General features: G+C 41.6%; 4 protein-coding genes and 1 long non-coding RNA gene across 8 annotated transcripts; 2 read left to right on the top strand and 3 right to left on the bottom strand.

Moving 5' to 3' along the window:
• The first annotated feature begins 29,850 nt into the window (after nucleotides 1-29,850).
• Nucleotides 29,851-42,729, top strand: LOC306817834 (monocarboxylate transporter 2). The gene is made up of 4 exons (XM_079335036.1): nucleotides 29,851-30,374; nucleotides 37,728-37,871; nucleotides 38,428-39,228; nucleotides 39,678-42,729. Exons 1-4 carry the CDS (start codon nucleotides 30,158-30,160, stop codon nucleotides 39,956-39,958), a joined length of 1,443 nt encoding a protein of 480 aa, XP_079191162.1. The 5' UTR covers nucleotides 29,851-30,157; the 3' UTR covers nucleotides 39,959-42,729.
• Nucleotides 42,730-103,840: 61,111 nt separating this feature from the next.
• Nucleotides 103,841-127,761, bottom strand: LOC306817843. Of its 2 annotated transcripts, none has more exons than XR_013778081.1 (5): nucleotides 127,672-127,761; nucleotides 127,529-127,580; nucleotides 112,737-112,866; nucleotides 112,427-112,482; nucleotides 103,841-103,990 (listed from the first exon to the last, which is right to left on the bottom strand). It is a non-coding gene; the product is annotated as an uncharacterized lncRNA (long non-coding RNA). The 2 variants fall into 2 exon arrangements; XR_013778082.1 differs by lacking the exon at nucleotides 103,841-103,990 and adding an exon at nucleotides 104,221-104,617.
• Nucleotides 127,762-131,561: 3,800 nt separating this feature from the next.
• On the bottom strand, nucleotides 131,562-206,427 carry LOC306817842 (chemokine-like protein TAFA-2). The gene is made up of 6 exons (XM_079335045.1): nucleotides 205,767-206,427; nucleotides 158,279-158,382; nucleotides 144,552-144,707; nucleotides 138,338-138,462; nucleotides 137,705-137,762; nucleotides 131,562-133,108 (listed from the first exon to the last, which is right to left on the bottom strand). The coding sequence occupies exons 2-5, from the start codon at nucleotides 158,379-158,381 to the stop codon at nucleotides 137,733-137,735; spliced, it is 414 nt and encodes a 137-aa protein (XP_079191171.1). The 5' UTR covers nucleotide 158,382; nucleotides 205,767-206,427; the 3' UTR covers nucleotides 131,562-133,108; nucleotides 137,705-137,732.
• Nucleotides 206,428-207,750: 1,323 nt separating this feature from the next.
• etv6 (ETS variant transcription factor 6) lies at nucleotides 207,751-239,545 on the bottom strand. Of its 2 annotated transcripts, none has more exons than XM_079334843.1 (8): nucleotides 239,008-239,545; nucleotides 234,357-234,486; nucleotides 216,061-216,225; nucleotides 212,657-212,791; nucleotides 209,745-210,338; nucleotides 209,522-209,664; nucleotides 208,371-208,471; nucleotides 207,751-208,279 (listed from the first exon to the last, which is right to left on the bottom strand). In XM_079334843.1, exons 1-8 carry the CDS (start codon nucleotides 239,041-239,043, stop codon nucleotides 208,036-208,038), a joined length of 1,548 nt encoding a protein of 515 aa, XP_079190969.1. In that variant the 5' UTR covers nucleotides 239,044-239,545; the 3' UTR covers nucleotides 207,751-208,035. The 2 variants fall into 2 exon arrangements, with proteins under 2 accessions (XP_079190969.1, XP_079190970.1); XM_079334844.1 differs by having other exon boundaries at nucleotides 234,357-234,483.
• A 3,963-nt stretch (nucleotides 239,546-243,508) lies between these two features.
• LOC306817822 (protein mono-ADP-ribosyltransferase PARP12) lies at nucleotides 243,509-260,730 on the top strand. Of its 2 annotated transcripts, none has more exons than XM_079335020.1 (12): nucleotides 243,509-244,028; nucleotides 251,138-251,273; nucleotides 252,076-252,844; nucleotides 252,944-252,997; nucleotides 253,100-253,226; nucleotides 253,468-253,636; nucleotides 255,027-255,147; nucleotides 255,249-255,345; nucleotides 255,452-255,530; nucleotides 256,215-256,345; nucleotides 256,489-256,634; nucleotides 257,011-260,730. In XM_079335020.1, exons 1-12 carry the CDS (start codon nucleotides 243,757-243,759, stop codon nucleotides 257,529-257,531), a joined length of 2,622 nt encoding a protein of 873 aa, XP_079191146.1. In that variant the 5' UTR covers nucleotides 243,509-243,756; the 3' UTR covers nucleotides 257,532-260,730. The 2 variants fall into 2 exon arrangements, with proteins under 2 accessions (XP_079191146.1, XP_079191145.1); XM_079335019.1 differs by lacking the exon at nucleotides 243,509-244,028 and adding an exon at nucleotides 249,890-250,226.
• The last annotated feature ends 2,605 nt before the right edge of the window (nucleotides 260,731-263,335 follow it).

Below are 263,335 nucleotides of genomic sequence, written 5' to 3'. Positions count from 1 at the left end.
GCTGCCGCTGCGCTATCGGCGCCACCTTATTCTCCCCTCTTGATGGCTAATTCCTTTGTTGGTGACCTGCATGTTTGAACACAAATAATAGACTGGAGCTTTTCTTGTTCTTTTCTTCTGACTACTCAAAGCGCTTTTACACCTCATGTCTCACCTACACATTCACACAGTGCAGTGACGTCGATATGTAAAGTGAACTTTAGAAGTAACTAATCCCATTCATACACCACCGATGAAGCAGAGGGCAAAATTTGGTGTTGAGAGTCTTGCGCGAGGACACATTGGACATGTGGCAGCAGGAGCTGGGTATCAAACCCCCAACCTTCCAGTTAAGTGACGACCGACAACACCAGCTGAGCTATAGCCGCTCTTATTTGCATATCATCCAATGCAAACAGTTCACTTTTCACTCAGAGTTCACCTTCATTTTTCCTGCCAGCACCCAGTTTTTGTGTGTAAAGTCAAGGTGAGAACGCAACAGGAAATACCCAGGAAAAAGCCCTCAAGTGAGCAGACGGGATCATAAAGTTAATAATCACCCAACCAATCTCTTGTTTTCATTTTCACACAGTGTCTTGTCTTCTGAAACCGACCTATCAAAAAGTGAAAAAAAAAAGTTGTACTACGATACGTGTACAAGCAATACATGTGTACATTTTGCGTGTGAGTAAATAACTTTGACCTCTTTTCTTTTCAGTTTTTTCTGGCTCTCTCTTTCTTAATTGCCACTTTCTGGTCCAAGTCCAAGTTGCCACAGATTATTTGGTACTTGGTCTTGGAGCCAGTTTTGCTGTCCTCCTGATGCCATTACTTGCTCACTGGTGGAGGAAGAAGAGTCCTAATTAAAATGACACAGTCGGGGTATACCTGAGATTCATGGTATGTGTCATGATATCCTGAGTTTAAGATATTACTGATTGTATAAAGACTTTCAATATAAGCTGTAGGCCTCGGGAATCTTCCTGGCCTTCCTTCTGCGCTGCAGCCTTGAAACATGCCTCAGCTCTCACATTCCTCTCTTAGTGAAATCATATTTTCTAGCCGCCGCTGATTTGTTTGGTCACAGCGGCGCCTGCATGATAGATGTTTTTCTGGCAGTGGAACACCTCCCGTACCCGTCAGTGCGCCCCCAGCCCCTCCACCCTCGGATAGTGTGGAGGTATGTGGAGCTCTTTGTTGGTTCGTCAGCTGAGTAACGGTGCCAGAACCTCTGCAGTCTGTGTGAAGCACGTACAGATGTTGGCAGTGAGCTTGCCAAGCTGCTAATGCTGTGCATGGCATACTGCCAGACAATATACTCGGAATAGGAAGGGTGCTGAAAAATGCCTACCCAGCTTTCCTAGCTGCAGGTATCACTCTGCCAGTAATAACAGTAAAGGGGCGGAGCAGAAGGTAAGGTATGTCTGCATATGCAGATGTGTTTCAGCTAATATATTTTGAATCAAACTCTTTTAGAAATGATGCATCCAATGACAGCTATCAGTGCTCTCAGATGTTGACAGTTGTCTTTGAATGAATGCTGAACTAGCGGTGCCATAGTGCTAACAGGCTGCCATTTTTAAAGGTGGAGTACTTACATCCCTGATAAGCCTCACATGCACACGTGTCGGGCAAAGTTGTGGCATAGCATGGCATAGTTGGTCTTCCCTGGTCCGCCATTGCAAAAGGTTAAGAGAGGCGTATTGGGGGGAATGAGATGGCCATGTGTTAATGTTGGAACTGGCAAGGTGGAACAGCGTTGTGTGTGTGTTTGTGTGTGTGTGGGTGTGTGTGGGTGTGTGTGTGTGTGTGTGTGTGTGTGTACATGCCTGAGTATGTGTGATGTGAAGACCAATGAATGTATGATGGAAAGTGTCTAGAGAGAATTCTTGTTTGATCTTAAATCAAACTGAATGTTTGTTAAAGCCACATATTCATTCAAGTTACAGACTGGTGAACAATTGGAAGGTAGAAACTAAACAGAGAAGAAGAATCGAGGCTAAAGTTAGTTTACCTTACTTACCAAAAGATCTTCAATGGTTTCCAGCTGACCTGATTGGTTGATTGACCAGTAACACAAAAATCTTGCTAGTATTGTTAGCTTTCTGTGTGTAGTGAGTAAATAAGCACCCGTTTGCGGACACATTTAACTTATCAACATTATCAAATTATAATGTGTCAGAGTTTTCTTTTTTTCCTTTTACAGATTGTTATTATTCCCTGAAATAGCTTTAAAAAAAAAAGCACTAATCTCACAAGTTCTGCTGCCATGCCCAGATCTCAGAGGAGGTCCAGAGAACGTGTCAAAGAATTTGTTTAATGAGACCTTTGGGTTTTCAGAGGTGGCCAATTTATTGTCAGCAGGTTTGAAAGACATAACTACTGGTTGGTTTTTGGGTTGGTTACAAAACTTTGGTTGCATAATATTTTTTTTACTGCTACAATCTGCTGTCTCTCTGCTTTTTTTAGAGCTGACTGTTGAATTTGAATTCCTCCCAAACTTCATGACTTTAATGTGTCGAGGTCTGGCAATTAACTCGACTCAAACTAGAAACATAAAACACATCAGTTAAATTGCATAAGGACATGAAATATAGCGTGCATTAATTACAAGATTAAGATGGATGTTACAACACGGCAGTCAGTCATTCATTCACATGAGAACATTTTAGGTAATTACTTTTAATTGTGTGTGGATCATGTCTGAGGAGAGGATCTTTGCATTCAGGCTCATTCCAGGTGTCGGGCCACATTCGCGCTCCCACCCTCCGAACACAGGAACATTTAAACGTCAGAACAGTGTGTGTGTTGTCAAGGCTAAGCCTGTGTGAGGTTGATGTTGACGGGTGGCTGAGAGGCTCCAAAGTGGCCCCTGTTAAGGTCTGCGTTGTGTGGCCGCCGCCAATTACAAGTCTCCTGCCCCCAAAAACAAAATGTCTGCTGTGTGAACAGGTCAGCGGGGATAAATGAGGCAGTGTGTGGAGCTTGGTTAGGATGCCTGCCTCTCATAATTAATGGGACGACTGACTTTGGCATGGAGTGTGGCGGCCCAGACTGATGGCCATATGATTTGTCAACATGGGTCCTTTAACCCCATAATTGCATACCCCCCGAAAACACACACAGCTCACACTCACACGGCCTGAAAACCAAACTGAGGATGCAGACATGTTCTCTCTCTCAGTGTCCTAATCCTTAACCAGCTTCTCTTGGCCTCAGTGCAAATAGAAAATCCTCCCCTAATGTGGAAATCATCATCAATCGCAGTTGTCTAAAAGTGAAAGTAACCATCTTGGGTTCAAGGTTAGAGTGTCTCGGCCTTTCGCCTGAGGTTAGTATTGATTGTAATTATCTTTCACCCTGAGGTGTAATTGCTGCCCATTTTTCTGTATTTGTTTGTGCTTATTAGACCGGCGTGCTTCACCCGATAATGACCCTGCTGCACGCAGACGCACATGACCGAAATGCAGACAAACCAGTTCAATATCCAATTTACATTCCCAATCAACCTCCTGCACTTTCTCCCAATGACATTAACTTCTCAACCAACTGTGGTGCTCCACTTCATTAGTGTGTGTATGAGTGTTTTAAGAAATGTTGATTGATACACAAACGGTAAACAGACCAGGGGAAGTGTAATAGTAGACCAGGAAAATGGCGTCAACTTTATTTTTCTGGACTTTTTATTTGAAAGCAGAGGTCCATATGTCCCAAAGTAAATGAACAAACAGTTCTTATTTTGGCCGTATTTCCCTTGTTTTATAGGAGATATGATCCACCTTGCTCACCTTTTCAAACAGTCACCCCTGTGGTCTAAATGAAACATCTGTGTTTCTGTGCTTTGGTCAAAGTATAACAAGAATCAACCAGTAGAGGAGGTTTGTGACCCTGTTGAAACGAGCTCTCTCAGAACGCTTTGTTTTAGTGTGCGTCTCTTTAAATGCCCCCCAAGTTTTCCCAGTAGACATTCATTCATTGATATCTATGGTGCTGCTCATGTTACCTACTTTTGTTTGCCCCCCCCGTCTCTGGCCTGAATGCTTCAGTGGCCCACATGCGTTGAAAATGATTCATTGTCTTGCTCAAGGACACTTCAGGAGATTATCTGGTTGAGGAGGAGAAGCTTATGTCTCCGGGAATCTAATTAAGATTTTTTTTTTCTGGACATTTTTGTGTGTGGCTTTATTAGATTGCGATCCCCTTGAAATAATAATCACTTGAGACTTGATGCGTCTTAAATCAGACTCTTGCGACGTTGGAGGTCTGTTGCTGATGATTTCTCTGGACTCTCGCTGGCTTGTTTTCTGCCTCAACAAGGCAGTAGTCACAGCAGACCTCCTCCCTGCTGAGAGCCTCCAACCTCCGGGACCTCCCACCTTCACATACTCACCTCACTTACCCCTCCCACCAGGAAGAATCAGCGGTGGGTCGGCAGCAGTGATAAAGAAAGCCCAGGTGTTCAAACAGTGGGAGGGAGCACGGCGGGGGAGGCTGGAGGGATTCATCAGCATATTAGGTTTATAGAAATCAAACTCCATGTGCATCAACAGACCACCTAAAAACCAAATGTCACACACACATGCTGAAATGAAACTGGGTGGCTAAATCTCTGACCTAAAACTAGAATTTAATTTGTGTTTGCAGTCTTCATAAAGCCCTCAAACAGAGAGCTTCTTCAGGCTCTAATAACATACTTTAATGACAAAAGCAGACTCTAAACATCTGATCATTATTACCTGAAATACTGCTTCAGTTTGTTTTTTGCCTATTTCTTCTTTTAAAGAGCATCTTTCAAATCTTTCAAAATTGCTAAATTAAAAAAAAACTCCTCCAAAGAAACACTTCCTAAAACTGCCTTTCTGCAATTCAAAGAAAATATTACATGAATCTCTTTGTAAATAGGATCATTTTGCCCGGGGCCCGACATACTCTAGAATCGCCACTGCCTCCATCGTGTAATTTTTTTTTTTTTTTCTTTTCATTGGTGCGATAATGTGACAAACTGGTGAGATGACAAATAAAGTACAAAAACAAGGAGAAGGGATTTAGACAATACAAAACAGAAAAGACATAGGACAACAGTTGCAAAATACAATAGAAAATAGACACACATCAACTGACAACAACTGGCACAGATAGTACAAAACTACACAAGATATCGTGTCATTTTCTTGATTCAGTACTTTTCTTATAACTGCAGTTCAAGGAGTGCGCTCTTGTAAATTACCTAAATCACCAACTATTCAACGGCGAAGCAGCTATGGCACATCTAGGGAAAACATTTGCAGAGTGAAGGTAAGACACAAAAAAAAAAAAAAAAAAAAAAAAGAATTTCCCCTTGCAGGATTTATAAAGTATAAATTAAGATACAGTCCGGGATACTGGCTCACATGCTTGTTTGGAAATCATGGATGTTTTAGCTCATATAATTCATAACATGTTTCCTGTCTCCTTTGAGTGCAGATGCAACCAGTTGTGGTGTTCTGATTATGTGATTCAGTCCATCCATTCAGATAACAGTCCATCAAGCTAAACCTCCCCTGACTCTCACAACGTATATGAAGTGAGTACTTATACGATCCTGACATCACAAACACACGGGGGCTGGAAGAACGACGACCCGGTGAAGTCAAAGTGAAAACATTTGGCGGTTTGGGTTCACACATGCAGTTGGGAAGATTTTAGGAGCAAATCGGTGGATCTCCTGCTGAGTGGAGCATGTTTGAAAAGCAGCTCTGAAAAATGTCTAACATCTTAAAGTCCTGGAACTGTCAGTGTGTGAAAGCATATCAAGGAAAACACATTCATCCCTGCGTTTTAGTCTGAGCACCAAACAGTTCAGCGAGCCTCATTAGCATAAGTCAACACAGTTTCAAAGTCTTATCCTCCTCACCTGCTGATTGTTAAAGGTATGTTTGTGCCCATTGTGATGTACTGTATGAGCATGTGACGTGGGTGGTTACATTTTCATTTCAAAGTAAAACCACCTCGCTGTCGGGTCAGCAGCAGGTTAACAGGGCGTTGATAACAAGTGACTCGTTTTTAATTAGAAAAGGGGAAGTGGACATAGATGGGAGACAACAGAAAGTCAACTTCATGGGAAACATGAAAGCAACATCAGACTTCTTATACTTTAAATTCAGGTATGAACTTCAACTCACATTTTCTTGTTTGTGAAGACTGTTTTCATATTTTGCCCATAAATATAATTATGTTTAGTCTTGCCTTCAAATATATCACTCTATTAACTGCACAGCACCGTCAGCACCTGGAGGAGATTATCTGTTAGATTGGTTAACACCCCTCCAATTGTCAGGAAAGGTCAAATCAGTCTCATTATCTGCGCTGTGTGCTCAGCAATGTGAAGAAAACAAGGAGGGTAGAGCACCTTCACACTCAACCCAGCCCCCCACCCGACTTTCACCCCGGGTCTCAAGAATGCGCTCCCTCCTCTGTTTCTCCATCCTGATCTATTGTTTGGTGACAGACGATGCATGGCACCCTGACCGGCAGGAGCTTTTTGTTTCCGGAGCACAAAGAGATACCTGGTCGGCCACCCGAAAAATCCTCAGTAGGAGAAGCAAGGGGAAAGTCGTTTTCACATATGCACTCCTGCTATATGGGATCTTACATCAGAGGAGAGACTAGAGGAAACAATGCACATCACATCAGTCAGCTCTTCAGCTGAAACATCCAGTCGATCATGGTCGATCTGTTCCCATAAATTCACTTACTCTGTTACCATCATCTGACAAGCATCATGTAACCTTCTGTCCCATCTTTCAAAAGACCGGTCGCGAGGAACAGCCCGGGCTAGGATGCTCCAGTAGTAGCTCCTAGAGCCGCTGACAATAATGCAAAAATAAAAAATAAAAAACGACAACATTCTGAACACTGTGAAAAAGACGCCGGGTGCAATGGTCGCCTTTCTAGTGCCCACAAACTGCTCCCTCCTTTGGGAAAAGTTCGGGCAAAAGATAAATTAACTCATGTGGCGTGCTAGCTAACTGCGGCTGACACTAGAAAGCTAACATTATTCAATGAAGCAAAGGATCATACCTGTTAAAATCATCCCATACGTCAATGAATCAAGTTTTTCCCACCCCAGGAAACTGGTTAACAAAGCATAATTAGACTGCTGTTTCAAGCCACAATATTTACGCCTGTGACATTTCAACTTCAATCTGAATGCACCGACTGGAGCACCAATATTCACCCATACAGATTCAATATGAATGTACAAAGACATGACGACTGCTGAGTTTAGTTACGGCACTCTTGTTGTTAGTGTCGAAACAAACATCTTAACCAACCAAACTAGCACGTTTACCAACGAGTCAGCGCACAGTTATACCGAGGTAAACGTCCAGCATGCCCCACTGTTATGATTCAAGCTAGGTGCTAACTTTTTCTGCCTGCTATTTGATTGTTGGCTTTCGAGCTTTTTTTCCCGCCAAAAACAACTAGTGGCTGTGCCCAGAGTGATATCAATGTAAAAGTAGTATGTAACCAAAATAATTCACTGTTCAACATCATCATATAAATTCAAGGGAATCAAGAGAAACAGTTGAAGTTTGAAACCTATGACCTGTATGGAGAAAGTGATGGACGCCTCTCGGCCTGAAAGTAAGATCACAGATACAGAGGTGGACAAGGTACATGACTAAATCACTTGACCCTCTTAAATTCTCATTATTTAGTCTGTTAAGTGAATTCCTGTTTCCAAGATTGGGAATGATCTTTTACTCCATTCTTTTGAGTTATGTACAGTCAGAGTAAATGTGTTATAAATACATCATAAGGAAGGTGGAGGGCATCTATATGGATACAGCTGTGGAGCGTCTCCTTACCCCTTGCCTCCACCCTCACACACACACACACACACACACACACACACACACACACACACACACACACACACACACACACACACACACACACACACACACACACACACACACACACACACACACACACACACACACACACACACACACACACACACACACACACACACACACACACACACACACACACACACACACACACACACACACACAGGAGGGAGGGAGGGAGGGAGGGAGGGAGGTGTCGAGGTGAGAATGCCGCCCTCCCCAGCTGCAGTGCCTCTGACCCAAACAGTCCTCGCTGCCTTTGTGGAAACAAGCTGACAGGAAAGGTAAACATCAAGGTGTGGAAAGATTCCCTTCCGTCGGTGGTCTCGTCAGTCACACAGTCCCTGTTTGGTTTCTATATACACACACCTTTAAATCAGGGACACAGGCTGTGAACTTAAACATCAGCCACGCAGGGACGGAGAACTACGATGTGGGAGGAGAGGTGATGATTTTAGGGAACGGTTCTGCTTCTCTCCTCGTGTGGAGGAGATCTCTGGTGCACAGTGACCTCTAGAGGTGGAGAGTTTGTTCACTCTGACCCTGCTTTATGTTTCAGACCCATGTTCTTATGACCTATGGATTCAGAGTCTTTTGTCCTCTTCTTTATCTGAACCTTGTCCCATGTGTTACCTCGGGTTAGACACGACTCAGGGGTTGCATTATGACTTAAGAGTCTGCAGATGAGTCCATCAACAGAGAGGAGACACAAGATAAACACTAAACGATTTAAATGAGACCTGCAGGTTTGAATTCTTTACAATATGATCTATGGGAACAAATATATAAATGTGATAAATGATCTACTTAGTCCTACATTTATGAAAACTCATCATTCAAATTCCTCTCCTCTGTCACTGGCATGTGGCTCAAACGCAATCCAGCTTTGTTTCAGAGACGGCTGTGTGCCACGAGGAGAAATACAGACGTAAACAATCGACTGTGTGTTTAAACACAGCGGGGATGTGTTTACCGCCATCACACAGGAAGTGACGATTCTTTTGACCAATCAGCAGACTGCAGTGTTTAGCTCCACCTTTTAGGGTTGGATAGATATTTATGGCACCCCAACAGAAGGGTCCCAAAAAAGTAGGACAGTACGGGTCTGTAATTTGGGAATCTTTCCAAACTTTAGTCTATGGAAACGCCACAAAATGAGTGCTGTACCGAGACGAACCGAACTTAACCGGATGGTGGAAACGGGGTTTAAGATGATTTGGTAGCCTACATAAAGAATAACAGAAATTGACTGATATGAAGTGATAAACAGGAGGGTGGGGATGTGGATGCTTCACTTTTAACTGCTTTTCTCCACACGGCTTTGACAACATCCAATTCAATGTTTTACCATTCGACATCATCTCAAGTTCATGGCAGGGTGATCCTAAACGTCTTGTGCGAATATTAATGGCTGCTGTGTCACAGCACCTAAACAAAACCCCACAGCAGGCTAAACATTTACATTTACAGTCATGCAGTATGTAACGTTCACGTGTCCCGACTCGGGGTCATCTACAGTGGTGCATTCAAAGTTCTTCCTTTCCAAGTGCAGTTTGTAAATAAGATAAGATACTTAATATTCAATTCGGTACAACAGCTCAAAGACGAGGAACAGAGAAAAATGTTCAACATTTTAACAACATTTTTTAATTATTAAATATAAAAAGAAAGATATGGTATTGGTAAAATAAAATAATACAGGACGATACACTATGTACTGCAGGTACACTTTCACTTGTGCAAAGTGTTTTAGTCAAGACGACACTAACTGAGACCAAGACAAATCCGAGGCCAGGATGCTCGGAGACCAGCAGAAAACCAAGACCATAAATACCATAGACAAATCAACAGAGCAGGGGCGTGTCGCCCACTTAGACTGCAACACAAGGATGCAGTCGTAACCTGGGGATAAGACTAATTATGAATTTGTTCTTTTGGAACAGGGCTTGGACTGGTCTTGATATAAAATCCAGAGTCCGTCCTGTATGAGACCGAGAAAAGACCAGGTCAAAATGCTTTTGATTTCCGAGACGAGAACTTCAAAAAGTGTTCTTGGGAACGACCTGCTCGGAGCTCACACAGAGTCATGCAGGGACGCTCACCATCCTGCTCTCCCGAGTCCAGAGGACAATCCAAGACAGGACCAGTCTGTTTAGTGTATGTGCACATTTGAGTTATTAAATTATATCAAGTTATTATTTTCTTAAACTCTTTTCTTTAATAAGGTTTGTTGCTGCAGCTGCTTGGTTTATTTCAGGCACCATGCACACGGCTCTTGATACTGATAATGTCTGTTGTTATGTCTTTGGTAAGGAATGTATTATGAAACGCTCAAATGTGACAAATGTGACATTTAGCTTTAATCAGTTTTAAAGTAATGATTTTATTCTACACAAATTAATTAATGATTATGAATTCATTCCCCAGTGTTGTTTGATATGAGATCACTGATACACTTATAGACCACACTGCCCCCTGCTGGTAGGGTAAATGAAAGCTGATCGTGGAGCTTATTAGAAACATGCAGAGGCTTTTTAGCTCGGGTACAATCACTTCTATCTGAAGCAGTTCCACTGCAGGTTTCCATCGCTGCAACACCTGTTGACCTGATAACTGCTCTCATATCTGGCAAACCCAGGGGCGTCCAAAACGACTGTGTGGGGGCGCCTTAAAAGCGCCTACCTTCTCCAGTCCACACATAAACAGGCCATTCTGTTAGGAGGACACTTCAACACAACATGTTTGTTAAAGTATGATCATGTAGTGAAGTCATCGTACTGATTGCTTCTTTAATATGTTTGAACACATTTAAGATACAATATAGGAACAAGTAAAACACACAGGAGGCCTAATAGTTAATACCTGTGAGATATGAGATAAGTGCTCAGGCATGCTTCCTCTCTGCCCCAATAACACGCAGGCATAATGATGTTACACAATCACAAACAGCTGCATGATATCTGATAGCTGATTGGGGAGTCTCTTGCCTCATCGTAGAAATGTTGAATCGTCCATATAATTGGTATTCACATTCTGGCTGCATTAAAAAAAAGATAAGTTATTCTATTTTTTAAGGATCTTAACTCTTTAGAGTGAGAAGAGCTTCGACTGCTCGAACTAACCTAAAAAACACAATATCTGTCAGGATGTAGAACTGGTCAACTTGAATATTCTTCACCGAGATAAATGTGTTTGACAAGCAAATATTTGACTCTTTATTATAAAGGTCAGAGTTCATCATATGCAGAAGTATTAAGAACAGCCAACAGCTGTCAGTGGTAAGTTTTACAACTTGGGAGAGGCATTCATTATCAAAACTAAACTAACTGATTCAGCAAATGACACAGTCATACGCATGTCCCTCAGTGACAGCGCAGGGTGCCAATGTGATGTGAGGATTTGTTCTCACTAGCCACACAGCTGTGAGCCAGTCAATTATTGTCATGCATATTGCAAATGGCTCAGTCCAGTCAAAATAAATAAAAATAAAAATCATAGCATGACTTTAGAGAGGTTTGATTTTCTTTCGAAATGTCCTTCAGGGAGATAGTCTTCTCTGATCAGAATTAGAATAGTTTTTTTGTTGACAAGTCCATTTACAGATACGAGGATTTAATCTTGGTGTATTGGTGCAAAAGATAAAACAAGGCTAAAATAAAACAATTATTAATATATAAAATAGAATTTAATGTCTTGTTGTGTAGACTTGAATGCCCAACTTCCAAACCGGTCTTACCCAGTTTGGGAAAGAAAATAAAAAATGGTGAAGATTTCCAAGTGTCAGAAAGAACGACCGCATTGTGGCAGAGTTTAAATTACCTTCAATGTTTGTTCCAAATAGATCGTTATGTTGTATGTTGTCTGTGTCTTCATCACTGATGTATTCATTTAGTCCAAACCTTTTTCTTTTCTTCAGCCTTAAAAGGAAGGTTTGGTTTTTAAAGTGGGATGTTGGTATAATGAAACAGAGGAAGTTTGGCTTTGAGTCAGAGAGGAATTAAATGAAAGTAATTAAGAGCTCAACACATGATACAAGCTGTAACGTGTAAGTTAAAGTGCCTGTGGGGAGCTGTGAACCGGTTACAAACCAGACTCAAACTCAGTTTTGATGCAATTTCTATGACCTTTAAAAGCAAACAGACCATCAGCATACAGACTGATTATTGATGTGTATTTAATCTAAAGGTCTGAAAACACTTGTGAGGGGTAGGTGTCAAATGAAGTGATGAAGAACATTTTTAAAAAAAAACATTATTCACAGCAGAGATTCGTGATGACTGATATATTTGTCTGTTAAAAAAGCAGGATGACAGGGCACTGGTGGCTCAGTGATTAGCGTGGGCGCCCCATGTACGGAGGTTAAAGTCCTCCAAGAGGGCGGCCCAGATTCAAATCTGACCTGCGGCTCCTTCCTGTACGTCATTCCTTGATTTCTGACCCTGTTCACTCTCCTGTCTCTATAATAAAGGCAGAGAAAGCCCAGAAAACAATCTCACAAAAAAAACAAAACAAACGATTTTTTTATTCATAACTTCAATAATTCAATGTCCACAAGGGGGCGCTAAAAACAACACAAAATGAAAGTTCGTCCCAAGCTTAAAATTATTCAATATTGACTTTAGTCTTTAAAATGATGCCTCTTTGAAAGTCTTGTGTTACTTAACCAAAAAATAACCCATCTGGAAAATGTGCATCCATGTTCATGATTTTAAAAATGACAAAAAAGGGAAAAGGTTCACAAAAAGCAGTCAGACATGGTTAGCCACTATCTCAGCTGCTCCATATCAAACAACTCTAAGATTGACACAGACAGTGGTGTACATTTGCTGTTTATTTTCAATACTTCTAAAGTGTTTTTAAAACATGTGAATGTACAAAAACCTGATGCTTGTTGCTTCTTCTTTTTTTTTGAGCCGTGGCACAGTGTTTGCAGCGAGTTGGTTAAGTTTATTTGATTCAGGACGAGAAAGAACATCAAGCTTCTAGAAATGCCACAAAACCTCCTTTAAAATATTTTAACTAATTCAATACATTCATTAATTTGATAAGAATTAAAAACTGATCTTTGTTTATTTCATACTCTTCTCAGATTTGTGAATCGTCTCCTTGGGAAGAATTGGGAAAGTGCCACTAATGTTGATGAAAGTAAAGAAAAGCGTCGGTTCTTATGTCTTCTTTCACTCGAGGATCATGTTCCCCCTCAGCACTCCCTCCCGCTGCTCTTACCTGACTCTGTGGTGACACAAGAAACACATTTGTCTTGGCTTCCCCTCGCGAGCCACACCTCCGCCTCCACAGTGTGAGCCTGTCTGAAGTTACTGTTTGGATTTCGGGAGTGCCATGCTTCTGTTATCTGAGCCCTTATTTGGTGTCTTATCTGCAATCTGGATTCATTGTTTGCAGTCTCAAACAGTGAGGATCCTGTGAATTCTCACAGCACAAGGTTTTGTTGGGATGAAAGTACAAGCTGGTAAACGCTATCATGTACTCCTATTGGATCTGAATAGCACTGAAGGACTGAAGAGCCGGTTTGCTTATAAGAAAGAGGTCTGAAGTGAAAGTCATGATCCCTTTTCAAACGAATATGGAGGAGACATGAAGGGAAACAAAAAAAACATTTAATACCCTTTTAACCATTGGCTGTATATAAACATGGACGTAATCTCAGTGACCTCACACATTGGTTCTGAAGCAGACTTTTGTGGTTCATCTGCGGTTCCTTATGATATTGGAAATGCTGTCTCAAACTTCTGGCAACCTAACTGTCTAGGCAAAGAGTCAAATGAGCCACACCACCCGCTCATACAAATAACTCTTAATAGTTCAATCCAAACAGCTGAGTTTTTGTTTTTTGAGCGTGACTCCCTTATAGTAATTAAAATAATGATTATTTATTCTCAGGGGAAATTGCAAGATAATTACCCAAACAGTTGCTGAGTCATTTCTTCGTCACTCTGTATGAGTCATTTCAATCTATAGTTTAAGTGTTCAGTGTAAACCTGGATTAGGAACAATAACAGAAATATCCCAGTGAAGAAATTAGACCAGGCTGTTTGTTTCTGCCTTCCAGTAAAAATGGGTGTTTATGTGACTTAAGGAGCTTTTGCAGCCAGACTGAAGTGGACACTGGAGGAAGTGCGGGGTTTTTGCACTCTCGTATTATTCTCCTTTTTAACAAATAGGCGTCTTTTCTTTCACCGGGCCCATTTTAGATTAGCATACAAAGACATTAGCCTGTCACGCGAGGGCTGAAACTGGGTAAGTCAGACCAGCACAAAAGATAATAAATGAACATTGTTTCGGTCATCAAAAGGTAGTTTAAAAAGAACCACTGGTTTCCAAAACACATTAATGTAAAAGTCAACGAACATTTTAAGCTCCCTATCCAATCTCTCTTCATTCAATGACAGTAGTTAGTTAGTGTGTGATGTAAAACAGAGACTGAAGTTAGTCACCTTTACAAACAGATGTTGGGGCTTTGACAGACAAAGGAGAATGGGGAACGACACACATCCGAACCCGAGGCCGCCTGTCCTGAGGACCACAGCCTCTGCACATGTGGCATCCACATTGGCAGCAGCTGGCATTTTTAAATTCAACCTTTTGCTTCAAGTCATCCCCAAGTCTGTCCTTCCATTTCCTGTCTCTGTCCAGTTGTCCATATCCAATAAAGGCAATAGGGCCCAAAAATCTCAAGATGTTACCGATTGTTCACGCCTTATCTCCTCGGGCAGGTCGTCGGGGCCCTGATGGAAAAAGCCTGGTGACCTTTAGTTTAAAGCCTCAGTATGGCACACATAACAGGAGCGTCAGAACACACACACACACACACAGATGTTACACATTGCCACCATCCTCTCCCCATTATGACCGTGTTACTGCCCCCGATGGAAGATCAGGGATAGAAAAACTTCACCCATCCACGTCACCTCCACGCATTACACATTACAGACACGGTGTAACACGGGTGAAAATATCTCTCGCCTTGAACTGGCAATATGTAAGCGCCAAGTATTTCACCGAAAACGTTTATATTAACCGAACTAGAAACTTTAACAACAACGGTCCACCATCTTGGACCTTATTTTGAAAATCTTGATGAAAATGATAGAGTTGATTACATTATATTTCACCTCTGTATAGGACTCACACATTCATTTATTCTGTTCATATTTAGCTTTACTGACACTTAAAAGTTTTTTGGCTGAAAAGGGAAAAATGTAAAATGATTTATAACCAAACTTCAGGTGCATTTGTCCAGAGAGCGCATAAATTATTTATGTTTTGATGAAATGGGTTTCTCATGGATATTTAATTCGTCTCAGTGTGGTTGAGTCTTCACACATCGCTTACACTGGCTTTGGGCACTCCAACTCAAGCCCAACAAAACTATTTTTTTGACGTACAAACAGCGGTGTTTGGGCGGAGAGGTAGTTTGACAGTGTATTGCACTGATAGAGAGAAACACAACGATTTAGTGACTTCAGATAAAAGACCGTGAAGAGGGTCAGAAGCCGAAACACGTGGGTCTAATTAGTTAATACAGTAGATCTTCATACATACTGGAACTTTTTTGACTCCTTCAAGCCTTTTAACTCTTCATGCACCTTGGTAACTGGTGAAGCTGTGCCAGAAAATCCCACTCGGAAGACATACACATTCAACTGTCTGTATGGTTGTGTAGCCTGTCTGAAAGCAAGCGGCAACCTCCGGTCTTGAACCAGAGACAGGTTGCCGCGGTGTAACGGCAGCCTGTCGTTAGGGTGACTGAAAGTTAGGGTGAGACAGCATTTCCAACATGGCGGCTTCTGCAGATGAGTCCCCTGTCCTAACAGATGTTGACGTCACTCTGGCTTCGTCCATTAATATTTACAGTCAAAGTCTGGAACTTCAACGAACAGAGGTAATGTTGTTCATTTGTGTCAGGAGTCAACGACCTGTTCATCAGTGTTTCTGCTCACTGTTGGCTGATTCTTCACACTGGATGACGGATTTTCAACGTTTGGATGAACATGAAAAAAGTTGAATTACTTACGAACAAATCCCTCAATTCACCCAGTTTTTCATATGCTGTCTGTGATTATTAACTGCACATCGGTGAACTTTTGTTATATTTCAAATAGGCTTCATTAAAAATGCAAGAAGCCGTTTTTTACCCAACAGAACACAACGTTTTTTTTTTACCAACCTATGAAGCTAAAAATGAAAATTTAATGATAGATTTTTAGGGCAAACTGTCAGCTGGCATAATCTAAACCAAAACAGAACATAAATACATTTGGTCCACCTGTGAACGAGTAAATGATGAAATCACTTGCAGCACAGAGATGACTGAAAATGACCCTGAAACACAAGGTATCATGGGTAAAAGAAAAGACAGGGGAGTTAGAGGAAAGCAGCCAAATAAAAGTGTTTGGACTGAAGCATGGAGTTTTCTATTTTTATTCAAGTGCCCTTATCAGGAAAAAAAAAACCCACAGAGGAAGAGTGCAGATTTATTCTGCTGCATGTCTGTTATTGTTCCTCATCCAGGTTTACACACACACTGTACACTTCAGTGTTAGATTGAAAACAACTCACACAGCCTGAGGAAGAAGTGACTCAGTGAATGTTTGGGTGATTATCCTGCAATTCAACCTGAGAAGACATCAATGTAGTCCTAATCAACACGAGTGACTCATGCTTTACAAAGCAGCTTCAACGTTGGAGACTGATGTCGCTGGAAAAATTGGGCGTCCCCTCGGGGGAAGAGCTTTCAAAACTCCTCATCTGGGAATGTCTTGCAGATGGATTATGAATGAATTTATCCTTAAAGACAGATTGCATCATGCAGTCCTGTGAGGTGCATTTTCCAAGTCAAATGATGTCTCCACCAATGTAAGCCTCTAACTGCTATCTTTACACCAATCGCTGTATGCCTTTAGTTTCTTAATCTTAATTTCTGCTACAACATAGCAAACAGGTTTAGGTGTCGTCCTCCTATCTTATTCCTCATTTACTCATCGCAGTTTATCAGAAGATGTTTTTCAGCGTTGCTCTCACATCTTACCTCCTGTGCTGTAGTTCTGAAACTTCCTCTTCTCATCTGACGAGTCACTCTCAACATATGTACAGGCTTCACTGTGACTCTCACTTTAATCCCACAGATTGAGCTCAGATGACCCAGATTGAGTTTGGCGTCGGTGATGCAAGCAGATTTACTCACGCAAAGAACATTTAGGATAAAGAACGCATCTGATATAATGATGAAAAAGTAAACATCGATCTACTTTCACCGACTACGCTCACCTCCCTCTTTTCGAATTACAGTGCAAAACCTCTAAATAATTCAACAACAGTGTCTTTCAGTCGTCAAAGTTTAAGCACTGCAAGTAGCTCCTGTTAGAACTTTCCATTTAGGTATATGTTGGCGCCCCCTATAGGGCAAAACAGTATGTTTTATCTCTTTGCTAATCTTGGCTTGTATCTTGGTTTTTCCGGCAAAAAAATAAAATAAAAAATCTTCCCACTGTGTTTTTGGGAGGTAGGTTTCATAGGCTACTGTCAATGCAACATGTGCACATCTTGAGCCACTGTTTGTCAGCCTTTGGGGTCCCCCTACTGGCCTGGGGCCCCAAACAGTTGCCTACCTTGCCTGTTGACAAGCAGAGCCTTTGATTGATTGTACTTGTTGTTGTGATGTGCAGTTATTATCAGAAGTCACAGATGCACAATTCAGGATAATACAATGATAACCTTCAGAACATGTAATAGCTGAAATAATCGCTGATCAAGCACTAACAGGTTAGCTTCCATTGGTTAACCTACAAACAGACATCTCCTGTAATTTTAGTCCATTAACCATGCAACTCAGCTCCTTTATTTATGCTTACGTCTTCAGATCATTTCCCTATTTGTATTATTTTGAAAGCATAGTAATGTTTCTTCCTGCTCTAGCAGCGCTGTATCAGCTCATCAGATAGGCTTAACTGCCTCTGTCTGCGTGCTTATCTCATGCATGGGCCCCATCCAAGGCGCGCACACAGAACTACTACAGCGCCCTGGAGGAGGGTTAAGGAACTGTGGAGGGAGCGAGTAGCGTGCATCGAACGACTGAGTCAATCCTTCGGAGACTGCTCGGGTTTTAAAATAGCCACAGAGGCAGCGCCGCCCCTCTGCAGCTCCGATCAGCTCCACGTCAGGCAGCGGCTCACTCAGGAAATTCAAACACCGAAGCCTCCCAACAACACAAGACGCACGCATCTACGCATCTTTTCGGATCCAAGGTCACCGAGCCGGGCAGCGTGAACAGGACTCTCCCCCCCTCTCTCAAACACACACACACATCTCCAGTCCCCTCCAGGTAAAGTAACATTTAATGCCTGTTTCTAGCTGACGGCGCTGAAAGACAAGCCTGCGCTGCCGGTGATCAGGAGGATTCATCGGGCTTTCGGCGTTGTCGGCACGCCGCAGTACGCAGAGATGAGCATGTGCTGCAATGAATGAGAAAGATATCGAGAGGAAGGCGTAGGCGGTGTGCGTGTGTCTTTTTTTTTTTGGATGCTTCATTACATTATGTGATGCGTTCAGGGGCCTTTGTAAAGAGGTGGAAATCATTGCCATGCGTTAAATGTGTGACAGGAAATAGTTAGAGGGGAAATAATCTTACATCAAAACAGACCAAAATGTCAACACTGTGTCTGCACTCTGAGCGCCCGGTTTAGTCCATGTAGGCCATGGGCTTTTAAAACTGGCTTCATCCGGTCCCTATCCTTACATCAGCAGCATCATATGATAAGCCTGCAGTGCTGAAGAATCACTCAGCTGTCCCATCACTTCGTCAGCTCGAGTTTTTCCTAATGGAAGTCCAACTTTCTCTCCTGTACCTTTGACAGATCACACCGGGTCTATTTTTATCCAGAATATGAAGAAGTGTTTTTTTTTTTTTGTACAAATGTTTGACACCAGATAAGGGCTTTTCACTCCTGGTCAGCTGGTGAGCAGTAAAAATAACTTCAGGTCACATTGTGCTGCTTCATTTGGAACATGCATCATTATATAGTCTGAGCAGTTCATTGTCAAAGCAGAGTGCACACCAGATTAGTCATGCCAGACTTTCTCAATATGGGGGGGGGAGACTAACTTTTATTTACCTGTCTTGCTTTAACATTGATTGATTTAATCACACAAGAAGAGGAGCAAACACTAAAGTTACTGCTTTAACGGAGAGCTGATCAGCCGGTTGGATTCTAACTCGAGCTACTCCGACTTCCTGACTTGTAAATACGATTTCAGTCACCACTTCCGACTGAGTCACAGTTTATAAACGTCACTTCCTGCTGCCATCGGCTCGAGAGTTCTTCGCCTGAGAATATCCTGCTGTGTTCTCAAATCAGTTCACTCAGACTTACTGGGAGGCTGGCAGGACAAACTGAGCTTAGCCCGAGTACGTAAAGAAGAAGAAAAAGTGAGCCAAGGAAAGCAAAAATAAAGGCCTTTATAAAAACACTTCCTTGCTCAGCTCTCAGCTGATCACACATTTTGTCTCCATTGTTTAAAGTGCAGGCCTACACACACTAAAGAGCCAAACTGATTGGCTGAGTGTATAGCTAATGAAGGATGTACCAGACACTTTATTTGCTAGGCAAAGTCACTTCCTGGATCTAGGATTAACCTGTTGCTGGCTGTAGCTCCTGTTTACTGTGCAAACATACGAGTGGTATCAGTCTTCATTACAAACTCATGCCGTGGATAAAAAAACCAAAAACAAAAAACATAATGGGATTCCTAACGTGTCCTTTATTTCCTTTAAAACAGGGCTGGTATTTCAGTTTTCTTGATGAGTATGATTTGAAGATATGAGAAGTGAAATATGATGATGCATTCGACTTTCTGGTGCTTCAGCTTTTCTGCTTTCTGGCTAAAAGTTGTGATCAAGTTTCTCTTGGTGAACTAGTCCTGCCTCTTTGCCAGAAGGTGATATGGCTCCCATCTCTTCCTGTACGGTTGGTTTTTCTTGCTTTTTAACGTTGATTTCCTTTTTTTTATGTGAAGCAGCCTATTGTCCTGCATGCAGATTCAGTTTGTAGGTAAGCTTAAGATGATTTGTTAGTCCACATGACTTGTTTTCCTCAAAAGCACTGACCTCTCTGATCATGTGGAGAGGAACCTTTTTTTTTTTTTTTTTTTTTTTTTCAGGAATGGCTCAGGTTTCAAGATCAGGATGTCTTTCCATATTCCCAAGCAGAAGATTGTTATGGATACAAATATACTGCTTGTGAACAACATGACCTGATACAGAACAAGGCAAACTAAGAGTATAACCTAATAAACAAACATACGGTCCAATTTATTTTTATACCCTTTTTGAAACGAACATATTGCACTTTAAACTGTGTAATAATGTTTGCTTTAGGAGAACAGCGCCCTCTTCCTGTTGTGTGATGCATTCAAATAGATTTCCCTCCAAATCTCACTCCATTCGTAAAGGAGGAGGTTGATGTAGTATTCTCCATTTTTAACCTTTCTGTGACAGTTCAATGTGACACTGTAGAAATAAACAAGAAGCTCCGCACGTCATCTGATGAGTAACAAGGAATATTAGAACAGAACAGCAAAGTAGGCACAAAGTGATTCAGAAGTAGTGTCATTATTGAATGTTTTTTTTCCCCCAGCACTGAGAAATAACGAGCTTTAATGTAAATAAGTACAAGTGAACTCTTCTTTAAAAGCAGTCAGACGTGGCTGATTGTTGATTGACAGGGTTTGGATTGAGCTCTTTCCAACTCAGCGACCCGCTGTCGATCGAATGCATCTGAAGATGTCCAGTAAGAGTCTGAAGCTGGAATATAGACATCAGTGCCTCCGACCTTCACTAAGCATTTAGAGGAGTGGAGCGGAGGAAGCTCTGGATTGGATGTTGAATGAGGGTGTTGGCAGCCCACATGGAAACAGGGAACTAGAAGGACTGCCCATCATGCTGTTGTGTCCACATAGGTGTAGTGGTATGAAGGTGATAATTCAGGCTCTGACAGGGCTGTAATTTTCCTTTAAACAAATGAGGTCATGATGATAAACTGCCAAAGATGCGTTCGCTTTTTCTTTTAATATATGCTTATCAGCGTTACAATAATGAGAGGGTCCTTGGAAAAAATTCTCACCTCAAAGGGGTCTATGGTCTGAACCCATGCTGTAAAGTACTGTTGTCTCCTGTTGTATCCTATCGTCTTGTTTCAAACCCTTCAGTACCACAATGCTTTGTAAACTCATCAAATCAGCATCTCTGCAGGTTGTGTCAGCAGAAGCTTGAATCCATTTTACGTCCTTAAACGTTTGTAATGGATGTTTAACAGACTACTTGAAAGGTTTTTTTTTTAATAAAGGTTTGTCCCCAGGAATTTGCAGGGAGGCCTTCAAAGTACAGGGGCTTACGATTGTGTAGAAAGGGTATTACAGTCTTAGTATATTTTATGGGAAGACCCCCTGCCCCGTGACCTTTCTGAACAGAGACCTGCTTTCAGAGGGGCCCATTGTTTCTGTGGTATTTCTCCTGTTTGTTGGTCCTTGAGACCAAGGGGAAGGTGTGTTTTACCGGATCGCCGCAGTGTGATCAGATGTAACTGGAATGTATTGTTTGGTTCGGTTACCATTTTGAGAGTTGCTTAATGGGTTAATGATTAACCACTTCTAAGACAAAGTGAGTACTGTGACTTGAAGGTTACCTTAGAGCTGATCTCAGGTTGCCATAACTTTAAGTCCCATGAGACCTGGGTGGGGGGGGGCGAGGGGGTAGTCAGGTTCATTCTGGCAGTCACGGACTGTAGAGGTCAAGTGTCCCTGTGTAGAGTCTGACAGGACTGAAAGGCTCTTTTTATCAGAACTACATTAAACTGGAGCTATTGAACCCGTATGCTGTTCAAGGTCTCCAGCAATTTTACATTAAAGAAGCGGATCCTGTGTCTCTAAAGATATATTTTTTCTTACACAGGTTAAAATAGGAATGTCTGCTTGCCCTCTAACTTGGATTGAGTCGTGTTTTTATCCAAGCACCCGTCGATTAGCTCACACTTTTCTGTCTTTAATTACTGGTCACGTCCAACAGGGCTACACAAAAGCCCACATTAAGAAACCATTCAAAAGTGATCACTGCACAACCTTTGACTGCTCGTGAAACAAGAAAAAGAACCAAGTACCTCATGTACTTTGGCATATGAGAAGGGAAAAGAAAGCTTGAATTAGTGAGGCAGAAGAAAAGGACAGTGCATGACCATGATTATACCACAGGGAGGGCATATAATGTGCTTTCAAATGAAACTCAAGGCAATCAACACCCTGTCAGTGATGTGCTGCGCTCTGTTCTTATAAACTCCCTTTGCACCTTTTAGAAATGTCAGTTTTCCAGGATTTCACAATCAGCTATTGCCATTATTTCTTCTTTTCACATTTTCAGCGTCAAAGTTTTCTCCAAAATCTAAGAATGATCCAAGCACATGTTGTTAAGCCAGTTGTTAATACTTTCAGTATATACTTAATACGATAATACTTTGAGTGTTTGGTTTAAGAGGGTACTACATGTTTATCCCCCAGGAGACAGAGCTGAGATGATCTGGGAAGTTGGCATTCCAACCAGTCCTCCACAAGTGCTAAGACATTGTTCCATAACGGGAATTACATTTTAAACATGAACTGTTTTGGATGAAACCCATATTAAGTCTTGCCCAGTAAATTGTTTGTTAACCTATTTTTATTTTGGGATTATACCATAGGGATGCATCTTTTTTGATTAGTTCGACTGAGTTTACACGTTTTATGAACTTTTTGCCACCCAGTCTTGGAATAAGCCAAGATGGGGTTTATCGTAGTTATTTGAGCCTTTCTTAATGTTTGTGTGAGGTCCTCAACAGGTTTAAACAGAGAATTGAGCTCTTGTGCGATCAGCCGAGTCCATTTCAGACTTCATTTCTACCCTATGTTTTGAAAGTTTAGCCATTTCAAATGAAATGCTGTAATATTCTGGTTTGGACGTGATAGACCTTCTGCTTTTTAAGGTTGGCAGAGTGCTGTGAAAACTGGCTTTTTTTTTTGCTATGGCGTGACTTATGGGGCCCCTGGAGCCAGTCTCAAGCTTACACCCAACAAACTGCTGATTTTGCATTTACGCATTGATTTCATTTTTTGAGGCTGGTGGTTGCAGTTTGTATGTAAACATGCCCATAGGTTTAACTTAGCCTAACAGGTTGATAACCAGCTTCCCAGCTCAGTGTGATCTTCTTTGTCAGGCCCCTGGCTGTTTCAGCTCGGATGTCAAAGTTGGATTGAGGCTTCAGAAAAAGACAGATAGTTGCAAACATTAAACCAAAATCTAGATACCAAGTAACTTGTAACTCTATGTGTGAGTAGAATTCTAGTCATCTCGAGCCTCTTGCCATGATAGCCACACTCCTAGTCTTGCATGGTATTATGAAATGTTGGTACTTTTTCTGTACTTGTTATACAAAACAGTTCAATACAAGAGCTCCAGTCTAAGTGACAGAAAGAATATGAACCAGACTAAAAGAATTCAAAATTATTTTTTGTTGACAGTATAAGAAAGATTTTCAAGTTAGATTGTCAATGGCCAAGTAGACATCGTTCAGGTTTATGCAACCCGAGTCTCAGATGAGCAAGCCTCAACATGTCTACTACAGACAACAATAAAACAGCCAGTCATCTTCTATGGGAACACCTAGCATCTTGTTGAAGTCTCCTGTCTGGACTACTTTGCCTGCAGAGCTGATGCTGATGGTCAACCTTGTGACCTAACATTGTTGTAGCAACAAGCAAGCACTTCCAACCTCACCAAGCAGCTCAGTGACCGACACTCAGACCTCCCATTGAGGTACAATACACGAAAGGCTAACATGTAAGCGAGCTTGCTAGTAGGATGGATGAGCTGCTAAATGATGTTATGTGATATGTAAGGTCAGCGTGACATTTTACCTAAACTTGTCACCAGTATCAAAGTCAAGGTTTTGGAATCTTGGCATCTCTGATCCTGGGTCAAAGCTTGGCTGTTATTGTGAAATAAACCTGAGATGCTGAGCCTGTCCCTTCTACAAAGAATGCAGTCTGTTTAGGCTTTCTGCCAGGGTACTAAGTAATGTCCTTGGAGGACATAAAGCCATGCACTCCCATCCACACATTCATCTACACAGAATTGCGCTCTTGCTTTCCAGTACTATGTAACCCAATCTGATGAACTCTTTCCAGTTGGATGATTTGATTAGAGAAATACTATTTTGGTTCCTGGACTCCCGCCTTCTCCTTGGTGCTCACTTACTCAGCCTTGTTGTTTCAGTGAGCTCACCAAGGTGAAGGAAAAATGGACATCTCAAGTTCACACAGGGAGCTCAGGACCAAACAATACACAGGGATAATGTTACTGTGTATTTGTCTCCATGGTTCTTCCTTTTTTTTTACCTTGGCTCTTTTTGTTTTCCCACCATCTGAAACGCTTTGATTTGATTCTGTTCTCTGTTCAGGGCACTGTTTCTGACCTGACAAGCATTTGTATTCTCACTGCTTTGTTGTGTGTTGGACATTTATGAGTTACTGTTAATTTGATTAATTTCTATGCTACTCTAATCCTCTATGCTAGCACTTTGGCTGTTGGTAATCGGACTACTATCCTGTTCTATCATACAAGCACCAAGGCAATCTGAAATCAGATTAGCACGTTAGCATTGCCATTGTGAGTAGCATGTTAACATCAAGCTCTTAACTCGTTGAACCATAGTAGCACAGAGCTGACATGCTACATACTTTAAGTAAGGCTACCATTTATAGCTGGCAGGACTCTGGAGGCTATCGTGCTCATGGTAATTGGTTTAAGTGCATTATTGTGTGTATCTTGAAACAGCAGCTATTGACTAATTCAGACTGGACCATTAGCCTAATATGCTTAGCGCACTTATACCTGTATGCCAAAATAATTTACGGTCACTGCACTTGGTCCTCTTCCCTGATTAGTTGGAGCCCCAGGTTGTACGTCTTGGCATCTTGTATGACCCCGAGTGACATACGAGGATGTTCATGTTAGCTAGTGAAGACGGACTCTAAACCTGACTGTGGAGGAAACAAGCACAACCTGAAATGGAAACAGACTTTGACACTGTCTTCATTACAGTGAAGAGAAAGGTTAAGACCACAAAACAGGAATGTTTTCAATGCTTAGTAGAACCTTATCTTATTGGATCATAACTTTTACATGTATCCTGTAAAAGGTAGTAATTTATCTGCAAATGCTCAAGTCAAGGCCTCTGCTTGTACTGCACATTATCCCTTCTTTTTTTCTGCTGTGGTCATACAGCCGGCCCTGCACTCTCTTTCCCTCTTCTATTTGGCCCCAAACCTTAAAGAAAACTGCTCTCGACTGAGTGCACGTCTAGTTAAATTGGGACTAAAGGTGTGTTGTGTCTCAGGAGCATCTGAAGCAACAGGTGTACTATCTGTTAAATCAATGCAGCGAGTCTACACAGCTAGTGTACTGGATCGTATTTAACAAAACATTTAGTTGTCTGTGTAAGATGCATCGACATGTGTGTTAGGCTTTCAGTTCAGTCAAAATACTGCTAACCTACACTCAGTATAGTGCCTGTCCACATCCTGTGTTGCAAGGAAGTGACTCTGAAGCTTCTGCTGCTTTGCTAAATGTGATCTTTCAGCGGGCTGTATATTAAGACTGACACTAAGATAGAACACAGAGTCATTGCTTAACATCATTAATCAGACATGAAGAAGAAAACGAACAAATGGTAAATGAAGTTTACTAGATACTATATTACAAGGTACCTCAACCACTCTTTGCTGTTTAGCAATGATTTGAACCAAGTCTTCGAAAAAAAAACTTTAAAGTGACAGTACACCATTTCATCGATGTGACTTGGCTCCCAACAAACTAAATGGTTATTGTTTAAAAAACATTGATATTTTCTGACTCATTGAACTCAGAGACTCGAGGGTTTAATGAACTTGACCCTTACATGTTTTAATAGGCTGTTCAGAGCTGGCTGTGAACACAGCCTGTCAGCTGCTTCTTCTGTGAGTGGTGTCAGGTTGAAGGACGGAGCAGAGACTGCACATGATGAGGACCTGGCTTTCTAGAGTACTAGGAAGTGTTGACATTGGCATAACTAAATGGGGACGTTGGTTTGTTTGACCTCCTCTGTTTTTAAGTGGATGATCATGAAGCAAAATCATCAAGCTTGACTACATTTTCTGCTCTTTTGCTGTGTTTTTATGTTTGCTCAGTTTGTAGATTCATATTCAAGCGCATCAACTTAAGCTGCTTATGAGTTCTGAAGCTCCATCATGCTTTGTCATCACGTTCAATCAATCAAAACCAGGATCTAGATTGAGTGCTGTTGTGGACAGCCGCTAATCTGATTAGCATGGATTAGGCTCACTGTATGGAAGTCTGGGGGAAAAAAAAGGCATAATCTCTAACTTTGATTAAAGGGTCAATATGAGGGATAAACGTGAACATTATTTTTCCATTATCCAAGCTTGTTCTTTGTTAAAGATATGTTCTAAGTTTTAAACCTGGAGCTCGACGAATGACCAAAACCAATGTTGCAAAGCTAAAAGGCCTTGAATATATGGATAAGCACCATCACAAAGGAAGCAACAAGAGAAGAGTTCATGTTACTAATTATAATTGACCTGCCTATTTTGACAGTGTGCATCGCTCTTTTGAATTGTTATTAAACAAAACATATTTTCAATAGTATTTAATAATTTCCAGTTTGGAATAAATACATAGAGGCTGCTAACATAACTACGTTGATGAGGCCAGCAGCTTCTCCAGCTTCTTAATGCAACACAGACTCTGTAGTGACTCAGTGAGTTCTGATTTTTAAATAAAGCAAATATGTTTATTGGCACTGCAGTGAGTCATCACACTTCCTGTTGACACTCGCTGTGTGTGATCCTTTACAACACCGCAACCCGATCAGGCGAGAGCCACAACAAGGGACCAGAAGGATGTTATTTATTGATGTCGCTGGCTGATGTTCACGGGTCATTTACACACACTCTGAACTGGAGTGCCAATTTCCCATTTCATGAAGCTTGCTGCTTCACAATATGGACTTCTACGGTGTCTGGGAATCGAAGTTACAAAGTGTGAAACAATTAAGCAAAGCCTGAGACAAATTTACATTTTGGAAATCAAATTCACAAGAATCAAAGAATGTGACCAGTCCCCAAACAAATGTACCATTTGCATTTGTTACTTTTTCCTTTCTGGCAATATTCTTTCGTTTGTAAATTCGTTTCGAGAACGGTCGAAGTGTAAACATCCATTGATGCAACATCCGGAGTATTCAAGGTAACGATACACATGTTGTATCTGTCATGGTGGCTGCCCTGACAAGAAAACTTCCTGTTACAACTATAATATGAAGGGTTTCTCTGGCTTTAATATCAGTTGGAAAATGTTGAAGTAATTAAGTACTGTGTAGTATCGTTTAACAGTAAAACATGAAGTTGCAGACCAGGCTGTGTGGACTTCTCAGAGAGAAGTTGAAAGAGATGAATCACGGGGGGAAGAAAGAAATGCATGGCTGCAGGTGATACTGCAAAAAAAAAAAGGTTTTGCATGACTCGTGTACTGCTGTGGGCAAGATGTTATCTGTGGTAGTGCTACTCTGACAGTTACTCGATTTGCATAACATACAGCTGACGGTGCAGGTTTCAGCCTGCCCAGCTGACCAGTTCCTGTACGAGTTCAGCTTGTTGTACCCTTAGAATCATCTCGTATGTGACTCTTCGTCTCTTCACATGTTGTGTTTTCCTGTTTAAAAAAAACACTCTTACAGTGTCTGGAAAAACAGATGCTGCAATTACATGGTCTGGGATTTCTTATTTTTCCAAATAAAGGGTATTTTATGACTTTAGACAGTTACCTCCAGTGCTAAACAACATTTGGAAAGCTCTTGCTACCATTAGCAACAGTTAGCATGTATAGGTCATGGAGTCACACTCTACTATAATGCCAATGTGTTTTTGGTCAAAGCAGATCTGTAATCCCCGTCAGCTGATGGCCATCTGATTTGCTTCAAAGCATCCTATTGGCTCTTAGTACTGATGCCGCCCTGTTTCAGCTGCGCGTGCTGCCTACTCTTTACTACTCCCTCTGCGAGCTGCATTTGCACCCTTCCTCCACCCCAGCTCCTCCTTTAATGGTGTTCTGACCTCATCATTGGATGTATTTGTATGTCTCCGGCTGCAAGAAAATTTCCCTGTGGGGACAATAAAGATAACCTTTGACCTTTGACGCCTGATATCTGCTCTGTTTGGGTGTGTTTGCTGCTTCTCTCCCTGCCTTAAATTTTCCTTATATACACAGAGAGCAGGAATGTGTGCTGGTCCTGCCTAATACTTTCCACGTAAGCAAGTGGAACAGAGCCGTAAAGCCAAGTATTTTTTTCTTAGCAAAGTTGTCCTGACTGATAGAGCCAATGTAGAAGTTTAAAAGACTGCAGTTCCTCAATTGTCCACCACAAGAGGCAGACTGCAGAAGCCAACGAATCCCCCTTAGGTCCCAAATTAAAATGACTTTTCTTTAAAACACTTCTGTATCTCACACCATTCTTCAGTTCTGTTGGTCTCCGTTATTGTCACCTCTTTTGTCCAACCGTAAATGGACCAACATCAAACTAACCGTACTTCACTCTGTCGGTTGATATGAAAACAGTTAGTCCTCCAGAGTCTGTGATAAGAGCTATGTCCCTAGCAACCGTTTGCTTACTTAGTAACGGTGAATCATTTTTAAGAACTGTGATCTGCCCAGGAATATCAGGCCAATGATAATCAAGACTTTACATATAACACAACCTTGCATGATGCTTTTACTAGCCGTTGTGACTCATCTGTCAATTACAAACTCATTGTCAAACAATTGTTTTGACTTTAAAGGTCACATATGACTCCCCTTCCCGGAACTCCCGAAAACATGTGACGTTTCCTGATTGTGAATTCACTCTGATCCTGTATTTGATCATGCCTATAAACCCCTCTATTTCAGCCCTGCTCAGAACAGGCTGTTTCTGTGTCTGTAGCTTTAAATGTAAGCAAGCTGTGTCTGACCACGCCCCCTCTCTGGAACGGCTCGGGTGGATCAGCTTTCTCGCTTCATGCCCTATTGTTTCGAGGCGAAGGCAGACTAAGAGGGCAGAACAAACACCTAGCTGTGAGAGTGTCACCCACCTGGGGGAGGGGCTACTGCCCTTTGTTATGTCATGAAGGGAAAATCTCCAAACAGCCTGTGTGAGCACACATTTTCTGAAAAGTGGAGCTGACGGAGATGGACCTTTCTTCCTAGACTTAAAATGAGACAGTTACGCATGCTTGGTCTGTAAATGGGAACTATGTGCCAATTCATAATTATAATTTCCAGACATCAGGAGTGAATTTCTGATATACTAGCAATCACTGTTAGCAACAAATCCACTACCATACAGCTTCGCTAATCTGAGATAATTGCACACTTTCTGAGCTTAAAAAACAAACACAAATGATTCCAGGCTGATTAGAAAGTTGAATGCCAATGAGGTTAGCCAGAGCTAACACACAATGACTGCCCTTCAATGAGCATACAAAAAAAGAAGTGTGTGCACGTGTGTGTGTTTCTTCAAGTCAGTTAGCTTGTAATCAACAGAGTGAAGTGCTGGCAATTGCTGCTCTTGGTTTTATACATGTAATAAGGGCATGTTTGCTTTGTACACAGCAGCGCCTGGTTATAAACTGCGTCTACATTTTCATCAATTGACAGCCTCTTCCCTTTTCCATTGCTGTATGAGGGCTCAAGAGGGAGGTGGTGTGTGTGTGTGTGTGGGGGGGGGGGGGGGTCAAGGTGAATACTGGGCGGGGCTGTTCTGCTCGATCAGATAGCGGATACGGATAATTGAATCCGTGTTTGTCTGTAAGTGTGAGTTTGCACGTCTTCTCCAGGACACTGGCCTCTTGTATTTCCTCCTCCCTGCCATGCCAGGTGACTACAGGCACATGTGAATGACTGAAAGGACAAAGCGTTTGCCCTCCTTTATAATCCCAAAGCTGCAGTGTACTGTCAATAGGAGCTGCTGATGAGGATCTGAATCATATTTAGGTTGCCTGTAATGATCTGTGACATTTTCTTATAAACAACTGCCCAGGCTCATGTTCATTTATCTTTATAGCCTCTAAGAGTCTAAAGCCTAAATCAATTATTTCATCGCTCCCTTCTTTCTTGTCATTGCAGTGAAAAGTCTTGAGGTGGGCCAGCGATGCCGCCCCCTGCCACAGGTCCCGCCGCCGTGGCCCCACCAGACGGCGGTTGGGGTTGGGCTGTGGTGTTTGCATCTTTCATCTCCATCGGCTTCTCGTACGCCTTCCCCAAGGCCATCACAGTCTTCTTCAAGGACATCCAGATCATCTTTGGAGCCTCCTACAGCGAGATCGCATGGATCTCCTCCATCATGCTTGCGGTCATGTATGCTGCAGGTGAGTGGTTGCTTTTAACAGGAGTCACACTGGAATGGGAAATGTTTTTCTATCTGTCACAGAACAGATAGAAACACAGAAAGTGTTGGTCAGCTCTATTCTTTAAGGTGCAGATGCTGAATAATCTTATTGTGCACTTCAAACTAGGACATTTCCAGCTTTTCAAGTTCATTTACTGTTAGCTGTGATCACTGGTCTGTTCACGGTGAGAATGTTAAACCTCTGTTATATCTGGCAGTCTGTGTCAAAATGTACAGAAGAGAAATGCTTGTCATTGTCAGCTTGTATTCAACAGTGCTTGGTCTGTTGATGCTAACAGGAAGCCTGTGTTTATTTCAGTTGAAGACACAGTTGGGTAGAGACTGAGGCAGGCTGTGTCATCAGATCATGACCTGGATTTAAAACCACAGCATCACAGGATGCAGGAACAGGATCAAATGCTTCAGACAACCAGAAAACCCCCGTAATCTCCCAGGATGATAAAACAAACAGAAACAAGTATATAATCCAAATGTTGACTTTGTAAATAAATCATTTCCCGGGGAAAGACGGGGAAACAATTGGCAAAGAGTTTACAGTATGCAACCAGGGCAAGATAAATAAGTACACAACGTTAAAGTATTTGTGAATGATATTGACGAATTCAAGAGAAGAAAAATCCTTCTTTCCATTACATACTGGAGATATCTCAATGTTTCTCTTAACCTTTAAGGGTCAGTTTCCAGCAGGTCATTTCTTCCGTATTGCTTTGATCACCTGCTGTATTTCCTGCTCTGGCTTCAGCCCTGCAGCCTTCTGCTTGGCACTGCCACTGCTGCCATCTGTCCAAGCTGTAATCCTGCTGTCACTCGATCTACTGCTGCTGTCACCATCTGTACCGGCCAACAGCAGGCCTGAAAGGCTCCGTTACGATATCACATAGTAAAGCTTCCACCAATGGCTGTAGTAGCAGGCAGGGACGATGAAGTTAAAATCATGCAACTGTTGGAGATCTTTGTGAAGCTGCTTTATATTCTTATCGGCTTGCAAGCACGTGGTTTTTTATTCTTTGATACTGTAAATACGTCCGAGAGCATTAAAGGTAAATATCCATCATCAAAGCCTGGGACTATCTCAGGTTTCTGCAGCATCTGTTTTACATGTCTTGCCTCTTGTAGTGTCACGCCTACCTCGCTCTCAGGGACACATGAATTAGCAACTCAGGAAGATTCAAGGTGCAAACTGTCCTAAAGCTTTTCTAGAAACGGTCAGGGGGTGCATGTGTGAAAACAGCTATTGTCAAAAGTTTCAAAAAATTCCAATTTTGTTTCTAAACGAAGTGGGAATTAAGAGACAAGCTGCTCACACACATGGGCCTGCATCTCACACATGCACAAACAGGACCTGTGGACATGCATTCCTGGAGACAACGGAAACTCAGCTGTACCCGGATAGTGACCTGACACCTCTCCAGCAGCCAGACTAACTTCCATACTTTGGTCCGCAGCAGGACTTGAACTGGAGACCCTCGGTTGCCAACCTAAGTCCCTACTTACTTACTGTCGCAATTTACACAATTAACTTTTTAAACTGAATTTAAATATGACAAAATTCTGAAAATGCTAAATCTAATTTACTATACAATTATAGTCAAGGCAAAAAAACCCCAGCTAAAAGTAAGTAGTAAAAAGTTGAATGTTTGACACAAGGTGGATATTTCTATCAGCTGTCAGCTGAGCAGTCGGGAAGTTTAAAAAAAGAAATGTTCTCCTCCATCAAGTTTACAGCGAGACTGCATCCGGATTTTTTTTAAACTGCTGCCACCACAGCGTTTGTTCCTGCCTGTAAGTGTCAGCAGGACGAACAACCTGAGTCTACTTCCTCTTTTACATGGAGGAAACAGTCGTGCTTCGGCATGGCACAGAGCAGCTTTGCCCTGTGTGATTGTGCCCTTTGTGTTGCTATGACAACTCGCACATTTCAAATAACACTGAAGTCATAATCAATATGTAGATATTCTACCAATGAGCTCTCTATAGGGAACAGACTCAACAGTGGATATGATGCACAACAACATAGCTGTAACGCTGTTATTGAATCTGCTTAGTGCCTGTTGTGCTCCAGTCATGCGTTATTCCCACACTGCATGGGAATATCACACTTCTTCTTTTATCCCGAAAGCTCAGCTGTCATCACATCATCGACTCTGCAGAAAGAGTCTTGCCTCTGTAATGCCTCCGTTACAACCACTAAAGATGGTAAAGAGGTGGGATCGCTTCGTCCTCCCATTACGCCTCTGTGAATGTCACAGAGGCGTAATGGGGTCCTAACAATCCAGGACCGTATCGCGGCTTTAAACGGCGGTCTGACGACCACTTTAGAAAATGTTGACGAGCAAAATGAAGGAGGATACAGCTCGAGAAGATCTTGCTGTTGCATCAACTAAAAAAGTGTTTAAAGAGTATTAAAGTAAATCAAATGACTATTTTGTAAAAAAAAAAAAAAAAAAAAGGAGGGTAAATAATTCTGCTTCAGGAACTGAAGTGTTTTGACCGCCCTCTGCTCTGACCTCCTTTTGAGGCCGTGATATAATTGAGGTCAAAATGCTAAACTTCATCACAGAATGTTTCTAATATCAAAGTGTTTTACCTCTACAGGGACTGTATGTCATTATCATGTGGGGGACGTCTTCCATGTGCGGTTATTAAGAGAGCAGCTCTTGTTTCTCCTTCATTCATATTGATCGCATACCGCATCTATTCATTGAACATCTGCTCTCGTGTTCTGCCTCTTACGCTGATGATGAAGCAATCACTCTTCGCATGTTTAACACCTTTTCAATTCCCCGTCCTGCTGTGACTCTCTGCATGTTTGTGTGTTTGTGTTTACACAGCTTGGGTGTTACTGTGGGGCTGCCTGGCAATGAAAAACAGACAAGATAAATATGAGTCTGATTTGTCAAATTTATAAAGTGACATTATTACTACTGTCCAATGCAAATCTTTCAAACAAAAAGTGTTTAAGGCATAATGGGTTAAAATAATAGTCATCAAATGTGCAAATTTAAACCAAGAATGTGACTTTTAGATTCAGTAGATGTCGCCCTTGAGCACCAGCATGAAACCAAAACAAACTTCTGTTTGGCGACACCTCCGCAATTATGAAGCCTCGCCTCTCCTCCCGCGACATATCTCTAACTCCTCTCCCCTCGCGTTTGCACAAAGGAGTTATTAAATAGAACGCACCATCGTTAAGCATGATATAGCGCAAGTAGAGGACTGAATTGTCCTTGGTTCAAGCTGCATCTGCCTGTGACCTTGTGTTAGCAGGCTAACGTTAGCACACTTTAGTTAGCTCCTTGTGTCACACTGCATCCAAATCGAAACAGAATTATCTCGATCCAAAAACGCTCAGGCCATGTAACATTTAAACAAGCAGTAAGAAAGCTATTCTTTTTCTCTAGTCCTTGACTAAAGAAGCTTGAATGACCAATGGCAGGTGCTGGCCGTCCTGTTCATCTTTGCACGGCTCCGACTATACAGCCAGCAGGACTCGCACTTCTTACAGAAGAAATGGACTAGGATTTTTTAAGAGACAACTGCCTTAACCTAGTTTTGTCTTTTGTGTGACAAACCTGCCCATACAAGACTATGAGAAGCCATTCAGTTGCGTCATCCTTTTAAGCATTAATTATCCAGTGATGTGAGCTGGAAATGTGAGATCGGTTTCACAAGACTAAACAAAGCCTCACCTTTGTGTATGCAATCGTAAACAAACTATTTCCTGAATGTTTACAGGACAAAAACGTCACCCAGAAGATTTGCATAAAGGAGTTGACGCATACGTGCTAGTGGGGGTGGACAACTCGAGCAGCACAGGTTTCACACTTGACATGAGTCATTATACATGATTAAATGAAGAAACCTCCTTTTCCAGGTGGCAGCCTTTTGAATCCACAAGGTTTTCAATCTCCACCTCTCTGCTCTTTCATTGTCAGCTCTTGCAACTAACAGATGTGTTGTTGTTTTTGTCCAGAAGTTAGATATTCATAGGTCTAAGTCTGAAAACCTGTTAGGCTTGTTTCATTTAGCCCATATACTGCAATCCTTGATAGCATTACATCAGTCCCTCATCCTCACATGCACAGTCAGCGTCGCTCTGTGATGATGTCATTAAGCTCCAGGCTGTCGGGTGTGTGCCTGTGATGGATCAGTGTCGCTAATCCAGAGAGAGAGAGAGAGAGAGAGAGAGAGAGAGAGAGAGAGAGAGAGAGAGAGAGAGAGAGAGAGAGAGAGAGAGAGAGAGAGAGAGAGAGAGAGAGAGAGAGAGAGAGAGAGAGAGAGAGAGAGAGAGAGAGAGAGAGAGAGAGAGAGAGAGAGAGAGAGAGAGAGAGAGAGAGAGAGAGAGAGAGAGAGAGAGAGAGAGAGAGAGAGAGAGAGAGAGAGAGAGAGAGAGAGAGAGAGACTTGACCTTGGACATACAGTACACGCCGGTGTGTCATGCACCGCCAGCAATGAATTCCAGTAGATGATAAATAAACATTTGAGCAGAAGTAGGTTAACAAGAGGCAATGAAGAAAGTGGCTTCTATTTCGATTGAGGCGATTTGAGAAAACAAATCTTTGTTTTAATAGAGTACCGTGTAATGTTTGTTTATATTTCTGCTCTAAAAACCTTGTAAATCCAGGACCTTTTAATAGACCGCATGTGTCCCAGAAGAACAATTTCTTCAAAGGATAAAGTGTCTTTCCACATTAAGAGCACCTTAAGGTTCCCTGGGGTCACTGGATGTAATACTGATGGAGCTCTTAGTCCGTTAAGTGTGTGTGATTGAATAATCCATACAGCAGAACAGTTTTTTACAAGGACTATTTTCTAAATAGAGCCGTTGCTCTTCTAAATTTCAGAAGTGCTGGTTAGTTCTGTGGGTTGGTCAGAGTAATGGAGTGATGCCTTCATGGAGGATAATTAAAGCTGCTCTTGTGTATAGTTTTACCAACATCAACAGATGGACTACGTAGAAAGTAGAAGCTGCCACCAGCTGTGACAAAAACACAGAAATATTATAAGACTGAGTTCTGCAGTCCCCAGCATTTACATAAATGTTGATTAAGTAATTAAATGTTTTGTATTTTGGGTTTTATGCATTTCATGCTGTCCAACTTGACGAGTGCAGCGCGCTCAGGCACAGCTGGAGTATGAGAAAAGTCCACCATATATTTCCTTTCCATATCGTCATGTAAGTGGTTGTTTGGTGAATAAGCAGTAAACTATTAAGACAAGCTGGTAATTAAAATGAATCAGTTAGCAGCGAAAGAAGATGGCTTTCTGTCTGTCGTTGTGCAGAAAGGAACATGTTCCAAAATGGGAGTGAAGATTGGATAATGAGCATCTCCCCATCTTTACTAACGCGTAAAAATAATTTACTCTGAGGATTTTAACTTGGAGCACTGCTCCTCCATCTACATTCACCCAGTTGCTATTTCAAACTTGAAAATTGCCAATTACAACTAAAGCCTCACATGTTGGCAGCCCTCAGTGCTGGAAGCATTCCCCACTTCGATTCATCTGTGCAGTCTGCGGAACAGAACTGTAACACCTTACTGGCTGTCTTAAGTCAATTTGCTGTACCTTCAGGCCGCCATGGCCTGATCATTAAATGTGGTGCTGACTGACATATGCTGGAAAATGACCACCAAAAATCATGGAAATGTGAAAGCATGGATAAACTCGCTGCGACACTGTCTGACCCTCCAATGTGTCTCTTTAAATATCGAGATAATGGGTCAGCAGTCTAACAGAGTCGCAAAAGAAAACGGTGACCGTGACAGTGTCTTGCAGCTGATTTTTCAAACCTGTCTTTCCATTTTTGTCGACTTTATCCTTTTTGAGGTGTGATGGATAGCCGGTATCCTCACACTCTGAGCTGCATTAGACTCTTTGGAGCATTTTGAAAGTCTGAAAGAAACTGTAAGACATTTCTATATATGTGCCATTCCTTTTGGGGTTTAGGTTGTTATATTTAGGTTGGAGTTTTGTCCAGTGTGTAATGAAGTCTACGCTGCGTCTGGCCAGGAGATGATAAGCCTTTTAAAAGGACGGTAATGTGCAAGCTCAGGGGCTTCCTCATCTCGGACGATTCTTGTCCTGCGGGGCCTCTGCGAATACCGATCACTGCTGTGGATGCAAATGAGAGGAACTTTCCTCAAGGTCAAAAAAGGATTCTTGCGGTGCAAATTAAAAAGATGACTCCTCGCCTGATGTGGCTTTTTAAATTGGACAGGGCCTAGCAGAAATATGGTACATCTTCTGGCTGCTAATGAGGGCTTTATTTAAAAGAAAAACACATCATTCCATGATCTCTCTTTCCTCCTGGATCGAGTGACACCGCCTGTACTAAAAATACGAGGAAGGGAAAGGGGACAGAGTCAATTATGAAGTGCAAAGACTTGTAAAAAGTGCATTAAATCAGCAACAATTATAGAGCCACCAAAATGTACGAAAATGTTTAAATCTGATCAAATCTTTTCCTTTAAACAATAGAAACTAACACCACACCCATAAAACCTTGAGTCTATATCTAAATGAAAAGAGCCCAACCGATTAATAATCCAGCTGATAATCACACCAATATTATCATAATGAGTGATTTTTGGTATGGGCTAATTTTATCGTGGATATTCGCTGATATCACTGGATTAATTCACCAGCCAAAAGACTTTTTTTTTTTTTGTTTCACCGTTTTACTCGAGCAGTTCTCTTTCAGCAGCACAGGGCCCTCTACGCTCTCCAGAGTTTGTAATAGCTTCATTTGAGAGATCAACACGAACAATGTCTTTCTCTATATCTATTAATCTACAGATCGAGCATAGATCCAAGAAAGATATCGGCCAATTTATCGATGTCAGTATCAGCCCTAAAAATTCCATATCGGTCGGAACTGGAAAACAAAACAAAAGAGAGGGTGCGTCCTTGGGAGCAACTTGAGGTTATGTGTCTTGACCAAGGACCCAGAGATCGAAGGATGACTTCTGATCAACAGCCGACACCCCTTTGCTAAAAACACAGGCATTAGGATGAGATACGACTTGATGCACTGTCACTCTAAAAATGTATTTGTGTTTGACACGCTCATCTGTAAGTCTCATCTCATTCTTCACACTGTCAGTGACTTATCTTAATTTTATTTGACACAAGGCTTTGGGAGTGCAATGTTTAAAAATGGATACAGTCCATTGCTTCTATGAATAGAAGCTGGGCTCCTGTTGGTGTGCAGCACTAACTGGATTACATCGTTAAACCTTCACTTTCAGTGCTCCTGACTTCTGCAAACGTATGACGTGTGGCTCCATTTAATGTTGTCTATTTGTTTCAGGTCCCATCAGCAGCATACTGGTCAACACATATGGCTGCAGACCAATCGTTATGATGGGGGGCTGCCTCTGTTCCACTGGTATGATCTTAGCTTCCTTCTGCACCAGTGTGGTCCAGCTCTACCTCTGCATTGGAGTTATCGGTGGTAAGTCCATTTAAGTCCTCCTAAGTCCGATTTGAGTTAATTCAATTAGCTTCCACCTCTAAGTAGCAGGTTAAAAATAAAACTGTAGTATTAGGAAAAACATTTGCACCATAGTGAAGCTTCAGTTTTCCCTTATTGGACGCCATCAAGTCCTTAATGCAAATATCAGCGTTCAATCGTTGCATGCAATATAACCGTCTATTTATATTCCTTGTAAATCACACCATTACATTAATTTAAAAATCAATACCCACATAAAGAGTTCAAGCCCACAACTGTATCTTGTACTGCACTTAAGATCTTTAAAAGGCAATGATACAACAAGAATTTTATTAATGCAATCATTATGTACGACTTTAGAAACTGAGCAAGCAGTCAAGGTCGCCAGATTGTTTTGATGCAAGTATTTCAGAGGTCAACAGTTACTTTTGACACTGTGAAAGGTTTACTTGTATTTATTTTGAGGTGAGAGGTTCAGCTGATCTGTGTTTTCTTTAACAGTGGTACCTTTACAACTGTAGCATTACTAATAATGGTTTAATATCTTTCTCCACAGGACTTGGGCTAGCTTTCAACTTGCAGCCAGCGCTCACTATGATAGGAAAATACTTTTGTCAGAAGCGTCCCATTGCAAATGGGCTGGCAATGGCAGGCAGTCCGGTGTTCCTCAGCACTCTTGCCCCGCTCAACCAGTACCTTTTCAACAGCTTTGGCTGGAGAGGTAGCTTCCTCATTCTGGGCGGCCTGCTGCTGAACTGCTGTGTGGCTGGATCTCTAATGAGACCTCTTGGACCGCCTCCTAGCAAGATCAAGAAAGATGAAGAGATAGCCGCAATAACCACAACAAAAGAAAAGTTCAGTGCATGGAAAACTGTCAACAAGTACCTGGACTTGACACTTTTCCTGCATCGTGGTTTCCTCATTTATCTGTCAGGCAACGTCATCATGTTCCTTGGCTTCTTTGCCCCTATAGTCTTCCTTGCGGCCTACGCTAAGGACATGGGCGTGGATGAGTACTCGGCTGCCTTCCTGCTTTCCATTCTTGCTTTTGTCGACATGTTCGCAAGGCCCTCCATGGGGTTACTTGCTAACTCACGCTGGGTCCGGCCCAAAATCCAGTACTTCTTCAGCTTTGCTGTGCTGTACAATGGAGTGTGCCATATCCTCTGCCCGCTAGTGGAAAGCTACACCGGTCTGGTGGTATATGCCATGTTCTTCGGCTTTGCCTTTGGCATGGTCAGCTCAGTGTTGTTTGAAACACTGATGGATCTGGTTGGACCGCAGAGATTTTCCAGTGCTGTTGGACTCACCACTATTGTGGAGTGTTGCCCCGTCCTCCTTGGTCCACCTCTAGCAGGTATGTTTTGAGTATCTGAGAGCACATTTGACCTAATATGTTGGATTTGTGCACCTTCTAAGACGATAGTTTACTATTCTTGTTGAAGAGGGGTTAAATAAGGTATTCAATAGTATGTGTATTAGCCACAGGAGATGCCGGTAAGCTTGGCCCCTTACAGTCACAATTTCTCAATTAGCTAAATTATGTGGTACAAACATCCCAGTCTGCAGCAATGTATAGCCTCAAGACGATGAAAAAAAAGACACAACCACATTTTCTTTGTTTCGGCGTAATTGCTTTAAGGATTATGCAAAACTTGGATTTAGAAGGAACCCCATCTGTTGAATGTATATAATTCATTCAAAATAAGCCTATGTTTAAAAACACTTTAGAAGATAATCACTTAATTGTACAGTGCAAGTGTTTTGACATTTTGTTGACTCTCAAACCCTTGTATTGTCTTGCAGGGAAATTGGTTGATCTCACGAAGAACTACAAGTACATGTATTTTTGCTGCGGATTTGTTGTCATTTTTGCAAGTATTTGGCTCTTCATTGGGAACTTCATTAACTACAGACTCTTGGATCGGGAGCGCAAGAGGGCAGAGATGTACAAACAGACTGAGACAGAAGATCCAGACCAGGTTAAGAATCAAAAAGAAGCTGATGGGGAAGCAAAGGCGTCAGAGGAGCTGGTTGACAAAAATCAAAAAGAGGAGGAACCTATGCAGCGGGAAACCAACATCTAGATCGTTCTTCTCTGCCAACAGCTCATGCTCACCTTAGCGGCAAGCTCACATCTCCTTTCAATAAACTGAGCTCCAAGCCAAGGGGTGCCTCTCGATGGTCCACAAGGCTCTATTTTGGGTCCTCTGCACTTCTATTCAAACTAACTGCCAAAGCAACAACAATGTTGTCAGAAGCTGTGAGGTGTTGTACATGTTTGTCAAAGAGCATCAGCTTTACCTAGAACAGAAAAAAAATAAAGCAGAAAGAAAAGTGTAACATAATGTATGCATGTGAGGAGGCTATAAGTCAGAAAATGTAATGGAGTGTAGTACTAACCAAGCTTTCTTTTTGCCACTTTCCCCTTGTATTGGATTAACAAGACTGCAACTGGAGGACAATTACATTCACAACCCCTCGTGGCAGTTATAGCAAGAATGTGGGATTATATAGCGGGAATTGTGTACAAACTCCTAAGTGGTGTCATCGATCAGCTAGCATAGCAGCAAATTCACAAATGTTAGTGGACAATTTGAAAAATATGTCAGACGATCAGTTCTGCTTGAGAGAAGTCATTTCTGCTACAGATGGTCATCTTTGACCTTCTCTCTGTTTATTTCAAAAAGTCTAAGTATTCCAAGCTGTAGCCATTCCTTTCTTCCTACTGTGTTTTCCGATATGACGTGAATGCAGCATATGTGTGTAGACACGGTTCCAATAGCACCAGCATACTCAATTTGAAATATCTTCTTGAATTAACAAGAAGAAGCAATGACAGGGTTTAACTTTGCTTTAAATGAAAAGTCACTTTGATAATAGCTGTCACTGTCCATTGTAAGCTGAGTTTTGTGCAACACTATTCCCACACTATACATTCACATAGTAAGCAACTTGGTCTATCTCTTGACTTTTGTGATTGTGGTAAATTGGTAGTTCTGAACTATCAGTCTGATGTACAATCAGACAGAAAATAGAACAATCTCAGAAATGATCACTAGCCAGAAACAATGGAAGTTAATTACTATGGTAATACAAATATATAAAAATCCAATCAGCGGGGAACAAACTAAAATCTAGCTTGATGGCAGCAGCTGTTCAGTGGGAATTAAAAAAAACTCCAACAACTGTAATGACTTGTTGACTGAGTTGGTCACAGCGTGAGTGCAACAGATGGATAGACCATTTCCGGTGGCCTGGAGTTTCTAAGTGTCAAGCAAGAACACAAAAACCTAATTGCACTGTGGTGTAATATGGCAATTGGGTGCCCTAAAATTGCCACATCTAGAAATAAAAAACAGATGTGCTCACAGCTGGTGATGCTGGTGCCTGTGCATTATGTTGCCCACCTGAGCGCTCTAACGCTGCGTAGTAAAAACTGCCAAAAGTCCTACTTTCATACTTTCAACCCGGTCATAAAAGGCTTCCAGTAACTTATTAAGTGATCAGTATACCTGCTGCACTAAAGGAAAACGACCATACATCACCCCTAACATCTTTCTAAAATTGCTGCAATTAAATGAATTTAATTACGGTTGAATGTAATTTCCTCCGTGGGCCTTAACAAGGTATTAATGACCAAAACCAACTGCAGAATAGAGTTATATTTTTCTGCATATAGAGCCCATGAGCAATATTATCTCTCAGATTATAATGCAGCCATACAGGGAAATGTATTTCTTGAACCGATGGGACAGTCCATTCTGTGATACATTGCCTTAAATGTAATGTAACGAGTGCAGGGGAGTTGTACAGAGAATACTTGATAGTATTATACGAAGCTCACAAACTGTCGTGTTAAACGTGTCCTTTAAAAGTCATAGAGCGTAATCTGCTTCATCTGTGTCACCATACATGTCTGAATGCAAATTCAAACGTTAACGCTATGAGATTAAGTATTGTTGTGTAGTGTCACCGTTAACTAATCCACTAACAACATACTACTGATGCTACCAATCATTGAATGCTTATCAAGTCTACCTGTATTCTCAGTTGTCGACGTATCGCGTGCTAACAAATGTACTTGACTAACCCATCATGTGGCAATTTAACTGTTGCTATTAATGTCTTTCTTGTTCGATATTGAATCCATTCCATGTGAGTTTTTGTAAATTGCCATCCTGCTGTGCTGTTGACCGGTTTTCACCATAAAAACCTGCAGCTTCGGTCTCGCCCTCTCACCACACGTCCTGTCTCAGATGTTCGAATCAAAGCCAAACACATTTTAATAACAAATGTAGTTCCTCAAAGCAATCATGAACAAAAACAAACAAACCTTCCCATTGTTCTGGTTTGTGTGCTTTGAATAGCTGAATGTCGATTCACATTCATGAAAATGGATGTCCCGCTGTGTAGCAGTGGCTCTCCACCATGTACCGTCCGTCACCTAAGACTCATTACAACCAAACACTACGTCCATGTGAAGTCGTCTCTGGTTTGGGATGTAATCAGAGGAATTAGCTGTAGTCGTGTTTGGCTGGATGAAATCTCAGGGTATCAGGGGAACATTGTTGAGAATATCTGTGATAGCGTTTTATTGTGAATAAGATTTATGAGAAGTAATTTGCACACCTCTGTTGCACAGCTGATCAAAGCTCTCGAGCTCGCGTGTCTGACCTCGACTCGGTCTCAGTATTTCCATTCAGCGATGCGCTCTGCTCATTTGGAGTGCACACGCAACAGTCTTCCCCAAAACACTGCGCGTGTCTCCAGGTTCGCCGTCGTTAGCTCGTGTCTTCACATCGCTTTTAGGATTCAGCGTAGCTCACCAGCATTTCATGCACGCGTCACAGTATTTTTATGGCATCACGTCTGTACTTTCATCATATCTGTGGTTATAGAACAACAAAAATACCTTTTCAATGAATGTCTCTTTACACCTTCAACAATGAAACGAGGGATTCAACCCATCGACTAAAGATGTGATGTCACTGTGCTTATTGTACATGGTGGCTCTCAATGAGGCAAACAGACTGCTGTACAATCACTTTCTGCCAAATAACACTGCCCTCTGCTGGTTTTCAAACACTATGACCAAAAAAAAAAAAAAAAGCTTTCAGCAGGAGAACACACACTCGCTTGTTCAAACCTTTTCTTTTAAATGACTAACATGATTTCAGTATCATGGGGGAGGGGGAGGATGTTGTCAGTATGAATATGCTTTCTGTATGTGCAAATGTTAAAGACCTAGAACAAATTTCTATGTGCAATGGAAGGGTTTGCTTGGATTAAGAGGAATACTGTTGACTGTAGACTTTCAACATTTATTCATTCATGTAAACCTCATTTAAATATTTGTTTCTTCTCTGTAAATCAGTAAAGAGGAGAAATCAGAGAAGCAGCTTTTAGAGCGACGTTTCTCGACGAGTGTCTGATGGTGGGGAAGGAATCAAAAACATCATTTGCATCTCAAAATTGTCTTTTTTTGTTTCTTTGACCTTTGATCGTGAGTTTATTTATTATTTAGAGCTGGTTCTCAACTCGTCTGGCCTCAGGTGCTGAGGAAAAACTGATCCGCGACCCACCTCTGGGTCCCGACCCACCAGTTGAGAACCACTGATTTCGAGGTGATCATCATTTCACTATTGCAGAACATTGCTTCAAAAAAGGAGTCCCCCAAAACCCTGATGTTTGAACTTGTGTATTCTCCTGGCTGTGTTATTTGTCCTACTTTAAGCAATAATTTTTGTTCTGTATTTTCGATTCAAATGTTTATAATTAGAACAAAAGGAAACGTATTGAATTTGATTTGCACCAATTAGCCTTACAAATCTAACTTCTTAGTTTTGTGCTGCTTTTTTTTGTGTGTGGGGTATTTTTAGACACACAGGTTTATTTTGAGATTTGCTTAAGACCAGGTATTGAAGAAATGTTGAACTGACAGGATATTTTCACCGCTCTTGTTTTTGTTTTGTAAATGTAAGTAACCGCTGCTCGGACAAAAAGGAGAAGTTTGAATGTTCACTTTAGAGAAAGATCTGGCTAAATATGAGATTTTTCCTGATATGTGGTATAAATATGCAGAAGTTTTTTTGGCTTGTATTTCAAAGCACCTAGTAACTAACATTGTTTAGCTTGTAGACATGACTGCAGATTCCAAATTCATGCTTTGAATTTATGGGTAAATAATTGGGCGAGTTCAACTTTATCGGGTTGAGTCGAGGAAAAAGTCATTGTTGCGTGAATCTTGAAATGTGAGTCTGGTATCACAGACAAATTTAATTTCAGTTTCAATTTTGCTTTCGAGTTTGATTTTCTTGCCCTGGATGTGAAAAAACTGAAATTCTGTTTTATTTTAATGTAGCAGCTTTTTGGGAAATTTTATTTTCACATGTTTATTTTGAAATGGTCACCTATATCTTAAAAATGCTGATTTTTAAATGAGCCTATATCTTTCAATCAAAAGGGGTTTTCTGAGCGAACAGTTCTGGGGACTTTTCTTCTGTCTGCGTTCACGTCGCCATGGTTACTGTTCTGAAGCAGGAGCTGAAAAGGTTCCTCTAAACGTGGTTCTAGGAACTCAAAGTGTTTTTTTTCCTGCCGTGAGGAATCAATAAAAAAGGGGGGAGGAGCCCTAAAACGACTAATAGGTCAAAATCTTCAACAAACTTTCTTTTTGAAGCTTTTCATTCTAATGTCGATGTAATAAAAAACTCAGCATGTGTCGATGTTGATTGTATACAAGGCGGTTTGCTACTGGGAGGCTGAAGGGCTCGGGCTGTTCTGCTAACTGTGCCTTATGTGCTATACTGACCATTTCAAACTGCATCCTCTGAACACACGGAGAATCACACATTTCTATCTTTGCCCATCTATATGTATGTTTACACATCATTGTAGATCTTTGATTTCTGTGTGAATAATAATTTATCGCTATTCATCTCAAATGCAATCCTGCTGTCTTAACACTATGAACATGTGCGAAGGAATAAGCTCTGACGCCAGATACGTAGTCTAAATATTCATGAATATATTTGATCTGGGTGTCGTGTTAATAGGACTTTACATAAAGTCAGGGATGTTGAGCTGTTTTCACGTTTGTCCTCAGAAGTGAACTCGCTCCGGGACGCCCTTCCAGTAGCAGATGCCCTGTGTGCTTTCTCATCAGGGCAGATCTATTCTCTATGGCTTTTTTTTTTTTTTTTTTTGAAGATCGTGTCAGTCCTTCCACTACCTCTGCAGCCGTCATGTGAGAGCGAGCGACAGTACCACACGGGTCTGAAAACCTGATTTGTTTTTTGTAATTCTAATAGAATGTTATCACCTATCACAGTAGTGACATAAATAAAGTAAATATATATCCAAGTACTCAGCGTGACTCTGTCTATCATTTTATATATACAACTGAAAAACTAATGAAAAAAATAATGTGTTTATAGACAATGTATCCAAGTGTAATTTATGATGTTTTTATCACAGCAGCACATACAGCAACAGCACAGCAGCTTCCTTATGTAGCGGTCTTTGACGAACTGTGACATCCCGTGTTTCCACGGCAACGATAAACATTTTGTCTGTCATGGCGGCTGCCTCGACGAGACACATCCTGTTACAACTACAACTGATAACTGTTGGAAATATTTGAGGTGATGTCAGTACTGAACAAAACAAAAATAATATAAAAATATAACAGGTTTAGTCCATTTTTAATTAATTTAGATGTCTTAATGTTAACATAAAATTCTAGCTGTTGTTCTAATAATGATCTTATTATAACACCATTATTCTTTAAAGGAACAGTAATACTTTTAACTACTTGTGTTACTGGATGCACCTCTTACAAATATGAATAAACTGTTGACAACATAAAACACAGCTACCACAGTGTCCAGGTTTATTTCATCACAGGATGTAGAAGTAGCTGTGTTACCAGCCTATCAGACGTTCTTAAATTTAGATCTAAAATCTTTCTATTCAAATGTCAGAAATTATCACTAGCCAGTAACATACATACATACATTCAACTCCTTTGTCAACATGTTATTTTTCCGAATACTCTCGCGCTTTGAAAAGAGAAGTAAGAAAACTGGTTGAAGTAGTAATTTGCATTTCAGTACAATAACATGAATGAAAATATTCTGTTTCTATGATTAGCAGTCTGCACATCACATCCCCTTTGGAGTTGCTCCTCCTGCATCAAACACACCATCAACCAAGCACAAGTCTAATCCTGCCTAGCAACCAATCACCACGTTTTAAAGATGCAAACAGAGACCCACCACGCCTCAATCCCCCCTCTTACTCTGCATTAGTATTCAGAGCTTTAACGGGGCTGCGCGTGCCGATGATGGCTGGAGACCCTCAGGCAGAGTTTCAGGCTATGTTTTAATGGGGCGGTGAGGGTCAGCAGCAGAGGAGAGAACAATAGAACCTCCCGGTTTCCTGTGATAGGCGTTTCAGAGAGACCGAGGACCCCAGGGGAGAGGGGGGACCTGTTGGGGCGTAAATGCAGAGGAAGTTGACCTTCAAAACAGAGTCAAAACTGTATTCCCTGTGAAGCTGGGGAGTTTCAGGTCGGCTGCCTTTGAATCCTGCAGGTTGGAAATTAGCCGTCACGTTAGCATACAGGCCAATAACGCTTCACTAACGATGTTGTGATAATAGGTTAAATACTGAAGGGGAGGCAGACGGCCCAGTGGAGATGTTAGCATGCTTTCATGTGGAGTTGAGCTTATTATTGCCCTTTTAAAGAATTTATTTCCATTGTCTCTTTTTTATTTTCTTCTTAATTGGCTGCATGAACACCAACATGGTGTCTTTTCTTTTCTTTTTTCTTTTCAGAGGTAAGATTATCATAAGATATTATCATGTTCTTCACAACATAGCAACTAAATCAATGAATGAACTCTTTTTTTTTTAATGACACTTCACGTTTATCGCAGTTATAAACTGAACTCTGTTAAAGAAACTCCAAATTAATCCACCAATCAACAAGCATAGAGCAACAGTGGAAACAGAACCATCTTCTGCTACCAGTATGTCAAAGACCGTCGGAGAGAAGTTGATAGAAAGTCAAAAATAAATTGATCAAAACAGAAAAGATAACATGCATCAGCACATGACATCAACGCCAAAAGTGTTTTTAGAAATAGACTCATCGGCCACTTTATTAGGACCCCTGGACCCCTCTTTTTCCTTCAGAACTGCCTTAATTCTTGGTGGCATAGATTCAACAAGGTGCTGGAATCATTCCTCAGAGACTTTGGTCCGTCTTAACATGTTAGCATGCTGCAGAGTTGTCGGCTGCACATGGCCTGTACATGGAATGGCCTGTTTCACCACATCCAGAATATACTCTTTTGGATTGACATCTGGTGACTGTGGAGGCCGTTTGAGTCCAGTGAACTCATGTTCCAGAAACCCGTTTGAGATGATCTGAGCTTTGTGACACGGTGCGTTATCCTGCTGGAAGTAGCCATCAGAGGATGGGTATACTGGTCATAAAGGGATGGACATGGTCAGCAACAATACTGGACGTGTTGTGCATTTGGAGACGCTCGCCTGCATACCACGGTTGTAACGAGTGTATGCGACTTCCAGAGCTTTTCAGCCAGCCTCAAGTGGACACTCGAGTAACTGCATTTTTTTTTTTGCACTGGCACATTGGCTACTCTGTTCACTAGCTTCACATCCTTAAGTCCTTCAGCCATTCACTTGTCAAAGTGCGTCTACAGAAAATATGAGAACCAATTTGCAATTTGTTTTTTTACTTATTGAAAAATGTTCCCAAAGTGTTGTGCTCCTCCTTGAACCAGTAAATCAGTCCTTACATTGACTGTATACACAACACTTGGCTTCTGTAGCTAAACTGGAACTAAAAAGTGGTAGAAAAAGAGTAGCTCTTTACATCAGAGGTCAATTGATATTCAACATGTATGCCAGAATTGTCTGCCTGTAGTATTACAGGATATGTGCTGAAACTACCAGAGGAAACCTACCTTCAATAAACTGCTCTCCAAGCATCAGAATAAAACCTTTCAGTGGTGCTGTACACATTGATTGCATGAATGAAACCAATAAACGGGGCCCACAGGCGTTCTGACCCGAACTGGACCTCAAACCGTCATGCCCAAAAGCTACAAGCTGCTCTGGTGTCTCAACAAGACACACATTAACCTTTCCTCCGTTATTTTTCTGTAGAGATCTCCCACTTTGAAGTGCTTCCATTTAACCTTCATTTAACTTTTGTGTCATGTGCTCCCAGGCGCCCCACTTTGACAGCGGATGCCTTTAGAAGTCAGAAACGGCCCGCGGCTATAGATGGCATATCAGCACATCTGTCTGCTGCAGTGCCAGGTTGTGGAGGATAGAACGGGCTGTTTGTTCTCCTGTGAGTGTTCTGCCATTCACTGACTGGATCTCAGTGTAGCTCCGTGTCAGGGAGACACTTAAAAAGACATTAGCCTGATTTGGAAGCAGCAATGAGTCGGATTTTTACAATATTAGTCTGAAAGAGAAAACATTTGAGGCAAATGCCCTCAGTGCAATAAGCTAGCTACACGAGTTATACAAGGACACCTGGATAAAGTTGCAATTCATTTCGCTGTCATCATACCTGGCCATTAAGGCTGGTTAATTATTGATGCTGAGACCTGGTTCAAAGTTGACCGAAATATATTCCCAGGTTTTAATTATTAGCTTAAAGATCCTATTTCAACGTTATAATAATGTTGTTGTGGATTGATTAAAATCCGATAACGATTTATCGGCCGATACCTTTCGAGTTGATCCCCCAAAAGCAGATATCGATCAAAGTATGGGCATCACCGTTCGACACCCTCTGCTGGTGACGGAGAACTGCTAGTTTAATACAATGAAACTCAAATGAGAGATGTTATAGACTCGTGAATTCTTTTCAGTAATATTGGCACTTCTGTGATTTGTGATTATTATTGTGTGATAATCATCGACCGGCTGATCCAAAAAATCCTGCCTGACTGACTATCTTCTCTCTGCTGGTGAATTAAAGTGTGAAACAATTAAAACAAGCAAATAGCAAAACAATGACAAATACACTCAACAAAAATATAAACGCAACACTTTTGTTTTTGCTCCCATTTGTCATGAGATGTACTCAAAGATCTAAAATTCATTCCAGATACACAATATTACCATTTCTCTCAAACATTGTTCACAAATCTGTCTAAATGTGTGATAGTGAGCACTTTTGCTTTGCTGAGATAATCCATCCCACCTCACAGGTGTGCCACATCAAGATGCTCATCAGACACCATGATTAGTGCATAGGTGTACCTTAGACTGTCCACAATAAAAGGCCACCCTGAAATGTGCAGTTTTTGCTTTATTGAGGGTCTGGGGACTCAGAACCAGTCAGTATCTGGTGTGACCACCATTTGCCTCATGCAGTGCAACACATCTTCTTCGCATAGAGTTTATCAGATTGTCAATTGTGGCCTGTGGAATGTTGGTCCACTCCTCTTCAATGGCTGTGCGAAGTTGCTGGATATTAGTGGGAACTGGTACGCGCTGTCGTATACGCCGGTCAAGCACATCCCAAACATGCTCAATGGGTGACATGTCCGGTGAGTATGCTGGCCATGCAAGAACTGGGACATTTTCAGCTTCCAAGAATTGTGTACAGATCCTTGCAACATGGGGCCGTGCATTATCTTGCTGAAACATGAGGTGATGTTCATGGATGTATGGCACAACAATGGGCCTCAGGATCTCATCACGGTATCTCTGTGCATTCAAAATGCCATCAATAAAATGCACCTGTGTTCTTCGTCCATAACAGATGCCTGCCCATACCATAACCCCACCACCACCATGGGCCACTCGATCCACAACATTGACATCAGCAAAGCGCTCACCCACACGACGCCACACACGCTGTCTGCCATCTGCCCTGAACAATGTAAACCGAGATTCATCCGTGAAGAGAACACCTCTCCAACGTGCCAGACGGCATCGAATGTGAGCATTTGCCCACTCAAGTCTGTTACGGCGACGATCTGGAGTCAGGTTAAGACCCCGATGAGGACGACGAGCATGCAGTTGAGCTTCCCTGAGACGGTTTCTGACAGTTTGTGCAGAAATTCTTTGGTTATGCAAACCAATTGTTTCAGCAGCTGTCTGAGTAGCTGGTCTCAGACGATCTTGGAGGTGAACCTGCTGGATGTGGAGGTCCTGGGCTGGTGTGGTTACACGTGGTCTGCGGTTGTGAGGCCGGTTGGATGTACTGCCATATTCTCTGAAACGCCTTTGGAGACGGCTTATGGTGGAGAAATGAACATTCAATGCCCGAGCAACAGATCTGGTTGACATTCCTGCTGTCAGCATGCCAATTGCACGCTCCCTCAATGCTTGCGCCATCTGTGGCATTTTGCTGTGAGACAAAACTGCACATTTCAGAGTGGCCTTTTATTGTGGGCAGTATAAGGTACACCTGTGCACTAATCATGGTGTCTGATGAGCATCTTGATGTGGCACACCTGTGAGGTGGGATGGATTATCTCAGCAAAGCAAAAGTGCTCACTATCACACATTTAGACAGATTTGTGAACAATGTTTGAGAGAAATGGTAATATTGTGTATCTGGAATGAATTTTAGATCTTTGAGTCCATCTCATGACAAATGGGAGCAAAAACAAAAGTGTTGCGTTTATATTTTTGTTGAGTGTAATTAGGCTGATAAACATGTCATTTAAATATGTTAAATAAACACACGATCCACCCATACCATGCCGCCATGCACAACATGGAGTTACATGACCTCCCACGTGACCCCGAGCTGCCACCATGGCCTCCGTCCATGTGAGCAAAACCACCACTCGGCTCCCCATCAGCAAACCCCGACCCAACTATGCAGACCACCACAGAGAAGTAAGAGCCAGGACACGCCCAGGACCGCCCCCCTTCACCGGTGTCATGCAGTCAGCCTCACAGCACCTCAGGGAGGCCCGACAGTGAGCTCCTGTGAAGAGACATGCTACATAGAGGACAAGGCCGAGCCAGGTTGTGTGCCTCTTCTGCTGCTCCTGACCATCACTAGTCTTCAACTCTTCATCAATGATTCCTTATGACAACATTTGGTTTAATCAGAACGTTGTTGCTTATTCAGTCATGATGAATAGTTCATGTGCCGGGCCTTTAAGAAGCTGCAGCTCCACACAGCTTTATTTTGACTCCTACATTTAGGTCAGCTGTCGGCCACCGACCGACACGTCGGGCTGAGAAACGTCAGCGAAGCTTCTTTAATTACCAGCTTTAGAAAGGCCCTCACATTTCTATTGAAACTGACTCCCAAGAAACTTGAAGATAATTTCCTGCTTTATGGCTTCCCGGGAGTTTGGCCTTTCTTCCCTTTAACATTTGATTAGATATTTTCTCTGGCCATTCTGTTCCCACAGTCTTTTTTTCACGTCTGTCCTCTTTGCTGCATAAACCATTTCTCTTCTTTTATGACACCATTATTGTCTTTCAAATGCACTGAAATGAATATTGCATGATTTTGTGATGACTAAACGGGCTCTGCAAAGACTGACCAGTTATATCCTTTTCGCTGTACACATGTTCATGTTTATTTAAACACATATCTGAGCGTGTGTTGACATCGCTCTTTCCAACGATATCTATAATTTAAATGTCATGACTGTTAATGCATTCAGTGTCTCAGTGGGAGTCGCTGCAGGTGACAAACCCAGCCTTTACATAATCCATCCGTAATAAATCAGTCGGGGTTTTTGGAGTCTGTCTCCAGATTTTCCATCTAATTGGGGTTTTTATAGCTCTGTAATGGACTTAATAACCAAACACGTCTTCAAACGGAGCGCTTTGATTCTGGTTACACAAGCGTGACTGCTGTGCGAGGCATCATCCGGCGCTGGAGGGAATAATGAGTCCAGAAGGGGAAACGCTTCTGAGGGATGTGACGGGGGTTTCTCTGGCTTTAGCAGCGATGGAGTCAGACAGTGAAGATCTGCTTTGCTGCTTTGATCTCGCCTGTCTTCCCACTTAACTTGTGATGACACTGCACTTAGAGAGGGCAGCGGTGACGTGATGCTCCCCCTCTGAATTTCACCTCGGATGCTCTTAATATTGAGCCCGTGTGGAAAAGTGCTGCTGCTTAGGGGGAAGGTAAAAGGGAAAATGTTTCAGGGGATCAAAATTGGAGCCAATGTTTCCAGCTGCAGTTCAATATTTGTCAGACGTGCTTGATTCTGTGGATTCACTCTCTGTCTTTAGGTATTTCTTGCATGGCTGTGTGCACATTTGCATGCACAAAGCTTCCGCCTGCACATAGAGGGCACTCTTAGCTCGGTTTTCTCTGCGTGGAATACCACAGGGAAGTTATTTATAGAGGCCAGCTTCAAAGGAGGAGAGAGAGAGAGAGAGAGAGACAGCAACTTTTATTGAGGTGATTCCGCTTTTGTGTGACAGAAAGGACAGCTCTGTGTCTTTTGTCTCCAACTTTACAGACTGCCTACACGTTCCCTAATCTCTGTCATTTAGGAGAAGAAAATTACACAACGCTGCGGAGTGAAATGACTGCGTTGCAGTGACAGAGGTGGTTTTGAAAGCAGAAAAAAAGTCCACCCAGAAGGAGGATTTCTTGTTTGATTTTGGACAGTTCGCTTTGGATGAAAAGGCTGCAAAATGTGCCGTCGCAGGCTGCGCGCAGACTTTCTCCGGCTTTATTGACACTGAGTGGGAGGCCAAATGTGTGAACTCCAGTCTCTGCTGTGGGAGAACTCTTAGGTTGATGTGCAGATTGTGTGCAGTAAAAATATCAGGCAGAATTAGGAGATCATTCGACAGGGTTAACATTGAAGAAATATGTGAAAAAAAATATCTTAAATCATTCATCTTCAGCGTCAGTTCTGCAGTCTGGAGCAGGTTTTTCCATCATTTAATATAATATGCAAAAACCTGATCTGGTTATCAATTACAGAGCATCAGCTGTCCTTGGGTCCTGATAAAATTCTACATCAATAAATAATAGCGAAAACGAAACAAACAAGGCCGTGGGCAAAAAAAAATAAAAGAAAAAAATGCTTCCACTGATGAAACGCCAAAAATTCTCCCCAAAAACTCTCCTTGGCGTAGTGTCCTTGTTTTGTCCTCAGCGTGTTGTTGTTTTTCTCCGCACAGAAATGACAGACCTTAATAAGCAACAAGCGGACTGTACACAAAACTTTTCCGTGTTTCGTGTACGTTCATCCGTCTCTCGTGTTGTGAGAAATTAAGATTACAAATGAGTTTGATCTCTTAATTATGGACAAACAAGTAATGCTGCTCTCATTTCTGTGTTGTCGGATGAAAACGTCTTTGTCATGTTTTTCTTCTGGGACAAAATGAGCTGTTTTACACACATCATTATTTAATGAAGGCAGCCATCGAAAGACACCACACATTTACCAAAGTGCATATCTCAGGTTTGTGTATATTAGAAGTCACTTGCTTAGCGTTTCAATTACTAAAGATTTATGCAAACAGTTAGTCCTGCTCAGCTAGAATTGCAACATTAAATCATTTCAGCATGTTTTTTTTTTCTTATTATGGGATGTGCATAGGCAGGGGCGTGTCCAAATGGGTGGCCAGGGGCAGGATGAGGCCCCCTTGAAATCTGATTTGCCAACCCAAAATCTGATTCTATGATTGGCTGTTTGACCAATCAGAGGCAGGACCAGGCCCGGTTGTACAGGGTTGCATCGAAGCCTCATTTTAAAGTTCTGCACACCTCCATTGAATGGACGTGAAAAGCAATCAAGGCTTTCAAGCAACCACAGTGACTTTGTCACACCCATGATCTGATGGTCATGTGACCTTGATCGTTCACCGGGGCCACATGCTGGACCTGAAACACCTATGTTATTATTCATTTATTGCAGCCTGGCACTGCAAACCCCAAGTCTCTACGTTCTAGAACCAGGACTTGAGAACAGATGCTAATGGTCGTATACTTCCAGTTGTAAATAAACACTTTGCTCTTTCCTTAAAAAAATTTTTTGCATACCGTCTAACTTGAAATGGACTTTATGCCAATTCATGTATTTTTACAAAGTAGACAGCTTATAAGCGTTTGCATGTCATTTTCCTGTAAAAGTCCTTGAAATGGTGACTTTGTTTTTGAGTCCCTTCACAATAAAGCTAAGAAGATTTAATGTATGCCAAATGTTTGTATTTCTACATATCATTATTGTTATTGAGAATATAACAAACCTCCTACCACAGATAATGCCACCTCAATGTATAAAACATCTGTGTCGGCCTACGTAATTTAACTATGAAAATGTTTCACATGAATCACAATATGAATTGTTGATGTAATAATATTTATTCTGCCCACTTTAAGTAAATGATCTGACTTCTTTTATCGTTGTTTCAAGTTGTTTCTTCAAACAGGAAGGAAATTCAGAGTTAATTGGAACTGTCCAAAAGAAGCTCATTACGTTGACTCATAAATTTGTACTCATTACAGTCAGGGAATCACCATGGGAACAATGCCTTTTGTATCCGTAGGGAGCCGAGATGACTTCCTGACAATAAAGAGAAAGAGACAATAAAGTAGGACAGGCAGAAGCTGCTGGGCTAAAACAGAAAACGGTAGACTGAAACGGCATAACAAAAACGAGCTGGCACAACAAGGACGCCACAAACGCACCATTAAGCATGAAGCTGAAGTATCTGCTGACATCTCCACTGCAGGATACACAGCTGTGACCTGACCATTCAGGAGTGGAAAACACAGCCATCACTTGAACTCATAAAGATGTGTTTGACTGGATTCAACCTTTGTTCAATGAATTGCTCGTTGTGTTGGAACGGAAACATCGAAATCGAATGTAAAAAACTAAAATCCTTCAAATCCCCATTTAGCAGTTATTACATTATTCTCAGATAGAGACTTCTCTTATCTTTTCAAAGGTTAAGTATGCAATACAACTGAGAAGGAGGATGTTACATGAAAAGACCTCACACCCAGGAAAATCAACAAACAAACAAAACCGATGTGCGACACACTTTTTCTCTCCGATTCACACGTCTATGTCATTAATCACGTCCTTCAACTCGGCTGTGCGGGGATAATGTGCCCGGCTGCCTAAGATCGGCAAAAGTAGGGCAGCGGTTTGGTGTTTAATTACAATCAAACTGCTGACATCCAAACTAATATGCTGCAGGTCAGAGCACTTTCTCTGACACTTCTCACGCTCGTCTCCAGCCTGCAAAATCCACCTCCTCGCAATGTTTGATTCTGCTGTAATCTATTACGTAAACATAAAAACACACTATGATTCCAACGTGCATGTTAATTTCATTCTGAGTATTAATCAGTTGGTTGTTTAAATGCAGCAACTGAAGCGTGCAAAGGTCTGAGCTGCATTTCTGACCTCATATAGTCCGCCCTGCAGGAGTGTCACAACGTGAAGTTTGCATCCGCAGGAGGAGTACGTTTCAGGCTCAGGTGCCATGACTCTTCTTTCCACCTCTCAGCTCGCTAAAATCCCATCAAGCCTCACTGAACGTCACATCACATCACCATAAAGTGATTCCTGAGCGTGAATTCTTTGCATGAAAGCAGGATGCTGGAACTGTTGGTGCCTTTTTTAAAATGCAAACACAGGTACGAGCAGGACACGGGGATGCTTTAATCACAGAGAGAGCTTTTTTCATGGCGGTTTGCCACCGCCGACCTATCACGGGGCAGGGGGCTATACTTAGGCATATCCTGCCCAAGGGGGGGAAGGTTACCCAGAATTCATAGAACAGCAGGTTGCATCTTTCATGCTACGACGTGAGGTAAAAAGGTCAGCAGTCTGGGCACCGTGTCGGACTGTGGATGAACAAACTGTGTGTGCGTGTGTGTGTGCGTGTGTGTGTGTGTGTGTGTGCGTGTGTGCGTGTGTGTGTGTGTGTGTGTGTGTGTGTGTGTGTGCGTGTGTGTGTGTGTGTGTGTGCGTGTGTGTGTGTGTGTGTGCGTGTGTGCGTGTGTGTGTGTGTGTGTGTGTGCGTGTGTGTGTGCGTGTGTGTGTGTGTGTGTGTGCGTGTGTGTGTGTGTGTGTGTGTGAAGTGAAACTTCAACACAAACTAACAGACCTCCACGGTTCTAATTCATCACACGTCTGATATTGCTTGTGTGTGTGTGTGTATCTCTGTATGTGTGTTTTCATAGAAGCTAAAGGCACATGTACACTGAGCCAACATGTTAGTCACTTTCATATGAAACTATAAACTCACAACAGCTGAAATGCAGATATTATTATGTTACCGTTAACCAAAGCTGGATTAACCTTTAGGCCAACCAGGAAGTTGTCCAGGGGCCTGAAATCTGTAAAGGACCTCGAGCAGAAAGTGCATCAGCAGAAACGCAGGTTAGATCCTGCTCTATCGCCTCTCTGAAGGTGCCACTGCTTCTTTTCCACCTCCTTCCTCAAGCCTGCACTGTAACCCCTAATGCTTGTTATTATGCTTATATAGGTCGTAATGCACGACTCCACTTTATTCTGTTTGATATCAGTTCTCATATTTTATCCATCATAGCACTACGGTCACTTCACTACATGTGTTTAAAGCTCTAGTACATATTTAGTCTGTTGTTCTATTATGTGTCATCCACCACAATCCCTACTATTTAGTATCTGCCTACATGTAGCTCAATATACTGTAGAGAAAGACATTCAAAACCACAATGATGACAATGATTTCAACAAAATAAAAGATACAAGTTTTCTGTATCTGATTCGTTTTGTTTACACTAAAACACAAAAATGACATCAGAGAGAAATGTTGGCACTTTCCGTAACGAAGGTAGCAGGATCATTATCACTTCCTTTCTTATCGATTTTACTCATCTACCCTCAGCTGGCGGGAGAAGAAGCCACTTCGATTCAGCGACCAACTCTCTGCACGTTAAATCACGCATAATATAACGGAGGCTAAATTAAATCATTTCCAATGTGTTCACATCACTCCACCACTTTTTTAAAGCCCCCTTTCTGCTGCTGCACTGAATCATCCGGCTGCTGTAGCTCCATGGTTCCTAACACTAAAGTGAAGTTCGGTTTCACAAAGGTCAGGTGGCATCAATGACTCCAACTCCTCAGGTTAACTCCCTGGGAAGAGGACCAAATCTTTCCTTGAACCTTTTTTTGTCTTCAATAGATCTTATGTGCTTCCCTGACGGCGACACGGCCGCTCCGCCTCTCCGTTCAGCACCGGCGGGCCAACGTGTAACGACAGTGAGACTTTTATTAGTAATGCCAGGAACAGACGGGACGAGCTTGTTGTCCCAGGAAAAAGATGATTATAGTAATATCTGTGGTCATGACAGAGGATTAGAGATGAGCGATCTCCCAGTCTTGTGACCAAAGATGACCTGCAACAAATATCTGACATCCTCTCACGGTGTGAATGTTTCTACGGTCTACGACAACTTCCAACCAATAGAAATGCAGCGCGTCGTACAACACACTGATCTGCAGGTGCCAGAGCGGTCTGTAAAGCACATGCTAACAATAATAAGACTTATGTCAAGCTCTCTTTGCATCACTGGCGTTTCACAACAGTGTCCACATTTCTCTCTTCCTGCTCTTTTGAACTTTTTTCTTTTTTCTTTCGATGCACGACGGAGCTCGCTGTCCGCACACTGGTGACCGCAGCCTACGATTTCAAACCAATCAGATTTGAAGCTTGACTGGCGGTGCATTCGTGGTGTTTTTCTGTTGGTTAAAACAACGACCGCCGTGACATTGATTGGCATGCGAACAAACGAATGTTGCAAACATGGTGAGGACAGAATCTCTTCCTTCACATTGCTGTGATTCACTCATCCATGATTCTTTTTATAGAACAGCCTTCTTTGAAGTCTTTACGCTGTTTTTTTAAACTACACAATACAGAAATGTACGATTGATTGAATAGTTGAAAGTTAAGGCAGGAAGTACCATGTGCTGCCATTGTGACAGTTGTATTGACACTGCTGATTGTGTAGCCTCAGTGACAGTGTGGCTAAATACAGTGTGAGCACAGACCATGGCAGGGAGCCTTGTTAGTTCTGTCGCCTGCAGACAAGACACAAACTCAAAGGACAGGAAGCACAGAAGGTAAAAGAAGCAAAAAAAAGACATTTAATTTATGCTGTTTGAAGGCTCCCTCTCCATCCTCGTCTTGAATGAGTGTCCTTTAGTTGTGGCAGAACTTGACGTGTCCAGGGGCCAGAATAACATTACACAACAAACAGGTTCCCTGAAGCGAGCCAAAGCAGCGGTCTCAGGAAATCTTCCTCCGCTCTGAGAGGCTTCAGCTCAGTGTGCAACGTGGACACGTTCTTCCCTTCCTCTTTAACTGCCAATTTCCATCTGAGTGAAAAATGTTCCCTCCGCCCAATAAAGTTCCCTCTTCTCCGCTCTATCTCTCTTCCCTCTTCCTCATCTACAAACAGTCTGTAAAGCAACAATCCTCTTATTATGACTCATGAATAATTTAGGAGTGGGGGGGGGGGGGGTGCTTTGTTACCAACACACAACTGTTGTTGTGCAGCTGTGCAATAAATCATCTTTCAGACTTGTTTCATGCTAATGTTGTGCTGCTGTTGTTCAGACGAGATTAGTGTCTGGACAAACTAAAGAGGCGACCACACTTTTGTAAGTCTGATTTCATGGATTACTTTATCCACCAAGCATCCCATGTCATATATTCTGTTTCATCGTTTTCGTTGATGTAAAGGTTTTACATAAAGGGTTAAAGAGTAGATATAAGAATCCTATGTTGAAGTGTTTCAAATAGTTTAGTTTCAAACATTCCTGAATCGACTCAAAACCTCCAAGAGACAATTTTTCTGAATCGACTTTTTTGCATCCAATATGTCAATTTTCAACAGTAGCCAGGTTCAGCACAGCAAAACCACTGCTGGCATGTTCTTCCTTGCACTGTCTCAACCTTTAATGGTTGCCTACAGTACATGGATGCAGCAGCATGCATGCCTGTATCTGTTTTTCAGGCGCAGGCGTTCAATTTGACAAGCCCGTGGGTAAAACTTGACGTTTTTCAGCATGCACGGTCTGCAAAATGAAAGTGAACGAGTCACATCAGATATCAGCACTCGGAAATTAAATAAGCTGCACGACTGCTGACCATGACACAGTATCACTGCAGAGATCTGCCAGCGAACTCTGAACAAACGATCAAAAAATAACAAGATCAATCATCATTTTAAAGACCTGCACACCTACAGTCTTTATGATCGGGTCATTTTTTCCACAAGCAAGCTTTTGATATGATGTATATATATATATATATATATATATATATATATATACTCAACAAAAATATAAACGCAACACTTTTGTTTTTGCTCCCATTTGTCATGAGATGGACTCAAAGATCTAAAATTCATTCCAGATACACAATATTACCATTTCTCTCAAACATTGTTCACAAATCTGTCTAAATGTGTGATAGTGAGCACTTTTGCTTTGCTGAGATAATCCATCCCACCTCACAGGTGTGCCACATCAAGATGCTCATCAGACACCATGATTAGTGCACAGGTGTACCTTATACTGCCCACAATAAAAGGCCACTCTGAAATGTGCAGTTTTGTCTCACAGCAAAATGCCACAGATGGCGCAAGCATTGAGGGAGCGTGCAATTGGCATGCTGACAGCAGGAATGTCAACCAGATCTGTTGCTCGGGCATTGAATGTTCATTTCTCCACCATAAGCCGTCTCCAAAGGCGTTTCAGAGAATATGGCAGTACATCCAACCGGCCTCACAACCGCAGACCACGTGTAACCACACCAGCCCAGGACCTCCACATCCAGCAGGTTCACCTCCAAGATCGTCTGAGACCAGCTACTCAGACAGCTGCTGAAACAATTGGTTTGCATAACCAAAGAATTTCTGCACAAACTGTCAGAAACCGTCTCAGGGAAGCTCAACTGCATGCTCGTCGTCCTCATCGGGGTCTTAACCTGACTCCAGATCGTCGCCGTAACAGACTTGAGTGGGCAAATGCTCACATTCGATGGCGTCTGGCACGTTGGAGAGGTGTTCTCTTCACGGATGAATCTCGGTTTACATTGTTCAGGGCAGATGGCAGACAGCGTGTGTGGCGTCGTGTGGGTGAGCGCTTTGCTGATGTCAATGTTGTGGATCGAGTGGCCCATGGTGGTGGTGGGGTTATGGTATGGGCAGGCATCTGTTATGGACGAAGAACACAGGTGCATTTTATTGATGGCATTTTGAATGCACAGAGATACCGTGATGAGATCCTGAGGCCCATTGTTGTGCCATACATCCATGAACATCACCTCATGTTTCAGCAAGATAATGCACGGCCCCATGTTGCAAGGATCTGTACACAATTCTTGGAAGCTGAAAATGTCCCAGTTCTTGCATGGCCAGCATACTCACCGGACATGTCACCCATTGAGCATGTTTGGGATGTGCTTGACCGGCGTATACGACAGCGCGTACCAGTTCCCACTAATATCCAGCAACTTCGCACAGCCATTGAAGAGGAGTGGACCAACATTCCACAGGCCACAATTGACAATCTGATAAACTCTATGCGAAGAAGATGTGTTGCACTGCATGAGGCAAATGGTGGTCACACCAGATACTGACTGGTTCTGAGTCCCCAGACCCTCAATAAAGCAAAAACTGCACATTTCAGGGTGGCCTTTTATTGTGGACAGTCTAAGGTACACCTATGCACTAATCATGGTGTCTGATGAGCATCTTGATGTGGCACACCTGTGAGGTGGGATGGATTATCTCAGCAAAGCAAAAGTGCTCACTATCACACATTTAGACAGATTTGTGAACAATGTTTGAGAGAAATGGTAATATTGTGTATCTGGAATGAATTTTAGATCTTTGAGTCCATCTCATGACAAATGGGAGCAAAAACAAAAGTGTTGCGTTTATATTTTTGTTGTGTATATATATATATATATATATATATATATACAGTATATATATATATATATACACACAGTATATGCTAAAATTAATAGATTAAAACAGGTACTGATGGACCGAGGAGTATTTCAGTTGCTTTGTGCCAAATGGGACTAAATAAAATATTAATTTACTACGACGTCTTTACTTTGTTTATTTGTTCTTCTAATCACAGTAACACTTGAATTTCCCTCAGGATCAATAAAGTATCTATCTATCTATCTATCTATCTATCTATCTATGAACAGGTAAAAACAGGAGGTGGTCTTGATTTAAATTCCGCCACATATGAGACCAAGCCACGACCGAGTTTTTGACGTGACAACGTAACAACCAATTTACAGGTGGGTAAAATGTTTTTAATCATCCAATCCTATGGGGAGAATTTCACTTTATTACATAGTTAATGTTTGCCCCTAGGATATCTGCCGCTCCCCAGATAGTCTCCAAGTAGCAGCAGCTCTTTTCCATTTTCGATTGTTTTTATCCTGATGCAATGCTTTATGTTGCTGCAGGGCTTCTGGTGTTGCTGTATTAACACAGTACTGTAAACGCACCAGATGCGATATGCTGTGATCATTATAAGTGAAGGTGTCACACAGGGTAGGTTTGCACAAACACAATCACACACAGGCGCAGATATACATGTGTGCACTCGCTAATACAGAGAGACATGGTTTGATAACGTCTCCCCTGGCAGAACTTCATTTCACGTTCCGCTTTGTCTGCTCCTGTCTCCATTTTTCATACAATATTAGCTGCATCGCTGTCTCCCTGCGGTGGTCGCTAAATCAGACATCAATCAGCGGAGTGGCTGAAACAAGGAGAGAAAACTTCTCTTAATTAGAAGATTCAATTTAAACCATGAAAACTGATTTTAATGAAGGGTCCGCAGAACAACCAGATAAACAAGGTGACATATTCATGCAATCACTGTAATTACTTCTGTTTCAAGCGTAGACCTCGTCATGGAAAATTTATCCTCCCACGCAGGAGTTGCTTTTATGCAATTTGAGACTTAAAATTGAGTTTCTTCCAGAGTGGAAGCTTGGATTGCTCTGTATGAAGCACAGGGACTTTCATGCTGCAGGTAAAGTTTGTATTGAAGGTGTGAATCTGTGCAGCAGTGATGCCCTTGATGAGCTATAAGCAACAGGTTTTACTCCCAACTGGAGCGGGTCACTGAGCGCAGCGTGGTCACAGGAAGGCCGGAACCCCGAGGTAAAAAAAAAGGACAGCTGTCGTTTACACACTGAATGAATCTATTAGCCAGATGGGTACTGTCAACATGAGCAGCAATCCAGAATAGAAAGTCAAAACTGGTTACATTTAATTTTGAACTTTATTTATCCTTTAAAAGGTTTTTTTTTTTCTACAGAAAACGGTGAGCAGAATATGCCATAACTTCTCACAGAAGAGTTTAGCTCTAACGTGAGTCGAGCAGGCATGTCAAAACAGACAAAAAAAATCGGCTGAAGCTCCTGACATTTTCCACCTCGGTAGAGAAAGTGCCCTTTATTGGATTTAGAAAAACTCCAGACTTGATGAATATCAGGTTGGATGTGATGCAGACTCTCCTCAATCCTCCTTCCTATTGTGGCTTCTTAGATTCGTACACAGTGACACTTGTACACACTCGTACAGTGTGATAATGATGTATCCGAAGCCCCGTTATCACCAAGCGGTCCGGTTTAGTTTGGTTCGTTAGGGTACACATTCATTGGCGCTTTCACTGTCAAAAGTTGGCAAGTTGGTAAAATAACAGATCTGCACCATCTTACTTCTGTACTATCTTTCTGTTGGACTGCCAAGCATACTGATCCGACCCTTAAGGTCGGAGCTCGACCCATTTCAGCCCATTTATTGGTTGAAATAATCCTCACTTCCAACGTGACAGCGGTAATAAAGGAGAAAAGCACAAAACGCTCCACGTTTAATTATCCTATGGATTTAGAGAGAATCATTTCAAGGCTGTTTTTGGTTTTTTTGCCTCGAAGATGCAAACCATACCAGGGATTATTGACTTTGGTTTCACATTCTTCATCTTTGTTGAATTTATTGGCTGTTTACACGACTGTATGTCGCGCTGATGTGATATGTAAGGGTACGCTCAGCTGTCGAAATGCAAGCAAGATCAGGGTTCACCGGACCAAACCAAACCGCTCAGTGGAAACGGGGCTTGAGGCAGACATTAGGTAACTGTAGCTCGTTAAGATTTATATTGATGGGCTTAATGAATTAATTAATAATGATTAACATTATTTGGCAGGAAAATTTTCTATTGATTTGAACGATTTAGCAGCTGAAAATGATACCTTCAGTTAGCGTTGATAAATGATGCCTTAGATGTATTTAGTTTTGTAGATCAGAATAGAAAGCCTTTATTGTCATTATACAAATAGCACAACGAGATTACTTGGCTTCACCTTAAAGTGCACACAGCTAAGAACAAAAAAACAACAACAACAAGAAGCGTATGGGTCAAAAAGAAAAAAGAGTCACCCTAGTTAACGGAAGGTGGGATATGTGTGGTAGGACTCATTACAGTTTGCAGCATACTAAATTTAAATGGATAAATAAGACCTCAGATTTCTTATTGCACAGTACGAGATATCAGGTCAATAGCAGGGTGTCAAATATAAATAGTGCATTGTATGAGACGTGAACCATAGCAGGGTAGCATTTAGTTTTCTGTTATAACAAGCACAAACGCGGAGCCAGAAACAAAGGATGGAAGTATGTGTTAGCATGGGCCTTCTTCTCTCCTCTTGTGTTGCAGGAGTAAAAAAACATTTTACATCCACGTCATTTTTCCAAACCCAAGATTTAAAAAAACAAACTCAGTGAAAAATTCTTCAGGATTCTTGCAGTGGAAGAGTCGTGTTCATTGTAACCAAAGACACAGCAGAGAGAGTGAGATGATGTGATTCTTCAGCAAATTGTCAACTGATGTTTGATTGAAACCTGGCAATGATCTTGTCAATAAGTAACTGAATGATTGACACCGGCAAGGTCACAGTCTTGTGTGAGGAACCTAATCTGGTGCAGCCGTCAGCGCGGAATGACAAATGCTCAGCTCGTCCATTAACGGTGCAGCGTTTCGTAATCTGATCAAGTAACAACTTAACATGTCAAGACAAATTGGCGTCGCAGTCACTCTGGAGCTGCTGAGCTCTCGGTGATGTACAGGTAGCTCGGTCACAGGAATCTGAGAAGCTAATGAGCAGAAGTGATGGAAGATTTGATTTCCTAAGAGGCCTGGTTTGTGGTTACATGATTCTCTTAAAAATACCAATTCACTTCTTTGGCTCTGTTCCTTCTGAAATAAGAGGTTTTTGTTATTCCTATCAATAGAATTTTTCCTCACACACTGTTAGTTTGTGTTTTTCTTCTTTATGAAAAAAAAAAAAGTCTGACTTTCTTGTTTGTCTCAGAAATGCTTTCAAGGGAAAGATTGCAGCTTTGATGGCTCAATTTGTTTCTTTGCTCCATATCAGCAAAGCAACATCGAGGCACTGGGCTATGATAAGAGGACTACCATTCTCAGTGGCTGATAAAAAGCCACATTCAGCTTCAATGGGTTCTTTGAGAATTTCAACAATGACATGAAGTCTGCCACGTGAAGTGACTGACCGTCTTTCAGGAGCATGTGACGTCCTTCTGATACGTCAGAGTCCTCAGCCCGTGATGAGGGACAGCAGCAGTCTTTTCTGAATGTATCTGAATCTCCTCCACGGTCTGGTGGGTTGGTCGAACAGCTGTGATTGGCTGACTCGCCATTCAATAAATCTAACTTTCCATCAATGACTCCCTTAGTAAAAAGTTTTGGTGATGAATTCACTCAACAGTCAAGGTGTTGGTGTTGCACTTTGGGTATCCTTAGGCCAAAATACTGTCAAGATAATTAACTTGTTTTTTCTTCATGATCCTTTTGCTCTACTCACCACTGCACTATTATCTTATTTAGTCTTGTACAAATTAGTCTTTAATTACTTCAACTACTACTAGCTAATTATAATTCTTTAATGTTCACACATGTACAAAATGAGCACAGTCCACCGAAGTTAAATTCCTTGTGTGTTAAACATACCCCACTAATAAAGCTGATTCTGAAAAATGCTACTGATGCTAAGGCTATTAGCTAGCTTGTTTGGAAACTACTATCAATGAGTCCAAATATGTGGTACTTAACCTGTTATTTTCTGCTTTTACTCTCAAGAAAATAACAGTAAAAACAATGACTAGTGAGTTGAAGGTTGAAGTCTGGGTTAATTTCTTTCTTCATTCTGCATATGGTGGGATCATGGTGGAGCATTTCTTTTTGGATCGAGTGTTATGGAGATGTTTCTGATTAATTTATTCCCCCAGAAGCTCTCTGAGCCACATCCCTCATCACCCACTGCTGGCCTCGAAGGAAGCTCAGCAGTGTGACCATTTCAATAACCTCAAACACGGTGGACCGTTTGCAGCCCACTTGTGTCCTTGGCAGTGGCTGAAAGCTGCCTTACCTGAATTATGAACCTCTCGATACCGTATTCTGAAGGTGAGGAAAAGAAAAAAACACACAATGTCCATGTGACTCTGAATGTTTCTACCATTCAGAGGTTACATCATTCTAAGAAGCAAGTTGACACAACAGCCGAAATACTATCTCTGTCCATTTGAGTTTTATGTGTGCTTAGTTGTCTATTAAAAAACGTATCCAGATTTTCAATGGATTGAAAGACATATCCAGGCATAACAATAAAACAGCCAAACTGCTTGCCAATGTCATCCTTTATATGGTTAATTTGTAAATGGACTTCAGCTTGTATAGTGCTTTTCTAGTCTTCTGACTACTTTTACACCACAGGTCACAACCTTCCCATTCACAAACTGATGGCAGTGGATCTTACGTAAAGTGGCCTTCAGTATTACTTAATCCCATTCATGCACATTTATACACCGCCACCAAAGTAGCAGGAGCAATTTGGGGTTTAGCGTCTTGCCTAAGGACACAACGAGCTAGGGGAGGTTCTCTCTTGTTTTCAACATATTTTTAGATTTTAAAAATCTCAATCACAAAAGAGCCTCAGAAAATATGTGGATTGCAACATGTTCAATTGATTTCTTTATATCCTAACATCAACGAGGGAAAACCTCTGCTGTGCTGTCAAAAAAAAAAAAAAAAAAGGTCTTTGAAATGGATTCATTTGCAAAATGAAAACATCATTTTTGAACGTTTTTTTTTTTTTTTTTGTTGGCAGCCAGCATAGCAGGAGAGTCTCATATGCAGAGAAAAGCGTTGCAGTCTGGGCCAAAACAAAAAAACAACAGCAGACACATGCAATGTCTGTTCTTGGTGATGTTGCTACATTACCATTCATCTCAGCTTCTTTTTAATATTTGTTATCTGCATCATGGACAACAGCAGAAAAACAGATGTATTGATATCAAAATGTCAGTGATTATTACTCTAAGATAAAAGCAACACACGCTCACTGCGATACAACCTGTAATATCAGAGAGGAAGATGTGCCCAGCAGTTCAGCTGTAGAATGAGGACATCATGACAAGTCGTCCGTCACCAGTGTGTACCGTCTACTTCAGATGATAACCTGCCTGGGCGGGCAGAGTGGGTTCAGAGCTTTAGTGTTTCTGTGTCACAGTTAAAGCTCATATTACAGAGCCTGCAGGGTCCCTGACAGTATGGGCTGGTTTATTAGCTTGACGCTAGAGCAAAAAATAGCAATTAACATGAAATGGCTTAAAGCATTAGCATTGTTCATCCCAACCAATTGTAAATTTCTCCGCTCGTGAGATGAATAAAGGATTATCTCATCTTAACCATCCATTCAATATCTTGACCCCTTTTCCTGTTTGGTGTCGTAGGGGGCCATAGCAGATCCCAGCTGTCATTGGACGAGAGGAGGGGTACCAGCCACACACACATTGACACTGAGTGAGCATGTCTTTGGACTGTGGGAGCAAACTTGAGTAACTGGATGGAACCCACGCATGCACAGGGCACAGAGAGGCTCCTGTCCAGCGGGGATTTGAACCATGAACTTTCTCGCTGTGAGGCAACAGCCCAAACAAAGTTAGCATAGTGATTTATTATAAACAACCCATTTTACGTTTATTCATTTCAGAGATGATCCTTTCTAAGCAGTCTATAACACAAATGTTGGGTCACCGGTCACTAGAGTGACAATCGCTGTGTGTAGCTGCACCAATGACCCGTGTGTTAAAGTTTATGGAAAGGTCAACTGACTGGCAAAAGTTGAACTGCTGACATGTACTGTGCTTCTATTTGGGCGGTCAAACTCAACCAGGAAGTGTGTATTCATACAGAAATAATCTTGTCTTGGTTAGGTCACTAATCAATAGACGACATTAATCCAGACTCCTTCTAGTCATCTGAACACATTATGTGGTTCTTTGGAGTTATCTTACCCAGGGAGGCTTTTCATACAGGAGGAGCTGGGGATCAAACCGTCAACTTTACAACTTTGACAATGACCCACTCGACCTCTAAGCCACAAACACCTCAATTTAGAGTGCAACTAATGTGTTTATCCAGCATCCGTATTCTCCAACAATTTCATGGCAAAGCTGCCTCCAAAATACTGAAACTTTTAGAAAAAATAAATGGTGCTGTGAAATCAGACATTTAACGCTGCAGCAATCCCCAAAACGGCAGAGAAATCCTGGAGGGGCTGAGTAAACATCTAAAAACTGTCAAATTCACATCTAAAAATACATGTCATAAATTAAGTCAGAAACACTGCCGAAGAACACACACAAAGAAAACACACAAAACACAGACAAAGCGCACACATGCTCCAGTTGCTACCTGCCCTATTTGTCCTCTCATTTTTCCTTTTCACACACACTGTACCATCGCTCTTCCTCTCTCTCTCTCTCATCCCCTCTCTTACACAAACACACACACACAAACACACACACTGCAGCACTCTCCCTGGCACTGACAAGATACATGATGAACGCATCCACAGTGATTTATAATAACTCACTCCAGAGCGATGCCATTGCAGAGGAGGAAATTGAACAAACAGGCCATGTTATCTGTCACCAGATGACCCAGTTCAAGTTCAAGAAGCTGCCTGTCAAGTACAATTGACTGCACAACTGATATATTAGACCTTAATGGCGGCAGAAAAAAGAGGCTCTTAACGATTGCCTTTGCTGGGCATGTGAAGGTCCCATGGAGGGGTGGATTGCAAAAGGAAACAAATGATTTCCTGAAGCAGCATCTTTCTTACCCCCCCAAAATCTAAAAAAATCCATCTGATATAGACACGATTATGGCACTTTGAAGGAAGCTGGTTTTGTGTTTTTGCTTGATGAGAAGAATACAGTAGGTGAAAAAAAGTGAGCTAGCTACTATCGTGGTATTAGCATACACCATTTTTAGGATCCAGGGAAGCTCTATAATGTTGTTTAACTTGTTTGCGGTTGTTATCTGATCAGAGTGAACATTTCTTTGCTTCTATATCAAGAGCAGATATGACAACTGATAGTACAAATATGAAGAGAAAAAAGACCATTTTTCAAGCTGATATCATGATATAGTTTCAAAATGTGATACATTAACCAGGTAGATGATCCCTTTTGGTGTTTTCAAACTTGTTAAAAAAAACTCCTCAAAAGTTTTCAATGTTTTCGGGTTGAGCAAGTTTCAACAGCTTTTTACTGGGACTTTACCCTGGTTTATTTTCTGCCAGGCCCCTGGTAAGTTTTCTGCATTAAGTTGGGTTGAGGTTATTCACCTGGAGCGAACAGGGGTAAGTACATGACTATAGACTGTATGCATGCTTGTGATCTCCATGCACGTTAGGAAACTGCTTAATTATGTGTTTGCCAGGATGTTCACATCTTCTACTTCATTGACATAGTTAATCTGTAAAAATACAGAAAACTGTAAAGTTTTAGGAGTGACTGTTTAAAAACTTCTTTAGTCTGTTTTCTTTCTGGCGTAGGCCGGAGGCGTACGATGGGTAAATAACTCTTTTTTTTACCTTTTGTTTGGTACTTAAACCAAGGTGGACAGTAGGAAAAGAAATAATAAGAGCATGCTGAAACTAAAACGAACAGTTAAAAAATGTGCCAGAGGGACTGCAGAATAAAATATTGGTTCACTCTACATTGGACACCATCCAGAAAACTTTGAAGCCCTTAACAATTCTAACCTTTTTCTGAACAATAAAAATAAAGTTGTGGAAAAAAAGAGCAACTTTTAGTGCAAGTAACAAAGCCCATGCTTCGTGTTAGTCATCCATCCTGCTGGGAAAATTACCTCCAGCCATGTCTCGCTCTATGCTCCATCGTGCTGGGTCGAGTTTCTAACAAGTGGTGGTAGTTTGAGCACCATTGAGTCAAATCACTGCTGTATTGTGTTTTAATAAGAAATACGCTCGGACATTCTAACCCCTATGAACACAAAGAGCATGATGTATATATGGGTTTCCAAGGGCAACAGCCGTGACCAAGGTTTCAAACGGACTGATAGTGCTGTGTTTGATTCACGACTGATGCTTAAATAAATAAAGCATCTTTGTTAAAGCTTCTTAAGCAGGTTATGAAATTAACTTAAATGAATACTGATGACTTTATTTGACAAACGACAGCAAACAAGGCCATCAGTAAAAAAAAATAAAAAAAATGCTATTTCCAATTCCTGTAAATGTTGCTGCCTGGTATACATACAGGTGTTTTTACATGTAGGATCAGTGAAACATTTGACACTTAAAGTCAGGGTGTATTTCATCAGAAGACTACTGACACATGTACACTACATAATCAGCAAGTAAACAGGAGGCTGCAATATGTCTGCAGGGGGCGCCATAATCAACACAAACTGGAAGTTCCCCACAGGAGCTTTAAATTGAATGTACTCAGTTATGCCATCCAAAGCTTTTCTTATGACTGTTTTTGTTCTACGCTAACTGAACTTAGCATGAGTTAAATCAATTTTTAAAAACTCGAGTTGTGCTCGTCACCTCCACTGGTCCCGTTTGAGTCACTTCACAAGGTTTTTTTACTGAACAGTGTACAACCGTTTGCATTAAATGCACCATTATGACTTCATGACGGAGCAAAGCTGGTACAAAGTGGCGCTGCCAGCTGTTTCCGCGTTGCTATTTGACAGCACATGAATGAATGGTGACTGTCGAGTGCACAGTGATGGTGAGGGCTGTACTCAAAGGAATGACAGTGCTAAATTGTTTGCACTGGCAGGACGTAGACAACTTTCTATATTAAAAAAAAAAGTATCAAAAGTCAGATTTTATGGCAGCTGTGAATGCAGGAGAAAGATAAAAACAAGCCCTCCTAAGTATAAGAGGACATATCTGAGTGACCAACACACAGAAAGTGAAATAAACCCATCCAGTCCTTTGATATCTGCATAAGAATTACAACACAGAGAAAATACTCCAATTCAGATGGACTCTCCTTGTGACATCACAGTGGGATTCTGATATAAGAAATCCCCTCCTCTCCCCTGATATCTCCACTTCCAGCAGAAGAGTAGAAAGTGAAGATGTTTGTGAAAAGAAGAATTCAAGAAAACTGTACAATTCTTGTAAAAACAAGGCTGCATATAACCTATATATGTATAGCATATCATTTTCAATTCCCCCAGCTCTGTGATTTAGTGGCATGAATAATTTTGTTCAAAGCAACACAGAAGCCAGAGACACTTTCTCAAAGGACCAGCTAATTACATGACAGCTACAAAACAAAACACAACTTATTAGTGTTATGAAGAAGCCCGGAAACATATGTTGCACCATATGGTGGAAAGAGGATATCAGGATCTGATTTTCCAGCAGACAGTTCGTCTTGGGGTAAAAAAAAACAAAAACAGCCGGGCATACGCCTGCTTTTTGGAGAACACATTAACCTTTTGGCTGAGTTGAAAGTATCTGAAGCCACAGCTGTGAGGGCAAAGAGGCAGCAGACGAGGTGCATTCAGATTTGCAGTGTTGCACCTCAGTCTTCTGCTGACATGACTCCAGAAGGTCTTGTGCTGTTTTTAATGTATTTTCATCACAGTAAACCCAATACACGTTTATTCACAGGGGGGGGGGGGGGGGGGGGGGGGGGGGGTAATATACAGCAGCCTGCGACTGAAGTGGAGGTAAAATTGTAATCAATCGACACGGCAGGAGTTCCCCATGGGTCAGTTTACGGTTTCATTAGAGGAGCAGCAGAAAAGATTCACGGTGACCTGGTGGACTGTGAATCTCACTACACTAAATTATCTCCTGTTTAGCTGACAAAACAGACTTTGGCCTCTCACTTTTAAGGCGGAGCTTTAAGTACACTTTGGTTGGGTGCTGTAAACACTGAAGTGTCATGCTGTTGAATGCAGACCACATGTACCCCCATCCTCGCAAGTCAAGCAATTTGTTGATGATGTGAAAAGTCGTCTGACAAAATGTCAAATTGAGAGAACGCAGCAGGAACTATTCAGGATGCTTCACTGTGAGCGAGTGAAAGGATTGTGATGGTGAATATATCCGTGTAAAGAATGTGTGTCCAGTGCACATAACTGCTTCATTAAGTCTTCTTTTTGCCAGCATGTTCATCTCCACTCCTTTGATACTGGGAATATGTACAGGGAAACTAATTTGGATATAAAGGCTAAACTTGTCATCGTCAGACTGTGTTGCTTTTTCCGCTTTTCAGTTCTTTTTTCATTGTAGCAAGTCAAGATGATTTAAGGGGCAGCCTGTCCCTTTTTTTTGTTTTTATTTAGCAATTACACTTTTATCTAAAAAAATGTAAATCAGACAACACAAGCAAGGATCTGAAGAGGAGGAAACAAGGCCAGGAAGTGCAAACAGCTTTTAAGTCTGATCTGACACAGATTCTGGCAGGCAGTGCACAACAATGACAGATGTTCTTCAGAGTTCTCAGCAGCATCAATCCCTCCTAAATATCGCCATTGTCATTATGAAACAAAACCGTCGTCATCATCATTAATAATATAAAGTAAATAGGTGTTTGTGAAAGAGCTGTGTCTTTCGCTTTTTCTTAAAGGTGAAAAGAGACTCAGATCGAATGGAGTTTGGTAGTTGGTTCCACCACCGGGGAACTTACCCTCAATTTCCAGACACTCGGTGCGCGCAGCTCACAACGCATTGTGGTCCGTCTCCGGAGCAGGCCGGCAGCGCTACTTCGCTTAGCTCCATTTCAAATACGCAGCAAGTCTATTTTCGTCCAGGTAAACTTCCGGCACGCTTCAAGCTGGAAAGAATAGAACAAACCGGACAGGAAGTCAGACATGAAAAATACAAAGAGCGTCTGGTCAATTTCCAAATACAACTTAGGAGACAGATCGTATTTTTCATCACTTTTTAACATAATGTCAAAAAACAGATACCAAACCAAAAACTAAATAATAAAAGAAAGACAAAGCAAACATGTTGTTTTTCTCCGTTTATTCCCACGTGATCTTAAAGTTCATGTTCTAGAAATGGATCCAGTGTGGCAGGGCGTGCTCCGCTCAATCAGGGAAAACCAAGGGGCTGATGGACTGTGCACAGAGTATGTGGAAGTTTTGGTTCAGCCCTGTTGTGAAGGTTGGATCAGACGCCTTTCATTGGCAGAATGTAGTGTGCAGACGTCTACTCTCTACCCTCTACCCACTACCGTCTACCCAATCAGATAGAGTTTAGGTCAGTAGGAGCAGCATCTTAGTGTCTATGAGGGGATTTCTGACATGTTTTGTGCAGATGTCCACCATTAATCCATAAAGCCTTATCAAGGTAATTAGGGAAATGTTGTAAATTGGATTTAATTGCTGTTAAACATTGCCTGTCACAAAAGGTAAGTCTTAAGTGGAGTCATTTTTCTTTTAGTGATTTGTTTTTTAATTTTTAGCTCATTAACACCTCTCTTGTCAACATGTCACTTGATATTTAAGCATGCAAATATGATCCAAAAATGTCACGGCAACATGATTAAATCCTTGCACGGGTTTCAGAGAAGAAGAAAAAAAAAACCATTTCGAGCTGTGACTGTGTTAAAGAAGGCTTCTGGGAATGTGTTACTACCAGAGTCAACAAGACCAAGTTTCTGTAAATTCTGACACTTTAAAAATAAAGACATGTCATTAAGCCTTTCTTCAAGGTAGGATGAATTTCATGCCTCAAATTTAGAAGAGCTCCTTACCGTGGTCCCTCAGCTTGTCTCTCACACATCAGAACATGAATACACAAGACAGATGCTGCTGTCTGTCAGGATGGTGAAACACGCGCTAAAGGAAAATGATATCCCACTTATATTGTTTTACAGTAATGCTACTATTATTGCAGTCATTAGTCTAAATTATTGACTCATAACGCCACTTTTCTGTGCAGCCATCCTGGAGTTGGAAGTTTAATTTATATGTAAATGCATTTGTAGCTCCTGTATTGTTTTGTTAGCACATCTATTGAAAAAAGATGTTTGGTTTGGAGGCATGTTGATTGCGAGTCGGATAGTTGGACTCCAGAGAATTACTCCAATATCTTTAACTTGGGAAAGATTTTGGAAGTAATAAAAAGAAGATTTCCTCTCTCATTTTGTGTCTAGTCTTAACAGAAAGCTCAGCTGAAACCAAGCGATAGCCTCCGGCAAAATGAAGCCAATGCGGAAGTGTAAAATCCTGCAGTTCATCGAGTGTCCACTGGAGGCTGGCTCCAGGAACACAGGAAGTCACAAACACATGACTGGTAAAGAGGCAAAGGTCGTTTTTACGGCATAAATTAACATTTAGAACTTGGTTAAAAAAAAAACTGAATAGGTCTGATTAGTTATTGTTATCACTGGGGGGTGATTTTTTTTTTAAACAGCACCATTTTGATTTTAAGGTCAATCAATAAATCAAACTTTATTTGTATAGCACTTTTCATACAAAGATGTATCACAAAGAGGAAACACACAACTCCCTCCCCCACCCCATCTCACAACTCAAAAACTAAGGTTAAATAACTCAACAGGTACTGACAGGACCGAGGAAACTATCAATAGTTCTCAATGAGGAAACACAGGGGGTTATAAATGTAATCTAATTGAGATGACATGAGATTCAGGTAAACGCTAGGCTAAAAAGGTAGGTCTTGAGTTTACATTTGAAACTGTACATGATATCCATCGTTAGCTTAGCATGTAGCTGACTTCATTGAAAGGTGGGCGTGGTCTAACGGTTTGTCAGGAGGCCTTAAACCCGCCTCAGCTCCAGCTCTCAGACTGTCACCAGGTTAACTAAACGTTAGGCTGAGACAGGATTTCCAGCACGGTGGCTGCTGCTGATGAGCCTCCTGCGCCCCCTGCAGGAACAGATGGGTAACATTACCCAGGCTTCATCCATTAACATTTTCAGTCTACGGATTAAACGCTAGTAAGAAAATACTTTCAAAGGAAAGATCGGTTACGTTGAAACTTTTGTACGATATAGAAAATAACTTATATAATAATAATAATTTTATCTACAGCTTAAATGATCAAGAATAAAACTACTTTGTGTGGCATTATTCCAGGTTTGCAACAACTCCCTAAAGACTGTGATTATAGTGACAGCCCTGATGCTGTAATTGAGGATTTTCAAGGGAGATAGTGTGTTCTTTAGAAATCGGTGTTGATGTGGGCTTAAATTCTCAAAACAAAGAAAACAAAGCTGTCATAGCTGCTACGGCTCAATAAAAGGGAAAAAAAAACAGTGAAGGTCGTGAGCAAACGTGTCTTAATCGAGACTTATTGGGTTATTAAATTCAAACAAACACCCACGACGATGCCTGAATTATCCTTCACTCTCTCTCAAATTACTTCTGATTACACACACACACACACACACACACACACACACACACACACACACACACACACACACACACACACACACACACACACACACACACACACACACACACACACACACACACACACACACACACACACACACACACACACACACACACACACACACACACACACACAGAAAGTCCTTTGTTCTTCTTAAATCGACAAATTCACTTTTAATATGCCAGTTGTGAAAACGTCTTGGAGATACATTTAATTAAAAAGAAGATAAGACTACTTTTGGTATATATCTGGAATTAATAATAAAAAGCTGTCAGCTGTTCAATGCAAAATACTTTTTTCCCCATCAGGAGTTCATAAAGCATCTTTAATCAAATGTTAATCATTAATTAAGCACTATGACTTTGCTAACAAATGAAACGTCGCCCTGTTTTGTTGGCCTTGATTGACAGAGAACAGACAGAAATTGGTCATCCAGGAAAAGTCCCATTGAGGCTTAAAAAAACCTCTTTTACAAGAGACTCCTTCAAAAGTTACACTCACAACATACAGACAGCGATTAAAATGATCAAAAACTGTTCATTGCTCTCAGTCTGGATTTAAAGGCATTTAAAGAAATCAGTTCATTATTTTTGTCTTTTTGCAGCATGTTTCATGTAGAAGGAGCCGATTAGACGAAAGCTCTTTTTCCCAGATCTGTGCGGGCGAAGGGAACAGAGAGCAACAACTGAGTCGTCTTGTTTCCGTTGTATACGCTGCAGTCTGTCTTCAGAGTCACCACTCTGCTCCTTTCCAAATATCCAATAGACAGGATGTGAGTCCAGGGGAGTGCACAGAGAGTCTGGTACGATATGAAAACAACACCCAATGTTCACTTTACTTTCCATCCATTTCAGCAGGATGAACGCATCAATGAGCAGCTGCACACACATCACAGGTGAACTACAAGATCACGTGGGAATGAAGAGAAAAACGGGCAAACAACGTGTTGCTTTGTCTTTCTGAGGATACTTTGTTCGGAGCTCGTCTGGACTGCTGGTCCAGACGAGCTCCGAACAAAGTGCCGGTTCTACTGCCGGTCCCAAACTCTGGAATGATCTCCCATTGCACATCAGACACGCCCCCTCACTGTCCATTTTTACAACTCATCTTAAAACACATTTTTATTCTTTGGCTTTTAACCCAGCATAAGACTCTGTTCTTGTTTTATTGTTTTATTGTTTTTATTGTTTTAACCCTGTTAGTGTTTTACGTTTGTGCTCTTCATGTATGTACAGCACTTTGTCACAGCTACGGCTGTTTAAAGCGCTTTAAAGTTGAGTTGAGTTGAGTGGAGTTGGACATCATGTTGATAAAGTGACAGGAAATACGACTGCGAGTCCATATAATGTGTTTTATTTTGAAATTGACTGAATGCTCTCTCCGTGTCCTTGTCTTACTTCCTGTCAGTGTTGTGTATTATTGTCTAACTTGGCATATATCTGCACAGTCGGGGATTGCTGGGACCCCCCTTGAACAAAATAATTAACAAATAAATTGTGTCTGTGTATTCAAAGAAAATTACAAAAACATCCTTTGCAGTCAAATATCTATATTTTTAGAATGTTTGAGATTTGCCAAAACAGAAAGTGTGAAAATATATATATGTTGTATATAAATATATAAATATATCAGTTGTCTGATGGGTTTGATTATTGATAAGGACTGTCAGTGAAAAGCCATAAAGGAAAGGATTCTACATAATGGAAAACTTCCACTCCTCAGCTGTTCTAAAGTAGTCCGCTGGCAGAATCCCAGACCTGGAGCTCCAGTAATCTGCACCGACTCTGCAGACCTCAGCACACACTCTGCTGAGCACCTCATGCAAAAGTTCAGAGCACGGCTAATGTGTTCTTAGCGGCTGATAAAGACATTCTGGTACAAAATGTGGGCAAAAGTGTACACGTTGAACTGATTTTCACACAAAATAAAACCTCTTCACAGTATCTGCAGGGGCTGATCTACATTTAGAAGGGTGGCAAATGGCTTGCCTCCCTAATTTTGTGATTACAGCGTCACTAAATTACCCTTCTCTTTTCCTTTCCTTGCGTTTCTTGTTGCTTTTTTATCCCCAACTTCTCTTTAGGTCTTCAGTGTTTCCTGTTTTATGTTCTAGTTCCTTCTCCCTGAGCTTCTTATGTAGTTCTACCTCCTGTCCTCGTGTGTGTTTCCCTCCACTTTGATCTTGTTTGTCATGCCTGGTTTTGATGACCCCGTGTCTCTTTAGGCTCTGTGGTTGTTCCCCGTCTGTGTCAGTTCTTTCTTTGTGATTCCCAGAAAGCTCATCTCATGTGGTCCATGATAGACTTATCATTAAACCTACTAGACTAAATTACAGTACTTAAATTATCTGCACGTTTGACACGCACGCACGCACGCACGCACGCGCACACGCACACCATTTCTGCCTTTTTAAATGGATCATTAATTTATGATACAGTAGAGCGCAGGAACTGTTTTGGAGATGTTCTTTTTTAATTGGCTGAAATAAACATGTACAGTCTCGTGCAACTTTTCCACCCGCAGCCCCCAAAATGATGGTGTGAGAGACTGCAGACCCCCACTGTCCCTGGAAGAATTAAACTTTGCACACAGCTTCACCAATCCAAACAATGAAATGATCAATGCAAAACACAAAAGACAAGGTTACATCTTCCTTCCCTCCTTCTAACCTCGTTCCACGGTGTCTGAAGGCTCAATATTCAGCCCTTAAATGTAACCTTTAGGATATCGTTAAATGTCTAGAGCATACAAAGAGCAGAGAGAGGTATAGGAAGTGACCTCTGCGTGACCTGAAAGTTGTGAACGAGCTCATGTTCTGTCAGCAGATGCTCCTTTAACCCCCCACAAAACTCTGCAAACATTTAGCTGCAGCCGAGCGGTCGCATCAAACCAGCCGGTGACCCCATAAAGCAACGATTACCTCAACTTAAAAAGGTCTATGGGGCTTTCATGATCAATTCCTTATTGTTTCCCAGCCTGACATGTAATCGATGGATGGCCCATCATGAAAGCGACTGTAATGTCAGGTCATGATATCAAGAACATTCGATTATTGGCCACCAGGTGAAGGACCTTCAGGAGGCTCCCTGAAGGATGATGGGATGGGAAAGCAGTTCAAAGTAAGGAGCGTGCAGTGTCATTGTATCTCCTGTCAGCAGGAGCTGAGAGGTTTGTTTGTGGGAGAATTTAACAGCTTACATGAACATTTCAGGATGGATACCAACTTCCAGGTTTTCTGCAGTATGGTTTGGATGCATCCTTTCAGGAAATGACACCCACAGTGCTGTGTGAAGTTCAATGTAAAACTTCACGTGTGCCTCCAAATCAAAACAAACGAGGACCCAAAATAACGTTTTCTCACCTCCAACAAGCTGAGAACCGAGGCGCCTGTTTTCAAGCGGGCTAGAGTTTGGTTCTTCACTCGAGCATTCACAGCACCTCTCACCAAACGAATTACCCCGCACCATCGTTTGTTTCAAACAGTCCAAACTACTCAGCTTTGAATGCAAACCTAAATATGTTTTGCTTTTTGCAGATGGGAATAAAAAAAAAGCCAAAAACCTTCAACATGCTTTCTTTGCGAATCACATCGAAGTACTGTGCCACCACTAGCCGTAAGCATCCGTTTTATTACAGGTATCATTTTTTTCCCCAATGAGAAACAAAGCTGTGATCACAACAGATCCTTTTTTTTAACACCATCAGTCAAAAGGTTAAGACATGAAAACATTTCTGGTGTTGGGATGTGACGTTACCTACAATGGATTCATTTGTTGAAGCATAAAAATGAAAAAAAATAAATATGTTTTTCAGGATCGACGCTCGAGACGGAGAGCTGGAGAACATTTCATCGGACTTCCCAGAAATGTGCATGCCTCTTGCAAACCAACCAAGAAAGTTACAAATCCAACTTTTCCACTCTGACTCAGACTTTAGTTCCCCTGCTGTGCTGGAAGTGTGACTGCACCCTAAAATTGCTCTTTCCACACTTGTGCCGGCCTGTCACTGCAGCCACTGGCCCAGTTTACTCTTCTCCTCAACAATCAGACGGTAAGAACTGAAGCAGTTTGGGCTTGAAAGGCGTCACGCCACTCAATTCAGGCTGATTTGGATTTACTCAGCCATGTCGGAAAGAAAACTTATAAACTCTCTCGCTCTGTCCTCCTTGGCTTACCAGACGGTCCCAGACTGTCCCTGACCTGCACGGGGCTCTTGTCACATCCCTCTTTCAGCAGACAGAAATGGAGTTTGACTCAGGCTGTTCTTGCCCTGAATCCTCCGAGGGCTGTATTAAAAAGGCATCGCAGCAATGTTGACAGGAATACATTTATCGGGATTGTGTCTCCTTTCAAGAGGCGGCTGGGGGTGGCGCTGGCTGCCACAGGTCGCCTCGGCTGGCTGGCAGGCCATTTGATCTCCACCTGCATCGGATAGTCTCGCACCAGGCTGGCGCTTCGGATGAAGCCTCAAACCATGAAGTTGAAGGAGATCATGTGTTTGTTTGTTTGTTTTTAAATAATTGAGCACAAAGCTGGGTTTTTTTCCCCCCATCAAATAATTTAGTGGACTGCTCTTACTTTTATTCCTGCTGCCTTTTGTGAAGCTCTGCAGTAATTGCTCGGCTGTGGGGCGTTTAGAATATGAATGTAGCAGCTAACGACATTAGAGGCTTCATACTTCCTGCCTTCGGATGATGTGCTGTGTCATAAAGCAGTGAAAACATCTCTGTGGGTTGTCATTTTGGCTTTCTGCACCAATGCAAATCAGTCAGCAGCAGGGACATTTCGCTCGTCTGTTTTTCTGCACCAACAAACTTTGTCATGGTTTACAGCACCTGCAAAACCTCATAAAGCGACAGGACTGTTGTTGTGACGGCATAACCGTGAATCTGTTTGTTTTTTTTACTGCAAATGAACAGTCTAGAAAATGCTTGTAGGACTTTATGTAACATACATAATTGAAGAGCTTTAAGAAACAAGTCGCTCCTAAAACTTCCTCCTCCTGCAAAACACTGCAAAACTGTGCATTAATGTCTTTACCTCTAATTGCGTATTGATCCGATACCATGTCTACTGTTCCTGTCCTGCTAAACCCCGAAAGACTAGAAGCTGTGAGGCATGTGTGAGTGACGCATTGTACAGCAGCTTATTATTTCCCCCTCTCTAAAAATCATATCGTCAGCTCACACTCTCAACTGGGTAACTCGAATGTCTCGCAACATTTCATGGTGCAATAATGGAAAAACTTCCAAAGTGCGAATGGTTTTCGCAGAAGGATGTCGCTGAGAATACAGAAGGGTTCGTGTGACTTGAGGTGGAGTCGAGATATTAAATAGCCTGAGGTGCATGTAGATCTGCTCACGTCTCTTTGTTAGTTTTGTTTTCTGATTATTATTTTTATTTTATTTTTTATTTCGGGGGCTTTTCATTCCTTTATTGCAGAGATAGGACAGTAGATAGAGTAATGCATCTGGGAGTATGGAGAGAGAAATTGGGGAATGACGTGAGAAAGGAGCCCCAGGTCGCATCCAAGCCTGAGCCGCCTGCTTAGAGGAGCCTCTGTACATGTGACATGTCGTTTATCTAGACGCCGAAGTGAACAATCCCTTTCATACACATAAAGATGAAACGCGGGGAGCAACTCGGGGTCGAGTGTCTCGCCCAAGGAGACATTGGACATGCGGCTGCAAAAGCTGGGGATCAAACCTCCGACCTTCTGTCTGAGAGTCTCCCGACTGCCAACCGAGCCACAGCCGCCCCTAAATGACCGAGCTTCTGCACGAGATGACTTCGGCTGTCTGCTTGAGCCGGTCATTTCCGCTCTTGCAAGGATTGTTGACTGCCACTCGAGTTTGAATGTCAACAGCGTTGTCCCCACAAACAAATAATGCGCCTTTTCTTCAAGTTCACATCTTAAAACCTTCTGCTTGTGATGCACCGTGAGTCATTACTCTGTAATGTGATTTTTGGAGTGAATATTGCTGTAAGAAGCATAATGACTCTTTATGGGTTTTTGTCATTGCATTTCACCTTACAGGCCCTGCAGCATTATGCAAACAAGGTAGGGATGAAACCCGACGCTGACACCTCTTCTGACAGCAAAGTCATTACGAGGAGATTATGAATCAAACATTTAGTCCACAGTCAGTCTTAGGAGATGGATTGGTGAGGGTTCCTGGGCTCTTTTGCATTTAGATAACCTCTCGCAGCCCACTCTAACACTCTCGCTTTATTAACACTCTGCCAGACTAATAATGTAGAACGCCCTATTAATTGCTGGAAATGTTGGCTTCTGATCTTCGCGTCACTCTTCCTTCCCACCTTTGACTTTTTCCGGAGCGAGAGATACGTCTGTTGGCGAGGTGCGATCAAAGCTGAGCGCCGTTGTCAAGACTTCAGTGCGAGTCTGTGCGGAAGATTCAGCACGGAAGGATCAAGGGTTTTAAACGCGGAGGAAGCAGCTGAATCCAGAAACCATGAATGTGCCGCGTCTGAGCCTCTGGTTCTGCTCAGTGTTTGGCTTTGAATCAAATATCCAAACACAACGTGAGATTCGATAAAAATGTATTGGTCTCTGTGGGGGGATTGAGCTGCTGCAGCGGCGCGAGTCATAGTATTCAGCGTGGAGAGAAAACGACTTCTAGATGCCAGACAAACACTCACACACAAACCTGCCAGCTGTAAGCCATGAAACCGAACAAAAGCAGCAGAACAGTATAACCATATGCTCATACATACTGTACGGTAATAATAATATATTTTCACTATAGGGATTCTATAAAAGGAGCCACTTGGGCTGTCAGCGGGGGTCAATGCCGTCGACCTGAACAGAATGGGTTCCAAAAGGGCAAAGTTGAACTTTGATGAATGTGATGAGTAAAGAGGGGGGGGGGGGGGTAGCTCAGGCCAGAGGAACCTCGATGACCCCCGATGTCGACCACAATCTGGAAGTTGGTCTGCTAGCTGAAGAGGTGCCAGGGCACTTACTGAGGTGCCCGTAAGCAAGGCACTGAACCCTTGCCCCTTGTTACAGATATCTCTCCACTTTGCCTACAAATTGAATTTATGTATATATTTAATTTGTTGATTTATGTTTTACAAAATGTATCAGTTTTTTTTCTATTTCATCAAATCAAAAACTTATTTTTCTATATTGGCCACTTTGGGCCTCCGTACAGCTAAAGCTAAAAGTGTCCTAAACCACATCAGATAGTATTTGATGCTGTGACCTGGTCGAATATTTGAAATCAATACGAAGGGGGAAATGTTCCAGAGGTGCTGTATGATCTCAGTCTGCATCCTGATCAATATTACATCCTCATTAGCGGGACAAATTATCCCTGGTCTCAGAGTACAGCTCACCCTGCGTCTCGCTGCTGGAATGCTCTGCCTCCCTTTAACGGCCCGGCTCGTTTCTAATCACACCTAAAGGGAGAATTCTGATCGAGATTAATTGCATCCCTTGAAACCCCCGGCAGCTTGGGCCCTCGCCACCCATCCGGCCCCTGAGAGTATCAGTTTAACCCGGGTAAAACACAGACGGCTGCCAGGGAGGAGGAAGGGAGCTGTGGAATTGAGCACAGAGTTGTGTGACAGTAATGCAGGATGGGGAGAAGCGCTGATGGATTTTGGGAACTTGAGTGAGCATGTGAGTGTGAGTGTGTGTGTGTGTGTGTGTGTGTGTGTGTTGCTCTTCCCCCTGCTTCTTCATACACTCTGCCCGAGTGTCTGCCAGATCTGACAGCCCAGCCTCCCATGATTCCTGTGTGGCCGACCTCTCGGGGTTGGAGGGGTTTTTGTTGCCATGAGAACCAAACAGAGCAGGAAGCAAAACACCAGGAGGCGTTTCCCGTCTTGCGGGGCGAGGATGCAGGCAGGTTCCTTCACTTTAGTCCCAACAAGACATAGAAATTCACTTTAGTGGTTCCTTGTTTTTGATCCTTAAAAAAAAGTTTTGACTATGAAAGATGACAGGCCAAAGAAAAAAAGCTCGATAAAAACATGACTCCAACTAATTTGTTGGAGAGTTTTAGTCACAGATGGGCTGTATTATGAATAAATAAACTTGAAATGTAGTCTTTGATTTGCATATTGTGTATTTAAGTATGAAGATGTTGAGAAGGAGACTAATCAGATTTGGATATTATTTTGCTCTTTTTTTGGACACCATGAGTGATGACGCGCTGCCAAGACAAATCCTGAGTGAAGAAGAGCTCATTAACTCTCAAAGTGAAGGTCAACTTGGACACATTTATGGTTTTCTGTACTTTCAGTAAGTCTTTTTTTGGGTTGTTGGTGTTGGGTTTTTTGACATACTTACGATGGGTGGTGTTTTTCCCCCCCCATTTCGTTCATTTATTCTTTTATTGATTTTGTTGAGTGTTTTTATTCAGATCTTTTTTCTCTTTTCAATTTAAAACCAGTCACATCTCGCCCTATGGAATACTGTTTTAGCTTGTTTAATGCTCTCTCTCTCTCTCTGTGCTGCAGGATCTCCTCCGAATAGAATCGCGGGCTTCGAGGCATCCCTGTTTCCCCGGAGTGAAGCCTCTTAAACACAGTTGTGTCTCTCGGCGCAGCAGATTGATGAATCTGTGGCAAATTAAAAATGCAAATGCTGTTGCGGCTTTTCTGTGCCAAACATTCATTTACTCTGCAGCATAATCAGAGCAATACATACCAATGCAAGATTTCATGTTTTCACTTCTTTTGGGAACATTTCACTTCGTGTTTTGTTTGCATTTCTTTCACCTGAGAAATTATTGCGTCTCTACATTGTCGTTTCCCTGCTAGCTTCGGAGAATTCTGTCTGTCGCTTCTGAACTCCTCGTCGCGTCTTTTCTTTCCTGTCTCATTCTAATGGGATCTCAGGAAAGCGCGATGGTTGTACGAATTTGCCGTTACATCATGCACTGCCATGTTTGTTTCCGAAACTTCAACGTAGAAAAAAAACCTTCTGATGTGAGATTGAGCAAAAAGAGAGAACTGTTGGTAATGATGAATATGAAAGAATTGTTCCAGTCTTTTGATGATGGTTCAACACTGAGCAGGTAAGCACCTTCATCACTGAATAAATCCTTATCCCTCTGGTGAACCGGCGTGCATCAATAGGTGTTTGTCTGTTGTATATTTCCCTGTGTGTGAACAACAAGTTGGCAGCCCTGATTTATCAGAGGATTTTTTTTTTTTTTTTTTTTTTTTTTTAGCTGAGATCAGCTTTCCCAGTTGGCAGGAAACAGGGCTTTGGTTTGAAACAATGCAGGCAAACAAAGTCACTAAAGTTGTTTTTCTGTAAAAACCAAAATAATGAGCTAAAAAATGCCAAGCTAGCCGCATTTGTGGGTTTAATCACAAAATGAAAGCATAACCAAAGCTTTCAGCGTAGTTGGGTCGATCCCCAGCTTCTTAACTACTTTTTTGTTGGGGGGGGGGGGGGGGCGTAGCACAGACAACCATAACAACACCACAAGTTGCTCCTGCTGTTTTGTTGAATGCGAATCACACAGCAGCCTCTACCGTCAGTGTGTTCATGTGTAGCTGGGACACAATACAAGCTCAAGTCCATTGACTAGTTAACAGGCTACCATTGACCCCAGACTGATGGTTTTATTTTTATAAAAGAAAGATTCAATCTATATCAAGATGCATTCTCTCTCTGTGCATCACATCACACTGCTGCATGTCGCTATCTGTTCATCTTGCTAACCACATATTTTCCTGAGCTCTCACGTGTTTTATCGGTTCCTTCGTGCTGATTGGGGACGGTCTGCTGTTATGGATGAATCTCTGGGGTGTTCGAAGCCAAGGAGGCCTCATCCCGGACGCAGAAGCCAGGAGTTACCCAAACCTACAGCGAGGTGATTGCGCTCTACTAGCACCAGACACCCACACACGACCATCAGACTGTGTCCCACCCGCCATCCTCATTCATGCACGACCTGCTCCGACCTCCACCTCTGCAAGGAAGAGCGGACAATGAGTCAGGTCTTCTACCGGCGTTTTGTAAAGCATCTCCAGATAACATTTTTTATGAATTGACACCATACAAATAATGATTGAGTCATTCATAAAAAAAGAAGCAGAACTGTGTGTTTATTTTAAGCACAGACTGCTATTTCAGTCTGGTTGAGAAGTCGGCCCTGAATTTTTCTCAACCTTACAAATACAGCTTTTCAAAATGTGCAGCGAATCTGTATACAAATATCTACTGAACAAAGTTTTTTGTATCTGTAAGGTTAGAACAAATGTCTATTTATCTCCTGCTCCTATGATACCTCCCCAAGGCTCTTTTGTTTGGAGTTCCAGAAAATGACTCCATCCTCAGCCGGACCTTAGAAAAGTAGAAAACACCGCAGAGTTCAGGAAACATCCTGACTGGAACCCCAAAACACACAGAGGATCAAACCTGCTGAACCCTGACTGTGGCGTGTTCTCCCAAAGGGACGAGATAACGGCGGGAAACTAATATAAGATATGTCGGCACTCAGATTGTTGTTCGTGTCTCAGTTACTCGTCACAGTCTTTGTAACCTGTGACCATCATAATCTTTTAATATCTGAAGATGTGTCTCGCTGTTGCAAAGCTGGGGGGGTCACTCTCACTGCGATGGGAAACGGCACAAGACACAATTTCATCTCGCCATTTTATCTCCTGCCTGATTTCACCCTCGGAAAATGAAACTGAAGAACACGAAAGGAAACAAACACACAGAGTGGTGCTTGAAATCGAGCACCAAACCGTCAAGCATCGGCTAAAAAATATATATTTTTATACATTTTGCTTTTTCCATTTAGAAGACTACAACACACACACACACACACACACACACACACACACACACACACACACACACACACTTTAACAGGCAAGGCAGGCAACTGCTTGGGGCCCCAGACCAGTAGGGGGCCCCGGAGGGCTGACAAACCTTGGACCCAAAATGTGCAAATTTTGCAATGAGAGTAAGAAAGGAAAGAATGATCACAAAACTGACTTAATAAAAAACGTGTTTGTAAAGTTATCAAACTGCTGCATCTTTATCCTCTTATTGGAATACAATAAGTTAAAGTGACAACCTCTCCCCGGTGCTTTGTGTCTTGGATGCTTCATATTGACGGCGTATTGTATGAAGCCGTGCATCTCCCTCCTGTCGCCGAGCCTGACGGATCAACGATCTGTCCGTCCAGCTCTTCAGAGGCCTCTGCTCTGCGCCGCCATGCCTGTGATTAGCTTGTCACTTTCCACATTTCTGGAGCAGAACTAATCAGGCTGGAGAGGAGACTTGTCCCAGTGCTATCCATGCGTGACTTGTCTTACCAATGTATGCGAGCGGCGAACACAAGCGCGGCAGAATTGGATTTTATTTCCTGAACCTCTCCGGGCTGCTGATGGGAAGCACGTTGTGTTGCGCTGCGAGAGACACCTACTGTTCATCTGTCGAGTGTGTCATTGAGCAAAGAGTGTATCCCCAGGTAATTATTTAGTAATTAACACATTGACAGACTGACTAAAGGTGTTAGAAGCTGATGGTGAAGATATTTTATGATGTTTTGAGGGGAAAGTATTTGGAGTCTTTCCTTTAAGTTTTTTTTTTTTTTTTTTTAACCAAAAACCCCCAAAAATGTATAATTGAGATTTTCATGCTCTGAAGATGCTTTAACAATGACTTCCATGGTGAATTATTGCACCATCTTCCTCCAAATAATAACTGTCGATGCATGTGTGCGCACTTAAAACAAGAGATGATAACATGTCACTTCCACCGCAAAAGGTTGTGTTCAAGATTATTTTCACAGTAAAAAGATTGAACTGTTTAAGGATTCCATGTTAGCTTTTATTGTTATTATTATTATTATTATTATGAATGTAAACACATTAACTAAACACAATCTGACTCACACTCACATCCAGGCAACCCACTGAAGCTCTACAGGCAGTAATTAAAAATTCAGCTTCTCTTTCACATGCTCGGCCCCAAAAGCACTCCATTCTTACACAAACATTTTCCTTTTGAAATTAATTCAGTGCAGCGTATGTGGCCGCATGAAATATTAACAGTATTTTAATATTTAAGCGCAAATAATGAGAGCTCTTGACCTCTGTATTTAAAATTAATCATAGCATGCAGAATTCATCAGCTGCATTTTCCCTTTGTCTGTCTAGGAAATCTTCCCAGTCATTTTTCCAGGAACCTGTCTCCATGTTATAAATAAGCACAAGTGAAAAAATGATGAAGAAAGGGGGTCACAGAGTCCCAAATGTCCCTGGAAAGTAAGCAAACGAGGAAGCTACAGAACCGTATCATTTTACTTCAAATTAAACCAAACATTTTGTCTTTGACTTTTAGTTGTGAACCTGGCAAACGTGCGAGTATGATAAGGCAAAAAGAGGCCAAGCATAAAGCATGTGACAGCTCCATCACCGAGCTCCATCGCATGCTCACACTGAAGGTCAGCCTCGATGTAATTGCTGCGTCCCGTTCCCATTTGTCTAACCGAGGCGTCTGCATTCAGAAATCAGCTGCAGGTGAAAAGTCATTTGCCTGCCTGTCATCCTCAGTCACCTTCATCCGGGCCTATATCAGCGCCGAGCCATGACAGGACGCCACAGGTAGAGCTGCAGCCCTTATCAACAGCCAGAGACATTTCACCCTCCGATATAAAAAATAAAAAATAAATACAAAAAAAAAATCACATACCGGTCCCATATATTTACATCAAGGATCGACCCAGTGAAATCACAATCACGCGGGTACACACAATGTAAATGATGTCTTTGCACAGGAATGGGAATGTGCAGCTAGAAATCCCATTTAAGGAGAAAGTACATTCTGTATGTGTCCACCTATGGACTAAACTGAAAAGGAGTGATAGATTCACATGCCAGGTTTATTACCTGATAAAAGCTGAAACAAATGTCATTGAGATTGAAAGAGTAACGCACAAATCAACAAATTCTCCCTTTATTATAAATCTGCCTTCTCCCCTTATTGTGACTTTGACAAAACTAAAACCTAAGCCACAGTGAGGGGCTGGTACCAAGTTATGTATTTGACACGTCGTCCTGCGGCTGCTCCACATCGTAAATCAAACATCGAGGGACTTGAGCTTATGATGTGTGGACTTACCTTTGTGTACCACCAAAACCTTTCTTATACACGCACTTCCATTAATAACTTGCACGAAACAAACAAAGAGGGCTCAAAGATCAGCCTCTAAAGGGCGGTCAAAAACTGTGTGCTTCTCCCGGTAAGGTGTAATTACCTCTTTTTCTACTTATACATTTCCACATATTGCTGTCCAATACGCCACCTGTACTGTTACAATCAGGGAATGACCTGAACACACACATAATAAAAACGGTTCTAACACCCTTCAATATACAAAGTTTAAAATAGGTCACATATATTGTGCAAAATCCACTGTACCATGTTTTCAACTTCAGATAAGATAATTAAACACACAAGCCTACCTTCAATGACATCAGTGAGCCGACCTGCTCGTGTCTGAGAGGCCTCCTTCACACGTCACCTGGTGTCGGTGAGGGATGGAGCGGCACCGTTTCTTTGGGCTCCTTTCCTCTTCCGTCGCTTCAGATGAAGAGTCCCATTTTTATTTTCTGTAGGAGCACAGAAAGACTTTAAATCACGTCAGGACTCATTAATCAACTTAAAGATATCTGGTTCATGTCGAGTGCAGTTCTCCTTCAAACATACCTAAATAACCGAGGCTCATTATTCTTGGGACTTGCCATGAAAGTGGTGATATACATTTTTGCGATAACGCTAACTGTGGCTCATGCTAAACGTTGTAGCGGCTGCATTTATGTTAAATACCAGAAATCATCGATAAATCATGTTGAAGCTTAGCTCAAAATGGTTAGTTTGGGCTGAAGTTAAGTTTTAATTGACTGGATATCTTCTGTGGAAAACAACCAGTAACCAATCATAAATAGCTTCAAGTGATTGATTCACAAACCCACCAATAAAAAGTAAGCCTTCGTGCTTTGTAACGCCTCCACAGGTGAGAGAACGATGCAACAGCCAATATAAACTTTACACTTGGGCAACAAGCCTTTAAATATAAGACACTATTCCTTTTTCAATTTGACCATTTAACAAAATGTTGCTCTAACTGACACTATGTCAAGATAGTACACCGTAAATCTTTGCTTGCTGTTTACTGCTGGAGAACATAGATGTACCTTTTAAGCACTAATAAAAAGTCAACTGGAGGTCCATTAATAAACCGTAGGCTGTCCAATAATTAAATTGTACCTGGAGGAACAGAAATGAAAAGTGTAGCCGTGCATGAAGCCTTTTTCTTTTATATTTCTCAAAACAATATATTTACATTTGGCCGAAAACTGCGGGTGAGGCTAATCATAATTAAATCTCCCCTCAGTGCACATCAACAACAATGCAGCCGCCACCAGCGGGCTCTCAAATCAAAACAATCATAACAATCAGCTTAATTTCTTTTAAAGCAAAAGCTGTAATATTTAATTCAAATCTACTGAAATTAAAGTTTCAATTGGGTTAGGAACTTAACGAAGGGTTAAAGAAGCACCCTGTTAGCTGTCAATAATTCAAAAAGACAAAACATGATAAGCAATGCATTGCAACTCATCTGCCAAAAAGATAAACAATATAAATATATATCCACTGGAATAGCGCTCAACAGTCCTGCAGCATAGATTCTCTCCTTACATCGGGAATATTGAATTTTCCTCCTCGTTCATGGTCCTTCATGTATTCTATTCATGTAGCGCTTCTCCTCTGGCCTCCTCCCCAGTCAAACCAAGAACAAATCCCTCACAAACATTTCCCCATCTCCTTTTGTTTCCCCTCAGGCCACGCCCCCTACCCACCTGTGTCTACCTGGCTAAGCAGGTCACATGACCATTGAGAATGCAGAAAAAAACATGACCACAGGATGACACAAAATACAGAGACATTACAAAGGGATATCAGTTGTGCAGGAACATGTCCATCCTTCTATTCACTGTGTGTTTAATAGTGTTCAAGCAGTTTGACTTAAATCTTTACGTAACAACTATCGCCCTGTTACTGGCTCTTTTTTAAAAACTTTTTTTCATACATATTTTTACATTTTTTGTCATCTAATTTAATTCTACACTGTGTGATTTTTCTTCTGCTCCCCTGCTTTGCTGAATGAACATTGTAAATGTCTCCCTTTGTGAGATGAATATTTGGTTTTACTTATTTATTTTTTAAACCTCCCTAACAATTGTGGCCATGTCACACAACAATAAAAAGGAGATGTCAAGGCTGCAGGGGAATCATGGGAGTTATTCTCTCTACCACTCTCTGGGAACCCCGGTGAAAATGAACCCTGTGTTGACCGTATAGTCAAACAGGAACGAGAGGCCTGATTGGTTCATCAAATCGGTACCTCATGGCAGCCATTAGTCAACTGCTACAGATGACAGATTTCCTTTGTTCCTTTTTCAGAGCACATGAGTTATTAATGTCTGTCAGGACCTAAAGACAATTTCAACCACACATTTTAAAAAGTGTATCTGGAGGAAACTACCAACCCTGCCTTTAACTTCTTTGACCTTTGAAGCATCACAGCTGACCTTTGGGTTATCTTTACATCCATTATAATAAAGCGTGGGTGTCTGGTGTCAGGTTTTTTTCTTCTCTAGGATCATTTATCTTTACTGCTGAGTTTAATCTGTTTCTGAGCTGAGGTCTTTGAAACAAATCAGCAGCAGACAAGAAGCTGACACTGTTTAGTTGTGTTCTGAATCAACATGATAAATAACTCAGTGATTAGCGGCAGCTGTAGACCCATTATATCTGTCAGCAAATTAGCTAAGCAACGCTCTTATGTATTTGGCTTGCAAAGCGAGGGAGAAAAATAAAGGAACATTTTTGTAGCAAGTAAATAATCAAGCAAGTTTATACGTAGTACTCTGTGAAAGATGATGTCACTTAGTTTTCTGGCAGACATACTAAGATCTTTAATGTAGGGGATGAACGCTGTGGTGTGAAAAAGAAGGGCAAGAACACTGCAACAGTCTGAAGTATTTCTATAAGAAGAATCATCAGAAGCTTCATACATTTTTTTTTAAACACAAGCAAAAGTCCGGATGTTGCAACAACTTTAACGTGCAGCAAATAGCTGAGACAAATGCATAAACAGCAAACACATGCAAACAGAAAATTTGCTTCAGATCCAAACATCACAATGGAAGTGCGTCATGGCTGGAGAGATGCTCAGTGGATCAGCTTTCTTTCAGACAGGAGGATGTACAAGGCAGCTCATTTATTCTTCATCAGACTGAATAACTGCTATACGACTGGGAAGGCCTGGCCTAGCTGACTACTGTGCATAAAAACATCTTAAAGGAGATCTATGATCTCTTTTTTAACGTTATTCGTTCGTCTGGGAACTATTTAATAGCTTAGCGAGATGTGAAGCTAAAAAAACCTCCTTATTTATTGTGTACTGCTGCAGTAAAATCACTCATGTCGGCCTCTGCCTGAAACAGTCCATTGCAGCTGCTGTCTCTTTAAGGCTCCCCCCCTCCTCACATGCCCACACTTCTCTGATTGGCCAGCTCTGTTTGCAGTTGCCTGAGTGCAGTTTCTGGGAGGGCATGCCCTTTAAAAGGTCCCATATTCAGCTTTTTTGGGGGGTTTTACACTCTTGAGTGTGTTCTCCAGGTGTCTTGTGCATTAAGCTCATCTATTTGCAAAAATGCAGACTGTGGAAACGCAGCTTATCCTACCTCCTCCTGTTAGCAGTAACAATAGCGGCATGTAACGCTCGGTCCCTAGCCCCCCTTGATGAAAATGTGTATCGAGACCTCACAAGACAAAGACGTCACAGATCCAAGCCCATTGGCTCGTTGTAGAAAGCACACGCTCCCCTCAGACTGACTGTGGCATTCCCAATATGGTAAAAGGGGCGGGAACGTATCTGAGGACAAAGCCGAACGACTGATCGATTATGAGAGAGCAGATCGGCCAACCAATCAGATCAGACTTGACACACATGGGCAACTTTTTTTTTTCTCTCTTCGTGGGGGATTGTGAGCATTAGAAAGACAGACAGATGAGAGAGTCTGCATGGAGTGACAGTACATGAAAACAGACACTTTTTCGAACATTAGCGATTGTGAACGTGCAGAATATGGGGTCTTTAAAGAGCTGGAGCCAGGCTGGAGCTGTTTGACAACTTTCCATGCTTTGGTCTTGATAGTACGAATTTCTGTGAATACGTTCAGTTTGGTTACACTTTGTAGAGGTGACTTTGCTGTGAGCAGACTACGATCTATTTGGAGAAGCTATGACCATATTTGAAGAGAAGAATGTCTTTCAAGGTTTTCTAAAAGTATAAATGTATGGCCTCAGTTGACAATGGAATGAGGAATTGTTCTTCTAATAGAGGTTTGACATTGTAAGGGTAAAGGTGATGTGATTCTCCTGACCATGTACAGAAGTATCTAAAGTGGGAAGGAATTTGTGACATCTGTTGAACAGTATATAAGGGCTCTGCAAAGAACATTAAAGTGTCTATTTTCTCAGCCTGCACAGCGTCTCAGTGTTGTCTGTCAGAATGGAACCACGGCCGTGACATGCTGCATCTTTATCCAGTCTGTTGATAGATTCAGCTTTAGGGACAGTTATATTATTCTACCCATCAGTGGCGTCTACGAACAGATTGACGGAGACTTCAAGCCCAGGTGAGTGGTTGATTTTCTTAACTACTTTGCTGGGTGAGAAGTCGATGTCTCTGTCAATAAAGAATCTGTTTGCGGCTGTTTCTATCAATTTTATTGGAAAAATAGATATTATACTTCAATTTACTTTAAAGTGCTATAATTCCTGGACTATATGGATCATAAAATCGTTCTATGTTGTTCTATGTTGTTGTATTGTTCTTTGTTTCATGTGATATACTAATGACTCATTAGAAGACTTTCTACTATGACAAAGTTTATCTTTGGGTTATAAAGTATCGTTCTTTGTGGAGATTGGCGAGTGGACGCCAAGGGAGTCAGATTTATATGAATAGGCGAGTGGAAGCCTGGAGGCGAGTGGACGCCTGGGTCAAAGCAAATAGTACATATGAGGAGATCATTGAGTGGACGATGATAAGGAGTTGTATAATGAGGTTCGGATTCTCATTATTGATGATATGGTACGGATATGGTGAGACATCGATGCAGAAAATACCAAGTCTTTGACGGAATGAACCAACTGACTGAATAGGCCTGATTTGTTGTTTGTCGTTCGTTGATTTATGTTGTTGTCTTGTTTTATATATTGTGTCTAAAAAAGTCTCGAGCAATCCATTTTATGATCATAACATCCAGGAAACAAAATTTAGATTTCAAAAAAATTTTAAAAACAAAATTATTACAGACTGTATTTATTATGCAGCATATAAAATGTGCATGCCTGTTTGTTGTTTAGTGCATGTCAATATAAATATAAACATTTAAATATCTTAATTCCTTTTGAAAATTTTATATTGTTTAATAGACCTCACTAACTACTAATGAGTAACATACTAAAATTGCTTTAGATAAGATATAACTTGTACAAACTATTTCTCTTGAAAACTTTTTCATTAATTTTGTTAAACATCAAATAAATTAGACCATGGGGAATCAAAGTAGTAAAACTTCAACAAATACTATACCCAGTATCAAATATAAAACTGTGCTTGATTTACCCAGAACAGAACGTAAAGCTATGAAAGCCTTGTTAAAAGCCAATCCCAACTTAACTCTGTTACCTGACAAACCTGTCAAAAATATGACCCCGAGGGAATGGATTCAGAGCAAAATAGGTTTTTACTATGTAGAACCTTTTTTAAGCACGTTGGCTTCATGGTCTGATAATCGTTATCCCATAGAAGGAAGTTTTGAAAAACACAAACTTGATCTGATTCGCGGTTATCTAGTTGATAACACTTCTGTTTGTGATCCAACGTGGGACAAAGAATACATGCTGTCTGTGTTCAAAGCATGGGAGTTGATGAGTTCTCAGTGGCCTGGCAATGTTAACCTTCATGACAAACAGAAGCACAGAACCAACAAACACCTTGATTTTACGATGGTTCAAGCTGGTGTGAATGACATTCAGGGTGACTTTTCTGACATGAAGGGGGGACCACATACCAAAACTTCAACACATGATGGATCATATGCTTTTGCAGCAGGCCCATCCGATGAAGAAGACATCTGTGACTGGTTTATTGCTCATTCAATAATGGATGATACAGTTTTGGGAAATAATTCATGTACTCATAAAGTGGTTCCCACAATTGTGTTTCCATTCATGCAAACGGTATCGAACGACATTAAAGCTTGGAGAATGACTTGCATAATTTTGTGGTTAAAGAATGGTCGAAAGGTTTTTGAATCTATAGAGAGACGGCATTCTGGTAATACATCACTCATTATTAGGGAACAAATGGCCTACATCTCTGAATGTATAAGGAGTGAATTTAAAAAGATTTTCTCCCTGTTGAAAACAGGGCAGGACATTGATCCTGTCGCAAAGAAGCTCTTTTGCGATTTTGATGCTATAATTGCGAGATTTCAAGATGGCCAAAGGGAAAGGATTGATTTTCAGAAACCACTTGATTCAAAACTTCTGCATGGAATTTTATCTACAATTTCTGACAGTGACATCAAAGAAGCTTATGTCAAATTTAAGCAATTGATTAAAGAAGACAAGATGACTGAACAGGTCAGAATGAGTACTGGTAACAACGACTTAACTGGTTCTAATGGTAACACAAACATTAATGCTCCACTTGTTGTATTCGACGATAAAGTTATTAATAAACCTTTGACTCTCGTTGATATCTCTAGAATCACACAAGATGCACCACCGCCATTAAGTAATCCAAAGGGATTTATTAATTGGTGGAGCTCCTTGTTGACACATGGTTCAATGTCTGGGAAAGATCTTCGCTACATTCTCTGTACTTTGATGCCTAATATTAAAGTGGAAACATTGATGGCTGAATGTGATTCGTTGAGCTATGATTATGATGGTCCTGTGGCTGGTGAAGTGGACTTGGAAGGAAAGTTTCCTTGGTTAACTAGAAAACATAAAGAAACTCACATTCAACAACTGACTGAGTTTTTGCAGAAAAATGCAGCCCAGGATAGGGATGTGACACAAATCTTAAACTGTAAACGTCAACCTAATGAACACATGTCAGACTATGCATCCAGATTCCAAAAATGCTGGAAAGAACAAGCTAAACTAGACATTTCTGATAAAGAGGATCCTTTCTTTACTTCAATGTTTCTGAATGGTATTGGTGATCAATCTGCATATACTCTGAAATTGTCTGCACCGAATGTGTATTCCTTGAGTCCAACTGATCTGTTGAAGAAAATCAGAGAATTGGATGCTATTGGACTGTTTAATTCAGTTAATCCTGGTATGCTAAATCTTCAGACTCCTATAACGGGCGCACACTTAATGGCATACCAGAACTTCCCTCAGAGAGGTAGAGGTATTTATAGAGACTACAACTTCTCACAGACCAGACCGGGAGCGTATCAGATTTCTCAGAGAGGGAGAGGTTTCAACAGACGAGGAAGATTTAGGAATGCATCGGATGTGTGTTCATTCTGTTTTCAGAAGGGTCATTGGGCAAGAGAGTGCCATTTGAAATGGCAAAGCGACAATCAACCTGCAGGAAGATTTTATACTCCACCAGCAATTACAATGCCTCGACAAGATGCAAATGATTCTTATCAGACAGGTCAACCGGATTTAGGTACCAATCAACAGTTGACTAGAGAGGGACAAACAAATAGGACGGGTGACATGATATGGCGAAAATGACGCGACCAGTCTTGGGACATAGATGATAATATTAAAATTATAATCAATGTTCCACAGTTTCAGATTTCTAACACTCCTTCTGAGATACCACAATTAAGCTTGTATGTTTCAGGTAAAAAGGTTCCTTTTTTGGTTGATACCGGAGCGACGCTATCTTGTTTAAACAAAAAGGATTTGATTTGTCCTATAACTTCAAAAACCGTTCAATCTGTAGGTATTACAGGGGTCCCACAAACTGAGCCATTATCTATACCATTACAGATAGAATTGGATGACATACAACTCCAACACTCATTTATTGTGAGCTCTACTGTTCCTATGTCCTTATTAGGTCGTGATTTATTGAGCAAGCTCAATGCTACCATTGTATGTTCAGATGATGGTGTTGAAATTCATATACCAACACACAGAGCATATCAACTATTTTCTGACATTGTTCATGATTCATATCATGCGACATCTGTCTTGATAAATGTTGATTTTATCAACGAGCTGTTCACTATGAAAGGACTGAAACAGTTGGCCTCGTGTCAAGCAGCAGTAGCAGCTCAAATCCTGAAAATGAAGCCTGTTGATCAACCCTTTTCTGACTCAAAGATCGATCAAACACACATGAATGAGGTTCCACAATGCTTTTATGTTTCACCACGTGGTCTTTTGTTGTTGTGGCGAAATATCTTTGGTGTTGTTGAATTCTTCGTGTGTGCGATTCAAAACAATTTCACTGACCTTGTCTATTTGCTGAATTCATGTTATCAACATCTTAATGAACTTCCAGACAATGAAGACCGAAACAAAGATTATATTATTTGGTCGTATGGAGATAACCCCACACATTTCTTCATAAAGACTCTATCTAATGCAATCAAGCCACAAATTCAACTGGTTGATAAAGAAATTTTGTTAAAACCTCCTTCAATATTGGCCTCTGTTCCATCTGAGCTATGGGCATTGCATGCTAATCATGTCGGACTTTTGAATGTTCAGCCATATGAGGCTCACATTAACTATTCAAAATATCCAGTTTATGTGAAGCAATATCCCTTGTCAAAAGAAAAAGAAGAGGGCATTCGACCAGTTATCGCAAGCTTACTACAACAGGGAGTGATTGTCAAGAGACGTTCACAAAATAATACGCCTATAAATCCGATTTTGAAACCTGGTACTAATAAATATCGATTTACACAGGATTTGAGGAAAATTAATGAAGCTGTCTTTCCAATGGCACCTGTTGTTCCTGATACAAATGCTATTTTGGCTGCTCTCCCAGCAGACTCAAAATGGTACACGGTTGTGGACCTTTGTTCTGCGTACTTTTCGATTCCTGTACATGAGAATACACAAGATTTATTTGCATTCACTTATAAGGGTGAACAGTATGTATGGCTGAGATTACCTATGGGTTTTATCGACTCAGCTTCTGTTTATTCAGCTGCAGTAAATGCACATTTGTCGCAACTGAGTTTACCTGGTCCATCTTCGTTATTGTGTTATTGTGACGATATCATGATTGCGTCTCCTACTGAATCAGATTGCATACAAGATTCTTTAGCACTTTTGACACACCTTGCCTTAGGGGGACATCGAGCATCGCTTGCTAAACTTCAGTTTTGTCAACCAATGGTCAATTATTTGGGTTATGTTTTGAAGGATGGGTGTCGATATTTATCTCCTGATAGGGTTAAAACAATTATGGACATTGCAAAACCACAGACAAAATCAGAAATGTTGTCATTTTTGGGATTAGTCAATTATTGTCGAGCATGGCTTGCTGAGTACGCCACATATGATTCTATTTTGCGGAAAGCTACAATAAAGGATGCTCCTGAAAAAGTACAGTGGTCTGACGACATGAAACATGCCTTTCGGCATATAAAATTTCTTCTTTGTAGTGCACCGGCACTCGGACTTCCAGACTATAACTTGTCATTTCATTTGTATGTTGCAGAGGATGGTCAAGTTGTCTCAGCAGTATTGGCGCAGTTGCATGGTGGTGGCATGAGACCAGTGGCATATTACTCCAAATCTTTGCCAGTAATAATACAAGGAATGGTCCCATGTTTAAGAGCTGTTGCAGCTGCTGCTATAATGGTTGAGAAAGCACAAACCATAGTCCTGGGTCATCCAATGACTTTACACACATCTCATACAGTAGATATCATTCTACGCAACATCACCACACAACATATGACAAGTCAAAGACGCAGTAATTACGAACATATTTTGACGGGTACCCAGAATTTGACTTTGTCCACTACAACGTGTACGAATCCAGCTCTTCATTTAAAATCATTGTTACATGGTGTTCAGCCTGAGGACGATGGTTATGTACATGACTGTATGGACTTAATCAATTCTACATCAAGTATTCGAGCGGATCTACAACAAACACCATTACAACAAAATGACTTTGTTTTTTATTGTGACGGTTCCTCTATGCGCCCAAATGACGCCACTATTCTTTCAGGATATGCTATCGTTGATAACCATGACCATTGTGTAGAAGCATATCGATTGCCATCACTATCTGCCCAAGCAGCGGAATTAATCGCATTAACTAGAGCATGTATATTAGCTGAAGGTAAATCGGTTACTATTTATACTGACTCTAAATATGCATTTTCGGCAGCTCATGACTTTAGCAAAATATGGGCCAACAGAGGCTTCATAACTAATGCGGGTAAACCAATTCTGAATTGTGACTTAATAAAGAACTTATTGTCAGCCTTAATGCTGCCAGAACACATTGCTATTGTCAAATGTGCTGGGCATTCCAAAGGTGATTCTGATATAGCTAGAGGTAATAATTTAGCTGATCATCACGCTAAGGATGCGGCAATGAATGCTTCACTCCCACCTTGGTTGAATACTGAAATGGCTGTTGCAACAATTTCTGATCCACCTTTTACTGTTACAGACTTGATAACTTTCCAAACTCAGGCTAGAGAGTCTGAAGTACAATCTTGGAAGGATAAAGGATGTTATATGGATGATGATGGATTGTGGAAAGATTTACGTCAACGAATTGTTTTACCGAAACTGGCTTATGATACTCTCATTGCCTATGTACATGGAATAAATCATGTTAATTACAAAGCTATAATAGATTATGTTTCCAGACTATTTTATGCAAGGGGAATGGAACAGCATGCCAGAGCATTTACTCAAAGATGCTTAATTTGTGCCAGATGTAATCCACATGTGAACCCACCGAAGCGACAACACTTACTTAAACCAGAGGGACCTTTTCAACACTTGCAGATAGACTTTACACATCTCCCAAAAGCTAAAGGATTTGCATATCTTTTAGTTATAGTGGATCGATTTTCAAAATGGCCTGAAGCTTTTCCTACGAGGAAAGAAAATGCTCAGACAGTGGTTAAGTGTTTGATGGAACATGTTATTCCAAGATTTGGAATTCCTTATGGTATTGATTCTGATAATGGTACGCCATTTACCTCAAGGGTGACTAAACTGCTAGCATTAGCATTAGGTATCAAATGGACTTTTCACATACCATATTCTCCACAAAGTTCAGGACAAGTTGAAAGAACTAATCGCACGATAAAGGAAAAATTGATTAAGATACATCAATCTCGACAAATGACTTGGGTTGATGCATTGCCTTTAACTTTGTTATCTATCCGATCCATGCCTAACAAAACTACTGGATTGTCTCCGCATGAAGTCTTAATGGGACGACCATTTCCTTTGGGTGTGATAATGCACGAAAAACCAGCTTTTGATTTGACGCAATTACAGGAAATGCAACAGACATATGTTAAGCATTTGTTTTCTTTTGTTTCCGAGTACTCTAGACAAGTGACTGATGCTTTGCCCTCACCTCCCGATACCCCTATCCATGATTTCCAACCGGGTGACTACGTCCTGGTTCGCAGCCTGAAACCAATAGAAGGCGAGCCACGCTTTGGACCGCCCACTCAAGTACTCCTTGTTACAAGAACGGCACTCAAAGTAAAAGGTCAACCGCAATGGATTCACGCATCCAGGGTCAAGGCAGCACCGCAGACAACACCGGGAGCTGCAGTATTGGTGCCTGTGAACCCATCGACTTCACAAGACGTAACAGCTGCCAGCTACGTCATGGACAAGGGAAGTACAGACTGACTAAGAGATTTGAATATTTTAGAAAAGATCTTGTTCAATATGTTACTATGATATGTGGGGCAATACTCTGTTATCTGTTTTTCTTTTCTCTTTTGGACTCATCCACAATTATGCGTGGACATAAGGAACGCAGCCTTGCTCAGGAGCCATACATTGACATGGGCGAGTTGAATCATAGACCTGTCAACCTCCTAGACATGCAGTGTTTGTATCTTCCGCTATCAGTGAATGCTTCACAGCCTTTTTACATTGATAATGTTACCTTTGTAGAATTGACTGATGTAACTGATGTTCGTACAGTCTATCGTTCCGTGACAGATGAAGACGTGATTGCGTTGTCTTATCGTCCGATGGGGGATCTTCCGGAAAGAGCAACGACCCAATATTGCAATGATTTCTGGGCAAAACTTACTCCAAACTTTTTTGTCCAATATGATAAAAAAGCCTATTCAGATTTTCAACCGGTCGTGATTAAAGCTACACAACTAATACCTCCTTTGGTGTGTGTGAAACCCATCGCATTTAAACCTCAACATCACATGGGCTTCACGCGAGATTGCGCTGTCAATCTTTATGTGCATAGCTTGTGGCCCCTTCCAGCAATTGACCGTGTCATTTGGCTTTGTGGGGAGAAATTGTATACATATATTCCTGCACATTGGCAGGGAAGTTGTGCACCGTATTGGATTCCGGATAATACTAAATTCAATCCATGGACTATAGAACAGCCAACCTTACTACCTTCGGTTTGGCCAACTCCACAACCTACCAATGTTAAACATCAATTGACGGTCAAGGAAACTAATGCTGATCATGTGTATCAAGATCTTGACATGACTTTGACTAAAAATCATCCTTTCACATCCAATTTATGGTATCAATCCATGGAAAGTAAGGTTCGAAAGCTGACTCGGAAATCTTGCTACGCGTGTTCACTTAGACCACAATCGACACAAGAATTGTTTCCTACAGTAGCAACACCTCTTATGGGTCAGGACGGTCTTCCATCTCTGTGTATATTAGCTTATCAGTATGTGATTCAGACACATCCTAATGTTGGCCTAAGGTCACAGTGGCCTTTATCGGTCAGGCCTATAATACGTCCGGAGGATTTTCACATAGGCAAGACAAATGACTTAGTGCATAAAGTTGGTGGTATCTTTCACAAGTTGACTCAATATATAATTTATTCTAAACTTTCAGTGAATCATAATGGCATGACTAATGCTTCTGAAAGGCATGCTACAATTTTGCATGTGCCAGAAGACTATCCATCTTTGATGGGTTGTCCGTACTTTTACAAAAAACATATTGTACGTGTTCCCATAGACTTATCAACTGAATCCACCAGATTGTCAGCAACAATAAATTCCTCTGCTGTTTTTGATGTCTGTATCTTTGGACAGACATTTGATCAACACGAACAACGATCTATGGGTTTCCTACATGATGAACAATGTCATTCTGTGGTCAATCATGTTGGAGACTATATTCAACTTTCTTCTCTAGGCACTTCACTTGTGCCTGGCTTTTATTGGTGTTGCGGGCAGAATATATGGACTAGCCTCCCTCCGAACTTTAGGGGACGATGTGGTTTATGTGTGTTAAATGACTTGATATACTTGGTAGAACCTGTAGAATATTTACCTACTCACGAGCATAACCATAGATTGCGACGAGATCTGACTGCTGTACCAGGGTATGTACATCTCAAAAATACGGATCCGGTAGATTTGGCAAAGCGATACTATGATTTGGACCCTGACTTCCAGATCTTCACACATTCGCAATTGGTTTTCAAAACTATTTTTTGGAACACTGAACTTCAATATTCAAACCATTATCTCATTGCACTTACGCGACACGATATAGCATTGGTCGCCAATGAAACACTTAAGGGCCTTCAAGCGTTGGGAAGCGAAGTCGCTCTTATTCGCCAATTTGTAATTGACAACCGAAAAGCACTAGACGCCATAACTGCAGCACAAGGTGGTGTATGTGCTATTGTTGGTGAAGGATGTTGCACCTATCTTCCTTCCGAATCTGAGGGTCTTGGCAATTTGACGAACGCCATTAACAATATTCGACGGATTCAGGAAGGTATTACTAAAGTGAATCGTGATGTGCAGTTGGGTGGAGGTTATGACAGCTTGAAACCTCTAGAGAATTTCTTTGATCTCTTTAGGAATAGCCCATTTACTGCTTGGATTCTGAGCATTGCGGTTCCCCTCTTTACCATAATGATAATAGCTTCCATCATTATGTGTTGTTGTTTTCCTATTTTTCGTGTATTGATTCTCAGATCTGTCAACTCAGTTACTAATTTGACTATGTTTCAACATCCTGTTAGGAACGTGGCCTTCTACTGTCCTCCAGGGGTTGTGCCAGGGGATCATGAATCATACAGCCCGGAATCAACTTCTTCTTCAGATTCTGGTTCCATTTCCTACATCAATAATGTGGACTGATTGTGTGACGATGATGCCCTGCACCTTACACCCTTATATATGAATTGATTGAGGGATTTGTAGTGACCCCAGACAGTGGAAGGGATTCCACGTCCCTTTGCCATGGTTATACACGTGCCGCATTTCCTATTGTAGGTGGAACAACTTTTCTCCTGTTTATGAATAGACAGGGAGGTTAGTATTGTTTTTCTTTTTGCGCGATAGGTAAGATTTTTTTATTTCTAGTTTACATGGGTTTTTGCTTATTATTTTGGATTTGGGGCCGTGTCTTCCATGTCAAGGAAGGATTTAGTCATTTGAGTTTGCAGTTATGTTTTTGTTTTTGAATAATGAGATGTGACATAAAAAAAAAAAAAAAAAAAGAAAAAAGTGAGGGATGTGATATGAATAAGTATTACATATTGGTTTCATTTTGTGTTATGTTTTTATTTTATTTACTCTTGCTTATTCATTTTCTGTTTTAGATGTACTATGTACTCACCATAAGAGAAAAGAGATAGCAGAACACGGATTGGGTTTCTCCCTAGAAATAAGCAATTGAATAAAATATAGGGTTTTCCCACCGGTTCTGTTTAGTCAAATAGTACTCAGGAGTTCTTTTCATCCTAATTTCTTTCTTTGCACTAAAACATCTTGCAAATTTAAGTAAAGAGATAAGGTTTTGGTCTCCTGTAAGCAAGTTTATGGTCTATGAGTTGTATCTGTAATTTTCAACCACTCTTCTAACATTTTTATGTTATTTGGGTCAAGTTAGAATAATTTTGATTTCTTATAGATATAAGACATGGACCGTACTCTTGTAGAAAGTGATGGTGAGCGCCTTTTTAGGAAAACCAAGATTTGGTTCCCCTAAAGAAAAACATGTTATATAAAAAAAGGGGGAACTGATAGTACGAATTTCTGTGAATACGTTCAGTTTGGTTACACTTTGTAGAGGTGACTTTGCTGTGAGCAGACTACGATCTATTTGGAGAAGCTATGACCATATTTGAAGAGAAGAATGTCTTTCAAGGTTTTCTAAAAGTATAAATGTATGGCCTCAGTTGACAATGGAATGAGGAATTGTTCTTCTAATAGAGGTTTGACATTGTAAGGGTAAAGGTGATGTGATTCTCCTGACCATGTACAGAAGTATCTAAAGTGGGAAGGAATTTGTGACATCTGTTGAACAGTATATAAGGGCTCTGCAAAGAACATTAAAGTGTCTATTTTCTCAGCCTGCACAGCGTCTCAGTGTTGTCTGTCAGAATGGAACCACGGCCGTGACATGCTGCATCTTTATCCAGTCTGTTGATAGATTCAGCTTTAGGGACAGTTATATTATTCTACCCATCAGGTCTAATACGTCAACGGCTTATTAGTGATCAACGACAGCTTCAGGCCAAGTCTCATAGTAAGTTCTCCTAATGTTCATGAGTGGATAAATTGGATTGTGGAATTGACAGATTGGTGCAGCCTAGACCCAGATCTTGCTGGAGGGATTATACAAATAGGGACTGTCAGGGGTTCAATCCCCGGCTCCTGCAGTCACATGCCCGATGTGTCCTTGGGCAAGCCAGTTATCTACAAGTTGTTACTGCTGCTTTGGCGACACATAAATGAATCTGTAGGAGTGACCTTCGGTGTAAAAGCTCTTTGAGTAGTCAGAAGACTAGAAAAGTGCTACACAAGCTTAAGTCCATTTACCAAATCCCTACTGACCTGGGAATTCCTAAGGTGAGTCCTCCCTTCAGGAGAGCCAACAAAACCGGTGAAAATGGATGTCGGGGTCAAGTTTCTCAGCCTGCTGGCATCAGGATCTGTCCCTGGATGATCGAAAGACAATTGATGGATGGATTCTGTAGAAATCAGACATATAAAGCAAAACTTTTCAGCCAAAAAAATAATGATTTCAAGAGTTTCTGTTAACTTTGTCTGGTTTCCCATTTTTTAAAGAAAGCCCTTGCCATTCATCCAAAAATGGCTTCAACAAAATGAGATAATCCATCACTAACGAGAAGAAAACTTTGTTTTATTCATATTTTCCCTACAGTGTTTTTGTCACTGTAGCATATTGTTGCTCTCTGATAGCATCAATCAGATGATACCCATATAAAGCAGCAGGTAATTTCAAGCAAGGTTTGAAATCTCATTACATACTGTATACACAGCTCTGCGAAATGTAATCTATACAAAGACAGGAGAAGTTAATTTCTTATAATTTGTTTATTCAAAGCCTCCTGCCCCCCTTCTGCACTGTGTTCTACTTTAAAAGTCCAACCCAAATTAAAAGTTATTGGATGAAACTTCAGCATCTAAAAGATAAAACATTTTATTATTCTGTCATATTAAAGGATACTTGTGTTTCTCTCTTCTCTTTAAGAGCTGTTTCGCTCACAAAGTTTCCTCAAAAGCTGTGCAGCAAACACAAAGACATGTGGCTACAGAGGTTACAGAGTTCAGCAGCAGCAATATTCGGCTCTGCCCTGAGGGACTGAACACACAGATAGTAGGAGGTTACATGATGTACGAACAATTTCAGACATGCACTTCATCAAAATGCCATGTAATGTGAGAGACACTGTCAGCAGGTGACAACAATGACAGCAGTGTCCCATTTTACACACTTCTGTTTTGATTGTATCAAAACTTGCAGAGGTTCATTTCAAAAGATGTCTGACGTTCATCATATCAACTTTTAGACAAATTTTCTCGAATTGAAAATAAACTGTCTTACATTTGTTATAAAGAAAAGTCATCAGGATATCGAGCCAAATCACCCACATCAAAAATGAATTAAAGGGGGGCGCTGGTGGCGCAACGGCAGTGCACGCGTCCCCATGTATCGAGGCTCAGTCCTCGCGCGGGCGGCCCGGGCTCGCGCCCGGCCTGTGGCTCCCCTCCCCGCATGTCCCCCCCCACTCTCCCTCCCTGATTTCCGCCTCTAACCACTTTCCTCTATAATAAAAGGCAAAAGGCCAAAAATAAATCTTTTAAAAAAAAAAATGAATTAAAGGATAAGATTGTATTTATGTCCCATCTCAATCTCCTGGTAAAAAAGGAACACTTGTTAAGACTAAAGGGTCCACTTTCTTACCTGTCTTAAAGGAAACATATTATCCTCCTTTTCAACCAGTTTAAATAAGTCTTAGAGCTCCCCAAAACATGTGTGTGAAGTTTCTTGTTCTAAATCCACTCTGATCCTGTATTTCATCATGTCTATAAACCCCTCTGTTTCAGCCCTGCTCAGAACAGGCTGTTTCTGTGTCTGTAGCTTTAAATATATAAATGAGCTGTGTCTGACCACGCCCCCTCCCTGGAACGGCTTGAGTCGCTCAGGCTTTCTCGCTCCATTTCCTATTGTTTATGGTGGGAAGGCAGACTCAGAGGGCAGAACAAACACCCAGCTGGGGGAGGAGTTACTGCCCTTTGTGATGTCATAAAGGGAAAATCTCCAAATGACATGTTTGAGCACAGAAAAGTGGAGCAGGCAAAAGAAGGAGAGGATGGACTTTTCTTATAATTGGGTTTGTAGACAGGCTAGAGACACGTATGAGTGTTAGAAAAACATTGTGACAAGTATTTTGTAGAACACATGACCGTTAAAGACACTTCTGACAAATACAAATGGCTCTGTCTCAAACTGTAAGGGAACTCTTTTTTTATTGAAACAACTGTCTCATTCCAAGATCTACGCTCATATGATGATTCCATTTCACAAGTTCTGTGAATTGTCATAGACTACAGATGTCTCATTTCAAGATCTCAGCTAAGAAACAGATGAGACTGGTGTGAGAAAGCCTTTGTTCTTTAAATTGTTTTACCCCCAGATTACACAGCATCCACGTGCACAGCTTTCCATCTGCACCTTGGTTTTGCTTCGTCCTAGCCCACCTGGTCACCCTATTGCCATCACAAACCGGCTGAGAAAACGGACTGTCGGGGGGGTTTATAGAGTCAAGGCTGAACAAGCAGAATGAAATGAAAACAGGAGGAAAGTGTACAATATAAACTGAAAATGTGTGATAATCAAAGAGATGAGATAAGTATGTGAGTCTGAGCAGGGACAAAGACCGTCTCAAAGACTTTAATTCCACAAGAATATTTGGATAGAGGATATTGATTTCGATGTGTCTTCCACCTGCAGTCAGATACTGTACAAATTGCCTTTTGTCGATTCGTAATTATATAGGTGAATGATTTCCTGGCAAAGCCCTGCCACCGATAAAACGTGTTTTTTTGCTGATGCCTTGGTCAGCCATGCGTAGTGGAGAGAAAGTAGAAGAGGCTTAAATCTAAATAACCGATGGAATGGGGAAGCTTTCTATCCCAGAAGTGTGAATACGCTCTTAATAACAAATCCTGGACAGTTCATCGAAAAAGCGTTACGCTTGTCGGGAACTAATTTCTATCTCAGTCAACATGACCTCGGGCGTCCGACTTCATCCATTGTGAAAATAAATCTGCTGTTCATGCTCGCACCCAAATGACCCAGGCATGATTGGGGATTGGATCTGTCCTCATTAAAGAGATGCATAGGAAGTGGAGAGAACTTTTTCTGTAATTTTAAGTCCTTGGACTTTGTATTGCAGGAGATCTGGAGACAAGAGAACAAATACATACCAGAGTGATGAATTCTGATGCAAAAAAAGAGAAAAACGTCCTCCTCTAACACTCAAGCTTGATTGAAATCCTAACACTGCCCTGCTGTCGGCTTCTGCTCTGTGTAATTTTTTTCTCCTGCGAGTCTGTAATGAGTGTATCAGCACAGAAAGTATGAAAAAAAAAACTGGCAAAGGGGGCAGTTCTCCTATCTGCTCTGTTGCTGCCATTATCTCGAAATATTGCTTTAAATGTCGTCATGGCAACTAAAATTTGAGTTCAACAAGCACAGAGTGGTCACTTTCTGTAGGTCTGGGTCAAACTGAGCTGTTGCTATTTACAGCATTTAATTGACTCTTTCAGTACAGCTATTACATACACTGTTAAAAAGATCGGACAAATCAGTTACTGTACTTAGTATAGGGCTTACTCAATCACCAAAGCTTGCAGATTATGTGACTGGCTTTTAGCAATCTAATAGCAAGGCCACCCCAACAACTAGGTGCTTTGCATCTTGTTGGCTCCAAACTGTAGATTTCAGGATGCAAAAACATGCAAAAGCCTATGAATTCTGATGAAGCCTCATAAAAGACAATTTAATAATGTGTTCATCTGTCAAATTGCGTTGAGTTGACTGACAGGTGGACGTGTTGTCACTTTTTTGCCAGCTTCACCTCACCGTTATCTCTTTCTCTTTCCTAGATTGATTAAAAGTTTGGTTGAGATATCATTTCATGCATTTTGTGTTGGGCTTCAAAACAGGAGGAAAGGCATAGAGCATCGGGTCAATTTAAAAATAAAACACAATATACATACTCGTCCCAGCAATTTATCAACATTAAGTCCAAACAGGCCCCAAAGGGAAACCACGTGTACAGGAAACAACGTGTCGTGATCTGTCTGCAGCTTCCTAAAGCATATTCCCAAGGAACCAGCTTTGACAATGAGCTATCATCTGAGCTGTTGTGGCTGTGCTGTTGCCAAGTCCCATTTCACCAGTGGCCCAGAGCAGTTCAACACCCCCTTGACAATAAGTTGCAAGTCCTCCCTCTTAGAGCCAAACAAGATCTGCAGCAGAAGATCCAGACATCGCTGTAGTGTCCAAGTCTGCAACATCCAGGCGGGTTATCAGTTGATGTGCTCACCCCTGACCTGCACCGGCCTGTTGTGACAGCTTTCAGCATTCACACTGAGGCTCTTCAATGAAACCTGTCTGTGGCGCGTCACAGTTTTTCATATAAGACACTACAAATGGGAAAGAACACAAGGCCTATCACTTCAACTACAAAAGGTCAATGATGCATCTCTGCAAGTTTAGGATCCAATGCTAATTGGACAACAAAGGAGAATCCTAGATATCCAAAAATCAACTAAGAGAAGGCTGCTGGGATATTCTGTTATAGTCAACATGTTTCCTATTTGTGCTTTATGCTCACTACCTCTTTTATTTTGTTATCTGCTGCTCGTGTATGATTTCTAGCCTGACTTCCTGCCATTGTTTGTTCCAACACACCTGTGTCTCATCTCCAATTAGTCTGACCCGTCTATCCACCACTGTGTGTCCACCAGCCCTCAGCCACATTGTCATAGTGTACCTCGTTTTTCATGCGTTCCAGCTGCATTTACTTTGCGTTTGCTTGCCTGTTTTTGACCATTGATTGGATTTTTTTCATTTTGGGGATTTTGTGGATTTGCCATCGTTTGATTTTTCTACCCTCGCTGACTGCCTTCTTGTCTGAACATTGAAGTGAAGAACTTTTCCTTACAACTACTGAACTGTTACAGCTACATCGAGTTCCTGGAAGAAGTGCACACCAGCGCCTCCCATAGTAGGCTATGATCCTGTTTAGAAGTCAAAACATGAACATTTCATGAGAAAATAAGTGTGACATACATTCATTTTCCTAATACGACGTCGGCTCATACTTTGTTGGTGACTGACAGGGTGTGAGAAAAGTCTAATAAGATGCAGGGAGCGCTGAGCATCTCTGTACGCTGTAACAACTGTTTACTCCGTGATGTCATTCCTGATATAAACCTGAGCCACACTTTATGTAAGTTGCTACTTTGTCCTTCCCTGCGTGTCCTGCCTCAGATGAATTTACACGCTCACACTGATTTCCACACTAAACACTTTCTGGTCTCTTGTCAGGATGGATTTAGACAATGTTCCTCTATAAATTCATTTCTTTCTAATCGTCTTTCCCTACCTGTCCTTGTAATACCTGTCCCTTTGCCCATTCCTCCCCCTTTTTCTCTCCGCTCTCTCGCTCTCTCGCTCCCTCCTTCCATCTCTCTCTCTCGGCTGAGTGAATCGTTGAGATGGACGTAATGAGACAGGTCCATGCAGGGAGGGAGATGGAGGCAGTGCCATGAAGGAGTGCAGACGTAAACAAGGTGAAAAATAATCAGGTGAGGGTGGACTGCGGCTCTCTAAGGGCCCACCGCAGCCATGGGCACAGCGGCAAGCAGAGCCATGTAACAATATATCACTTTCTCCCTTAGAAATGACTTTTTTAGCTTCAGTCAGCTCTCATTAGCTCCATCACAGTTTTGTTCTATTTTTTATTTCGCTCTTCCTAGATTCACACTGACTCGCCTTATTCCATGTTTGCTCTCTTCTTATTAGCTAATCCACATTTTTCTTGCATCTCAATCTGTGACCTTTGCTTGTGCAAGGACAGATTTCAGGTTCAATGATATTATTCCCAATTGTATATAAACGATTGGGAAAATGCATTCAAATACACGTGAAAAATGTGATGGATCTATTTATTAAAAGTAACCTGGAAAAAGTCGGTCTGGAAACTGATAGCCTAGCAGTTATGTTGCACACCAAGGCTGCTCTGACAGCTACCAGCCGCCGTGCCTCAGTGTACGCTGCACGGCTAATCCTTGGTGATCGGGCAGAACTACCGGCAAAAATCTCTCATTGATCCAAATGGGCCTGAAATCATACAGTGTATGCTGGACTTAAAGTAGCCTGGCCTGTAATCTGATTTATGATGGCTGCAAGTACAGTTAATTTAAAACAAGATATCCGTGTCACTTGCATATCTTCATCCTGTTGGAGAGAAGTGGTGGTCTGACCGGGCTGTGAGTTTAGATCACACTCTTTGATCCCACTGGGAGTCATGCAGATCCAGCCTTGAAATGCAGTGAGTGATTACCCGCCCTAATGTCCCCCCAAGGCAATAAAAAGCGGCTGCAGGGCGGCCTTTAAACCAGTAAACCCACGGAAATGTTAAACTTCAGAAATGTTTCCCGGAGGTGTCGTTTCCTCCGCTCTGTGGCAGACTATGGAGTGTGTGTGTGTGTGTGTGTGTGTGTGTGTGTGTGTGGGGATCCTCTGATGAACCATGAAGGCGTAAAGTTTAACTTCACATTATTTGTTATCATTGGGGGATTTTTTTCTTCTTCAAGTTAGCGGAAGACAGATCTGAGAGAGACTTTCTGTAAAATACCCAGGGGGGAAAAGTTTCATCGTGAACTTAGTGGGACCAAATGATCTGCTCTCTTTGTGTTACAGGAGCTCTACAGTGGAGCTGGCTTGACTCCAAAGTGCATACTATAGAAATTGCATGAAACTGTAAAGAACGATTGCACTGTTTGTGGCCTCTGAAACATTAATGTTGTCATTAATTCTCTCTAGTAACCAACGTGAACAAACAGCAAATTGATCATTCATTTTAATCAGTATAAACAAACTGACAACTGATTTACTCTATCATTAATATATTAGTCTGCATCAAATACAATTATACACTAAATAAACTGATGTCATTGCCTATTTTGAAATGCATCATCTTTTGATGAAGTTGAATGTCTGCAGCGTGGTCAGACAACAATCCCAGAGTCAGATGAGGTTGGTAGATGGGCAGTAGGGTTGTTCAGTTAGCGCTAGTAGTTGGATCATCAGTTGAAAAGCCCTCAGGTGAATCCTCCAGTTTTAAGTGACTCGCTGCACTTTTGTCACATTGTATCAAGAAGTAAAGGTTGACACGTGAACACATGGCAGGATGTACACGGGCTCCAGAACGGAGCAACATGCTGTCATATGATTCTTCCTGTTCTCTGAGTGATGCTGTCAACATCATTCATAATAACCTTTTCCATTCAGTTCCCAAATGTGTTGAAACTGGAAACGGTCATATAAAAGCTAAAAAAAAAAACAAAGCCAGTGAAATATGAAGCACGAGACACAAGACGTGAGGTTTCAAATTAAACTCGGTTATATCACACAAATTAAAAATGTCTAGTAGTGAAATGTTGGTTATATTTTATCAGTTTTTTCCCATCATGTAACAAGCCGGATAAAACAATCAATTGTTCTGACTAGTGCGCTTTTTTTTCTTCTCAACATTGAATTCAGGCTAATCTGTATTGTAAATACATTATTTGTAAGGTTCCTGCTCTATAGTTATAGTTAAAGTGCATGTCAAGAACATGATATTGTTTACAAAATGAATCCCTTTAAAAACTAACAATCTTGCATAATCTGAATTAATTACAGTTTAATACTAAAGTGAACTAAGTGGTAAATAATATATGGATGTTAGCTTAGCGCTTTTCTCATCAACAACTTAAAGCACTTTTCCCACCGCAGGAAATTTACACACTGATGGCAGAGCACAATAAGGCAGCGACCTCCAGCGTTGAAAAATGAAGTCGATGCATAATTGCAAAAAACCTGCAGTTCATCAAGTGTCCACTTGAGGCAGAAACACGCGGCCCCAAGATGTTAACAGCCTTGTTCAAAACAACTTCATTGGTCTAAATAGCTCGTGTTTTCTTTGTTATACTCTGTACGCCAGGTGAAGTTATTATAACTCACTCATAGTTTTTTATAGGATATAATAAGATATTCATAATAAGTAATAATAATAATGCCTGACCTGACTGAAAGGCATGCATGGTGAAGTTGTTTTTAAGAAGGCTTTAAACCTGTCTTAGCTTCAGTGTCTTGCCTAAGGTCAACATATGACTTCAGGAGCTGGGGATAGAACCCCCAACCTTCCATCGGAAGGACGACCGCCCCTACCACGAAACAACCGCCACTAAAGCGCTAACAGGGCCAAGTGTTGTAAATTAGCTTTGGCTAAAAACATGATGATGCATACATCCGATGACTGTTCTGGCTTATCTATGTTTTTGTATCTGTCTGTATTCAAATAAACCTCAAAAAAATGATTAAAAAAACTAGTTTGGTATCTTATTCCATCACTGAGTGACTGCAGAGGAGAAGAGTCTTGTTAGGAGACTTTTTAACCCAGCATTTATGCCAAGCCTACAACTGCATGAAATAAAGACTGGTGGTGCTGAGCTTTATCGTACTGCTTCCTTTGATACCAAAATTATTGTGCTCCTGTCTGCGTTTATGGAGGGGAAATATGAAACACCGTGGTATGTTAGCAAAAAAAATACTTTTGGTTAAAATACACCTAGTCGCTAGTCATCAAAGACACTGTACATGGATTTACATTATAATGTTTAGAGTCAGACAGTCATAAGATCTAAATTTATACCACACTATAAAACAAAAGAAAATGTTTCTTTATGCATTACACGCCATTCAGTGGCATACAAGCAGTGACGGTTAGAGGAGGCAGGATTTGCTTGTGCATCCATTATGTCATCAGTATAGATCCTCATAAAGGAGTTATTTAGATTCATATTTCTTTGAAACATCTTACCGTATTATCCCCAGTGTTCTGATATCTACAGTAAGCCTCTGGTCTCAGTTTCCTTCCTGTAAGATGAAATTGAGAAATGTGGTCAGCTTTGATCTTTACTGTGCAACACCCGGGTGTAAACAATGAAGGTGAGCCCAACCAATCATGTGGTTTGGCTCCTACAGCTGTTATATTGCTGTTTTTTCTCCCAACTTGTGCTTTATAATCAAGCTTGCAGAGGCTGAATCGATCCGATCGCAGAGTTCTGCTGTTAAACCATTTATTAAAACATCAAATAGTCGGCCCTGGTGGATGTATGCCCAGTGATTACCTTTGCAAATCAATTAAGCCAGCGAGTAATTGATTGGATACGAGTGTGTGGATCCAGGATCTTTGGGGTTTTTTGGAGGGAGTGAAGGTCAGCGCGTTTGTACCAGCTTTTGCTTCGAATTCCTCTCTCTCTGCGGAAAGAAGTACAGTTAACATGTGCTGTAAAATCAATAGAAAAGGGATTGGATTTATGTTTTGGGGTCTCTGTGCGGATAAAGGAATAGATTGTGAGGTTGTAATCGGTAGTCCGACTTTCAATGTTACAGAAAACCTCTGCACAGTCTGGTTAAGATCTTTATTTCTAACTGTGTCTTTGAAATCTGAGATTTGTCTTTTTATACAGAAGCTTCAAAAATTAAGGAAAAAAAAGACAATATGTTTGACATTGTTATAATCACAGGACACCCTTCATTGTCCATTTGAAACAGGTTTAAGTTCTATATTTAATCTTAGGAGTGACTCACACATGCATATTAAGATGGCTAAACACTCGACAAACAGCAATAGCCAATGAGAACAAGCAGGACAGGAAGCGTCACCAACCGGATGTTGCATACATACAAACATGTTAGCAAACACAACTGTGCCTTGGGTGCCATTATAATGTCTCATGTAAGACGTACATCAAAAGGACAATTTCTTTGCGATCTCGTGTCACCACTGTGATTTAGTTTCAACAAAGGGCAGGTGTGTGCTGTGGGAGGACTTACTGTATGTCTTTGGTCTTTAAAATGGGATCAGATTTGAAAATCTTGTGTGCAAGGCAACTTTAGCTGTCCGATTTGTTATACCAACTAAAAGTGCTCTTTTTTTTTTTTTTTTTTTTTTTTTAATTGGCAAGCTTCAAATCTAATTTTAACTTTCTGACAAGAACAGGACAACAGGTGTTGATTGTCTTATAGCAAGATCTCTTATAACAAAATGGGAAACAGCTTTATCATCACTTTCTGATGAAGGACTCTGGAGATATTGAGATGTTTAAAAGGAAAAAAACCCAAAAACTCACTCGAAATAATAAATCCAAAACATCCAGACAGGCACGAGGAGAAAACCCAAAGCAAGTAAATCCAGGGAGCAGAGGGAAATAAACGACGGGCTACATATTAAACAGACTACACATGACACCCAACAATGTACAGTGAACTGACACAGAGGGTAACAAACAGATTAAATAGACACAGGTGAGGCTAATCAGGGTAATCAAACAGGCGGGGAAACACACAAGGAGCAAAGAACACTTAGGACGACTCCAAAGTAAAACCTAACACTGAAAACACAACCTCAACCAGATATTACAAAATTAAACAGGAGACACTTAAGACTACACTATAAAAACTCTAAACACCAAACGAGGAACCCCAAAAACACAAGCAACAACACCCAGAGGGAACGGAGAAGGACACAAGGATACAGGGAAACACTCCAAAGACCAAAGTAAACACCAGGAAAGACCAACACACACAAACAGGGAAAAATGAAAACCAAAACAAGACGAAACCCAGACTCAAACCATGACAGACTGGAGTTTTGGATTGATAAGTTTGGATCAAGCATGATATTTGTTCAACACAAAATAAGGTATTCCAAATCGGAAACTTTCAAATGGATAGTTATTTATGTGATTTAATTGATCTGTATCAAAGCCAAGTGTAAACGTAAATGTTTTGTTTTGTCCAAAGGTCAAAGGACTAACATTCAATTTAGCAAATTTCCGTTTTATTCGCATTAATGCCCATGGAAAGTTTCCAGCTTTTAAAATTCTCATTGAGGCATTAGGAGTGAAAGAAAAACTTCTTGTTAACCATAAAGCAGATGAATAAATGAAGAAGAGTTATGCCGCTCTAAAGGATCCCAATACAATATGAGACAGCCAAAGATTTTTCTGGGAGTAGAAAACACGCTGGACTCCAGGGTTCTGTAATAAACCTCCTGCTCTGATAGGATTCAGCCTTATGAGCTGTAGTAATTCTTGTCCAGGGCTTTATATTTCAAGTACTGGTGGGAGTTGGTGGTCAATGTCCTCTCTCTGGCTGGGAACAAATTACAGCAGACGGTTAATGAGCCTCCTTCTTCCTCCAGAAAAAAAAAAAGAAGAAGATCTCAAACAACCGGTTTTACAGTAGCTGATTCCCCACAGCATAAAGATGTGAACGTCAATGCAATTAAAGCCAGTTCGTCCTCACGGCGCAGTCATGAGTTTCATTAAAAACAAGTAAAAGTAGCTGCTCTGCTTGAACGCTTAAACGTGGCTCCACATTAGCGTCTGTATCCTCCAAGGCCTTTGCCATTATAGGAGAAGAGGCAGGTTTTCCAAGAAGGCAATTATTCATTAAATTAGTGTGGAAATGAGGTTCTGGTGGTTGTGTACTGATGAATTACTGTGGCCAGTAATTTGCACGGTAATTAAAGATTTGAGCCCCTCGCTGTGCCGTGAGCATAAATCACATTTGCAAAGATGTCGCCCAAAATCTGTGAAGCACTTCACCTTGTTACGGGCAAACTCAGTGAGTTTTAACTGGGTTTGAACTTCAACCTGAATCACAAAGACTTCTGACCCTGTTGTTTTCTACCTGCAGTACAGGTGAAGGTCAAGTTCACATCAAACTGTACAAAGGAGATACCTCTCTGAAAGTGTATGCACAGTCAATATTAAACTAATTTAGGAATTTAAAGCAATATAATGACACTAAAAGACATAACAAACACGTGCACATTTTTAAACTAAAACTGTGTCTGATAAGGTAGGATGATGTTTTAACTGATTTTAGCCTCCTCACATAGCATATTAATTTGGATTTTTCTGACCACCAAGCTTTACAAATTAAAAATGATTTTGCAGCAATTAGCTAAGTTTTAATTTAATTCTTTTTTTTTTTTTTACATACTTTTTGTCCGTGAGGGAAATTCCGGTTTACACTGACACTATTGAGAGACATGCTTGTCACACACGTACAAACAGGACCTGTGGACACATGCACTAATGAAGAGATGTCATAGCGGGGCTGCTACACAGGGAGGGCACCAAGAGCAGTTGAGGGTTTGGTGCCTTGCTCATAGGCACCTCAGCAGTTCTCAAAAAAGCGCCCTTGCACCTCTCCAGCTACCAGACCAACTTCCATATTTGGTCCGCACTGTGACTTGAGCCGGCTACCCTCCGGTCCCCAACTCACCAACTGAGCTACTGTCGTCCCCCAAATGTGCTCTTTCAGCTTCAAGCGTCCTGCGGGTCCGTGTCCATTAACCCCCCCTTTTTTTTTTTTGCGTTGCAGCGTCCATTTTCAATCCGAAATAATGCTTATCAGCATTTTTAGTGCTCCGCGTGATAAGTGAAATAAAAGCACATGGTGTCAGCTGTTTTTTGTTGCTGGGCTCACAGAGCTCTGAGTTGAAAATGGAACACCATTGTTCTCCTCAATACCGCTTCTCCTTCATCGACCAATCACAATCAAGAAGCGGTAGAACTTCTGATATCATCATTGTTCGATAACAACGGTGAAAGGAGAAATTTATGTTATTTGTCCTTTCCAGAGAAGATTTTCCAAGCTGCTGCTGCTGCTAATGCCAGTACATGATTCACATTATTATTTTGATGTTTGGCACAAAGCTCATTTCCTCATGGTCACTACTGAAGGAAGCAGATTTTTCCTTTCGTAAAGGTTTTTTAAGTAATGTTCCATTTTTCTGCTCAGAGCTGGACTTCATGTACTGACTAAACTCTGCCCACTTTCATTGCAAATAGTTACAAGCGATGGCGAGGCCAACGGTCGAGGACACTGGCCATTTATGTGGTAGGTGTCTGAGTCACTTCTGAGTGGCTGAGCTACCCTTTTGCGTGTGCTTTTGTCCAAGACTCTGAAGAATCTGGATATATACCAAAGTTAATCACGTAGCACTGAGCTGTTCGAGAGTTGGAGCATCCATTACATCATTTCAATAAAGAGTGAAGAAAGTATCTCATTAAGGACATTACATTACTTTGAAGTGTGCAGCCTTCAAACACTGTAAACAAAAAATACCCGGAAGCATTTTATTGCTCATGATCAACATTATGTGTGAATGGTAATGTACTCAAAGAAATCTGACCTGACTGTTTTATTCCCAGGTGACTAATCTGATGAGATTATTTCTTACAGGCTTCGATTTGGATGGTTGACGTCTCTGGAGGATTTTGTGTACTGCTGTGTTTGCATTGTTTGAGTATTTGTAGCTCAGTTTAAATGAGAGAGTGCAAAGACTAAAAGGATTCTGGGATATATTGAAGCTGAAGCAGAATTACATATCAGGAATGAAACTGTGTCTGGTGCTCACTCAGAATATATTCAAAGAACAATGAGCTCAGCCTGACTTTCTCAGTTTAATGAACTTACATCCTGTGAGATTAGCGTCAACTTCTTTATGTTTTTCACTGCACACAGTTAATTTCCACAGTCTCGGTAAAACAACGTTCTCAGTTCTCGTCATTGTTTAATTAAGAGGAGGTGTGCTTCACTCGAGCACGCACGCTCGGGCTGGATGAAGGAACTCCTCCACCGGGACTTCATTCGGTTTGAGAGACTCGCGTGGGCGGAAGAGACGGGATACGCTTTGCCAGAGAAACGTACAGTACTCCACCAACACGCTGCTCGCCCCGGGGGAGTTAAGGCAACGAATTCCTGCTGGATTTTCTCTCTCAGTCTCTCGCTCTTTTGCTTTCTTCCTCCCTCCTCTCCATCGCTCTCTCTCCATCTCTCTCTCCTTCTCATTTGGTCGTGGCAATTCATCATGGAATATCAAAACCATTCGAAGCTCCAGCAGAGAAATGAAGGCTTGCGAGTGCGTATATAATTGGTTTCTGTGAGGTGCCACCATCCCTATTGAACCTTCTTGACTTCCTGGCCCTAGCAGTGGCAGTGTGTGAAAAAGAGACAAGAAAATCCCCCTGAGACACGGAGATCATGAGGTCTGAGAGCAGACGGAGCGCCTCCAGAACATTCATAAAAAATTACAAGCTTTTGCTTTGCTTTGGTCCTTTTCATCTGTTTAAGGAACATGCATTCACATAGCTTCCTTTTTATACACCGAAGCAGATGCTGGAATCAGAAGGGGCTCGGAAGAAAATCCAATGGGAGCTTTTTGACCCACTTTGTATATATTTTTTAAAAACCTGTAAATAGAAAAAGTCAAACTTGCAGTGAGAAAAATGATAAAGCTGGAGACAATTTTTAAAGGAGCAATATGTAACATATCCACTGAATTAAATCATAGCATGACCTTACTGCATCGTCAGACTGTAAGTAAGCATGCTAGGTTGAAATGTTAGCTTAACTGTTAACAATGCAGCGGCCATCATGTCATCCTCCTAAGTTTCAAATCCTATACAAAATGGGGTTTTTTTTTGTTTTTTTTCTGGCACCTTCAACTGGATGTTTTGGATGCCCCATGTTTGCAAGCTAAACTTACCGTTTACTGTTACAGGTGTTGCAGTGGTGGAAGCTATCAAGTGAACTGGTTCAGCTATAACAGATTTTATAGCTTGTTTTATAGTTTGTTTTGTTTTGTTTTTTCTTAAAAAAGCTCCACAATCAGAAACCCCTAAAGGTTTCAAGACTGATACAGAGCTGGCTAAACACTGAAGCGTCAGTGTCAGACATCGCAGGGAGGAGGGGCCGAGGGGTGACAGCGCTCTCTAATGTTTCTAATTTTGGACTGCAGTACCCATTATAAACACCAGGTGTCAAAGTTACATGTTACCCCTTTAATAGAAGAAAAAGAGAAATGAAGCTATTCATTAAGAATAACTTCCAAGCAAAAAAAAAAAAAAAAGAAGCAGTATAAGAGTATGGGACAGAAATCTACGAATGACATTTTAAAGTTAACTAGAGCTGGAATACAACTCTGGTCAGTAGCGTCTGGTTCTTTATTCAGGGTGAGGAAAATCAGCCAGTTCTCTGTGTGCACCCCGACTGGTACAGCAGCAGATATTCTCTAAATGAGACTGGCTGGTGCCTGATGCTTCGAATGAGGAACATCATCCAGGAGTCTGCAGGATTTTTGAGGATTTTGTGGGTAAATTGCTACTTTTAGCACTTTTTGTTATTTATAGATCGATCAAATATTTAAAAAAACTATTTTTGGAACTTTGATTCGTGGTAATAAAAACATAAAAACTTTAGCTTCAAGTTGGAAAAGTCAGGGTACAAAGTAAGAAATAAAATCCTCTTGCCAGTCAACAAGACAGCAAACAAACGAAGAACACTTTCTTTTATGTCCTTTCAATTGAACTTTCATTGAATTAGACCTTGCCAAGACAGCAGCATTAAAAGTTAAAAGAGAAAAAGTCAACATGCAAGGCGGCTTTGAAGTCCTTGACCATTGTTGTGTATGACTACGTGTCAGATTGCTGCTGTCTGCCTTCTTCTTTTCTCACAATAAAGACAGCGTTAGAGCTGAGAGCTTCTTGAGCCTCTGCGACTGCAAAGCGCCAACGGCTCCAAACACCATCTGTGACTTTGGCCAGACAGTTCCTGCTGCCTGGTGCAATCACACAGATCACACACTCAGCACCGCTGCACCGTCACTTCCAGTCCAGATCCGACAGTCATCTCAAGCCAACATGGATCTCGGTTTCTTCCTCCCTCCAAATAACTGAGGAAGAGACGACCGAGCATGCCTTTCACTTTTAACAGAGCGTGCTGCTGAGATGAGAGAGACTTTCCATTTACAGAGGCATCTGCTTGTTCAGGCAGCATCACCGGCCTCAGCATGAACGCCAGGAAAGTAATCCTCTTATTTCATTGTTGGTGATAACCCAGGATTGATGAATAGCATGAAGGGGATAAAACATACATTTGAATGTGTAAACTCTGTGTTTCAAAAAGCTACAAACTCGGAACCCTGAACATTTATTATCTTTGAAGTTGCAGAAGAAGATATACTTCAATTAGGGGGAATTCAGTCTTACAATCTGTTGTTGAACATGCTGCACACGCAGGCTGAACAAATACACAGCAAGCACTTCTTGGCTGGTGGGGGGAGGGGGGTGCCTTGCCCAAGGGTACCTCAGCAGTGCTCAGGCAGGTAACTGGCACTTCTCCATTCACAAGATTTGGTCCGCTCTGGGACTTGAACAGGCGACCACCAAAAAAATTCACTACGAGTAACAGTAGCATTGACACAGTCGGCCACTCGGTCATTGGACTGCTTCTCCACAACAACTGAAGTGTTGGTGGTTACAGAGTGCAAGCACGAGGCGTCACGAACGGACCAACGAGCAGACACTGTTTTCATGATGCATATTATGGCCTGTAGCATTATACATGCAATGTAACTTCTGATAGGGGATAGGGTGAGAGCTGGTCATGGCATGGTGGTGAGGAGCCACAGGTCGGATTCAAACCTGAGTCAACTGCTTGAGGGATTACGCCAGCTGTGTTGTTGTCAGAGCCGTGTTTACATCATGTTTAGCCTGTTATGGCCATGGTGCGAGGTGTCTCAAAACAGCAGTTTGTTTTGGTTTAATGCTGGTGCTCATGGGCGACATCTACCAGATCAAAAAGTCCCACATCATCTTTAATCACATAAAACATCATTTCCCAACAATAAAATTGTGACTGGTGAGATTGCTGAGTTGTTAGCAACTTTAAAAAACTACTAGCCGCAGTGGCTGGTGCACAAAACAATTAACATTAAGTCCTGCTTGTTGTTAAAAATGTACCAAAAAAATCTCACATGCAACAATGAAAGAAAAGCCGTTTCTCTTTCATATTGGTAACCAATCATTTGAGGAAAGTATTTTTTTCTTTTTTTCCCTGCTGCATCAACAACCCTCCATCTGACATGTCAAGATGAACTGTGTGACATTTCAGTCTCAGAGACAGAAAGCAGTCACGTACTGTAGTCTTCATTCAGCTGAGGACAGCCAAACATCTTTTGTATGTGTTGGATCACTATTTTGATATGCTGGACATATCTTTGCAAGCTTATCTTTGATAATTCAAGGAGGGTAAACCATGAGGGGCTTTTTTCCAGAAGCTGAGTTTTCCATCTTCAGCTGAGCTGTGTTAGTATTTGTGGGTTTGAGGGGATTTCCTGTTATTTGGCTGATGCTTACAGGTGCTTACAGTGAGCCGGGGAGATGTGGAAATGAGCGGTCATTAATGTATCACAGCAGAAGCCCGGTGTCCACTTGAGCGCTGCTGCTCTTTCTATCTACAAAACAAACAGGCTGTCTGCTGGAGAGAAGGGATCAGTGGTGGAGAGCAGCGCTGCTAATAAATCCCACGACTTCACACGCTCATGAAACACAGCGAACAAAGGGTTGGGATGAGGGGGTCGGGATTTACTGTCATTCTCCCATATGTTGATTGGAGCAGCAGGGGACATATTCATTAGCAACTCTTTTTATACAACCTCTCAAACACTGTTAATGAGGTGGTGCCACGCTACACAGTGACAGCAAACATGGTTGCACAGAAGTGGAAATTCATGCTGACATCAGTGCAGCTATTCTCATGAATTCTTGCTAATTCAAGACAACGATGTCAGTTTCTTACATGGTCTTTGGCCAAAATGCTGTGACTACATGTGGCAGACGGAGATTTAAACTTTCAAATCAGAAATGATCTAGAATTTAATGTTTCGCTAATGAGCAGAATCCCACACAGTGTTTCAGGGGAGCCAGATTATGTATTTATCAACTTTAGAAGAAGAAAAGAACGCCAAGCACTTTAAAAAAAATACAGGAAAAACCCATAGAGAAAGTAATGGGAACGTTGGAAACTCGCTCAATTATGACGCTGGATTTTTTAAATTCAGACCAGCTAGCTTTCTCACATCTTGGCTCACCAGCTCAGGCAAGGCAGGGCTATATAAGTGTGCAAGCGAGCTGGTTCAGATAGAACTGGTTTCTGATAAGCTCCACAACCAGAAGCCTGGGAAAACAGGGATCAATATTGGAGTGGCTTTTAAAAAAATGGAGAGAGGTTAGAACGCAGAAAGGTTTACAGACCGATGAAGAGCTGGCTAAACACTGAAGCTTCAGTGTCCATAACATGGCAACCTGTGTAACATCGGCTCTAGAAAGCTCTATACAAAGTTTTAAATTTGGATTGCAGTACCTATTTTTAACACAAGGTGTCAGAGTTACATACTGCTCCTTTAAAGTATAAAATAAATGAAACGTTATCCTCAAATTGATTATGTGCTCTCTGTGCCTTCAGACACAGATTCACCTCCTGGTTCTGTGTCTCCCTGAGGGGTAACCAGCCCGAATCTGCCTCATACTACACCCCAGGAAAGGGGGGTAAAATCCCAACCACAGTCCCTACACCTCAACACTTCACCAATTGTGATTGAAATTCTGCTATTTGATATTTTACTTTAAACTAAGGAATGACATGTTTTAAAGCAACAAGATAAGGTGATACACTGACTTGAAGCTGGTGTTATTTATTGGTTAAGTGTGTTGATTTTCATTCTCTGTTCAAGTGTGTGTAGTTGTATTTCTTATTTACAAACCCTTTCCCAATGTTGAGAGTTCAGAAAACATATTTTAGAACTCGTTTGGAGGGTTGCAATAAAAAAAGAAAAAGAAAGATATTTGGGAATTCACAAAGGCTGCAGCTCTCATCGGGCCTGTAGTTATTGTTGACTAGATTTCAGTACAGCAGACTGCTGTTGCCTTTGTAGTCTGTCTTTGCAGGTAGTTAATTGTATTCAACTGTGTGTGTCCTGGTTGTAAAGTATTCCCTGATGATACAGCCAGAGTGAAAAGCAGTCAGACTGAGGACGGCTAAATTACCACCTGCCTCGAATTCAATTAAACACAGAATAACTTAATTGGATGAGAAAGCGTTTGCATTTATCTTGCTTGTTTTATTTCTCACGCATTTAAATTCCAGGTGAAAACAACTGATCAACATCCCTGCCACTCATTTGGATCATCAGTCCTCATAGTAGAGGATGCCGACCCTCCGCTGCCTTCACCTCAGTTCTTCAGCCTCTGTGGTTCGTGCAGCATCATTCGCTCCCCTCCCCCTGAGCTAAACCAGCCCTGCGTCCAAATAGAGTTGTTCAAACAAGAGAATCTGGGGCTTAAAGAACAAAAGAAGAGGCCAAGTTCAATTGAGACGGAGAGAGTCGGCGAGATTAGAGCCGTCAATCCCTGCGTCTTTAGCACCTAGCGGGGCATCCTTGTGGGATCAACCACAAAGTTGTAATAGAGGCGAAGGAACTTTTGCAGTTCAACGCACTTCCCTCCCATTACTCAGAAGAACCAGGACTTGGGTTGAGAGGGGTTTAGGCGGGGTGAGTGGGTGGGTAGGTGTGGCGCTGAAGAACTTTCCCTGAACTCCAGTCGGATTTGCGTCTCTTACTTTCATCTCAGGTCACTGTCAGTGGAGGGTTTATCTCGTTTAAGGCGGCCCTGAGATGAAACGGCGTCCAGCGCTGCCGAGCCCGGCTGCTCTTTCTTCTTCCTTTTTAGTTTTTCTTTGTGCCAAATATGGGCCATTTAGTCTTGAGACGCAGTAACCCCGCCGTCTCTACCTGATTAATTAACTTGTGACTGGAAAATTCTGCAAAGCGTGACATTGAAAGGAATAAAAAGGGATTGTGCACAGAAAGAGAGAGAGAGAGAAAAAAGCTCTGAAAATATCAAATCCTATATTTCATTCTTCATAATTGAATGAATAAAATGCAAGAAGCCACCAGAAGGAAAAAAGGGGGAGAAGCTCTGTTAAGGCTCTGTAGTTAAGCATACGCAGCGGCTAGGCATGCGGCGAGAAAATATCTCAGCCGGAGCCTTGATGAATACGGAGGCATACCTAGACGACATGTTTGGATCAGTCAGATAAAGACGCTGTCAGAGAACAAAGACGCTGACAAAAGTGACAAAAGACACAGTCGTTTGGTTCTGATGTACCACTAGAAATCTGACAGTTATTGAAATGACTGGCTTTCCTGTTTTCTCACTTGCCTGTTATTTACTTATTTCTTAATCTCCTCGTGCGTTTTTTTTTTGTCATCGCAGACCTGGTTTTATGATCGCAAATTCATCCCAGGCTGCGCGCAGAATACAATTTGTAGCAGTAGAGGTTCACACAATGGCAAAGCAAATGACTATCAGAGCCTGTGCTTTATCCAGAGGAGTGCTGCCTTTCTTATCTGTGCACAGGTACATGTGACGAGACGACGGCTCACCGGAATCATTTCAAGCCACTCTCCTGCTTTGTTGTTGTAGACATACAATGGAAACATCTCATTTGCTTCTGCTTTTACCAATTTTTTTATTTTTTTTTAAACCAGTTTTCAGCTTCACAATAGAATCAGAAATATGTGTCAGTGTGCAGACAATGAAGAAAAGCCTTTGAGGAAAAAATCATTTCTCACAGGCATTATGTGGCACCAAATGCCGTGCTGTTCATTGTATGCATGTCTCGTTAATTTGGTGGCAAAATCGCGCTGAAGCTGCTCACTTCTCTGAAAGGAAGTTTTGACAGTTTCTGTGAAAACTGCAGACAGGTCCAACCAGTGTGCTATAAATCAGGCGTTAATGGTGCAACATGTTCTTGGTCGTTCAAATCTGTTGATTTGGCTTTAAGTGATGTCATTTGATTGCCACTCCAACATCAATCAATCAGCCATCAATCAGGGTTTCACACTTGAGACCTGGGCCCCGGGTCCGAGTACGCTTGACCCCAAAATCTGGTTAATTAGATTCAGTTCTCTTACCATACTGGGGTCATGGGCCCGAGTCCACTTGAAGAGATTGTCTTGAGCACATTTTTTGTGCACTCGAGTACGGTCCACAGTAGATGATGAACATAATCCTAAATGGCTCCTGTCGCTTCCAAAAACTTTGAATCTGTACGGGGCCCGTACCAACATCTGTGCTGCAGGATAAATGTGAAAGTAGAACATGGTCGTTATCTGTGTCTCAGAAATAACAAAAACACCTTCAGTTAGCAGGACGGAATAAGTGAGTGGTTGACCTTGCTTCTTCTTCTTCTTCTCTCTGCTTGTTGGTGGATATGCAAACTCACTTTGTGCATGCTGAGCCCTGCTGTATCAAAACGTTCACATACGCAGGTGTCATCAGGGACGGATCTGTATGCCGACCAGCGCTGGAGAGGGGAGTGAGGCGCGGTACTAAACCATCGTTCCTAACGTGAAAACACTGGAATATGAAAATATTCATATTTATGAATCACTACAAGAGGTACTGCAGAGGTGATGACGCCTGACTTACAAATATCTTATGAATGTGGACAACATTTGAATCATGGTTTACTGAATTTGCAGCCAACAACGCAAACTACAAAGTTTAGACACCTTTTACGTAAGCGTGGTTAAATGCCAGCCTGAAATAGAAACAAAGTGATGAAACTCTTCAGGATTTCAGCTTTAATGAGCTTTCAAACACATTTTCTCCGCTGGAATGTTTCTCAACCTTTAATACAGCTAAAGAGTACAGGTCTCTGATTTAATGAGACTGGAGGCATCTTGTTATATAAATAGTTCAGGAGGGCTGTAGCTTGAAAGTGAAGGCGACGGTTGGCAGTTTGATATTGTTAATATTGTAAGTGTTTGAGAATAAACAAAGTTAGACGTGCCAAATTATTTTAATTAATTGCTTTGCACACAAACGAAAAGGTGTCATATAAGACCGGCTATTGAAGTACACATTTTAATTGGCTGATCTATTGCTTCTCTCAGCATGGAATAAAATAGTAGCTGTCAGAGGAGCAAACTTTTTGCGTGTGATCAGTGTTGGTAAAACTTGGAGATACTCTTTTTTTAAACTCGTTCCCCTGTTGACCTTCTTGTTGCGGCGATGATGTAGCACCTCCAGATGCGAGCAGTTTGGATGCTGTGCTTACGTTTGACCCAGAGGCACAGGAAGCCAGTGTAATATGTGTAACCAGGATGAATCCCTTCTGCGTCCTTTGTCTTATCCACATGTAATCCGACCCTGCACAGTGAGGGATGTTTCACCGAGCTCAGGGGAACGCAGCAGCAAAGGCGTGATCTATCTTGGTGCTAATTAGCGACGTCTCTGTTTTATTGGCGTGAGAAGGACCGGATGTTGCTCATAGCATCAGCGCTGGCTGGCGTACGTGCTCAGAGATCCATTCCTCATCACATTTCCGATATCTAAACATAGAGGTAACACCCCTGAGGGCGGTCTTAATGACATGAATGGGTACAACTGTGATGCATCACTTCAGCATCTCTAATAACAGAAAATGAAGTCCTCAAGGGGTTCAGCCTTTATGCAGCATTTACAGATGTATGTGGTCAGAATAAAAAAAGTTTTCTCTGCTGTTATGTCTGGAGACCATCAGTAATGTGAGCACGTCTCTGGTAAGTACATTGCTTGGATGAAACTACAGCACCTGTTGATTAAATGGACTCATGCCTCATATTTATTCAGAGCATTTTATGTTGCATTCCAGCTTTTCACAGATGAAATAAGACTTCTCGCTGCTACACCACGAATTAGAGATTCATGTATACAAGAAGAATCCCAGTTTTTTTAAATTATGGATGAAGAATGGACGGCATGATAGTTCCCCGAAGTAGAAACCTTTGGCCCTCCCCCTTCTGCTGGCTGCAGAAGAGTCGTAAGGTTCGCCTCCTCTTCTTCAACAAATGGTCAAACTAAAAAATGGAAATCCAGATCGGATGCACTTTTCTCAAACATGGTTTAAATGATTGAAGTCAGATCTTGTGATCACTGTAGTTTAAGTCAAGTTATACATTGAGTAGTTGTGACCGTTCTGTTCTACCTTGATAAACAGTCGATGCTCTGATCCCTCCACACTGAGTCACTCGCTCTTTGTGTCTCAGTTCACGGGCACTTCCTCTCTGCTGCCTCCTTTTGGGTGGAGGTGTGTAATGCTGTCACGGACGCATTTTTTCCTGCGCCAATTGCAGCTCCTCTCCGTTACGTCGACGAGGAGGAAATGTGCATGTGCAACTTGAAACGAGAATCCATGGAAGAACCAGAAAAACTAGACTATTAACGATTTAATTCAACCTGTTAATCAGAGACTTTGCATTTTACTCTAAAACGACATTTACCTCGCTCTTTCAAAATAGTATGATAGCTTGTATTGAACGCTAATTATAAAAATAGAATAAATGGAAGGTTTGACGCTCTGCTTGTTGGGATTGGTTGGGCAGCGCCCTCTACTGACCAGTAGTACAATAATACGTTAGTTTTATTTTGAAATGAGATGAAAAAAGCAGACGTTTCTACAATATGCATTACTCAAATAGAATTTTTTTACAGGAATGAGGTCACTTAAGATATTATGGGAACTTGCGTTTAAGGCAAATTGGATTATGTGCTCTATAGATAATCCAAGGAAACACGGTTCACATATTTCTTTGCAGAGAATGAAGGCAGAGACATCCTGTTTTTATTGCAATAAGCCTGTTACTTTGCATGGCAGCTTCTCCATATCCTAAGTGAATTACAGTGTATCTGGTTCTCCTCAGCTTCACTAAGCTAGCATGCATTTGTTGTTCTCAGGCCTGCAAGTTTAGTATCTACTTACAAACTTTTTGACAGTAATCAGAAAGTGCTTCTTGTACAGAAGTTTTTTAGACAAAGTTAGAAACTATATTGTGAACAGAGTAAAAAGTTGTTTAATATTTAAGCATGATTTCCCTCTGAAATGGTAATGGTCAAAACAGAGCTAATGCTAATGTACAAGTCATTGACCAGAATTATTAACTTCCCCTAGATTTGAGTAATTTCAGGGATTTCTACAACATGTCAAGAATGAAAAGAGTGATTTGTCAAATTACCTTTAAAGTTGTGATGGGGAAGTATTGTCCAGTAAATCCCCTGCACAATCCCCTGTTTAATATGTCAGGAATACAGGCAGAAAACAGGGAGAAGGATATATTGCAGGTAAAAAAAATAATTATTTATTTTAAACCAAAAAGACTCAAATAAATCCAAAATGTCCAGAAAACCAAGCGGAGCAAAAACAAAGTAAATCCAAGGGAGCAGGGAGGTGACATCACACAGACTCAAGATATACTCAACAAACTACAATGAACACACAAGGGAATGAACACAGAGACTAAATAGACATGAGGTAATCAGACACAGGTGAGACTAATGAGACAGGTGAGACAAATCAGCAAGACAGGCGGGAAACACACAAGGAGCGAAGAACACTGAGAATAACTACAAAGTAAAACGTGACACCGAAAACACAACCTCAACCAGATATTACAAAATAAAACAGGAAACACTTACGACTCGACTAAAAAACACTAAGCACCAAACTAGGAGCCTAAACACAAGTAAAACAGGAAACTCAATGATAGGAAAATCAATAAAGACGTCATAAAAGTTTTCATAAGTTGTTTGTCTGCATTCTGCTCACGGCTGGAGAAGATGGAGCTCTCACAGTTGAGACAAAGCAAAGTTTCAGCCTGGAGTTCCCAGGCACGACTTAAAAGGATTTCAACACAGAGAAGTGAGAGGGCTACTGCGAATCAACACTTCTAACGGCTCTATCCTTATATTACACCGGCAGAAACTTATAAATAATTCCACCACAGGCGGTGTCTCATTTTTCACTTGATGACTTGATGAATTCATCGAAGGATTTCTTTTTGCCAGATGCAAGTTACACATATAAATGTCGTCACTGTTGTACATTTGGCAGCGAAACACTTTTATTGCATCTCACCTTGCCTTGAAAAAACATGGCACCAGGATGTAGATCCAGCTCTGTAATTCTGTCTACATCATGTAACTCCGACGACTTCTCGTGGAAAATGATTCAACTAAATCAAAGCTTGCGAAGCTGTGGATGCATCGACGGTTTACAGTAGGTCTGCGCGCGTAATGAAATTTCTTTTTCCCAGAGAATCGATAAGCTGCATTCCCCTGGTGGACTGCGTAATTACAAAACCCTCATTAGATTATGAAACTATACGGCATATGGTAAGAGGAGGAGATTCCTTTGATGTGCTCTTGTAGTGACTGCAGCAGCGAGAGGGAGAAGAGAGAGAAGAAATGCCTGTTTTGCTTTCTTTTGAATCCCTTGAAAGAAATCAAAGCAAGGTTTTCCTGTGTTTTACAGCTCTGTCACCCACTGACTCTCCTCCTCTGAAGTGACTCATATACCAACCGGGAGTCTGGCGCTGACCCTGGAAATGTCAAAGTGTTTCGACACGCCGAGGCCGCGGCCTTTTGATTCACGGAGAAAGTTTGTCGCTTTGCCAGAGGACGCCTTCGGTAAAAGAATGAGTCTCGATGTTTGAAGGCTCGCTGCTTGCGAAAACGTGAGAAAATCGCTCCAGGCGGCGATCGTCTTCTCACTGAAGAACATTTCATAGGATGGCTGTTTGGAAAAGGATAGTAGGCTGGAAGCACAGGCATTCAGTGTAACTGTATTTGACAGGCACAGAATGGCGACAGTGTCAACAGAAAGCACACAGGGTACGTTCCAGAAAGGAAACCAAGGTCCATTTGTAAAGTAAAATGTACCTTTTTAAAATCCTTCATTTTAGTGCCAGTCATATTGCTGCAGCTTTTGGTGATTTCCCAAAAGAGAAGCATTTAAGAATCGAGACATGTCAGCAATGTAACAAAAACCCATCGCAACTATTCAACTGTAATGTGAAATTATTGCCTCTTTAACGTAGACTAGAAATCCAAAATTCACTTTCCTCCCTTTATGACAAGGCTATAAAAGGTTTTAATAACCCTATTTACCAACGCGAGCAAAGCTAATCTCTCAATGGGATCCTCAGCAAAAGCATGAACAAAGCTCTCATTTAAACGTCAGAATTATGAGTGTAAGTGGGAAGTTTACAGATAAGACTGTCCTAAACCATCTACTCATTTGTGAAGTACACAGATTGTATTTCTAGTGGATGTACAGACACAACAGAACAAGATATTGATCGAGGGGAACTTAAAAATGAGGCATGTTCTTATATGGAAACTATAGCTGGACATTTATTTCTGATGAATAGTTGGGAAATGAGAGTCACACAGGAACTACGAACACGTTAGTGGTTGGAATCATCGTGTGCTTCCCAGAAGGAAGGCTCTTTGAATAGGGCGCCCATACTCCAAAGGAAACTCTCAGCGGCTTTCTTCACACTCCTCCATGTTTGGTCCATGGAGTCCTCGTCCAGCGGAGCAGCTCTCAGCATGACAAACACACGTCAAGAGACGTTCACAGACTGGCAAGATGACGTTGACTCATTTGAATTGTTCAGCTCTTCCACGCTTTATGATGTTCGAGTGGATCCAACTCGGATAACTTAGTGGTAGACAATGTTTTTCCTTGGAGGGCTCCCAACTTTTATCTAAAAATAACACTGCCAAAAATCAAAACATTCTGATGTATTTCATTACAACCTGAAATACAAGCGAGGTTGACTAACAACCTCAGGCGGACAGAGCTTCCCTGAGATCAGTGGCTACATGGGGGGGGGGGGGGGGGGGGGGGGGGTTGGGGGCTCACCCCAGGGTGCGGACCAGTGTGATAATACAAAGAGTGATGCTGGGGAAAATTGTATTATTTTTCATTTGCTCCATTTCTGATTGATAAAATAAACATAAACATTGTTTTCTGGGCCAATGTGCGTCATGTGTCCTAGATCTGCGCCTCGCATTATTCTTAAATTAGAATTTATTTATTTCCCAGAGGCAAAGCCACCCTGCTTTCAACACTAACTGACTCAATATCTACTAACACTATTGTGAAGGTGCAAACAATAGTTGCATATTTACTTTAAGTCTCTTTCAACTTGGGAAAGAGACTGTCTGATTCCCATTGTTAATCTTACTGCGGCTTCTGTTTTGTTTGGTGTCAGGCAGATGGAACGCAACTTTTTTAATTAAAACACAGCCGCTGGAATGAGCTGGAAACATCAGGCCATAAAGTAAATAAATGTGTAAGTAAATATGTATGGCGTTTGAGTATGAAATCAATCAGCTAAACAATCAGAGTTGAGGAAAACTTTGGATGCTGGAGATCATTTGTTGCTTGTCATCGTCATAAGAATCCAACTTGTGTGTCGGCTGCGGATGAAAAGAATAAAGCAGCTTTTGTTTTGTAGCTAGTTAGCCAAAATGCTCTGTTTTTCTGTTATTTTGGAAGACTCAAGAGAAGCCCCAATTCCCCTCAGAGGACGAACAAAAATACGTTATTATTCACATTGTTTTTGGCTGTCTCAGTCATTCAGTCATTTGTCTACAAAAGAAATTGGACTCAGAATAACTGAACACGAAGGTAACAGATGGTGCTAATGTTGTGGAGGGCCGGGTGGGAGGAACAAGGCAACCATTAGAAACAATCGAACACAAACTACAAAGCATAGCTGTTTCAAAAAAAGTGACCTTTGAACTGTTTTATCTTGGCTTTCTTTATTCTGGATTCTGCAGCTTTGGTTGAATAACTTCTGCATAACTTGATGTCACTGCAAAGTTTGAAGTGACAGGCAAGCGGCTGATTGAACTCGCCTGAACTCACATTGAGTCATCAGAGCAAGAGGATTTTTTTTTTTTTTTTACTGCAGCTGTCTGGAAAATATTGATGTATTATTTCTATCCAGTTGCGTTTCCATTCACAACAATATCTTAAAAGAGAAGCTGCCTACAGATGTTCTAAAATGTGTCGAATTTATAAGGCCAGAGTATACAAAGTCAATCTGGCAAAATGAAAACAAATAGGTTGTAAAAATATAGAGACCTAATCAAAATAAGAATTATAGTGTTGTGCAAATAGTGTTTTGCCCCTGGTCCACTGTTTTGCTGCTATGGCCACAACAAAATGAACATAAAGATGCTTAAAAGACACAAGGCTTTAGATACACAACCATAATTTATTACTGATGTCATCACTTACACAGACAGAGGAAGTGTCAGCGATACCGGAAGGTGATCAGCAAATCTTACTTGAGTAACTAGTCTGAAACCGTTTTGGGAACATCGTCATTAACCAGCCAGCAGGCCAGATGCTAAGTGTTTAATTTACACCGCCACTGTCAAGAACTCCAGAGCTGTGATACAAAAGCAAAGTCTGGCAGCAGCAGAAGGATATGACAGGGTGATTCTCTGAGAAGAAAAAAAAAACAAACCACAGCCGGATTCTACTTTTTTTCTGCAGGTTTAAACCGTTTACAGAACGAGACAGAACAGAGCACTTGGAACACTCAATGTGTTTACATGCAGTAAGAATAATCCATTTATTGTGCTTTGAGAATGCATGTTAACATGATTATCCATCTGAAGTCCAATTTCTCAAAGTCCTGAATAACACGCTTACTGTAGATAGCGAGGTTGGGGTTGCATGTATATTCATCAAATGGACCCAACTAGCCTAGTCAGGAGGAGGCTCCACAGTCCCTGCTTCAGGCTTCGACTCAGAAACTGAACATCGGAACTGCATAGCATTAGCAGAATTGCATGACGTCTGGTTTTCAGATGTTACCATAAACACCAGGAAGTCACATTTGTTCCAAAAGAAGAGCGTGAAGTGTGTATGAAATGCGCAGAGCTACAAGTTTTCACTGTTGGACTTTAAACCAGTTTTCTGCTGGCTAACTTGTCAGCAAGCTCTATCGCAAGAAGGTCCAACAGTAACGAGCTGAAAGGGGGAGTATCTCCACTATCGTAGCTGCGTCAGACATACTCCCAACAATAAATGGATTGTTCCTCGGTGCTTGTATAATGGAAGGAGGACATATAAATTCAATTGAATGTCTTAATCCAGCTTTATCCACGACTCCATTGAACTGTTGCTGTTAAATATACTGATGACTGGTTTAGTCATTTTACCCAGAGTCTAAAAATGAAGGTGCCCTTCTCTGTAGCATCCCAGGATGAATGAGAAATAGATGAATGTGTTTGTTATTCTTTGAAAATCACCCTGAATATCTGCTGCTCAGCCACATATCTGTCTAGAGCTGGACATCATGGAACTACACTATCAGAGAAAAAAGCCACGACTGACGGATAAAAACCAAACCAAAGTAGCGATGCTTACAATACATTGATCTGCTGTTCTCTCTGGTCAATTTGTGATACCAAGTTCCCTATAGAGGGCTTCTATACTCTTTAAATACACATATAGATAAAGTTCATCATTGCGGTACAATGTCCGGACTCAATCCTGTTGTCCTGTAAGGCTTAGCATATGGAGTCCTTCCATAAGTAGTGCTGAATGTTCAGTACTTTCAGTAGAATGTAATCCTCTTTTTCACGCCCATAGAGTTCAAGAAGATCCATTCAGATTTGTCCAAAAGATAAACTGTGTCCAGAAAGAAGGAAATCTTTATTTACAGAAAGGTCATTTTCATTCCCGTCTTCTTCTGTGATGATCCGACAAATAAACAGAGCTGCTGGTTCACCTGGGACAGAAAAAAAAGGGTTCAAATGAAGTCAAAACAAAACTGCAAACATCACAGAATAAATGTTGTTGATTTTTAAATAACTGACTTTATTAGAATATGCATTTAATATAACTGTCAGCGAGCTGTGAGTTTTATAACAAAGAAAAGTCAGTGGGTCTTCGCAGTTGACTCAAGCAATGATAAAAACATGAGATCACATAAAAGTAAAGAGCTTGAACTTGAGTAATAAAATTTAACTTTATAAACAGAAAATACAACATAACAGTAGATTCTCGCCCACACTGATCGACATGACAAAGATGTTGGCAAAGTTACAACATGCATCAGATGCATTATTCAGCAGGCAAAAGTTGACTTTTTACGTTTGCTACTGTGAGCAAACTGATTATCTAAAGGTCTAAAATTCCCGTCGGCGGTTCATTGAGGCTTTATACTTTGGAAGGGTTCAATGATTTTGAAAAAAGCATGTCCACAGTTTGGTATCTTGAAGAGTTTTGTTTTTTTTGTGAAGTAGTCTATCAGGATCGTTGCTACAAGTATAAACCACTGAGTTACTTTATTCAAAATGGTTCATCCCATTGGGAGGACCAATTGGCTCTGAAAAACCATGACAATCAACTAGTTAAACATCTTGTGATGTAGTACCACAGTTCACCACCAGATCTTGAAATATTAATTCACACTTTCATCTTCTCCCGTTAAGATTACTGTAACTCTCTCTACATATTCCTCAGCCAATCATTACTAAACTGTTTACAGCTAACATGCAGTCCACATTGCAGCCGCCCGATTATTAACATGAATCAGCGGTCGTTCCCTTCATTGACTTCCAGTAAACATTAGAATCTTTTACAAAATCCCGTTACATACGAAGCGTTGCACCTCGCCCTCAGCTACATTTCTGATTTCCTCAATGCTTATTCCACCCCTCGTCCATTTAGATCATCTTATCTTGGCCTTCTTTCCACCCCCCGCTCTAACTATAAAATAATTAACTTTAATTCATTTATAATTAGATTTTTATCCCACGGTTATGGCATGAGGATGTGAGTGACCTGACTGCGGCTAACAAGATGATGATTTTCAGTAAGATTTATGGTCTGGGTCTAGTCTCTGGTTCTCGGGTATGTCTTGGTCTTGGTTTTTTTTTTTTTTTTTTCTATAGTAGAACAGAATATAAACAACAAAGCAGTCTTGGTCTAGTTTAGTGTGGTCATGAGACTACAAAACTTTGACACTGTTTTTGGCTTCTCCCAATATTATAAGCCTTTGATAAGACAGTTTTAAACGTACAGTATATCTACTTGTCAATGTTCTTGCTGTTGTCTGATTGATTTTTATTGTCCATAAAGTTGAAATGTATTTTCACGGTTTGTTCTGCAAAGAAAAAGCTCTTTTGCAACCAAGCAAAGACCACTATTGATCCTTTCCTGCCTTTTCTGGATGAATAACCAGTGCTGGGTAATGTTACAATTGCACTTTTAATGGACACCATTTAAGACTTTTTCTTGGACCGACACACAGTCGGCAGTCTCTACTACGACTACCAAACAATAGAGCAAAAACATGGGCTTATATCACCGGACCGCTAGCTTAAACACATAGTGTTAACCCTAATCCAAAAACACAGTGAATTAAAGAAGCAGTTCCTAGTCTTCTTTCCAAAAACATTTAAAAGTTGCATATTTGAACCATTAATTTGAAAATATATATTTAAAAAAGTGCTAATGTTTGTGCTATGGCGTGGTGTTCTAATGCCAGTGTTTGGAGAGGCCTAATAGTCTGTGTGATGCTGTAATTCCAAATTTACCAACCACCTCCACCTATCTCTAATGCCGTTATATTGGGGGTCGCGGCTTGATAAGTTTGGGAACCCCTGATTTAACTGACAATTTTAAGGTTTATCTTCTGGGTGCTATGAATGCCCACAGAAATGAGCATGAAAAATGATAATTTTTCAAAAAATATCAGACCATTTTTTTCCACTTCTTAGCTCAGAATGATGGAATGAGAAAAACCAATAACACTGTCAAACTCTGGAAGCAGACCAAAAAGCAACATGATTACCAAAAAAAGGACCAATTTATACAGCTCATTCCAAAAAAGAGCGCCAATAAGTCCTTTATAAACCATATACCCGAGTCAAATTTCATGCAATTCAATGTCTTTTTCTGACAGGCTGAAAAAGAGAAGACATTTCAGTGTAAAGTTCAAGCTTTCCAATTCTTCAGATTTAATTTTGTTGTAGGATATCAGATTTATATTGGCGTCATGTATCATTACATCCATCCATCACAGTGTTATAGGGTATTCAGGATAAAGGATGCCTGTGAGTTGGGGTTTCTCTCTCCTCGTTCGATGCTGTCTGATACTCTATAGAGGTCCTTTCTCCTTGAGATCAAATTGCCTGTCATGAAGCTCCGCGTCTGACAGGCATCTTCTCTGCTCCTCCAAAAGTACAATCTGGATAAGACTCTCTATGAACGCAACATAACAACCTTTATAACGACGTCTGCTATCGATTCAAGCCGTCTGTCAGCCGCCGTGAAGGCTTGAATGAACTGTGGGAAGCCGTCAGCTAACTTGTAGGCCTCCATTATTGACGCTGAACTTTTGACAGGAAACAGACAGCCCGGTTAGATGAATTCACAAATGGGTCGTGTGACACGGAAGAGGAAAACTGCAAACGGTCGTGGAAATCATCCTCAATTATGCAGGGAGGCAAAAACAATCCAGAAACCATCCGGCCATCTCTTGGCAAGAAGACCTGCACAATCATGTCACATTCAGGGTAAAGAGTTTCCATCGGTTTAGTTTGCAATAAATTCTTCCCTTTACAGTCATTTACATCAAGAGCTGTCACTGTGATTAATGTGCTCCTAATTGGAGAATAATTCCCCGCTGTAAAGACAAAGAGCAGAGCTGCTGCTCGTCAGAAGAGAAAATGTCTTCAGAGATTGATCTACACTGCGTCTCACCACTGATGGGCGTAAATCATTAACAGTATTTGAGTAACTCTCTGCAACTACGCTAAAAATACTGAGAGGAAAGTTAAATCTTCAGTGGAAGCTGCGCTATTTTAATTGGTAGCTGACAGGTGATAATTTATCTTGGAAAGGATTTCTTTCCATTTAACGCCTCAAGTGAGGTTTGGCTGAAGGACTCAACACAGCAGGTGCATGGGCTCGTGATTTGTGTAATTCAGCCGTGTAATTGGCACACAGCAGTGCAATCCTCAGCAATATGTTTTGTAGTGTAACTACAGAGGCTGGCATTTCTGTCGCGGGGCCGTTTAAAAAGCTGCACCGGGTAACATTTTTATACGAGTATCAGCGAGTAAAATCAGCAAAAACAGAAACAGAGAGGACCGTGCAGATTTATCTTGTCCAAATGAAGTTCTACTGTCAGGATTAATGGGAACGTATCATCCTCACCCTCATTAATCAAAACCTTCAGGCGGTTGTTGAGAGGAATTTGTGGGATGTGAGAGAGATGTGGCTCTGCATTCATTTCATAGCTATAGGAATGAGAATAGAGTGTAGGAGGACGTTGGACAATAGGAGGGTAAAACATTTGGAGTTAAATCTGTCAGGAGCATCTCTTCCACAGATCTTACAGCTAAAAGATTCCATTCATTTTCCTCTCTGCATTATTTACAGATTCTATTCCATCGAGCAAAAAACGCCGTCTGAATCACTTGAAAGAAACTATCGCCACATTATGCCGAGGAGTGCCTTTTAAAACTTTGTAAATGGAAAGAGTGCAAAGATTGTCAAGCCTCAAATTCCCCATGCAACCCAGACACTGCGGACTCCCTCGTGTGCCCGAATTTAATTGTAAAATCTTGAGCGTGTTTGACAAACGTGGAATGGAAAATTCGAAATTAAAAAAAAAGGATACAAATAATGTTGTCGACAGAAATGATTTGCTCTGTGGACCCAAAGTCAACGAGACATAAATTAAACCTGTGGCTGCTATTTTGGAAAGGCAAATATACAACTTCTGAATTCAGAGATTTGCTCCAGACTGCGTTCCCTCCTGAGTTGCGGGCTCTGTGGTAACATTGTTTGCTTTGAATACTAAAAGGTGATTCGAGCCGATGTGAATGCATTATGATACAGATTGATACAAGTCAGTATCGCTTGAGGTTCCAAGTTGATGTTATGCTGTTTACCCATTAGAGCAGCTGAGATGAAGAGAAAAGCTCGAACCCCCCCTGCAGCTTGAAGCAGCATGCTGAAAGATCTGAAAGTTAACAAACTTGCTTCTTCTCTCGAACTCTAGTTCAAAGGTGTGCGAGATCAATCCACTGGGTGATGCTTTGAACGGGTTGTTGTTGTCTCTTGGATCACACAGGAGTAGCAACACTTCTGTGAAATGTGGTTTATAATTACATTAGCTATGTTGGACTTAATTAAAATCTGAAGTGGTACAAATAAACAATTTGTATAAGATGTGTTTGTACAATGAATAGCAATGAGATGAATGATTGAAGGGCCACTATACTGAGGAATACATTTAATAAATTAAAATTGGAACCATAATGAGTAAAAAAACTAGATTTAAGATGATTTAAGGACAAACATGTGTTACCTGTACCTCCACCGTGAAGCATCTGACGTTACCACAGCTGGTCTTTGTCTGCAGAAATCTTTCCAGTCACACATGTTAAAGAAGACAACGACAGAAAGAAAAGTTTAACTTTTTGGTCTCGTGATATCGGAAAATATTTCAAGACATCACAAGACGTTTGTCACGGGACGCTGGACCATTAAAAGGGGAAAAATAATGTGAGGTCCCGACAAGTCGGTGAATCGATAACCCCAGGCTCCAGGCTCCCGGCTCCAGGCAGGTGTTGTGGGCAGTTTAAATAATTAAGTACATAGAGAGAGAGAGAGTGAGAGAGAGAGAACTGAAGTCTATGGGTTGTCATATCACACTGAAGGATACAGGCGTTGTGTTACAATGTTAAAAGCAGGTAATTGGAGCGAGTAATTGGCCAGTTTGGGTGCTCAAAGTGGCCTGGAAGTGCTAAGGAGACATGGCAGCCCATTGATTATAGGCCCCTAGGGGGTCCAAGCACTGCCTGCAAACATTAGCTGTGTAAAGGTAAAGGCAGAGGATTGTTATAGAAGCCGCAGTCTGTTGACCTTGACAGGGTTGAGATTCAACAGGTCAAATTATGGACGTCTTGAGAGTAAAAATAGTTTTGTTTCTTAAACTTACCTTTGTAGTTTTGATCTTGTTCCCCGTGGCACAGCTCCAGCCCTTCAGATCAGGAAGAACTTTGCATTCCTCTCCGTCAAGGCACGGATGCATCTGACACCACCACTTCTGCTCCACTATTGAGGCTGTAGACGGATACAGACACAAGCAAATAGTGACAATAAGTGTAAAAGTGACTCACTATATACCGGTTAGTTCTTCTAAAAGTGGGCAGCATGTTCTGGAGAAGCCTAAAAGGCAAAAACTAAATCCAACTGAAAATGAATCTTCATCAACATGAACACAGCTGCTTTATTATCAATGGACCTTTTTTTTTATTTTGTTCTGATGATCTGTTTTTCATTCACACTTTCACATCATGAGTTTGAAACAAGGCTGTCTGCTGCATTGTGACAGCTGTCTCAGGTTATGTGATGTAAGATTTACTTAGATTTACTCACCAAATCTATTTTTAGCGTTCAAACGCAAAAGTCTTGTCATAAATGTCTGTGTCTTCAAAGTAGGAGATGGAAAGGTTTGTGTCTCAAGTTATTTGAGGGGAATTTCTTCACCTGTAGTCTTGAACATCTCCTCAATTGATTCAATGAGAAAGAACGAGAAGCTGCAGATATTCTTTTGTACTAGACGTTATTCAAATTTTGAGTAATGCTCAAATCATTATCCGAGCTCAACCACCATTAGTGCTCTTCCTAATGAATAGGGCAGTTTATATAAACCACACAAAACATCAGAGCGTCGGGTGAATTCAACAGAATGGATACTTTACAACACGGGGAAGTCAAGTGTATCACACAGCCACAGTTATAGCAGCAGCGTGGCGTAAACACAGGCATCAGGTCAACTGCTAGCAGATGGTGGTTGTGTAAAAGCACCTTTATAAAAGCCACAAGGGTTTGTCATGAAATGAAATGGGAATATTGATAACCGAGCGTGCATAAAGTGCTTAGGATCCATTTCACTTAACAGTTAATGATGCTTTATAATACAAAGGCGGCTCTGACTGAAAACATCTGGTAGCAGAAAAAAATGTATGAAAGAAAACATTTTGGGGAATTGAAGGCTTTTATTGTTAATCATAAGTTTTACTGTGTTCATATTCATGCAGCACTGTAGAAGATTACTATGTGAGTGTTGTAGCAGAGTGTCTTTGGAGTGTGGCCAAAGCATATGTCTGGCATGTGAAAGCGTCTTACACAAAAAGAAAAGCACTTCCAGAGTCGTAATTTTGCAGCGATTGCAAAAGTGTAATCTAAAGATATGAACTCTGTCTCTTGGTTAACTTTTTTTTTTTTTCTCGAGAAAAGGAGGTCTTGGAAAAGCTTTACATTGATAGTGATAATTAGGTTTTTTTCATATATCCATACATGATCTATATTGTTGCTTTTTTCAGGTTCAGGGTGCCAGGGGTGACTGGAGCCAGCTGCTATTGGGCGAGAGGCGGGTTACACCCTGGACTGTTTGCCAGTCAATCACAGTGCGGACACAGAGACAAACAACCAGCCACACTCAAACCTAAGGGCAAGTTAGACTCACTACATGACTGCTAACTAATACTAATGGGTGTGTCTTTGGACTGTGGGAGGAAGCAGAGAACATGTGCATGTACAGGGAGAACATGTAAACTCCAAACAGTGAATGGGGATTTGAACCAGAAACACTACTGGGTGTAACGTCTGTTTGTCTCATTGTGAGGAAGAAGAATTAACCATTGGTGCAATGGTTAATTCTTCTGCCCAGAAAATGTAATGCATGCTACCTCTGAAATCTTCCAAAGTTGCTTGGTCACATAGCAATAGCACCGGTCCCTCATGCTCGTTATTAACATCCTCACCTTTTTTCACATTCTCTGAGGGGAATTTTCCTGAATATGTCCCGCTACGATCAGACATATCTAAGCCCAATTTCACACATAAAGTGAGGTGGTAGGAAAAATTCCAGGTTGTCATAAGGCAAGTCAGAGTTTACATGCACAAATGCAGCTTCCCCTCCAAAGTTCTTGAATGAGCGAGGATTCAAACCAGGAAGCTTCCCGCTGTGCGCTTGTTTTACTTCTTATAATAGTTTTACTAGCTTCACTTTTATTTAAGTTTATGAGCACTAAGTGCATTTTCTTACTTTTTTCAAAAGTTGCAAACGATCAAGACGCTTTCTGAGAAGGTTCATTGACTGAAGTCTGCTTGTTTTTCTTTCCTCCTCTTTAAAATTCAGGCGTCTTCAGGCTAATTTATCTTCATACAAAGAGGAGAACGTCTCACACTGAGAGGAGCTAAAGGTAATCCCTCAGTCGTAGAAAAAAAGAATAATTAAAAGGTTAAGTGCTGATCATTTTTTACTGAGATCACCCGTGGAGCTTTAACCCATAAGAACCCACACCCATTTCTCCTTTTAGGAAAATTAAGTGTGTTATAGAACAGATCAAATGGACCATAAATAACACATTTCTAAACTTTTTTTTTCAATAGCACCCTCTTTTGTCATAGATCTGAAAAGTTACACATTTGTCACATTGGGCGTTTACTGTGATTATATTATTTAATTGAAAATGAATGAGATTAAAATTTGTGTTGCTCAGTAACAATAATTTGCATTTATTTGCATTCAATCAGAAACAATACCTTTCCAAAAGGTTAAACAACATTTTTGGTCTTATTAAACCAGTGTTTTAGTGCATTAGAGAGCAACTAAATATTAACAACAGATTCACACAGAAAACCTGCCAAAACATGCACTTAAGTACTGTAAACAAACTGCTGAACAATATAACACTTCTTTTGCATTATCAGCACAATGTATGAACAGTTTCTTCATGATGAACAGCTTTTAGGCCAAATGGTCTTGAAGCAGTTTCGCTCCTCTGTAAAGCAAAGACACACATCACATTTTTCACAGACAGCGGTGGTTACATTGACTTTGCAGAGTCTGCAACGACCTCTTTTCTCACATTTCACAGGCCAGTGTGCAATGTGGCCAGTGCGAACATCATCTGGAACACCAGTACGTACTCTCTTGCGCGGTAGTGGTGGTGGAGATGGGCTGTCAAATGATGGGCGCCCCTTCTGTGAATGCAAGAGAATCAGGCTTGTGGCAACCTCTGCTTGGAAGCTCCTTTGTTTCAGTGGCTTTCTGACACCGAGTAGTTTGCAGTCACGGCGGTAAAGCAACCATGCATTGACCAGGCCTAACATGATGGTTTGCCAGAACAGGTAGAGGTACCACCTCCTTGATCTCATGTGGTACTTGCTTCTTGCGACGCATGCATCAAGGAAGTCTATGCCCCCCATGAAAGTGTTGTACTCTTTCACAAAGTGTGGCCTGCTGACCTCCACATATGCTTAGCTATGGTCAGCCACCATGGAACATCGTGTGTCATTTTCCCAGTATGCACGATTCCCAGGCATTTGGGATCCTGAAGACTGTATTGCTGCTTCTTTTTATTCATACTACAAACAAATTATAATGAAATTGGATTAAAATAGGATAAAACATACTTACTTGTTAGTGTAACTAATCAATTGTCTCTTTCAATGCCAACTTACATGTATGGAAATAACACTTTTTCATAAAAAGTTTCTTAACACATTTTTATTAATTATTTTAATGAATTTAACATGAGAATATTTGTTCATATTTGTTTGAATATTCTTTGGCTTCAACTTTAGAGAATATATTGACTAAAAATGATTGAATGGGCTTAAGCTTTTGAACAATTTTCTCCCATTTTCTTTGATTGTGACAAATACGTCACATGGGATTTTCCATGATTAATTTAGGAGTAAAAGCCGGCTGTGACATATTTGTAACAGCGATCTTCTCTCTTCTTGTTTTATATCAAGTTGTCAAAATATTTTATTAAAAACCAGTCTAATGTATGAAATAACATGTTATTTTAACAAAAGCATCATTTTGTGGGTTGAAACATACCTGAAACACACAAATCAAGCTTTCCAAAATTAGCTGGATTTGCCTCATGGGTCAACCTGGTGCACAGCCATATTGGAAGTGAGGTCAATGGTACACCAATGATGGCACAGTCACATAACTGCACCAGGAAGTTAAGTTGATGTCACTTAGGGACTTTATGAGTAAAAAATGAAGATTGAAGCACTTTAAAGACCTGCCCATTAGGGTTAAAGGGGTGGAGACACCTGTGTCACGGTGGGTCCTTATGGGTTAAACTGAGGCCAGTGGCTCACAGCTTTAATTTGCAGAAAATGTCAATAGTAAAATGTCAAGGAATAGGTCAAACACGATTGGGTCCAGAGTTTAGCCAGAAACCTGCGCTGTGCAGACAAAAGTGAGGCAGACACTTCAGGCGAGTCGGGGGTCAGAAATATTAGCATGCTAAAGACCCTGACTTTACAGTGTGAAGTGAACAGCTTCACCTTTATTCAGAGGTGATTAAATACCCTGCAGGAGAGTCTTTGTGCGGCCCCTGAATTCAGAAGACAGTAAAAACTAAAAGTCAAATATGACAGGGCTTCATCAGCCTTATATGTCGTACAATTAGACAGGACACATTTAAAAGGAAAGGACAGAACAAGGACTGCTGCTATTCACTCTTCACTATTTCTAAATCATTAATATTATAACTGATGTTGATCTTTAAGTACTTCAAGTCCCCATAAAACCAAAGTTTGAGATGATCTAAGTGCCGTGTCATTAAGTATTTTTCCTCGGAAACAGGATGTGACCAGTCACAAGGTAGAAGAAAGGAAATAAAGTTGGGAAGAATTTGATTGGCTCATTATGTTTGATTTTTTTTTTTTGCGCTTTTCCAGTCTTCTGACTCACAGCACTTTTACACCGCAGGTCACACCGACACATTCACAAGAATGCAGGATGAGTTATCAAACATTTGAAAGGAAGAGAACAGACAGTTATTTAATGTAAACGCTTTTCTTTAATGGGGACCAAAACAATATGTGATCCCTTTCATAATGCCATGACTACTTAAAGGATCAATATATTCACTGAATTAAATCACAAAATGAACTTACTCTATGATAATTTAGATCAGACTCGACCTAAAAATCCTCTGCATGTTTCTAATAGGCTCCACGAGCAGGAGACATGCTTCAACTTGGATCAATACTGGAGATTCTTTTGAAAATGGAGAGAGGTTAAATGTTTCAAAACCGATGCAGAATTGGCTAAACGCTGAAGCTTCCAGGTCTCAGACAGGGCACACAGTGTGCGCCTCAACTCTAGAGAGGAGAGGGCGAGGGGGGGGTCGCTCTCTCCAACGCTTTGAATTTGGACTGCAGTAGCCTTTATAAACACTAGGTGTCAGAGTTACATATTGCTCCTTTAACTGCATGTACTATTTAAGTGCTGGTCTTGCCTCAGGACCAATCACCATCTTCTTAATTACAAATCCCAACCCAAATACCAAAATAAATTCAATATTAACTGTATCCAATGCATCCTTCATTGCACAACATCCAACCAAATGAAAAGTGCTGGATGAAGTGCTCTGAATATAGAAAGTACCAATACTAATGTTTATAAAAGAGGCCTCGAAACACCTGGGTTAAGAAAAGTGACAATAGTTTTAACTAGTTCGTGTCTCGCTGTTGAGGTTGCTAGGCAACAGTAACCCGTCTGACACTTCAATCTGTATCAATCAATCTTCATTTGTATAGAATCAGTTTATATTAAGTGTTATCTCAAAACACTTGCAGATAGGAGGTAGAGGACCTTACTCTTTGTCTGTTAGCATGAACAAAAGAGCAGGTAACAAGACCATGCTCATCGTTTACTAAAAGCAGGGAAAAGACATGTTGCTATATTACAAGAGCCCAGCTTAATCCGCCATAGAGCGGCAAGAAAAAAACCAACCCACACATAAAGAATAACTATATTTAAGTAGATGATCTTTATGCTGATGGTCTTGTAGGCTTTTGGGATCATAGGCAGCATCAACCTTAATTTAAGTCTGTTAAATAACCAGCGAAAACCTCCTCACAGGAGCGCTCACTATTGTTCCCTGCAGGATGAGTTGTATTCTGCTTAAACATAGGCTTCTTTTCCCCTCCTATAAGTTGCCTCCCGACAGCATCTTCTCGAAGAAATGACACTCAGGTGAGTTAATGGCGTATGAAACGCTTAATGATGCTCTCAGCAAAACGTATCCTGGAGATTTGTGTAAAAGCGCATCAGCAAAAAAAGAAGAGGAAGATGGAACATGAAATATTCAGCCAGAGGAGGAGCTTACCGTCTACACAGGACGGGGCGGCCCTGGTGGTGCCGGCCACTTGCCCGGGGAAGCAGGAGCACTTCACGGTTTGTGACCGCTCCTCAATTTTGTTCTTGTTGCAGCAGCGATGCAATGCCACCACTTCACAGGTTCCTGTCCGGACATGGTGGGCCGCTGTAGAAAAAAAACAAGACAGAAGGAATTATCAGAAAAGATTCAATTTAAAGGTGGCATCACCGCCATACCCATGAGCAGCATTGTTTTGTTCTCCCTTTTTTTAAACTAAATACACTATGAGAGGTTGTTTGGCTGACATGGATTTCAATATAACCTCCCTTTCGTAGCACCGATGGCATTCAGCAATAACACAGATATATACGTGACCTCTCATGACTTCACTTCCCAAGAATCCCGACAAAACTTTAATTTGAAAGGTACTCCTCATGGGGTTATAAACACTCTGTTGCAGCACAGATTATTCTTATTTTTATTGATTTTTTTTAAATTGTGTACACAAAGTTTTGGTATGGAATTCGTACTCTTGCCGAAGGGTTCACACTTCTCAACTAGTCAACATTCGGAGGGTTGTCTGGGCCTCCCTTAATGATTGGTCACCTTAAATGCCTTGGTCCGCATGTCAGTCCTCCACCTCCCTTTGCCTCAGCTGCCAGCATGTAAACCCCCCCTGAACTATCCCACCAGGCTAATGATCCTGTAGACTTAAAATTAGGTGCAACCCAAAAATTCTAACCTGTGATTCCCCGTGCCTTTTCAGGGGCTTTGACTTCAGTTAGAGTCAATTTGCATTTTAATCGTGCACAGTTCCTGTTGTTCGGATTTTAAACTGTGACTCTGAACACACACACCTCTTTGAGTCTTTAAAGAATCAAGCTCATAAGATTTGCTGTGGGTTCTGGGTCCTCCAGGTCACGGTAAATTCGAAGCTTGATCCAAAGGCAACTGGACTTGGTTGAAGATCTTAAATATTTCACCTCTCCTCCAAAAGGCTTCTTCAGCTCTAAAGTGATTGGTGGACAGAGCTAGAAATTTAAGCCACTAAGTCGCTGGATGAGTCGACCTAGTTTCGCCTTAAGTCGTTAACCCCCCCAGTTGCAGGGGGTCAGATGTTCCAAGGTGGGACTGGAACTTTTATAAACATTTACTTTCACATGCCAAACAGCATAACTTGTGACACAGACTTCATTTGTGAATTTGGTGTAGTGTCCCTTTAAGACCATTAAGTGATAGCAGCAGTCCGAAGCAGTTAAGTTGAGGTAGGCCATTGCGAGCCGGCATCTTTAACGTTAAAATAAAGAACATATGATCGAAAAAAAAAAAAAAAAACCCTTTGAATAAATAATAAGGTATGAGATGTAATGATTGGAACTGATCCTGCTCTAGATTTTCAACAACAAGCATGCAGCCCTTAAAAAAAAATCTGATATGTGACAGAAAAAGCACAGTGCTGCAGAATTTGGAGCCAATTTCCAGATCATGCTCCATTGTCTGAATTATTTAGAGCCTGAGCTGCTCCAGTCTGTCCTAATTGCATGTGACATTTTCTTGAGGTGTCCTTCTGCTGAGACTCTCTCTGCTGCTGCTGCTGCTGCTGCGGTAAACAGTAAATCTAAAATGACGATGTAAATTCCAGCCTCACTCTCTGTACTGTGGCAGCTCAACCAAACCTGGTGGACGGAAGGACTTTTCAGCTGCTGTTATGTCCGACAACCGAGACCAACAATGATGAAATCGGCTGTTGAAACTGAAAGATATCAAATCTGACAAAGATGTGCAGCAACTGTAGTGCATCACTTTTCCCCTGATATGTCTGTTTTTGTAACACAAAAAAAAAAAGTTGCCTGCCTGTCTGATCTGTTGGCTGATATCATCGTGCCGAAACGGACCTATCACAGATATAACTGTATTTGTTTTCCTGATAATTGTTTAAATGGATTTTTGTGTTTTAGAACTTATCAGGCAGAAAATGAAAACTCTACCTGCTTAAGCAGCGGACCAAACTTTTTTTCTTTTTTTTTTAAAACCGTAGTTCAATAATTCACTGATTCACCTACTGAATCAGCCCTTTATATGGAGGCAATCGGAATCCATCGACAATTTCCAGCCAAGTCTTTGGTCTAGAATCTATCTTTTCAGTTCAAGTTGAGAAGCGAACGTCATGTCTTGGTTCATTACGTCCCCCCTGAAGAAGGCCTGTTCATGAAGAGTTTGACTTTAACTGTAAATAAATAGTAAGTTACACAGAGGCCTCACTCCAGCTTTAACCCAAAAAAAGAAAACAATTCTCTTGTTTACTTTTATTAACAGGTCAGAAAAACTGTAAAAAAAAAAAAAAAAACTGCTCAAAGGAACGGCAACAAAGGAAAAAGTTTGATGTCATGAGGTGGATCTTACTGTGGACTCTGAGCTGTCTGAGATTTGTTTTCGTGAAATGAGACGTGCAGTCGTGTTGTATCTTTTCCATCACTTTGAATATAGGGAGACAGTGCGGAGGTTTATTCACGGTACGCCCAAAGGGACAAAATAGCACGCAATTAACCGCTGCAAGATATAAGCTACACTATCAGTAGTTAGAAAATGACGGAAGTTTCCTTTAGATTATGCACTGGACTTGTGATGGCTAGTTTTCTACAATACCCACCTCCCCACGCTTCCTTGTACATCAATAACAATGCAGGTGGATGCCAAAATATTGCTGTGATGCTCACGCATACCCCAAATAAAGGGGGATGTTCGAGACAAACGCACTGCAAGCCAAGCTGCTTTAGATGGAAGAGAAGCGCTTACCAGCAGCTCTCCGAAGGACACGCTTCACACTGAGACGCTGTGGTTTCTTTGACTAGATCTGGAATTGTTTTTCTCCTGCCAGCATATATGGAGAGAAAGTATTTCATGTGGGAATCCCATAGTCCAGCTTTGGATCTGCTGCACTGCTGCTGTGACCCCCCCAGCACTGGACACGCTGCGTCTGCATCTGCTGTGGTTGTTTTGTGGATTTTGTTTCAAAGTTTTATAAGACAAGCATGATGCCATCAGGGTGTTCTGTTGACATGGTGTTGAAACACACACACACACACACACACACACACACGCACACGCTCCTGGAATCCCCGGTTAACCTTTTTACTTATGACTTATGTTTCCTGTCTGCTCCTCATCCAAGGCTATGCAAAAAGGCAAAACAGTCATGAATAAATAAAACCAGCAGCCCTGCATGGAAAATAAGAGGAATGTTTTTAGAGAAGCCCAGACAACCAGAAATGATAGGTAGATCTGTTAAATAAAGTTAGTGGGACTTTTACTGTACTTTCAACTAATATGGCCCATTTCACCTAACTAAAGTTACTAACTATTTTATCATCTATCCAAACACACAACTAATCCCATCATACACTTAGATTCCACCAATTAATGATGTATTTTGCATTCTTTCCTTAAGCTCTGTTTTAATGTTTTTCTGTTTCTATGTCTGTAAAGCACTGTGAATTGCCTTGTGTCTGAACAGTGCTATATAAATAAACTTGACTTGACTTGACTTGACAATAAAGCAGCAGGAGCAACTTGGGTGTAAGTGTCTTGTCCAATTGATACAATTTTAACATGTGAGTGCAAGAGCTAGGAATTGAACCCTAAACCTGAGACCCGACTGACTCCACCACAGACTTCCATCGTGTCGCTGTGCATATAAAAGATGACTAGCTCCTAGGGGGCGGGAAATACAAAAAATTGAATTTTAGGTTAACTTTTAAAACATAAAGCTTCCTTCCAGAATGGAGCAAGCAAGAAAAATATAGAGGAAGAAAAACATCTTTCATCCTCATTAGTTTGTAACAGCTCTGGACTGTTTCTGCACAGGTGTCCAGCCTTTGACAGTCCCAACACTGCAGCGCAGTTACCACCTGGTCTCAACAAACAGGAACGTTTTTTACACCAACCATGCTTGGCTCTTTGCAAATGATATTCTGTGTTCCTTTTTCATAGCACTTGAGTTGCTTTCAACCAAAATCATAAAAAGTGTACCTGGAGAAAATGACCAGCCCTGCCTTTAATGCAGACTACAAATGAGAGCCTTAAGGCATGTTTCATTGATTTGCCTGCAGGTAGAAGGGAGAAAGAAATAGGCTTTTATTTCTCTTTAAACTATCTTTCCTGTTAGAAACCTTCATGCATGTGCCAATAGTTTCAAGTGCTATTTGCTCACATCAGACTTGTTTTTGTCAAGTCGTTAAATCCTTTGCCAATACGAGTACTAAAAATAAGATATCACAGGGCATAAAAACTGTTTAATGGTCCGCATCCAGGCTCAAAACTGAACAAACCAAGTGTTTGACAAACAACCAGACACCTGACCTGAAATCTTTTACAGAGCGAGTTGTCAGGTTTACGCAACATCCCCAGATCCTCTCAACACTGCCCTGCTGCAGCCCTAATGAATCCTTCTTCTAAAAGATCCCCTGAGAAGGAAGGTCTGATGTTCCCGTTTTGATGACACTCATCAACAGATTGTGTTTGAAAAAGCAAGACACTGTTTGCATCAGATGTGTGAGCTTTGAAAAGCAACACCCAGTGAGCCAAAGCATCCGTCACAATGCCGAAAAAAGAAACCTGTTTGAAAATACAACACTTGCTAAACAGAGCAGACTGCACACAACAACAAGAATGACTCATGCTGTAGTTGAACTGTTGGAAATAGTGACCCAATGACTAAAAAGTGATGTGTGGTCACAATAAGAGCTTGCTTTGTAATGCATTTGCATGTTGCATGTTGCTTTTCATAAATATCCAACATGAAGTTTTGTTTTCATCATAAGTAATAAATAATTTTATTTTTGGGTTGATTTTAGTGACCCCTGTGAACAAAAACAGTACGGAAACGAGTAAAAGAAAGATACAATGTATTTTTCAGCATGGCGTTTGATTTCCATCACAGCTGTTTGTAGGATGCCTGGTTTTGAGATGTAACGTTTAATGGCCCTAACCAACAACAATCAAAGCATTCAGTTGTCAGAATTTAAGCCATAATGAGCATTTAGCTTTTAGTATCAAAGCTAACATAATTGTGCTATAACACTACTTACATCAAAATTATACCCGCAAATTATGAGATGAGTCCATCCTCTCCTTCTTTTGCCTTCTCCAAGAAAATGTGTGCTCAAACAGGCTATTTGTACATTTTCCCCTCATGACATCACAAAGGGCAGTAACCCCTCCCCCAGGTTGGTGACAGTCCCACAGCTAGGTGTTTGGTCTGCCCTCTGAGTCTGTAAACAATAGGGGATCCCACTGTAAACAATAGGACATGGTGCGAAAACCCATTGCTACTTCCCCTTTTTCCAGAGAGGGGCGTGATCAGACACGGTTCATTTACATTTAAAGCTACGGACACAGAAACAGCCTGTTCTGAGCAGGGCTGAAATAGGAAATGGACTGCTCACTGAACAATGACAAATTTAAACTTATCCTTATAAATGCTATAGTTCCAGCATGTTGTGCTGCCCCCCAAGTGGTCAGGCACACTAAATTAAGTTGGCTCTTTTCCAAGATACAGTCACCAAAATAGATTGTTAATATTAATAATTGAAGCCTGAGAGACATAAGCTATCTGTTATAGCTAGGAGTTTCGGAGGCTTATTGGTGGCATCTACCATGTTGGAAATCCTGTCTCAACCTAGGCAGGTTTTCAGCCTCCTTTTTTCTCCTGTTTTCATATCTACGCACCTAAATGTAGTTAACATGCATCATTAAAAATCATAAAAAAAAAAAAAGATGCTTTGTTTAGGGGGCTGAAAAGAATGTCAACCCCCTGCACATGTGCCAATAAGGTCAAAAAACAATCAGACCATTATTATTATTTGTAGCAGACTGTATAAATGATGTTTTTTTTTGCTGTAAAAAAGGCTTTTTTTGAATGTCGGGTGTATGTGGATTTTAGGTCTACTGGCGCCAGAGTCAAGTGGACCCTCGGCAAACTGCAGGGTTTTGCCACATCAGCTTCATTTTTCAACCTTGGAGGTTGCTGCTTGGCAACTAAGTAAAGGGTAGGCTATGAGTTTTTATGATTTAGGATATCACTGCACTGTATATTTCTTGATTCATATATAAATATACATGCTCATTTATTTATTTCTTTGAGATACTTAAATGAGAAGAACGATATCCCTCTGATCCAAGTCTGCTAAATATAAAGTCAATTAGCTTAGCATTAAGTTACAAACAAGTTACTAATTACTGAAAACAAGGTGAAATGGCCTGTGTGCTTCTATCTGATGGTAACAAATTCAGTCCATTAGCACCTTTAAGGCTCAGTAATTAACACATTATTTAATCTGTATAATATACAATTTATAAAGGCAATACAGTACTGTGCAGTTGCCAGGCAACAAGCAGGGACTCTGTGAAGGGCTAGTCTAACATGTTACATGTAAAACCGCTGATTGACTTAATGTGAGGTTTCAATCCAATCTTGAAGACTTCAAACCTGAACTGTCCACACTTGACACTCCCAGTCAGGCAATTTTGTGTTTTTACCAGACATTTGTTCATCCAATGAATCCTTTGAACCAAATGTGCTGCAGCATGAAGTGATGAGCCATTTCCCCCTTCATTCATTTTGTCTCCGGAGACAAACGAGAAAGTGCAAATGATGCATATTTTGTACCATTAATGAAATGTTTGGGAATGATATCGTAATCATTGCTTTTTGTGGGGAGCCATAAATACCAGTTCTTCGATGGAACAGTTTTACAGAAGAAGAATCCCTTCCCTGCAAACCTTCATTATACTGTGTTTATCTCCCCTCAAACTGTTGGTGACATTTTCAGTAGCCGTTAAGACAAATGGCAGATGATGAGTTGCTTCGCAAGAAAGAAATCCAATTCAGGGAAAATCAATTTTACTGTAAAACACTGCAAATGTGCATTTATCAATATTTTCCTGGGATCCTGGTGTATGACTGTTAGTTGCTGTTTCCTCAAGGGTGCATTCTGTGCTTTTCTTTCTTGGCAAGATTCTTCTTATGCATCACATAAGTCATGTTTATTAGAGTGCAGAAAGTCGAAGGTGCGGAGCAAGCAGACGTTGAGGTTATACATCAGTGAAACATTTTCAAGAGTATGGAAAGTTGCTCTTAAGAGTAGAAACAGTAGATACAGTTTGCTGTTACACAATTTATAATCCCTGAGTGTACAAATTCTCAAGATGAATCCACAAATTTATTTCATTCTGCCCAGGTTCAAGTTCCCCGTTAGCAACGTGTGCCCTTTGAATCTCTCTAAGTGCTTTTCTATTGTAGATGCTGAGATTCAAGGCTGTAACATGTCTGAAAGGATCATGATGACTGGAGTTAAAGGTCAGAATTTTAGCTCTTTTCACCATCTTGTGAGGCCACAACACATAAAAGGAGGAATACGCAAGATATCCACTGAATTTATGTAACGACCTTACTACGTATATCATCATACATTAAGCAAACATGAAGGGCTGGCTTCTCTGGGCTGCTTTTGAAAAATGGAGAGAGGTTCATGCAGAAAGAATTCAAAATCGATGCAGAGCTGGCTAAACACTGAAGCTTCAGTGTCCATAACATGGCTACTCGATGCGACAGCGCTCTCCAATATTTTGAATTTGGCTTGCAGTACCACTTTTAAACATTAGGTGCCAGAGTTACATATTGCCCCTTTAAGTTTCGAGGCATGCTCATTTATTTAAAGACGTCAAGATTTATCCCTTTCTTTCTTCCAGTAAGTCAAGCTCAGTACCAGAACGGCGGCTTTCAGTACAAATTCCCACTTCCTTGTGTAGTGGTCTTTGACAGGACATCCAGTGTTTCCACGACAACGATGAAAACGGTGTCTGTTATGACTAGACGCGTCTCATTACTACTATGAAATTAAAGATTTCTCTAGCTTTAATAACTGTTGAGGTAATGTAAGTACTAATGTAAGTATTATTAATGTAATGTAGGTTTAGTCAATTTTAAATTCATTTAGATAGCTGTCATTGTCATAAAATTCTACATATATGTTTAGGTGTTTAACCTTGAGGTCTGCATTAGGGAACAGAAACTGATGGTTATATGTGGAGTGGTGCTAAAATGTTATAAGTTCACATATGATGATGTTAATGAAATAGCCTAATGTTTGGCATCAAACCATGCAACCATTTCAAACTCCCGGGCTTAATTCTGTTCCGGTGCCGTGGTGTACTGCTCCCTTATTCAGTCATATCAACATCGAATGCATCTTGAAGTGACGTGTTTCGACTTGAGCCGAAGTGTTGAATCTGACTGAAGCACTTCTCCAGTTTACATTTAGTCATCGACTTCAAATAGTTTGTGAAAAACGTGTCCCTTTTCAAACAGTTTTAAGAGTCCTTTAAATGGTGATCAGACTTTTTGACTTCTTTCAAATGAAAACTGTTCCCAGGGAGAGCTGAACACGTTGAGTTCAGAAAGGGGGGCGTGTGCAAACCCAAGGGAGCAGGTAACATAAAGAATTGATGACAGTAGATGCTGATGAAAAACAAATCTGTTGTTCCAGTAATATGCGAGCAGACTGACTGGGATTGAGCTCCTATGTGCTTCTCTTTGCTCTATCATTGCCTGACAGGCATAAAGGCAAACCTTTTTTCCGGATATCAGAAAGGGGAAAAAGTGTATTTACATAGCTGTCAGAGCAGAAAAGCATGTCTGATGGTGCAAATGTGATCCCTGCTTTTTTGACACAAACTGGTTATTTAAAGAAGTGAAAGCTCATGTGTGCGAGTACACAACTTGTCTGCCTGCTTAGATGAACTAAATTTGGCCTGCTTGTCAGAGAGTAAGCTTCATTCTCTTCTTTCCTGTGTTCTCAAGCAGAAATACATTTTCTCTATTTTGGACATATTCGTGGTTCATTTCATCCCTTGAATGATAACAGGTTTAAAGCAATAGAAATAACACCCTGGGGAAATTAGGAGGGGGCTACAGAGGCTATCAGAGAGACACTGAATGCGTGCAAGATTATTCTGATCCACTTCCTGCTGGAATGATGAGCGCCTTGAGTAGGGATTGCTGCCAATCAAAGTCAAGCGCATCAAAGTGCTGTGCTCCAATCTAATTGGACGACAAAGAGAGGAGCGGTATACAGAGTTTCTATCAAGCTCACAAATGGACATCCTATCAGGCAGCAGCATCGCCTTTGTACCACCAATTACCTGCTGCCGTGTATTGGCAGTGGGACTCCCAAAGATGAAACATGTGGGTTGGCCGCTACTTGTAATGTTGCTGAGTTGCCATAATTGATCTCCCCGGGTTTACAAGTGAAGACTCGACAACACTTTTAACGAGGCGAGGGGAGATGAGTTTGAGTCATACCTCCAAAATAGCTGTTTCAATCCAATTACTCCCCCATTCACGACGGTGACATATTTATTTGTGAGCTTACAAAGTGAGAAAATCCTTTAAAAAAACCCTCATCTTAGAGATGCCAGCCACTGTGACAGTAATCCTCGTTATGTTTGTCTCACTTCTTTACTTGGATTTCAGCACAGGGACACTCTGATTCGGATGGAGAGATTGACACTCTGACCAAATAGAACAAGTCAAGTAGATGACGAACCCAATTTGACAAATATAGCAGTCTATCTTCAGTATATAGTCGGTGGTCCTTATTGTTCAAAATATGAAACCTCTCAGACAACAGTTTGACATATGCAGGGCTCCACAGTCAGGTCAGAGGTTAAAAAAATGTGTTGCTTCTTTGCTCGGGTGTTTTGGGGCTACAGAGACATGGCTCCACTGCTGCTAATATCAGATTCAGGTTCAGATTTATTGTCCTTTGCAGGAAATTTGCTTTCACCCTCGTACGAGGGACACGTAAACAGACAGACCTCAAGATACATAAACACATACATTACATTCTCCACCATACACATTAAACACAGAAAACAGAAACACACATTTAGCGACGCACAAGGTCAGCAGGAGGACTTGATGGGAAATCTTCTGTGGTCAGACCAAACAACGGCAGCCCCAAAACTCTAAAGCTAATGGCGGGACTTGATCAGTTCAAAGAGATCATTTTTAAGTGTGGGTGTTAGGCTAGCATTGCTACACAAGCTGCCACAACAAAGGGGGATGTTGGTGTAAAAGTCAAGTGCAGTAATTTTCCCACTTTAGCTAACACTTAGTCTGAAATAGTTTTCAAGCTTTTTTTTCTTTTAATTACCATTTACAATGTACGTATATCCGTGTTTCCATACATGCACTGCAGCTGTTTTCTCAACAGAGGGGCTTAGCTGGCTAACATCCACAGTGGTTCTACAGTCTGCAGGGACTTGGGTTTGGGAACCAGAGGGTCATCAATTCTCAGCGGGGACCAAAGTGTGGAAGTTTGTCTGTTAGCTGAAGAGATGTCGAATCAGTCCACAAGTACTGCTGAGGTTCCCGTGAGCAAAGACACCGTTTCAAATCACGTCACTGGACTTCAACACCACATCAAAATAATAAGGCTATTTTTTAAACCTTGTACCACTGACAAAGCTGATGTTTTTAAAGGACTGCTGAAGACAGATAGATGGTGAGTCCACAAGCTTGTCAACAGAGCAAAGTTGTTTGTCTAGACACGGAGAAGAGATTTGACCTGATTTGAATCCCCGTTGGGACCGCCGCCTGAATGATCCCACTGAGCACATGAAGAGCCTGGGACGAAAGGAGCTTTGGTCTAACTTTGCAAACCCTTTAAAAGATAAATTTGGACATAACCCTTCCTATATCCGTGTTTGAAGCTTTTTGTTTCCCCCACATCTCCCGAAATAAAATCCTTAAAAGGGAACTCCAAGATTACACATCAGTCTCAGTGTACTACTTGTAAAGAGTGTGACTCAACCTGTGAAAACACGTCTTTGGGCTCTGGAGGAGCTTTGTAAAGTCTAAGAAAAGAACACTTGATGAGGTCATATCTCAAGATGGCCCTTAATTTTTAATACAACAGAAAGCGGATGGTAAAAGAAAAGAAGGAGCACGCTAACAGAGACGGGCAGGACGACAGAAAGAAGAAAAACAAAGCTGCTTTTCACATAGTCCCAAACATCTGTGTTATCCTGCATTTGTTCATGTTCTGCTTATATGCAGTGATTCAGACTTTATACTTTGACAATATTCGTGTGTCGAGGCATATATCACACTTTCTTAAACTTTTTGTCTCTTCTGAGATGCATTTACTCACAATCATAGAAAACTGTTCTATAGTGATTAAGTTCATTCAGGTCAGTTCATATTGGAACTGGGCTGGGCATGTGCAAGAGTCATATTTGAAGACGCGCCATGCCAATCATGTGACATAGTGTTGTAGTCAAAACCACACTAAGACATACCAAAGACCAGAGTGCGAAGAGGCGGAGTCCAGACTCCTGAGACCGAGACAAGACTGAGTAAAAATGCTTTCGATTCAGAGACAAGACCTTTTCACGTTTTTCATGTTTGATTACGATGACATTTTTGTCACAGATATGACCGTTGTGCATCCAGACTGAGTGTGGCCTGCATGTAAACTGTATAGAAACAGAAGCTGCTGCCCTCATCACTGATAATGACATTTGTGTATTCTCTCCATCAGCAGCTCCTCGTGCTTGTGGTTATACACAGACCTTTACCAGAGGAGTGGATTTGCTGCTGCTTGTTTTGTTACATTTAGCTTCCATATTTTAATTTGACCTTTTTTTATGTTACGAAGAGTGAATTTAGGATTTAACTTGCAACTGATCTTTTTGCTTCTCTTCAATTTTAACCGAGCGGCAACCTCTGCCATGGAAAATGAAGCCAATGCTGAGGTGAGAAAATCCTGCAGTTCTTCGAGTGATCCTTGACCCATCTGTTTTTGATTTAAGAAGGAGGTGTGATCTAACGGTTTGTCCAGAGTTTCGCGAGGTTGACTGATAGTTAGGCTGAGGCAGGATTTCCAGTGGCACACACAAAGAGGCACACAGGCATACTCGAGTGCAGACTGTTTTATTCATCGATCCTGGATTATGTAGATCTCTTGAATGGATGAGGGGATGAATCTTTTTTTGAAAAGCCCATAATATTTTTGCCATTTGTTTTAATCAATGTTGCTATGGATGGTTGTATTGTGACATATGACATCAGAGGGCCATTAATTAGCGTTGATTTGTTGTTTGGTCTGTATTTAATCAATCAACATTAACACATTATATTGACAGCCAGCCCCAAGTAACACAGTTATAATCAACAAGTTTATCACTTAATTATGTCACTATTCCTGTCTTCTCCACATGTTACAAAAGTCTGGAGGAATATCTCATTTGTTTCTTTGTGAATATAAGCTGCAGATTTCTACAAAGCTTTAACATCTTCCACTCCGAGAGAAAATAATCAGGTTCAGCATCCGGTTATAACGGCTAAACCAAGCAACAAGCTGCGAGGTCGATTTATAATTTCCTATACGTCCTCATGCTCTGATTGGGAAGCTCAGACGGCGCTCTGTGTAAGCTCAAGTATGAAGACTGTTTTATTCTCCAACATGTTCATTCATTATTCGACATCCAACTTTGTCACTTCCACTTATCATTTTTCCTTCTGCCTGTTTGAGATCAGCTGATTGTAGGTTGGGTTTTTTTTTTACACTTTCTGTAGTCCATTCTGCCACGACCTCTATCGACCAATCATCCTGCTGCAGCTGTCAGATCTTAAAAATCCATTCTCCTCTTTTACGCTGTCGTTTCAGTTTGATCGCTGTGACCCTCACTTCCTGCATACTTCCACTATCACTACCACCACCAATGTCTAGACTCCATCTGGGCTGTATCCTATCCTGCTGTTGGCATGTCCAGTCACTGAATTGCATCCACTCCTGAACTTACTTGCATGCTGTCATTTAAGGGAAAACACCAGCTCCCTGTTAGGGAATGTCCTGAGTCAACCGACACAAATCAAAACGTCCAAATACAGTCAGAGGACGGGATCACTGCCGACACATTCTCCGCCACCACACGTGAAAACCCAGAAGTATTGACATTTATTTTGTAAGAGTGATATGATGTTTGTTTTTTCATTACGTACATGTAACTTAAGACAAAGGTGAACATAAAAAAACAGACAGAAAATAAATAATAAATCAAAAAAAGTATAATTCAGAAAAAAAACAAAATACATTTGGACAATAAACTATTGAAAGTTACATGTCTGCAAAAGAGTGGGAAAAAAGCAAAAATGTATTGAATCTATTCAGCTAGCTTGTATTATATTTTTTAAAATTTTGATGGTCATGTAATATATGAAAATTTTTACAGTTTATGTATTTTTTCAAAGTCAGTATAGAAAATCAGAAAACTCTCCCTTTAAACGTGATTTTGTTTTACCCTGCAGTTAAAAATGTGTCGCAACTTAAGACCTCGATCCTTTCCTTATGATGACAGCTCTTCAGCCTCACACCCTAATATTGTTTTGTATAGTTGATTATGGAGAAGGCTCGAGGAAATCTCTCCATCGTGGAGTAAACGAGTAACTACAACAGCTCCTGAAACTAGATTTAGCTCCATCAAATGATGTGCTCAAAATATACAAAGTCAGATCAGGAATCAGGAACTATCTGGTTTAACCTAAAAAAAAAGACATCAATACCAAAACAAAGATGTGTTCAATGAAGTGCAACTTTTAAATTACCAAAGCAATGGACGTATGAAAATACAATGACATAGCAAGATAATTAAATGTTTAATTTCAAACTCACCTGTCGCTCCTTCTGTTGGTACGGTCATCTCCCATACACTAATAATAAGCACCATAACAAGTAGAGCCCCTTTACTTCCGATTAGTGTGTATCGTTCACTCATCCTGGAAAAGGAAACAGAGGAGTGTTGTCAGTATACATCATCTATTACAACAGCAGTTTTCACTTTCTCATCTTCCAGAGTATATCACTCAGGGACCATATAACGCCACCTTTCAAAATCTCTTTTGTGCTCCACTCTGCCGTGCTGCAGCGTGAGCCCTTTACACTGAATATGGATAATTCATCCTAATAACACAGATGCTACTTTCCTCCAACATTCGGCCAAGAGTTAGAGCTTCAATGTTGTAAATGATCATTTTCTACAACTGTGTCCCGGGTTGCAAAACATAAACATAAAAGGATCTGGCAATTTCCTTTTTCTTTTATCATTGTACAGCATTTGTGCTGATCAGCATCTGAAAAAATAATTGCGAGGGGAAATTTGGACAAAGCTTAAGCCTGAAAATGAGCCGCGTTGGATTAAATGTGACACGTAGTGACTTGGGGCGTGTCCAACTATATTTTGTTTCTTAAGTGGTGTGGTGATGTAGGTGCTAAGCAATGCACAAGGGAGTGATCAACATCAAATTCAGTTGGGCAGTAAACATTTATCGATGAATTTTCTCTGCTATAAACCTTGGCTATATTCTCTAATGTGTGCATAATGGAGTCTGGACAGTCTGTGTTCATATCTGTTGGATTGAAGGTCACTGGCAACCACAGTACTTATTTTAAAGGAGCAATATGTAACTTTGACGTCTAGTGTTCAGAATGGGTACTGCAGCCTCTCCCTCTTTAGAGTTCATGAGCTTATTGGATAAAAAGCTGAAGTGTTTTGGTCAGGTAGAATCAGTTCTATCTGACACAGTTTGCTGGAACGCTTCCATCGCTTCAACACCTGTTGGTTTGCCGTTTGACTAGCAAACCGAGGGGCGTCCAAAAACAGACGCGTTGGGGTGCCTTAAAACCACCTTCCGTCCCTGGTCCAAACAGGAACAGACCATTTTGAGAATCAAAAACTGAGGAGGAGGACATACTGGCTGCTGTATTGTTGTCAGACAAACAATTCAATAGATTTCCCACGTATTCGTATCCAATTCTCTCTCAGCCCTTCGTGCCATTAAAAACTCAATTTGAATGTCCTGTTATAAAAATGCTCTTGAGCTGTTGTGCATCCTGTGTATTTGGAAAACGGTCAGTAGAAGTGCGTTAAAAACGTGTTGTTCTTCACCATATTTCTAATACACTCTTTAATCAGGAACATACTGCACCAAAGACTTTAGAGCCCAAAACAGCCATCAGGTGGTCTATGACACAGTCGATTTCTGCATCCTCAAGATAGAAAAATCCCACCATTGCACGTGATGACAACACATGGGAGCCTTACTGGGGCTCACATTTATTTGCTACTGAATAAACGACGACTAAGTCAGGTGGAAAATAGGAGAGATACTTATATTGCTTGCCGGGAGTCTTTGTGCCTGTCTTTGACAGAGCCAAACATATGATAATCGATTTACTTTTTGTTAAAACAGCTAACACTGAAGCAGCCGTGTAGTGCGGTTTATACAGACTTCAACAGCTTTTTTTCCAGTCCTCATCGGGTATTCCCATTTCTGATTCACACTACGATTAACTTTATTCAGTAGTATGCTGTGATTTTTTTTCTACAGATGGTGAGGATTAAAAACTTCCTACTCTGTCTCTAATTAGCAAGTATGCGCTGACTAAATATGTAAGATTCCTCTTGTAGGTGGCGCCGATAGCGCAGCGGCAGCGCGCGCACCATGTTGCGAGGCTTTGCTCCTCGCGCGGGCAGCCCGGGTTCGCGTCCGGCCTGTGGCCACTTTCCCGCATGTCTCTCCCCACTCTCTCCCTGTTTCCGACTCTATCCACTGTCCTATCAATAAAGGCAAAAAGGCCAAAAATAAACCTTTAAAAAAAAAAGATTCCTCTTGTACATAACTATTTCTAACAGGCAGTTCATCCGCTGCTGGACGGGCAGCGGATGAACTTTGGGGTAAAAATGAAATGGACTTGTGCAGTCTTCTGACTACTCAAAGCACTTTTACACTGCATGTAAACAGTGTGAGCGTACAATGCCACACACTGACGGCACAGGTTGCTATATGTAAAGTGACCGTCAGGAGTAATGAATCCCATTCATGCACATGCTGCTGAGTAAGTGGCAACAAGGACACGTCAAACATGTTACAGCAGGAGCTGGGGATCGAGCCCTTGACCTTCCGGTTGAGAGACGACCGACTCTACCACTGAGCCACAGCCCCCCCAAATTAAGACTTTATACCCACTTCTTCAGGGAACACTACACCACTGTTGTTTGTTAAATGGCAAAGGTTTTTCTTTTCAGTTCCTCTAGTTTTCGCCAATCTCACAGCAGAAAGATATGCTCCCTTTGATAACAGCGTTTGAGAATCCCACCCTCAGCGTGTCATCAGAGGAAAATAGCTGCTGTCTGAATGTTGTGAAACGCAGAGAACAGAGATATGGTGCTGTTCCACTACAGCTCATAGTTTAACTTGACAATAGCTTTAGCTTGTGTGAATGCATATTTGCTGTTATCAAGCAGAGAGACAGTCTGTTATCCCTCTTGCTTTCCAAAACAAACTACAGCTGTGAATGTGCACTAGATCACTTTCTCTAAATCCCCTGCTTCTCCCACCCCTCTGCACCTCCTTCGACTCTCGGCTCCCACCAGAAGGCTCTTACAGAGGGATCATGAACAGAAGGTGAAGACCCCGTGCTAGCCCAACAGGAATTCCGTAAGCCTCTCTGTACACCTCGGGAGAGTGGAAGAGAGCGAGCAGGCCGCAGTGGCTAATCCATCCCTGCACAGTACACACTCCTCTGCACACTCTCTCTCTCCCCCTAATGAAGTGTGTGGAAGTGGAGGCCACACTGCATAAACCATCTGGCAGAGTGTGTTATCACTGACTGACAATGATCAAATTTCAAACAGGGATGCAGGAGCGGTACGGTAATTACTGGAAGAGGCCCGGTGTCGTATGGCGTGAGCGTACAATGTTACAAGCTGCGTTTACGCCTTATTTACCGTCTCCCACCTCGTATCTGGCTGCCTCATTGACATATAGATTGGCTAAACCTCATTGGGCTTCTCAAATTATTGTTGTAATTACGTTTATTTTGGCAAGCGAACATGACCTTTCGTGCAGGTTTTCTTTTTATACCGCTGACGGCAGCAATTAAAAGTGTGCAATGTCAAAATATCACAGACAGGGAAACTCATGTTTTTATGTGCCCGCTTGAATTATTAAAGATGTCTATCATCGGGACATGCAAGGACAACATGAAGGAAGGAGGACAGGTTCTATGCAAACTTCATATCTGTCGACCAATCACATTTGCGAATGCTTGGATGACTTTGTTATCTGAGGCAATTCATACATGTTAGGATGTGATATGCTGATGCAACACTTGATATAGTTATTATTTATTGGTTGGTGGGTGGGGTGATGTCTATGCCTTTTTAAGAGAGACAAGAAAGTGGACAGATTTGAAAATTAGGCATCGAGTGGGGACTGACATGAAGCAAGGAGCCACAGGTGGGACTCGAACCCGTGCCTCCCGTCTCCCCACAGCATTGCTTCAGAATGTACAAACTTTGCAATGACAGTAGGAAACCTCCCTAATGGCAGCACTAACTCTTAATGCTCTGCTAACTGTGAAAATAATAATGGACACTGTTTGCCGAAGGCCCAAACAGACCCTAGAAGAGCCCCTGTTTGCAAGTGTTGTGCAGTTATAACATTTAGACTGATGTGTTTGGATCATTTGTTTAAAGTAAATTGGTTATTGTAATTCACTGGCATATTAACTTTTTTATTGTACACTTCTACTCCAACACGCATTGTTCTAAATTGATCCCCCTGCTACAATCAACAGGCGAAAGGACACATCGATGTCCCTATTTTTTTATATGACTTCCGGGGATTTTAAAACTTGACCTCAAGTGGACACTTGAGGAACTGCAGTTTCCAAAAAAAAACAACCCACAATTACAATTAGCTATTTAGCAAGAAGTAGGTGTAGAAGTTAGTCACCAACAATTGACTCTACCAGCTAATGAAGGACTGTCACAGATATACTTCAGTTACGTGACTTCTGTTAAACTACATTTTTTTTATAATTTGGGGACTTTTATGCCTTTATTTGAACATCAGGGTAACTTTTAACCAAGAGACTACTTGGTCACTACTAAGCTGCAGCTAAGCAGCACAAGTGTCATCAGTAAGATATGCTCACTTTATCAGGACATTTAGTGAAATGTTTTTGTTTCCCTGAATGCAAGCTGAGCACAAAAGAAACATTGGAACACCATGTTTTGTAGCCACAGCACAAGAAAAGTTTATGTCAAATAGTCACCTGTCCTCCGGATAAAGGAAAACACAAAACAGCGTAATGGATTTCTTTCTCCAGGGGGATTTTCTGGAAGTAAACCTCCACTAAGGCCATGATTGCTAGCTTTATAATAGTTTGCGGGAAATTCGAGGCAGCTGGTGTGACAGGTAGAAGGAAATTCCCTCAAATGTGAAGTGTAAGAGCAACATCGGGGAGAGTTTTGTTTTGGCTCAAATGGACCTAAAATTGATCTCCAAGGTGTTCGTACATCAGCAAAAGGAGCTAATGTTCACCTTCATGGCGACAGATTTATAGCTGCTGGTTAGACGAAGAATTGGAGGCTGAGTCGAAAAGGTGGCAAACAAGGTTGCTGTTCAATATTTCTGTGTGAGAGAGAAAAAAGGGTCATTGGTAACAGAGTGCAGGGCAAAGAACTACTGCATCATTTGTTTGGGGCTGTCTAAGGGTGCAATTCTATAAATGACATCTCATTGTCCCTGAATGTGCTGTGTTGTCATTGGTGCGCGGCCGTGTGCCTGGTAGAGCGAGACGCTGAAGATTTGTTACAGTTTAAGGCCATTTTACAGGCTGACCTTGTGGTGGAGGTCTATAGTGACTCTGAATAAATACAGAAAAACTGCTGTGTGAACTCAAACTGCCTTTTGTGTCAAATATCAAGATCTAAAAAAATAGTCAGTCTGTCAGCTGCTACTGGGTCTGTGATTTAACTGAAACCACACAGAGGCTGTTAAAAGTTCATATCAGACTTTTTTTTTTCTGCTGAATGTGACGTTATACGGTTGAGGTTTACGGTTTATAAAAAAGTACAATATAAGAGAGGATCATCCTTTATTCATCACACAAACGGGGAAATTGACATAGCTGGGTTTTCACTTTGTCTTTCAACTAAAAAGGTCGTGGAATTGATCCCGAGCTCCCGCAGCCACATGTCCAAGAGTGTCCAGGAAAAGGAACCAAAATTGCTCCTGCTGCCACTGATCAAGCGTTTGAATGAATCGGAGTGGGATAGTTGTTACTGATGGATAATTTGCATGACAGCCTCTGCTGTCAGTGTGTCAATGTCATGTGACTGTGACATGCCATACATTGCTAGTTTACAGTGAGTTAGAGAATTAACAATGTAAAGTTATTTTATGGGTTATGTGGCTTATTGTATCTAAAACTGTACATGTAAAGGCCCAGCTAAGAAGAAGAGCTGAAACTTAAAAAATACTCATCTTCATCAGCTTATGGAATTACATTATACCTTTTCTTTGTAACTTCTGCATCTTTAGTGAATTAGCTTTGTCCCACAGTTCTCAACAGTCTTTGTTTTGAGACGCTTCATGTGGCCCGCTTTTTTGTTATCATGTTGCTAATTGAACCGCAGCAGGCATGTTAGTTGGCAATTAAACGGTGCACACAGTTTAACATTTAGCATGTAAATTAGAAGATATTTCCTTCAGGAGATGGCAGTGCAAAATCCAAAGCTCAAAGGAGTGTAAATATTGGACTTACGTTCATCAAGAGTTAGAAACACGACTCCAAATGAATGCTAATTTGCTCTTTGTCAGCTGGACGTGTAATTATGTAATTATTTTCTCACATGAATTGCGTGATGAGTTTAAACATGATAAAATTGAAAGTGTTCTAAAAAAAAAAAAAAGTGATTAATTAATACCACACTAATTAATGTGGAAATTAATTGAATCTCGCCTGACACAGTGGCTTAATTGTCTTGTGTATGAAAATACAACAACTGCAAGACTGCGTAGCTCCAACACATAACTCCCACTGACATCACATAACGTTCATAAATGAGGGTAATTAAATACATTTTAAAATTACCAAGAAAAGCTTTAGAGCAGGGATGGGCAACTAGCGGCCCACAGCAGGCATGCGGCAAATATTTTTAGATTATAAATCAATAGCAAACATTAAAAGGTCACATCTTATGCAAACTACACTTAATGTTTCTTTAACACTAATATGTGTCTCTAGTCTGTCTATAAAAACCCACATTATGAGAAATGTCCATCCGCCCTCTTTTGCCTGCTGCACTTTTCAGAAAATATGTGGTCAAACAGGCTGTTTAGAGTCCCTTCATGACATCACAAAGGGCAGCAAATGTCTGGTTGCCTGGTATAGATAGTGGTTGATGAATTTAGCCCATACATGTTTGAATTGTGGGGCTTTGTTTGTCACTAGGGACTTCAAGTGGTTGAAAGTTTTAATTATGCCTTGAAGCCTTGAAGCCAGTGCTTCATGTATAACTTGTTTACCTCACAGAATATGCCCTAAGGCGTAACACAAAATGTATGCAAATGATTGTCACATGCATGAAAGATGAACAGAAGTTTCAATGAAATGTTTAATTATCCTTTGTCTGCAGAGCTTTATTTATTTCCCCATCCAGCAGAGACGAAACGTTTTTCATATCAACTGTATATTGTTCACTGCACTTGAAGACACTTTGAAACGCAAATGGACACCTTTATTTTGGCACAATGGATATCATTTTCACTTGTGACACTTCAGTAGTTCTCCTGAATTTGAGATTTGGATCTCTTTGTTATGAGAGAGCTCTGCTGTGACGCATAGACAGGCTGCATTATACTGTAGATCATCAGATTTCCTTTCAAGAGTACAAAGTGAATTTGTTGAAAACTGAATGAAGCCATAAACCCAACAAACACTGATAAGCTCACTCTGTTTCTTCCAGCTCTTCTACTCTCTTCCCTTCCACGATACAAATTAAACGACAGCAAACCAGGTTGTATAATAAACGGACTGCACAACACCTTGCCCCAAGTGAAGCCAAAATATTTAGAGCTCCCCCTACTGACCGGGCAGGTATAGGTCATAAAACCCACCTCTGCAATGGGAACAAATGGTGTATGGATCAGACCATAAATTCAAAATACCCATAAAAATAACATTTTTCAAACATGGTTTTAATGTGATAGCTATTTATCATCACTCTACTGCCCTAAAAATAAAAGGTTTAGTTTGTTTTTTGATTATTATTATTAACTTTATTTGTAAAGGGACCATGTGCAATATTAATCATAAATGTTGCCATTTGATGTATTATAATGTAAATAATATTTTAAAATGTCAGGATTGACAGCTCTGTTGAGGCATGGAGCTTCTGCATCGCTGTGTGCAGCAGATGAGCAGAGCACACAAGAATATGTCCTGCTGTACAAACCTTTAATCTTTACTGTTTCACTGGTCAGTTATTGGGTAATGTATGCTATGTGAAGTTTAGAGTTGAGGCTCCCCCTGAGGTACGCGTGTTCTCCTCCTGCTTTGAATGCCACATTTTCCCAGACTGCCATCGTGAGCGTCATTACCCGAGCCAAACAGCTGTCTTGAACTACATTTCAGGATTAAGCAGCTGACAGAGATAACAGTGGCTCTATCTATCGATCTCTGGTTTTAAATATGCAATGGGTCAGCGCCCGTTGTACTGAGGTACTTTGGCTTCATTTGTGTACATCAGAATGGGGTTGAGGTTCACTGCCCATCTTTATATACAGACTTTGCAGCAGACCAATAAGTCCGACTTCAAAAGAATCCACTTAAAGCTTCCCCTTAAATGAGGCACACATTCCCACGGGTGCAGTCGCTTTTTAAAAGACGTCTTAACGCACTACTGAAAACACTTTGTTGAAATATCCACGAAAAACTCCCACCTCAACTAAATCAAAAGAAATAGTAGCATTTGAATGTAGCAATAATGCTGGAATCTTGACCTTTGATATTCTTCAGATCTGCACGACACACATTGCAATACACTTAACTGAACATAAATTATACTATGAATAATGCAAATGCATTCATTTCCTCTCGCTGTTTTCAATTAGTAAACAGTATAAATTCATGTTAATTTAAATAACAGCATATATTTACATTTTTAAGTCAGCTCCAGTTTTCAATAAAGGTTTTACAGTGCTGAAGAAAAATTAATGGAAAAGTTTTGACAGCGCACACACAGCACTGCCCAGAGTCTACTTTCTTTTTATTGCCGCCGATGGAGAAATAATAACATTTGGTTTACTGTTGCCTAGAGGCACGGTGAACAAACCCCCGAGCTTGACTCATTGCCCCTTTTTTATTTTGCCTTCTGTACTGACAGTAAGAATGAACAATGAATCAAAAAGTTTCAGTTTATGTGCCCTTCCCCTGCTAGCAGCCACATTGAAACTCTATTCTCTTAAAAACTCATTAGCATGCTCGCTAACAAATCTCTGCACTACAATCAAAATCTCACACTCACACCAGTGGACAACAGCCATCACCCTACGCACAGCACCTTCATCACACAGAGGAGTGAGTTCAGTGGCAGACTGCTGTCACCATCCTGCTCCACCGACAGACATGAGAACTCTTTCATCCCCATGGACAGAAGATTGTAGCATTAGCATCACAGTGAAGCAATGTATTTAAGAGCAAAAATGTGACTATATTTGATTTAATGTAGGCCATCATTTAGTGTGTTTAATAGACACATCTACTCATGTCCATTGATTAATAAGTAGCTTGTTAGCCAGGAGACGTCCACATGGATATATAGATGTAAAGGTTATCTAAGTCAATTAAATTCCTTTCAAGGTTAAATCCCTTTGTGATGCATCTGCATTTATATACAGTATTATGTGTCTGACTCGTGTTTTTTTCCCCGTGTTCAGCCTGGTCATGTGACCTGCTCAGCTCGGTAGATGGACACAGGTGTGTAGGGGGGCATGGCCTGATGAGAACAAAGGGAGACATGTTTGTTGGGGGATTTTGTTTGGTTGGTCTGGGAAAGAGGCGAGAGCAGAGCTGAGGAAAAGGTGTCTGGAGGAGAATTGGAGAGCTTGGTTTTTTCGTGCATGTTTTTTCCTCCACAGGACTAAAATACGAGTTTTGGGGGACTTTGCAAAAGAAGTACATCCAGGGGATGCTTTTATCACCTTTTTGCAGATATTTTTGCAATGCATTGCTTATCGTGGTTTTTGTTTGCAGGAATTGACTTTTTTGTTAGTTTTTGAATATTTTTTTCCAGGGAGCTAAAGGGCTTAACGGAGGGTTTCCTGGATTGGAAGTTTGACATTAAAGGTGGACAATGTCTTTTTTTCAATGACAGTTTAATTTGGTTTATTTTGAAGTTTAAGATGATGATAAAGCATACATTTAATTTTCTCCTTTTGTCTTTTCGAATTATTTTACAATTAACAGGGTGACTTTTTTTTCTTTACCAAATTCCTTCTTCCCTTTTCGGTCCTAACCCGGTTGTAACCTGAATTGCAGTAGATCTAAATTAAACATTATAACATTTGCTTTAAACGATTAAGCTGACTGATATGAGCTGAATTAATAACTACTGTAACTTTAACATGTAAAGTATGCGTCTCAAGGCTCAATTAGCCAGTTGGTTTGGTTGCTAATGACTTGATCAGATTATCAGGTTAGCCGGATTCCCTCAAATTAAAGGCTCTTTAGGATTGACTTCTCCATCAGACAGACGTGGCTCATGGTAGATTGCTATCAGTTACAAACTTGTCTGTACTCACAGGCATGTGAAAGCTTACTGTATGATGTTATGTTACATTTACCTCGGATGTCAGAGCGTGGAATGACGCCCCACCCGAGTTGACCATGTTCCAGTAATAACAAGCTACATGGACGCCTCCAGGAGTACCTTTGTTTAGGTAGCTTCCAGATGATCATTTGTGTCAAGATACAAGACAACATGTCCACAGATAGAACTTTTAGATGCCTTTTTTGTGATGAATTTAATAAACAAAACAAAGGTGTTAGTAAAGTTCCAGCTCTACATTATATTTTTATTGTCAATGCACATCGCAGCCATGTTGGATTTTAGCGTGTGCTACTGAAATGACTTGGTTTGTTTACTTCAGAGGGCGTTCCTGAAAACATAAAACTAGTAACTCTAAATTTCCTGCTTCCAAGATCCAATGAAACGCTACATTAGATCATCAACTGCAATTAGTTATTAAAGAGTTGAAGCCCAAACAGTACGGACGGAACATTACAATATATTTCCCAACCTAATACCTAAGTCTCCTCTATAAAATTCAGCCTGGAACAAGGACAAACATGTCCGAGATAAACTGGCGTCGTCTCATTTCATGAATCAGAATCATGAAACACAGGACATGATGGGAAACCGTCCGTTGTGCCAGAACATTTGAGTTAAATCAAAGACTAAAAATACTTCCTGCATCTGACCTCTCTCCTAATTGTTGTCCCATTTGTGTCACTTATTTTCCGACTTGATGGGCTCAGTCAAAGCCACAATACTTTCATTAGCAAGTAAAGGACACCTCTGTCCTTGCCCTATAAATAGTAAATGTTGTTAGCAAAGGAGAATAAAACTAGGGAATTCATCCTACACTTGCTCTCTGCAAGCTGAGGACGAGTTTATCAAGGTGATTGCAAATAAAATGGAAATGTTTTCTGAACTATGCAAACCCTGAAGGATATGTGTTAGAATGTGAAAGGTCATTTATACATAATGGACCATATACTTGCATCTGGTAGACGATGGTAGAAACCTTGAGGCGAACCAGACTCATTGGTTTACAGCCATCTACCAAGACTATGGACCAATCAAGTGGGAGAACGTGAGAAAGTATAGCTTTTCCACTCAAGTGTTGAATAGATTACTCTTGTGCCAATGTTTCACCCATCCACCAAGTTCCTATAATATTGGGCACATAGGTGTCCCTGCTTCTGCTTTTAATGCCATGGTCTCATGACCAACACTGCAGTGGGCGGCTGTGGCTCAGTTGGTAGTATCGGCTTCCTCTTAGATGGAAGGTTGGGGGTTGGATCCCCAGCTCCTGGAGCCACATGTACGACGTGTCCTTGGGCAAGACACCTTACACCAAGTTGCTCCTGCTGCCTCGTCATTGGGCGTATGAATGGGATTAATCAATACTGATGGACGCTTTACATAGCAACGACTGCCATCTGTGTGGGTGTGAATGGGTAGGTGTAACCTGCAGATAAAAAAGCACTTTGAGTAGTCAGAAGATTAGAAAAGCACAATACAAACTCAGGCGCATTTACCATTTAAAGTAGTTATCTTAATTGTCGGGTTACATCCCTTGACATTCAGTAGCAGCACTGGTCTCTGGTTTGCCCTCTAGATGAATCCTCATGCAACACGTGAAGTGCTTAGCAATGTATTTGGACATGACAAACATTGACACAAACATTTAAAACAGGAGTGATTTCAAATATTTTCCTGGGCTCCATGTAGCATGTTTGCTCTGACATGTTCACTCTCATTTTTGACATCATGTCGTTAATTGTCACCACAAGTTGCCCAAATCTCTCCAAAGGCCACAAGAAACATGATTTTTTTTTTTTTTTTTTTTTTACAAAACTAGATCCCCTCCATACTTCGTTCTCAGCTGAAGTTATTTTATATTGCTAGACAACTTTTGAGAGGTAATGCTACTGAGTGGAAGATAAAGTTAAGCTTCCCAGTGTTTCCGAGAATCAATGCTGAAAGCACGTCCAAGTTCTTTCAAACGCATGGCAGTCCACAAAAAAACAAAAAAACAAGGCTCTCAGTTGCTTTGAACTCCAAGTTTGTTTTCATTGAACTGACTGGCTTTATGCTACATAAGTGTACACTTTTCGGTCCTCTGGTGTTCTTGCCAAATATTCCCGCTCAATGAGTCCTTCAATGCGCTTCTTATTACTACGGGACTAGGGAGAAATCGTGCTCGCAACTGCTGTGTTACCTCTGCTATGAGGACATTGTGCTGCATCTTCTCTGGACTTCATGATCCGAACGATGGCAGCTACGATCTCATAATGTGTGCCCCAACAAAAAGTTAAAAGCAAATATATCTCCAGCTTCAGAGAGCCATGCTTTATGAAAGGTATTAAATCTGCTTTATTGATGAGTGTCCCATCATTCTAAAACACAACAAACCTACTGCTCGCTTATTGGCAAACATTTCTAGAAAATACTTTTTCCACAAACGAGGTCATTTATACGAACAGAGGAACTCAAACAAAGTTTGTTTACATTGAAAACATGTCTCACTTTGATAATAAAGGGATTACTTTACTTTTTGTCAGTATGCCCAAGCCCGAGAGTTTGTTCTTTTCACAGCCGTATACAGGGAACTTCATCAGCCAGAAAGAATTCAATAACATCTGACCTAAGTGACATCCCCTCGGCGGTGGGTGGACGTGGTGAACAAGTTCAGCAAGTGCTGCAGCATTCAGCTTTCTGTGGACCACTGAACTCAGTGATGTTACATTCATCCACCTCTTTTTGGCCCAAGTCTGTTGTGAGCCAATACAGCCAGAATCCTGCTGCTTGTTTTTCATGTCCATGTTGGACCATTATTGGTAGATAAACGCACACCTCTGCTGTGTACCATACCATTATCTACAGTCTGTTAACTTTATTTAGTCTGTCCTGTGTTGGCCTTGATACCCCTCTGAGTGCATGAAGTCATTATAACAGAATACAATTGTCAAAGACATTGCACTTTTTTTTCTTCTTAAACTGAACAATAATTATCTCTTACTCAAGTCTTTTCTGATTAAGGGGATTAACAAATGTAAAACACAAATTAAAAAAAAAATTAAATTTTTTTTTTCAATTTTCAGGGACAAAAAGTCTAAACCATGATGGAGACTTAAGTCTGTGGGTGTAAAACAAAAACTGACAAAGACAAAGAGGGTGTTGTGGAATAATTCAGGTTTTACACAAAAATTAAACAAGGCAATTAAAATTGGTATGAGTGCATTTCACTTGAAATAATATGACTTTAAGCACCTTGAGCTGTCGAAGTAAAGATCACAATTTCAAAGAAAAGTAAGATGTTCACTTCGATCATTGGAGTTCTAAGTTTTAATAACACAAAAAGAGAAATTTAACATCCAGACACAAAGACACCAACACACTTCTGGGAAAGGAGGGAGTTTAAATGTCATATTTGGTAGGACTTGTGTTGCATATTTTTAAAGCTAATAAGACAGGCGTGTTGTCCATAAATACCACGCCGTAAAGCAGCTTTAGCGGTAAACCATTTCATGTTTGACTTTTGTGGCGTTAATCACTTTAAAAGTGCAAGATTCAATTTTCAGTTTTTCTCAATTGTAGAACGATGCATCCTTGAAATGCACAAGGCAAGTGTGTAATCCACAGTAACTCAGAGATTGCAGAGGGTGCGCTACTGAACCCTAACAAACTGGACTTTCCTGCTCTGTTTTCTGCAGCTGGATTCGATACAGGGATTACCTTCCTCCTCCTCCTCCCCTCCTCCTTCATTCCCCTCCATCTCTATCTAACTCTATACTTGGACCGTGACAGAGTCTGTCACCTCAGACGGCTGCTGGGAGCCGATTGCTTCGCCGCAGAACAAACATCGCTCATTCGCCAAAACACAGATGTTCCCTTCTGACAGTTGAGGAGTGAAGCTTTCAACCCTGACACGCCAAACAAGGGAGTTTGCCCACTCTTTGTCACGCGCCTTGTGAAGCATCTGCCGGCAAATCCCGCTCAGTTCACTTCATAAACGAGACAAGACAGCTGTCAGGGACGCGCTGAAGTTGATGTATAAACTGGGAACTGTAAAAAGAGCTCCTGCTTTAGCACATTGTCCTGAAGACTTGCTAATCAAATCATTATAAACCAGCCCGCAGCGGGACCGAGACACGGCGCTGTGCGATTCTCAATCCAGGTTCTGTCATGAGACTCTAAGTGGCTCTGTTCAGTCCTCGGGCCTTCACGCTCACTCCTGATTTTGCCGCTCACATCTGATTATTTTTAGAGGACTGTTTGTATCAATGCTAGTTGGACTTGACAGCTTTTTGAAATATCCACATGCAATAAGTACATGTTTTTTTCCTCATGTTTAACTTGTTTCTATCAGATTTTAGAGGAGCTTTTTTTTTTCTCTTTTTGTCTCTTAAAAACTCCAATCCAGCTTTTTTATGTTGCTATTAAATTGCAGAAAAAATGACTTCTGCTCTGGAGTTCAGCACAAAAAACCTGGGAAAAACGACGCCACTCACTTGTCACGCTGATTATAAAAGAAATCTCTTGAGTCACATATGAGGGGTAAAAGTGATTGGGCCACCTCAAGCTGCTACAAAGAAAACGGAGCCAGCAAGCCAGGCCCTGATTTCAGATTTCACGGGAGGGGGGGAAGCAGAGGAGGAGCAAATATCCCCGCTGTTATCCGACACTGATGCTGAGTGCCCTTTCAGAGAGTTAACCACCATAACGACCTTCCGTAACGACACGTTGGGATGCTATCCGAGAGGCCGCGCTCATCAAAACCGCAGCAGCCAAATGGTCTCAACCTTAGTTTTCCTTTGATCAAAGTGTCCATGCATCACCGTCTCATGATCCAGTGTGCTATTTCAGTCCGCACCCACCTTCAATAGTGCCCGGTAACATCAGCACGACGCAGCATTCATACAGATCATAGCGTACTTCTAAATATATATATTTCTATATTCTTATTTTTTAACTTTTCACTTCAGCTCTCGTTATAGGCAGGCCTAATGTTCGCCTTACTGCAACTGTTCTTAAGGCTGAAACCTGACTGTGTAATAATAATAATAAGTGTTACATTAGAAAGCAGAAACTGGAATTTACAAAATTATTGGACTGATGTGATTGGTGTGCAAAAACATTTCCTTTGTTTTTCACACTGCCTAGATCTGTAGTAGTAATGCTGTGCAGCTCAACTGGTTTATATGATATATTAACTTTTACCCCCCCCCCCCCCCCCCATCACAGATCTCACAGACGTGCCTTCTGGCAAACTGCTTCAGTACATCCACGTGTCAGTCAACTCAACCCTGCCGTGAAATATTGGCTGTATGTTTTGTTGTTGTTTTAATTATGTAGCCTCCCGGGGTCCAATGGTTACCATGATGTGGTCTTTGTCACCAACACAATAGTAACAAAGTGTCTCTATATACAGTATCTATAAAACTATAAGCATATTGTGTAGTTATACAGCTTATTTACTGCGCAAAATGTACTACAGTTGTATTTGTACATTGTTGGTTGGATTTGACTCTCAGTTTAACTGTCTCATTTTAAAATACCACATTAAGAGATTTTTATCTCTACAGATGAAAGGCTGACATTATGAACTATTAAAATAAAAATGAATAACAAAAATGTGCCAATGATAGTTTTTAGTTGCCAACAATCTAGTAAAACTAATTAAAGTCTAATTATGGTCCGAATGCGTTTCTGTGGCTTACTTTCCCAACTTACACTTGGACTGAGTCCCTCCGCTTTGTCTGCTCCCAAACAAAATAAATGCATCCTTTTTAGCGGCATCAAGAGGAAAAATATCATGGGGTGTTGTAAAGAAGAAAAAAAAAGAAAGAAAGTACATTTGCTCTGAGCAGAGCAGGCACAAAAGTGTCCAAAACCCATCATCGTCATGAAGGACATGCAGGGAATTATGTCAAACTGTCGAAACTTCATCAAGGTCCAAAGAAGGTTAAATCACAAAGTGGCATATTTGTCAGCTCCTTAAAAAAAATGTATCAATGTCACATTGTGATGTCTGCACGTTGGCGTGGTTATAGAGTCCTTCCTGTAAGTGGAAGGACGCCGGGTTTGATCCCTGTGACAGCCTCTGCATCCTCGTGTTAGACGCTGAATCCCTCTGCTGCCGCATGGCTGGGGAGGAGGGTGTCAGTTCAATGACTGCAGAACAACATGCGGCATGATAAATAAATGATGTATGAAAAATTATATTTATCCCTGACAGCTTGTCAGGTGTTTGGAAGTCGGCAGGAAGCTTCCAGTCTGATTTAATTTCTGTTTTGCAGCTCCCAATTTCACACTATCACGGTTTCCAATGCGTCAGGTTTAATTTGATTATATTCATTGGCTGGAGTCTCCGGCTTGATGTCTTTGTGCCGTCACACTGTTGCACCTCAAAGAAAATGTACTACTACATTTGTGATCCTCAATTGATAAAAGAGGGGACAACAGGACTTTAACATCCCTCTGCTGTCGGCTTTGGGATGCGCCTGAATGGATCCGAGGTTTTTTGACCGTGACACGGAGCAGGATATGAAACACACTGAAGAATCTTTGAGTTTCTTAAAGTCGGGTCGCTCAGTCTGTGTGGACTTGTGTTCTGGATCAGAGTCCCAGTGCGGACCAAGTTTGGAATTGGGTGTGGTAGCCTGAGAGATGCAAGGTCACTTTACTGAGTGCTGCCAAAATGCCCTTGAGCAAGGCATTAAACTTCCAACTGCTCTCTATGTCGCCCCCTCACTCTGACATCTCTCTAGATTGTCAACTATAGGTCCTGCTTGTGCGCTCAGGCCTCTGTGGGTGTGTGTGGGTGTGTGTCTTGTCTCTCAACAACAACGAAAGTCTAACTTCCCTCAGGATTAATGAAAAAAAAATGAAATGTAGAAGAATGTTTTATAAAATGGGGCACCCACGACCTAAATGGTTTGGTTGAGACCCCGGAGAAAACTGTTCAAGTGGGCGGCTCGGGTTCAAATCTGACCTCAAGCTCCGTTCCTCCTCGTCATTCCCCGCTCGCTCTACTGTGTGTTGTGAAATATAAAGAACTAAAAAACCCACCAACTTTAAAATTTTGTGGTCTTTGCAAAAGATTTTGAAATAGTTTTGAAACACTGAATAGTTCTATACGTTGCATTCCAATGCAGTGGAAAGCAGTTTCTACATTTTCTTATAAAGTGAACAGTTTTAACTCAACACTGAAATTACGCAATTAGTTTTCTGACAGATGCTTTTTTCTTTTCAAGCAATAACACGTCCATACTTATATGCACTTTGATAACATAACAATGATAGTGTTTCTACAGTTTATACAGATTTACATCTTGAAGTTACTGGCTCTTTATGACTGTTTGATGCATCTTTTTTTATATTTTTATGTAATGTAATTTTGCACTTTGTGATTTTCCTCTACTATTCTGTTGTAACATTACATTTCTCCTATATATATATATATATATAGGGAATTTGCAAAAATGCTTTCCCTATAGTTAGTAGTTTTGCCTGTTAATGTATCTCTTTTTAATTGATTGAATGTGATTACAAACTTTACATATGCTGATGTGAACACAGCACGAGCCCATATATGGCGAGCTGACACCTGTCACTCAGCAGGACGCCTGCTCCGGGTCTCTCCTCACACCACTTCTCTCCTGAGGCCGTTATTCCTCCAATCCTGCCTGTTTCTGCTCTCTATCACATCTAACAGGTTCATAATAATAAGCCAGCACACCATTATATGTAAAGGAATACATATTTTCTTCCTATTTATTGACGGGAGTGACACTCGGATCCATGCTTTTCTATGTTAAACAGATGGGGATTCAGCGGGCCTCCCTTACGTTACGTCACAGCCGAATGCGGAAGTAAAGAGCAAAGATGTGCGAACACGTACTAAAACGTCTCCAGGAGACCCTGTGGGTTATTAATTTCAGAATTTCTTTAAAAACAGTATTGTTAACGTATTTTTCTATGATTAGTTAAATTTTGTCTTTAACCTGCAATATGCTCTTTAAACCCGATCCCGTTTACGTTTCTACAGCCACCCGTGCCCTATTTGGTAGACGGCGTGTCAGCCAGATGATGATAGCCGCTATGTAAATAACGTCATATGATAGCATCTAACTGCTAACAGCTAACCGCTAAGTAATAAATTCAACAAAGGAGAAAAACGCTACATAAACAAAACCAACGAAGAAGACATCCAGTAGTTCATCCACTTTGTCATTGGCATGTGACTGTTTATTACAAGAACTCAATCAAGCTTTGTTTCAGAGAAGGCTGTGAGCGGCGAGGACAAATACAGACGTAAACAATCAGCTGTGTATTACAGTCAATGCTTTAAACACGGCGGAGTTTTGCTTTTTTCAACCAATCAACGGACTGCAGTGCTTAGCTCCACCTTTTCGGGTCAGCGCCACATTCGAATAATCTGACAGATGATTGACTTATCAAGGTCTAGGGACCTATTATTACTGGATGACACATGTAATATTATGAATTTATTTGTTTGTTGTTTGTTTTTTAAAGAAAGTGCAGATAGAAGTAGTGGGCCAACAAAGGGGTTAGACAACATGAACCAAGTGAGTCAAATGATGAAGGGGTGTGTCAGGGCAGGGGCTGTACAGTAAATCAACATTATCAAGCTTGGGAAAAGTAAAATGTGAAAACTAAAATGTGTAACAATGCAACTTATTGAACAGAATGCACAATTTAGAGACTTATTCAGTTTTCTTCAAAACCAGTGTGTTAGGGAGCACATAACCGCCGTGCCGCGCTGCGAGTGACACTGAAAAAAATTTGCACCCCCTGTATTTTTTTTTGCACCCCCTGTTTTCCCATTTCTGCCTAAATCACTGGTCCAGATGTTTGATATGTCACTAATGACTTCTTCTCTAGAAATGTCACACACACTCAAAGAGTTCCTCTCATTTTATTAAGAGGAAACCTTTCTGTGTGGCTTGTGCTATTTTTACACATCTACAGTCAAGCTCAGTCGACACTGCAGGGTGGAAGAACAGGTCACTGTTAATACAACACCAATTGTATTCATTTTAGATTCAGAGCAGGGAGTTTTTCAAGAGTAAAGGTAAATGACAAAGGAGAATAAGAATACATTACACACGATGATAGCCCAGCATTTATCATCATTATCACACAATCAGCCAGTACACACACTGGTGTCAGTGTAAGATGCTCCCTGGATACTTTCTCATCCTCTGCCCCTTCTCACGTTCAGTGGCTTAGTCAAACTCAAAGAAGAGCTTCTTTACTTTGTGGAATAATAATGGGACCACGTGAAGGAAGGAAAGGCTTTCTTTCTAGTAAGGAAATGGATCAGACCCAATTACACTATTTGGTCCTATTTTTAATCTTTTTTTTTTTTCAATTTATAGCCACACGTGTGTCAGTTCAAGTGTGTACGGAGGCTTCAGTCCTCCAAGCGGGCGGTCTGGGTTCTCTCTCTCTCTCTCTCAAGAGGACATGACGGCTACTTTCAGTCATTTTAGTCAGATACTGTCGTAGCATTTATTTGTGGATAATGAAGGCTGTCGACGTCGTGTATACCCGCGTGCTTGTGCATGAACAGAACCAAACACTCACACTGGTCAAACTAACAGGGGTGAAGCGTGCTTAGGCACGCTACAGATTCCCTAGTGTGAGTGCACCCGAAAAGCTGCAAATAAAAAGTGCTTTGTCACTGGTTGTGCTGGTTGTCATCTGTTCTGGTTGGGTAGAAATTAAGCTCCTGGTACAAGGCTTATGGAATATTAAACAACAGTAACAGCAGCTCTGCTCGCAAATTCTTCTTCCTGAATCTGAGACTCTGATTTTTAGACGTTTGCTTAGACTCTTGCTTTTATACATAAAATCAACACCCATGAACGATGAACACTGGAGCGTCACTTTAAGACTTTAAGTTCACACGACTGAGCACACTGACAAAATGTGAGCCGATTTCAGTTGTTCCCGACTGATCCGGAATCTTCCAGGGTGCAGGAAGTTTCTACTCAGCATTACGTTTCATAACTGGCCTCAAATGGTTCCTTTGTTTTACACAGACACTGTGTTAAAGAGGGTTTTCGAGTGCCTCATGGAGCTAAATTTACAACACGGCAGAACAGCGATAGAACAAAATAAATGTCAATCATAACGTTGTAATATTTGTGCACTCGTCAGAGATGAAGTGTGCAGGTATGAGCAACTGGATCTAAATTGAGACACGAACATAAACGCTATGAGGAACAGACAAGAACAAGAACAAGCCGAGTCTTAATAGGAGAGATTGTAAGTTTGCTAGTTAATTCGAAAAAACAACAAAAAAAAACTTCTCACCTTTGATTAGTTACAGGCAATAATCATGATGGAATAGAAGAAACTTACGGTGAGGGGAGTGAGGTGTCGGAGCATTGGGAAACATCTATTTGTTGTCGATGCTACACGAATAAGGACAGGAATGTGTCATGGTGGTAGTGTGATTTTTTAATTAGCTCCTTGTTTTTCAGGTATCCCTTTGCCATCAATGAATGCCACATTTTTTTTTTTAATCAGTTTTTTATGTGAAAAACAGGAGGAAAAAAGAAACACACAGGGAGGAATCCTTTGAACCATAGAAGCCAATTTAAAGAACCACAGAAGAAGAAATTATTACAAGTTGGAAATTCTTGAAACACCAATTCTTGTAAAGAAGGAAAACCTGCTGGGATACAACAACTTCAAGGACTCTGGGAAGTGTCGAAAAACACGAAATCATGCAGAAGAGGCAGACCGCGGGAAATGTTAAAGCACAAGTTAAAATACATCATAAAGTCCAGATTGACTTTTTTCAACGATAAAATTACAAATAAAAAATGGTGGTCTGTTTCCTTCGACAGACTGCTGCGCAAATTTACAGTTGATAAATTTTAATGATTTAAAATGATTTAGTTTAATGAGATTCATCAAAATAAACTGCAGTGAAAGAAGGTGAATTCTTAATGTAGGGTCATCCCTAGGTTTCCTAATCGTCATTAGGCCCGATGTTCCCTGGAGGATTTTTTTTTAATTGGCATTTTTTTTGAATGGGTGTGTTTGAGCGTTTCTGGTGCTTCAAGCCGACGAACCGCAACATTTTGCACTTCAACATCGGCTTCACTTTTCAACACCAAACGTTGACGCTCGGATGTGGAACAGTCACCGGAAATAACCGAAGTGTGATTGAGGTGCTGCATGATAACAACCTTGCATCACACTGTACAGCGTGCAGCCTGCCGGAAATGTATTAGAAAAAAATTGACATCCACATCTGGTGCACTTTCACTTCTACAAGCAACCAAACGATGAGGATGACAGGGGCGTGTCCAGACTCTTTGGACTGGGGTGGCCCATCTGGGTCAATAGCTTGTGCAGGGGTGGCCTGAATTTTGTGTTCACACTCACAAAGAGCATTTATTTCCCCCTTCTGTTTGCACTCACCACATCGACTTCTCAGTAACACCAGATAAACATCATAATCTTCGAGCTTAGCTCCTGGCCTTGCCTCTAGCCACACCACTGGAGCACTATATCCACAGGAAAGGAAACGATTCACGCTTCAACATCAGGTTCTTCTGGATTTAAGTGAGCTCCTTTTTCCAATCAGTCTCCAAACTGTGTCGGAGACGAGCCAGCCGTCTAAACTAACTTGTCAAAAACATATTGTCATTTCGACTTTAATGTGAGAGGAAAATTCTGTTAGAGAGACGACCGCCCTGCAAGGTTATCATAATAATTAATTACCCATAATCCATTTCCACCGTTTTTATTTTACCAAACCACAAAGATTGAGAATGGAGCTTCTCCAACATGAGCCAAAAGTCACATGATATCATTTTAGGTAGTCTTTCATGTCAACCGCCATCTCTATATGTTAGAGGGATTGCACAGCGAGGGCCCAGAATGCACCTGGGACAGAGAGGCCAGAGCAAGATGCCGGGAACAAAAAAAAATAAAAAAAAAATCAATTTGATTACACTAGCGTTTCAGCAGAGCATACAGGCTTTCAAATTAAATTGAACCTTTTTTTTTTCTCTCCCGTTACAAACCGCTGTTTTACATCACAGAACAACGAGGCTCGAGTTATTTTTCGCTGCGGCCCTCGTGAGGGTTATAATCCAGGCTAAGTGACAGGCTAATTTGTGGTATTAGATTGCTTTCATCGGGTCGTTTGGGCCCTGCTTTGAATAGTTAGTGCTATGAAAAGGTTGCTCTGCCTCAGCGGTCACATTGACTTGTATGCTGTGTGACTTTCAAGGGGTGGAAGTGGTGGTGGGTGGGCGGGGGCGGGTTCTGGAGCTCTCCGAGGCCACATTTCCTCAATCGTGTTCAATGTGTTCCCTGCAGATGTGCTAGGACGCTACAATCAGTCGACTGTTCGGTGAAATCTTAGTCTGAGTGAATTTATAACAATTGATTAGAGGTAAATTGAACAAAAAGGTCTATGCAATCAGAAAATAGGTTTTCCGCAGGAATAATTCCATCAAACAGGACATGAGGTGACTCAAAGGGGGGTACAAATGGATCCGTAGGGAGGCAAAAAAAAAAAGCATTAGAGATCTCACCAGGAGAAAATCGAAGAGTTTGTGTGGAGTGTGTGTTTGGTTTGGGGCTGTAAAAACTGGGGAGAAGCTCCAGATGTACTCTGAAACACGGGACACAAGGTGGGAGGCGTTCACAATACGACAGGACCCCTGCTCAGTCAATTCATTGCTGATGACCATTCATAGTGTCAGAGGCTGGAACAAGTAATTAAAGGCAATATAGAAATGGGAGGATTAGTTCAAATTAATCCTCAACTTTTCCCATTTTCTTTGCAGAAAATGTAGAAATGGAAAAATAGAGAAATGTAGCCGAGCATGGCAGAACTAATGGCTTGGCAGCTCCCCCCCCCCCAAATGAGAAGGCACTAATGGATCCGCGGCCCTGGCGAAGATGGCTGAGCCAGATTGCATGTGGATTTAAGTGATTAAGAACATGGTGGCCCCGGTGCTGCTTTTGTTAGAGAAAATGTAATTTACGACAATGACTCCTGAAATAGGAAAAATTGTCATTTAGAGAATCCCATTTCTTTCGCAGAGAATTCCGGGTGCAATTCACACATGAGATTAGTAAAAAATAAAAAATAAAGCTGTTTGAATACAGCTCATGCTGGAAGTGACAGCAAATGTGCAAAAATCTGTTAATATGTACGGATTCCAATAAAAGACCAGATTTAAGTTTTCTCTCTGTTTCTACAAGAAAAGTTTTCAGGAAGAGACAAACTTTTATAGACTCACAAATGAAGTCATATAACTCCCTTCTATAATAAACGAGATAATAGCTTTAGCTCCAAAAGACTGTCAACATTGACTCCAACAATTGAAGGGAAGACATTAAATATTCAGTGCTAATTAAGAGAACATTTTAGCATATTTCTAGCGAGACATAGGATAATAATGCAGCATTAAATGTGACACGTTATAATAACAGGAATCATTTCCTCACATTAGAGACCCTGAATATTGTTCATTTAATTCTTGGCTCATTGAGCAATGCTTAACACGGGGATGTGATGGTAAATAATGTAATACTGTGATGTGAGAATGGATTACCTGATCAAAGTTTGATTGCATTTTTAACCAATTTAATGACAGAACCTATTACATCACACCGAGTTAGGACATCCTCCATCAACAAAGAAAGAGAAGACCAGAGGGCTGTGTGTGTGTGTCACTTTCAAATTCATTTTGTTTCGCCCCGTTCGTATTGATCGATGATCGATAGATAGAATCATTTTGTTAGAAAGCAGACTCAGATTAGGCCCGAGGGTGTCGCATATCTTGAAGCCTCTGGAAAGCCAAATCCACAAAAAGCTTCTGAATCTCAGTGACGATCTTCAGTATGTGACCTCAACTCTATGAAAAAATGAAAATTGTCCTTCCAATTGCTGATGAGATGTCGTTTAAAAGGTAGAATGTTATTTTAATGTTTTCATTGCTGCTGCTGTTTTTTGTTAAGCACGTTCATCACCTGAAATATTTCCCACAGATGTCAAAGCCAAAGAGAAAAACGTAATTGAACAGATGTAACTGGACGAGTCTTGTTGTGGCAGACACTATGACAGCCATGACGGACACGATGTGTTTATTGTTGCCATGGAAACACCGTTTCTTCAGAGACCGCTACATAAGGAAGTGGGAGCTGCTGCTGTGGTAAAAACATTTTAAATGATACTTGGATACATTAGGTATCATTGGTAAAGATATTATCTTCCTATGGTTCTTTTCGCCCCGTTCGTCTTAACGAGGGTCAACTCAGAGTTAGTTTTTTTATTGAGGGGAGGAAGCTGAGAGAACTCCCATGATTCCCCGCCAGCCTCCACGGCATCTTTCTGTTACGGTTTGGATTGAGAGGTGGAATTTACATGCTGTACCGTGTGTTTAAGTTTGTGAAAATCTTCTCACATTGGACGTAAAGAAGGCGGGGCTAACTCAGATTTATTGTGCAATGCGTTTCAAACCAATATTAACAAGCACGCATGTCCCACCCAATCAAGTGTAAGAAAACTAATATGCGCCCGCTCAAGCTGTCATCATCAGTCTGAGCCAACTCCTCACTGCATCTTCTTTTACAATTAGCTTATTATGCTAAAGAGCTAACTACCTACCGCCTGTAATCTGTCATCTCTCTCTCTCTGCTGTTTACTCCTCAATGTGTGCTGTTTCTGGATGCACATGCGAAGACGACATCTTTTCATGGGGTGTTCACTCCCTCTAATGCTGCGCTAATTACTCAATAAGGGGGATTTCTAACTCTATTAACTGTCCTGTCGTACAACAACTCAAATTAGCTGTAGAAAACTAAAGTTACTTGATAAATGTTAGGAGAGTTTCAACTTCATGATCTGAAACGGAGTTCAGCAGAGTCCAGCACTTTGTTCTGAGGTCCATTGATCTGACCTGACCTCCTCCCACTGACTTTGTGTTGAACTTTAAGAACATCTCACCACTGTGAGTGTGACATTAGCAAACAACCTCCGTCCTGTGTCTGCAGTGGAGCATCTTGCAGACTGATTAACTGAACTGGGACATGTTGTCCATGTTCTATCACATAGTTTCGCCCAGTCGTGCTGCTGAATATTTAGAAATCTAGACATGTGAGATGTTAAAACTCAACTCAACTATTTGAGTGCATTGACTGAGATGCTTCCTGATTATGGTGTTAAACCCTTTGAAGTGTTTCTATTGAAAACATTGATTTAAGTAGTACTTCAAATATTTAAAACCCCAACCCTAAAACCTGAACTAAAAGCTGATGTACGTCATGATATAGTATAGTATGGACGCTTGGTTTTTTGCCCCTCGGGGATAAATAGTTTCTTAAAAAAAAAAAGAAAAAAAAGTGTAAATTCCAAAAAAAAAAAAAAAAGTAATTCTTTGACATATTTCATCAGCCCACTTGACAAAATATGTTGATCCACAATAATTTATAATTTTTTGGCTATTTGTGCCTTTATAGGGATAGGGGAGAGAGATAGGACATTTTGGAAGAAGGGAGTGCGGGATGACATGAGGCAAAGGTCAAGGGTCAAAACAAGGATGACCACGAGGACTGTAGGAACTGCATGCCGGGTGCTTCCTCAAAATGCTACGCTAAACCAAGAGGCGAGTTCAAGTTTTAAAAAAAATTAAGCCAATGCAAGTCCAAAAAACCTGCAGCACATCGAGTGTCCACCAGAGGCCGGCTGCAGAAGTCACATACACAGCCATTCAAAACAAGTCCAGCTTTACAGTAGAAACATGTCTGTTTAAAAAAAAAAAAAAAGTATTTTACTGTCCGAGTGGTTAAAATGTATATGCAGAAAGCTGGCTCTAATCTTGTCAGGAATTTGAAAAAAACATTGCATCATATTAAGATTATGGAAGAAGTACAGTTCAGTACTGTGTCATTACATTAGCATGTGTACTTGCTGATCATTCGGTGAAAGTTGACAGCAGCTCAAATATTGAAATCCTGCAGAACTGAATGTCTCCACTTCTCGTGTGCGACTGTTAAAAAGCTTTTCAGACAATCCTGTGAGAAGTGGGCTCCTTTCATGGCTCCTTTTTAAAATATATAATTTATAGTGTGTGCCACAGCAACACCTCCCCTCATTATGAGAGAAGACAACAGAGAGCACAAAGCAGAGAGGTGGGTATGCATTCATGCCGTCTGCAGGCGCTGCTTCGTACAGCCACGACCGACTTCGACAGGTGCGAGCAGATAATTGGGCGCCGTGCCGACTACCACCGCAGCGCTGCTGTCTCCTCGAGCTCATTACTATCACTCAGAAGTTCTCCTTAAAAACCTCCACAGCCACATGACTCCATGTATTTGGTAAAGTGACGGCTGAAATCTGTAGAGGCGCCGAGATTAAAGGGCCTGTCACTCTGCGAGCGCCTGACGCGCTGTGTGGACGGGTAAATGATTGCGCTCGGCATGTGGCGAGCTTGGAAAGCACGAGGGGCCGACACGCAGGTTAAAACTCCACGCAAATACACGCACACGTATGGTCAGGTGCAGTGAATCCGTTTACCAGCTGTGTTTCAGCTGGTGGTGACGTCTGTAAAGGACGACTCTCTCGACCTCGGTCACGTCGTTCGTTGTAAACACCAGTTTGTTGTTCTTCCTGGACGTCCTAACATTATGTAACAACGTGGCATCAATACCCAATGACTCTTTTGCTTGCTTGGAATAGTTTCAGGATGTTTGCCTTCGATAGTTAAAAGCAGATGGAAACAATAAGGATGAGCGGGAAGGAGAGATTCAATGTCACTGCCTTCGTTAACGACAGTTTGAATGGATCAGTACCTCAAAGTCTGTTTCTGGGGGTTTCCCAGAGAGACTTAAGGGCCTGATTTACTAAGATCTCAATTAAAGAGTACTAAATTGTGTGTTCATTGCAAAAGTTTGCACGTTTGGCTTGTGGGCGTTTTTGCGGGTGATTTAAGAAGAACATTTGCGTGAATGACGTCAGGTGCAAACCTTGTGGAGGCGGTAGTATTTCTGTCAGGCTTTGGCGTGTTCTACTGTTTTACGTCACAGAGAGTTTGGACGGCAAGCTGGACGACTGCAGGCGCAAAATAGGTATTAGAGGCAAATGAACTGTGGCACTGGTGCTCAGTGTGTGTGCCACTCGTGCCGTCGTTGCGCACCAGAAGCTGGTCAGCGCTGTGTCTGATCGAACATAAATCTCATAGTAACAGGTTCTGAAGTTTGGCGTACAACCATGGTGAGCCCCCCCCCCGTTCAAGCATCCCTCAGCGCAGCAGCAGGGGAGAGGGCTGTAGAGTGAAGAGACCAGCGAGCTCTGGAGCGCACCAGAGACGCGTAACCCGAGAAAAGAAAATGCCCAGTTTAAAATGTGATGTTGGCGAGAAGAGGGAAATAGGACGACATTAAGTGTTAATGTTGAAATTCTTTAGAATGCAGACGCTGTGAATGTTCAGTTACAGTTTAATCATGGCGTTTCTTTTAAAACTATTATTGAAGCAAGATACAAAAATAAAAGCATACCATTTAATTTTTTGTCATTTAAACACGTTAACACGTCTTTTATTGTGCCTCCTCCTAACTGCAGCCTGCAGTGCGTAACACTGGGGCTCTTGGATTAGCACGTTCTTTTCAAAGGTGTTAACTAACTTAACTTCTTTACATTTTCTCCTCCCAGTATTTTGCACGCTGAGGCAGAAACGCCTCGTTTTGCATATTCATTAAGGCAAACACACTAAATGAACAGCACGTGTCGTTTTGCTCATGAAAGACGCAATCCTCACTGCACGCTGTTAGCAGATCAGATAGCACATTTTTTTCTGGTGGTATCAAGTTTGCACACGTTTTAATACACGCAAACCTTTTGTAAATCAGGCCCTAAATGTTTAAACTGTCTTCCTGCACAGCATTCAGTTTCTGTGCAGCTTTTAGTACTGCGTGTTTCGCTAAGTGGTGTTTGCAGTCCTTCGAGCTAAAATACTCTGCTGGTCACTCGTCAACGAGTTCTTCCTTTAAAAAAAGGTCAGGGGTTCGATCCCCAGCTCCTGCAGCCACTCTAGGAATTCTACATGTACCTGTGCCAGTACTTCTGAATGAACGAGCGCCAGCATTATAAATCCCTTTCTCTTCAAACATCTTTATGTTAGCCTAATGGTTACATGCCTGGGAGCGTTGTATTTCTAACAGTGATTTTAAAAAGGCCTCATCAGCAGTATTTCAACTTTACCGACTCTGTTAATCAAACAAACTTCTTATTTGACAATGTTGTGAGACGCTGTTGTAATCTTTCTTCCGTGTTTGAAGGACCATACATCCTCTAGGTCACAGGTGTCAAACTCCAGTCCTGGAGGGCCGGCTTCCTCAGACTTTTAGATGTCTCCCTGTTCTGACACACCTACTTTAAAACAATGTATTGTCATCAAGCTCTGCAGAAGCCTGATAACGACTCACTCATTGGATTCAGCTGCGTCCAAGCAGGGAGACATCTAACAGTCTGAGGAAGCCGGCCCTCCAGGACTGGAGTTTGACACCCCTGCTCTAGGTGCTCAGGAAAGGGTGGTGCAACCTGTTCTATCATGAAGAAACCTGCAAATAGAAGAAACTACCTTTTTAATTTCTCTGTTTTTGCTCTTCATGCTCGTCAAACTGGGATTAAAAATAGACTTTTTAGTCTAGCCAACCCAGCCCAAGGGAATGGAAGAAGATTGTTCTTGTGGTTTTGTGTTCCAGCTACTTTAGTAGGAAGAGATAGACTTAAAGGAAGTTAATGCTCCTCCTGCTGCAGTCAATAAAAGCGATAATTAATTAAAACCCAGTAAAAACTCTTAGAATCTTATCATGCTATTGAGTCATCTTATTTCTGGTGAATTATTTGAATTTTGTACACAACACTGTGACCTGGGGGCGTCGTTAAGCTTTGGAATAAATCAGATAAAAGTCCTCCACTTAAAGTCAACCGTCTCTTTGCGTGTGAATATTTTCCAAGTAGAAATCAGCCAAAGACTGGAGGGTACAACTAAAATCATCCAAGTGAGCGGTCAATTTGTCACAGATGCCTGCTGACCAAACTTTAAATCCCACAGGCACGGATGTAGCGATGCAGAAATGCTTGCAATTTCTTAAAGTAACCAGGGAAGGAATTACTAACCAGTCTATGGACATTGTGTTTAAAAGTTCTACATTTTAAATAAAGATCGACCTGGTCTCACAGAGTCCCATAAACTGACCATAACCTCTAAACAGCATTATTTAGTCAGGGATTTTGGAAAACGTTTTGATCATGGTCATGGTGAATCAACAGTTTACTGATACATTTCCTTCTTACAACATTTCAGTGACTGCATTCTAAGATATGATAAGATATTACTTTATTGATCCCCAAGGGGGAAGTTCGGGCGTTACAGAAGCAATACAGAAATCCAAAAGTCAAAACCGAATAAAACAGTAACATAAATACAATTTTTGAAAAATTCTGCCGAACCTTCACATCTGGTATTTACATCGGTTCATTACGGTACTTTTACAGTGCAGTGTATGACGGTTAAACTGATGAACTCCTGCTGCTCCCATAGACACTTTTCTCACATGCACATCTCAGCCTTCACTGTGTAGGACAATCAGAACTATTGTTGAAGAACAATGAAATTCACAATAGTGGATAAAAAAATAAAAACGTAGATTTGAACATGGAACATTAACAGAGATTATCTGGGTTTTTTTTTTTATAGTAGCTGGCCTCAAGTGAACAGAAACTGTAGTATTTTTATTTAACACCAAAACAGCCAGTGCCGCTTTAGTCCCTCCACAGAAATACCAGATTGGTCTTTTACTTTATAATAGTCTAAGCATTAACATAAAGTTAATGCAGTCAGAACAGAATGAAGAAAATATTTTTACATTCAACCCATAATCAAGCAACATCCAATAATCACAGACAGTTCTTCAAACTGTTCTGATGTGATGAGTTTAATTTTGATATATGGAGTCCTAATTAACTTAGCACTGATTATTGTATGCACATTCTCAGACACGTACCTCAGTCACACTAAAAATACAGACAGCGCTTTCCAGCTGCGCAGATATTTCTCAGCACGCAGCAGCTGCTCTTACACCTTTTTAAAATAAGTCTGTTAAAAGGAAAATCAACACCTGAAGGAAGCAGCTGCAAACTGCGATCATGTGATGATACGCTGAACATCTTCATGAAGTGCACATAAAAAGGAGATACTGTAAATATACCAGTTGTTTTTTTTCCCCCTTACAATCCAGAGTTTCACACCACACATTTATACTGTTGTGTCTTTATGACGCCAACAGAAAAATAAATAAATTAGCATGCAGAGGATGAACAAAGGAGACTTTCAGTTTTTAATCTAAACCCAATCTTTGCTTAAAGTCAAACATTGACATGATTTTAATACAGCACCGCCACTACTACTGCTGATGTAGCTGATGTAACTACTGCTTTGAATGTCTTAGTGTGCAACATGTTAGAAAATGGGAGGGTCTTATGTAAAATCAACTCATAAAGTTTAAAGATTTAAAGGTTTTACACTCAGTTTAATAATGAACATCCTACACACAGGTGGAAATACACACATGTACAAACATGAAAAAGTGGAACTGCACTAATGGAGAGGTGGCAAAGTGACCGTGCTGCCCACATCGAGCGCTTTGCTCAAGAGCACATTGGCAGTGCTCAGGAAATGGACTGGAACCTCTACAGCTACCAGACCAGTTTGCAGATTTGGTCCGTGCTGGGACTTGAACCGGCAACCTGAGTCTGAGCCACTGCCGCCCTGGTACTGCTTGTGCACTGCTAGCTGCCACCAACTAGCCCAAGCTAAGCAGCGGTGTTTGACATCGGCCTGTCCAACAGAAAGCAGGTCACCCACGTCCATGCCCGTCATATTTACGTCAAATCTACGTCAAATCGCTGGATTGCAAAACAAACAGACAATTTCGGACTGGGATCGAGCCGTAGGAGGGGACACACTGGCTGCTGCGATTTTTAATTCAGGAGATAGCTTACATATTTCTCCTACAACTGCTGTAAGAGAATGTTTTGTTTGGTTTTTCCACATCATCTCTTTCGCTCGTTGGAGTATATTTTCTTACTTAGCTGGTTTACGTCATTTTTTTAAATTTAATCTTAGTTAGCTTAACAATATCAACAGGTAATTTTGTCTATATACTTTTGATAACAAGTAATCTCCCCAAAATGACGAGCTTGCATGTTGCAAATGCACACTTGGGACTATAGCACAGTAATAGATGAACTAGGCTAATTAGCCTCTAATATCGGCTGTGATGCTTAGAGTGGCTGTAGTTCAACAGTGTTGTTGCTCACATTGACTGACAGAAAGAGACGAGACAAACACGACCATCACTACATTTATTCCTCATTGTAGTGAGGAGAAGCCAACGGGCAGCGTCCATGAGCAGAATTTACCTATCTTTATAATATCTCATTTTACAAGACATGCGAGCGTCTCACCTGTTCCTGATATTTTTTACGCAATGCTGCCTTAAAATGATCCTTCTGAACAGTCAGGTGAGCTGTCTGAGAAAGGGAGACGTCTCACTGCTAGTGTTTCCTCCCTCTGGGTTTCATAATTAGCTGTCAGCACCTTGAGCTTGATGATATAATTGGCTCCTATGCTGCTTTAAACTCATTAAAATGGACTATTGTAGAACTCTGCATTGTGCCGTGTCCTTCAGAGTGACTGAAAACTACAGATTCAGTTCAACCGAGAGTAGCTAACTAATCATCAGTAGGCATGCACATGAATATGATGGTCACAGTGCAATGTGTGGCACTGCTTTTCAGCCATCAATGACGATGTCAAACATGAGCGCAGTATACAACTCAAGCTTTGGAACTGGATTCAACACCAGCCAAGTAGACATGACTTGTGCTGTATCAATTAAAAACACTTTCCAGTACTACAGAAACTGTACTGACAATGACTGTTGTCAAAAAGTCTAAGAATCCAACGAGTGTTAAGACATCACCAGGCGTGTGGCTGCTATTTCTAACAAATCGTCTCCCTCATTGCATCATATTTATGCATTTGAATGTGGTTGTTTTAAGGCAAAAAGAAGAAAGTGGATCATGCGGCTGTCTGTACTGTACAAATATCAACGTTCTCCTTGGATACAGACGCTACGAGGAACCTCACAGAATTGCATGTGGACTTTGTTGAAGGCAACACAAACGGTCGTACAGAAGGAGTTTAGACTGCATCAAATATTGGTTTATGGGCGTCTTGTTGCTTTGGCGTCTCAGTGTCTGCGACATCCTCATTCATATCGTAGATTAAAAATGTCAGGCAGCTGCTGATGAAGGTCCAATCAGGCGACCTTAACATTATTTAAACTGGATATACGAGACGTCTATTAAAATCAACAAGCTGATTACACATAATAAACGCTAAAGTAGCCTAATCTAAGCTCAGTGGTCATTGCGTCTTTGTAGAGTTATATTTTTTCTTCCAACGGGAGCTTCTTGGTTCACTTCTCTCTCTCCCATGGCGTTTCATTCATGTCCCAGTCTGTGAATTTACATTCTGCTTTGAGGTCGCAGAAGCACGGCAGAGCGGGAGCTCCACATACACAAAGTCAGATATGCGCGCACACAAACACGTAGTGCTGCGCTCACATGGTCCCTCCATTATGCCCCTCAACATTTACATTGGAGGGACGATCCAGCAGTCTTAAATAGCGTTATAAAAATCTGACAGCTGACTTCAATTTTTTATTTTCACTCAAATCTGAGGCGTCGAAAGTTGAAATCTCCGAAGATTTAGGTGCTTATTTGTGCAGTGAAAGTCTGAAAGCAAAGCCTTTAATCCCTGTCAACTGTTACACAGCTGGGAACAAGTGTTGTTAACATGATGTAACTAAGGAAAGTTCAGCTTTAACCCTTCGTTTGGTCCGTTTCCTGATTGGTCTTTAAAATTGCCCATGAGAAAGACTTTGACATAAGCTTCTCCATCTTACCTCCTACAGTTATTTTTAGTACAAGCTTTCTCTGGTTGAGGAATTTTTCAAGGTTCACAAAAAAACCCGTTTTTTTTTTTAAATCTCTAGGGTAAAAATCAACAGGCGAAAACCTATTGCGAGTTAAATAATCCAAACATGAGTATCTGCAAACTACTGCATAACAGATTCTTGGGGATCTCAGGTGGCACCTGGAACATCTGGTACGCATATTAACGGAACCTGGAGCCTTGACGGTTCTCAAGTCTGGAGGCTTGGTGTTACTCATTTCTGGCGTGTTGCTGTACTCACCAGCCAACGTGAACGCATTTCCTTTTTTTTTTGCTCTCTCTCTCCCAGGAGTGTATGATATCCTCACGCTGAGCCAGTGAGGATCTGTAGCTACAGAGGCAGGGACCTGGTGTCGAGTTTATTCATCACCGCCTCCACTGCTCCTTGACAAATTGTGTCTTTTTCTGTGTGACTACATGAATGGCAGCTGATGCAAGACCCCGAGATAACCCATTAAGTACGTTAGACAATCTGCATGACGTGTGATTAAAGACTTACAACAATAGAGCAAGATTTTAAATTAGAGGAAAAATTACAAACTAACATGTTAAAACCATAAAGGAGATGCTTTAGCGGGCGAACCATGGTTTACATGAATAGAGAAAAATGTCCCCATGTTGTTCATTAGTGATCGTGGCATTCATGTTGTTAAAGGTCACAAAGCAGAGGACACGATTATGTGGATAGCTGAAGGCTAACGTGGCTGGCCGGAGCTTGAAAGGTCTGCTTTATTTAGCAGCTGAGCTCCAGGCTTCAGAATATTAGCCTTCTGCTCCCCCGTGTCATGCCTCATTTCCAGGTTTGGTCCCGTGTTGGGTGATCAACAGTTTACGTATCATATTATCAATATGAAGCTTCTTATTGCTCCTCAGTTCTTAGGATGTGTGCACGTGTGCAACGACATCATCAATCTGATGACACGCGTGTCGTCGCTCTGGCGGAAACACTTTCTCGTCCTCGGTTTCAGACTTCCCTGTTTGTCTTCACGAGGGTTATCGTGAGCTCGGTGGGTAGTGGTTTAGCAGAGAGAACTCCCATGATCCCCCACCAGCCTCAACGCCCATTTTTTGTTCTATTGATTGAGAGCCCCCTGGTGGCGGGATATAAATACTGTGCCTTTAATCTGACACCCCCCTCATGATTATACCAGTTAGCGTTACCACCTTCATGTCCTTCAGTCTGCCTGACTTAACGGTGAAAACATGAATTTAAGAAAAAAAAGTGTCACAAAAAAAATCCTGTATAACACAAAACATCAAATTGACTCTTGTGTTTTCTTCAGAAAAAAATATATAAAAAGAGTTAATTATTGTTAACCTGATCAGCTGCTTGTTGTTTTTTTAATGAAAATTGAGGGGGGAAAAAAAGCTTTTAACTCCCGTTCCTCATAATGTTATAAAGGTGAGCATGTTTGAATAAAGTGAAATCCTCTTTAACGTTTCTTGAGTCATGATGATGTGAACACAGCATGATTGAGTCAGGACGTTCACTGTGAGCGAATTGTCCGTTTGTCTCTACAGAAACTTGTCGTTCATGTCTCAGATGTGTCGTGTTGTAAATATTCTCACATTTGGCACGTCGTCATATGAGTGGGCTCTACATGACTGCTGTCTCGTTTCCGGTTAAATCCCTGCTTACCTCTCATACTTTATCAACCAATAAGAGATGACTCTGTGGGCAGCTTTTTTTAAACGTGCATCTGTGGAAGACGCAGAGCTTCCAAATGTTAGAATAATGACTTGTGTGATTACAGCTCCAGTACTTTCTTTGGATCCTGTCTAAGAGACACTGACATGCATTTTGAACAAAATGAATATGCTTCATACATTTTTTTCTGATCGCCCATCATGGACTCTCTCCTGCTGTGAGGGATGTGTGAAAAAGACACTTTTAAAAGCAGGACAATTTCAGGAGTGCTTTTGTATAAAAATGGCTTTAAAACAACAAGGCTGTTCAGTTTTTAAAGAAAACAATGAGCTGAAACGAGCGGGGAGGAAACTACAGAGTTGTGTTATTATTTCCCTTTGTTGATATTGATCATTTTATTTACAAAGTTTCAGATAAAGTCCTGATTTGTGCAGCTTTAACTTAAAAAAAAAAAATGTTGACTTGACCTGCTAAAGTTTCATTCAGCCAGTGAGATCTTTTCTTCTTCTGAGAAATGTTTGCAAACTGGGAACATGTTCCTTTCTTTTGCTGCATCTTCTTTTCTCCAGCTCTCTCCCCTCTCTCTCTCTCTCCCCCCTTCCTCCCTCTCTCTCTCTCTCCCCTTCCTCTCTCTCTCTCCCCCTTCCTCCCTCTCTCTCTCTCTCTCTCTCTCTCCCCCCTTCCTCTCTCTCTCTCTCTCTCTCCCCCCTTCCTCTCTCTCTCTCTCTCTCTCTCTCTCCCCCCTTCCTCTCTCTCTCTCTCTCTCTCCCCCTCTCATATCTCCAGCTGTCGCCTGGTGGAATGTAAATGAGCCTCTCAGCGCAGAGCCTGTGATGGTGTCAGCCCTCTCCTTAGTCTCTGGTCTCATTAGAGAGCTAGTGTAGCTGACATTTACCCGGCCGCTGTGTTGACTAGCGCTTCATGTGGGCCACATGGGTCAAAACAATACACAGTGAAACTTCTACAAACCAAATCTCTCTGGGTAGGAAGGTTGCTGGAGCCCATGGAAAGACAGCAAAATGCCAGAAATAAAGCTTTGAAATGTAAATACATTCACAGGCATTCATAAATGACCCTTGTGGTCTGATACGAAGCAAGGGCACAATTTGAAGCTTCACCATTTGTGTTGTTCTCAAATACTGTCTGTTATAGTTTGCACAGCAGATTCTCCAAAACAGATTTTCTAAAGACGTGCATGTAAAACAAAAAAATCTCAAGGTCATTTTGCACATTTAGTATCCAAGTAGAGGTGTGGGGGGAAAAACTACTCACATCGGACTCGCATCTATTAATTTCTGAGATTCTAAATCTATTCAAAATGTCCAAAAGTCGATTACTTAAATCTAGTTTTTTGTGTTCGACCACTGCAGACCTTTCTGCTGCTATTTTCTCTCCTGTGCACCTTTTCCACCTTCTTCGGCACAGAAATGCAGCAGGTCCTGGCTCATCAGTCGCACTGCTAATAGTTGGTAATAATGCCTCTGTCTCACAGTCTGACGTCCAGTTTGTAGCAGGAAGACATTCAGCCCATCCCATTTTCATTCATTGCAAGAAAGCGCTAAAAGTTCATTTTGGATCCTTCAATCCCCCCGCCGGCTAAGAGGACGTCTGCAAAATGAAAGAGGAGTACCTGAGGATCGATTCAGAAGGCCGGAGCTCATCAGACCCCTCACTATTAACGCTTATCTAAAGCACTTTTACACTGCAGGTCACACCTACCCATTCACAACCATTCACAGGCTGCTATATGAAGTGTCCATCAGTGTTAACTTATACCCTTCATTCACATTCACAAAGCAGCGGGAGAAACTTGGGGCTAAGGGTCTCAAGTCCAAGGTCACATAGATATGTGTTGCACAAGCTGCAGAAGCTGGGGATTGAACCCCCAACCGCCTATAGATTACAGACTCTACCCCTGAGCCACAGGTGCCACCACTCGGAGTTAAAATAACTGGAATATCAGCCAACAGTTTCTGACCGACACATACAGCTTCACTGGCATCGAGTGCTTTTTTTTAACCTTCTGACTCAAAGCTCTTTTACAGGTCAGGTCACACCGGCACATTCACACACTGCCGCAGAAGCAGCGAGAGCTAATTGGGGTTAAGTGTTTTGCCCAAGGACACCTCGGGCATGTGGCTGCAGGAGATGGGAATCGAACCCCTGACCGTTGGTTTGGGATGGCCGACTTTAACAACTGAGCCACACAGCCTGTGATGAATAAGAAATGTACTGCGAATGGGGATTGGTTCAAATCAGAAAAAAAAATTTGATTAATCCAACTGTGACCCGAAGGTTTCAATAGTGAGATATAAAAAGATTCACACGATCCTTCCAATTTACTTTCGGTGCACAACAGCCACCTCTCGAGCGCCACAGTTAGCTGCGACAGAACGGCTCTGAGAGTTTGAAATTAATAGGAAGACCGTTGCTATTTCCTGACTCTTCCTCCTCTTGGGACCCCGCAGCTCTGTTTTTTCTCTGCGGTCCTCTCATCCTGTTACTAATGCCTGACTCTGTGTAACCCTTATCTCCATGCTCACTACATGGCCTGATAGGGCTCTGTGTGTAAGCAATTAAAATGGCTTATTTGCCAGATAAGTGGGGGAGAGCGGTCAGATTGAAAGCCGCAGGCTGCCAGTATCAGGTCTTTAGGTTACAGCCCCCGGGTTAAATAGCCCGGGGATGCAGAGTGAGCCAAGCCAGGCGTGCAGCGCAGTGCGAGTGTGGGGACGGGCTGGGAGTTCACACACACACAGCTCTCTGTACATTTTCCACACAACCAACACGCACCAAGATAAATATTTAACTCAGAGCATAAATAAAGATGGGGGGGATACATAAGACTGAAGTTCAACTGTAGCGGTGTACAGATATAATATATTCACATTCTGAATCAATGTCTAATGAGCAAAACAAATTCTCCTTGAAGAAGTTCATGTCTGTATATCAAAGCCTGTTTCTTGTATTTTTCTAAAAGGCAGAAAGGTGCCATATTCGAGACTGAAAAACATACAGGAGAACCTCGCCTTAATACGGCGTTAAAACTTCACGGTCACTTAATGTTCTCATTGTAGTTTTACAGCTGAGCGGTCCTGCCATCTTCACATGTTTAAAACGTGAGAGACCCCACACACACACACGCACGATGATGACCATGATGGACTGAAGTGTTTACTTCCTGTTAGAGTGCGGAGAGCGAGGAGATGTCCGACGCCGCTCGCCGCACACTAACAGATTCCCGTCACGTATCGGGGAAATCTCGCTCAATCTCTAGTGGTGCAATGCAACTCAAGAGTAAACAAACATGGCGGATGATTGGCAGGAGGAATTTACCATGGACTATTTTTTATTTTAAGGCATAATATCCGACATCCTGAGAATTCATTTCGCAATATCAAATATGGGCTACATGAATATAATGTGAAGCACAGACTTCCTGAAGAGAGAGTGACGTTAGAGTCCCGCTGGATTTGTTGTTCTCTGCTTTGTGTTCACACTGACGGGACAGCTTGTTTGTGTGCCACTCAGAGGGCCGAACATGTTTCACACATGCTGTTTGTTTGTGAGTGAAGCAGAACAGTAATTTACTCACAGGATATGCCTTCCTGTAAAATCTTCTGTCACGCCTCTTTGACTCAAGTTCATCGAGTTATGCAACACTGTCGATTCAGATATGGTCTACTTTTTTTTTTTTTCTACCCCTCTCTTTTTGACTCCTTCATAACCTCAGAAGCATTCAGTGTCAGACACTCAGCCGTTGGACTCTACAGTCAGAGTGGATCGACTCTCACTATTTCATGTGGGAGGCTTTTATCTCCTGAGGATTTTAACTAATTCATAACTTCCAAAAAAAAATAATAATTGTTTGGGTGTGCGGGGGCTAATCAGTCACTCCATGCTAAGTGCTCAGGCTAACACTATCACTCAGTTTAATGCCAAACAGAGCAACAAGGAATTCAGTCTCACACATGACTGGAGGAAGTCCTGACTGATTCAGAAATAGATTATAAATTCTCAATCGAATCTTGGCCTCAAAGAATCTAAAATCAAATCTTGCGACTCCTGATGATTCCCATCCTTGCTAACGATAACCGCCTTCATGTTAGCGTGACTAAGCATACGTTTCATTTGTGTTCTGTCACAGCTGCCATTAGCATCGTCGGGTTTTGTCGAGGCTTTTCCGTGTTATTCTGTTGCTGTGTTATAAACTTGCCTCCTGTATAAAATGCGTCTTGAGACATTAATCATTACAGAGAAAAATGGAAGCATGGCAGCAGATGAGTTACATTTTACTGGGTCACAGTAAACGCCCACATTAGACGTTCTTCTAAAAACATGCTCCATCTCCAGGGGTTAGTGAACAGCTCCGTTTCTTGCACGCTCATTCGGTTATCGAGAAGACCACCGTAACAGCGTCAGATGGGGTGGCCTGAACCTCTGCTCTCTCAGCTTCACATGAAAACACGTTCAGACAGGAAGAAGAGAAGAAAAAAAAAAAAAAAGCAGCGGCAGAGTTTGCTTTCAGAAGATGACACAGCAGAGGGAGCGGAGCGGGAGAAGACGTCGACCTTGGCCGTGACCTGAACAAACCGTAATTAGTTCTGAACTTTTGCCTCAGCTCACAGTATTGTTGTGGTTTTTCAGAGTGCTGAGAGCTGGTAAACAGGATATTGAGTCCCAGATGGGTTTGGCTCACATCATGAAAGTAGTGTAGGCCCGCAGCCCTGCGTAAACCATCAGCTAAAGAAACCAAACGGTGGGAGGGGGGAGGGGGGGGATGTGAGAGAAAGATGTTTCTCCTGTCCAAAATGTGCGTTGGCGTGTTTGTTTGGAGGCTGGAGTTATCCTGCGTGACGGGCATATGTTTAGGAGCCACTGGGCCACACACTGAGCAGCTACTAATGCGCTGCTGGAGAGATAAAACTGGCACGTGGAGGGGGGGGGACTTGGACACGGACCGGCGGATCTCCGTCTTATCTTCCCTTCAGTTTAACTTTTTCCACATTCTACTTCCATCTCCTGTTTTCAGTCACCATCTTTTCCTCCCCTTTGCATGAAATAGGATCACAGCTAGCATGGAGTGAGACTGCTGGAAGAGGGGGAGGATAGTGTGAATGGAAACATGAAAGGCCAGGGCTGGACATGCCAAAGATCCATTATTTATGTGTCCATGAAGAAAAGGCCGTTTCTGCAGCCAGGTTCATCCTGACCTCATTATCTACATTTACTGTCGCCGCTTTCGACGTCCACGTAAGCATCATTTAAGGAATGGTTTTCAAGCTTAATCGGCTACTGAAATATTTTAATAAAAAATCACAATGTCTGAGACTGATAGCATTCAATACAAAGAGGAAAAAGTACATTCAGACTTTATATTAAACCCCTGTGAGAAACTTTCAGTTTGTGTCGATTTTGGCGCCCCCTGTAGACAAAGTGGACCTCTTTACTCTCTGCAGCTCGTCCTGGACGTGTTGTTGGTTTCGTTTTCTGACCAAAAAAATATCTCATCCTGCTTTTCTAAAAAAAAACTGTCAAATGTTTCACTCATCCAGAATCTTTGGAGGGGGGGGGGGCGACAAACAGCTTTAAAATCAGCTCATTTTATCCATGCACGTGCACAGACACAGAAATACCAGGAGCACGCCGGGCCACTCGATATTCCGTTATTTAAGGAGTTCAGCACAGCATCAACATGAACGAAGCCACGAGAAGCTTGAGTAAGGAAGGCACCTCAATCTGTGCTTTTACAAGATGGCTCTCTCTCTCTTTTATAAAAATAAAAAACAGGTCAGAGATATACTTGGGCGGCCTGCCCAGGTATCGTCTATGTGTGGGAAACACTGAGAGGTGTCAGTATTCATGTTAGCACAGTGTATAATTGCCTAAAAACTTCAACGTCAACCCTTTTTAAAAAAGGAAATCGTATGCATGTGTGCTTTTTAAAACCCACTCAGAAGCACTTACTAACCTATATCTCCAATTCAGTATGACTCTGTCATGATTGTGAATAGATGAGTAAGCACTGCTCAGAATAGTGTTTTACCACCTTATAATTCATGTAGAATGAGGCCACATCAAGCAGATAAACCTCCTTATGCTTGACAAATCATGTTGCTCAGTGTGGCGGGGAAATCTACAATTTAGCACAAAGCCAAAAGTTTGTTAGAGACAATACAGCAACGATATGACGACCGCCATCGTTTAGCTTCAAAGTCTCCTCTTAGAGATCACCATGGGTGACCACACACACACACACACACACACACACACACACACACACACACACACACACACACACACACACACACACACACACACACACACACACACACACACACACACACACACACACACACACACACACACACACACACACACACACACACACACACACACACACACACACACACACACACACACACACACACACACACACACACACACACACACACACACACACACACACACACACACACACGCGATGCATTAGTTTTTGTTAAAGCAAACAGGCTGTAACTCTCCAAGGAAGCGGGGACCTCTGGGTCACAGTGTTGGTTTTTCAGAGTTCACAGTGTGGTTAGAGGGTGTTAAAGCAAGACAAGTTTAAAAAAAAAAAAAAAAAAAAAATCAATGGCAGGAGTTACGGTCACATTCATCAGACATATAGTGAGCAGCTGCCAATATGAGAAACGGTGCGAGGAACCACAGAACAGTCACCAGGAGAGTGATATAAAAAAAATCAAATGAACAGAAACCGACGCTGGTCAATGTACAAAAGACAAGAACCACAACTAAGTGCTATTGTTTCATCATTTCCGCAGAGGTCCTGTTTATTCAGCGGCTGAATTTGTTTAACTTGAAATGAAACAGAGGGAGAGCAGAGCGAGCCGCAGATCAAATAGAATGTGAAAAGAGGGGGTGGGGTGGGGGGGGGGGGGGGGGGGGGGGGAAGCCCCTCGCTTCCTCACTACTCACATCAAACACTCGCACAGTGGGTGCCAATCACTCGCCAATATTTTACACAAATTCCACTGGTTTTAGAAGCACATACTCGTCTATGAAGGCGGAACACCTGACCTCTTCAGAAGGCTTTCATTCCAAGTGGCGAGGAAGAAATCTCAGGGCGGCTTTCTGTATGGCTGAAATAAAACATCCAGTCTCATCTCCGATAACATTTTTAAATCGAGATTATGATGATGTCACAATTAGCCTGATTAAAAGATTTTAAAAAATTGAAAGCACCGACCCAGATGGCTGGTTGAGTCGTCGTCTCTCAACCAAAAGGTTGAGGGTTCGATCCCCAGCTCAAAGAACTTTGAGTCTGTATGTCCATTGCTCGTCTCTCAGTAAATAACTTGGGCTGCGAGGTAGTTTTTTTGATATACTGCAGCCTTTTGTGCTGACTGTTAAGGCCTCCCTGTCAGCCTTTGCTTTTATCAGTTTTGGTGCATTATTTAGTTTAGAATGGGGTTTTGGCTCTACACTGTTTCTCTGTACCCCTCCTCTCCAATTTATCACTTTTGTGTTTTTCCTTCCTGCAAAACTTTTAGACACGTCCCCCTTTCCTGAAAGGCGTTTCTTTGAAGAACGTCTGGAAACACGTTATTGGTATACCTTGGCTTTACATCATATTCATGTGTTCGAACGACGCCAAAAGACTGAAAATGGTTTAATCGTTCAGATAGGAAGGATAAAAGAACTGTCCCCACTTCAACAAACTCATCACCGAGTAAATCCAAGTCGTAATGTAAAGAAAATGGACTTTTAATGAGTCAGTGTTTCCCGTTATCATTCAGCAGAGAGACATTAGCATGTGTTGGCTACAATGCAGAGACAGACTGAACAAAGCACAATCTGTTCACGGTTTAGAAGCGTCACCACCGGAGACGTCTTTTCAACTCAACAGTCGTGTTGATCTATAACCATACGGATCCTCGCAGGCACAGATTAGTTTGTTAAATTTAACCATGACAGATTGAACGAAGTTTGACTTCCTGTTGTACTTTTCAAAGTGATAATTCAACCAAATGGCAGTCAGTTTTCTTGTATCTCAGCTTTATGTTCACGCCATTACGTGATTTGAAAAGGGACAGCACTGGTCCATTTAAGTACGATGAAGATGCAGCCAAGTAATGGCAAAAAAAAAAGTGAAAAAAAGGTTTATGATTTGACAGGGAGGGAATTCCCCATTGTTTTTTACATGTCAACATTTTATTTGATTGATGGACCTAAACACAATGCATCTCCATACCACCATTTATTTAATGTTTCACTGCTTTTCATCATCATATTCTTACTTTGATAGTTTTCTTTCGCTGAATGCTTTCTGTATTTTTTTTTTAAAACTCCTTCATAGGTCCCAAATCTGCACTGTTGCTCAATAATTAAAAAAAAAAAAGAAGATGCTTCCTTAATCATACCTGGGAAAATGACAGTATAATTCGAAGACCCCCCACTGCTGCCGTGTTGCAGTCACAGCTGTTCACAGGCAGGAGCGAGTGGGCCTTGTTGGAGCGAAGCAGCAGACCATGAAGCCTCGGTGTCATTGTTTTGGATCGATGGCAAGGCAGCGCAAAGAAGAGGTCACGTGAAGGTGACATTGGACGATCCGCCAGAGTTGGCCAGACAGTCGGCACTCGGTCGCCCAGCTGTGGGTGGGGGGGGGGTTCTGACCTGAGCCGGGCAGTTTGAAACCTCCATGTTGGTGGCAGAGGAGCTGCTGCTAATGCTTTCAGCTAACTGGGGAGTGCCGGGGCTGCCAGGGCTTTGCTTAGGGAAGGAGATGTTGGCTGCAAGAAAAGTTGCTGGAAGTTGCCAGAGACGTCATGATGTGATTTGTGTCTCTCTAGTTGGTGCTGAGAAACAGCAGTGAAGGAGACATCCATATTCTTTCTTGAAGTGATGGTACTGACTCATACATATAAAAATAGCTCTTGACAGGTCCTACGTTCATAGCTTTACTTTACTAGTAGTAAATACTACTTTTACCCTTTATTGCCCCGTGTTAGATTTTAAATGTTTTAGATGCCGTTTTGTATTTTTATAAAGTTACTGGTAGGCCTCTCCAAAGGACCATAAAATATAGATTATTGTTCCGGCAATGAAACCAAAAGTATGATTAACAAATGAAGAGAATTCCCAAATAATTCCCATTTTTCTTGAATACTGAATAATTTTTAGTCTTTTCTAAACTTTTCGGAGGAATCGTCTACATGGTAAACGGGGAACAACTCAAGGACACCCGTCACAGGATACCACCAGATACTTGTTTCTGTGAAGGTCATGAGAGACGAACAAGCCAATGGGTTATTTTTCAAGTTGCGATAGTTGTGTGTCCTCGATGTTAAAATCTCAAACAGCAGTTGGCAAACATGTATTTAATTCACAACATGCAGTGGAGTAGATGTCTAAAAGAGCATAACAGGGAATGTTTAAAAAAAAAAAAAAAAAGGCATCAGCACTCAAATGCAGCCACTCGAATGAGCTGCTCTTGTACTTGGTTTCACATTTTAGAACTTTAAGACTTTATAAATTATTGCAGTTAAAGAAATCATTGATGGTAGTGAGCACATGAGTACCCAGGGATCGGTCCTAGGGCCACTTTAATTTTAAATAAATTAATTAAATGTAAATTAATGACATTACAGAAAATGTCTAAATTGTAAAATGTCTCTTTATGCTGATAATGCAGTTGTATATTCTCCTGGGCACTCACACAGTACAGCGCTCTTTGATGGATTCCAACACGCTTTGGTTGGTGTCAAACTACAACCCCACAGAAGGCAAATACATGGCCACATTGATGCTGCCTTGTCCACTTTTTTACTGCAAACAGTGGATGTATTCAACAATTGAAGCACTCGGGTGTCGGACTCAAAGTCACACATTTAAAATTGAACTGGAAAACTAAGGCCTTGACTTTGTTTCTGTACAGGAATAATTCCTATAAATAGAAGAAATATTGTGCAAGCTACTATATCAGCAGTTTTTTGACTATGGAGACACTTGCTATACACATGAAGTTGCTTCTGTATGGAAGCCACTCGATGCTGTAAATCACACTGTAGCTTCATCACAGATTTCAGACTCACTGCTGTGATCTGTGTAGCCGTGCAGGCTGGCCCAGTCAGCAAACAGGGCAACTCAGTATCCTGTTCACTCATCTGCAAACATTTCAAGCCAAAGAACCCAATCCAACACCTGGTCAACTTTTAAAAAAATATCAAGGTTTAAGGACTGAACAGGAAAACTACGTTTCGTATTGCTGCACCCAATATGGGGAATAGTTTTCAAATGACAGCTAAGCTAAAGAGTTAGCGACCGCGTACAAAAGAAAGTAATTATAACGGTTTTAAAATGTGACTTATTAAATTGGGCATGAATTTGATATTAAAACTGTTTCTGAATGCATTTGTAACACTATAACTAACTATGTATGTTATTCTCTTTTATTGTACTGGGTTGTCTGATTACACCTGACAAAATTACTTAAACTACATTTATGATTAGCACAAATGAGAAAGGGCCACAATGTAGGGGTTGAAGTCTGAACTTGTTTTTAAAAATGTTCGATTGAGAGATCATTATTAAAAGGTGGACATATTAAAGTGTAAAAGCCATCAAGGAGCCACGTTTTGAGGTATTTTAGGGACAGTGAAATGTGAGGAAGACGAAGGCTTGTGAAAAGATTAGCACGCTGTAACATATGTTGTTCTTGGAGATTTGCCTCAAGCACATACTGTATTTTCACCAGCAGAGTCGCACTGAGTCATTATATTGTTGTCTGGTTATTTAATATATTGCTGCCTTCGTGAAATAGCTTTTAACTTGTTTTTGGAAAAGGCTCTGTAAGTACAAGATATTTTTTATCATACAAAGTCATCTTCTCTCTCTTTTTTGGTGAGTTCTGCATACAGTCTAATTACTGTCCCGCATCCTTTATGTGTTCCCTCATCAGTCTATCACCGTTTACCTGTTCCTGTTGGGAGTGGACAAATTAAAAGCATTATTTAAGTGGCAGCAGGTGGAGATGGCAGAGTGCGGATCAGCCTCCGTGTCACTGTATTTCATCATCAGAGGAGTCGCGCCGTTTGCCTCAGGTGTGCCGACATTAGTCTCAGCGCTGGAGGTCAAATCAATACATCTAAATCAGTTGACAGCAGTTTGGTAGTTTGGTCATGCCACACCTACCAACTCCACCACACGGAGAAGTCCTTCTGCATGCAGTATCAACTCAGGGAAACTGTGTTTCCAATGGGGACTGGAAGGAAAACGGTGATTTCACAGGACGTACACTAAAATAAAACACTTCCTCTACGTAAGACAAATCATCTAAATTCAAGATGTAGACCATGTTTGCAACTCGACTGTAGACTTTGTTCAAAAGCCTGATCTCTGTCAGTATAACCTTATTGTTCAGCACCTCAAAAAATAAATAAAAAAATAAACACCACTGCCAAAATATTTTTTTTTCTCTGCTTCTACAAATTACAGGCTAAAATTATGTTTTATGTTTAAAATATGTTTTTGTTTCCTTTAATTTGTTTACATTTTTCATACTTCAAAAAGAAATATCGTCAAAGGTTTTTTTGATTTTTTTTTTTTCCCCCAGATAATGTCAACTGGCTGAGATAAAATACTTGTCCATCTGTATAAAAGAAGTTCAGACTCATTTTTAAAACAGCAATGTTTGAATTTAGGATGACTTTCAGGAAGAATGCGATGTGTTGGAATACAGCTGACAGCTTTCATGCATCTTGGCTCTCCATCAGTCTTTCACATTGCTGTTGGGTGACGTTATGCCACAATTGGTGCAAAAAAAAAAAAGTGGCTTTGTTCAATGGCTCGCAAGGTGATCATCAAATCAGTATCCTTCCTCGATAAGCAGAATGAGGCACAGACCAACCTGTCTGGAAATACTACAGTCACTGGGAGTGAACTGCTTACATGCATGTAGAGACACGGAGTTAAGAAACATTTTCATCTTTTTCTGCATCTGTATACATGTGTCCAGGAGTGTTGGCTTAATGAATGAAGTATACTGAATTTGATGTAAAGCTAAAGGAAAGTGAATGAAATGCGGAAAGCTGCACTAAATACAATAGAAAGGCTTGAAAAATGGGATGATTTTGAACAGGAGTTTGGTTTATTAGGTTGACATTTACGCAGATCTCATGGGGGGAAATTACGATTTTATTAGATCCTGCATCAGCATAATGTAAAATGTTTTTTGTTTTTGTATCACTTTACACAAAATACTCCAAACAGCCTAACCTTTGTATGACAGACTCATCTAGCTTATAATGGAAATCTTAGTGGCTGTGGCTGCCAGAGAGACAAAAAAATAAAAATAATAATGCATTTAAAAAAGACAGACTCCAAACATTAATCTCTAACTCCACTTTCTGATAATGAGGATTACAATATCAAATATGACTTCACTATTATGGGCACTGACACAATAAGAAAGCCGCTTGCAGGCTTTGAGATTGGAAGAAAATAAATTCACTTTGCCTATTTGCGTCTTCACATAAATATAATCAGCTTTTTATTCCTTTCATATTATAATGAGCAGACACTGGCGCTTAAACCAGACAATACTCGTCAGAAGTAATTGTTTCAGTCTTGATTAGTTATTGATGCGCTGCTGATGGTCTCCAAATTAAACACTTGGAGCGGCTGAGTGGATTTCCGTGCCTGACTGGGCTACTGACTTGCGGGAAAACTCTTCACGGCTCTGGAGAGAAGGTACACTTAAGGAAAGACGCTTAAAAATGCTCTTACCTGTAATTGTCCCACTCCCTTCCCGCACCTTAACGCCCTCTCAAACCATCGGTGGGGCTGCAGCTGCTGCTACAATCCAGTGTTGTTTCTGTGATGTGGAGACATTTGCGTCCTGGACTGATGATCAAACGGAAGTGGTGCTTTTTTCCTTCCCTGGTGTGAAATCAAACAGCCTTAAAAGGATCAGACACGATTCTTCTCCTACTTGTCAAGGCGGTATAGCGTGGGCACCTCCACCGCCGCACAGCCGAGTTTCTCCTGCATCCAAACCTGCTGCGTGTTATTATCCTGATGAGGTCCAAAAACATGAGGAGCCTGTTATCACTGTGTGTTTAATGACGTTCAGCTGCGTCCTGTTGCTGCACCTTAAAGAGGATCAAACGGCACACCTCATGTGAACAGATGACTGTCTCAGAGTGGGATCGATCCTCATCAATCACTTCAGCCTCCGGTCTCGACTCCGCCGCGTCTCTGCCCAGTCTGGCAACTCAGCTCGTGCGCACTAACTTTTATGGAGACTCCGGAGCGCACAGCCTCGTCCTCCGCTGGCAACGCGTGACAGTACGCAGAGTACTGTGAAGGGTTTGTGTCAAATTGTCATTTGACGTCTTATTTTGAAAGTCATAAAGGTTGATCCGCGTGTTGCATTTGTCACATTATAATGAAACCCAAATGTGATCATTAATCACTGTCTTAATCACCCGTGATGATGTCAGATTATTATGCTAATAAACTGTATGATTGGTACAACACATTACTCATTTGGAAATTTGTAAAAATGATTCTTCAATCGTAAAACTAAATGATTTGGATTGTGTCAGAATATGCTAATTAACACATCGCTATTTCAGGCAGTGGTATGCAAATGAGGCATTACCAAATTAAATCACTTTAAGTGGCAATTAATACGTAATGAGATGCATTCAAGTAATTGAGCTCAACAGTTCCTCTGAGACATCATCAAGTCCACCCAAAACTTTTTTATTTTTTTAAATCCAAAATCAACTCAACCAATTTAACAATCAAAAAGTAGATGCTATAAATGAGCCTTATAATGAGAGGTGCATGCTTGATGAACTGTTGAACTGTCGGCAATGCTGCTCAAAAGTGGTCCAGTACTGCCATCTGTTGGATTTTTGGTGCATTTCAATGGATTTCAACAAACCAAACGAGTGTTTAATGCGGAGAAGCAGCTCGTGAACACGCATGGCAGGCAATTGCTTTGGGCCCCAGGCTGACATTAAACCACAGCATTCCTTCAAAATGTGAACATTTTGCAAATAAGTGTCAAGTGCATTATTGCTGTTAAAACCTACATTTGTATATAGAGGTTAAATAAAGAGGAATTATCCATCTGTGAGTTAAAAAAAGAAAAGAGGAAAATAACAATGAAGACTGGTTGTAGGGCCACCCAATGAAATTTTGCCTAGGGCCCAAATGGACCCGAGAATTGCAGATTAATTAACAAGGTTAATTTTTGTTTTAGAAATAAATTAGGTGACAGTTTCCTGGTTCAAATCCTCGCTGGGCAAGGCCTCACTGTGTGGAGTTTGTATGTTCTCCCTGAACATGGGTTTACTCAGTCCAAAGACATGCTTAGGTCAATTGGCACATTTTGAAGCCTTATTGTGCTTGACCATGAACAAAGAGGGTTTTTTTAAATGTTTTTAATGATAGAATGCAAAGACAAAGTAACCATAATTTTGTTACGTTTCGTCAAAGATGCAACACAAGAATGTGTGCACAGCGACTGAAAGCTGCTGTGATACTCGGATACATCAATGGTAAACATGCTGTATTCTCCTCAGGCTAGTTTCGCCTGTTTGCTTTTATTCACTTTCATCTGGGTTTTGGTGGAGTAGCAGAGAGAACTCCCATGATTCCCCGCCAGCCTCATAGTCATCTTTTATGAAAGTGAATGGATTGAGAGCCTCCTGTACCTTTTAAATGCATTAAATATCAAATACAGTCCACACTTCGTAAATACAATTTGATCCAAAATGTTTATTCCACTGTGAAAACATTCCTGTCACGCACCACACACCCTATTTTATTTTTACAAACAGCAAAATTGCGCAGTATAATGCATGTGAGGGGACGATACAAATCAGAAAAGTGACATAAGCACAAAGTGATTGGCTTTTGCAGTTCATTTGAAAATAAAAGGGAACAAAAGTCCTTCCGGCTCCATCCATCAGGGGAATAAAAAAACCACTGATGCTGCTTTGACTTCAGGAACGTGTCATCCTTTAGGCGCACTCAAGAGAGATCAGATGTCGTGTCTCTCCGACTGATAGGAGCAAACGTCCACAGGCTCCGGTTTTAACGACAATTGTTCAGGCTGCTTCTGAAAGGCATCGGCGGCTGTAGTAGTTGGAAGAAGTTCTTGGACTCGCTTTCCCAGAGTTCCTATGCATTCCTCTTTGATGAAGGTTTGTTCGTAAGAGTCGGACTCCAGGTGCTCCAGCCGGTCCGTCTGTCCGTTCATTATCTCATCGGGCGTTTTCATGAACCTAAAGGAACGAGACAAAGACTTATTTAAATATTTGATGACACCATTTAAATCGCCCTGTTAGTTTAAAGGGCGTCTTTGAGTCCGTTTACCTGAATAGAAGTCTTTGTCCTGGTTCTTTCCTGATGATGTTCAGTTTGTAGTAGTGTCTCAGTGCTCGCGACATCTTCTCGTACGTCATGTTGGTCCGGTTCTGCACAGATTAAGAAAGAAAACAAACGTGTTATTTTTATATCTGTGACACCACATTTATCCTCATTAATGACAATTAGTCTCTTGTGCTGTGTATAGCTGCACTAGTTACTGGTTTGACCACATGGGGGTGCAATATCTCCACAACAGAATAACAAACACATCTGTCAGAGTTTAAACTATCAATACGCTGTTATATGAATAGCTTTTTTTTTTTTTTTTTTTAATTACAGTGTTTGGGCTTCTAAATCAGCTAAAGGGACCTGCAGAGTCAGCTGCTCAACATCCTCGTTTATGTCGTTTAAAGAGCATCGAAGTCATGACACAGGTCTGACTGCCTGCATAACTTTCACTAAGGAGACAAGAGGCCTGTGTCCCAAAGTGAGCTGAACACACCCTGGTTATCTCTTAGTTATAAGTAAGGGTTCATAACCCTGAAGGCTGACACACACTGAGTGTTTGTAGGAAGGTGGTGGTGAACTGTCAGCTCACACTGTACAGCTGAACTGTTCACGACAAATGATCAAAGTTCACGATTTATGTGTCCATGCTGTACGACCCTGATGTCAGGCACGACCTGAGCGCTCACACTGTACGAGTGCAATCAGGACGAAGCATTCACTCAAAGACCGGGGTTGAATTCAGATTTTTGTGTTTCTGGGTTGTCTCAAAAATGCTCTCACTCTTTCACACACACACAAGCTAACTAAGCTAAGCTAACTCATGACAAATCTTCAGCTGGAGGTCAGCAGTCGTTTCCTTCTTTCATGATAGAAGGGGGAACACAGATTAGCAAGGTATGCCTGCTGTTGCCATGGTGATTTCGGATGATGACCGTCAGTTTAAACGGGAAGAAAAATGGGAAGTGGGGGGGGGGGGGACAAGTCAGTGAATCAGCACGTGGCTCTGCTCTCACAATGCAAGTGTGTGCAGTCGTCAACCAAAAACCTCAACAAGAAACTCAGGGGCAGTCTGCTTGAGATATATTAGACATGTCTTAGGCTCTAGACTATCGTGGGCCGCGTGTGAATGTCTATGAATGAGTGTGTACCTTGTGGTTTCCCCAGAGCCTGGCCAGGCCGTTGGGGTCCATGATGCGGAAGACTTTGCTCTCTGGATCCTCCCATCGTATGTAGTTCTCGTACCTGCTGTCTGACAGGAGCTGGTAGACGTAGTCCCACAGCAACCTGCAGTCTGCGAGGACAAAACGGAGAGAGGCGTGAAGAAAAGATTTCACCACGTGGAGCTTTAACCTGCATCTTTAAAGCGCTAACCTGCTATCCGTCCGATGGGCATTTGTTGCTCCTCTGGAGGCGACACAGGCATGATGACGTGGTTCCTGAAGAGCGCCTCCTCCTCCTGCTGCTGCAGTAGATGCTGTTGCTGCTGGGCCAGAGGTATCTGATAGTGGTGGCTGTGGACTTTCCCCTCTCGCCCATTCTCGTGCGTCCCCTTCGACTGGGCGCCGCTTCGGCTGTGCCTGAAGTCCATGGCCCCGCCCCTGCTCGGGCTGAGGAGCAGAGGGTTTATGATGGGGCTGGGCATTAGCTGGATGACGCGAGGAGGGCCCGCCTCCTGGGCCCCCGGGCTGCCAGGGCACGGGGCTTCCCGGGGTGTACTGCATCCGTTGGGCGCAGCAGGGGACACGGACAGAGGGTACATGTCTTCAGTCAGGTGGTGGTTGCTGTCGGGCAGCTGGGAGAAAGTCTGCAGATGGTCGTCGTTGGCCGGGCGGGGATGGTTCGACTCTGAAGGGGACCGCCTGGGGTTCGGGTGGTGGTGCGGGGAGCGCGAGCGGTGCCGTAGCTCAATGGTTGGAGGATGCTGGGGGAGGGGCTCTGTACCACGTGGTCCCCGCCGTACCGTTTCTAAAGAGACAAAAAATCAAAACATTACATGAGTGTAAAACTGTTTTGCGATTTCTTGATTTTTATTGAGTCCATCCACACTGCGACCTTCAGGAAGCTCATCACTGCGACCTTCAGGAAGCTGGTCTGGAAAGATTTTGGAGGCAAGAATTGTCCTTTTGAGATTTTAATTGCACAGATGCAATTTGAAACGAAGAAAATTTCCCTGATAAATACTTGAGTAAAAGATGAAATCACTGAGAGCCTCCAGGTGTCAAAGAGCTGCTGAGGGGTTTGCTTTAGTTTCGGTGTCTTTTCCTGTTTCTGTCTCACAGATCAGATAAAAAAAAAAAAAAGAAACACTTACAAGATGACTCGGAAAGATAAAAAAAAAAAAAGAAGCTCAAACTTCACACAGGAGATTGTGCTTCTGCTGAGAAATACCAAACGTCTCGCTGCTCTCCTGCTGCATTCAAAGCTCTTTGAAAATGATGCTTTTCTGTGAGACCAACACATTTCTTTTGAGTAAATCTTTAGACCCCCCCCCCCCCCCATTCACACCAGACAGGAGCCGCGTGCAAAAAAAAAACAAACACCCTCAATGACTACATTTCCATGCACACCATGTTCCTGTTAAGGTCTGTATTGTGGTTACGGCAATAATCTGAAAAGGTGTTTAAAGCCTCTGCAGAGGAATATTCCCGTTTACATGTTGATCCACATATTCAGGATAAAGTTCAGTGGTAAATCCTTGAAGCAGCATGTTCAGGAGCTAACTAACACTTTTACATGAACCAGGTGGATTTAGGCGAACACCGATGCCATATTCAGGTTTTAATCAGATAAACTTAATCAGGTTATAACTATTAGAATAAGGTGTTTACATGACTACTAGACAATCAGAATATTATTCCCATTACAGGAATATTATGGGCATGTCAGTATATTGAAACTTAAACCAGTGTAAAGCTGGACGGTAGCCCAGAAGGTCAAATGTCATAGTCATTAGGAAAAAAGACGCAAGCTGCTCAAGTGTCTAAGATTCATTAATTAATAACACAGTGTGAAACAGGTGTAGCATCTCCAGGGTGTTGACATGAAGGCAACTTCAAATTGAATCTTAATGATAATGTTGTTAATGGTAACATCATCCATTATCTTCTGTCTCATTCAGCCGGGTCGCGGTGTCAGCAGACTAAGTGTCCCAGCCGTCCCTCTGCCCAGCAACGTCTTCCAGCTCCTCCTTGGGGTCCCGAGACCGTCCCAGTCCAGAAGGGATAAATAATCCCTCCAGCGAGCTTTGGGTTTATCCCTGGGTCTCCTCCCATTTGGACGTGAGCGGGAAGACTTCCCGAGGGAGGCGTCTTCAATCCGATCAGATCCCCAGAACCAACTCAGCTGGCTCCTTTCAAAACGAGAGAGAAGCAGCTCTCGTCCGATCTCCCTGCCGGATGTTCGATGATTTTCCTCACCTGAACTCTAAGGCCGAACTTCACGTATCCGCAATCTCACTCTCTCAGTCACTACCCACAACTCCCGTCCAAAGGAGTCACAAGAGGACACAATTCAACACGTGATGAGGTCTTTCTCCTCTCATTTTTCATGTTTCTCAAGTTGTACAACAAGTTTGTGTGCTGCAGATTTTTCTGATTCTCACATTACTGAGGCCAGGATCTGTGCAGGAAGTAAAAAGGGGATTTTTTTTTCTTGTTGTCACGTTTAGTTTCTGGCTTCCTTGTAAATGAGCTTCAACACAGAAAGACCACAAGATGTCACTCGTGTTCTCGTTGGCTGAGAGTTTCTGTTCCGACTCCATCAATCACTGATGTCAACAAAGTTGGACTCAGAACAAGGAAGACGTATAGAAAAAAAAAAACAAGCCTAAAGATGCTGGCGTTGGTTGTGGTTTACAGCGTGTATAAACAAACAAATAAATAAGCAGCTTTTCCTCGTGGAACAGGTTCTTTTTCTCTGAACATGTGGAGCCTCGGTGATTGTCACTGTGTTACCTTTCCTCAGATCAGAGCCAGACGACAGCCGCAGGTATTTCTCTGAATGTTATCATCACTTCCTGGTGTAACAAACACAGATTTTATGTGTCTCTGAAGAACGAGTAGGCCTCGTACTGTCATTGAGATCAGGATTGTTCAGAGGTTTTTGGTCACAGGATTACTTGTCAGTACTTTAATACTGTGAGTGCACATGTTTTACCTGTATATGCAAACCTGAAGGACATTTTAGGGGAGGGTAGCTACTTTTTAGCTACCCTTCCAAGCGAGACAGAAAAAGCGTGCGCTGTGTTTTACATGGAAGAGGAAGACGTGGTTTATTCGACTGACCTTCAAGCTTGAGGTGTGGCACAGCATTCTCAGGCAGCGAGTAGAAGGAGTTCCCAGGGAAGTAGGCAGAGGGGTAAAACACATGAGGCTTCCTCTGCTTCAGGATGTGCTGCAGCAGCTCATACAGGACGTCACCTGCAGAGACACACGACGGTCAGAGGTCAACACGGGTAGCATTTAACAGCTGCGTTAAACAAAAAAAAAAAAACAAAAAAAAAAAAAGGGAAATGAACAATGGCGTCATCCACAGAGTTGTTGTTCCCCCTCCTACTCCTTCTCCTTTTTGCTTTCCAGAAAGCAGGGAGCTTGAGCAATAATGGAAAAGTCACCGAGGAGGCAGGAGCTGCGAGCGTGACCATCTCAGGACCGAGTGTCACGGCTTATTTGGACATCTACCTTTAAATTAGCGTTGTCAGCATGAACTCGTTTATCGCCATCAGCTGCGTGTGATTGTGTCCCTTCAGGCACAGGTCTCCCTGTACGCCCTTCTTACATGCTGTTTGTGCAGCACGGCTTCTCTCCTCATGTGACGAAGCACCTTCATGGTTAACGGACAGCCGGCACATATTGCCTTTAATATTCCTGTCGAAGTTTACCATTATAAGGAAATGATTCCAATAAAGGAAGTCAAGGCTGAACAAACAAACACAAGCGGCCTCTTTCAATTCTCACTCTCTCAACGTGAGGACGAGAGATGCATTCTGGGACAATTCCTGCCCTCTGTGCATAAAAGGTTTTTTTTTTTACCATTGATTCTAAAAGGTGTGTTTTTAACTTTCCAAAAGGTCAACAAACATCACACAAAATCACATCCCAGTCACTATGAAACAAGGTTCCTAGGAATATTGAGAGACAGGAAGGAAATGTTTTACAGTTGCTTGTAAGTGATCAATGACGAAAAAAAAACAAAAAAACTTTCTACTCATGTTTTCCACATCAAACATTTTGAAGATAAAACATGCAGGCTTGCTGGGCTCGTGGCTGATAAATGGAAATAAGGGATAGGATATCCAGGTGGTTGGGGGGGGGGGGGGGGGGGGGGGGGGGGGAGCAGTGACTGATAGGAACTGCACACTTGGAATCCCCTTATGGAGGAAATAAACAGTGAGTACAAAGAGTTCACCCTGTTCCCTTAAAACAGAGGGACAACGACATGTGTATCACTTCAGGCCATCAAGGTGATCTCTGATCTGTCCTGTTTTTTTTTTTTGTTTCTGCTGAAAGAAATGTGATCGAACCAGTACATTTGCATCGGAGCAATCTTACACATGATCTCGACTGATGTGTTTAAAGAAGACTTCGACTTCACCCAGACAAAAAAACCTGCAAAGATGAATCCGATTTTCCACGGGGTTTTTTTTTTTTTCCCAGACTTCGACAGGATGTGAACGCTTTTTTTTGTTTTTTTTTGTTGCAAAAGCAGAGATGGAAACATCCAGAAACGAGCTTGACAACAGCTGTCAGCTGGGCGGCAGGTCTCCAAAGATTATTGCTCAAAACTTGTAATAAAAGAAAATAAAATGAAAAGGAACAACGAGGTCTCTGGATGAAAGAAATACTCGAACAGAGCACATTCGACTTCCTCTCTCACTGACTGGATTCAATTCAAACACTTCTAAGTGCATGCAATCAAAAAATAAAAAAACATTTTTCAAATATAATTTATAACTACACTTGGTGATTTGTAAGTTTTACCACAGCCCAAAGCACATCAGATTGTTGAGTAAGCTGAAAGCAGATACTCGTGGTTCGACAGTATTCAAAGTTTTCGTTCCGTTTCCTGCTCTACTCCGACAATCCGGATAAAAACGCTGAATTAGTCGACAACAAAAGTTCACTTATCCGGTGACTATCGGCTAATTCTATCACACATATGTGCCAATATTACCCGATTTATTCACCTGTGAAACATCATCTCATTTGAGTTTCATTGTATCGCACCAGCGGTTCTCTGTCACCAGCAGAGGGCGCCACACGGATTACAAAAAGCATCATCACGACTTACTTTCCCCTCGAGTGACCGTGTTCAATGTCTTCCGTGGAGCAGTAATCGCATTAAATGTGTTCAGATTTCACAAATCTACAAAAGATATTGGCCGATATATCGGTATCAGATTTGTTTTCTCAGTATCGGCGGGAAAAGCCCCGTATGGGTCGGGCCCGAGCAAAAACACTGACTAAATAGAAGAGCATGACGTCATTATCACAACAGAATCCAGGATGGACAAAAAATGTGTAGTCGAAAATGTTTCCATCTGTTAACATGCAGAAGGCGGGCCTTGTGACCTTTACTTCAGTCCGTCAGCAGGGGGAGCTCTTAACATTTTGGCTTCACTTCTCGGCGGCTCACTCTGAAGAACGTTTACGTCTACAACATTTACCACTGCAAACCTTTATGGCTGATAATCGATCAGCTGTCTCCCTGCATCGCTGCTTTTTTTGGGGGTGTTTTGATTTCCTGTCTGTCACAAACGTGCCTCGTTCACTTGTTTGACATTATTTCACCAATGAAGGATCAGAAGAGATTCTGATCAAGGGTTCTCACCTCAGGTAAGACCTACACATTCACACACTCGGGGTGAAGTGTCTTGCCCGAGGACACACTGGACATGTTGCTGCAGGAGCTGGGGATCGAACCCTCGACTTTACAAGTAAATGTAAAAAGACATATAATCAGTAAGGATCAGTGAAGATATCTGTTTGGTATTACTTGATGCCTTCTGTTCAGCTTTTGTCTCTTTTCCTTTCAGCACATTTCAATGATTTTAGTCAATGTTTTTTTTTCTCCTTCATACTCCTCCACATAACTCCCACAGGTTTTTTTTCTCCCGAGCTGATGAGGGTTTTTCCTGAAGTCTCGTCTTTCTGATCGCTCATTTCATCCTACTCATGACTGTCATCCTGACCGGACCACACCTCGCCGACTTCACTTCTGAAACTGTGCAAAAAGAGTGAACAGCTCACTTTGTGTTTTCATGTTTCTGGCTGCCGCGGCAACAGTTGAGGTCGCTTTCTACTTCCTGATCAACCGTCTCCTACTTCCTCCCCCCGGCGAGCTCGCTGTGACAGCTGTCTCCCTCCTCCTCTGTCGCCTGACACCAGCACACCCTCCCCTCCCTCCGCTTCAGCTGACTTTATTGATCTTTAAAAAGGGTATCGCTTTGGAGTAAACACATTGATTTTAAAGCTTCACTGGCCCATGTTTTCATGTACAAATAAAAGTCAAGGGTCACAGTGTCATACCTCATTAAAATGCGTGTGAGACAGATGGTGGTTATGAAGGATTACTTTTGGATTTTCATCTTTTCATTGAAGAAGACGCTTCTCCCTGATGTGTACCGGGCCTTAAATAAATCTGTCATATCTCCAAGAAATTCATGAGAAAGTGCAAAAAGGAGGAGTACCGGAGTGCGGGGATCGGTAGCGGAAGTCCTCCTTGGTGAGCAGCAGCAGGGCTTTGCCATTCATCTGGAAAGAGCCGCTGGTGATCGGCCGCAGGGCGAACTCCTTCTCTGCCCATCGCAGCCACTGGGCCACATCCTCCCTGCTCCAAAACACCGGCTGCAAACCTAGAGATGTCGGGAGAGAGGGGGGGGGGGGGGGGAATGGGAAAGGAAGTTACACACAGAAGCACAAATTCAGAAAAAAAAAATGCAACAAAGTCAGTGGAGGTGAAGGGGAAGAAAGGCAGAATGAGATCAGTGAAGAAGGGTGGGAGGGGGGGGGGAGGTAAAGGAAGGAAGGAAGAACGAAGGAAAGGCAGGAAGGAGGGGAGAGTTAAGGGGTGAGGGGGGGTGAGGAGGAAGGAGGCAGAGGCAGTAAAAAGGATATTGAGGAAGTGGAGATAAAAGCCAAAAGGAGGGAGTGATTACGGGAACAGCAGCAGAGATAAAGGAGGAGACAGAGTGAGATGGGGAGAGGAGGTTCGAATAAAAGACTCAGAGATGAAGAACACAGACTAAATCGCCAGGATCAAATAAGGAGCAGGTATAGGAGAAAGACGGTCACTCTGTTATCTTATTTGATCTGCTGGGATCTGTGCTGTTCCTCGCTCTCCCTAACTCCAGGCACCGACGGTTTATTAGCTTGTATGGAAACATGAGAGCAGAGGAAACGGCAATGACGGTATCTTTTTTTTTCATTTTTTTTTTCACCTCCCTCGCAATCTGAAATGTCTTTTTCATTGCCGTGGGAACAGGAGAGTAAAACATCTGCACTGGTGAGCAACAGGGAGACGTGTTAATGTGCGGTTTGATTTCATTGTAAATCATGACTCACATCAGCTGTTAATGCTGAAATGATTCTTTTCAGTAAAAACACATTAGAGGGACGAGAACAGAAAAGAGATTTTTTTTTTTTGCTACAACTTCACATGAGCAAGAAGCAGCAAACACTGATGCCAGTATATGTAGGTTAGGGCTGGTAGCAGCATGCTGGTGTTGGGAAATGCAGCCAAGACACATGTCCACGTCTGCAGTTCCTCAAGTGTCCGCTAGAGGCTGGCTGCAAAATCCCTGGAGGTCTCATCAACACCGAGGCCGAGGAAGAAGAAAGCTTTGTGTTTCTATTGGTGCACAACGTACTCGCAGTGTGGGGTTTTTATCACTCATCTGTTTTGATTGTAGAGTTGTGCATAATTAAATTAGACTCACAGGCGAGCAGGTTGCAATTTTGTGCCAGGAGGTCAAAGGTCAACTTCCAAAGTTAAGTCGTTATCATGTATGCAGTCCAGATAATATCTAGATAACTGCTCCGGAGATTCTTCCGATCAGGCTGTTCACATAAGCTCCTCCCAGCTGGAGATGATCCATCACATCCACGAGCATCACATTACTAATGACAATGTGATGCTCATGTACTTTCATATCTGCAAACGTAACGGCGCCAACACAACAAACGGGACATTTAGAGACCTTTAAGCAGGTCGTTCAGAGAGGTAACACTCAGTCTTCACAGTATTTCATGTAAAGATGCTCCACCTTCCTCAGACGGCTGCTCCTCTTCAGATACTAAAATGCTAAAATAACGACTATATCTCTAAAAAAAAAAAAGATCATTTTATTCTCGTAGATTTACAGCTCTCTTCTCTTGTGACTTTAATCTCATAAATTTATGACTTTAATCACCAAATCTCCAATTGTTCCCCCTTGAAGTGGCCCTAATCCTCCTTTGTAAAAATCAATCATTCTTACAAAAGTGAAACCTGTTGTTGTCCTCTGTTGTGAGTGCTAATACTACACACGTACTTTTAGCTTAACGACATAGGAACCATCAATCGGTTGTTGTCGATCTGTTTGACGGCGTCTCATTTCACACGCCTCACACGTTGTTCAACATGCATCCGGTTCTGCTCCAGGTTTCTGCCTCTGAAAGGAGTTGAGGTTTTTTTTTCCTTGCCACTGCTACTTTGCTAAATGTTGTTTAGAGCTGCGGTTCTGAACTGGTGGGTCGGAATCTAGAGGTGGGTTTTTCCAGCAGGTCGAGTGTGTGCCTGGAAAAAAAAAAACAAAAAAAAAAAACGTGGCTAGAAAAGCCAGTGAAGCGCTTTTAATCCCGTTTGTTTTCTTCAGTTTTTTGCTTCTGTCACGTTTTGCACCAACTAAGGTCCAAACTGCACAATGTTTCAGTAAAGGAATCTGATTGGTCAAAAAATATTCAAAATGTGTGTCTCACAGAGGAGTTGCAGGTGGGTCCTGAGGGCAGACGAGTTGAGCTATGCTCATGTTGGATTAATTCTAGATAATAACATTAAGAGCACGGCCTACAAACTGCTGTTTTTGTGTTTTAAGATGACGTTTGGACAGCAGTGGCTTTGTGGTTTGTGCGTGCCCCGGGTTCGAATCCGACCTGTGGCTCCTGTCCTGCATGTCTTTCCTAACTCTTTCCCTGATTCCTGACTCTTCCCCATGTTCTGCCTGAATAAACTACATTTCCCATAAAGCCTGCTTATCATCCCTTAACCTTGTGTGAGCTAATCCAGGTCCTTTCTTATTAAGCTAACAGCTGACTGATGGGCTCTTTTCTTCTTCTTTTTTTTTTTACCCAGTGCTCACCCAGTCAGCAGTTACTGCCACCTCATCGCATCGTTCTGCTTCTCTGTGTTATCAAATGTGTCTCAGTATGACTCAGACTCACCTCCTTCTCTCTTACACATGCATACACACACACACACACACACACACACACACACACACACACACAAACAAAGCGTATAGCTGCGATCATAACGTCCCCGACACCCACACGGAGTCCAACTATTCCTTTCTTACGTCTCAGTTATCGCCTGCCCTCAAACACTTCCTCTGGGAGTTGGACAGCTGTTATCTTTGGCCGCCAATGTCACTGTCGAGCAAGTAATAGGAACCTTGTGTGCCGCGTTCAGCCCCCCCCCCCCCGCCCCCCCCAGCTTCCCCCCATCCATCAAACAGAGGAAGTTTTCAGAGAGCGCGATCAATATAAAATGAAACCCTGTCCAGCTTGTCGGATTCCCATTTCTTCCTTCCCCCTTCTGGACCTCGGTGTTCAGATGGTGGCACGAGTCCTGTCGATAAGAGCCGGCACGGCCTCGGTTATCTGAAGCACAGCTTACAGCCTGTCAGCTTCTGACCCTCAGCTTGTCATCAGGAGTCCTGAGAAAGTGTCAGGGAATACAGGTGTTTCACAAGCACAGGCGCACGTAGCAGGACGATAAGGAGCCATGTCTGCTTTTTTCAATGTGTCACAGATCTCTACCATAATACCCTCTAATATGTTTAATGTATAATATGTTGAATTGTATTCAAATGTATAAATTGATTTAAAATGGATTTAAACATTTTCATTTTAAATGTTTTTGGATGTATTTTTGTATTTGTAAGTATGCAGATTACCTCAAATATTTCCAACAGGTATTTAAGGCAGAGAAATCTGTAATTTAATAGTTTTAATGGGACGTGTCTCGACTACTGTCGGACATGTTTATTGTTACCATGGAAACACTTGTTGTCATGTCAAAGACTGCTTGCATAAGGAAGCGGGAACTGCTCCTAAAAGCTGCCGTACTGTTGCTGTGATAATCTACATACTGTGCCTTTAATGCTCTTATTTTGAACTCCTGTTGAAAACTGATTATCGAGTTATAGGTCACTTCAAAACATCACTGGTGAGAGAGCACTTTGAAATATTCAAGAACACCAGAGTTTTGCACGTTTGAATCCGTCCCCTTCTGAAGCTTCCAGAAGTTGATTGATTTTAAATGACATGGCGCCAAATCATCATCACAACAAACTCAGGACACTGAACACTTAGAGCGGGTCGAGACGGTACTCTTTGTTACAGTCTCTCAAAGGGGAACAACATAAATCCACCATAAGCAAGCATTTGGCCACAGTGTCAAGAGTAACGTACGCTCTCTTCAAACAGGTAGAAACGTCGGGCCGGACCAGACTGATCGGTTATCAGCTGCAACGAGACGGACAGAGTCAGACAGGGAGAGAGGCAGAAATGAGAGACGGATGCAGACGAACAAAAAGAGAGAGACAAACAAGGAGATGGGAAAACAAATGTACTGAATGTTTAAAATAAGTTGACTTAACGATTAGGATGTTGTGAGCTGTAACTCAGCCAAACGCCACTAGATGGACTTCTGCGCGAGCTAACGGTGTGGCTCTCCTCGCTCTACTGCCACAATGAAAACAAGTGGACGGAAAGGTTTCAAGCTTCTATTTAACTGGACTTTATAACTGAAAAAGAGCTGCAGCCACTCGAAGCTGACTCCTTCGTTGACTTTCTATCAATATTGAATCAAACTGCCATCTGCGCTGCCTGCAGCCAGCTGTACAGTCGTCTCTCGTGGCGGACTTGTGAGAGCCGCGAGGCTGGGGCGGGCAGCAGTGCAGCCTGGGTCACGGGGTCATGGCTGCGGTATGCTCTCTCCAGGGCCGGGGAGAGGTGCTGCTCTGCCAAAAACCCTCCGAGATCCGGTCTGCCGGCCTCAGCCATCTGCACAGAGCCCAAAGGAGGAAGCAACAAGAGCAGCAGAAGGGAGGAGGAGGAGGAGGAGGAGGAAGAAGAAGGGGACCCAAACAAACGTGTCCCACAACGCACTTTGGCAGGAAGCAATCCAGCGTGGGCTCCGTGTCAGCACAGGAAACTTCCCGCGGTAAGGTTAGAGAGTGACGCCGGGGCGGTTTATTAACAGAAAGATGTAAGGCAGGCATGAGAAAAAAAAGAAGAGCGGAAACAGAGAGTAAGGAGTGAAGAGAGCAGCAGAGGAAAGTGTTCTACATTGAGGGGGGGGGAGAGGAAGGAAGATACGGTGAATTAGCAGGAAGAAGAGGATTAAACAAAGGAGAGAGAGAAAGGCAAACAGAAAAGGAAATGGAGATTAAGGAAGCACGAATAAACATTCACAAAATGGGACATTAAGCTCCGCTCAGATTTCCTGCACACATTCGCTCCTCTTGACGTCTTCATACATCCTCTGACATGAAAACTTGTTCAACCTGCAAGCATCGTCATGTCAACTCAAATCAGCCCTTACACTCACGAGGTAACTATGACATGTATCGAACACAAGCTTTCGGTAAGATGAGATATTTTACTGCTCAGTCTTTTGCTGACCTGTGTTGTCACTTCTTGCTGTCACCACTGCTGCAGCCTTTCACATGTACAACTCCTGACACCTGAACATCAACCTGTTGGCTCTGCCCGAAATAAAAAGCTTCACCAGAAAAATGAAAAAAAATACTAAAAGCTCCTGAGAAAACACCTTTGGTGTGCGGGCCGTCCATTTTGGTGCCTCGTGTGCTCAAAGGTCACTTTCCTCTTTGCTGATTGTGTCTCTTTACAAGTTTGTTAAGCTGGAAGAGCTTTTATTAAGGCAACGTAGTGACTTCAATTGTTGTTGTTTTTTGTTTTTTTTTGGGGGGGGGGAGTTTTTTTTTTAAAGGGGACATATTATGAAAAATCCACTTCCAGTGTCTTTGAACATTTATTTTGGTAACCTGAGCGTCTATGGACCCACACAATGTAAAAATAAATCCATCCAGTCATTTTGTTTGTGGTCTGTTTAAGTCTTACAACACAGAGAAAAATACTCAGTCTCCAATGTTCTCAGTTTGTGACATCACAAGTTAGTAGAAAATCCCCTCCCCTGGTATCTCCACCCATTGACTCCACCTCCAGCCTAAAGCAAAACTTTTGTGCGCCATTTTTAATGTCTCTACACAGTAGTGATGTCTACTGGGAAAACTCGGGGGGGGGGGGGGGGGGGTCATTACATTTAAAGAGACAGACACCAAAACAGAGCGTTCTGAGAGAGCTGGTTTCTACAGGCTCACAAACCTCCTCTGCTGCTTGATTCATTTTATATGTGGACCAAAGCTCAGCACAGATGTTTCATTTGGAGCACAGGAGACTGTTTGAAAAGGTGGAAAAGGGGTATAATATGTCCTTTTTCAAGGCAGCCAGCACGCAATCATGTCTGATATCTACCACTCGCGTGCTGTTAGGCCACCGTGCTGAGTTTATTCTCATAATGATCAGCAAGCTGCCAAAACCATGACAGCTGCACTTAAATCTTGGAGATTTATATGCAGCTTGTCCCAGCTGATCATTTGACATTTGACAGTCAAGTTAGGATCATGTGTTGTATGTCATATCCTTCCTTGAGCTAATAAATGCGTTCCTATTGGCTGTTGTTTGTTCCGTCTGGTTACAGGAAGAAAAGTCTTCTTTGCCAGTCGCTGCCTTTCTTGACTGCATCTCAGGTTCACACAGTCTCCCTGAGTGTGTTTGTGTGTGTTTTCTGAGTAGTATTTACATTGACTTAAACCCTCATGAACGACAGCAGCAGGATCCCGAGCCCTTAACTAAACCGTGGGCTCCTAATCCGCTCTGATGACACATAATTTTCACTCTGTGGATTCTCAGGCCCCCGCTCCTGCACGACAACACACAGATACAGACACACACACACACACATCGTGCACGAGTTGCCAAGGCAACTCATAAGCGCTTGGGATGAATGAAGAGAAGAGGAGGATGAGATCACTGGTATCTAGTTTCCTTGTTGCGGTACAGAAGCCCTCAACTTCCCCTCGCAGCCAGACGAGTTAATGAGGTCCGTCCTGCTGGGAAGCTGGACGTAGTTTCTCTCTTCATGTCTCACTGACTCTCACATCACGATCAATGTAAATGTGTCCTTCACACAACAGAAAGCTACAACTGCAGCCTCGTGAAGCATGATTCGAATATGGTTTGGACTGTAAACTCTACCCAGCAGTTTTAAAGCAAACATTGTGCAAACTGTGTGAAATTTCAACAGGTGAACAGACGGCGTGAGTTCCATCTGTTTGTGTATAATTGGGATCTGATCATTTTGTCACTGATCTGATTGGTAATTGGTTATTTCTCTTTGTTGGAAACATTAGATTTATAATTTCTGCGCCAATTCCAGTGACGGATCTGAACGGTTACACATTAATAAAACATGAAACCTGCATAGGTTTTCAATCGTCACATTGTCATTAGTGGTCAAAGGCCAGCTGGACTGACTCTCGTAATACTCTAGAAATCACATTGCAACATCAGCATGAGTGTTTGCATTACTTACGCAGTTAGCTGGAATTTTAACAGCTTGTTAAATACATGCAGTGCACACATAGGCGATAGCTGGATGTGCTGCTCAACAGTTTTTCTGACCGCTCCTAGTATATTTCTAACCTGTTTTTAATTCATTTTTAGGATTCATTAATGCGTGAGGACTTGGTGACTCCAGAAGACGTCGTATCGTATTTGTATAGTACAAAGACATCAAAGAAAATTGTGAAGAAAATTGAAAAGTTAGCATTACAGTGTTTGTGCCATATTTTTGCTGACTCACCAGGGCTCAGCATTCATGCTAGTTTACCAAATTTACCAAACCTCCTAGAATAATTACATAGAGTTCATATGTAGTTGTAAATGAAGGGACTATTTAACACAAAGTTTGTGTCGATGTCTGTCTTTTTGCTGGTTAACCTAATAACTGAGACTATCGGAAACTTTGGATAGGCTAGCTTTACAATGTTACTGGTTAACCAGAGCGTGAAGTTCATTTTAAAGATTGATAACGTACCTATCTCATCTCTACCCAACAGGCCAGTTAGCATCTCTTTGTATTAGCCCACAATCACACTATAGGCTCCTATTCAGCCTAGTTAGCTCAGTTCAATGCTTTAGCTAATGGTTGAGCGTCAATATCGCAGTTTAAGACACATTTTCAATGTAAGCCAATTAAAGCTAGATAAAATGTGGTTATTTAAAAATGTACTGAATAGAATCCATTTAAATAAAGTCCAGCTTCCTCCTTACTTGAGTTCATGTATATTCATTATCAAACCTTTCGTAATGTGAATTTATGTGTTCAGCTTTTCAAGTGCGTCAAACACTGACAAACATTTCCGGGACGGGAACAAAACTGCACATATGCCGTATTATGAGTCACTGGGATCTGAAAGTCTTCGATGTTATATTCTTCTTCTCAGGAGTCTAAAATTACACAAAGATACAAGCGATGCACATTAACAATCTCAGACTGTATATAACAGCCTGACCTGACTGTACTATAACTTAAGTAAACAAAAAAAAAGCATTGCTGCATCAGTGTGCATGGGACTTTGCTCTCCAAACTCAAAGCTCCTTAGTCACTCAGTTCTTCAGTAAATGTTTGTCTTTTCTCTCGACGCAGAAGTAGGCGGATATTGGACTTGCTATCTCAATAAAGAAAAAAGGTTTTTCTTTCTCCAGACAGAGGAGGAGGAGTAGGAAGAAGGAAGGAGGAAGGAGGTGGAGAAGGAGGAGGAGGGCTGGCTGTGACCTTCTGACACCCTGACTCAGGGACATGTGGGTATGAGAGCAGCACATTTCCACAGCTAATCCTCGCACACTATTCACTCCCCTCGCTTTGTGTGTATCTCTGTACATTGATTCCCGGTCAGGTGGGTGCGGCAGGGGAAAATCCACCCCCGCACATGTACAAACTTTTTTTTTTAAAAGAACGAACCCCCCACACCCGCCCTTCTCTCATATTCATCCTCTGCTTCCTCCACCGGCATGCTCATGCCTGTCCCCCGTCCAGCAAATCTGGACCTCATCCAGTCAAAACAAACATAAAACAGATCATCAATCACAAGGAACTTTTATGGCCAGGAAGTAGCACGACCTGTTTTTGATAGCTTGTTGTTGAGTGCGGGAGCAAGCCGGCTCTTGTAGGTTAGTTCCTGAATCCAGCATCAACTGCCACTCTTCCTTTTGTTCGGAGGCCAACTTTTTTTTTTTTTTCCTCTTTTTCTGAAAACGGGGAAGCTTCAAAGACATTTGTGTGTTCGAGACAAGCACGGGGATTTTGATTTATTTAACAAACGCACACACCCTATGAGCGCTCTTTGTTTTCTTCAAGTTGGAACAAAGTGAAGTCAGCATTTTACAGTGTAACACTTAAGTGATCATTTCTGATGAAAAGCTTCTATTGCGGTGTTTCATAACTGTTTTGTTTTGAACGTCTACTTGGGAAGTCTAATCCCAGATTGCATAATTTGACATCCTGGAAGCTCAACCACGAATGTTTTTTATCTAAATCGTAATCTCGTATATGGATGCATGTAGCTGAACTGGTTTTATTTATATTCTTCACCCATCCACTCGTTTGTAATCAATATTTGCTTATTTATGTTTAATTTTAAAATTTTCCAGAACTTAAAGCTCCTGTGGGGATTTTTTAATCTGTTTGTAAAACAGACTTAAAAGTATATTGATGCCTCTTTTTGAGCTAAAAAAGCAAACAAGACCATCAGCATGAATATGGATGTTTTTCTTGGAAAAAACAGAGAAGGAATTTAAGGATTATTTTAATGTCATGGGTAGGTTTCACAGGTGGAACAGCAGTCTGCAGAAGCTGCTTCTGCTGAGGGGCAGAAACCACACGTTACTCACAGGAGCTTTAAGGCTGGGGAGTAACTTGAGTTTATATGCTTACACGTGAACATGATGGCTGCCAAACGGCCCCTGCGTCGGTTCTGCGTGTTAGATGTCCTCAAAAGTTAAAACAGAGCAGACACAAGATCCAGTACGCACATGACCAGTAGGGGCAGTGTAGAGGCAAAGGGAATGTGACAGAGTCAAGACAGCAGCAGGAACAAAAATGACAGAAAGTTGTATAGACAAGCTGGTAGACGAAGTCTGCAATTATCCTCTTCTGTGAATGTTTCATCATCTCTGAATGGAGAAAAACGTGCAAGTCAAAATATCTAGGACAACTGATTCCATCTCAGAAGGAAACCTACAAAACGTATTACAAATAAGAGCAGTGTGTTGGTTCAACAAGTGACCCTGTAAAATGGCGACTTCCAGCTGATGAGGTTTGAATATGTTAATAAATCCAAAAAGTGACTGTCCTACTTTTCAGGAGGAAAATCTTAGGGAACCTGAGTTGCTTCCTATTTATAATGAGTGTTACTGTTATGTTAGTTCCCTCACATCAGGTGGTTGTATTGATCTCCACTAACAACCAGGCCTAAAACACTATTTGTATTTGAAAGGTAAATGGTTCTGAGCAGGCAGTCACACGTCTATCACACATAGCAGCAGTGATCACACCCCAATCCAGGTGACAGTAATCTGTTAACGCCATGAAAGAACACACAAAGAAGAACGCTAAATGGACTTGAGCTTGCATGGCGCTTTTCTAGACGTCTAACTATTGAAAATGCTTTTACAGGTCAGGTCACACCGACACAGTCACACACTGAATGGCAGAGGCTGCTGTGTAAAGAGGCCATCAGAAGCAACTAATCCATGCATACAACACAGCCGAGCGGCAGGAGCAACTAGAGGTTAAGTGTGCAGTACAGACAAACATGTGGCGCGGTTTGATGAATATAAGACGGCATCACCCGTAGGAGCGTATTTCTCCTCACTGTTTATAAGACGCCGGTCGAAGCTTGTCCTTTCTTTGAGGCTATGCTTGTTTATGCAGTAGAGGACCTCGGTCTCAAGTGTGTATTAAAACAGTTCAAGTCTCGTTGCAATGTCCCAGCCTGTTAGCGCACAAGCTAGTCCCTTACTGGCACGTACACGAGTGGTGATGACATCTTTGTGAGTGCACACTTTGATAAATACTCTGAATATTGTGAATCTGGTAGATCAATTTTTTTTTCTGTCTTGTGTTCTTTGTAGGGAAGAATAGTTGTGACTGTGTTCACAACTTTAAAAATCACAAACTGTAACTTTCATGTAAATTAGAGAAACCCAAAAAACATCCAGGACTTTTTGTTTTTTCCTGTTGAACTGAATGTGTACCAAACCGTGGCCCCAAAAACCGAGGTACGAACCGAACCTTGACCTCTGTGAACCTTTACATCCCGAGTAACAAGTGTAGCCTAATGTCACGTACAGTCATGTTAATGACACATCAAACTGTGTACGCCAACGCAGCAAATTTACTTTAAGGATGTCGTCTGTCAAATCCTCATTTTGGATGATTTGTATCATCAAGGTTGGTCACATGTTGCAGGGTTCTTTACTTGTGTGTCTCATGCATGGCCCTCTGTTGATGTTTATGAGTTTTGGTTGGAAGAATACCCAGCATGCCTTCTTCTTTCTGTCATTCCTTACATACCGCAGATATAAAACACCTCCCGTGGAGCAGGAAAAAGCCACAACCAAACCAAGCATTAATCAAGAAAAAAAAAAAGAAGGGGGTTTTCAGCTTTCTTGACTTCACCGATCAAACACGCTATTAGTCAGCTAACGAGTGTGTGTTCATTGTGACGGTAAGTGTAAAGCCCCCCCTCCTCCGTTAGCAACGCCATGTGGAGTGTGTCGCGAGCAGGAAGAGAAGGGGGCTGCGCTCAGCTCACTTGGCATGTGAGAACAGTTTCCCTTTCAGAAGAGAAAAGAGGGCCAGTTTAAACACACACACACACACACACACACACACACACACACACACACACACACACACACACACACACACACACACACACACACACACACACACACACACACACACACACACACACACACACACACACACACACACACACACACACATCAACAACAACATTTATTCAGGAAGCGCCGTCTGCCCACTCAGGAAATTCCTGAGGACAAGAGCTGCTTCCAGGGGCAGGAAATTTCCCCTCAGAAAGACCAAACGCACACACACACACACACACACATGCGCGCACATACCTTCTGACAACAATTCCCCCCATACAATAAATAAGATAAATTAAAAAAAAGGGACTTTAAGAAGGTGGGGAAGGGGTTGCATTCATGTATATTAAAAAACACACACACATATATACACACACACACACACACACCTACAATACCTCTGGCAAGCTTAGCACAAAGACTCAAGATTCACTCATCCACCCACTCATACAAGCATGCATAGTGCAAACCCAGCTGTGAGCGCACACACACACAAACACGCTTACATGCACCAAGCAAACCAGCCAGTCTTGTTTCCATGGACATAGAATCTTTTTTTTTTTTAATCATCCGCTAAGATATTTCCCCTGTTCTTTGTATTTCCTGTCTGTTTACTGTAAAATAACACTGGAACGTCTTGTCTGTTTTTGTCCTTTAAATAATTCAGTGTCTTCGTCCTACTGACTCGCTCTCTGTTGCGTCATGCTTTTTGAGTACGTGGGCTCCATGTCGAGCAATGTTGCCCGTGTCAACCGACTTAAAACCCGACAAATCCAGCACGGCGGCTGGACGTCAGAGCTGCATTTATTCTGACAGTTTGTGAACAAAACCTCCGAGGCCCTTTGAGAACGTGTCTCAACACAGAACAACATAGAAACATGTGTGACAACACACTGCTCTGCTAACTGCTACTGCCAAGGGCGCCGATAGACAAGCGGTTGGTTGTAGCTGTAGCTGTATGGTCTTTATAAAAGCATTGGTCGCTTAGCTTAGCTTAGCTTAGCATAAAGGCTAAATGAAGCAGAAAGCAGCAGGCATTAATCACTGGCTGTATTAATCACTCTTTCGGTCTTCTTTGTCTTCCTTTGGTGACAGAGCTATGGTTTGAAAAATGGGTGTATGAGCTGGACTATTTCTTGGCTGCGTGCAGTGACTTCCTGGATGCTTGTGGTCACGCAGATACTACTGCCAGGAAGTCGCATAAAAACAAACAAGATCTTTAATGTCGACGTGTAAGCTTTAAAAGCACTCGTAGGCTTGTTGTTTTCTACCGATGTAAGGTGCCAAGCTAGCAGCTATGGCCTTCTTCCCATCTTTGTGCTAAGCTAAGCTAACTCAAAAAAATTATTGCATAGAAACCTCAAATAAGAGGATGATATTGGATGAAGGTTTAACTATACAGTGTAGGTTAAAGTTGTAAGCCAATGCACTGCTCATCAATAGGAAAAGCAGGCAACTGCTCGGGGCCCCAGGCCAGTAGGGGGCCCCACATCAGCTGACAAACCTGAAACCACAGCATTGCCTCAAAATGTGCACATTTCGCAGTGCATTATTGCTTTAAAATTAGAAATGGGCGCTGGTTGGAGGGGCCCCCAATGAATGTTTGCCTCGGGCCCCAACAGACCCTAGAAGCGCCCCTGGTCATAGGGATGTTTCACCACAGCTGTGTGCTCTGGGTTTAGGATAAGGATGAACATGGTCAGAGACTAACTCAGGTGTCCAACTTACTCAATCGATGAAAGAGCACTTAGCTATTAGACTGTTTTGAAATATTGTTTCTGGAAGTTTCTTATGAAATAGTGTAATGGAGAGGTTGAAGCTGTAATACAACACTGAATTGCCAGTTTTGTTTGTGTTGACTGTTAGGTTATGAAGGTATTTCAGGTTGTATCACTATATAGTCATTGCGAGATGACTATATAGAATAAAGGTGTTCAGTCAGCTAGCAAGCAGCAGCTCGTCTAGCAGCGTCTAAAGCAAAAGAGACGTTGGTTTTGATGTAAAAAAAAAAGAAGCTTGAAACAGTAAAATCTACAGTTTAAACGACAGGGTTTATTTTTGGAGACGATTGACCATGTTTGGTTAATTCATCTGTTTTGTAAAACATCCCATGCATCCTATACATTAACCCAGCAGATCCAAAACGTTCTGTCGAGGGAAATGAAAATATTGTCAACTCTTCAACACATATTTAGTCATCACACTGTCAGCTGTGCTCTTTGCAGAATTTGAGGAATTCACCTCAAACATTGTCTGACAAATCTAAAGAATAGAAACTTGAGTGTGACAACAAAACGGAACAACTGCCTCAAAATGAAAAATACAAATGATGCAGATCTTTTGGCAAGATCTATATTTCCACTCTTGCAACCATTGCAAGGACGAGTGTGGGCTTGTTTCGTGCTACTGATCTTCTTCATGTCTGGAGTGCAGCTGAGGTGTAGTGATGCCTGAAGGAGTGGGCATACTCCTCATCCGTCCAGAGGAGGCTAAACGGCGTCTCTGGCTAACAGTGACATAAGACTCCTCTTGCATAATTAGTCGGTGCACACGAGCCAATTAAAGACAGAGTAGGGAGGGTCATCCCTGCACCATCACATACTGTCAATCAATCAATAGTTTGAATCAGAGGAGATTTAGAAGTGGGTATACTCTATGGATAATAATAAGTGGGACTACTCCGTATACCAGTGTTTACCCTGCGCTCCACCGCTGGGTGCAGCTGACGGTCATTTTTTCGTTCATTTTCAACGACAGCTTTGATCTGTATTTTGAACAAAGATTGTCATTGAACAAACAATCTCCCACAGGTAGGATGTGGCGCTCTTCATCACCCGCCACACTGTTCAGGTGAAGCTGTGGGTGACACGTGACACGCCTCTGATTGAGGAGTTGTGACGTCTGGTGTTCTATTTATCGTCAGCCTCCTGCCTACCTGCATGGCTGGCTGTGCAATAAGGTGTGCATTGTGTTTATGGGGGGGGGGGTGTAAATATAGAGTACATAAGACCATGTACTCTATAGTTTATCCTTGCATAGATCCAGCTCTCTGCAGTCTGTTACATCAGTGCAAAGACCCACTACGATTATTAAAGCTGAACGATTGGGAGAACACTGCTGAACTTGAAAATCCAAATAGATGAACCAAAGAAGAAGTAAAAGGATATTCCTCGTATTTATTTTCTCCAGGTGGTGATATTTGTGTGCTACAATGACATCTGTCTGAAAGGGTTAAAAATCCAGCCTGGTAGCATTCTTCAGTGCGAGGAGCAGGCTGCAACTCTCCCCGATCTAATCCACTTCCTCTCCAGGAAATGGAGAAGGCGGATTTCTGCCCACACTGCAATTTCCTCCCTCATTCTTTTTCTTTCTGTCTCATTCCCCCCCCACCCCTCCTCTCCTACTCCCCCATCCCCCTCATCCTGCTCTCTTCCTTCCTTCCTTCCCTCCCCCCCCCCTTCCCCTCCAGGCCAAAACCCCCCCTCCATCTGAGTGTGGGGGTTAATGGACGGCTTGTTTTCCAGCACGTGTGTTTATATAGGCAGAGGAGAAAGGACGAGTGGAGGTGTTTAGACTGCATGTGACAAAGACATGTGGCTGTCTGTCAGACGGAGGAGAGAGGGGTCATAAAGTGAAGGGTTGGGGGTGGGGTGGGGGAGTTGAGGGGGAATGATATTTCCCTGACCTGCAGGTGTGTGAGGAACTGTGTTTGAAATCTGATGAAAACAAGAAAAGGACTTCCACATGTCTGCGGATGTGAACTGACCCATCAGTTAACTCGACAGGAAACTCTACGCGGACCTGTTGAGCGTTCTTCCTTGTTCTGCAACAATGCAAAAGAGGAAGTGGGCTGAAGGGGCTTCCTGTGCGTCTCAAACAGCCGTAGCCCGTGCAGCCGCCCAGCCCAGTGCGCCGGCAAAAAGCCCTGAACTTCACACTTGCTGAGAAAAATAAACAAACGGGTTAAATATTGACGCGCGCACGGACAAAGCAGCTGAAGGGTTTACTCTTTGAACGTCAAGCATATCTCTCTGGCACAGCTCCAGCCCCGCCTGTTCAGTGATTGGTTAGGCAGCCGAACCAAAGCCCCGAGGGGCCGTAAATGTCACAGAGTTGCTTCATTCCACTGACTTGCACCTTTTCAAAACGTATCTCCTCCTTCACCGCCTCACCTGCAGGCGCTTTGATTCTCACCTGCCACTCCAGGTAGACTCATGGAGGCAACAATAGAACCTGCAGGTGCTTTTCTTCCTATCACTGATATTAGCTGGGTTTGTTTTGATTAGCCAATTAATAAAACTTAACTCTTACAAACAAAAAGCACATGACTACTGATTAGCTTGTGTGTCTCATCAAAAACAGACTATATCCAACTTCTCCAGCTACGGCTAATGACAACATAAGAGTGTGTGGCACAGTGTGTAAGTCATGTGATAGTTTGAGAGTGTACCTTTCAGTCTACTCACAAAGATGCTTTTTGTCAGTCTTCAGGGTGTCAGAACAAGCTGAAACAATGTCATCCATAGACTGTATGACACTGAAGATATGAAGAGGTGACCTTTCAGGGCGGCAGTAGCTCAGTCCGTAGGGACTTGGGTTGGGAACTGGGACTGGGTTCGAGTCCCAGTGTGGACCAAAAATCTAGAAATTGATCTGGTAGCTGGAGAGGTGTCAGACCACATTCCTGGGCATTGCCGAGGTGCCCTTGGGTAAGGCACCGAAACCCACCCAACATGCTCAGGAGCGCCTGCTGGAGGCCGTGTGTGTGTGTGTGTGTGTGTGTGTGTGTGTGTGTGTGTGTTTTATGAGTCACAAGAGTGTAAAAACCTAATTTCCCTTCAGGGATCAATAAAAGTAAATCTTCTTCTTCCTCTTTTTCGGGGGTTTCTGGATTTCTGCAGCTGGCCTTAACACACACTCAGGGCTGGAGGAGCTGCACTGGTGTCCCAGTGTGTGACTTCACATTGCATTACAGCATTACAGAAGCGTGAGAGGCACAGCGTGTGAGCACACAGCAGGAGCTTCACATACACACACTCAGAGATGCACACACACGATGCTGTTCTATGTTTAGTGTTACACACTATAACTGCCCCCCCCCCCCCCCATTTTGCCTCTGTCACTACCTCTGATGGCAGGTCAAGTGAAGGATGACTTCGCCCCACCTTTCTACCTTCGTGAACTGCTCTGCTTGCGTAAATATCGACAGGTAAGCAACAAATATCTTCAGTTTGCCAATGCTAGCTCATATTAGCCACCATTAGCTTGTGGTGATCGAATACAACATAGTGCCAAAATCCCCACACTAACTCATACTGAGCAGGGATGCAATTCATTGGTCATGAATTTGATCTTTTCCTTACTGAGATAAAAGACGTGGGTGTGCTCGGAGCTCGGGATGACGTCACACCCGAGTTTAACGTTCCAGCAGCAAGTCGGACAAACGACACGGACGCCTCCAGGAGTTTCTTTTGTTTTGTTAGCTAACACCCGACGACAATACCACACTCACATGATCGTTTGCAAGTGTCTACAGATGGAACTTGACCAATACTTTCGGTGTGATTGATTTTATCACACTAACAGACGACTAAGCTGCTAATTAACACAATAGTTACAGTTACTAAACGTTGCTGTTGATGCACGTAGCAGCCATGTTGGATTTTATCTCAGACACCTGGAGACGCTCCTAAATTTCCAAGTCAGGATTCAGACTTCAGGGAAGAGCCTTCCAGATGAAGTATCCAATAAATAACTCGGAACCATCAGTAAGAGTAAATATTTGTTTCAGACAGTTTCAAAGCTCTGACAATAACACACTTGGTGACAGAAGACAACTCCATTCCTAATCCCGTTTACAGTGCTCTGATTGGCTCAACTGTCTGTCATCTGGAGACTGGCAGCTCAATGACAGACCGATGGAAAAAAGTGAGATGTTGGAGGAAGTTCAGACCCAATTTAAACTATTCAATCACTCTTGATGCAGTTGAATCTTGTGAACTGAGCTGAGCTGTTAAACTTCGACTGGTTTTTGTTCCCACAGTGGTTCAGATGACATCCCTATGAGTTCTGTTTTCACTTCCTCATTCTTTCTCCTCTTGTGATCTCCAGCAACATGCTTGTTCTCCAAACTGCATATTATTACCTGTACCTGCACTGCGACTCTTGGTTATTCCAGTGCAGTAGGTCTGTCAGTTCTGGTCCAGTGGAAGCGTGTACGGTTCAGGTGCCTGACCCCAGATCTGCCTCAACGCCTCACAGCTGAGACGGTCCGGCATGAGTGGGCCGGCACTCATGCAGTGATAATGTTGTGTGTCTCGTCATCACTGAACGTGAAGGGTTTTAACTATCGGAGCGAAATCTCGACACCTTTTTGATTTATTCACGTCGGCTCTTCTGAAATGACTTTTTTAGAGTTTTAGTTTGCCGCTCCAATCTGTGGGATATGGACACCTGCAGAAGCTCAATCTGGATCTAAAGAAAATCCATGGAAGATGTCGGTCCTGCCTACACTGTTTGATTGACAGGTGATTTAATTTGGGGAAGACTTTAATTAAATCAGACTCCCCAGATTACCACACCAACCAAAAGACAAATATTTGGAAGGCTAGATATTAAGAAAAACAGCCAAGCATTAAACTGTCCAACTCAAATGACCGACATATCAGTGTGTGAAAGAGTCCCTGCTCATCTGGGTGTGTGTGTGTGTGTGTGAGTGTGAGTGTGAGTGTGTGTGACTCACGCAGGTGCGCAGGCAGCCTGGCAGGCTCGTCCTCCATTCGACTGGCTGGCCTCGCGGCGGGAGCATGGACGGGGGAGGAAGTAGAGTTTGGCAGCGGGTTCGCGGAAGGACTGAAAGAGCTCCTCTCCTGCTATGAATAGACACAGAGACACAAAGCATGGCTCACAAAGCTCCTCGACGCACCGGCCCTGAACCCAAACAGCCCCACGCCAACTCGCCTCACCTCGCCGTGCACCCACAGCATCAGCTAGCCTCGGATCCATCTTTGCACACAGAGCAGTATGCGCTTCTAATATAGACGCCTGACATGCAGGGAAGACACGTTGTCGAGATGCAAATACCCAGAATGCCATGCATGCTTTTGGCTCAAGTGTTTCTTTGCAACGCTAACCTTGTCACTAACCAGCACTGTGTTTGCACAGGGTGGAATTCAGCCATAAAGATGCATTAGTGGCTGAAAGACATCACTACATAAATCAACGGCAATCATTTAGGATGGCATCTTTAAAAACGCTACGACCGGCAGCTCCATCAAATTGACAGGCTGCTAAAAACACATTAAAAAATACCTAGCTTGAACAAGCAAATTAAGAAATGTAAAAACACTTTAAAAAAAAAAAACAGATTTGGCAACAAACTGATGACAAGAAAAAAAAACATTTGTTTCCGCATTGACTGGAATTAACTCAGCAGGAAAAAACATTAGGTTACCACGAAGACTTGGCAAACGCTAACATGTTACTCTGAAGCATAACCATTATAGTTTGGAAAAAAAAAAAAACTCAACCACAACTTCAATGAGACGCAGGTTTCAGGTTATCTGTGCGTTTGGTTTGTAATGTACTGAAGAGGCGGGCTTTGACTTCTCGTGAGACGATTCAAATATGCTCCATTTTTCCTGAATTGACAAGAATATTCTTCCACAATTACAATTGACATTTCAACATGTTCAGTACCTCTCCAGCTGCGGTTAAAGAGGTACTGATTGGAATTAAACGTTACACATCCAGCCCAAAAAAATCTTTATATTTGCTCTTTTTATAATAATGTCATGTATGACATTTCAATATGAAAAACTACAAATGAGTTTTGTTTTTGTCTCTTTTAGAGCTGAGCGACATGAGACTTTTGGGGCCGATATCAATACCAGTCTAGTGCGTAAAATAAAAAAAATTAAAAAAATCCGATAGCGATAGACCAGCCGATGTATTTTCTTAGACCTACGTAACGCTTGTTGTTATACACAAAGCGCCCTCTGCTGGTGAGAGAGAGAACTGTTGGGGTAATTCAACGGTACTCGAATGAAATGCTGGTAGATAAATCTGGTAATATCGGCGCTAAATTAGCTAATGCTGATGGTCACTTGAAATTTGATTATCGGCCGATATTATTGACTGGAAGATTAACTGGTCGGGATTTAGTTTCTTTATCAGGTTTTATTTATGCTGGACAAACCCAACATTAGCTGATCATTTCATTTAGATTGATTGTTTCATTGATCAATGATGACTTTGTGGTTTTATTTAAATGTTCAACAAATGTTTCAACATTTTAAAAGTTAAAAATCTTAAGTGTACAAATATGACAATATTTTTTGTCTGGACTAATTCACAAATACTGTTGTAAGATATCAGCTCTACTCGTTAGCATTTTTTTAATTTTCTGATCATTGAGAGACAATAAAATCAATTTGAAGATGCAACCGTGGAATATGTCTACAAGAAGAAAAAGGTTTGTGATCTGTATTCGAGAGTGACAACAGTAAAGGTCATCATCCATCCAAAACCAAACGCATTACGTTTTCAAGTTCTTAAAAATGGACCATGTGCAGGTATGTGCCATAACTCTCCATTTATTGTGCGATAAATCAGCTCAGGCCAGAGGCAAAGACGCATGAGCGAGCATTTATCGTGAAAATTAAAATTTTCTTTTGCACTGACACAGCGGAACAACACGAGCTGTGAGTGAGGATGTGTGGATGTTGTTAAGGAACAAGAACACACTCGCTAAATGTTTCCTGCATTAAAACCAGACCTGATTCTGAATAATCACTTTGTTAGCTTTCAAAGAGAAAAAGTGTTTACTGGTTTTAAGTCTCTGTATAAAAATTCTGAGTTCGATATTTCAGGGATTCGATCATTGATCAGACAAAGACACGCATTTGAGACATGTCACATTGATCTCTGAGCGTTTTTTACTGCACTGAGCGGTTAGAGTGGTTCGTTTTTCAGATAAAATACTACATGTAATGCTCCATTGTGAGAGGAGTTTTAGATGCAGCTGAGCCGAGACACTGAGTGGTAAGACTTTGTGCTCTGCAGCACAGTTTAGGTGAAGGTAAGAGGCTTTCCATATTGTGGCCGTTTTCTGTCGTCTGGTTTCCTTTCCTGTAAATGTGGGCAGAGCATGAAGCCACTTTAGTTTTTTGAGGAAATGAAGCTTCGTTTTTGCTTTCCCCCCCCCCACGACAAGTTTTGGCGTGCTGTCACTACCCGACCTCTCAGAGACATGCACACCAATTGTATGCACCAAGAATTTCCCGTGGAAGCCAAGCAATAATCTCTAAGTGTTTTATTTCCTCTTCTCAAATGCAGAAGCTCTCTTTCCACTGCTTGACATCCACTTTTTTTAGAATTGCCTCTGTCCAAAAAAATAAAAATCGCTAATAAGGATCAAACCTGTGAAAAGGACGCAGCAGAATCCAGAGAGCACTTGCTGTGGTGGGAAACTTCTCCGAGTGAAGAGCGGCTCATTCTGCAATCGTGCAGTGACATCAGACTCAGTAATGACTAGACATCCCTCACAAACAAAACACCATATTTCCCCTTCTGGCGCTGAGCAGCTGGCATTGTTTTCAGTTATTTATGACCGGCCTTAACATCTGATATCACATTTCTCAACATATGCAAAACTAAAGACTAAATTAATGATAAAGCTGCCTAATCAACTTTTTTTTTAAAGAAGATAGAACAGGAAGGATGTCACAGTATCTTTTCAGTGGTGTCTTCCAAATTCTTGTTTTGTCCGACCTAAACTCCCAAACTCAAAGATCCTGAATCCGAAAGAAAAGCAGAGAATATGCAAGAAATTCATGCATTTTAAGAAACGGTGTTTGTTGATGTCGGATTATAAACATTGAGCGTTTTTAATCTGGGAATCTTGCAGAGCAGCTATGTTTAGAATAATCCTGAGGAACTCGAAAATTGTGATGATTTCGGCGCCCCCTGTGGAGAGACACAATATGCCAAGTGTTGTGAAGATCTTGTTACTAAATGGACGTTTCAATGTTTTAGGATTTTTTTTTGTTCATCTAAAATTAAAATTTCGAAAAACGGTTTCCTCATATGACCTCCTGAAAATTTCTGGACAGGCTGCTTGAAATGTTTCGGACTTTCCTGTTCACATATGCACCTCACAGCAGGCGACTTTTCCCTACCGGAGAGGAGGGGAGGGGGTCTCAGGAGGCGCAACATGATGTAGAAAAAGGAAGACGAAGAGTAACAGTGGCCAAACTTTTAGTGACAGTTTCTCCCTCTTGGTGCTATAAGTGTCATTTGATTTAGATTCTTTTTAATGGTTGCTGATCGGAGAAATTCTGGGTAAAGTCGATTTGAATCAAACCCATATGGAGGAGTTGCGTGTGTAATTGTGCTTTCACACTTGAACAAAACTCCAGGAAACTTCCTAAAGAAGATTTTCTGCACTTATACCTCCACTCTTCTTTGATAGATATAACTTTGTAACTTTGTAATTTACATTTTGTATTTAAAATTTTGACACTTTACTTTTTATCGACACTTTTTTTTCCTTTGTGTAATTTTAGTATACCTGCACTGTCGTTCATTTGCTGCTCTGTGTGCTTTTGAATTGCCCCCCCATAACGTTTTTTTAATTGAATTGAAAAAAAATATTGGGCCTACAGCTGGCAGACTTAGCTGCATGAAACAGTTAATTTGTCAAAAGACAAGTTATCAACATTTCCCTAAGTGTCAGGATGTCTTCACACAATAGGACAATATTTATATCGTGTCAGGATGTCATGTCTGCTACAGACTGAACACAACCATGTCTCACAATGTATCAGATATATTAAATATGTCGAGGAGAAACCCCACGTGCTTCATTCAATATTACGCTTAATTAATGTATCAAGTGATCAAAAATACGTGTTTAATTGCTAACATGATGTGACTTTAATAACACTTTCAGAATGAATGGGAGCCCCTTTGAATGGTTTTTTCCTCCTTAAATTACTCACGTGTATCCCTGTGTTTATATGCAGATAACAACAGGTTCGCCCACTGGCTATCACACTTTTTTTTCTTTCTTTCTTTTATGGGGGGGGGGGCGGTAAATCAAACGTTTTGCGTGTCACAGACAGTCACGACTCCTTCCCATCATCATCTTCATCATCATCATCATCGGCGGCGGCGGCAGAGTGGAGGCGAACTAAAGGCGCGTGCAGCCGCGAGCAACAGATGACGAGCAAAACAAAGTGAATGGCGCTCGAGCCCCCTATGCTCGCGAGCTCCGTGTCTGTCCGCGCTGAGAGTCCCTGCAGGAATATATCACCATAAGGGACTCCAAATCTTCCCTGCAAAGTGTCTACCGAAAGGAATCAAATAGGAGAAATTGTGCAGACTGCTGTTACCTTTTTCGCAGCGGAGGAGGAGGAGGATTCAGACATTATCTCCCCGTCAACTTCTCTCCTTGTCCTTCCACTTTTCCGCTTTGCCCCTCTTCTTCTTTATCTGCTTTTTTTTCTCCCCCTATAGAGACCGACGCAGCGGCAGCGGCAGTCCGACTGCTCGGCTTGTTGTTGAAGAAGTTCTTTTTTTCATGTAGCCGTGTCGCTTTCTCTTCTTGAGCTGTTGGTCGGCTTCACAGCGCGGCTCACGGACTGAAAACTTCTTTGTCTGCCAGTGTTTTCCCTTCAGATGTCGGCAGCGTGCTGGTTAATAATCCCTTCCTGGAAGAGCAAGACCGAAGAGAGAGCGAGACCGTCAGACTCTCTCTCTCTCTCTCTCTCTCTCTCTCTCTCTCTCTCTCTCTCTCTCTCTCTCTCTCTCTCTCTCCCTCTCTCTCTCTCTCTCTCTCTCTCTCTCTCTCTCTCTCTCTCTCCCTCTCTCTCTCTCTCTCTCGCCCTCTCTCTCTCTCTCTCTCTCTCGCCCTCTCTCTCTCTCTCTCTCTCTCATTGATCTGGATGTGTGTAAAACGGCGAAATGACGTGAATTCCCAGCACTGAGCCTTGCCCCCTTTTAAAGGGAAACCCGTAGCAGGAAATCGCAGCAGGTCGCGATGCAGAGATACAGCTACAGTCTGACTGCTTTTTCTTTCTGTCTTTTTTTTTCTTCCCTTTTTAATCAAAGCTTAATGCAAATGCGCTTACACAACACGCTAAATCGCCATGATTTAATTAGACAGCGTGCAGTGCAGAAAGCAATCATACAACTGTAAGGATTAACACTATAAACCTTGAAGATAAAGAGACTTGAAAGAATTATTTCATGAAGTTAAAAAACATGCTGCGCTGTAAGAAAGCCTATTTAACCCTATACAACAACCCAATCAAATAAAGCTGCATGAAAGTATAAAAGGGTCATTTTAAAATCAGTTATTGAAGTACAAAAACACTATAAAACAAACAATAGGTTACTAAATGAAAGAAGCAGGAAGTGAACATCCCTTATGCCAAATCATATAAGGCAAAGGGAATTTATATTAAACTTGTCATGTTCAGTAGGCCTGCATCAGGTTGTAGCCTGGAAAAATATACACTTAAGAAATGTATCTGCAGAATGTTTCACTTTTTTAAGTTTCTTTTATTTGATTATTTATTATTAAGTAGGGACTTTTCTGCCAGTGGATTGATCAGCTTTATTAAACCCTCACAATGCTTCAAAGTGGTTGTCAGCTTGGTCGAGTTGTGGCTGTATTCAAATGATGGTTTTGGATGACCAGATAGGATAGGTACATACATGTGCCACAGGGCTACATGAACATATGGCATCGATTAGATGCTGATAAGCAGTGGTGTAGTGGTGTCTGAAGAAGTGGGTATAGTCTTCATTTTTACATACAATTTGATTCAATTTAACAAACTTGATTTGTCCCCGGGGGGCAATTCAAAGGCACACAGAGCAGTAAATAAACAACAGTGCAGCTACGCTAAATTTAACTAAAGACAAAGTGTCAACAGAGATGTAGAAGATGTAAACCGAACTGGTGCAGTAAGTAGGACATAAATATAAATATTTATATACATATACAGCTATGTGTAATGTTCATCCGTCCAGCAGAGTAAACAGCCTCTATTAAAACAATGACATGTAAGACCAGTCTCACAGACTGAGTGAGTGTCTGCTTGGCACTGACTACAGGGATACTGAATATTGTCAGTTAATCAATGATGTGAATGAGAGGAGATTTAGAAGTGGGCATACTCTATGGAGACAGAAACAAAAGAGGGTATACTCCTGAACTACGCCACTGCTGATAAATAAAATCAGGTTTTACCCGGACTCTATGCAGAGTTTCCGTGCTGGCAGAAAAAAGGCTGCATGCAGTTGTTTCAACATGTTTGGACATTTGTGTTCACACATGCAGGTGCATCGTGAAAAGGAGTTTCCACAGTATTTCTTTTAATGTCTGTGTGAGTGTCGCTGTCACAGACAAATCTCAGAACTAAATCATGAGAATTGCTGTATTTGAGTAACAGCATGGTGTTAGCGCTGTAGATATCTTAATCCAGGGGGCGCTGTTAGAGCGCCCTGTTAGAGCCCAAAATATTATAAAAACAAATGTACCCAAAATGTAGCCAAAAGTAATTAAATTATTAGGAGAAAAATATTTAGCCTGCCCCATAATGTAAAGACCAAAGATGTAACGACTTCCAACATTTTATGAATAAAATGTATTATTATTATTATTTTGGGCAAAAACTTGTTACGTTTTGGGTTTAGCATTTTGTTACGTTATCGACCAGTTATTACATTTTGGGTTTTGTTAAATTTTTTAAATCACATTTCATGTCGTTGTTACATTTCGGGCTCTAACACAGAGGGCTTGTACAGGGGCTGTAGTTCTTCAAGCGAGTGGAATCAACCAGTGGTTCCTTTCCTGCATGTCACTCCCCACTCTCTCTCTCTCTCTCTCTCTCTCTCTCCCTGATTTCTCTCTCTATTCACTGTCCTATCTCCAAAATAAATAAATTAAAAGTTAACTATACTATCATGTTGACATAACAAAGTTAGATTCAATGTAATTGAGTATCCTATTCAGATTGGATGCATAGATAGCTCACATCTTGATGTACTCAAAATTGTTTCGTTGTAAATATTGTATTTCCAGCTTGTTCTGCTGCCCCCATGTGACCGAATATATGTAACTCCCCCTTTAATTGATGCACACGCTGCAAGCCTTTCCACAGAAACAGCTTTTGGACATAGGTTTTCTTCACAGATGGTGCACATCAGAGATACATTTAACAAACAATCAAATATCCTGCAAGATAAGTGGGAAAACACCTTAAATGTCTACGAAAGGTGACAAGCCTCGAGATCAGCTCCACTGCTCTTTAGTTTCTGCAGCTCTATGAAACTGTGCAGTGGGTATCACTATCTAAAGACTATTTCCTCATTTGGTGTGTGATGATGGAGGAGTGAAAAAAAAAACAGCCTGCAGGTCTCAAGCTCAGATGAGATATGGCGAGAAGAATGGAAGCGCTGTTCTTGTAAAGCAGAGTTTCTGGTGGTGGCAGATGGTGTAAGAAGAGACAAGGGAAAAAAAAAATATTGGAAAAAAATCACTTCCAACACGCACTGTATATATACTCACAGAGTGGGAGGGGGACAGGAAGTAAAGAGGCTGATGGGAAATCTGCTGCAAGCTACCAATGCATAAAGTGATGCACATTAATCCTGATACTGCAGAATGAGAGCTGAAGAAAATAAACTGACTGGGATGTTTTATGTTGTTTGATTTAATTAAATAAGTATATCAGCCTGAAAATGACCAGTCCAAAGACACAACACAATTGTATTATTTTATAGGCACTATATATACTCAACTATTAAACATGCTAAAGCATTCATGCCTAGCTGTATGTTGAAGCTGGGAAACGGGATAAAGTAAGTTTTAATATTTTCATTCTGTGGAGTGTGGGTCATTTGAAATTAAAAAATCTCTTCAAATATTGATATATATTTTGGCTTTTTAGAGAATGAAACAAATCTGAAGATGTGTTTAAGTCAGTGCAGGCGAGACGTGTCGGAGGGTTTTATCTGGGAATTACAGATTACATTAATACTGTCACAGAGATGAGATTAAAACGTGGCAAATATAATCTTACACACCTACTGCAAAACCACAGTAAAGACATGAAAGACGCAGGAAGAGAAAAGTTTATTGCTGCTGCTGCAAGAATCACATTGTATGTCTTCTGTCAAAACCTGGCTCGTGGTTAACGACAGAAGACGGGAGGAGTCTGAAGTTTACTTATGAAATACAATATAAAATGAGTTAAATTAACAAATAAACAAAGTTATGAGGTGTGTTTAATCTATCAGTAGTGAAAGTGGGTGTGTGAAAGCATTACGTGGTGTGAAGTGTTGAGGAGTGCACTCACTTTAAGAACATCGGTCAGGATTAGAGAGAGTGAAGGAGTGAAAGCATCCGATCTTTGGAGGCCAGGATGCACCAGGTCCAGCTGATCCTGCTGGTGAGCCCGCAGACAGGACACACACCCCTGCAGCAAACACACACACACGCACGCACGCACGCACGCACACACACACACACACACACACACACACACACACACACACACACACACACACACACACACACACACACACACACACACACACACACACACACACACACACACACACACACTGTAAGAAGCTGAACATTTGACACAAAGTCTGTCTTTAGAGGCAAAATGTATCATTGGACATTTCATTTTTTTCAAGACGGATTTTAAAGAAAATGATTTAGTTTTGTTTTTTTTAAATCAGGAAAAGAAAGTTTTTTTTCATGAAATGTAATGTAACACTTTCTTTATTGCATCTCAGAATTTATGTGAATATGTAAAGTGTAAGTAAAAGGAAACACTTCATTAGCTGGTATTTATCAGACCCACTGTGCTCAGCTGTAATTACTTTAATTTGTACAGGACTGTATGCAGTCAAATGACGCGAGGGCGCCCTCAAGTGGAGTAGAGCAGAATAACAGCATGCGCCTGATAAATAGTTAAGTTTCGTTTTCCATTCTCCGGAAACGTAACACTGCACATGATGCTGAGTTTTCCCATTCCCGTGAACTCACCAGCTGCTCTCCAGACACTGTTTTGTTTGCGTGAAGCCTGTCACACCAGACAAGAATAAAGAGCGTTAAAAGGATGGAGACCGAAGTTTTAAAGATCATCCTGTCCAGTCAAGGATCTGTCGACACTGATTATTTGATGTCTAACATCGGCTTTGGTGATTCCACCAATCAGATCATCGCTAACAGAGAGAAGTTTGCTTTGTGTTCTCCTTTTGGCCAGCCTAAGGTGGTGGCTCGGACCAGCCTGAGACTGTGCAGAGACAAAAGCTGTCTTGGATCATGTCAGGGGCTGCACCTGTGTAAAAACTTCCTCTTCAGCGGATCTTGTCAATTCACCCAGACAAGGTAAATATCTTTACATTGCCAATAAGTGAGTCAGAGCCTTTAACAGGCCCGTCTGCAAGAGTCTACCTGTTTCTGGCAGACTCCTTGAGAAATAACTCAGCAGAGGTGGAAAAAGTTCTGAAAATCTGTAGACAACAATGAAGTAAAGCAAATGAGTTCTAACCTACTTTAGCTGTGTTTCCCAGTTCTGACGTCACAGTGGCCTTTAAGCCCTCTTAACACGTAGATAAGAGAAAGAAAAAAAACACGTTGCATTAGATAAGTTAGAGGTCCAGTTTAAACCCCTTAAACATGTTCAACACCTCTCAACCTACTACTATAACTCATATTTGTTGAAATGTGTTACTGGATAGCTTTACCTTTTTAAATAGCAACATAATATGTGGATATGAGACTGACCAACATTTACATAAGAGTATTAACTCACTTGGTCTTTGAATAATGTCTTTAATGCTGGAGGTTTTTTTTTTTTTTTCTCCCAGTTTTGGCTATATTGTGACTTTGTGTGATTTGTTGTTTGATAACAGGAGAGGCTGCAGCTGCTCTCATGAGCTGGACTCTGATTATAATCAGAAGATACTGAAGAAGCACGAGCTGGAGAGCCTGAGCAGGACGGAGCTGTGCACACTGCTGCTGCAGAGCGACAACTTGCTCCTGCCTTCTGTGAGTTTGACCGCGGTCGGTTTGACATCAAATTCATGCTGGCGTACACACGTGCACCACGTGACCCACATTTCTGACATTTCTCAACCAGTCAGATGTTTTGCAGATGAAACTAAAATATCTGACAGAACTAAGAGTCGTAACGAAACAAACACGTTCAAAGAGTGCCTGATGGAGTTTTTGACACCCACACCTGTTTTTTTCGAGGCACACGTTCTCGATCCACTTTTAGGTCCCGTCCCACATCTTAAGTACCGCTGCCCGAGTGTACCTCAAGCTTTTCAGCTCAATCATTTCACAGATTGAGCTGAATAAAGTCTGTTTTTATTATCTCAAAGAAGGTAACAACTCTTTCTCCCCCCCCCCCCCCTCCTCCTCTTTTATCCCCTGTAACAGATATGTCATGACTACAACAATGGTCCCGGTCGGTGCGGAAGATGTCTGAATGGATTCGGCTGTGAGAGAGTGCACATCTGTGAGAGATACCTGAACCGAGACTGCAGTTGCCACAAGAGTCATGATTTCAACGACCCACAGCCATTTAAAATCCTGCAGAGTAAAGGTGTTCCAGAGTGCCTTATTCCCTGCTTGAAGTCTGTTTATGCAAACAAAGAGGCGATAAGGTACGCTGACAATAAAGGGGATGGGAGCAACAAGGGTAACCGTCAAAGGCAGCAGGTTAACGCGACAGGTCGTGGCTTCTCTGCGGCTCCAAACTACCGTGGTGTGTCTCCCGGCTATGATCAGCAGGTGCAACATTACGATTGGCCCAGAGGGGGGTGGATGGTGAGAGGGAGAGGAGGTTTCCGGGGGAATAGAGGCAACAGAGGTCAGTGGAGACCCAGCCGTCCCCAGGACTACTACGCAGCACAGCCTGTGTACTATTACCAGTGGTGACAGTGACGGCTCCCCAACAGAAGGTAACAGAGGCACCACGGAGAGAGAAGGACACAGAGGCAAGACAAACACTTCAAACCCGCTGTCAGAGGGAGAGGTGACAAGAGCTGCAACACACCTGTTCATCCGAGAAAAAGATTTTTAAAAATGGAAAGCAAAGACTGTTTACATTTCATGTACATTATAAAATACACACCATAGCTCTGTTACATAAATATGTCTATTTATGTCACCTGATAACGGACATCTTCATAAGGCGAACAACCAGCCGTCTCTTCATTCTGTGAACAGTGTTCTGCTTAAAACGGAACAGATGACCTTTTGTTTTATTGAATTAACACAAATATCAACAGTGGTCACTCTCCATTTGCAGTGGTTGACCATCTGACAAACTCTTCAATAGAAACATTACAGAATATGGAAATGCAAAACACTGTGCCTGTTTTTTTTATCATCAAACATGTTAGATTTATTATTAGCAGCTTGGTTGTTTTTAACTTGACACCTTAAATTCTAGAAGCCATCTTGACTTTTTTCAAACAGGCTCTTTGTACTGACTTCAGTACTGGAGACTTTCCTCTGTGTAAGCTTGCAGGCACTTAAACGGCATCAGTTGTCTAGGTTGAATGTAGAAGCAGGTGATACACTAACCCCAGAGACGTTTGTTTGAACCAAACACAAAGACATGAGGTTAATCTGTCCTTTATTTAGTGAATTGGCAAACCAATCAGTGTGTGTGATTCCACTGAGGTGGTGTTTTCCTGGAAATGGGGTTCAACCTTTTTTTGATTTCCTAAATTATAGGAATCTATGATAACTTATTTTAAAGATATTTTTTTCCCTTGAAATGAAAGTACGGCCAAAGAGAGACAGGAAATGTTGGGAGGAGAGATTTCACCTCTAACATCGCTCCCTAAGTATTTCCAGTGTGGGTGGAGGAAATAATCCCTCATGGAGCTGAAATAGAAGAGGAGAAACCCCCCCCCCCCCAAAAAAAACAAAAAAACAAAAAAACCTGTCTTACTTCAAGGGTCATGATATTTATACTCTATGAAGGGAAGAAAGGGGTTATTACACGCCCCCCCCCCCCCTCAAAGGAGACGTATGTGTGACACTTAAAAGAAAGGGAGTACATGTATAAGCTATATGTGGATGTGTGAGCTTGGCTGCGTTTAAAAAGTGGGTCCACACAGTTCATCATGAGATGGTGCACAGTGTCTCTGACAGTCTCGGTGTCCATCTTTGTCTTTTCTTCCATAATTCTCTTTCCCTGTATGTATATTAGAAGTTTTAATCTCAGAGGCTCCATGACAGCTTCTGCGTGGGAGAAGCCTCTGTGAGGATCTGCAGTTATCAGCTTCTTCATGAAATATATTCAATCGATTGTTGTTGCTAATTGCTTTTCTTGCGCACGTCAAACAGAAAGTCCTCGGACTGCCAACAACAGGAAGAATCAGTTTTGATTTTTATTGGATCTCAGTGACACATTTGACACTGCAGATCACAAAACACTACTTGACAGGTTTTCAAACTGAATTGGACTTAAAGGGGAAGTTCTTAACCGTTTCACGTATCATTTAGAAGATCATAGCTTTAATAATGAATCTGAGTGCCAATCTGTATTTTCTGTTTAAACTCAATAAGCTCCTTCTGTGTCAAATCCTGCAGAGGGGCGGTTTTGATTATACAGAAGATACTCAGATATATGTGACTCTTTCACCTCAGGACGGCCGTACTATGGACTCATTACGCTGCTGTCGAAAGGAAATCAAGAACTAGAAGAACCGAAACTTGTTGCAGTTAAAAAGAGACAAAACCGAGATCATTTTTTCTGTTAACATAGAAAAAAAGAAGCATGATCAGTAACGTCTTCTTCAGTCTCGGATTCTAAAGACCTATGACCAAGTCCGTACTTGTTATGTACTGATGGACTCGGGTTTTACCTTTGTTAGCCAAACCAGAGCAATCTCCATAACAGCATTTTATCATTTGAAAGATGGAGCCAGAATCAGTGGATTTGTGGTCCATGCTTTTATTTGAATTCGAGTTGACTCTGGTCTTCTAACTGGACTTCTGAAAAAGATGAAACAGCTGACGCTCATTCAAAGTACTGCAGCTAGAATTCTGACCAGGACATTTCTCTGGTTTTCTTTTATGTGTGTTTACTAGTTAACTGTATCGACCCAGAATACATAACTGACATGTATAACATGCAACGTCCAAACAGGAAGCTTAGATCGGCTGACTCTGGTCTCCTCGTTCAGTCCAGACTCCAGATAAACATGGTGGAGCAGCTTCATGCCTGTCACTGAAGCAAAGTGCACTTACAGATCTGACGTGCTCCTGACATTAACATTTCTTAATGAAAGGTTAAAAATGACTTTTTTTTTGTTTTTTTTGAATGAGCCTTAAAGCTTACACTTTTTTTCAAGTTTTCATTTGCCCTAATTGCATTTCACATGCACATGTTATTTCATCACTTTAAATTGTTTAAATTGCACTTTAATACAAGGATGTTGTTGTCCTGTGGTATGATCTGATGTACTCTGCATTATAAATTCATTTGAACGTTTTGGCCTTGTATTTGTTTAGGCATGTCTTTCCTGTGTGAAGCACATTGAGTTGACTCTGTGCATGAAGTGTGAAGTATAAATGAAAGTGCCTTACAAATAAACATTAAGGTATTTCTGATTTGATGCAGTCCCACGCTCACGTGTTTCTCTTCATAATAAAAAAGGGAAAAGGAAGGAGTGGCGCTCTTCATTACTCACCGTTGTAGAGGTGACGCTGAGGGCGAGATCTGATGAGATCCTTATTGTTCTTGTCTTTATGTGACGTCTCGTGTGCATTCATCAGCCTTCTCATTAAATCTGACATGCTCTGCTGCTAGTACAAAACAGTGTGTGCTTTCTTTTTTACCTAACCTTGTCATGACCCCTCTGTTGTAACCTTGTGTCCCCCACTCCAGGTCAGGGGCTTCAAGCTTTTCAGCCTGCGACCCCCAATGTAACGCTGCTAGAGACTGTAGACCCCCCATTGGCCCTGGAGGTGGTTCAAACATTTCACATTGCCGCACACACTATTAGGCCTCTCCAAACACTTGCATTAAAACACCACACATTCGCCCAAAAAACATCAACTATTGAATGTTTTTGTCAGAAACTACCAGACCCACACTTTGGGAATCACTTGTCAAACAAACTGGACTTTGGGGGTCAAGCAATCTTGGGCGTAGTATGGATTGCCGTGTGTGAGCTTGCTGTTAACAGTAAACCAGCCAAGTAAGAGCTCCTGTGGCCGATCATTTAAAAGACTCACAGGCAGTACTGTACTGAATATATTTGAAGCTCTCTATTACCATGAGTACACTTTCTCTGATTTGATTTAAAGCAGCAGATGTTCAGCTATCTCACTGCACGTCATGTAACTTGGTGAATGTTCAGAAAGTCGAGAAGTTTTTTTTATTTTCGATTCTATTCGTAGTTCACGAGACTTTGATGCTGGTGCAGGAGTCATCTCATACGGTGGATGTTTTTCTTTGAATCTGTCATTCTTGCGTAACGTTTTTAAAGGTTATTTTGGAGTAAATATTATCTGTAAACAAGCCGTCTGGAAAAACCAATGGGGCAAAGATTCATGGTTGGCTCGCGGCTCCTATAAGTCAGCCGGACTTGCCGTCTTAAAGGACAACTTTGAAGGTAACATTTTAGAAATGAAACCTGATGATAAAAGAAACTTTTTTTTAGTTATTGAAATCCACAGATGTATTTTTTTACTGACAGATGTATAATTCTGATCCTTTAAACTGCTATTTACTGGATGAAGCAGAAAACATTATTAACTCTCTCGAAAGACTCTGATAGTAGGAGACTATAGTTTGGTCGCATGAATTTAACAGACATCCTTCAATATCCAAAAACTATTGTTGTGTGGTGTTTTAATGTGAGTTTTTGGAGAGGCCTCATGGTGTGTATAGCTGTGTGTAATGTCAAATGTTGGATGGAAAGCAAAGACCATAAACTGTCTCTGTAGCTCAGAATAGGTTATCTCATCATTAATGTGAAGGTGTAGGCTATAGTTTAAGTAAGTGGAAATGCGTCAGATATAATTCCACTGTGTTTAACTCTACTGTGCTTTTATTAGTGCAGGACTGTATGAAGTCAAATGACGCGAGGGCGCCCTCAAGTGGAGTAGAGCAGCATAACAGCATGCGCCTGATAAATAGTTAAGTTTCGTTTTCCATTCTCCAGAAACGTAACACTGCACATGATGCTGAGCTTTCCTATTCCCGTGAACTCACCAGCTGCTCTCCAGTCGCTTCCTTGCTTTGCTGTGGGGCGGCAGGACAGACAGGAGCGGCACAATTATGGAGACCGAAATTTTAAAGATCATCCTGGCCAGTCAAGGATCTGTCAACACTGATTATTTGATGTCTAACATCGGCTTTGGTGATTCCACCAATCAGATCATCACTAACCGGGAGAAGTTTGCTTTGTGTTCTCCTTTTGGCCAGCCTAAGGTGGTGGCTCGGACCAGCCTGAGACTGTGCAGAGACAAAAGCTGTCTTGGATCATGTCAGTTGCTGCACCTGTGTAAAAACTTCCTCTTCAGTGGATCTTGTCAATTCACCCAGACAAGGTAAATATCTTTACATTTCCAATAAGTGAGTCAGAGCCTTAAAGGTTACATTTCAAGCTGTCGTCATTTCTATAAAGTCCACATGGAGGAAAACAAATCTCAGCTGGTACACTCGGCGATACAATGACATTTAATGGGGTGAAATTGTCAACAACTTATTATAAGGCCTTGACAAGTGGTGCGTTCAGGGCCCATCGTTCAATTTATAGTTGACAATCTTCTATGGCTCTATCTAAAACAAAAAGTAATTCGGAATATTTTCAGGCCAATTCAGCACATTAAACAGCTGAAATGTGGTGGTAAATATTGTTTGCTATTGATCAGTACGACATCTTGGGAAACTGCCTTTTCTGTTTATGTCTCGAGTCGTTATTTATGACACTCTCTCTAAGCTATTTGTGGAGCAGCAACCATGTTATCAGGTTGACGGTTTAACCCTTTTCTGATCGTTTTCCTTCTTTAAAAAGGCTGACTAATAATGTTTAAGACACTTAGCATTTGGATTTTCATTGGGTCTAAGTTCCACCTCTGTCATTCTGTAAAAGCAAATTGGTGATATGAATGACTTATTTTCAGGTCTGAGTGACATAACCGTGACCTTTAGCTCATAAACAAGTTACAGTAGATAACTCTGATGAGTCAAATGTAAAACACTCCAACATGTTTAACACCTCTCAACATGCTACTATAACTCATATATGTTGAAATGTGCCACTGGATAGCTTTACCTTTTTAAACAGCAACATAATGTGTGGATATGAGCCTGACCAACCTTTACATGAGAACATTAACTCATCTTAATCTTTACATGCTTTTGTAGTTATTTTGTATTGTGCTGGATATTTAGTCTTTCCAGATCCTCTTTCGGCGATGTTGTGACTTCACCTGTATGTTTTGTTCTTTGATAACAGGAGAGGGTGCACCTTCTCTCATGCACTGGACTCTTTTCACAATCAGGTGATACTGACACAACATGACCTGGAGAGTCTGAACAGGGCGGAGCTATGTATACTGCTGCTGCAGAGCGACAACTTTCTCGTGCCTTCTGTGAGTTTTAACGATCGTCTTCCTCTTTTTTCACTTCCAGGCTGATAATTCCTCTTTGAAAAACTTTATACAGCAAATATTGCATGGATCTCTAACCTTCGGTTAGGAGAGGGAGTGCTGTCAGATGGGGCATCTTAGAGAGGTTTCCTACCGTCTATGCAAAAATGTGTACATTTTGAGCCACTTCTGTAGTGGTGGGGGCCCCTAATCTTTTGGGGCCCCAAGTGGACATATTGTGAAAAATCTACCTATACAGTGTTTTTGAACATTTATGTGGGTAACCTGAGTGTCTGTCCACCCACACAATTTGAAATAAATCCATCTAATCCTTCCGTCTTACCACACAGAGAAAAACGCTCTGTTTGAAATGTTCTCAGTTTGTGACGATAGTTTGCAATCTAATGTAATGTTTGACTGGTTACTATGAAGCCTTGCCTCAGTGCAGGGGGGTTTCACAGATTGAGCTGAATAACGTCCTTTTTTTTCTCCTTTTTTTTTAACCTCAAAGAAGGTGATCCATTTTTATTTATTTTTGCGTTGCTTGATTGTAGTCAAGTCAAGTCAAGTCAAGTTTATTTATATAGCACTGTTCAGACACAAGGCAATTCACAGTGCTTTACAGACATAGAAACATTAAAACATTAAAACAGAGCTTAAGGAAAGAATGCAAAATACATCATTAAAAGACGAGGATGAAAGTGAAAATACTCGATAAAGGAACAACTGTTAAAACTATCAAAAAAGGAAGATTGTAACAACTTCTTCCCCACCTGTCCCTTCCTGTTCTATTTCCCTATAACAGATATGCTACGATTACAACAATGGTCCCGGTGAGAACGGGAAATGTCAGCGTGGTGATGACTGCGAGAGAGTGCACATCTGTGAGAGGTACCTGAACCGAGACTGCAATTGCCACAAGAGTCATGATTTCAGCGACCCACAGCCATTTAAAATCCTGCGGAGTAAAGGTGTTCCAGAGTGCCTTATTCCCTGCTTGAAGTCTGTTTATGCAAACAAAGAGGCGATAAGGTACGCTGACAATAAAGGGGATGGGAGCAACAAGGGTAACAATCAAAGGCAGCAGGTTAACTCTGCAGGTCGTGGCTTCTTTGCGGCTACAAACGACCCAGATGGGTGGAACAGTGGTCTGCATATACCACAGAAGGAGTTGCACAGAGGGAGAGGAAGAGGAAGAGGAAGGGGGAGAGGAGATTTCCGGGGAAATAGAGGCAACAGAGGCAAGAGGGGCAACAGGGGAAACAGCAGGAACCCGGAAAACCGTCCCGCTCAACCAAGTATCCATTCCAGCAGAGACTCCCTCGCTGATCTCGACGCGTTAGATCTGTACGGTGATGGTGGATCAGCTGAGGATGACACGAATGCAAGACAAACAGAAACTCTAAATAGAACGTCGACGGCTGTCAGAGGGAAAGGTGGCTTCCACAGCAGCGAGAGCAGCTGGCAGGAGCTGCAACGGACCCGTGCAACAAGTGACATCTTTGCTGCGTTGTGCCCCGATGCAAACGGGGACGACGGAGCGAACAGAAGACAAATACAAAGACCTGTCCGAGGTAAACCCAGCCAGCTGCAAAGGTTCCTTATAAAAGGGGATTTTTAAATAGATCTTTGTGAGAAAAAAATTAACTTGTGCTATTTTTACCTTCCTGTAGATAAAACTGAGATATGCATGTACTTCATCAAAGGATTCTGCAAACATGGTGATGGTGAGTAATCGGTGATCGATCACCAACTCAAAACAGCTCTAACTGACTTTGTTTTGATGTCGTTGAGTTGGTGTCAGTGTTTAATGACCGGTGTGTTCTCAGAGCGGTGTTACAAAGCTCATGACAAGATGCCATACAGATGGGAGGTCAACAAGGACGACAAATGGACCGTCATGCCAAATAATGAGACCATTGAGAAGGACTACTGTGACCCAAAAAACACATACAGGTACTCTCTACTGACATCTACTGGGATTGTTGTTTATGTACTTCTGGAAAGTTGACTTTCTATATCGATATATTATGCTGATCCACATTTAACTTGCTATCAACTTGCACTTCTCTGGCCTGAAATAACAAAATCTACTATCTATGCCGCAAATCTTGAAAATAAATTAACTGACATATTATATCAACTCATAAATTCATCAAACAAGTTAAACCCCAAAAAAATATTTTTTTGTGTTTAGTAACAGCAGCAGCCCACCTGTGTGCTTCGACACGATGACCCAAGGACAGAACAAAGTACGACGACTCTCCACCATGAACTCTTTGCTTGCGCCGGACTTCATCCACACCACTGAGTGGCTCTGGTACTGGGAGGATGAGTTTGGAAAGTGGAACGTGTATGCTTCAGCTGTGAGTAACTACACTGCAAGAAGACACAGAGTCTTTTTTTAAATGTGTTTTAATGGGGATACTGCTATCCAATCACAGTATATTACACATTTTAAATAATTAAACGCTGAGTTGTGTTTGGTTTTATAGCCAATAACTGAAATGTGTAATTGTTTTGTAATATATTTGAGTTCTTTCTTATCTATTAAAATAATTTTATTGACTGTCTCAGCGTTAGGTGAAACGTTTAATTTCCTCGTTGTTCCCTGAGCAGGTTAATCCACAAGAATTATTATAATTATTTTTATGATGAACATCAGAGTAGATTTCAGACAATCAACAAATATATGCAGAATGTATTCGCAAAACCCCCCCAAAAAACATCTGCATTTGGGACAGATTTAGTTTTAGCCAAACATGTCAGCCATAATTAGCTGCCACCTGGCACACACTCTTCAGAGGGGTTTTATTTACTATATGGTTAGAAGGTGATTATTTAATAATCAAATAATTAAACTTCAATAAATGCTAATTATGGTGGGGTGCCATTGGCCTGGCAGCTGTGTCAGGTGCCTCATGTGCGTATAGCGATGTTTTGGATGTCGCAGCGGTCGAGGGTTGGAATCAAACATCGGCCTTTTGCTTGATGTCCACATTGTTTTAAGTCATGTAAACATGTAATGATCTCAGTCAACATACAGACATACAGTGTAAGGTAAATAAAAGTTGTATTAAATCCTGAATACCCATGTTGAAAAACCGAGTGTGGTCCTTTCAGATACCAGTGTGAGTTAGCAAACATTGGAGCCACATGAAGGGAACACAAACAGAAGCAGCACACAGTTTCCATTGAAGATATACACAGTGACAACCTGCCTCTGCGAAGCAAAGCTCGGGGAGTTGATTTGGACTAAATATGGTCACGTTACCTTTTTTTTTTTTCTTTCAGTGACATTTTACAGGGCTTCAAACTCCCTCTATACTTTCTAATATAACATTTGTACATGATGAAAAAGAAATGAGGTCGTCCAACCTCTGCTCTCTAGTTGAATTTATGATATTATCCTTTGCATAAGAACATGATGTCCATTGTTGTTTGTGTAGGTCATTCTAGATGTGTTTGTTCACCACCTTATTTGCCTCTATGAAGGTTTATTCTCTGATGGGCCCACTGCCCAACAGAAAGGTAGTTTTGCTTATGTAAATTATGTCGTATGTATGTAGTCTGAATTTTTTTTCCTTCTTATGCAATACTTCCTAAACCACAGCAGGTGAGCTCCCTGTGGACTCTGATGTTTGGGAGAGCAGTGACAGATTCTGCTTATTTAAAGTGATAGACATATAAAATCTCACTACCCTTTTGTTATAAAGGGAAAAGCAGTCAATCAGTCAACACTTGTCTTTATTTCAGACTGCTGGACACAAAGCAGCAGACATGGACAGCCTCAAGCTGGAGCAGAAGTTTCTGCTTAATGACAAAGATGTGGTGGAGTTCACTGCCGGTTCACAGTCGTATTCACTCAGTTTTGAAGGTAAAAAAAAAAAAAAAAGAAGGTAATGCAATTCATTTGCCCCTAATGTAACAATATTGATTATAACAGATAATCATCATTTATTTTCTTTCTCCTGTCAGACATGATACAAACCAACAAGAAGTACGGCACCAAGAGGCTGGTGAAAAGACGTCCTCAGTTCGTCTCTGGGGCTGATGTCCTCACAAAGAGAGTGAGGTATGACCACCAAAGTGTTCTATGTGGAGCCAGCTGACTTTTTTTTTTTTAATGCAAACAACGTGAATAAAATGATACTAAACCTTGCTTGTTTTTTCGACCACAGAAAGCCTCTTGGTCAAGCAAGTTTCACTACGGTTCCAGACCACTGGGACAAGAGCCAGATCCCACTGACAGGATACAAGGTACAGTGAAAGCACCACAACGTTAAACTAGGTGATATTTATTTGCTTTAAACTCTTACGTTGTTTAATTATAGTTTACAGACTGCAGACTGTGTGACTGCTGGAAGACCGCTTCTCTTGTCTTTGATTGTGGACCAAATGCAGAACTTTTTTATAGTTTTATTTTTCTACATGAAGTGTGAGAATGTGAAGCACCCGAGATGAGTTCAAGGCCCACAGGAGTTTGCGGTACAGAGAAATGTTTGCAGTGTTTCTGTGTCAAAGCAGCGGGTTGCTGTCTGCGGAGAGACGAGTCTCCCTCATGTCAGTCTGTCTCTCCTGAATCCCCCCAGGCCGGGGGTCTTCATTTACTGAGGTCAATTTAGCATGCAGTCGTCAAGTTCTACTGAGGTCACCCTCTGCTGGATCAAATTGAAAACTGACGGCCTGGTGCGCTGATATTTTAAATTAGAAGGGCTCATTAAAGTTTGAATGTGAACTTTCTCCCCCAGGTTCAAATGAATGTTCGAACTTCCAATTAAGACATGACAGCCTTATAAAACATCGGGGTTGTGTTAACTGTGCTCTGAATCATTAGAGGCTATTGTTTGTGATGTAATAAATAAAACCGAGCTTTAAAGAGAATTGAAAGTCGTTATCTTGGGGAAAGTAATTCTTCTCCCTCTTGTTTGTGTTTGTTCACAGCGAGTCTCCCTCCTGACAACATCAGATGAATTTAAGAAGATTGAAGCTCTTTTCTGTCAAACAGTTCGAGGTTTTGATATCATCAAAATCGAGAGGATTCAGAACAAAGCTCTTTGGGAAGTCTTTCAGTGGTACGCTTGTGTCTTTATGTATTTTAACTTGTGCTGTTTGATCATTTCTCATTTTGTAATATTCACCAATTCAAGTCTCATTTTACGTTTGCCCGTTTCCTTAATTTAAATATCTTGATTTGATTTATTTTTCCTCAATGAAGGCAGAAAACTCAGATGACAAACAATAGACGTAATGTGAGAGAGAAACAGCTTTTTCATGGCACGGACTCCAAGCATGTGGAGAGCATCAGCCACACCAACTTTGACTGGAGGATGTGTGGACACAATGGCACTGCGTATGGCCAAGGTGAGTTTAATAAGAGAGGACTGTTCTAGATCAATCTGACAAATCCAACTCAAAGGTAAAGTAAAAAGTCAGCTACAATAATTCACGACACAAGTTATTATTCTATTTAATAATCTTTAAATAGTCATGTAGTATCGAGAGACAAGGACACGATTTGCTGCATTTATTGGATGTAAGTTAGCTGATGTAAATGCTTACACAAATTTTTGGTCTTTTTTTTTAGATCCAACTAAACTATTTATTACTATTACTATTTACAACTATTTGTTTGGGAAATGGATGAGCAGTGTGTAATGTGAACAATCCTTTATCGTTTTTACAAATACGATAAAGAACAATAATCCTTTTTTTTTAATCTCTCTTTGTCCAAACACAGGTAGTTACTTTGCCCGCGACGCCAAATACTCCCACAACTACACGGGCAACTCTGATATCAGGTCCATGTTTGTGGCTCGGGTTCTGGTTGGAGACTACACCAAAGGGTGCTCCGACTACCGCAGGCCTCCTTCTGTGGACGGCGGGGACGTGAACTTCTATGACAGCTGCGTCGACGACGTCACAAACCCCTCCATCTTTGTCGTGTTTGAAAAGCACCAGATCTACCCAGAGTACGTGTTGCAGTACAGGGCAACGCACCCACTCGTTTCACTATACGGTGCTGCGTCCACACCTGCGCCAAGACCAGTACCTGCACCAAAACCTGCACCGACACCAGTGTTCACACCTAAACCGGTACCTGCACCAAGACCAGCAGCAGTGCCTAAAGCGGCTCCGACACTGTCATACCAACCCAGCACAGACACGTACCACTTCAAAACACCGTCGCCCCCACCCCGACAATATTATCAGCCTCCCTCCCCACCTCCAAAGAAACAGGATTCCTGTGTCATTGCTTAGAAACGGAGATCAAGTTATGTATTGTATCTACTTGTCGGAGCGTCATGGAGATAATGCTGAATTGTTTGTTGCAGGGAGTAGATGAAGTGGTATCGTATTATTAATCTAGTAAAAAGCATCGCTGCAAGACGAGTGAAGAAGCTTTTAGGCGACGCATGATAGCGTCACGTCCGAGAGCCGATCTGAAGCTTTGTTTGTTCTCTCTGGCGACACCTGTGGTGGTGAGAGGTAATTACAGGTGTGTGTTTTTTGCCGACCGTTCTTAAATGGAGATCCAAACTGTGAGGCAAAGTTTCACACAGAGACGCAATATTGTTGGAGGCGAGGTGGAAGGTGATCTGGCTCAAATCTTTCGATAGCTTCCACGTTGTCGGATGAAGCCAGACGTGCGCTTACTTTTAAAACCTTGCGTCTGCGTTTACAGCGATGAATGTAATTGTTCCCAAACTTCCCTGAACCCTAAATGCGTTACTGGAGGAGTCCTGTAGAGGGCACACTACCTGACGTGCGGCTATACAAGCAAAGATGTAGCGCACAGATGAGGATAATGGAATGTCGAAGAAAATGCAACAGCGGTGCCAACGTCCGTACGTGGATTTTAAGTTTTTCTGGTTTTCCGCGTCGACTTTTAAAAACAGAGTTGCCAGCTGTTTCGATCACTTTGTTTCTTACTGTGTATTGGCAGGAACGCATCATACAGATGTGGACGGCATTCAGCTGAAAGTCAGTAGTTCACAGGGTCACTTGTTAAACTGAAACACCGTACTTGTCTGCATTTAGTGGAGCCGGTTTCCATGACGACTTCTGAAATGGAACTCTGCCCCTGATATTGTGACAGATACGTTCGTCTCCATGCAGAGACGATGACACACCGTAGAGATCTGGGTGCTTGCTGACTCGGCTCGCCTCCCCAGAAAACTCTGCCGTTGTTGTCCCTACTCCTCCCTCAGCCTCTACACTGCCCCTGCTGGTCATGTACACACTGCATCTTGCGACGTACATGTTTTTTTGGGACGAGGATGTGCACAGCAGATGCTAAGAGCAGGGCACGTGTGACAGCTGTCATTTACATTTGCATGCAAATGTTTAGTTAAAGCAGGTAAACCCCGCCCTAGGAGCATTAGGGTGTCCAATCATATGCCTTCAAACCTCGTCGCTTGAATGCATTGTTCCGAGGAAATGAACTTTGCCAAGATAATTTTCAACTTCAGGACGAATATTACATAAGGGCTATTTAAATGTTTGTACTGGCAGGTTGTTACGCCTCACTAAAGATCATTACAGATATCTCTTTATGGTGTACACTCAGTAAAACTACTTTATAATGTCTTCCAAGCCCTGTACACTTCCTGGGAATTGACCTGTGGAGATTAACCCTCAGTGTTGTCAGTTAATCTTCCCATAGCAGAGACACGTGTCCACCTCTCATTTTTAGGTGGACTGACCGTTGCTAGCTAAATTTTTTTTTTAAGGATTTTTCTCGGGATTGTCGACAACAAAAAACAGCGAACACACAGGCTTTCTCCGAAGCCAGAGTGTGAGGATAGTGGCAAAGACGAAGTCATCAAAGCAAATAACACTCAAATGATGCATTACACAGATAAAGCAGACATGGATCTACTTTGAATAGTTCCTCATAAAGACAGAGAGCCACATTTCAATCCACCTTTAACACAAATGATCAACTTTTTCTGTCCCATTGATCGACTGTGGCGCAAGACAGACTCCCGAAATCAACTCTACAACAACAACAAAAACAAAAACAGACTTATACGATACTATTTCCATCCCTCGTGTTCATCTGAAGAACGTTTGAACCTCCTCACCTCTTTATTCAGATCTGGTCTTTCAGTGACTTCACTGAACGTCTCAGTCAAACTCATGATTCATACAAATGTTCGGTCTTTATGCAGCGTTGTATTGAAAAACCTCACATGGAATCTTTTTCAAATGTCAAACGGGAAATGGAGAATCAAAGTGCGTCTGATGGATTTGAACAGCTTCACTTGTACCAGTCATTAATCTGCTCAGGAACAATCATACATCTCAATGTTCTTTTTTTTAACTGAGGCAGTGATGCTAAATCCATCAACAAACGTTTTGTCAAGAGACTAACCAAAGAGCAGGATGAACGCTGAACTCTTTGGCCTCGTCCAGACGTAGGCAGGTTGAGGTTTGAGGTCTCCTCCGCTTTACAAAATGTGAAAACTTTGTCCACATAAAAGAGCAGCAGGCAAAGTGACGGCTGACGTGAGCATGCCAAGCTCCTTGACACGTCAACCTCTGCAACGTTTCATTCGAGCTGTCCCACCAACCCGACGTAGGCGGCGATGTTTGTGTTGTGTTGTTCGAAGCAGCATTGACGTCAGGCGCCTCCGCTCGTCAACACAGTGGGAGACTATCTGTGTCATGTCTGTGTAAACACGTACAAAGTCCGGTTGGCATGATGTCGACGACAGCACTCGTTTGGTTACGTCTGCCATCGCACTAATCTCACGTGTAAACAAAACTGACACTGAACTGAGGAGAATCTGGCGCGTTTTCACGGTCGATACATAAACAGAGTTTTTTTTAAATCTTCACCCTGCGAGGAGTTTTCCAAAACGTGTTTTCTGTTATCGAAAAACGCAGTCATACGAACGGCCAGAACGCACAGAAAAGGCAATGTTCTCAAAAATAACCAACATGGAGCGACGATGTCCTCGCTGTAGTGTGGCGTGCGTCGTGCTGATGCTGTGGTCCTCGTCACAGCGGCCGTGGGTTCGACTCCGGCCTCGTCCCTTTTGCTGCGTGTCGTTCCTCGTTCTCTCTCCTTCCAGCGTTTTCTGTCTCTCTTCGGCTCTCCTGACAAATAAAAGCAAAAGAATATATCTGCCTATGTGTGGACGAGGAGAAGCTGCTGTGTTGCTTTTAAAACCTCTAGGGGGAGACAAAATCCTGTGTTGTATTAAATGAAGGTGATAAAATGGACCGCGTTGTTTATTCTGATTTTATCAAGTATGATTTCATTTCACATCATTTTTAGGATGCAATCTTGTGATTATAACACCACTGTGGTACTCTGGGTACTTTATTTTCTTAGCATTACAAACTTATTGCAACTACAAAATGTGGTCGTTTTTGAAAATGGTTATACTGTTGTCAGATTCTTGTTTTTTGTTCGTTAAAATAAATAAAACAATGTTTATGTTTAATACAATCGGAAGCAGTGTTTGTTTTTTGTGTGTGTCTCTCTCTCTCTTTTTCTCCCTCTGTCTCCTCTGTGACTCTAGAATGCCACCAGCAGCTGGGTCGGGTCTCTCAGTGAAATGAGGCAGAGCATGATGAAATGATCAATATGGCTGCCGGTGCTTTCCTTTGACATCAGACATTAGGCCTGCACATCATCCCCCGCTTCCCTCAGAAAACACACACACACACACACACACACACAATTTCTGAACGTTTCCATGTTCGTTGATCTTTCACTAAAGTAACACATCCGAACTTTCACACACTTTTCACGTACTACAGTATGCATTGATCTACACTCAAACGTCTCCCATGACTTCCACTACATCTTAGTGGTATTGATTTTGGAATGGTTGTTTCTCTGAGGTGTGAAAGGTTTTTACTTGTCGTGCAACTTAATAAAAGACGTCGACGCTGGGAGTTGGTGTTGTGGATTATATTAAAGGAGACTGTTTTTAAACGCCACAGCATACAGCATTCTCCTCGTTAGCTTCCACTCGTGTCGTCTGTGTCGGACGACGGCCCTCGGCTTCAGTCAGCCTTCCGTGAACGTTAACGGAGTTTCTCAGCTACGTTGTCGTTTCTTTAATTGTTGTCACATTAGTGGCGGCCGCAGTTGGAGTTGTCCTTATGCAGCTGACTCGTTGGCGGGAGGCCTCCACCAGACTGTGGGCTCTGATTATTTAAGGCACGGCTTAAGATTTATACATATTACAAAGTTGTAACACACGAGATTATAACTGTGGGAGACACATGTTGTAATTCACATTTTTTCAGGGTTTTTAACTGGAGCTAAGTTACTTTGCAGCCTTCGTGCTTGGCACCCACGTTACTCCCGAAACTCCTCAGATTCAAAAGACACCTGTGCATGATGGCTGGCGACCCACTTACACACGTTGTGTGGGAGGATCTGGTGTCAAAATGTGTGTGTCTGTATCCTGTCATTAAAAAGCCTGTAACCACTCAAGGCAATACAAATAGGAGATAACTTGCCAATCGCTTTGAAAGTTTCAGCACCACGGACAGCGCATGTCACTTCACATGTCATCGATTGAAAGCATTTCAGCACCATCACTAACGGACAGCGAAACAGAAAACACAGCATGACGGTCACAGCAGTCTCCATCACCGCAAACGCCTTTCAAACATTAATGGGCCGTCTACAGTCAAGTGCCATAACAGATAGCTTGACTGATTTCATCTTTACCAAAAACTGAAATTGACCAGAGAATCATGGCTATGGAAGTTGACTCTTGAGATATTCACTGAGGTAAAAAAAAAATATTGATAAAAAGTGCAAAGTCCATTAAAGCTATTTTGTCCCTTCCGGTGCACCGTAGGTAAGCAGCTCCGCAGCATCTCCCTGTAGACGTAGATACAATGACATCAAACATTTAGTTTTCAATCCGTAACCAGTTCCTTTATGCTATGGGTTAGCCTATCAGCAAGTCAAGTACTTTTCGTTTAAGACAGTACAGCATTTCAATATAAAAGCCTAACAAAGACTGTTTTTTTTAAAACTTTGAAATAATAAATTTAAAAAAAGTAATTCATCGCTATTAACTATTAAAATTCAAAGATGAATCACAATTATTGTTTTTTAAATCGTTTTATAATCCCTAACATACTGCACTGGTTTATTGTTCCTTATTTGTGTAATCCTCAAGGCAAATTGTGTTATCTTTGAATAATCTGTAATTATGGTAGTCAATCTAATATCACATGATTCATAAGCAATACACTAGAGTCCATGCTGTTAGTTTCCTCAATGGGAAGTACACGTCTGATTAGAGCACTAATAGAAATCATTGATTCCCTTATAGGTTCAAAACAAATACCTGTTTTTATGTGGAGATAAGCCCATCGGCTCAGACGCTACAGCAGATAGGAAGAGAGAATTCCCAGGGAGGAAAATGGATTGGTCTGTCACTACAGCTGTACCCATTTCTCCACCATCTGAGCTTCATTATGCGCTTGCTGCCCATTAAGATGGAGCAGTCCTATGGGAACTGCAGCTGTGCACTACAGGATGCAACAGCCCACCCAGTGACAGTAAATATCCACTGACATTAACCAGCCCGAACAGCTACTTCCTGTATGATGCGTGCCCGTGATAGCTGCTGTGCCATGCCTTGGCTTTTAGTTTCCTGCAGATCCACCAGAGCAGAGCTTCGAAGAGCTTCCAGGCCTTCAGGATATCGGAAAAAAATCAGATTTTCCTGCATCGCAAGAGCTTATGAATTAAATATGACTCTTTTGTTCCATTTGCATGCTTCCCCTATTGGTGTTGAGGTGTTTATGCTTCTGCTGAGTCATGGTGGTTTTGTTCCAGCTGATGGAAAGAACGCTTCGGTGGCAAAAACCCCCAGGGTGACTGCAGTGAGTCAGATCTTTGTTTGGCTGATAGCAGGAGAAGTTTAAGTAGAGTTTCTGAAATGGTTTAAGTGATTTCAGAAACAGCTGCAGTCCGCAGATAAAGTGTTTGGCGCTTTGGAGATCAACACCGTGCCTGTCAATCTGCAAATGAGCTAAGTTCTACGTTGTGTGTTGTTTTTATTTTTTATTAGTCTGTA

The sequence above is a fragment of the Symphodus melops genome, assembly GCF_947650265.1.
Source record: "Symphodus melops genome assembly, chromosome: 22".
Classification (NCBI taxonomy): Eukaryota; Metazoa; Chordata; class Actinopteri; order Labriformes; family Labridae; genus Symphodus; species Symphodus melops.
This window is presented reverse-complemented; position numbering and strand designations above follow the sequence as displayed.

Excerpts from the sequence above, each read along its gene's own strand:
- LOC306817822 (XM_079335020.1), top strand. The coding sequence starts at position 243,757 with ATGGAGACCGAAGTTTTAAAGATCATCCTGTCCAGTCAAGGATCTGTC. Across the intron at positions 244,029-251,137 it reads TGTCAATTCACCCAGACAAG|GAGAGGGTGCACCTTCTCTC; the intron begins GTAAATATCTTT and ends CTTTGATAACAG. Across the intron at positions 252,998-253,099 it reads ATTCTGCAAACATGGTGATG|AGCGGTGTTACAAAGCTCAT; the intron begins GTGAGTAATCGG and ends GTGTGTTCTCAG.
- LOC306817834 (XM_079335036.1), top strand. The coding sequence starts at position 30,158 with ATGCCGCCCCCTGCCACAGGTCCCGCCGCCGTGGCCCCACCAGACGGC. Across the intron at positions 37,872-38,427 it reads CTGCATTGGAGTTATCGGTG|GACTTGGGCTAGCTTTCAAC; the intron begins GTAAGTCCATTT and ends CTTTCTCCACAG. Across the intron at positions 39,229-39,677 it reads CCTTGGTCCACCTCTAGCAG|GGAAATTGGTTGATCTCACG; the intron begins GTATGTTTTGAG and ends ATTGTCTTGCAG.
- LOC306817842 (XM_079335045.1), bottom strand. The coding sequence starts at position 158,381 with ATGAGTGAACGATACACACTAATCGGAAGTAAAGGGGCTCTACTTGTT. Across the intron at positions 144,708-158,278 it reads ACCAACAGAAGGAGCGACAG|CGGCCCACCATGTCCGGACA; the intron begins GTGAGTTTGAAA and ends TTTTTTCTACAG. Across the intron at positions 137,763-138,337 it reads ACAAGATCAAAACTACAAAG|ATTTCTGCAGACAAAGACCA; the intron begins GTAAGTTTAAGA and ends GTGACTGGAAAG.
- etv6 (XM_079334843.1), bottom strand. The coding sequence starts at position 239,043 with ATGTCTGAATCCTCCTCCTCCTCCGCTGCGAAAAAG. Across the intron at positions 216,226-234,356 it reads CAGGCTGCCTGCGCACCTGC|GTTTGCAGCCGGTGTTTTGG; the intron begins GTGAGTCACACA and ends CGACATCTCTAG. Across the intron at positions 210,339-212,656 it reads GCCACACCTCAAGCTTGAAG|AAACGGTACGGCGGGGACCA; the intron begins GTCAGTCGAATA and ends TTGTCTCTTTAG.